This window comes from Vombatus ursinus, unplaced genomic scaffold, assembly GCF_900497805.2.
Source record: "Vombatus ursinus unplaced genomic scaffold, bare-nosed wombat genome assembly UNPS02014830.1, whole genome shotgun sequence".
Lineage (NCBI taxonomy): Eukaryota > Metazoa > Chordata > Mammalia > Diprotodontia > Vombatidae > Vombatus > Vombatus ursinus.
The window spans coordinates 28373188-28661545 of NW_020954608.1; the positions used below are offsets into that span (position 1 = coordinate 28373188).

The following is a 288358-nucleotide window of genomic DNA, read 5'->3' on the forward strand; positions in this document are numbered from 1 at the left end:
CAATCAAAAACATACAGCAGATCTTGATAGATTATCTCAATATCTTTTGATAACATTCCTAACCTATTCAAGTTAAAGGCTTTGCTCATGGGGCAGCTAGGTGGTACAGTGGATAGAGCACCGGCCCTGGAGTCTGGAGGACCTGAGTTCAAATCCAGCCTCAGACCAAACACTTGACACTTACTAGCTGTGTGACCCTGGGCAAGTCACTTAACCCTGATTACCTCACCAAAGAGCAAAAAAAAAAAAAAAAAAAAAAAAAAGGAAGGATTTGCTCAAAGAACAAAAAATACAGCACCAGCTTCTCAGACAGAAGATGGTAGCTTCTCTGAAAACCTGACACATTGCAAAACACCTGACTCATATTGTAGGAAAACAGAACAAAACTCAAACTTGAAAATTCAAAAATTAAGAGGAAGTTTAAAAGACAGGATTAAAAATCTAAGTACAAAGACAATGACTTAAATTACTAATGAGCCATAATATCTAAGTTGACAAGTTCCAGTCTTATGTGAAGCTTAAGCAAATTTTAACAAGTAACAACTGAAAAAATTTACAGATTGCCTCCAGAAAACTCAAGGCTGTAAAACTCTAAGACATACAGTTGTTTAATATAATTCAACTGAGAAATAAGTTCTATAAGCAATAAGAAGAAAGAACTTCAAATACAAAGGAAAGGACATTCGCATAACACAAGACTATTATGCACCCACTAGAAAACATAGGAGGAAATGGAATAATGTGTTCTGAAGAGCAATTGAGTTCAGAATGTAGTCCAAGGGGGACCTACCTTATAAATCTGAATTTAACCAATACATGAGCAAAGATGGTCACTCAATAACAAAGAGAAGTTTGAAATATTTTGGAAAGAAAACTAGAAATGAAGAGATTGTTTACTTCTTGAACATCCCAAAGAAAAGAAATGCAGGAATGAATAAATGCAGCAGACAAGGATAGCAAGAGCAACAGTGACAGCAAAGAGACTTTTTTCTAAATGTACCTAAGGACACAAGATAAAGGCAGAAATCTGGGAGACAGCAGTGAAAAGCGATAGACAGGGTGCATGCACTATGGACAGAACCTGGAGACATCTTGCCCATAGGTAAATCAGTGGAACTCTATTATAACATGAGAGGGTACATGTAAGCAGTGGAGGAGAATAGAGGAACAAAGAGAAGGATGTGACGTGCCAGGGTCAAATTAAGGGCTAGCAATGAGAGAAAGGTGGCCTCAGTGGTCTCAGAAAGAGAAAAGGGAACGAGATAGTAAAAAATGAACTGAGGGCAGGGATGGAGGTGGGGAAGGGGAAGGAAGGAGGCCTTACTTGGGTGGTGGGATTCCAATGATGAACTTTCCTATGAGTAAAGAGAGATGGTCTTTGAAGGGAGCTAGGGACCTTATACTAGGTATGGCCTGGGGGATCTAGTGCTTGAAAAAGGCTACTGGTCCTACAGGGTGAGAGGAGGGGGAAGTAGGGAGGAAGTTAGAACTCCTGGGTGCAACTGACATGTGGAGGAGTGAGGTTTATAAGATCAAGAATTAAAGCAGGAAAGAACCATAGAGAAAGTCTGGTCTAAACCCCTCATTTTAAAGATGAGGAAATTAAGACCCATAGAGTTTAAGTGACTTGCCTAAGGTAACACAGGTACTATAAGTAGTAGAACCAAAATTTGAAACTTGGTCTTTGACTCCAAAATCATTGTTCTTTTCCACTGTACTATGCTATTATGTTAGAAACAAAAATCTAATTTAAATTGCTAATCCAAAAACTACTAAAATAGTTAGAAGTTTTCTCCAGGATATCTGGAGAAAAGGCACAATATAAATTTAATATGATTATGATCATATAGAGTATATATACCTGTGACACTTAGAATCTTTCTCAAACATTCCATTCTGATCCTTGAAATGTATATCACTGACCCATAAAGCTATGTTACATCAGACCTCATCAACAAGGAGGTCATAAAATTCAGCAAATCTACCAGCAAAGAAATACTTGCTTCAACACAGTATGTGCAAAAAAATGACAACAGGATATCTAAGCAGATGATTCAAGGTATACTGAAGTGGACCAATCAAAAACCTAGCAGGAAGAAATTACAGTCAAATATAGAACTATTCCAGGTAGTACTTCTTAGTAACAATACTGGGTAGCAGAAGACAAATTTGATACGAAATGGGATAATGCCTCTTTTGAAACAAGGGTATTATGTGAAAAAGCAAAAAAAAAAAAAAAAAAACTGCAGAAAGCAACCAATCCTAAGTGACTGTAACATAAAATGGTTATAACTCCAAAGCAAAAGCCAATCTTCACCTAACTTTAATGTTTTGAAAAGGTCCCAATGATCTTGTCAATAGTCTCAAATACATGTAAAATAGCTGCCCAGAAACATCTTCTAACAAGAAAAAATATCCATTTCAACAACATCGGGCAAATCTTTACTTAAAATAACACTAACCATATTTTCTCCTAATGAAAAGCTAGTGAGTGTGGCATGGGAGAACAGAAATTTCAGTGTACTGCTTCCCATCTTTCCACTTACCTACTTTAATCTGCTCATTTCTTCTCTTAAAATAGGGGACTTCAATATTAACTTTATTTATAGAGAAGTGATGTCGATCAAGTATTTCTCTGATACTAGATTTCACTGGTGTAATGAAAAGAGTGCTGAGCTGAAAACACAAATCTTAAATTCCAGTCCCAGCTCTGCTATAGGGATAATTATATTGTCTACTATGTATGAAAAAGCACCAAAAAACATCATTTCACAGAACACACTCGAATCTTTTTTTTTTTGCAGTGTTCATAAAGATCACAAGAAAAATAAATTATGAAAACAACTACACCAACATCTCTTGCAAAAGGTTAAGAGGGTCAGAAATCCTGCCAAGAACTCAGAAAAGACACTCTCCAATTAAATCAACATTACAAAGTTGCATTGCATAATGATAAACAGCTTGCCTTAGAGCCTAAAGACAAGCATTCAAATTCCATCTCTGACACTTTACTGGTAGTTACTCTGAGCAAGTCCTTTGGCCTCTTAGGGCTCTAGGCAACTCTCTAAAATTAGAAATTGCAGAGCAGGTGGTAATAATTAAAGGGAGTTGATTCATTGGGAGTTCCTTATACCAATGAACTCACAGGTCTTGTTTTTAAATAATAAATAAATGCACACACATATACACATGTATTTAATACAAAGCAACTTCAATACAAAGGTGGACATAAATAAGGTTAGTGAAAAATAAACTGGAAAACATAGATCAGAATCAAAAAACAGGTGAGAGCAAAAGCTTATAGACTGCACAGAAATCTTACTCCTACATGCTATGAACACTTTCAAGAAGAGAGGTGAAAGGTGCTGTACAAAGTGTGAAATAATATCACAAAAAAGAAATGGAGTATATCTTAATAGGAAATATAGTTACTGGTGAGACAATCATTTCTTCATTAAATATCCATGTAGAGTCAGAACATAAACTTACTACAAAAAGGTCAAAAATCAATCCCAAATTAAGACAAATGAAGATGAGAAGATATAGCATTCAATTAACAGAGATCTAACTTGACATGCAAATACTTATATTGATACCAAAATATGGAAAACATTTAAAGCTACATACATAGGCATGAAAACCCTCCATTTCCCATAAAAGTTTAACCAAAGTGAAACAACTGCCACAAGATTTAAAAAAAAAAAGCCTAGAAACTCAACTAGCAAACACCTGGTGACAACTAACAGCAACAACAGTTTAGTAAATTGGTTCTCAAAACCTTACGAAGAAGGTAAGCTGCCAACTGATGGGCCTGGAGCTGAAAACTGACCATAACATTTCTCATAAAATCAATATCGCTCTGGCTTCCCAAGTTCTTCCCCTCAGCCTACATTTCCAGGTTTACTGGAACTTGATCTCTTATTAGCTCCTTGCAGTATTTTTCCTTTAACCTGGGAAAAAAACTGAATTTTGGCTATGAAATTTCTGTATGTGACCAATTTGGGGGTTCTTTCAAGAGATATCCAAAAGAATCTTTCTATTTTCACTTTGCCTTCTAGTTCTAACAATTCTAGACAGTTTTCTTTTATGATTTTTTAAAAATCTAAGTCCAGGTTTTTGGTTTGGTTATGCTTTTCAAGGACTCCAATGATTCTTAAATTCTTTCTCCAAGCCAATTCTTTTAATTTTCTGTCTTTTGACTTGTTTCTAACTACTTGTTTTCTGGAGTCACTGAGTTCTTTGCACCTTTCTCTATTTCTTAAGGTCTCGACTAACTGGAAAAAGTTGTCCATTTTTACTCTGAACAGTTTATTCTCTTTCCAAGTATTTTAATCGCATTTTTTCATTCTTGTGTCAATTCTTCATTCCTGTGACAATTCTTCATTCTTTCCACCCACTCTATAAGACTTTATGGCCAAACCAGTCTTTTTCTGAGGGTCTAGTTGTGATTATTTCAAAGTTATTTATTTATTTTATCTTGGAATTCTTCTAATCTATATTATTCCTTCATTGTAGTAGAAATTTTCTTGTTTGCCCATATCTACAGCTTCAAGTCTTAGATAAGGACTTTCGACAAGGCTAGTAATTGCCCTACTTTGTAATGTTAGTTGAGGTGGCTAAGCTCAAGTATTGTCTCTTGCTGCAGATCCAGAATGAGACAAAGTTGTACTATTCCACCCCTATCATAGCCCTTATCTCCCCCATTGAAGTGTCTGATGGCATGGAGGGAAGGGAGAAAGAAAGGAGGTCATCTCATTTTTCACGGACCTGGACTGGGAACAGGCATCACTTGGGGCACTGGGATCAAGTCATATTTACTATAGTAGTCAATAGTGGCAAAGTTCCCTGACATTGGTCCCCCTTGGTCCAATTTCTTGTGCAGTCACTACTGGAGGTTCACTGCTTTAGGTCTTAGCAGGAGCAGGCCCAACCAGAGATTACACTGGTTTTAAGCTCATGTCCTAGGCAGTCCTCAGATACCGGTCTTTCTCATCATCTTAACCAGAAGTCAGTCCCTTTTCTGGGAGGCCTAAATAGAAATAGCCCAGGACCCTGAAGCCAAGAATTTTAGGAACAGTAGTGTCCTCTAGACCAGAGGTGTCAGGCTCACTTTATTTTTCTTGCCTTGTTTTTTTTGTTTTTTTGCAACATGGATAATATGGAAATATGTTTTGTTTGACTTCACATGTATGAATGATATATAAAAGATTGCTTGCTTTCTCAATGGTTGGGGGAGGGGTGAAGGGAGAGATGATTTGGAACCCAAAATTTTAAAAAAATTAATGCTAAAAAATAACTTTTTTGCAAAAATAAAAAAACAAAACAAAACAAAAAACCAAATGCCACCAAATGATAGGCAAGCCTAAGAGCGCTAGGCAGCAGCCTCAGATCACCAGTCCTGCTTCCAGCCCAGCTCTAAATGCCATTATCCTGAGAAGAAAATCCCTTAGAGATGTAGCCTGGAAACTACTTTTATGTGTACTGCACCAAAAGTTACCGAAGACCCAGAAAAGAAAGCAAATGCTCTCTACATCCATGGCACTGCCAAACTGATCAGCAGCTTAAATTGATGATTTTATGAATAGAAAAGACAGTAAAGGTAATGCACTACCATCTGTGCTTTGCCACATGGCTTGCCACTGTGCTGTAAAGACCACGGGATCTTTCCATTTGACTTGTAGCTGAAATTTTCTCTGTATTTTCTCTCCCATTAAAATGTGAGCTCCTTGAGGACATACTGTCTTATTTTTCTATACGTATCCTCAGTACTTAGCACAGCACTTTACATATAGTATGCACTTAAATGCTTTTTCATTTCTTCACTCATTCACTTACTCACTCCCACACTAGACATTCTAGGCAAACTAGCTGCTTCGTCTATAAAATGCCACCTCCCATTTCCATGCCTTTGTTTAAGTTGACCCATCTTAGACTGTACTTCCCTCCTCACCTCTACCTTCAGAATCCCTCACTTCTTTCAAACCTCAGTTCATATACCACTTCCTCCCTCCAAATCATCTCAATTCCCCCAACTGCAAGTGCCCTTCCCAGAAATCTTTTTGTGTTATTTTTTAATTTAACTTTCTATGTATATGTTGTTTCCCCCAGAAGCCTGTAAGTACCTTAAAGGCAGGGACCATTTAATTTTTTATCTGTCTGTGGCCAGCACCTAGCACAGTGGCAGGTACATAACAGGTGCTTAATAAATGCTTGAAGAATGAACAAATGATTAAGACATCATGAATTGAATGTACAGAAAAATGAGTTTGTAGAAAGGATGGCATGTAACACAATTATGCTATAACATTCAAAAAAGTATTAAAAGATAAAACTAGGACAATTAACTGATAAAACGAATTTTAACTTCTGTCAAGATTTCTATGACACACTATTTTCCTCATTAGTAACACCACATTTACACTCTAACATCCCAATCTCCAATGTGTTACACAAAGAAGTAAAAATGGCATTAAACAAAAAAGAAAAGCTAGGCCAGAACAAATATACAAGAGCATAATACAGTTCTGAGGATTTTACTATCGAGTCTGAATATATCTAATACAAAATACCAAATAACTAGAAAAATCACAGTTGTTATTACTACTAGAAAAAGGTAACTAAAGGAACAGAAATAACTAGCAACCTACTTCTCCATATCTAAATATCTTTCTGAGATTGAACAACAAACATATGGAGGAGAAAGAAAGGGAATAAGCATCCACATAGTACTTAGTATATGTCAAATACTGTGCTAAAAGCTTTACAAATATCTCATTTGATGCTCACAACAAACCTGCTCCTCCTAAACTCCTCCAGATGCTATAGATGGTCCAACCTTGTGTTGACTGCATCAGGTCATACTATAGAACCTCTTCAATGAGATTCACAGCCACCCATAAGAGCCTAACAATCCATTCAGGAAAAACCAAGTAAGGGAAAAAATCTTATTGTTCAAAGTATCATATACAGTTAAATGGCCTATCAGTCCATTAGTGAAAATATCTTGGAAGACTGTCTAGACAGACAACGAACTGTATTCCAAAGAAAAGATGAAGACATTGCGTTGTGTTGCTTTTGTGAAATTACACATGGTTGTCAACAACCCTAAGCTGTCTTGTTGAAACAAGACTCCACCTTTTTAACACCAACATTTCTTCCAGTAATGTCAAGTGGTTGGAACACCTGGAATACCACTAGCTTTTAAGAATCAAAACTGATCCAGAGGCCTTGTGATGGAAAATGCTATCCACATCCAAAGAAAGAACTATGGAAGTCAAATTACTATTTTTTTTCTCTTCTGTTGAGTTTTGTTTCCTCTTTTTGATGGTTCCTCCTATTGGTTTTAATTTTTACTTACAACATCACTAATGTGAAAATATGTTTAATATGAATATAAATGTATAGCCTATATCAGATTGTGTGCCATCTTGGGGATGGTGGTGGGGAGGAAGGGGGAGAAAAATTTTAAACTCAAAAGCATATGGAAGTGATTACTGATAAATCAAAATAAATTAATAAAAAAATCCAAAAAAAATCAAAACTGAGAAACCAAAAGAGCAAGAGTGACATAGATGATAGTCATCAATAAGCTGTAGCATATTACTGATGATAACCAGCAAACAAGAAGTGATATAAAAGGCATCCTAAGTGATGTCTGACCTGAAAAGGAGACAGACCAGCTGAAGAGCCAGAGTGAAGCGTAACTAATGAAGTCTGTATGTGCCATTGATATATAGGTAACGTTAAATGCCTTAGAGCAGGAGTACTTGACCTGTGGTCTATGAATTTGTGGACTTTTTTTTTATTTTGATAACTATTTTAATATAATTTATTTCCTGTGTAATCCTATGTATCTTACTTTATGCACTTAAAAATATTATTCTGGGCTGGGCAGTCCCGGGACGGGAAAGGGCCTGTCAGCTTGACCCGCCTCCTAACTAGCTCAGCCATGCTTCCCAGCTCAAGAGGCCCCATATCTCTGGATCTCCACCTCCACTATGGTGTGCTGTAGTTGCTTGCTCATGAGGAAGTATGGAAACTTCATGGATAATCTAAGACTCTTTGCAAGTGGAGAAGCTGGTGGAATTGGTTATCCTCAATTAGGTGGAGAAGGAGGCAAAGGTGGTGATGTCTGGGTTGGAGCCAAGAAAAGAACGAGCTTAAAAATAATTAAGGATAAATATCCCCAGAAACATTTTGTGGCAGGAGGAGCAAACAGTCAAATTAGTGCATTAAAGTGAGAGAAAGGCCTGCATTATGAAATATCTGTGTCTGTGGGTATTACAGTAACTGATGAGAGAGGCCAAATTATAGAAGAACTCAATAAAGGGGATGATAGAATTTTGAGAGCAAAAGGAGGACTTGGGGGTAATTTGCTTTCAAATTTCTTGCCATCCAAGGGCCAAAAAAGAATAATTCATCTTGATCTAAAGCTTATAGCTGACATGGGCCTTTTAGTATTTCCAAATGCTGGAAAATCATCTTTGCTAAGTAAAGTTTCCCATGAAAAACCCAAGATTGCAGATTATGCATTTTCAACATTAAAACCTCATTTGGGAAAGATTATGTATAGAGATTTCAAACAGGTATCTGTAGCTGATCTTCCAAGTTTAACAGAAGGAGGACATATGAACAAAGGAATAGGACATAAATTCCTCAACCACATAGAACAAACCAAACAGCTTCTTTCTGTTGTTGATGTCTCTGGGTTTCAGTTTTCTTCAAAAACTAAATTCAGATCTGCCTTTGAAACTGTAATATTGCTTACAAAGGAGCTGGAGCTATACAAAGAAGACCTTATGATGAAATCTTCACTACTTGCAGTTAATAAAATGGATTTACCAGATGCTGAAGAAAAATTCAGTGAACTTGTGAACCAACTACATAATCCTAAAGATTTTTCACATCTCTTTGAAAAAGATAGAATTCCAGGGAAAACTATGGCTTTCCAACATATCACCTCAATATCTGCACCAACAGGAGAAGGAATTGAAGAATTAAAGAACTAAGACAGATGAACAATCCAATCAGGAAAATAAAAAGTTCTCTAAAAAACAGTTGCTAAATTTACAGAATTCAAAATTATCACATGTTGATCCCTCATCGAAATATGCTAGAATGGAAATAACTGAATGTCATTAAAATGTTATTCATACTATTAATTAAATCAGATGACCTCAAAGATTCCTTCCTGCTCAATATGTGATCCTGTGATATTGACTGTTTTTATGGATGTACATGAAAGTATATTCCCAATTCTTTTGTTCTTTTCACATGCCACCTTTAAGAACCTTGTTTTTTATAGGGAGGTGGAGAGAAGTCAGCAGTTTGGAGTGACAAGAAATAAATTAAGCATTTACTTCCTAAGGTATTCAAGAAATGAGACATGTAATGAAATACACGGTCAGTCAGAAAATGTTAAAGTGTCTGTTACATGCCACTGGTCCGCACTACCAGTGTTTTTTCAGATTGTAAAAAATATATTTAAAATATTTTTAATAAAGAGTGTTCTTAGTGTTTTTTTTAAAAAATATATATTACCCTGAAAAGTGGTCTACAGGCTTCAGATTGTCAAAGGGGTCCATGGCACACACAAAAAAATGTTGAGAACCCCTAACACTGAGAAAGGCCCAAATATCACGAAAAGGCATATTAGTAGACAATTATGGGAAGACATAAAAAAAAAAAATGAAGAAGATAAGAAGGCAGGGAAGGGCTCTGATTCACAATGTTGAAGGTAATATCTACATGGATATAAACATAAGATCCACTTTAAAAAAAAATTAAGAAATTTCACAGAGTTATTGTGGGGAACACAAGAAATAATGTAAGTAAAGTGCTTTGTAATTGTAAGGCACGATAGAAATTAGCTATTATTATTGACAAAGATGTTAAATAATAAGGTAATCAACTGCAAAATAACATAATAAAAAGCACCACAGAAGGTCGGACAAAAGCAAATGAAGAGTAAAAGAAAAGCTAAGAGAACTGGAAATATCTAATAATTCTCTCAGCTGGAGTGTCTATTATATTTATTTATATATTTATATATATATACACACACACATACACACACACACACACACATATACTTATAACATTTAATACTTATAAATTAGCACTATAAATCAAAGATGCACATTATTCCCGGTGTTTCCTCTTTATTTCTTTTTTCTATTTTTCTTCCACCCTTTGTCCTTCCATATATCAGGTCTCTGTAACCTAAAACCTTACACCAATAAAGACAAAGCCTTTGTACAAATAACATTTTACTTCCTACTTGCCTCTATGAAGATATCCTCCAACCAAGTAAACATACTATAATTAGAGAATTAGTGATTTCAGGCAAAATTCTACCACAATAAAATCAGGCATGTGTAATAAGGGAGCTTAATAAAGGTCTCTCAATCTCTATTATAACTTCATTGAGTAGTTTCCATTTTAAGTATTAAAAGAAGAAAGCTAGGAGCAGCTAGGTGGCGCAGTGGATAGAGCACGGGCCCTGGAGTCAGGAGGACCTCAGTTCAAATCCAGCCTCAGACAAATAACATTCACTACCTGTGTGACTCTGTGCAAGTCACAACTGCCTCACCAAAAAAAAAAAGAGAGGAGGGATAAAAGGGAATCATTTAGCTCTGTCAACCAGTATATAAATTCTTTGAGTTTTTGCAAATCTAACCTCAACTTCAAAACCTAATGTAAGAGTAGGCACATAGCAGGTGCTCAATATATACTTACTGACTAATGTAAGAGGAGACATAGCGGAGAAGATAAGGGTAAAATGTGGCAGCTGAGTGTAAGATATTCTAATAAAGTAATCCTGAGGAATCAAGTAACCCCAATTCTCCATTTGAACCTTTAAAGGTCAAGACTCCAAGTTGGAGAAAAAAATGCTATACTGTCAAACAATCACAGAATCTTGAAATTAGACTCTGTTATCCAACCCAGACCTGACTATATCTTTTCTGCAAGTGATCATCCAGCTTTCACTTGAAGCTGTCCTGAGACCATTCTACTAAAGCAGTTAGCTCCTTGTGCTTGGAATGTTTTCCCTCCCCCTGCATACCTGTTGAATATCTACTCACCTTTGAAAACCCACCTGAAATGCTCCCATAGGAAGCCTCCCCTCATATCTGTCACTTTCCACTACCACCTCTATCACAACAATCTTGCCCCTTGAACCTCAAGTAAGAACTTTATTTTGCAATTCTCAAATATACTTATATTTTATATTACAGTTACCTATATCTATGTCTTGTCCTGAAATTCAACTTAGTTCCATGAGGGCAAGAAAGACTTACTTAAGACTTTGTATGTCTCCTAGCACAGTACTCAGCACATAGGAGGTACCTGGTAATTAGTGCTTAATGCTACTCTCTCCTAAATGTTCATAGGCCTCTGTAAAACAACAGAATATTCAATTAAAAACTCACAAACAATAAGAAAAGACAGACTACTTGGTACACGTTTAGAGACAATACCTAAAAATCCAAATTCTCCACATTTTTTTTTGTAGGAAGTGGAGGATAAGGGAAAGACAGTAACTGAAAACTTTAATTTTCAATATTCTCTAACTTATCAGTACTTTCCAATTTTCCATACATGGAGTGCATTTTTATTTACTGATTTGTAACTTTTAAAAATGTGTACTTAGAAACTGATTTATTAGGGTCAGGCCATTTTTCTAATTTTTGGAAAATAAAATCATTATGAAATATAAAACTCTCCTTCAAAATGCTGTCAATTCCAGTGAAATGGATATCTATAAACTTTAGAGACATAATTCTCTTTAAATTACTTGAACAAATATAAAATAACATTAAAAAGTCTTCCCTGATTACTCTATGCAATGTGATCTTGTATTCTATCCAAAAGGTATATCAAGATCACTTTCTATTCTTCTCTGCTGTCTAAAGTATTCTTAGCCTTTCCAGGAGCGATGAGCACACAAACTTTTCTTCAACATCAGGAGAAACCAACATAAAAGATCGTTTTTCAACAACAAGCATTTATCAAGTGCCTAGTATTTGTAAAGCACTATACAGGGAAGTGGTAATAAAAGGCAAAAAGAAAAACAGTCCCTGTACTCAAGATGCTTACATTTATTGTACTGGGGGTATACAAAATATATATGGATGGATAATTACAAGACAATCTGAAAAGGGAGAGAACATTAACAACTAGGGGGACAGAGAGGGCTTCAATTTGGATGCTTGTACTTGGACCCCACTTCCAAGATCATATTTCTCCCTAGCCTCAGAAACACTATCCTTGGCAGTTTCCTTCCAGTCCAAGGACCCTATTTCTGGCAATAATTCATGAGTGGGCCCAGTGAGGCAAACTATCCCTGTTACAAGAACAACCTGACCTCTGTAGAATTTCCCTTGTATGAACATGACTATCTTGTACCAACAGAACTATCAGGTACTGATGCCCAGTCATGTATACAATTCAGAGGTCAAGCTATAGACTTCAACTCCTGAAACTATCTTGTTACAGACATAACAGACCAAAAATATACCCTTCAGGAACCCTCTCTTCCCCCTTCCTCCCCGTGGTTTCCAGTAGTGAATAATATAGTTGTATGTTACCACCTAATTAGCATACTTGGCAAATAATCCACTACCTTTCCTAAATAAGCTTTAGCATCATTCCTGTTAGGTTGCAAATTCCTTAAGAAGCCCTGCCCACCATGGCAGGTTCCTTGAGAATCCTTGTCCACTGTATAGCATAACACTAAATCTTTGCCACCTCGACTTAGAGAATGCTTGAGTCCGTGAATTCCTTCCAGACGACCCTGTCCTGTACTCCAGTCCTTGAGGGGTCTCTACTTCTCTACAGCAACAGTGCCTGAGTGAAATCTTGAAGGTTACTAAGGATTCTAAAAGATTTAGATTCACAAAACTATAGTACAATCCAGCGGTACAAGACAAACCATGGTAAAGGAAAAGAGGCAAAAGATGAAAGATTATGTTTAGTGAAATGTAAGTAATTGAGTTTGACTAAAAGTTGGAAAATGCTCTCCAAGATCAAAAGTTGCAGAGAATGTTTCTTTATTTGATTATTAATAATTATTAATGCAATATATTAATGCAATCACATATTTAGTCTTTATCTCTACAGAGACAGTTTCAGTCCTTACAGAAGGAAGTATACAAAATAAGTCTACAGCCAAATACAAAGGGCTCCAATTGATAAAGTGGTTTGCATTTTATTCAAGTTATAAATAGGGAACCACTCAAACTTTTGAATTTGAGAGTGACATGATCAAATCTTAGCTTTAAAAAGATTATTTTGGCAACTGTGTGGAAGATGGATTGGAGAGAGGCCCAATAAGAATGTTATTACAATAGTCCAGGTGAAAGGTGATAAAGGTCTGAACTAGAAAGGTGCTTAGACTTTTCTAGAGTAAAGAGAAGTAGAACATAGTTGTGAAAGCAGTTGTAGAGGTGTATGACATCATTTGGGAACTGATGGGTTTATGTGTTGGGAGTGATCAGATCAACAAAAGAGAGTATAAAGAGAGAGAAGAGGGATCAGACAGACTGGGGGTGATCTGAATGGAAACATCACGAAAAAGCTAGGGAGGTGAGATAATCCAGAAAGAAAGGAGAGTCAAAAGTGTCAAAAGCAGCAGGTTGTTCCAGACAGATAACAGATCAAAGATCAATGGTTGAAAGGACCATCTAGCTCAATTCCCTCATTTTAAAGATGAAAACCTGAAGCCCAGAGAGATTGTGACTTGCTGTGAATCACACATATCAAGCATCAAAAGCAAGATTTTTACCTAGAATCATGCTCTTTTCACTGCATTAAGGAAGAAGGCTGAGAAAAAGCCAGCAGACTGAACACTTAAGGGGTCCTTGGTACACTCTGAGAAAGTTTAAGTTGAGTGGAGTCAGATTTCACTGGACTGAGAATTGAGTGGAAGGTGAAAAAATGAAGGAGACAAATATAGGTGCTTTTTTTTTCTTTCTTTCTTTCGGTTTGGGAAAGAAGTTGGGACCCAGGGCTACATAAGTAAATCAGAAGATGATTTCTCTCAACCCCACCTAAGAGTATACACAATCAGCACTCAGTTCCAAAAAGCATTATAAATGCAGAGTACTGGGCTGGGAGTTGAAAGACTCAGCTCTGGCCTTGGTACTAACTAGTCGTGGCAAATCATAACAAGTATTTTTATAGCACTTTAAAGTTTGGAAAGTACTTTCCGGACGTTATCTCCTTTGATCTCCAGAACTCTGTGAAGTAGACAACAACCCTTCGAAGATGGTTCTCCTATCTGTAAAAGGAAGTAGTTGAATCCTTCAACTCCAAAACTCCACATCCGTTTTAGGGTCTTTACTTTGTATTTTAATTCTGCTCTAATAAGATAACAGGTGCTCACGATGCATCCAAGTACAACAGTGACCCAAAACTGCAAGGAGAAGGGGGAGGGGATGGTAGGGGCGAGAAAACGCCAGCTAATTTTAAAATTCTATTACGTTACAAATATTTACAGATTACTTCCTCCTTGTGAGAGTAGTTACTTGTAACAATGTAAAACAGTTATGTAAAACAAATAATAGTGACCTCCTCTGAAAGTACATACAACTTTTCACATCTGTAACACCCAACCACTCTATTCTTTAAAAAATTAACAGAAAACTCTTCTCTCCCTCTCACTCTGTACCCCATTAAAAAAGAAAAAAATTATTTGTATTAATATTTGTAAAGCCAAATGTTTTGCAACTTGAGTCCGTCACGTCTCTGTAATGGATTAGCATGTTTCGAATCAAAGGCAGGTAGGTGACCCCACAAATAGAGCACAGGGCTTGGAGTCCAGAAGACCTGAAGACGCTATGTGGCTGTTATCCATAATAACAATTATGACTATTATTCTGAGTCTCAGTTTCCTCACTGGAGGTTGGACCTGGCCTCTAAGGCATCTTCCAGCTCGAAAGCTTTGTCCCTGTGAGGGATGTGGGTGTTCCTAGGACCCCTGCCCTCACCTCCCACGCAAGACGTTCAGGGGAAGAGCCAGGGGAGAAGGAGGTCCCCAAGGCTCTCCCCCGGCCACTATGCTCCCCATATCCCCCTCCCCCAGCCCGAACGCATCTCACCCCCAGTAGCTTCTTGTCCTCCAACAGCTGCCGCTTCCGAGAGATCTCCGACTTGAGGATATCCATCTCCCAGCCGCACTAGGGGGTCTCCGTCCCGAAAGCCTCCGCGACCCCGCCGAAGGACCTCCAAGCACCCAATTCAACGAAGAGCTAAGAAACACTGTCAACAACCGCCACTTCCGGCGGAAATTGATGGGCACGACTTGTGGAAGGGAGTGGCTAGAGCAAAGAAGGCACTAAGGACGCGGAGAGATGGCCTGGCCTCCGCGTGCAGCTCCTCCTGGTGGCGCCAAGAGGCATCACACAGAGCTCTTTAAATTGAGCACACATGAACAGATAGGCCAAAGCTGCAAGGTGCCTCAGACAACATCTAATTCAACCTCCTCTCTTTTTACAGAGGGGCAAACTGAGGCCTAAAGAAGTTAAGTGACCAGCCCAAAGTCACACTATGGTGTACTGTGTGCTAGCAAAAATTCAACTGGTTCTCCAGGAAAACAAAATGCATGCAAGGCACACTTTTAAGCTTACTCTTCACTATAAACATTTCTTCCATCACTTTCCTGAGTCTATACCAATAACAAAACAACAAATCAAGCTCTGCTCTGCAGTGTTTGCTGATTTCCTCTGAGGTGCAAATATAGTGAAAAATGTCACCAACACAAACCAGATTGAGATGTCTCCAGCCCAGTTCTTTATACTTGGAGGGAGCAGACATGGTCCAGTCCTTTGCTTTTGTCATCATAGGGAACTCCTAAAGTGGAAATTCTCTCCACTGATATAGATCAGCAATTCATTTGAAACTTAGATAGTGTATAAGACTTCCATAATCTTAGAGAGTTGCCTGAGAACACAAAGTCTTTATGGGATCTGCCCAGCTAGAAATATGGCTTGGGACAAGATTCTTCTGACTTTAGAACCAACCTTCTACCTACCATGCCAAGCTGATCTTTTTTTAAAGATAAATTATTTCTGCTTGGCCTGCTTTATTCAGGATAAAACTTCCTTGATACGCACTCTAGATTCTGTTATACAACATTACATATCATATACTGTAAAGCAGTGGTGTCAAATGCAGGGCTGGAGTGCCACCTGAACCAGATTAAAATGTAATCAGGAAATATTTAACAAAATAAATAAAAATACCCTAAAACACAGATAATGGTAATGTGTGGTTTTCTAAATCAAAAAGTGGCCTACAAGAATCCTTATGTCCAGTTTAGTGGCCCACGTTTCTATTTGAGTTTGATACCAGTGCTATGAAGAATATTGAGAGCAGGGATTGTTTCATCTTTTGTCTTTGCATCCCTAGCACGGTGCGTAATATATAGTGGGTGCTTAAAAGATGCTTGTTGATTGACCGACTAACACATATTCTATAATATTTGTATATGTGGTACAATAAAATTATTCCAAATACAACCTTGCACCTACCAAATTGACTAACATGACGGAAAAGTAAAATGACAAATGCTGGAGGGGATGTGGAAAAACAGATAAACTAACACATTGTTGGTGGAGCTGTGAATTGGTCCAACTCATTCTGGAGAAACATTTGGAACTATATTGAAAGGGCTATAAAACTGTGCATTACCCTTTGACTCAGCAATACTACTACTAGTTCTGTGTCCCAAAGATATCAAAGAAAAAGGAAAAAGAACTATATGTACAAAAATATTTATAGCAGCTCTTTTTATGGTAGCAAAGAATTGAGAGTTGAGGGGATGTCCATCAATTGGGGAAAAACTGAACAAGTTGTATATCATTGTGATGGAATACTATTGTGCTATAAGAAATGAGGAGAATGATAGTTTCAGAAAACCTGAGAAGACTTACATGAACTTATGCAAAGTGAAGTGAGCAAAACCAGAAGAACATTGTACACAGTGACAGCAACATTGTAATGATGATCAGCCATGAAATACTTAGCTACTCTAATCAATACAATGATCCAAGACAATTCCAAAGGACTCATGATGAAAAATGCTATCCATTTTCAGAGCACGAAGTGATGAACTCTGAGTGCAGATTGAAGCATACTTTTTCACTTACTTTATTTTTCTTGCTTTTGTTGTAACACAGCTAATATGGAAACATGTTTTGCACCAAAAACATAATATTTCATTCCAGAATCTCTCTTCCAGGCCCCCTGAAGGCACTACTTTGGCGTTGTCATCTATTTTACCAAAATGAGTTATTCTCCAGCAAGTAAGAAAAAGATATATAACACTTCTAACTCAGGATGAGGATAGAAGAAGAGGGAAATAAAGGATGTTCTAATTACTAATTTGTTATGACTATGTCATTTCAGGAACTAAATTAGCCTCTATCCTTCCAAACTAACATCATCCAATACTGATATATTTGCATTTTTTCACAAATTACTGCAGATATCCATTTTGACCATATAAAATAAAAAGTCCCTTGTGTTATCCAATCATCATTTGTACTTGACATTGAAGATCTCCCTTCGTACGTGAAGACGAAAGAGTCAAAGTGACTTCATAGAAGAACTGAATTACTTTTATAGGTTTATAGGTTTAAGTCAAATGAGTTGGTTAACAGTAGTCTACTACATGTCTAAAAGGAAAAAAAAGTATTCCTAATGTAAAAACACTTTAATGGGTGCTTGAGCTTATTAGCAAAATAGAGATCAACTATTCTAGTATAGAATCAAATAGAATGGTGAGATAGTCAAGTAAATCAGATCAAGTAGGTTAGAACAGAATCACAAAACCTCAGAATTCAAAAAGACCTCAAAGACCTCAAAAGACTTCAAGTCCAACCTATGGTTGAACAAGAATCCTCTTTAAAAATTGTTTTTAAAAATTGTTCTCTAGTCTTTGATCTAAAGACCTCTAATAAGGGGAAGGTTATTATCTCTTTTCTGGTGTTGGACAATTTGAATTTTTAGAAAGTTGGTTGGGATTTTTTTTTTTTTTTTGGCTTTGGTTTTGGTTTTTTTGCAGTCTTTCTGGGCTCACTCCTTACCTAGGCACTTGAGTTCCCAAGTCAGGTCCCACAGGGTGGCTGTTTACTATTCTCCTCAACATCCTAAGGGTAATCTTGAGGGGCTATTGTATCTAATACTTGGGTCCCCATTGATGTACTTCCCATTATTGGTCAGAATCAGTTATACTCTATTAGCTTTTAGAAAAGAGATTTATTGAGAAGGTCTAGCAAGAACAATGGTTATAAAAATAATTCTCTATATTGCCAGAGACACATTCTCTCATAAGGTCCTTGGGGAGAATAGGCTTAAATTTAAAGTACAACTGTACAGGGAACATCTATGACCAACCAGTACCTCCTGACTCCTGTACTTGGCAGTTCCTTTCTCCCTTTGTTGAGTCGTCATGAAGTTTCCCTTGGGGGTAGTTCTAGGCCTTTTTATAATTCATAGCCATAATTCATAGCTAAAACTTCTCTCTCTCACAAGAGGACCCAATCCCGGAAGCCAGCATTTATCTTGAGTGATTGTCTTTCCACATTATACTTAACCTTCTTATTTTTGTCTCAAGGATTCCTTTAAGACTCGGTTTAGGGGCAGCTAGGTGGCGCAGTGATAGAGTACCAGACCGGGAGTCAGGAGGACCTGAGTTCAAATGTGGTTTCAGACCAGACACTTGATGCTTAACTAGCTGTGTGACCAGGACAGGTCACTTAACCCTAATTGCCTTGCAAAAAAAAAAAAAGACAGCTCAAATTTCACCTTCTACGGGAGGCCTTTCCTATCCCCACTTGTCCTCCTAGTATGTTCTCTCTCATATTACACTTGATTTATACTGTATGCAACATGTATGTAAAAAGTTACTTGTAAGTTTTTTCCCCAATTAGAATGTAAGCTCCTTGAGAACAGGGGCCATTTTTTTTTGGCCTTCCTTTGTATCTTCAGCACTTAGGACAGTGCCTGGAACATAGCAAATAGTTAAAAAATGCTTGTTGACTGTCTGCAGGTGTTTCTTCTGTCATTGGCCACTACTATTCCATTGGTCGTTACTTCTGATTCCAGTTGTCATTGGGACCTCCGATAGCTCTGATTGATCTCCCAAACTCACATGGTTGCCTAATCACTCTCTTCTCAGAATACTCATTAATTTAAGATCAATAAATACAAAAGAAACAGAGGTACTATGTGCTTGTGCACACAAAAAAAAGGGGGGAAATAGGGCAGCTGCCTTTTCTTCACTTGGAAGCTCAAAGTAGTTCTTGCCTTAATCTCCATAAGAAGAAATTAATTTATATTTGAGCTTATTGGCAGAATAGAAATTCTCTCTTTCATGTGTGAATTCAATGTTAGTTTAACACCATCTAAGTCATTGGTTCTTCCATCTCCACATCCAATTAGGAGACGCTTGATCATCACACATTATCAATCCTTTGGTCATACAGGATTGCAAAATTCCATTTGTTGGATTAGAACCAGGCAGGGAATAGATGCACATCCTCTAGATAACCTACCAAGAAGCATGCCCATTTAGTCAGTCCCTCCCTGTTGTTTATTCATTTTTTTCAGTTGTGTCCAACTCTTTGTGACTTCTTTTGGAGTTTTCTTGACAGAGATACTAAAGTGCTTTGACATTTCCTTCTCCAACTCATTTTACAGATGAGGAAACTGTGGCAAACAGGGTTAAATGGCTTGTCCAGGGTCACACAGCTACTAAGTGTCTGAGGCTGAATTTGAACTCAAGTCTTCCTGACTCCAGGCCCAGAGCTATATCCACTGAGCCACTTAGCTGGCCAGTCCTTCCCTACTCTTCCATTGCAATTATATTGAACTGAAATCTGTCTCTTTGCAACTTCCAGCAATAGAAAACAAATCTAATCCCTCTTTCACATGACAGTCCTTTATATACTTGAAGACAGCTGTTATGTTCCCTCCTAAGTCTTCTCTTCTCCTAGCTAAACAAATTCAATTCCTTCAAATGGTTCTCCTATGGGAAAAAAAATGAACCTCATATGGCACAGTCTCATGGATTTAGACAGGTAAGGAACCTGAGAGATTGCGGCAAACCTCATTTTATAAATAAGTAAATTGAGGCTCAGAAGGGTTACAGCTAGCAAATGTCTGAGACTAGATTGAACCTCATGTCTTCCTGACTCCAAAATCTGCACTTTATCCATGAAACCACACTGGCTTCAGATGCTTGGGTGGTGAATTTGTTTTGCTTGACTATGCATATTTTTTATAAGATTTTTCTTTTGCAGTAGAGAGAGGAGTGAGAGGAAAAAAAGATTTGTGGTCAATCAAAAAAGTAAATTTAATTCAAAAATACAGTCTTGGGTGGTTTCAATAAGTTTTAAAAGTCAGATGAAATAACATTTTTCACTTCCTATATTGTCCTCTTAATACACACCAGGTCCTTCTCAGAGGTAGTACTTGTGGCCCTGAGTGTGGCCCAAACCAGATTAAAATATAGGTCCCATCTGATTTTAATGGGCTAATGTAGTCATAAAAAAAGAAATATATAAACATGTATGGTTTTCTAAGTCAATATACAGCCCACAAGGATCCTTATGTACAGTTTAGTGACCTGAATTTCTGTTAGATCTTGATACTACTAGTGTAACAGAAACAGTCCTAGACTGGGAGGTAGGACATAGGTTCTAGCACTGCTTCTCTGTTAGCTAGCTGTATGACCTTGGTGAAACCACTTAACCTCTCTGGGATTTATTTTCCTTGCCTGTATGATCCTCTCTAGCTCCAAAATTCTAAGTTAGAATATTGACCTATGGCCAGTAAGGGTGTTTTTTCTACGATTTCCTTAGATCAAGTTAGATTAGACCTATGGGAAGGGAGGGGGAAAGGGAGAGAAGGAAAGATTTGCAGAGAGGCACTAATAAAGTAACTAATATAGGCCCATTAGAACATCTCTTGACTCCAAAACAATTTTACCAACTCCTTTGTTTAGATTTACCTGATCAACTCATGTTTCAAGCTCCTTAAAAGAAAAGACACAGGTATTTTTTCTTTCATTTTTTTTATCTGTATCCTCAGTCCCTTAGCACAGCATCTGGCATATAATACAACATAATATATAATATAAATAGTATATATACATACATATACATAATCATATATGTATGTATGTATGTATACACACACACATTATATATATATATATATATATACATATATATATATATATATACATATATAAAATAAATAAGCTTTGTGGTCAAGACTTCTGACCTCCTCTGCATGTTCTCTTTCCTAACAGTGTCCTCCTTGTATTGTGGCATCCAGAACTTAACACAATAAGCCAGATGAAATCTGATGAAGGCAAAATAAAGCAAGAAAATCACCTCCTTATTCCTGGAAATTGTGTCTTTAAAAAAAAAATGCAGCCCAAACTCACATTTGCTTCTTTTTTTTTTTTTAAATTATTAAGGACTACAATTTTATTGGAGGTTTGGCCTTTTAAAAAATAATATTTTATTTTTCCCCAGTTTTTAACATAAGACAATTTTTAACATTCTTTTTTTTTTTTTTTTGAGGCAATTGGGGTTAAGTGACTTGCCCAGAGTCACACAGCTAGTAAGTATCTGAGGCCGGATTTGAGCTCAGGTCCTCCTGACTCCAGGGCCCATGCTCTATCCACCACCATGCCACCTAGTTGCTCCCTTAATATTAAATTTTTTTAAAAATTTTGAGTTCCAAATTTTATCTCCTCACCTCTCTTGTCTCTAAAACTGTAAGCAATTTGTTATAGGTTATGCATGTTCAATCATGCAAAACATATTATATAAGTCATGTTGGATCACATTTGCTTTTTTGGCAACTCTCTTACATCACTGAGTCCTCTTCAGCTTACAATTCACTAAAAACCCTCAGATCTTTTTTTTTTAAGCTGCTATCTAACCATGCCTCCTCCATCTCGTACTTGTATAATCAATTTTTTGAACTCAAGGGTAGGACTTTACATTTGTTGCTTTTAAATTTCATATTAGATTTACTAAACCCAGTGTTCTAGCCTGTAAAAAATCTTTTTGAATCCTGACTCTGTCATTCTACATATTAAATATCTCTCCCAGTTTTATGTCATTTGTAAATCAGATAAACATGCCATCTATGTCTTAATCCAATTGATTAAAAAAAAAAAGTTAAAGAACAAAGGACCAAGTACAAAGCTCTGGGCCACTCTACCAGCAACTTTCTCCCAAGGTGACAAGAACCCAGTTAATGATTCCTCTTAACTTTACATTACCTTATAGTGATAACTGAGGTTTTGTGTTCCTGAAACTATTCTTACAGCCATAATACATTTTTATATTCATCATCTCTCACCTGTCTTTGCTTCCATCTCCTTTACAAATCTTTTAAAAATTTAAGTAGGTTAGTGAAATCCTTGTACATCAACAATGATTCCTTCAGACAACTTTCATTTTTCCTTCTCATTGTAATTGTTTCCCTGTGTCCTCAGAATTTCATGCTGGGATGGCTTCTCCTATAGAATGTTGGTTCATGGGATCCTCCCTATTCTTCCTCTGAACCCACTGAAATCTGCTGTGCCCGAAGCAAAGGTGCACATCAGACTCTGATTAGCTTTCCTGTTTTCTATCACAAACTCTGTGAGGGAGTGGTCACTTTCCACCAAAGTTCTCATCATTTCCAAAGTAGAAACAAATCCTACCATTTTACCAAGAATCAGATTCACAATAGAAAATTTCCTCATTGGTTCCTCCACTTTTTGAAAGATGAAATTACCATTAAAGCAAGTCAAGAAGTTATTAGCTACTTAGCTACAGAGCCCCTTCCAATATCTTGGTAATTGAAGAGGCCTGTGACTCCTACTACTATCATGTCTCTTTGCTAATCTTGCTATCTATTTCCTGATATTTATTTATGTCTATATCATATCCCCTTAATATTTTTAATTTCTTTAGGGGCAGGAAATGTTTTGTAGCATCTGGCCTTCCTCACATCTGTACCCCACTAAATGATTTCCTAGGTTTGAGGTATACTTGTGTGTGTGTGTGTGTGTGTGTGTGTGTGTGTGTGTGTGTGTCCACACAAGATCATATTGCACAAGCCTCCACCAATGCTGGGTACAACTAGAGGGTAGTTGTTTTCCATTTTCGAAGAGGATCAATGATATCAGGAGGATGATGTCTTGATTCACACGTGAATTGTATTTAAGTGAGGCAGTGTTGTGGAAAATTGTCAGCCTCATTCTCTCTTCCAGAGTCATGGAAGTCCAATGGCAAGACAAAAGTCAAGACAACTGGTGATGGCCTGGGATGCAGTGGATGATCTTGGTGTGCTCGATGTCTAACTAAGCTGTAACTACTTCACAGCTCCTACTTCAGCAGCCTTTATGGCTGCTGGAATAAATTGTTCTCATCTGCCCATTCTGCTAGGGGAAATCTTCATAGGCTTAGTGTAGATATCTCCCTAACTAACCAATGGATTTGAGGCCTGTCAGTTACACCCAACCTGGTTTAACCCACCTGCTGAGATGGTTTTACTGAGCCGCGGCCACTGAACATGCTACAGCTTTTTGGAGCCACGAGTGAAAGGCTTTACTTTAAAGCAAAAGACAAATAATTGATAATTTAGCAAGATATACCAATAAAGGCATGGTTCCCATACACCCTGAAGTGCACTCTCCCACATATCACCACTGGGGGGACTCTATAAGCCATAGGATACAGTGATGAGTCACACATGTAGGGGACACATTGCTGATTCACCCCTTAGATGCATCAGCGTCACTGGCATCCTCTATGCATGTACTTGCCCATCTGCTTTCTCTTCTGATCTGGGCTCTGCTGCAGCCCCATTATTTATGCTATGCTAATTATCACTGGACACCTTCACTGAGAACCTTTCTGTTAAGGCAGCACCTTTGCTGTTGAGGTTACTGCCTTTTGCTCTCTGCTGCCATCTGCTGGCCTTTGGCTACTATGAAGCTTCTTTCCCCACATTAACATGGGTCTTCAACTTTCTCATCTTCATAGCTTCAAGGAGTCAGCTTGAGGTCTTATGGGATGTAATATCCAAGCAGCTAGCTAAAGAAAACTTTATAATCTCCACGTCTCTCTATTGAACTGACTTCTCCCATGTCTTTTAAATGGTTTCAGTCTGTTTCTATCAGAATTATGGTGAGAAGTATTCAATATTCAAATCTGTGATATTATCAATTTGGCTGTTCCTTCCAATAACTGCAGGGCACAACTCATCTTGTGTGAGTCTTGCCTGTTTCCTTTATTTATTTACTTGTCATAGGATGTCCAGTCAATAAGCTATGAACTTCCCTCCCTTTCTACTGACACTAGGAGGACACCAGTGGAACGCTTGTGCCCATTTATTATCCCTCAACCTGGCTACAGGACCAACCTAGCTTTTTTTGCTCATATAGTTCTCTGATGATATTCTTAACTCTAGTTCTTCTTCCAAGTGTCATATTCTATTATAAAATATATGATATTAATATAGAAATATATAATATTATATATGCTGCATATATTATACATGTATTATAACATTAGATGCGCACTTAACACAGTGTCTGGCACATTTGTTATTCAATCAATCAGTCGTGTCTGACTCTTCATGACCCTATGAACCATGCTGTCCATGGGGTTTTCTTAGCAAAGATACTGGAGTGGTTTGCCACTTCATTCTCCAGTGGATTAAGGCAAACATAGGTTACCTGACTTGCTCAGAGTCACAGAACTAGTCAGTGTCTGAGGCTGGATTTGAACTCAGGTTCTCCTGACTCCAGGCTCAACACTCTATCCACTAAGGCATCTAGCTGCCCCTTGTCTAATACATATTAGGTGCTTAATAAACATTGATTGATTGATAGGATAGGATATTCCCAAGGTAGTTGGTGGTACAATGTATACAGGATTCCTGGAATTAGAAGACCTGAATTGAAATTTGGCCTTAGATATTTACTATCTGTGTGACCCTGAACAAGTCACTTAACCTCTTTTTGCCTCAATTTCCACAACTGTAAAACAGGGATAAAAATAGCATCTCCCTTCAGCATTATTATGAGATTCAAATGAGATATTTTTAAAGATCTTAGTACACAGTTGGCAGTACATAAATGCTTGTCTTCATTATATTATATGATAAGACATTATATAACACTATGCTTCATTACATTTATCATAAGCTCCAGCTTGCTCATATCCTCTATGTGACTCACCATTGCCCTCTTTATGACTGTTAAAAAGTGAAAACTTTTTTGACCAGTATTGTTCCAGCCCCCAGGTTCCAAGTATACCAAGACTAGTAAGCCCAGAGCCTGGACACTAACCCTGTTCAGCCTCTGGTTAGAGTAGCACATTTAGGGTTAATTTCCCTACTTCCCTGCCTGTCATTCCTCACTCCTTATTAGGTAATTTAGAAAATACCCTCATTTTACTGGTTCTATAGACAACAAGTTGATCTCCTATTGGCATCACAATGCCTCCTATCTAAGTATGAGCCCTAAGGGGCACTGGGCTAGCCCCTTCTATGTGTTGCCCATTGTGGGCATGGAGGCTACACACTAATACTGACCAGAAAAGTAGCTATTCTCTTCCCCTCATCAGTAGCAATAAACTTTGTTAAAAGCTATCTCTGTGTGATCTGTCTCCTGTCATCTGAACTTCCTGACCTACCATTTTTAATTCCTCGTAGCCTGTAGTGTCCTCTGAATCTAAGCCATACAGCAACACTGGTTAATATTAAAAAGATGAGCCTTTTTTTTCCTGGGGAAATTTAGGGGTCATTAAAGAGGCTTTGCAATTTTTTTTTTTTGGCTAGGCAATGAGGTTAAGTGACTTGCCCAGGGTCACACAGCTAGTAAGTGTTATGTTTCTAAGGTCAAATTTGAACTCAGGTCCTCCTGAATCCAGGGCCAGTACTCTATCCACTGTGCCAACTAGCTGCCCTAGTTGGTGATTTTCTAAAGGCACTGCATCTCATTCATCTTCTCTTGCTTAATTCTGGAATCTATTCATTTGCGCCTTCTGTCATGTGTATGTATGTAAATATATATACATACATTTATACACATATGAACATGTATATATGTATATGGACAAGTTCTATAGATTATACATTTAACTTCATGTCACAATTTGGGCAATAAATATTTTTCATCCACTTGGCTTTTCCTATGTATATGGTTAGACTAAACTCTTTTGAGTGATTTTAGATTTCTTCCAATAGGTTCTACAATGTTGCAGGACTTAATGCAACCAGCACGATGTCATTTCTAAATAGTAATATCTGGAAGATATCACTGTCCATATAAAACCTCTCTTCAACTTGGATTCTGTGTTAAATCTCTTCCATTATAATGGCAAACAAATATCTTTGTCTAACATCAAACAGTCACCTAATTAACTAAATAGCCAGGTAGCACAGTGGATAGAGTGCCAGGTGTGAAGTCAGAAAGTCTTCTTCCTGTTCAAATCTGGCCTCAAACACCTACTAACTCTGTGGCCCTGGGCAAGTCACTTAACTCTGTTTACCTGAGTTCATCATCTGTAAAATGAGCTGGAGAAGGAAATGGCAAACTACTCTAGTATCTTTGCCAAGAAAACCCCAAATGGGGTCACAGAGAGTAAGAAATGACTGAAGTGACTGAACTATAACAACAGCACCTAGACAGACAGATAGATAAAATCATAAGAAATGAAATTGATTATATTTTAACATATCAGAAACAACACATTACTGATGGGGAAGTCATTTTAGAGTCAGTTGTTAAGAGCACAGATCAAAATTAATACAAAGGGGGGGCAGCTAGGTGGCACAGTGGATAGAGCACTGGCCCTGGAGTCAGGAGGACCTGAGTTCAAATCTGGCCTCAGTAACATAATACTTACTAGCTGTGTGACCCTGGGTAAGTCACTTAACCCCTACTGCCTAGCGAAAAACAACAACAAAATTAATACGAAGTTAGAAGAATAAAAAGGAGAAAAGAGATAAGGCATGCAATTGAAATAACTAAATCATAATCTAGTCAAACTATTTATGGACAATAAAATGGATAATGGATGGAAGAAAGGCCATAGAAACAGACAATAATAATTTCAGATAGTTGTTAACGGATGTAAATAATTTGTCATAACAAGGAGACCAAAAGATGTTGAAAACACTTTAGTTAGCACATGATTAACAAACTGCTGAGCAAATCAGTCAATCAATCAAGTATTTATTAACCTCCTGCCTTGTGTTAGGTACTGTGTTAAATGAAGAGAGATAGCAGCCAAAGTCAACACTAGTTTAGAATATAAACTTTTAAAAAAATCTCATGGAAAAGAATAATAGAAGATTATGAATATCATCTCATGGAAAAGTGGAAAGAAAAAAAAGAAAAAGTGGAAAGTAGAAGAGGATAAGATTAATTTAAATAATATTTTATGAGAAACAACAAACTAAGTTATTACAAGAGCCTTCAATGATAAAAATGAAAGGACAACAAAAGGAAAATGAAAACAATCCACAAAAGGTATTTATAAGAAAATTATTCCACCATCAAAGACAGAAGAGATACCACCCTCAGTCTCTAGCTTCACAATCGCAGATTTACTTATAATGGAGATAAAATTTCTCTAAAAAAATAAAGATGGGAAAAGTAGTTGGATTACACAAAAAAAAGAGATCCATGCTGGAGGCAACACAATTGTGAAGGCATCAAATGATCCATTCAGAAGGTATATCGGAAGGAAGTGAAGATACTAAACATGTAGGAAAGAAATCTTAGACCTTCCTAATACTGAAAAAGGTAATTGATAGTAGCAACTAACAACCTGCATGCCCTAATTCCCCATATTAAAAAAAAAATTATTAGAATCTCTTCACACTGGCCTCTTTGCTGTTCCTCAAACAAGACACTCATCTCCTAATTCTGGGCATTTTCACTGGCTGTTGGCCATGCCTGGAATGTTCTCCCTCCTCATTTCTGCCTCCTGACTTTGCTAGCTTTTTTCAAGTTCCAGCTAAAATTTCATCTTCTACAAGAAGCTTTTCCCAGTTCCCCTTAATTTTAATTCCTCTTTCTGTTGTTTATTTCCAAGTAATTCTGTATATAACTTGCTTGATTGCACAGAGTTCTTTGTATGATATTTCTCTCATTAGATTGTGAGTTTCTTAAGAGCAGGTACTGAATTTTTGTCTTTCTTTCGTAACCCCAAAACTTATCATAGTGCTTGGCATGTCATAAGTGCTTAATAAATGTTTATAAATTGAATGACTGACTGAAGGATATTAGTAGGGAACAAGAAGATTTTCAGAATTGATATTCCACAGTGAGATCATATCTTTACTGTCACATAACTTACTGAAAGGTGGACAAAATACAAAACCCTGCTGTGCTTCCTTTTTTATTATAAAAAGCATACAATTTGGTAGAATTTCAGGCTCTCTTCCAACAAAGTGTCTCCCATCCACACATCAAAATCATTCAAGATTCCTAGAAAAATAATAGATAACTTTGACACTCTGATGATAAATAAGGTGAGAAATTTGTCAGAAACTTTTTTTTTTTAATTTCCTATCATATACCTAACCCAACCCTAGGCCTACCCTACCCATTTCCCTAAACCAGGGGTGGGGAACCTGCGGCCTTGAGGCCACATGTGGCCCTCTAGGTCCTCGGGTTTGGCCTTTTGACTGAATCCAAGTTTTACAGAACAAATCCTTTTAAGAAGATTTATTCTGTTAAGTTTGGATTCAGTCAAAGGGCCACACTTGAGGACCTAGAGGGCCATATGTGACCTCATGGCCACAGGTTCCCCACTCCTGTCCTAAACCCTAACCCTGATTTATCCCTTCTCCAACTTATTTTCCACATCTCTGCAATGAGTCTTAGATGGATACTACTGCAGGACAATGACCTGGGACCAGAATTGAAAAGGCAGAGACAAGCTTGACTGGATTTGGGAAATTAAGTATTTCTTTTAAAGACTCCCAGCTATCTCCCTGAAACAAAGTTTCACCTTTTTAAACATCCCTATTCTTCCAGGGATACTACAAGGCTCTGGGTCATGGGATATAACAGTAACAAAAAGATGAAAGTCACAAATCATTCAAGGGCAATTCAAAGACACATAGTGAACATGAGTAAAAAAAAAATCTGTATCTATGTAGATATAGATAATTTTTAGAAGAGAATAGTGATTTCACCAGTGTGGTGAATTGCTTTCCATCAATGTAGGTAGGCAATTCTATTACTTCTAGTCTTTGAGATACACCTGAAGACCCTGAAAGGTAATTGCCTTACCCACAATCACAGAGCAACATGTCAGAAGCAAGACTTCAAGTCTGACTCCACGCTAGCCCTCTATGCCATCCTTCATCATATTGTCAGCCAGGTATTTTGCAGGAGAAAAGTATCAATGATATTAACAGTGAAATGCATTCCTATATGCCTTAGGAGCCAGTATGGTGCAGCAGAACATTCACAGTGTCTACAAGTAGAGGTCTAAATTTCATCTCTGATACTACCTGGTGACCCTGGGCAAGTCACTACCAAGTTAACTACCATGGGTGTTGTGGACCAAGATTTTAGTAGAACTGAGATGTCTTTAGTTAAGCCTCACACTTGGTATTATGAGACAAGTTTTTGTGGAGCAGACCTGCAGCACTTAGAATTAACTTTGCCCCCAGGTGGACTGACCCAACTGTGGGTCCACTGGAAAGGAATATATGAAGACAGCTTTCAAAATGGTAGAGAGCTCCTGATGCCCTAGGGATCTACTTGTGCCAACTACTTTTATCTCCTTAAGAGTGGATTTTATCTGCTTATTGACTGACTGATTGACTGACTGATTTTACCACCTTGTGGATTGCTTTTATCTGTAAATTACTGAATATGTTTTTATTAAAAATACTATTCATTTGAATCTACAGGCTCTGAGTTATCCATTGCACCAGATATGGAACTATGACCAGCAGACTGGGCATTAGTTTCCTCATCTATAACATGAGAGGCTTGTCCCTGATAGCCTCTGACGTCCTTTTATGCTCTATATCAATGATCTTCGTACACCACTATTATTGGATAACTTTACTTAAAGTTTTTCCATTGCTCTCCCTTGCCCACTCAATAAAATATAATGGATGCAAATGAATCTTGGCATTCAAGACACTCCACAGTCTTTCAAGCTCTCTGTATAGCCTTGCCTCATACTGCTTCCCATTCATATATTCTTTATTCTAACCATACTAGACTACTCTTCATTCACTGTTTCCATCTTGCCCTCTATCATCTCTTTGTCTTTGTTCACTTTGTCCTCTGTGCCTGTGTAAGTAAGGTGAATTTTAGTATGTGTAAAGTGAATTTTTTGTTATTCTCTCTTATAGTGTTCTTCCCAGGGTACATAGCCATAACAATCTCTACTTCCCAGGTGTTAGATATGAGTTCTCACAATCATGGTTCAAAACAGTTTCTACCACGCTTGCGCAGTAGATATAGGGATGAAGTGATTTGTAGAATTGTGAGGCAATATGCCTTCTTTGTCTGTTGCCCTATAAAGCAAGTGGGCACTAGTCAGTGACTGGGGACCCCCATAGGGTTGAACGTGGATGCTGAATGCTGTGTGTGCCTTGATCGGCCCCCATCAAGGCTTGGGAGGGGGAATCTGCGTATTTGCTTCAACCAGCCCCCATTAAGGCTTGAGGGGATTTAGGGGAGAGCCCAAGTTGTGCTGGTCTCGACTAACTCCATCGAGATGAGGGGTAGTTCCCCCTCTTCATACTGGCCCCTTCAAGAAGGGTTGTTAGGGAATGCTGTAGGAGTTGGTGCTCCCATTATCAGCAAACTCCCTTTGAGAAGATTAGACTAGAATAAAATAAGCTTATTTAACCCTTTATTATGACTCCATTCCTGTCTTCCTGCCTGACCAGATTAAAGCCAATCTGCTAGTGAGAGGTGCTAGAAACCCTCCTGTGACTCCTTCCTAAGAAATGGCATAGTCAGCATGTTTACTTGTTCAACAGCCTGGAATAGATGTCCTTACTCCAATATTTTCATCTGTTTATGTACTCTTCTTTCTTCATGGCCCAAAATAGATTCTATCTTCTCCAAATATCCCCTTTACTCTTCCCCCTCCCCATATGGCACCCCCATGCTAGGAAAAAAATCCTCACCCCAAATTTCTCCTAGCACTTTGCCTAAACTTCTCCTTTGCACTTAGATTGCTGTTGTTTAGTCACTCAGGCATGTCCAACTCTTCATGACCCCATGGACCATAGCATGCTGGACCCTTCCGACCAGAGGGGCTCACCTTTTGATGCCATATCTTTTAGCCTTTTAATAGTATCCATGGGGTTTTCCTGGCAAAGATAATGGAGTAGTTTCCCATCTCCTTCTCCAGGGGATCACCTTCTCTTAGGACTCTCCACTATGACTTGTCCATCTTGGGTAACCCTGCACAGCACAGCTTATTGTTTCATTGAGCTATACAAGTCACTCCTTCATGACAAGGCAGTGATCCAAGAGGAAATAAACAAGCAGAGGTTGGTTGCCCAGGGTCACGAATCTATTAAGAGTCAGAGGTAGGATTTAAATTCAGATCTTTCTGACTTCAAGTCTAGCATTCCATCCTAATCTACCCCATATAGCTGCCTCAGATTACTGTACTAAGATTACTCTACCTTGAATCATTTGTAATTATCTGTGTCTTTGTCTTTTCCCAAGGGAGGATCAAGCCTAAAGAAGGGTGACACTCCTCAAAATTAACCCGGGACCTTCAGATTTCAGGCATTTCTAACAGGAGAGTCACAAGAATTAATTTATAATATAACTAGGGCTGTTTTTGGTAATCTTTAGGTTTTTAAGGTTTTAAATAGCTTAGTTTTAAGTGCCTTTGAAATTCTTTCAAGGAATGTTTAATTTTGCCTTACTGTTATAGTACAGCACACAAATGATAATTTATTAGTCCTAACATTCCTCAGAGAAGAGATTGAAGGAGTTGACACAGCAAACTTGAGGATTGACAAGGATACATTAGCAGTGGAAGTTCAGAGAGTCTATTAGAGCAGCTGTGTGGTCTGATAGAAAGAATCAGGCTAACTCAGAGAAGCTGTTAAGAGGATCCGAGTAAGCAGATTAGTGGCATACCATAACACATGCAGGCTACTTTAAAATTTCCAAGTCATTGCTTTTGATGCATATGTAAACATGTACATCAAAATCACACACTATATTACTGGCCCTAAGTTGAAAGAGGAAATACTAAGTGAGAGAATATATCCCGAAGATGCAGAAGAAGGGTGATTGTTTTTGAAGGATAGGAGAATGAAATGACAGAGAGTTCTGAAATAGAGCAGCATAGCTTACTAATGTTCTAGTGTCAAAGGAGAAGTCATTCAGTTGGAAAATACACTTTTCAAACACCAGGCATCTGCTTCATCTTTTTATGCAAATATAATGAAACATCTTTATAAAATTGTCTTAGCCATATCTATTTTTAAAAAATTATACATGGCATGTTCTCAAATAATTGAAGTGAAAAGGAGATGAAGAAGATAAAAAGGGTAATACAATAAAATATAAAAGTCACTATAATTTGTCAAATTCAACAAGCAGTTATTTAGTACCTACTATGTGCTCAGCACCAATACTAGATATCCTGCTTGCCATTTCTTACAGCACAGTAATATTCCATTATAAGCACATACCACATCTTCTTTAGCCATTCCTCAACTGATGGGCATCCCCTTGATTTCCAATTCTTAACCACCACCAAAAAAGCTGTTACAAATAAAATAAAAACTTCTTAATGCACCTACAATCTAGTCAAGGAAATAAGGCACAGACACAAAAATAATTAGAAAATAAATAGAAGGCAGCCTATAATCAAGTGTTAGATTGTATAAATTATAAGACATACCTAAATATTTAGAGCTTCTTTGCTATACCCAAATTATGACAAATCAATAAACTTTTTAAAATTTGGTTTTCACTCTGTTCCATATTCACCACGATCCATTTCTATGTCTTTTTTTTTTATCAAACTTGCTTTCAACAGTCAGATGGGCAGTGATCTCAGTATTATGTTCATATTATTCAACCAATCAGTGAGCATTTTCAAGTACCCACTATGTGCCAGATATTGTTCGAGGTGGTGGGGATGCAAAGACAGAAGTGAAATAGTCCCTGCTGTCAAGAAGTCTGCAAACTAGCCCAGGAAACAACACGTACACGTGCAAAATAGACAAAGTGTGATTGGGACAGAAAGTGCTAGCAACTCAAGGGTATTGGGAAAATTTCAGGTTGAAGACATCTGAACTCAGCCTTAAAAGAAATGAGGGATTGTAAGAGGTGGAAGTGAAAAAGGAGGCCATTTCAGGAATAGGGAATAGTGAAAACAAGATTACAGAAACAGAGGACTATGTATGAAGAAAGCCAGTTTGAGGCGACCAATGCACAAGTACAGTGGGAAAGAATGTTGACTGTAGAGCCAGGCAAGAGATTCAGTGCTGCGCCTATTACCTAGGTGGTATAGTGGGTAGGGTACTAGAATAGGAATGGGAAGATCTGAGTTCAAACCCAACCTCAGACTAGCTATGTGATTCTGGGTAAGTCACTTAACTTCTCTCTGCCTCAATTTCCCCATCTGTAAAATGGGAATAATTATAGCACCTTACCTCCCAGGGTTGTTATGAAGATAAAATAAGACATTTGTAAAGTGCTTTGTAAACCTTAAAGTGCTATATAAATGCTAGCTGTTATTATTCCCTGTGTGATCATAGGAAAAAAATTTTAAACCTCTCTGGCCTCAATTTCCCCATCTATAAAATGAGGTAGTTGGACTAGATGACCCTTGAATTTCCTTTTAGCGTTAACTTACAGAAACTAAAGAAAAGAATATGACAACTAATAACTACTTACAGTTGCCACTGACCTACAAATGTTTAATGAGTAGGAATGGGATACTTTAAAATCATGGTAATAGTAAGACATAGGTTCTATAGAAAAATTAAAAGCTTTTAATTTCAGGAGGGCAAATGCTTTTAAGTACATCCCTGAAAAATGTAATAGGTGCTTAATAAATGCTTATTGACTTTCTATTAGCATTTTCTAACATCTTTTCCAACTAATTTTAATATTTAAAACTTCTAATTGATATAACAGGTAATAAAGGGGTCCAGCTCTCTTACATGTACTCCAGCAAAAATCTAAAAGGGCACCATATTGAATTTTGATCAAGAAATCTACAGAGGGGGCAGCTAGGTGGCATAGTGGATAAAGTACCGGCCCTGAAGTCAGGAAGACCTGAGTTCAAATCCGGCCTCAGACCAAACACTTGACACTTAGTAGCTGTGTTACCCTGGGCAAGTCACTTAACCCCAATTGCCTAAGGGGAAAAAAAAAAAGAAATCTACAGAGAAAGTTCTTCATCAAGCCCAATATTTCACACCAAAAAGAAAGCCAGAAGCCTGCAGGTGATAAGAGAGGGATCCCACCAGGGAAACAATGAGAAGCTCAGGCAAACAGGCTGTTTGTTCTGACTAGAGACACTCATATGTCATTGTCACAGGAGATATTTCAGAGGGGCCTGATGCCTTCCAGCACCCTAAGCACAGATACATCAGAGGAGACGGAAACCAGCAATAGGAGTCCAAGAAAACAGGGATAAGAACAAACAGTCTAACTACTCTTTCCAAGAGTTCAGGAGGGGAACAAAGTCCCAAACCAGGAACTGAGGCTAGAGATATGAGTAATCAAAGGAAAACACTAAACATAATAAAGAAATCCCATGGATCAAAGGAAGAGATTAACTCCATAACAAGCACAAGAAAATGTTTAAGGGGAAAAGGCCTGGTCACAAGGATTCCAAAAGTGGCAGGGAGAAATGAACAAGAAATAAGAAATGAAATTATATATGAAATAAGAACTCTGGAGAAAAGAAGGAAAGGAGAATAAATAGCTTAGACTAAAGGTAAAATCTTTACCCCAGTAGCAAGCTCCCTGAAAATTAGAATGGAACAAAAAGAACTTTATGACTCCAAGAAACAAGAAATATTAGAGCAAATCAAAATATTGGAAAATAGAAAAAAATCTAATAAATCTATGGGAAAAAAATAATAACAGCCCTGAAAGTAGTTTGAAGAGAGGTAGTTTAAACTCCCTGAAAAACACCTGGATACCATATTTTAGGAAATCATAAAAGAAATCTTCCTGGATCTCTAAAAACCAGAGGATTTCAAAATAAAAATACCCCAAAAACCCAAAAATGACCAATCACCTCCTGAAAGAAATTCCATAAACAAATGGAAATTCCTGAAAGAAACTGAAAAATACCCAGGAATGTAATAGCTTGTAATAATCAAGACAGTGGAGTATCCCTAAGACCAAAGGAGGAAAAAGTATTCAGTGAGTAAGGATTGGATTGGAGCTGGGCAGGAAGGGTGGAGTAACAACAGTTTTACAAACGGCATTAAGGCTAAGGATGATGAGGAGTGAAAAGGGTCCACGGATTTGGTGATTAGTAAGTACCTCTCCTTATAATGCTTTTGGGATTTGAAAGGGAATCTATTCATGACTTTTGATATCAGAAATTTAAATAAGAGTTAGTAAAGGTAGACACAGAGCTGGTTACTCTGAGACCTGAATGTAGATCTCTCGTTTCCCAGTCTATTGTCCTTTTCCCTTTGGCACCTTAATTTATTGCCATAGGCTTTTTTTTTTTCTTCTTCTAGTCTCCCTTAGCTATCAATCTTCAGGCACATATGAGCTCTGCCCTCTACCTTGCATGCCTGCTCATCAAAGGCTGACCACTGAACTGCTTCCATGTCCAACAGATGAAAACAGCAAGGTACAATGGCCAAAAGGGCCTCTGCGTTGCATTTTGCTCTTTAGGACTTATAGGTAAGCATGTAGTCACAAACACAGAGCAAAAGACTCTAGGGCTACATAAGGGGTGATCTAATTTTGCATGCATTTCTGTTTTAAAGGGTCTCAACTGAAGTTTTGTGAACAGGACAAGTTGTAAAAGGCAGACAGAGCTGCAAAGGCAACCATAAAATTCCTTGACTCTCACAGTCACTGAGAGGATCTCTTAACTTCTGTGTAGTTCTGTTTGGTAGATGACACTGTTTTTGATCAGCAGCAAAAAATCAACCCTATGCCATCTGGAATTTTGTGGCTAAGCACAGGTCGAGTACTGTTAGGTGAAGCATTGGTAGTCAGGACTGCCCATCTACATTCTTTGTAATGTACCAGCACAGACAGAAAAGTCAATAACTGTTTGATATTCTAGAAAGCATTCTCACACTGGTGAGTCTAATTCTACAGATTGCCTTTTTGTGGTAAGCAGGAAAGTGACTCAGGAATGGCTGCTAAATTGCTATGACCTTTTGTGGAATGAAAATATGGTAGCAGTTGAACATTTTCAATAAGACTTGAGGTTTTTGCCTTGTTTTTGGAACAGGAATTTCATGGATTTCACATACCTTGTCTTAGTGGGAGATGAACAATAGTCTCAATAATATAGTAGTGTTGGCTCACCCTGAAAACTGATTTAACATTTGTCCTTTTTGAGTTTACAAAGACAGAGGGTTTGAATGTGAGTTGATTATATTAGAATGATCTCTAAAAAAAATAAAGAGGTGATAAAGAGGGATACACTGGGAGAAGGGAGGAAGAGAGAGGTAGAATGGGGAAAAATTTCTCACATAAAAGAGGCACAGGAAGAACTTTTACAGTAGAGGGGAAAATTGGGGGTGGGAGTGAGCAATACATGAACCTCAATCTCATCAGAATTTTTTTAAAGGGAAGAACATATATATATATATACACATATATGATATAGATATATATACATATATACACATATGTACACATGTATGTATATAAATGTAGGTGTATGTGTATATATACACCCTCAATTGTATATAGAAATGTAACTTACCCAATAGGGAAATAGGAGAGAAAGGGGATAAGAGAAAGGATGATAAAAAAGGGGATGATAAAAAGGAAAGCAGATTAAGGGAGGCAGTAGTTAGAAGCAAAATAAACTTTTTAGGAGGGACAGGATAAAAAGATAGAAGAAGAGACAGAAGAAAATGTGATGGAAGGAAATATATTGTTAGTAATCATAACTGTGATGTGAATAGGATGAGCTCACCCACAAAACAGAAAAAGCTGAATGGATTAGAAGCCAGAATCCAACAATATGCTGTTTAAAAGAGACACACTTGAAACAGAAAGACACACGCAGAATTAAAATAAAGGGCTAGAGCAGAATCTAATATGCTTCAGCTGAACTAAAAAAACAACAACAAAAAATGCAGGCATGGCAATTATGATCTCAGACAAAACAAAAGCAAAAATAGATCTAATTAAAAGGGATAATCAAGGAAACTACATTTTGCTAAAAAAAAAAAAAGGTACCATAGATAATGAAGTAATGTTAAAAACTTTCGGAGCAAGTTTCTCTGATAAAGGCCTCGTTCTCAAATATATACTGAGCACAGAACTGAGTCAAATTTATAAAAATAAGATACATTCTCCAATTGATAAATGGTCAAAGGATATAAAAAGGCAATTTTCAGAAGAAGAAATCAAAACTAAAGTCATATGAAAAAATGCTCTAAATCTCTATTGATTAGAGAAAGGCAAATTAAAACAACTCAGCTACCATGTCACACCTATCAGAAATAACAAATGTTGGAGAGGATGAGGGAAAAACAGGTACACTAATAAACTGTTGGTGGAATAGTGAACTGGTCCAACCATTCTGGAGAACAATTTGTAACTAGGCCCAAAGAGTTATAAAACTGTGCATACTCTTTGACCCAGTAATACCACTACTAGGTCTGTATCCCAAAGTGATTAAAGAAAAAGGAAAAGAACCTATGGGCACAAAAACATTTATAGCAATTCTTTTTGTAGTGGCAAAGAATTAGAAATCAAGGGTATGCTCACCAATTTGGGAAGGGCTGAACAAGTTGTGGCACAGATTGTTATGAAGTACTATTGTACTGTGAGAAATGATGAGGGGGATGGTTTCAGAAAAAAACATGGCAATACCTATATGAACTGATGCAAAGTGAAATAAGAATTGGGAGATCATTGTGCACAGTAACAGCAAGATTGTAATGGTGATCAACTGTGAAAGACTTCGTTACACTGATCAATACAATGATTCAGAGCAGCTAAGTAATTCAGTGTGGATAGAGAGCCTGCTCTAGAGTCAGGGAAACCTGTGTTCAAATCTGATCTCAGATACTTACTAGTTATGTGACCCTAGAAAAGTCACTTAACCTGTTTGCCCTAGTTTCCTCATCTCTAAAATGTGCAGGATAAGGAAATGGCAGACTACTCCAATATCTTTGCCAAGAAAACCCCAAATGGAGTCATGAAGACATGGTCATGACTGAAACTAAACAACAATATGATTAAAAAAAAAAAAGATTCTATCCACCTCCAGAGAGAGAAGTGATAAACTGAGTGCAAATTGAAGTATAATTTTTTTTATTTTCTGTATTTTTCTTGCTTTTTTTTTGAAATATGGCTAATATGTAAATGTTTTGCATGATTTCACAGATGTAATTGATATTATATTGCTTTCTTTCTCAGTGGATTGTGGAGGGGTAGGAGGTAGGGAGAGAATTTGGAACTCAAAATTTAAAAAGAAAAGATACTAATAAATAATAAATTTTTAAAAAATTTTCTCCTTTTTTTTCCTTTTATTTCTTTCTTCCTTTTTTTATTTTTTAACAAAACTGAAGGATCAGTTAGGACTTCCTAAAGTCTTTCTGAGAGTTCATCATTTATTGATTCCATGCTAAGGCTGACGTTTAAATATTGGGCTACATCTTTCCAGGACTAAAAAGCAGCATTTTCCTGAAGCAATGGAAAATTTCCAGGCAACAGAAAATTAAAACTGATGAAACTTAATTAGGAAAGCTCCTTGATGAGGGATGATTGTTTTATCAAAACATTATACCATTGCACATAGTTGGAGCTTAATAAATGCTTGATGAATGATACCACAGTAGCATCACCTGATGATCCGTTGTTGATGCATTTTGTGTTTTACAAATACCTCAGTCTCTTCCCACCACTAGAAGCTTATTGATTAGTACAATTATGGGTTCTTTTTTGTGCCTTCCCCCACCTCTGGTATGAGGGGCTCTTGGTATTGCATATCTGGGAATCCTCCAAAACATAACCTGAAATCTCATAGAATATGGTAACATGGGGCCAGCACCAGATAATATGGGCAGACCTACTGCTGTACAGTCTGACTTAGAGGGAAAGAGTCCATTTATCCAATGAAGAAGGTAGTTTATCATGGGATGTGGTAAAATTGTTCTACCAAATTATTCAGGCTGGGTGAGAATCGGCTAATGTTTCAATATGCCCTTGCACTCTTATTTGTAACTACGGTAATCACATTGATTTCAGGTGAAGCAAGAGGAAGCCACTGGAGTTTATTGAGTAAAAGGGTTGCATGATTAAGCCTGTTTTTTAGGAAAATCACTTTGGAGGTTGAAGGGAGGATGGATTGGCATGGGGAGAGACCTGAGGTAGACAGACCCACCAATTAGCTATTACAATAATCCAGACACAAGGTAATGATGGCTTGCACTAGAGTGGTGGCAGTGTCAGAGAAGAAAAGGGGGAGAATAATTGAGAAATGCTGCAAAGGTGAAGTCAACAGGCCTTGGCAACAGCTTGGATATAGAGGGGTGAGAGATAGTGAGGAGTCCAGGATGAATCTATACGTGCACAGGAATCCTCTAAACAGCCTCCCCTATAAATAGTTCAAGAGGATAGATGATGAAGAACTTTACATGCCAGTGAGAGGAGTTTCTATTTGATACTAGAAAAGCCACCAGAGTTTACTAAATGCTTACATGAGAACAAGGACCCTTTTCCTTTCGCTGTAAATCAGATGTTGGCTGGGAGGGAGGGCTGGGGGTGAGGGAGGAAATAGAAGTCAAAGAGAATCTCCAAGATTAAACCAAATCTATGAAGAGCTTTGATTCTGGGCCACAGCTTTTGTAAGCATATGGTTTGCTTGTGGTCCAAAGTCGAATTCATATTTAATAGCCCAAGTGTCATACTTAGAATTTTCTACTATTATCATTGTCCGGGTTTAACAAGATCCTTCCCCTTGTCCTCAGAAAAATATGTATTGCTATTATGGTATAAGAAATGATGAGGGAGGATGGTTTCAGAAAAACCTAGGAAGTGTTATATGAACTGCTACAAAGTGAAGTGAGCAGAACCAGGAGAACATTGTACACAGTAACAAAAATATTTGTGCAATGATCAACTGTGAATGACTTAGCTATTCTCAGCAATATAACAATCCAAGACAATTCCAAAGGACCCATGATGAAAAATGTTATCCGCCTCTACAAAGAGAACTAAGTGCAGATTGAAGCATACTTTTTCACTTTCTTTATATTTCTTGCTTTTTATTTATTTTTTTTGCAACATGGCTAATATGGAAATATTTTTTGCATGACTTCACATGCCTAATTGATATATTACTTGCCTTCTCAATAAGTGAGAGAGGGGTGAGAGAGAATTTGGAACTCAAAATTTTTTACATGAATGCTGAAAATCAATTCATTAGGAAAACATGTATTATTGAAAATCAGCCAAAAAAAAAAAAACCAGGAAAGGATAAGCAGGCTTTTAATATAATATTTTATTACTATGAAAATTACTCTGAGCTAAATCCAGTTAATTGTTGCAGTATGGAAATTACAGAAGGCAAAAAAAAAGTCATGAAGTCTAATAACAAGCACACATAACAATTAAACACTAAATGAATGGTACAGACAATATGTACTAGAGGAGTTCATTGTGAGTTGTTTTTGGCTAGGAAAGATTTCATCGTGTAGATATTCCTTCAATTCTATCACTTTGTCCATAATGCTAGGCTGCCTTTACATCCTTGATATATACTTTTAGTGATTTGTCTACATGGCCTCTGAAGATTCTTCCAATCCTCAACTTCTGTGATTCTGAACATGAACATCTTATCCCTCCTTCTCCCAAAGTTCCTTCTTCGTGACTGTTTCCTTTTTGTCTTTGTACAGACAACACCGGAGCATCAAGTGCCTTCCACAGAGTAGATGCTTAATAAAGGTTTGTTGAATTGAATAGCCACATTCATAAAGATACTCTAGCTAAACTATGGCCAGTAAGGAACAGCTGCAGGCAAGAGCCCTGAGGTCTTCCTTTCTCCCATCTGAGAGTGATTTAAAACAGGGAGAACTAGAACTTCTGGGCTAGTATGAATCTTATAGGCTGGCCCATTATTCTGGTGGAATAGTGGAAATCAATACTTTGTGGCAGAGCAGCAAGACTTTAGGAGTCTGGTGTTCATGAGTAAATGTGTTTTCTTCGATGTGCATGTCTCTAGGTGACAGGATGCAACATAATGAGGTGGTCCTCTGGTCTCAGGACAGTTCCCTATTCTTTTAGGTTCTGTGAGGGCATGAAATGAAACACTTGGAGGTCCCGAAACAGTTAACAAAAAGAGGTTTACTGAATCGTAACATAGAAAGGAGATTCAACAAGGACATTGCAGCATTTAGCTTGTATAGACACAGTACCACTAGCCTCCACATGGCAAAACGGCTAGTGGGTAGAGCATGACACTGTGACTGATGAGGTCTTGAAATATACACAAAGTCTGAAAGGACCCAAACTTCACATAGGTGTGCCTTTTAGGTAACCTTAAGTTACCAGCAAGCCACATCAATATTGCCAGAGGCCATCAGGAATCTCCTTCGATAGAAATGCTGTTTGAGCCTTAGCCCTATGCACCAGTTAAGGCTTGGGAAAACTTCCTTGACTTCAGGGAAAGAACTAGCCTAACTGTAGTGGGGGAAAGGTAGCCCTGATAAAGTGTGATTCTATCAGGAAAGGTCTTGTGTGCTAGGCAAAGCTTTGAACTTCCTGAGGTCTTAAGTATAGAAAACAATGGAGGGTTTTGGTGATGTCCTTAACAATAACTTCTGGTCCCTTTCCTATTTGCTCAGTAGCGCCCATTTCAGAAACTGCACACCTGCTTGACATGGTGTTGGTTTCCCCAGTCACAGAATCACAGAATCTCAGAGTTGGCCTCATTCTCCAGCTTATCATACCCACAGCCTTATAATGCATGGTGAGGCATTGTCTGGGGAAACAACTGTAGCAATGACAAACTTTGCTATGAGGATTGCAGTTCAGAAAAGAATCTCTGATCCAAGCTTATACTCACAATTTTTTCTACTTCTCTCTCAGCCTGTGACTGTAACTTGGTACAGCTCAAAGAGACAGTAACCGTCTTTCAATAGTGTTAACTGCTTTCTAAGACAGCCCCGTGTTTTATCAATTGGATGAGGCACCGGCTCTATACATTAAAGGAGAACTGAAAGGAGCTTCACTTGATTGGATGGTATACTTGATGGAGGAGGGAAGCCTTTTGTGGATGGACTACCATCACATTAAGCCCAAGTTACAAACTATATTGGGATATCTTCACAGGATATTTGGTGCTTTGATTTATATTCTAGATACAAGAAAGCCAATGAACTAACCTGTGGATACATCGATGAGATGTACTATTAAAGATTTATTTAGGGCTGAGAGGACCATAGGATCATAGATTTAAAGCAATATGGGACCTCAGAGGTCATCTATTCTACCCCCTTCATTTTACATAGAATGCTGCCCACATAGAACGTGTATTATCTACATGGGATATCTAACTATATACATAAGTGGCTCACAGGGGGGCATTTTTAGACATCTTTAGAATCTTACCTACCCTTTTCTAAGAGAGACTGTGAATAATGACTCAGGGGAATGGAGGAGGGAAAGTAGAAGAGACCATGAAGTTGGACATTTTATCCTCTGGTGTCTGAGATTGGGGTACTGGACTAGAATTGTATCTCACTGCTCCCCTAAATATTGCTGAGCTAGGGGTAAAACAGGTTCAATGCAAACAAACAAACAACAAAATCCACCACCACTTTTCTACTACTATCCCTTAAGGGGAAACAGGGGAGAGAATAGTCTTTCACTTACAACCACCAGTTTGACTCTTTCCCCCAAATGATAGTTATACAAGATCAACACAAATAGGGAAGAGCAAGAGGCCCTGATCTTACTCAAGGGGAAATTCCCTGAAGTCTCAAAGGGACAAGCTGGAAATTAGTGTCATGTTGAGGAGCTGGCTTCCCCTACACATCTGCGACTTTCAAATCCTCTCAATCTCTCTGTGTCTGTCATGCGTGTCTTTGTGTGTGTATATCTGTGTGTGTCTTTGTCTCTCTCCATGTGTCTGAAGTCAGTCCCCAAGAGAGCCTGGAATCACATGTGTCTCTCTCAAAAAAGGAAGAAATGATGAAAATATCTCTTCTCCAAAAGCTCTAGTACCAATCCGGCCCTTCACACAGGTACATAGTATTGCATCAGGATTCTCTCCACCAATTATGAAAACTTCATCCAAAATGCGCCAGGCATGACTAGAAACCCATGTTACATTCAGACAATGAAAGTGAGGCTCAGAAAGTTAATTTACTTGGCCAAGGTCACATAGGTAGTAAAGAGAAGATGCATGATTCTCCCAACTCCATATCCCATTTTCCATTGAATCAGGATGCCTCCAACTAAACAGTGCTAGTGAAGATTTTTTAAAAAGGGCCTAGATGAAGGGGAAAAGAAGGTAATAAGCATTTATTATGCACCTACTATGTGCCAGGCACTGTGTTAAACACTTCACAAATAATATTTCATTTGATTCTCCCAACTCTTCAAGGTAGGTACTATTATTATCCCCATTTTACAGTCGAGGAAACAGCCTGACAGATCTTAAGTGACTTCCCCCAAGGCACGTAGCTACTAAGTATCTGAGGCCATGTTTAAACTAAGGTCTTCCTGACTCTAGACCTAGCACTTTATCCACCGTGCCATCAATGAAGAGGTCTAAATGAAGAGGTCCAGGACCATTTGACAGGCTATCACTCTCTGATGGACATACTCATATACTAAATGACTTCCAGGTGCAAAGAAAGAATCAGTCTATGTTTTGGGTGTGGCTCAGAAACAGGGAGACTTAACTTTGTGGGTTCAAATCTGGCCTCAGACACATATTAGCTGTGTGACTCTGGGCAAGTCACTTAATACTGTTTGCCTCATTTCCTCATCTGTAAAATGAACCAGAAAAGGAAATGGCAAACCATTCCAGTATCTTTGCCAAGAAAACCCCAAATAGGGTCACAAAGAGTTAGACAGGACTGAAATGACTTGAATAACAACACTCTATCAATACCTCAATACAAATTAATTTATCATATCCTTCCTAAACTGACATAGCTAAGAACTGGTTTTGATGAAGGATTTGAAATAGAAATCTACAGCCATAGGTACTGCCAAGAAATAGCATGTCTACATAGGAGACCTTGGTTCTCCATGGAATGAAATCCATTTAACATGACCTCGCTCTCCTCTCTCTTCTGGTTTGCCAAGTCTGATACTTCCTTGGTGGCCAAGTTCACCATCCATTATCTTGACAAAGCTTTCTTTTGCTAACTCCAGTTCAATGATTTTTCTTTTTTTTTTCCCAGAAATGAAAAGGTGAATAATGGTAATATGCAAAAGCATTAGACCTTGGTATTTGCTCCTAATTTTATAAGAAAAAAACACAATTTATAAAAAGTGAGACTGGGAACTAAGATTTTTTTACCCCCATCTGTTCATGAGCCTACCTGAAAGAAAAACGGCCATATGAGGGGAAAAATGACTATGTTCATAAAGAAGTGGTTAAGTCATGGAGTTCTATTCTTATTCCTGTTCATGGTCTCTTACTTATTACAGTTCCCTTTTTTGTTTTCTCTTTAAGGTTGAAAGCTCTTATTTATAAGCTAAGCATGATTTCCTCTTTAACTGTCCACCCTGAGATTGTCAAAAAATGCCATTTACTATAATTAAACTATTGTTTGGTTGTTTTCAGTCATGTCTGACTCTTCCTGACCCCATTTTGGGACTCTCTTGGCAAAGATACTAAAGTGCTTTGCCATTTTGTTCTCTGGCTCATTTTTTATGGATAAGGAACTGAGGCAAACAGGGTTAAGTGACTTGTCCAGCATCACACAGCTAATAAGTTTCTAAGGTCAGATTTGAACTCATAAAGAGGAGTTTTCCAGATTGCAAGCCCAGTGCTCACTCTCTTCTCTGCCCCACCTAACTGCCCCATAACTAAATTATAGTTTACTATAACTACCTTAAAAATAGAGGTGACTTTGAGCTCTAGAAAAGTAGTAAATTTTGGGCAACAAGTACTGCATCTATATAAAGACACAGATATCTTTTTCAGATTCTTTCTGTCAGAATATTATGCCTGTATATGGGAGAAGCATAGAGATGTGTGTGTATGTATGTATGTATAGTATATCCGTAAAGTAATGAGGCCAATTAAAAAGCAAACAATCACATAAATTGTAAAAAAACTTAAATATCCAAATATGCAGTGTCCTTCAAATAAACCATCTTGGAAGGTGAAACTTCTTTTTTCCCCAATGATGCTACTATTATTATGTTATTAAAACATTATTAAATTATATCATTAAAACATGTTTGGAACTCTTCTTTTGTAACTAACTTGACAGGCAATTTATGAGCCCCACAAGAAACCGATCTCATTAATTTATAGGTACATTTTGTTTCACTCTCAAATTGTACTACCATCTTGATCGTACAACTTACTCAATATACTTGGTTCTGAATGACTTTTGACACATATAGGTATACATATATGTGTATATATGTATATACAGAGACTTACAGACACATACACATATATACATGTATGTATATATGTGTATATGTATATATATATATGAATAGAAAATTGTTAATACCAAATGTAATGTCATTTGCCACTCTCTTAATGATTCCAGTAATGTCAGGATTTCAGTAATGTCTTTATATTCCTACTTTTAAGATATTTATTCTCAATTACATAGAGCTGAACCACACCCTAAGTCCCCCCATGCTGAGATATTGCCTTGTAAAGGAACCGAGCTTAATCTTCTAATGACCTTGCCCCCTTCTGTTGGGACTCATGGCATGAAGGGCGAAACAGCCAGAATGAAGTGGTTTTCCTTGTCTGGACTGCCAAGGACAACTAAGGTCTCATGACCAGGCTACGTACCTCATACTACCTCCTCCCTCCTCCCTCTCTCCTGTTAAAAGTATAAGATGCTTTTTTCATGGATCTTCAGGTTGGGAAATCCATTGTGCTCTGCACTCATGGGACAGCCCCTAGGGTGGCAAGTTTGCTACCCTGTTATCTCAATTAAAGACTCTTTATTTATTTCTCAACTCATGATTTTGATTTATTTCAGGACTAGAATATATACACACATGTGTACACATATATGTGTATGTGCACATATATGTGTATGTATACATACATGATACATATATTCAGAGGATAAAAATTTGCCAGTGTTGAGATTATTCATAGGAATGTGACATAGGTTATGAAGGTAATTCTGAAAGTACCAAAACCAATTTTCCACAATGGTAGTAGTGTTATTAAGTTGGCATATAGTCACCCAAGCACAAGGAAGTGCTCCATGGTGGAGATTAGCAGCAGGTGGAGGAAAGAACAGTGGATTTAGAGGACCCGGGACTGAGTGCTAGTTCTGTCTACCTATGTGACTTCTAAAGAATCTTCTAGCTCTAAAGCTACAATCCTAAAGTTGCCAAGACTAATGTAACTTCATAATTACACTTCAACATTATCATCAAATCCCACTGTAAAATTGCAAAAACATAATAACCTCTTCCAACCAATGGTTGCTTTAGAGCAGTGGTGTGAAACTCAAATAGAAATGGGTCCCTGCACCATATGTTGACTTGTAAACCCACAAATTAACATTATCTGTGTTTTATTTATTATTTTCATTATTATATGTTATTATTTTTATTTAATTTACTTTGTTAAACATTTCCCAATTACATTTTAATCTAGTTGGCAGCATTTTGGAGTTTTGCAGATAGAGGTCCCCATCATGAGCTTAGGCTGGATATCACAGTCTCCTATGGGTACCCCTGTTCTCTAGCCACCTCCACAACTGGAATATTAGGTTAGGTAGGAGCTGCCTTTACATTGGCCTGTAGTATACATACAGTAGGATTTTTATATACAACCTATAGCCTGTAAGCCTCACTCTTGAGTTTGTGGATAGCTATCTAAATCCACAGACTTGCTAGTCTACAGTTCTACTTCAACACTCCCTCATTGGGACCCAGGACTAATCAGGAGCTGTTGGTTGTACATATCCTTCAGCAAGGGAAGGAGTCTGAGCACCAATAGCCCAAAGGAAGGAGTTATAGTACAAGTCCATTTCCATAATGCTCAATGGGATATTCCCTTGTTGTACATCATTTTACCTGACATTTTTTGAGACTAATTAATGATATGAAGCAGGTTATATTTGCACTTCAAAGGGAACAATGCTAATTTGTATTTTTAAATCCTATTTTTTAAAAAATCTGTTTCATTACCTTTGTCCACAGAACTTCCCCCCACCACCTCATCCTCTATACCAAGATAAAAGGAATTAACGGTTGTGGAAAAGGCTATGATAAGAATACTACATAAGATATGTAAAAAGGTATCTCATCTTCCTCCTTTCTTCCCCTCCATGAAGGTTTTCCTGATGCCCATTGTTGATGTATTGTTCCTTCACCTTGCCTCTACACACACACACACGCACACACGCACACACGCACACACACACACACACACACACATGCACACACACATACACACACACACACAATTTCATCTCTTGCTTGTCTTCTCAACTGGTTTCTTCTTCCCTATGAGGGAAGGAGAGATATATTCCATTCTATCAGCTCCTTCTACTGGCCCACTCACCTGAGCTGCCTAACTCCCTGAGAGGACTCCACCCTGAAGCCAAACCTCTAGGGATGTTGATTTACCTGAACTCATTCCTCAGTGATCAACAAATATCAATCTGGTCATATTCTCTTCATCTCAGTGATTCTGAACCTCTACTGTTATCTTTCAAACCCTATTCTCTGACTCCCCCCCCACTATCTGATTCCTCATTCCCATTCTCCTCACCCCCTGCCCAAATGTCCCACTCTAAAGCTACCACACCTCTTCCATTGTGTTCTCTAGAATGTCTGTTCCACTGTAACAAATTGCTTTCATCTTAAGTATTTTCTTTTGCCACTTCTTCTACCTTCTGGTTTAGAGACCTGGCTCCCTCCTGATGACACAGCTTCTGGGACCTCCCTTTCTAGCATTAGCTGCATTTTCACTCATTCCCTCCTCTTCCCACCCCACTCCCCTCCACTCACTCACTCACTCACTCACTGGTCAAAGTGGGAGAGTTGGAATACTACTTGTCTCCCATTGCCACTTTCAGGCTCTCCTTCTACCATCACCAAGAATGCAACCTTTCACCATTAGAGGATCACTCAATTCATATCTACTACAATTCTGGTAGCTTTTGTCTATTGACCAGCAAGGCATTCCCCTTAATGAGTTCAATGCCAAGCTCACAGTCTTTCTCCCTTGCCCAATTCCTACCCTTATGACTTCAACATACATGATACTCCCTCAAACACTGTAATCTCCCAATTTCTCAATTTATTCAATTTTATTCATTAGAAGGATCTACTTCTCCACCCCACCTCAGCTACACACAGATTTAGTTGGCAAGATGTGAGAATTTTGATACATTTTTTTGTTTTACATCAGTTCTTTGCCAGCATATATACCTGTGCCCAATAGCTCAAAAAAAAAAGGCATAATTACTGACCATGTAGCTCTTACAATGCTTGAATGTTCATGGCAGGAAGGGGGTCTCAAGGGTGTGTAAGAAGGGACTATTAATAGTTCGGAGGAGAGGGAGATTAACTTCATCAGAGAGCAACATTGAATAAAGAATCAATCTCAAAGCCAGAAAGTCGTGAGTTCAAGTTTCACCCTTGAAATATGCAGAATGTATGAGCCTAGGCAAATCATTTAACTTTGCAGTACTCTAGGCAATCTCTAAGACTATAAATTGGAGAGAAGATGATGATCTGAATTTGTAAAAAGACTTTCCTCAGCTGGGAGTTGCCTATATCAAAGAAATCATAGAAATCATCTAATCCCTACTTCTGTATATCTATAGAGAGATATAAATAGTAACTATTTACTAACTCAATTGCCTAGATGAATTCCTATATATGTATATATAGCATGTGCATACCATACATATACATATGTGTATATATTTATATATTTACATATATGTATATATAGCATAAATACATTAATACTTCAAAAGGTCTGATTCCATTAATGTGGGTACTCTTTTCCCTGATAGATCGCAACCACTTAATAGACAACCTTATGAGTTGCTGTGGCTGAAATCATCACCTAGTAGCCAGCTTTCTGGTGACAAGCTTCTCTGAACTTTGTTCTTTGAATTTTAGACAGGCTTTTTCTACCATTTTCTGGTACTTTCCAACTCAATACAGCTGTCCATTTGTGTTCCACTGGTATAACCTTTGAGAACTCTGGGTAATTTACGAACCATGATAAAGAATCAGTAGAATTTTAGTAGAAGATATTATATATAAAACATTAGTTATACAAATCTTGAGATAAATTGATAGAATGATAAATAATTTTTTTCTCACTTCTATATCTCTTTATCTACCAGCACCTTCCTTACCACTTACAAATATACTCAGGTCTTTTCTAACCATAAAAACAACAACAATAACAAAAACCCTTCACTTTACCTTGCCTTTCTGTTAAACTACTATCTTATATCTCTTCTCTTTCATTGCCAAAGTTCTACAAAGAATTGTGTATACTTGATGCCTCCATTTTCTTGATACCTACTCACCTCTTAACTTAATGAAATTTGACTTTTAGTCATAACACTCTTCTGAAACTTCTCTCAAAGGTCACCAAAGATCTCTTTAATGCTAAAGCTGAGGGTCTTTTCTAAGGACTTTTCCTAGATACTTCTTGCTTAGGGACAATGCCTTTCTAGGATCTCCTCCCACCTGTCCAACTACTTCTCAGTCTCTTTTGTGATGATATTATCCATAGCCTTTGCCCAAGAATGGGTGTTCCTCAAAAGTCAGTCTTGAACTTTCAACTTCTTTACTTCTAACAATTGTATAGTGCTTGCTATACTTTGCTGTCTTTGGCTGTCTGAGCTGTTAGTCACCCTTACTTCCTACATATTTATGTATTACTCCTCCCCTTTCTATAATTTTGTGTTCATTCACTCCCTTGACTCCTTCCCTGTCTAGGTGTGGCTTTCCAAGTAACCAAGCCTGAGAAGATGGCAGATTCTTGCCTCCAGCCTCCAGATACAGCCTCTATCACTGTTTATTAACTCAGTTGCCTAGAAGAATTAAAGTATAAGCATTTTCTCTGCCCTGGGAAATAATAAAATAAGGAATTCTATTCTATAGCTCTGAGTCCTCAAAAAGAGCTTGGATACAGGTAAAATATAGAGGTTTTAAATCTCCCGCTGTCCTGGATGATCTCTCTAACTGCCTCTTCTCTACTGCATTACCAAATACTGTATTTCACCGCATAATCGTCACTGATTTACGCCAAAAAGGTGAGGTGCCACCATTATGTGAAGTTTTGTTTTTTAAAAATTTGTTCCAGTATTACTTAAAAATAATTTATTACTAAATTGTCTTTGGTGCAAGATTAGGATGTTAAAATTGAGAAGATGCAAGTCTTACCATATCACTCGACTTGCTCATGGCAGCTTCACCTGCCCAGCTGCTCCCCTTGCCCTTGGGGCTCTTCACTGCATTGAGTGACAATACCCGGCAGGGATGCTACCACAGCACTCTAAACAAACCATGCAAGTTGGCTTTCAGAAATATACTGACAATACACATGTGCTGAGAATTCTAGGCTCACAGCTCACAATGTGCTATAGAAAAAATGTGTATCCATATGCCCTGGTGAATACATTGCTGCTCTGCTTACTTTTTAAGTGGCATGAGGAACAGAATTATGCTATGTGACAATTATGTGATAAAAGGTTATAAACCAATTTTTGGGCTGAAAAAAAAAAAACAGAGTCCAATGATTATTTGGTAGCAACCATCAGGTGGTGAAATATAGTAATACATTTGGATTAGTAGTGTCAGTGGTTAACACCTTTGATCACAACTGCCAGCTTAAAGACAAAGTAAACTTTTAAACACAGAAGGGTAAACATATTTTTAAAAAGCAGGGTAAATCTCCTACCCTGGAGGAAGGGGTCAGGCTCAAAAGCTGATTTTTCATTTCAAGAAAGCAAAGGAAAAATGAAAGGAGGCAGAAATGAAAATTACCTGCCTCCCTCCACGGACCAAAGGAAATTTTTAGCAGTGAAAGATCCACCCTGCCACATCTTATGCAGAATTTGCCCACACAACTATGTCCAAAAATATATGTTTCATTCTTCATTTTTTAAAGTTCATTAACTCTCTGGCAGGTAGCGGGTAGGTTCTTCATCTTTGCTTCTCTGGAATCACAATTTATCATTGCAATGATCAAAGCTCTAAAATCTTTCAAAGTTTTTTTCAAATAGAATGTTGTTGTATAAATTGTTCTAGTTATGCTCACTTCACTTTGCATCAGTTCATAGAGGTCTTCTCACTTTATTCTGACACTCTATTTCATCATTTTTTATAGTGCGATAAAATTCTTTTATATCTATACAAGAAAATATATTTGGTTGCTCCTCAATAAGTGGGCACCCCCTTTATTTTCTAAGGTTTTTTATACTATTGAAAGACATGATTTAAATATTTTTGTATACATCAGATCTTTTCATCTTCCTTTGATCTTAGGATATATGTCCACTAATGGAATCACTGGGTCAAAGGGTATGCAGTTTAGTAACTTATTAGGCATAATTCCAAGCCTTACAGAATGGCAGGGGTGGGGATCCAGCCGAAGCCACAGGTTCCCCACATCTGGCCTAGACCAATTCACCATCACTATCTTCCTAGTTACTCAGGTTCATGTTGTTGCTGTTGTTTGTTCTTCAATTTCAAAGAGGACCAATGACATTACAAGGTAATGTCTTGAATCCAGGTTCATACCTCAGTTGTTTAAAACTATTCTCTCTTCTTCACTCCTATCGTTGCCGAGTTCACCCAATTCTATAACCACAATATCAGCATCTGTCCTATTTGCCCCATTTACACTATAAAAGTCAGAAATGTCTTTAGGATATATAAAGTTCCACTTTATTGTCCAGCTATAGACTATATGTCAGAGGTTATAAGACCAAGAATGCTCTAACATTGAGCCATGAGCCCCCATCTGTGTGTTTCTATTATCAATCTGTCAGTAAATCATTTAATTCCTTAGGAAAGGCATTTATTCAAATGGCATAGCAAGGTCAGTAGTTACAAAGCATTTCCCTCAAAACTAGGAGGGAGGGTACTTTCTTACCAATACACATAGAATCTGTGATGAGGGGGAAGAGTGGGCACAAACTTAGGGTAAAATGGTAGTGAATGTAGGGAACACGCATGGCCAAGGCAATTCACAATTCCAGAATACAGGGTCTCTTTGTTCTTTCACTCTCCATTGGGGTCCTCTTGAAGTTCACTGAGGGGCATGAGTCAATGATGGATGGGTCACTCTATTGATAATCTGGGATGGTTCTGTGCAGGGCACAGCTTCTCTGATGGATAGGAGACTCAGCTGGCTTGGTCCTTACAAGGCACAGCATCAGAACTCAATGTACAAATCCTCTGCCAGGCTAGGTCAAGTAGGTCACTCAGCTACTGGGCTCTTTTCAGGGCACAATGCTTATCCTGGATGGATCAATCTTTGGCTTATTTAGACAACTGTAATCTTTCCCCACCTTTAGCTGCTGGATCAGTTTGATAGTAAGCACTGTGTTCTCTTTTAGCTCCAATGTTACAGTACTCTTTTCAGCAGGATTGCCACTGTCTCCTTTTAACCAGAGAAATGACCTTCAACCTAGAATTGGCAGAAGTCTCTCTCCTTTGACTGTCTAAGAGTCAAGGCTCTGAAGTTTGCCACCTCCAGTTAATAATAGGTTGGGGAGATCTAGCCTCTCCTATTTGACAATCCTTCCTACTTCAGAGATGGTTCTCTCAGTCAGGGGACTCTTCCTTGGTTTATTCAGTCAGTTATCATTCCAAGACTCCTATTAGGATCTTAAGCAGATGAGTAACTAGGGACAAAGCTAAGAATACAATCTGTGTCCTAAAGGCAAGTTCAGTAACTTTGTTGGTCCCTCTTTATAGAAGTGAGCTATTTATTTAAACCTTTGACCCTTTCTAAGGTGTGGAGTGTTTATTTTTATGCCCAAAGGCTTTTCCTTTCACTATCCAAACTTTCTGTCCTTTCCTTTTTGGCAACCTTTCACCCTTGCTGAAATCTTACCAGGGCACACTATTACACTAGGTATGTCCATTTTTCTGCCAAAAACATAAGGCTTGATGCAAATACTCCAGAGCTACTTTCTGAAGGTTTGCCTGTAATCTGAAACCATCTCTTAAGCCTCCCACATTTCTGACTGAAATATCTTATTCTTATATATTTCCCATGGCTTACTCACAATGGTGGGGCAGCTAGGTGGTGCAATGGATGGAGTGCAGGGGCTGGAGTCAGGAGGCCTCATCTTCCTGAATTCAAATCTGGCCTCAGACACTTACTAGCTGTGTGACCCTGGGTAAGTCATTTAACCCTGTTTGCCTCAGTTCTCATCTATAAAATGAGCTGGAGAGAAAATGGCAAACCACTCCACTATCTTTGCCAAGAAAACAACCCCCAATGGTGTAGAGAACAACAACAACAACAACAACTCCCTCGCAAAAAATAAAAAATCCCCAATTCAGCAACATCAACAGTAGAAATAGCCTGAGAAAATAGCAATGCCAGAGATAGTTTGGAGCATTAAATTGCTCAAGCATCTGGAGATGTTTTATTTACAAACCGTAGACACAGAGACTAAATCAGCTTGTGCTTAAAGGACACAATGTTGTAGCTATCTGAAAATCTACTTGCCCACACAACAAAAATGAGCTCCACTCATCTTTTTAATTTCCTAATATATAGCATGCTATACTTCGGGGAACAGCCTTTGCTACACTGGCGAAGATATTGAATATTTTCCTAATTTGTTATTTTTATTCAATCATTCTTCAGTCATGTCCTGGAGTGGTTCGCCATTTCCTTCTCCAGCTCATTTTACAAAACAAGGAAACTAAGGCAAACAGGGTTAAGTGACTTGCCCAGGGTCACACAATTAGTAAGTATTTGAGGCCAGATTTGAATTTAGGAAAATGAGTCTTCCTACGCTCAATCCACTGTGCCATGTAGGTTCCCTAAGTATTTCCTAATACCTTAGAGATATAGGACTATATAGTTTTCAAGTCACTTTCATTTGTATTCTCATTTAATATTTAAAATAATCCTGTAAAGGGAAAATAATAGACAGGGCAGCTACTACTCCTACTTTACAGATAAGGAAACTGAGTTTCAGAGAGTTAAATGAATTGTTCATAGTAACATATCCATGAGAGGCAGCATAGTGTAGTGGTCATTTGGACAGTTAGGAAGTACTGGGTTTGAGTATCTCTGACACATACTGGCTCTATGACTCTGGGAAAGTTATGTAACTGCTCAGCACCCTAGGTAACTCTTTAAGACTGTAAGTTGAAGGGCAAGTGCCAAACTATATTGGTAGAGGGATTTTCCTCATTGGAGGAATATAACAATGAAATCACAGCTCTGGTCTGAAAATAAAACCTATCTAGTAAATGATGGGTCCACATTTTCCAACTCACTCATCTCACTCAAATACTGAAAAGAAAATGATAATATAAATGAAATCTATTTGTATAGCAATATAAAAAAAAACTAAGGAAAATTTGAAAGGATTAGGGAGAAAGGAAACCTTGCAAAATCCCATGACTCTTTTCTTTTCTTGAAATCACTAATAAAGATTGAAGGGGAAAGTGAAAACTTGAAGTGCTAAATACAGTCAAACCTAGCTAATTCTCACTTTGCTTAACTGCAAACTTGATCATTTTCACAAAAAAAGGCAGTCTCACCCCAATTCACAGCAGAGATTGCTAAGTAGAACCCTATACTGTAGTCATATTACTAACCTTTTATTTTTAAAACTTATTATTGTATACTTTGATGTATAAAAATTATTGAAGTTAAACTAATGAAGAATTGTTGAAATATATCTTGTTTGATAGAATTCTATATTTAACCAGATAGCTTCACAATTTCTAATTATGGGACACAATAAAATGGTATCCTCTTTATAAAAAGTCAGCAAGGTTTCACAGTATATATGAAAATTGCTTGCAGTATTATACTAATAATAAGATATATATGTATATACATATATATGTGTGTGTATATACATACATATATATTTTTTAACCAAATTGTCCAATACAACATAGAGCTCACTGAAGTCATCTTGAGCAAAATATCTGAAATTTTAAATACGTCTATAAAATGAGCATCAGCAAAAATAGAATAGTTGCCTAGGGTGCTGAGCAGTTAGTCCATGGGCAGCAGTTACAACAGCGTATAACAATAATAATAGCTAATGTCTGAATATTGCTGTAACATTTCCAAAGCACTTGGCTTAAGGTTTCTAGTCCCTATTACTGTTGCCTGAGTGGTGCTGAGGATGAATTGTCAGTCTGGGAGAATAATGGGGTAGAAGATCAGTGGGCTAAAACCAAGCTAGTATGGAATGGAATGGAATGGAATGGAATGAAAAGAAAGATAGAGAGTTCATAGTGTTATTAGTAAACAAGAAAGAGGGGTGTAAGCAGCAATTAAGTGGTAAATAGAGTCTAATGTACCTTAAGATGTGTACCAAGTTATTTTAAACCCTAATATGTTTTTAAAGGAATGGTAATCATTTATGGAAATAGGCCTACTGTATTTCAAAAGATCCATTCTAAAAGAAAAAGTTATATTGGTGGTCTCTGAGATGAATTGGTTGGGTTTCCCAATTTTTAGGGAAAAACTGTTTCGGGAATCCTTTTGTTCTGGTCATGAAAACCAACTAATGACTTTTATCCTTTTCCCTTTTCTACCTTTCTTTTAGGGAGATGAATAAATGAATGAAAAATATTTTATTAAATGCTTACTATGTACAAAGCATTGTGATAAGTGCTAGGGATACAAAAAGAAAAGTCAGAGTCCCTCTCTTAAGAATCTCATCTCAAAAAGGGTCAGGATGGAAGCAGGGCTGGTGGTCTAGAGGAGCTGCTGTTCCTGGGGCTCTTGGGATTATCTGCCCATCAATGGTGATTGGTCAGCAGATGGTGATAGTGGCAGGATGATGGGCTCCTTCTCCATAAGGATTGTTCCCCTCAATGATAGCTGCAAAGGCTGATATGGAAGCTAGGCTAGTGGTCTGCCAACAACTGCTATCCCCAGGGATCTTGAGCTCAGGATACTAGGTTGTCCCCACCAAGGTCTGAGGGAAGGTGGTGGTCAAGGTGGTTTGAACCGCATAGCACATACCATCTCCTGTCTATCCCCCAAGGTACCCTGTTGCTTCAACTAGGTTGTATTGTCCGTCAAGGATGCAACATGGGGGAGACGAGGTACTCCCATAAGATCTTTTAACAGCTTCCTTACATGGTACATGGCAGAAGCAGATGTATGCTTACTCCTTTTTTTCCAACAGGGGATTTCTTAGACAAAGTCATTCTTGAACCCCAAACCCTTAGTTAGAGGGGGAATTTCCTGGGTAACTATTCTACACAGGAATTGATTCACAGGCAATGCCATGTTCAATGATTTGAAGATCTGTTCTAACAAGGGAAGGAAAACTTCATGAGTAGTGTGCCCCTTGGGTAGAGAAGAGGATTGATCATGTGACTTCTGGTACTGGAGGAGCAGCTACAAAAGATTAAAGCCACAACAGAGAGGAGCAAGAGACTTGGACTTTGTACTCTGTTATTATAGTGAATAACTGGACAGTGTGGGAAGAAAAGTTTCCAGTCTATCAGTCCAAAGTTCAGTTCCTTTCCCAGGGGAGTCCAAACCACAGAGAAGTACAGAGTCTAGAGGGCTCTATGAGTCTGTGGAAAAGTGGGACCTACTAGAGAATGAAGAGGATTATATCTATTGTTTAAGAGTTATTGTGAGTCCTTTACAACTTCTGCCTTTTTTGGTGGAATGACATAAAGAGAACTCAGTAACCAATAAATACATTTTTTTTTTAAACTTAAGAGTCCTTGTATAGGAAATGAAGGCTCTGTTACTATTTCTGTGGAGCCTAGACATCGGGTATATCTAAGATCTCTCAAAGGAAACTTTGGGTAGGGGCAATAAAAGTCAAAAAGAGAGTAATATTTTCATGGCTGTTGCTAAGAATGGATGCAGTTCCCATAATTCAATTCAGTAAACACTTCATAAATGCCTACTATGTGGCAGACAGTAAGTACTGTGCTAGAGACCTGGGATACAAAATAAAAAATAAGACCATCCCAACTGTCAAGGATCTTATGTTCTATTATTTGGAAACATCATGGACACAGGAAAGTAAATACAAAATATATTGAAAGTAAATACAAGTAACATCCATAGGGGAAGGCATTAGTGACTGGGAGGATCAGGAAAGACTTTAATAGGAGGTGATATCTGAGCTGAAACTTGCTGGAAGCTAGCATTCTATGAAGCAGACATGAGGAAGGAGTGAATTCAACTTCTAGGGGATAACTGTGCAAAGGAATAGAGATAGAAGATAGAATATTATGTGTAAGGAAAAGTATCTAGGCTAGTTTGGTTGGACTATAGAGTGTGGGAAAGGGAATGATATGCAAGTAGCCTGGAATTGTAGACTGAAACAAGATTGTTAAGGGTTTCAAATACATAATGAACAGAGATGTTTATAACTTTTACTAGCAAAAAAAATACAGAGCAATTGAACTTCTTGAACAGAGGAATAAATAGCATGGTCAAGCTATGCTAGGAATCAACAAGGCAAAGCTTACTATGTGCCAGGAACTATGTTAAGTGTTAGGAATGCAAATACAAGCAAAAAGACAACCTCTGCCATAAAGAAGTATGGGGGAAGACAACACATAAAAGAGAAGTGAAAAGAGGGAGGGAGGGAAAGCATCCACTTAGGAACACAGTGGCGAAGTCCAAAGAGCTCAATAGCTGATCTTGGAGAGGAATGAAGGAGTGAATATGGTTGGCCTGAGTACTTCCTTAAAATGAACATTCCAGGAGGAATTCACCAATCAGAGGAGGAGACTACAGGGATAGAGGGATCTTCCAGAGAAGACTACAGGGAGTCATCCTCCAAGGTGAGAAGACTGTTGGGACATAGTAGAAAATCTGGAGAATCAGAAGCTGAGCCAGGAGGATTAAGGGTGTGAGCACGGCTGGCTTGGACACTTCTTCCAAATGGAGATTCTAGGAAGAATTCACCAATTAGAGGAGTGGACTCCAGAGAGAACTGAAAAAACTTAACTACTGATTGGATATAAGGAGTGTGAGAGAGAGTGATGAGATGAAGGTAATTCCTAGGTTGTTAATCTGATTATCTGGAAGGGTGGTGGTGCCCTCAACAGAAACAGGGAAATTAGGAAGAGGGGTGGGTTTAGGAGAAAAGATAATCATTTCCATTTTTTATATGTTAAGTTTGAAATGCTTGTGGGATATTCAATTGGAAATATCCAATAGGCCATTGATAATACAAGACCAAAGCTTAGGAAAAAGACTAGGGCTGATTATAGAAATTGAAAAACCATCTACACAGGGATAAAAATTGAAAATATGAGAACAGATAAGATGACTGAAAGACAAGGTATATAGAAAGAAGAAAGACTGGAGCTTTGGGAAACATCCAAAGGTAGGGCACTGAAAATGGATAGAGATCTGTGGCTATGCCAAGAGTTCAGAATGCTAAGTCACAGGTTACAAAGGTCAAAATGTTGGGAATTGAAGGTCTATGTGAAGTAAATTGGCTGATTCCATCATAGAAATAAAAACACTGATATCATATCATAACTATCAATACTTAAAGTATACAAATTATAGAGTAGGCAGAGAGCTGGCCTCAATGGCAGGAAGATAAGTTCAAGATTTGTAATACTTACTGGCTTTATGGCCCTAACCAAGTTGCTCAATTTTTCAATGCTCAATGTTCTAGACCAAAGGTTTGCGAACTATTGCCTCGGAAATGTTTTTTTTTATTTTAAAACACAATAAACCTTTATTTTAAAATATAAAAAGCACTCTTAGGGACTATACAAAAGTAGGCTGCTCAAATTTGGCCCTTGGGCCATTGTTTGGATTCCCTGCTCTAGACAGCTCTAAGAGTATGAATTTAAAAGGAGGTCCCAATATGCATTGGTATAGGGAGTTTTCTCACCTGGAGTGAAATCACAGATCTAGTTCTGTCTTTATACATAGTGAACAGGGTAACTTTTAATTGTGTTGGAGGGATCTTCCATTTAAATTCCTTCAATTGATGAAATCACAAAAAAGAGCCATTTTCCTTTCCATCATCCCCCACCCCCTAAAAAAGATATTATTTTGGTAGTCTTAAAGAGAGATGTCAAAAACTCAATGGACTACAAATTTTGTCTTGCTTTGATAGCCTGTTTCATTTGGGCAATCTGCTTTCAGGGTTTGGAGGCGAACAAAAGAACATAAATAATAGCTAGTATTTATATATATCACATGAAGGTTTATAAAGCGCTTTACAATATTGTTTCATTTGATCTGTATAACAGCCTTGTGAGGTAGGTATTATTATTATTTCACTGTATCATGCTGAGAGAGGTTGTGACTTGCCTACAGTCACATGGCTATGGTAAGTGTTTTGAGGCAGAACTGAATTCAAATCTTCCTGAATCCAAATGCAACACTCTTATCTGCTGTGCCACCTAGCTGCCATTCACTTGTTAATGATTCAAATCAACTATTTATAGGGCAAAGAATATATGAAGGGACACATGCTACTTCTGTCATCTCAAGATGTCTCAACCATCAAACTCTGGGCTCCCTCACAGCACGGCTCTCAGTAGAGTCCTCACCAACCAGGAAAACCCTAGACACCATTTAGGGGCTGAGGTGACCCAAGAAGTGAAGGTGAGCATAAGCTTTTTATACCACAATATGTATGAGTCAGAACCAAGTCACCAGGAAATAGCTCAATAACGGATGCAGCCTGATAAAGGAATTAGGTACTATAACCCTTAGGATATAACATGGGATAAGCCACATAAGACTTGTCATTACCAGAATGCCTACTCCTCCATGATCTCTGCTGCTCTGGTCCTCTGGATCAGTGTTATCAAACTTACATAGAAATGGAGACCACTAAACCATACATAAGGATCCCTGTGGAGCACAAATTGACAGGAAACCACAGGTTTACATACTTCTTTTTTATCATTAATACATCAATCAAATAGGAACTAAATTTTAATCTGATTTGGGCTGTACTCAGGAGTGTTGTGCTCAACCCCTCTGCTCGGGACCACTATCCAGCCCTACAAGGGGATCCCATTGCTTCAGTTCAACATAAATTGTTCGGATAGTGTATCAGTTTGGCATGCTCCCTCAGCACTAAATTAGCTATAAAAAATGAATACAAGTTATGTCAGGGTGTTAGGCACATATGGGAAAAGAACAAAATGAAAACATATTGACAAAACAGGTCTCTCATCTATATGATGTTCATTTGATCTCTATTCCAAGTTCTCTTTGACTTGATTAGCACAGGATTGAAAACTGTAGGATATGAGGCATGTAGAACGCTATTAGATCATCCAGTCCACTTTGGAAGACAGCATATAATTATTTGTTCCCTATAGAAATATGTCCTAGAAGTTTGTCTAATCCAATCCAAATGACTGCTGTAAGAAGCTTTTACCACTTTTCTTGGGAGATTTTCCCATTAAGTATACCTTAAATATCTGACAGGTTTTTTTCCTAGCCCTTCTATCCTAATTTGTCTTATTTTAATTCAATCCCATTACTTCTAGTTAGACTCTTTTCTCTTCCATTCCTTGTAGATAGTTATCATGTTCCCTTTTAGGCATAATTTAGCCATGCTCTACACATTAACTGGAGCAGACAGTATATGGTATAAATTACAGAAAACAGCGATGTGTGAAGACATTCTGTGGTGAATAAATTAAAGCATTAATTTCAGACATATCAAACTAACACTCTCTTAATTTGTGATTCCTATAATTTTCAGACCAGTTTCCAGACCAGTTGCCAACTCTTCCTCATGGGAAAATTAAGTGGAGAGAGAAGAATAGAATAGATTCTTTCATTTATAGAGCAGAGAGAACTTCAGCTCCTTTCAGGATAGATTTGTTTTAAGGGGTCAAAGGTGATGGGGAAAGATACTTCAATTAATGCACTGAATTATAAAGTTGGAAATCTTAGGGACTATATAGTTTTCACCATAAGGTGATTTTCTGAAACTGATTTTTCTTTTTCATCTGCAAAATTGGTATAATAGTATCTACTCACTTCACAGAGAGATTATGAGGATTAGTTAGATAAAAACCACTAAGCGACTACAATGTCTACAAGAAAATTAGTACATAAGTATATATATGTATGTGTGTATATGTACGTGTATATATACATATATGTTATATATATGTGTGTATGTATGTATGTACATCTAAATGACAGAGTGAACCAAATAACAACATGAAAAGTTTGGGAAATGTGAAAGGAAAAGATTGCCATTTCTTTCCTATTTTTGCTTCTGACTTATTAATAAAAGAAATTATGGCACCTAGGGAATCCCTTCTCACATATAGGGTCCTCAGAAAAGGAACTCAAGGCCCAGATGATTGATGAAATAGCATAATATGATAAGAATTCCACCATGAACCTAGTGTATACTCTCCTACAAATAAACATATTGGTGAGAAGAGTGGATATTCAAAGGCATCATGCATTCGGGCATATGTAGGGAATAGATAAGTCCAAGCAATGCAATGAAACATTTATGGATGGTTCACATACTGTTATCTCTATCACAAATTCCACAAAGACATTGTTGAACCAGGAAGAAGCTTTATTAACGACCTGGGAAGGCCAGGTGTCCCACATGTGTGAGAGTACATATTTCGACAGATGCACACTGTTTTATTTCCCATTCAAATTTCCTTGCCCTGTTTCCACATTGGCTGGGTACTACAGAGGTTACAGCCTATCGGAAGTGCCGAATTTCCCCATGTGAGTCTCTGCCCCAATTACATCTCCCACTCCCCACAATTCGGCCACCCTGGCCCTTATTTAATTTTGCCCTTATTTGGGTATGCCTACATCCCCTTTGCCCGGGATACTGATGTGTTAATCTATACCTAACCTGGTCAGTCCATTCACTCACCAATTCTACTTTTATGGCTCCCTTTGTTCAACTTCCACCCAGCCCTGAAGATTGCACCCCTGTGGAAATGAAAACCAGCCATTTCCCACACTCCCTCCCAGTGCAAACTGACTACAAAGCTGACACTAAGGGCTCAACCCCTGATTGAGTGATATGCAGAAGCAACATCCCTAACCACATTTTCCACAATACATAAAGGGGCAACTCACCCCGAAGGGCTCCTGTTGGTGTCTTCCAATGATGTCATCAAATTGTTCCCTCTGGAAGTTTCATTGTGTCTCTGCTGTCCCCGGCTGGGTGTCATATCTTTGCTAATCATCCTCTCTTATCCTGGGCTTCTCTGCTCTCTGCTGTGTATGTCCCTCCACTGGTCTCCTCCTTGATACCCACATTGTTCCTACAACCAATCAATGAGAATTTATTAAATATTGACTATATGCCAAGCTCTATGCTAAGCACCAGGGATAGAAAGAAAAAGCAGAAAGAGTTCCTGCCCTAAAGGAGCTTACATTCTGATAGGGGAGTAAGTATATATAAATCTGTACATAAAAGATAAATGCATAGTAGAAGCTAACAGGAAAGGCTCCTTGCTGGAGGTTGGATTTGTTCTGAGACTTAAAGAAAGCCAAATATTTTACTGGTTGGAGGTTGGGAAGGAAAGCATATGGGGGAGTCAGAAAATCTATTGAAGCATGTGGCACTTGAACTAAACATAAAGGGAGTTCAAAGTTCCAAGAGGGAAAACGCTTCAGACGTGAGGGGAAAGGAGTAACAGCCAATGCCATGTATAGGGACAAGCAAGTAGGCCAATTTGACTAGAAAAGAAAATATAATGTAATATAATATAGAAAGATAATACAGAAAAATGTGAAATCAGTCTAGAAAAATCGATTGGAATCAGGTTGTACAGGGCTCTAAATGCCAATCCATCAATAAACACTGATTAAGCACCTACTATATGCCAAACCCTGGAGATAACAAAAACAAAAATGGAATAGTCCCCACTGGCAGGGGACTAGCATTCTACTGGGGAAAGCAACATGAACACAATATAAGAATATTACAAAATAATTTCAAGGGGATTTGGAGGTTGTGGAGCTTGTCAAGAAGGAGTGACATGATCAGGCTTGTCCTTTAGAAATATCAGTTTGGTACCTGGGTGGAAGATAGGTTGCAGATGAGTGAGTGCAGAAGCAGAGAAGTCAATTAGGAGGCCATTACATTTGTCCAGGCAAGAGATGGATGCCCACTCTGGCTAAACCCTTGTGCTCTGGAGTGACATCTGAGTAGAATTAACTTGAGCTGGGATTAAGTTGAGGTTTGATTTATTACTCCCCAGTCAACAAACCTCAGCAGTTATGCCCCACAGTGTCCCAAAGCTGAGTGAATTAACTCTTCCAGGGTAGAAGGTAGGGAGGGTCTCCCAAAATCCAAAGGTGATGAGAGGAGGGTGATAGCAGAGAAGATGGCTAGATGCCCATTTTAGCTAGACATTGGTAGTGGGACAGCTGGATGGGAAGAAGTTTTATCTGGAATTAAGGTGGGGTTTGATTTCCAATCATGGATTTAGAGATGGAAGAGAACTTTGAGGTTTCTTCTTCAACGTTCTCATTTTACAGGTCCAAAGAGTGACTTGCCCAAGGTCAGGTAGCAAGTGGTACAATCAGGATTTGAATTCAGGTCCTCTGACTCCAAATTCAACACTCTATTTCTATATTATTACCAAAGGATTTCAAAGTTCTTTGCAAATTTTTGCCTACGAGCCCTTCAGATCTAAATTGTATCCTGCCCACAAACATATAACATGTAGAGAGGCTCTCCTCTATGTAAAAAACAAAAAAATCCAGTAAAGTGCTCAGTACAGTGCCTGCCATAGAGTAAATAGGCTCTTAACAAATCTTTCCTTCCTTCTTTCCTTTCTACTTTCTTCTCATTAGTTAGCTTGAGTGCTTTTTTTTTTTCTTTTCCCGGTCACTAAGTAAAGCATTAAAAAAAAGGGAGGTGTTTGTAATTATACCTATGTCTTACTGTCAAAGTTGAAACAAAACCAAAGTTGCAAAACGCTAAATGCAATGAACAAATAGGAAAAATTTCATACTGCCAAGATCCTAGGTCAGAGCCTCTGAGGTTGCTGCTTCCACCAAGGGGGTTTTAAGGAGGCATCACTCAAAATGATTTCATGTTTCCTGGGGTGTGTTTGGAGGCTGCTACAGCTTCCCATTTGCTATTCGCTCCTTAGTTCGTTCACACTCCCAAGTCAGTCACTTACAGTGGTAAGCTTAATACTAAATTATCTGTTTGTCCTTCATTATCAAAGAGGACCAGTGACATCAGTAAGGTGATGTCTTGACTTGCAACTGAATTGGATTTAAGTGAGACAGGGCTGTGCAAAGTCACCAGCCTCACTCTCTCCTCTAGAACCATATGGGGCCAGTGGATTTAAGTGAGGCAGTCACACAAAGTCCTCAACCTCCATCTCTCTTCCAGAGTCATTGAAGTCCAGTGGCAAGACAAAAGTGAAGACAATTGGTGATGGCCTGGGATGCAGTAGATGACCTTGGTGTCTTCAATGTCTGACCCAGTTCTAAGTGCTCCACAGCACCTGCTTCAGCTGCCTTTGTGGCCATTGGAACAAATTGTTCTCATCTACCTATTCCACCCAAGGAAGTCTTTATGTGCTCGGGGGTAGACGCCCTCCTAACTCACCTACAGGTTTGAGGCCTGTCGATTACCCTCAACCTGGTTCAGCCCATTTGCCAAGACTTTTACTGGGGTGTGAATGCTTCTAATGCTAAAGCTTCTTGGAGCCAAGGGTGAGAGTTGAGTGACAATTGGGCGCCTTATGTGGAAGAACAGCTCTGAAAAGAGCTTGGCAAACCTTCACATCAGAAGTGCTAGTCCTCCCTGAACACCCCACACATACATCCCTGTCTGTGGCTACATGCTGGGGAGTATTCAATAGTAAATTGTATTCAGGAACCAGAAACAGGTGTGAATGTGCTCTCCATGTTCTGAAAGTGATAAATACTATAAACTGTTGAATTTGCATGATTTTTAAAATTTGGGGGTGATAGTGACCTTTAGGCTCACCAGTTAAGGAAGGCCTAAAGTCCCTAAAAATTTGAACTGGGAGACTAAGAACTGTACTGAAAGAATTACTTGGGATTTTTTCTGTGGCATTTGGAAAGCCCCTGGGACTGCACCATGTGGACTAAAAAATTGGAAGAGGCACTTGAGAAGTGTTTCAGAATTGAGAATAGGGACAAAAGTGTGGACTATACCCCAGGATATCCTGGGAAGGGGAAGTGTGCCAAATACGCCTCAGGATTTTCTGGGAAAAGGGGAGGGGCTGAGTCAGTTTAAAAGAAGAGATGGCTTCAGCTCGAGCTCTTCTGAACTATGTCTCTTTCTGACTGAAGGATAGGTGAGAGTCCCCTGCAGAGTGGACCTAGCACATGCCCTGAGTACCATCCCTCACCCTGGCAGAGATGACAATTACATATGCTAAAGGTAGTGCTTTGGCTGCAGCACTGGCAGCACATTTTGCTGAGCTTAGCCCAGCCGAAGCAGGCAGTAGCAGCAGCTGGGGCAGAAGCAACATTTTTCTGGCACAGGGTGACATATGGGCATGGCACTTGGGTCCAAGCAATGGCAGCATTCATGGCTGCACTTTAACTCCAGCACTGGGTGGAGGTGGGGAGCAGCAGTGTAATATAGTGTGCAGACTCAGGCTGTGGCATAGTGGAGTCACAACAGGCTCTATCATTGGGAGCCGGCACTCAGACACCAGCAAAGAGGAACAGTGTTCAGGCCCTGGAACAATGGGCAGTGTAGTTGACCTCAGGGACAGTGGGCAGCAACAAACCAGCATAGCCCTTTGTTAAATGTAGTGTGAAGCTACTGGAGCTCTTCTACATTGTTTCCAACATAGTGCCAGTTGTCTTTGGATATCTGCTTTCCAAAGAGGGCTTAGGACCAAGGGATGATGTTGTTGGAAGATGGTTCGCTTTCTGGCAACAGGGCAAAGCCCCTGGAATAAGGGGGACAATTCCTCAGGAGAGGCGTCTAAAGGAACAATGATTTTGGTATTTCCCTTTCCTTATGGGGCTCCCGGGAATCTTGGCTGGTGGGCTAGGGAGCACTTTGAATAGGTGGTGATGATGGGGTATGGGCCCAGACCTTTGCGCCTTATCCCAAAAAGTAATTGGGTCCCATTTGTCTACTGGATTCTCCTTGAATTCACCCACGTGGTCAAGGAAGTCTCTGGCTACTGGCCTTTCCTCATCACCTATGCCCAAACTCCCAGTTCTTTGTTACCCTTAATTGAGCCTAGCCCTCTATTGCCTATTACCTCCCGATGGCCCTGGGCTACTTCCTACCCTTGACCCTATCTAAACTCCATTCTGGACCTCCCAGTCACTCCCATCAAGATCCTCCTTAGACCCTTCCTCCAGTCACCCCAGCTTACTGGCCACCCCCATCAAAATCCTCCCTAGATCCCTCCCACAGTCTTTCTGTACAAAAGGCCCATCTTGTCTCCATTAAAGGGCTCAGATTTTTACAATCTAGCCAATAGCTCACAAATGTTCAGATTCCTTAAGAGTCTGGCCAATATGGTGGATCCTTAATAAACCTTGTCTTTGGCTGAAAGAAGGTTTGGGTCAAATTTATTTAGGCAGGACCTGGGTGTCGTGATTTTGAGGTTCCAGTACCCCTAAACCTCTAAACCTCAACAGTGATACAGAATAATCCTCAGTATTGACTCTGGCTCTGGGTTAGTCTTCATGTTTAATGACCTCATAGCTACCTTACTCAGATGACCCTGATTTAAGATGATTTGTGATTGTACTGAAAATGTCATAATCCACTCTGTGGCCTTGATGTTTCCTGGGGCTTCTTTTCCTGGGGCTTTCCTGTCACCACCTTTCATTGGGAAACTCATTGTGAACTGCAAAAATTTGGCATCACCCACCACCTAGAACAGACCATTAACAAATGGGAGTCAATCCTTCCAAAGAAGGAAAGCAAAGTCTGAGATTTCTGGCTTTCATTCTTTTCCATATTCAGTTTCTTTTTTAGGACACTGATATGTTCCTTATCTTTTTTTTGTACCATTCTTCTGAGGTAGTTTTTCTTTTTCTCCTCCAGTGCTGCTATCTCACTTCTCAGACCCCTGAGGTCAGGGTCACCCACTAACAGTTCTAAGGTCAAGTGGTTGAATGTCCTCTGGAAGATCTTTACGATCTTGTCACCAAGGAGTGGGTTGTAGTAGGATCAGTATTTCCTAAAGCCCTGCCTAATAGGCTAAGATAGCTTTTCCTACATACCTATCCCATTCAGTATGAAAATATGAAAAATTATTATTAATAACCAATATCTTGAGGAGGTTCAGAACTCCCCCACCCCTTCTTCCTAAATCCTTTCAGAAGGACATTAATGACAATGAGATTGCAATGACTCTCCTTATTCTGGTCAGACCCCACCCAATCTTGCAAAGAATTTAATCTAAGTAGGGTAGCCCACTGTGTTCTACTCAAGCTTGGGTGGAGACAGATTCTTTTGTCTACACAGCCCAAGACTGGGAGTGGTCTGGTATAGAGACATTTTCTCTGTCCAGGGGTGAAATGATGATGGAGTGACATCAGCCCCTGTTGGAAGGGTATATAAACTGTGCAGCCTAACCCCAAAAGAGAACTCAGCTGCTGACTGAAGCTCCCATATGCTGAGGTTTAGAGTTGGGAGAGCTGGTTCAGGTGTGAAAAAATACACTTAGACCTTCTCTGTAACCACTGGGAGCTTTATTACATGAAAGTTTCATGGGCCTGAGATTACCAAGGAGCTAAACAAAGATCCTGATATAGGAGAAACCCCAGGCTTATATAGACAGAAAGATATATATAGCCTGTGGGATGATGATGTGATTTTAGGGTTTCTTTTGGGGGTTGAAGATTAGGGTTTACTAGATAAGGAAAAATTGTCATGACATTGGTTGGGGAAGATGAATGATAGGATAAGGAACACAGGATATGGGAGACAAAGGCAATTCTACTGGTACAAGTTGTATGGCATTTTAAGATAAGGGGAAAGGGACTTGAGAAGCTCTCAAATTCCAGGATCTCAAGGTATAGGATGGGCTTCAGACTGAGCCTGAGAAAGTAACCCTTAATATTATTTTTAATCCTAGGACACCCTTTGCACCCACACCACATGCATTCACATGCATGTCCACCTGCTTTGAGAGAAATAAATACGCATATAACCTAATTTTCTTTCTTAGACCTAACTCTGGAGGTTGACATCAGGGTAGATTAGTTTTTCCTTAAAAGGTATTAAAACCACTCTCATGATGTAACTTTTTTCCAGGGGGCTAAGGCTCAAACCACTGTTGTATTATACTCCTGGTCACCTAAGTACAAAAGCTAGCACAAGAGTCAGAACAACCTTCTTTTGATGACTTGTCTACAAATCAGCATGGTTCATATATAGGTAGGAAAATTGCTGGTGACTAAATTAATGTTTTTATCCCTGCTAAATACTATGGCTAAATAAACTTTCTTTTGCTTATTATTAGATGGTCTATGAGTAGACCTCAATTTGCTCTAATCCTAAATTTGAATCACCAGACTGGCCTGAGTCAATCCTGGACTATAATAACTTGGACTTGGTGACTCGGAAGGTTTATTCTTTCCTTTTCCTACCCTACTGCTGCACATGGCAGCAAGCTGGTGTGCTTGCCTAGATAAGCCTATAGTATCTGACTGCCTCTTCAACTTTGTATTTCTTTTCTAGAGCACAAACAAAAGAATAGTAATCCTGAAACTCATGGGTCTGAGAGACTGGGAATTCTTAGCTTTCTCAGATAGTGAAGGAAAGGCCTAGTGTGCTGTGGTCCACGGGGTCACAAAGAGTTTGACACAACAACATGGTTTTGAAGTCAGGAAACCAAGTCAGAGACGTGTAAAGTCTGACCTGCGCCCCTCCACAAAATCAAGGCCACAGGAGGAATTGATCAGTGGGAGAAGGGAAAAGGTCTTACAAAGGGATATTCCAGGTTGACAAGGCTGCAGAAAAGGTTGGGTATTTCTGGAGGAGGAGGCCCTAAGCACAGAAGTAAGTTTTAAGTCTTTGTCAATGCACCTTAGGAGTCTTTTGTGTTCTATGCATTTCTCTTGTGATGGAGAGAATAAATGACAGTTCTATAATTGATCTGCTTTGTACCTTCTGGGAGGGACTCTAATAATCCCTTTCTGGTAGGCCATCTAAAACCTTTAAGTGATTTTGTCCTCGGGCTCTAGGGTGGGGTCATAAACAGTCAGAGACAAAGAGGAAAAGAATGAATCACTTCCAGAGGATCTGGACTCCTTCTGAACCGAACTAACTCTATGTGAATTCAGAACTGAGGACCATTGGTGAGAGGAGCACTTTTGCTCCCCGGGCCACTAGATCTGCTACACCTGCACTACCTTCTTTACAGAGATGTTTTAAGGAAAGCACCTTGTAAACCTTTAAAGCACTATATGAATACCTTCTTAAAATTCTAAGGTGGTAATTGCCACAGATAAGTCAATTTTATAATACCTAACTCCAATAAATAGGCAGCTAGCTAGCTCAGTGGATAGAACACTTGGCCTGGTATCAGGAGGATCTGAGTTCAAATACTGCCTCAGACACTTAGTAGCTGTGTGACCCTGGGCAAGTCACTTAACTTCTGTTTGCCTTAATCCACTGGAGAAGGAAATAGTAAACCCCCCTAGTATCTTTGCCAAGAAAACCTCAAGGACTGTATTGGTATACTACGGTCCATGGGGTCACGAAGAGTTGAACACGGCCGAACAAAAAACAACGATACAATACTCAATAAATATATCCAACACTTTATAAAAAAAAAAAAAAAAGCTAGTCTGTGTACCAGGAAACCTGTCAAAAATTGAGTAACTGTTGGTAATATCTTACCTCTACTCATGCTTGGCCCTGACCTCTGCCATGCCTTTCCTTTTTTCTATTTGGATAATTGTTATTTCTCCCTCTGGCCCAAGGCTGATAACGTTGATTTAAAAAGAGTGAGTAGTAATAACTGTTTTTCACTTTTCTTCCTTCACCAAGAGTTTTGTTCTAATAACTACTATTTTCATTCCTCTGGGAGTCTGCAAGAACATGGTTTTGGAACAAGCAAGAAGCCCCAAGACAGGATAGGGAAATAACAAAAACTGTGCAAGTGAAGAAATCTGGAGGTGCTTCTTTTCTTATGTTTATCTTGGCAAGAACTTTCTCCTACAGGCCATGAAGGGAGCCTAGAGTGAGGAGGCATTGCAATCTGATGGAATTTCCTGGACGGCCATATTGGCTGCAGCAGCCACTGAGGGCTGATGCTGATGCTACCTGAGACTCTATGTCAGGCAGGGGTCAGGATCATGGGAAGAAAGCCATTAGTATTTCCCCAATCAACAGTGCCCACAAGACAAACAGCAACCAATCAACAGTGCCTAGAGATACAGATGACTGACATCCTTCCACTGGGGACAAATTGGAAGCAGAAGAGACTGGCAGATCCTGAAGTTCTTACTGGTTGGTGAAATGGATGGGAATAATAATTTATAATCCTCCCACTCTTCCCTTTGAATTTCTTTGATATAATTCTGAAACCTGGAGTCTGGGTCCTGGACACACATACCCTTCCTTTAATCTTTTCTAGAACCTTTGGGTGAAGGTAAAGGTTTTTGGATATGCTTAAGATATAAGGCTCCATTTTGGAAGCCTTAGTTTTGCTTTTCCTTTCATATAAAATATATAAAATATAATTCTTACACATTTCCCTACCTCTAATTTCTTTTAGCAATGAGCAGGCATGCATCAGTAGTCAATGTGAGTTTGTTGAGGAGATAATATGTTAAACATTCTACATTTGAAGTTTAGGCTTGTGTAACTAAATGCATTTTGTAGTTAACCACTACATTTTATAAAATACCACTTTTTCTCAACTTATTTGGTTTCTAAGGTAATTAAAAAATTATTTCAAAGTGTCAAAACTACTGATTTGTCAATGTGTGTGTGTGTGTGTGTGTGTGTGTTTTTCCCACTGGTATATAAGCAAACATGTTTTTAGGAGAAAAAATAAACCATATTAAATATATGAGAAGTAACATGATGTAGCAGAATGAGTTTTAGACCCTGGGTTTGAATTCTACCCTCAATACTTGTTAGCTGTGTGGAAGTCACAAGGACAAGTCACTTCTTTCTAAGCCTCTTTTCTTTCTTTTTTAAAAAATTAATTAATTACTGTTTAGTTTTCAACATTCACTTTTACAAGATTTTGAGTTCTAAATTTTCCCCCTTCCCAAGATGGCATGTAATCTGATACACATGATAATGCAAACATATTAAAAATATTTCCACATTAGCCATGTTGTGAAAAAAGAATCAGAACAAAAGGGAAAAACCACAAGAAAGAAGAGAGAGAAAATAGTATGCTTCAATCTGCATTCAGACTCCATAGTCCTTTCTCTGGATGTGGATAGTATTTTCCATCATGAGTCTTTTGGAATTGTCTTAAATCAGTGCGTTGCTGAGAAGAGCTAAGTCTATCCAAGTTGGTCATCTCACAATGTTACTGTTACTGTGTACAATGTTCATCCTATCTTCTTGGCTTGGAGCTGTGGTATACTGATTTTTATCATAACTTGCATCAGTTGAATGTAATCTCCTTGAATGTAGGGTCTATTTTTATTTTTATCTTTGTATCCCCAGTACCTAGCATGGTGCCTGGCACATAGTAGGCACCTAATAAATTTTGGTCAAATGAATGCCTGTAACTATGCAGGAATTTTATTTCCTTTATTTTATTTTATATGTTACTTTATTTACTAGTTCTTTACCTATAAATCCTATATGAATGGAATTTGTTTCAAAGTTAAACACTTCTTAAAAAATTAGCAAATGTCTTAATCAACGGTTACTAGCATTGTATTTTCTAGTTTATTACCCTCACTTTATAGATAAGGAAGCTGAAGGTCATAGACCTGAAGGGACTTGCACATGGTCACACAGCTAGAAAATATCAGAACCTGGTTTCAAATCCAGGCCTATACACTTATTTTTTAAAATTAATTAATTAATTTTTATTTTATTTTTAGTTTTAGTTTTCAACATTCACTTTTATAAGATTTTGAATTCCAAATTTTTCCCCCTCCCTCTCCTCCCTACTCCCCAAGACAGCATATAATCTGATATAGGCTATACATATACAATCATATTAAACATATTTCCACATTAATCATGTTGTGAAAGAAGAATTAGAGCAAAAGGGAAAAAAACCACAAAAAAAAAAAAGAAAATAGTATGTTTCGATATGCTCTGGATGTGGATGATTTCTCTGGATGTGGATAGCATTTTCCATCATAAGTCTTTTGGAATTGTCTTAGATCCTTACATTGCTGAGAAGAGCCAGGTCTATCTAAGTTGGTCATCGTACAATGTTGCTTTTACTGTGTGCAATCTTCTCCTGGTTCTGCTCACTTCACTCAGCATCAGTTCATGTAAGTCTTTCCAGGTTATTCTGAAATCTGCCTGCTCATCATTTCTTATAGAACAATAGTATTCCATTACATTCAAATACCACAACTTGTTCAGCCATTCCCCAATTGATGGGCATTCCTTCGATTTCCGATTCCTTGCCACCACAAAAAGAGCTGCTATGCTTTTGTACATGTGGGTCCTTTTCCCTTTTTTATGATCTCTTTGGGATACAGACCTAAACCTCTTTTCTTAAATGTAAAATATAAAACATTTTATGATGTTTTATAATATACATAGAATATATAGCATTTATAATATAACTTAATATAAAATAATTATAATATATACATTATCTCATTTGGTCCCAATCCCAAAGGTTCTATGAGATAGATGCCAAAGAAGTTATCTCTTATAAATATTATTTAATAATCTATTTGATTATAAATTATTATAATTTATAAACTATACGACGTATCATAACTTATAAATGATCATATTATAGTTTATAAGCAGTAACATCTATTTCACAAAATCATTTGGGACCAAATGAGATAATGTATATGAAGCACTTTGGAATTCTTAATTTTAAAATATCAGTTATTATTACTATCAATAGTGAAAATTAAGCTAATTATACAAATTTTTTTTTCTATATAAGCTAAGTAAAAAGTTTATCATTTTTTCCCCACTAAGCTGAATGAATAGTTATTTTGGCAACACTTGAACTTACAATTTTTCAGATTCCTACTTTAGATAGTTCAATTCTTGAGCAGAGCACCTATATTATTAACACACACACACACACTCTTAATAAATTAATGAGTAAAATGCTGTCCCCAGTTTTGTTTTATTTTTTGTTTCAAATGTTGCACGCAAATCACAGACTCTTCAAGTTTGTAAGGGACTTTAGAGAACATGCAGCCCAGGCTGTATGTGAGGAAGGATAAGTGATCGTCGGCCCTTTGCTTAAAGATCTAAAGTGAGGGGCTCTTCTATTTCCTGAGGTAACCCATTCCAATTTTGTTGAGATTGTCATTCAGTTGGGTCTGACTCTTCTTGACCCCATTTGGGGTTTTCCTGTCAAATACACTAGAGTGGTTTGCCATCTCCTTCTCTGGCTCATTTAACAGATGAGGAAACGGAGGCAAACAGGATTAAGTGACTTGCACAGGGTCACAGAGCTACCAAGTGTCTGGGGCTGAATTTGAACTCAGGTCTTCCTGACTTGAGGCTTAGATAGAGTCCTCTGTGCCATGTAGCTGCCTCAATTCTAATTTTGGAGAGTTCTAACTGTTAAGCAATTTTTCCCCCAACATCAAGTTGAAACATTCTTCTTTGAATTTCTCCCCACAGCTCTTGTACCTGACCTCTGAGATGAAACTGAACACATCTAAGCCCTTCCACATGAAAGCCCTTCAAATATTTGAAGATACCTCTCCTGATCTCTTTTTTAGGCATAGGGCATAATTTCAATGTTGCCTTCCTTGTTGTCTTCTTCTGGACAATCTCAGCCAATTACAATCATTTATTAAGTGCTTACATGTGCCAGTTATGCTGCTAAAGCATGGTGCTTAGGGGTACAAAGGAACCCAAAAACACTATCCCTGCCCTCAAGGAGCTCATGTTTTAATGGAAGAGACAATGAGTCAGTAAGTAGGTACCTATGAAATATACACAGAGTAGACAGAGGTAATCTGAGAGGGGTGGTCACTGGGGTAGTGAGAAGAGTCAAGTTGTGGCAGAGGTCAAGAGGAAGAGCATACCAGGCATGGAGGACAGCCAGTGAAGAGGCAGGGAGGAGAAAAATTTCATTGTGTTCCAGTAACATCAAGAATGCCACTGTCACTGGATTTTAGAATACATTTAAGGGAGTAAAGTATAAGAAGATTGGACAGGTGGGCAGTGGCTAGATTGTGAAAGGCTTTTAATGCCAAATAGATTTTATATTTGATCTTGGAGCCAATAGAGAACCACTAGAATTTACTGAATGGGTGTGGGGGAAGATGGGTTCTCCATCTTATCAATGTCCTTCCTAAAATATGGTTCCTAAAACTGTGTACAATACCCCAGGTGTTGTCTGACCAGGGTGAAGTATAAAAGGGCTATCAATACCTTATTCCTTGACACTATGCTTTTCTTAATGCAAGATAAGATGGCATTAGTTTTCTTGGCTTTTTTATTACACTGTTGACTTAAAACCACCAGATCATTTTTAGACAAGCTATTGTCTGTTTTTTTCCTTCATTTTTCACTTGTGAAGTTGATTTTGAACCCAACTATGACTTTACACTTATCCCTATAACATTTTATCTTATTAGATTCAGTCTAATTTCTTAATAGATTCAGTTCTGCCCTGTCAATATTTTTTAAACCTTGTTCTGTCTTCCAGTAGGTTAATTATTCCTCCTAGTTTTCTGTCTGCATATTTTATAAGCATGCCATCTATGGCTTCATCCAAATCATCGATAAAATGTTAAATAACAGAGCCAAACAGATTCTTGGGGTACTGCACTAAAGACCTCCTTCCAAGTTGACGTAGAACAAGTAATGATATTGTCTATGTTCAGCCATTGAAAAAACTCTGAATTCACCTAATTGTACTATTGTCTACCCCATCTCTCCATATCTTTCACAAGAATCAAAACTTTTTGCTAAAATCTAGGTGAACTTTATCTGTTGAATTTGCCTTCATTTTTTTTCTTTATACCCCCAGCACTGTACTTGGAACATAGCAAGCACTTAGTAAACCATTATTAATTTATTTTCCTTTGTATAGAAAAAAACAACCAAACAAAAACCAAAAAACTCAGAGCAAAAAACTTTCTTGTTATCCTTAGCCTTATTCAGCCTCACTTCATTTTAAGCTTTTCTACTACACTATTCTTTTAGAACTACAGTTATCACTTCCACATCGAGACTTTACCCATCTTGGTTTCAATATATCACAGGCTGGCATAAGAAATTAAAAGGGAATTTTTTGGGAGTTTTGCAGAAGATACAGAGGATACATGATGGCCAGTGGACAACTTAACCCAAATTTTACAATTAAGGTATAGTAAATACCCCATAAAAGAAAAAGTTGAGACTTCTTCTCTGGTATGAAGGGAGGGCCAAAAAATTTTACCTGGATTTTCCAGATCACCGGGCTGCTGAGTCCCTAACCCTAACTATGTGGAAAAGATAACTATACCACATTTTTTAGTCATCTTCTATTATCTGCCCTTGCTTCCATCTTCTGCATAGGACCACCAGGTGGAGATGGTGAGCAAGGCTAGTCAAACAGTCAATCACCCCTTAGACTAAGGGGCCACCCTGTGCAAATGCTAGAGGCAAAAGCTTTCTTTTCCAATAACTTAACTCTGTTATTCTAGAAGCTATGGCTTTCTTTCCAAATCCAGTGATCAAAAAATGGTTATTTTCTTGCTTGTCAGCCTTAGGCTCACTTTATCAAGAGTATTTTTCTGGAGGATGATTTTTCTCTGTTTATGTCTCCATCTTTCTGTTTTTGTCTTTCTCTGCATCTATGTCTGTGTGTCTCTTTTTCTGCATCTCTATCTCTTTCTGTCTCTCTCCCCTCTCTCCATTAATACTTTGTCCCATGGGATTCCATCTATTCCTTTTTTTCTGTGAAATTTTCTTTTACCTGCCAAATCTGCTCTCCCCAAATGTAGGACATGTGTCAGATTATTCTCAGCTTTCCTTTTCTCTACCGCAAATTATAAAATGAAATCGTTACTTCCCCCTCTCAAAGTTCTGATCATTGTCACCCCATCAACCAGATCCTCCTTATGGTTTGGAATCAGAACCAGAATATAATTTCCTTGTGTGGTTTTTTCCACTTTTTGGAAGATAAAGTGATCATTAAAGAAAGGCAAGAAATTATTAGCTGCTCTGCTTTTGGCATGAAGAACTCCATCAGATGTCCAAATAATTGAAATTCCTCATTACTATTATACCATGCTTCTCTGCCAGGCTTTTGATCTGTTTTAATAAAAGATGGAGAGATTTGGGCTATGTGAAAATACAATTAGGAAGATTTGGAATTATTTATGTCACCAGACACCAAGCAGTCCTCTATGGTTTGATGCAGACTTGGAAGGAGGTCTCCAGTAGAGTACCGTTGGGATCTGTACTTGGCTCTGAGCTATTTAACATTTGTATCACTGACTCAGATATAGGTAGAGATGGCATGTTTGTCAAATTCACAGATGAGAAAAAAGTGAGAAAGTGGACTATTGGATGACAATATCAGTATCCAAAAAAATCCTTAAAGAACTAGAGCACTGACTTGAATCTAGGAAGATAAAATTTAATAGGACTGAAGATAAAGTCTTATACTTGAGTTAAAAAAAATTAACTTCATAAGTTCAAGTTTCAGTGATATCTATGACATCATATTTGCCTTCTTACATTAGGACCATTTTGTACATTTATGTATAGAAACCTGAGGCCATTGAATTAATTATTGGTGCTTTACTTCATTGGATTTTGCCTCCTATAAACTTCTAGGTGTCACTAGACACCTGGATTTAGAAATTATCTCAGGTACTTTCTAGCTATATGACCCTGCATAAGTCATTTAACTTATCTGAGCCTCAGCTTCCTCATCTGTAAAATGGGGATAGCAAATACATACCAGGGTTGTTGTGAAGATCAACTGAGGTAATACATTGGGCACTTTGTGTTTGTTTTTTTTGGGGGGGGCAATTTTGGTTAAGTGACTTGCCCAGGGTCACACAATTAATGAGTATCAAGTCTGAGACCAGATTTGAACCAAGGTCCTGCTGCCTCCTGGGCCAGTGCTCTATCCACTGTACCATCTAACTGCCCCTATTGGGCACTTTGAAAATTTTAAAACACTACATGAACGTGAGTTACTACAAATGCTACTTATTATTATTACATTGTACTTATTCTCTGTGATATTTATCTTGGTGGATATACATAGGATTATTTTCTCCTTCCCCCTTCTTTTTCATTTTAAAGTCCTTCCGATTAAAATCATTTTTCCTGCCAAAACCAAAAGTATATACATTATTTTTAAAAAAGCATAGGGTATTATACAAGGTGATTTTTCAATAATTATTTGTTGATTTGATATGGATATTGACATGATCCAGAGTCTGTGGTCTACCTTTTCAGAATAATGTCCACAGATAATACTTTTGAATAAGGTATTTCCTTCCTGAGTCATATTCTAGTCCTGGGTCTCATGTCAGGCAAGAGATTCAAAGAAAATCCAACTGAATTATCCAAACCATTCCATCTGGCTTTTATTCTTAACTACACATACACTATTCTCTATGGTAAATGGAATTCATATTCCCACTTGAACTGAAAGTGCTAATTTGTTAATAGCTTCCCTAGGGTTTTGCTTCTTGGTATGAAAAATTCAATGATTTCATCATAGTTTAAGTGTAATAAAACCTCATTTTATATTCACAGGCATTAAAGTTCCTAAATGTTCTTTAGTCGGTCTGTTTCTCAGTTTTGTTTTGGTCAAAGATTTTTAAAACCTTTAGAAAGACAAAGTTGAATACTAAGACTTCTGACTTTCAATTTAGGTTGGTCAGAGAGGAAATAGGGAGAGTAGAGGAAAGAAAACACAGGAAAGACAAGAATAGATTTAGTAATGTATGGATTTGGTTTGAAGGGTTGAAGGCCTGATACTACACTCACAAACAAGAACTCCAGGAACAGTGAATTCACTACATTCCAAGGTAGTTCAATTCAATTTTTGGATGGCTGTAATTGTTAGGAATTTTGGCCTTCTAGTGAACCTAAAATTTCCTCTTTGAAATTCTTCACTCTTAACTGCCCTCTTGAGCAAAACATAAATTGAGTACCCCTTCTATACGACAGCCCTTTAGGTACCTAAAGATTACTGTTGTATCTTGCATATATTGTATCTTCTCCAGGCTAACCATATCTCCAGGTTCTTTAGTCTACACCAAGTCTTGAATTTTCTTATCATATCGATTTCCCTTCTACGGATGAGCCCTAGCTTTGTCCTACATTCCTAAATGGTGCTCAGAACCTGAAAACATCCCCATATGTAGTCTGATGACATTTCCTCTCCCACCTCTGTCAGGCTGTGTCTGGTGCCTCTTCCTCTATGCTACCACTCTTAGAAACTTTTGTTGTTTAGTTATTTCAGTCATGTCCAACTCTTCTGGTTTTCTTGGCAAAGCTACTGGAGTAGTTTGCCATTTCTTTTTCCAGCTCATTTTACAGATGAGGAAACTGAGGTAATAGAGTGAAGTGACTTGCCCAGGGTCACATAGCTGGTATCTGAAGCCACATTTGAACTCATGAAGATAAGTCTTCCTGATTTCAAACTCAGTGCTTTGTTCATTGCCACCTAGCTGTTCCTCTTAGAAGCCAGTTCCCCTCAAGGTTTTGCTCAAGCACAGCCTCCTAGAAGAGGTCATTCCTGATTCAACAGGTAGTGCTCCTCCCAAAATAATTTATTTTATACTTATTTTGTATTCATTTATCTGTGTACATATTGTTTTCTCCTAGTAACATAGAAACTTTGAAAGCAGGTACAATATTTTGTGTTCATATTCCTAGCACCCAGCACAGTACCATCTACATAATAGATGCCTAATAAATGCTTTTTGAACTGAAACAGGAAGTGTGGGGAGGATATAACCTCTCTTCATTCTAGACTAGAGGTTTGCAACCTTTTTTTATATCATAGTCCTATTGGCAGTCTGCTGAAGCCTAGGGACCCTTTTTCAGAATGTTTTTGAAAGCATAAAATAAAATACAAATGAAACCAATTGCATTGAAATATAGTTACAAAATGTTAAAAAGACAAGTTCACAGACTCCAGGTTTAGCACCCCTGTTCTACAGAATAAGCTTTTCTTAATGCAATTTCAGATTCTATAAGCTTTTGGGGGGGGGGGGCGCTGTAAACTCATATTGAGCTGAAAGTCCACTAAACCCCACAGCTCATTTTTATATGTATTATCTAGTCATACCTCTCCCTTCCTTTATTTGTACAAGTAATTTTTATTCCAAGTATAGAACTTCAGATTTATCCCAACTGTGAAAGGTTCTCTCACTTAAATACCTCATGGAAATATGAGTATATGATGCCTACAGAATTCCTCTTCTGTATAAATTTAATAGTCCTATCAAAAATGAACTAAGGAGGGGCAGCTAGGTGGTGAAGTGGATAGAGCACCAGCCTGGAGTCAGGAGTACCTGAGTTCAAATGTGACCTTAGATGCTTGACACTTACTAGCTGTGAAACCCTGGGCAAGTCACTTAACCCAGACTGCCTCACAAAACAAAAAACAAAAAAATGAATTAAGGTTAGTTTGGTGGGAATTGTCATTTATTAAATCATAGTGGCTTATAATTGATCTCTGCTCTACTTCCAAAGTATTCACAAAACATGCCTTTAATGATGTGTTAGTGCCTGTTTACTAAAAATCAGCCTACTTAAGTGCAGAGACAGTGATCACCAGTAGTCTGGCCACAGGACTAGCAATTCTGCTATGGTAATCCACTAAAGCAGGGAAGAAAGAACCTGAAACACCGGCAACTGTCAATCAGTGTAGAGCAGGTATCAAACACAGATCAACACTCCTGAGTGTCTAGAAGAGAATTAGATGAAAACGCAATTGGGAAATATTGAACAAAATAAATAAAAATACAATAGAACATAGATAACATTAAATGTGGTTTCCTAAGTCAATATGCAACCAGTAGGGATTTTTTTTATAAGCTTCTATATGGGTTTGACACCACTGGTATAGTCTCATTGGATAGGGTCCATGGTGAAATACCGTGCTGTTACCATTCACCATGTCTTCCAATCCTCACTAGCCTTTAAGGTGATCGGGAATTTATCATACCTAGTGTCCCCAAAGACTGAGTGCAATTTAAAATTGCACTCAGTCTTTTGGGACATCTTGTACTGTAGCCCAACTATTCCTCCACCTAAAAGCCTCATGCAAAATCATCATGGATCTAGAAAGTACCTCAGAAGTCATCTGGTCCAACCCTACCTTTTACAGAAGAGGAAACTGTGGTTCCAACTTCTCCCCACTAACCACCTTCACCCCTTTCCGGTCTCCTTTTGTGTGGTCTTTTTTCTTTAGATTGTGAGCTCACTGAGGGCAAGAATTATCTTTTTATTAATTGTGTCTGCAGCGCCTGGCACGTAGTAGCTACTTCATAAACATTTATTTGATTCATTAGATTGCATTTTCCAACATTGCACAGGGAATAAGTGACAGAGACAGAATTTAAATACAGGTTCTTTGACTCCAGCTCCAAAGGTCTTATAACCACCAGTACTATTGTGGCTCTCACTCTAGTGCTGCACATCCCAGGAGGTATACAATTATTTTTTCCCTCTCTCCCAGAGGACGTTATGAAGAAGAAACAAACTGTGTCCTTGATGTGCTCTGTGCTCTTTAGAGATGCCCATAATAAGTCTAATGAAATGCTTATTGTTTATTCCTTTTATTTTGATATCATTACGCCAGTCTTTTGCATTTGCCTTAGGGATTTCGTCCTTAAAGAGGCAACAGAGACAGCTAACGCAGAACCTCAGGGATGACAAGTTTTCTCAAGGCGACCCTCAATCCACATGTATTCTCTAAATTCCGGGGCCACCCCTACGAGAAATGTAGTCTATTTTGGGGGCTCAGTTGTCAATGCTCTTCTCAATAGCGTTGGCTCATTTCATATGAAGTATTTGTGGACAGGAGAGTTTACCTCTAACAGCTGCTTAAAATAGGGGCTCCTTGGTTCAGGAATTTGAGAGTGGGAGGCGGTTTGGGGGTAACGGGGCACACCACCCTCCCCGGGACTGAAGCAGATAAGAGGGGTGGACCCCACAAGACTCAGAGTCTCGAAGGAAAAAGAAAGAACAAGCAGGATCCTGCCCGAGGGGGGAGGCTCCCCAGAGAGCTCCCAGGCGGGGCGGGGGGGTGACCTGGGCAGCGCTCTCCAAAGCTGGGAGGAGGGAGCCCCCCCCCCCTCCCGGGCGAGCCCAGGGCCCGGGGGGGGGGGGGGGCGCCGCGGGGGGGGGGGGGGGCAGCGGGAGGGCGCGAGCGCGGGCCGAGAGCGCGAGCGCGCGGCGGCCGCGGCTCCCAGGAAGCTGCCCAGTCCGTCGGTCAGTCCGTGGGTCCGTCTGCCTGCGCGGCCTCCGCCTCCTCGGGATGGCGTGGGGCCTGGGGCCGAGCCCGGGGAGCGGCCGGCGGGCTCGGCTGGCTCCCTCAGCTCGGCCCCCAAGGGGATGGCGGAGGCGGGGAGGGGGGCGGCCCGGGGCGCCGGTGCGAGGGCTGGCTCCCCCCAGCAGGTGGCACCGGGGTCCCAGGCAGCGAGGGCGCTCCCTCCTCCGCTCCTTCCTCTCCTTCCCCCCGCCCCCCCCGGGGGGGGGGGGGGGGGGGGGGGTGGCGAGCGCCTCTGACCCGGCTCCCCCAGCTCCGCCGCCGCCGCCTCCTCCCGGCCCATCGCCGCCCTCGCGCCGCCGCCGCCGCCACCTCGCGGGGAAGGAGCAGGAAAAAGCGCCCGGCGCCTGCCCGCCCCCTTCCCAGCCCTCTGCTCCCGGGGCCAGCCCCGAGCCAGCCCCGGGCCAAGTCCGGCCCCAGCCGAAAGTTGTGGCGGAGGGCGGCGGGGCCCGGGCTCGGCGGCTTCCTCGCCTTTTCTTCGGGCCGGGGGCCGGGGTGCGGGGCTGGGGGGCGAGAGCAAAGTGGTAACTTCTCCCGGGGAAGCCTCCAGCCCCGCCCACGCCCGGGTCCGAAAGCGCCCGGGGGGCCGGATTTATTGGGTTGGTTTAAATTATTCTTACAATTATCATTCCGGCTGATTCGAGAGACGGACCTTGGTCCTCCTGGCGGCGGCTGCTGCTGAGGCCGGGTGACAAGAGCCGCCGCCGCCGCCTCCTCATCCACCTCCTCCTCCTTCTTCTCCACCTCCTCTCCCTCCCCCCGTTCCTCCCTCTCTCTGTCTCTCCTCTCTCTCTCCCCTGCTACATTCCCTTCCTCCTTCCTTCTCCCGAGCACCATGGAGTTCTCCGAGAGGAAAAGAAGCAGGAAATCCCAAAGCTTCAAACTGGTGAACCAAGGTAAGAAGAGAAGAAAAGAGAGAGACAGATGTGGGGACAGGCTAGGGGGCTTCTCTCGGTGGGTGTCAGAGCCCGGGAGAAGGGACTTCACCGGGGTGTAAACATCTCCCCAGCCACCGGCGCTCTCCTAGTCTCTCTCGCCCCCTCCCTTGTCATTTCCTTCACCCTCTGTTGTTGTCAGTGCAATTGTATGTTTTCAAGTCAGTAACTGTATCTTTAAAAATGGGTTTTATTTTTATTTTTTTTAAAAGAACCCGCTCTAAAGCGGGGGCATTTTGATGGGGGGGGCAATGTTGATGTTTGGCGGCGAGACCGCTGTACACAAAATAAAGTTGTATTGTGAAGGGGGGGAGGCAGGATGTTATTGAACGTAAACAGCCCAAAAAGCAAATCAGGAAATTAGCAAACAATGACACTTAGGGAGCAAAGAGCCTTCTTGTGCATTCCACTACTGTGACCAGGTTTGGGAAGTGAGGTGTTTGCTATTCCATTTTAGTGGTGTACAGAAATCTGGACTAATGATTCCTGCCCTTGCGGCCAAATTTCCCCCTCCTCCCCCAGTTGTGGTGTTTAATTTTTTTTTCCAGTTCTGAGGAAAAACAATGATCATGCACAACGAAAATTTGTTTCTGTCTAACTTGTTTGGTTGTATTATTGGTTTAGGAAAAGGTGTTTTAAAAAGAATTATGCATCTGGTAAAAATCCATTTTTAAAAATTCCATCAAATCTCTCAATAATTTAACAAGTGTATATCTCAGCTGCTTGGGTTTAGGTTGTTTGGAGGGGAGATGGTAGTAGGACAAGGAAACGCTTTTCAGGATGAGTTACTTCTTAGAATTTTAATTTTTCTAATTTGACTTAGAAAAGCCTGAGAAGAATTAAAGCCCAAGGCAAAAATGTAAGATATATCTGTTAACTACCTTGTGCCTTGTTAAATTCAAAGCAGGTGATTAGTACAGTGTAATGTTACATTTATATTTTGAGGGTTCAGAACATCTTTTTTCCTTAAACCTTTTTGAATTAATCTTAAATTTAAGCACAGACACCCAGAACCAGTCTGTTTTTCCTCTGCTGTTTTATGGGCTATTAGGGGTGGGAGCAAACCAATTGTTTTAGCAATTTTTAAAAAGTCATCATACATACTAATGAAAAGTAGAGGGCTATTTGCAAATAACAGGGTTTTTTCTAATTAAACCCCAGCTAAGCTAAATGTTAGTGTGGAGCAAATAAAGCCTACTTTTAGTTTGTTTGAAAATTCAATTGATTATATGTTTTCTTCTTCCCATTTAAATTGATTTAAATAGTTGAACAAGTGGATAGAAGTTGGTGAAAGGGGTTTTCAGTCACTGTGCCTATTTCAAAATATTAGGTTCTTTTTGATTCTTTATAACATTGCTCAACAGAGTTGATTGCTCAGTTACTTGAACTTTTAAAAGTTTCTCCGTATATAACCTGCCTTTTTTTTTTGCTTGATTCATACAAGAATATGTGTTACTTTAGTTTTTCTAACCTCAGATAACTTATTACTGTATCTTGAAAATGAGAATAGTTGTGTAGGTATTGGTCTGTAACGTCCAAGGCCCCCAAAAGGCATGAATGGAAAAAGAAACTTATTTAAGGCAGATATTTAGGTGATCGCAATTTGTAGGAACTATATCAAAACCACATGAGTTTCTACAGAGAGGCTAGTGAAATACTGTATTTTTAAGTTGGACTGACATAGCAAGTTTCTAACAAATTTTGAGTCCGATTCTTTTCTCTGCTATGCAGGTGCATTTTCAGAAAATAAGCCACTGCATATTAAAGTGCAGTAGCTGAATGCAAAAGATACCCTTGTGTGAAAGATGAGACCCTGGCTTCTTTATTCAAATTCTACTCTATTTAAAACAACAAATTAGTATTTTTCATATGGGCTTCCTTTTAGACTGCTTTTAATTCTCAGTATTTTTCAGTATTAACTGTTAAAATCAAGTGTGTTGTAGCTAAATATTGGGAATTAATATTAATATGACCTATACAAATTTAGGTGTAAAGTTAAGTGTAAAAGACTTATATGATCTGGGATACAGCACACTTTCCCTCTTGATTTGGAATTTACTTGCTGAGCTTCAGAAAAATGTCTGGACTTTTATGTTGACATACTTGTCAGTAAAATCTGACATAAGTCAGGCAAAGCTATTCTCAAAAATCTGTGAAATATTTCTGTTTTGTACAGTTTCAAAAATACTGATAAAGTTCTTGGGTGCTGCTATAGAGTTTATATTCTGTGGTTAATTTGATTTTTAAAAATTACAATTACAAATTAAACTGTAGAGTTTTAATACCATATGTAATAAAGCCTAGAGTTCAATGCCTTTTTATATCTTCCATGTCATTAGAATTCTAATTTTTGGTTGTTTCTCTTCTAGATTATCACCATGAGATATATAAGGTTTCTGACTTCAGCAATGATGTTAATGGAGAGGCCAAAGAGACACAACCCATTTTTTTAGGTAGGTTCTTACGTCGATTAATTTCTGAGCAAAACAGTGTGGCCATTTGCAATTAGGAAAAAAAAAAGATTGTGCAAGAACGGGAAATGTCTGCCATTGCTTAATGTATGACATTCTTTTCAAGACCTTTTATTTTACAGATTGCCAATATATCCCTTATTAACATTGCTAAAAGTTGTAATTTCAGACATAAATGTTTATTAGTGTCTACACACAGTGCTAATTATCACTCACTCACACAGCCAGATGCTGACTGTGCAGTTTTGTAGCTCTGTGCTCACCCCATTTACATTGCATATTTGCTGGCATGCTTCACTGGCAATAGTTTGTGTAATTGGGGTATTACATCTTTGACATCTGGATAACAGAAATTCAATTTCCAGGAAGCTGCTATTTGTTTGGTTTTGCTTCTGCCTTGGGTGGGATAGAGGATTAATGTGCTGTCATATTGTAATGTCCCTTCACCTCTGTAGCCTGGTGGCTAATCCTGCCATGACAAAATTAAATTAAATCTACAGTTTTAAAAGTTTGAGGAAAACAGAAGTATTGCTTGCTTAACTATCTCTTGATAGTACTAGTTATCACCAAGGGGCTCATCATTTCATGTATTTTGTATTCATTTCAAGCTAACCATTTATTGAGTTCCAGTTATGTACGAGGGTACTGCCATACAGGATACATAACATGGTCCATCTTAAAAAGCTTTCAGCATACTAAGGGAAAATAAACATGTACACAATTATTATACAAATCAGTTATAACATTGTAGGTGAGGAATAAACAAAATACTAATAGAATTCAGAAGAGGGACACATAATGTCTGTCAGGCAAGTCACGGGAGTGGTGACATTTGAGATGAGCCTTGACAGAAGGGTAGGATTTCATTAAGTGGAGATAGGGGGATAGTACATTGCAGACATAAAGAATGGTACAAAGAAAGGTGGGAGAAGATAGGATGATATCAAGAATAGTGTGCAATCTAGTTTGGCAAAGGAATAAAGTACCATACACAGGGGGCTAAAGTGGGATGAGAGTAGAAAGGTAGAGAATAGTTCAAAGGTTGGTTCAGAATTGAGGAGGGCCTTAAATGTCATGACAAGGAGTTTGGGTTTTATTTGATAAGGAGTAGAAGGTTTTTGAGCAGGGAAGTAATTGAATAGAGCTGTGCATTAGAAAAATTAATTCGATGACAATGTGTAGGATGGATTTGAATGGAGAAAGAACTGAGGCCAGTTTGTAAGCGGGCTGATGCTTTGGAGAGAGTTTCAAGAGAGGCTGATGGCCATAGAAATGGAGGGGAAAAAATGGGTTGGAGAGAGATTGTGGAGGTAAAATCATAAAAGAAGTGTAGGACTGGTTAGTTGAAGAATGGCAGAGATGAGCAAGAGAGAGAAAATTGTCAAACGTGACTGAGTTTTTGAATCTGGGTGACTGAGAAAACTGTTTTACTTTTAACAGAAATGGGGAAATTAGAAAGAAGAACGAGTTTTTTTTGTTTTTGTTTTTTTAACAATGGATTCGGTTTTATACTGGTAGAACTTGAGCTGCTAGTTGTACATGAAGTTGGAGGTGGCAAGTAGGTAGTGGGAAATGAGTGTCTTGAGGTCAGGGAAGAGATCAGGACTAGAAGAATGGATTTAGGAATTATCTATCTAGAAGTAATAGTTGAAGCATGAGAGTGAGTAAGAGTATGAAAAAAGAGGGGAGAGGAGGATGTAGGACAGAGTCAGAGGGAAATCTACATTTAGAGGAGGGAAGGAGAGGGAGAAGGAGGAAGGGAAGCTATAGAAGAGATGGAAGGAGAATAGCTAAAGAGGTAGGTGGAGAAGCATTGAAACCAAGAGAAGGACTTCAAGAAGGTGAGAGTGGTCAATAGTGTTACATACTTCAGAGTTTTTGATCAGAAAGAACAACTGTGCTTTCCTCTTACCATCCTCATTCCCAGCTCACCTAAAGGACAAGTAGAACAAAAGCAACATCTCTGACTGTCCTTCAAACAAGAGCTGCATGACAGATGGGTAGGTAGGAAAAAAATTTCCATTCTTCATTTATCATTTTTGGTACAAATATTGTACCTGTAGATCTTAAAATTATTGTATATTGACTCGCAGATATTTTGTGGGTCCTAGTCATTTATACAATAATTGAGTTTTTACATGGCAGCCTAAAGCAGTGGGATAGAAAGTAGAGTAGTCCTGGGCCATCAAAGTCTGCTTTAGGCTTTGCTTTTTCTAGCTTTCATGTGCATGCTATGAATGTTCTAGTCACAACCCTAAAGGGAAAGGTTAATGCAGAACTGTAAAGAAATAACATGTGGAAAGGAACAAGTGAAAAAAAAATACTGGAAAGTATTACCACTTGAATTGGGGAGAGCGGATGGGTGCAAATGGAAGTCTAGAGTTCAAGTTAGGACTGGTTAGCAGTCCTGCTGGATAAGCCCAGACTAGTTGGGACTAAGGTTAGCATGTAATTGAGCAAACCTTCCTTTCCAAAACAACAGCACAACAACTTAAGGTAAGAAAGTATAGTTCTTGCTTAGGTAGCCTTTATTTTGTGTCCAAACGCACAGACACAGACTCGTAAAAAATCTCTGTATAAAAGAGGAGAAGGAATAGATGAAACCTTTGTATAAAGAAGTAAGACAAGGTGGAGGACATTTCAGTATTTCTTACATCACCAAACTTATATCAGTTATATCTCATAACCTTTTTATCAGATATACAACACCATCTTTAATTGGTGCTAATACAACTGAAATAGTTCATTCTGTTAAAGGAGGCAGTATTTCTATGGTGAACATAGCTATCAGCATCGGTTTACCTTTCTTAAAAGAACTACCTACCTAAGGTAAAAGTTTCAACCTCAAGGAATTTCAGCCAGTTCACAATCAAATGAAATTTTGTGACCTACAACCAGAATATTTTTGGATTGTAGTTTTTCAGTACCCCTAAATTTAAACAGTTGGAATTCTTTTTTAAGTACTGCCTTATTCAGTCTTTTGAAATGAAGGACTAGCTTTTTAGTGTAAAATCAGCATTTATCATAAAAAAGGGAACATGATGTCCTTGATTTAGTTATTCTCCAAAGAAGTGGGCTTTTTTTCTGTGTATTTGGAAAATAGTAATGACACTGTCAAGTGCCTATTTATTTTGGGTATGACAGACTAGAGGCATATAGATTGAGGAGCATGAAAGGAGGCTAATGTAACCAGTATATAGAATGAAATAAAATGAAAACTCTTAAAGATGACATCACTGATTTCCTTTTCTACAGCCAGAACCCATGAAGATAAAGTATATGAAAAGAGAGATGAGTTTTAGAATGCATAATTGAAGTTATTGTTAAATAAGGCCTTTTCTGTCAAGGGCAAAAGAGTTTATGCTTTTAGTAGTATCAAAGTATACTAAGTGATATTTCTCAAATCTTGCTTACTTTGAGGAAAGTAAGATGTGTTTCTCAACGAATATCTTGACTTTGTGGTAGCTAGAGTAATAAAATAAAGTAGTAAAGGAAGAAGTGATTATAAAATTAATATTTCTAAAACATTTGTGAGTAGTTATTGACAGCACCCACAGGTTAATTAAAAATTCTGTTGTTGATAAGAAAATACATCTTTGCAGTTTATGTCGACACTTCTCAAAATATATATTTAAGTAGTATTTGCTATACAATTTACTGAAGCGTGACTGTGACATTAGTTAGCTTGAAATTCAGTGAACTCAAAAGGAGTTTATTATTAAAGGTACCAGAAGGACAGTTATAGCACTTTTATTCAATACTTAGAACTGAAACATGGACCCTCAACTTAATGTTATATGCCAGTTTGTAAGATAGTATACTTCACATTGATGAGATTGAAGTTAAAAAAAAAAACAGACTTGTTCCATGCTTTGGAAGAAGTTCTCAAATCAAATATGCTTCCAAAAAATTGTATAAGCTCTTTACTAGCATCTTTCATGGAGAGGAAATTCAGTTAGTTTTCTTCCTGGATCAGATAAAACATTGTTTGGCCAAGTGTTTTGATGTTTTTCTTAAGTTTTGAACCATATTAGACTATGTAGACTTTCAAATTCTGTAAATAGTTCCAACGATTTGAACACTCATGCAGAAAAGTTCTGTGAGAAAAGACAAGTATGAATCCAAAACAAGTATGAAATATCTCCTGAAATACTGCCTCCTTTAACAGAATGAACTATTTCAGTTGTATTAGCACCAATTAAAGATGGTGTTGTATATCTGATAAAAAGGTTATGAGATATAACTGATATAAGTTTGGTGATGTAAGAAATACTGAAACGTCCTCCACCTTGTCTTACTTCTTTATACAAAGGTTTCATCTATTCCTTCTACTCTTTTATACAGAGATTTTTTACGAGTCTGTGTCTGTGTGTTTGGACACAAAATAAAGCTTATAATCTAATTGGGACCTATAGGAACTCAAGTAGCAATTAAAATAATGATGTAAGGCAAGGCTGTTATGTTGTTCCAGTTGTATCCAACTATTTGTGACCCTATTTGGGTTTTTTTGGGGGATAGATCATGGAGTGGTTTGCCATTTTCCTTCTCCAGCTCATTTTACAGATGAAGAACTGAGGCAAACAGGGTTAAGGGACTTGCCCCGGGTCATACAGCTAAGTTAAGTGTCTGAGGCCAGATTTAAACTTAAGAAGATAAGTCTTCCTGACTCTAGGTCCTGCAGTCTATCCAGTGCACCACCTGGCTGTCCATATGGCAAAGTATTCTGTGATTAATTAAATAGTATAGATAAATGCCAAAATGAGTAATGTAGGTATTAAGTTCTTTAGCAATTCAGAGAAAGGAAAGCCTAGTGATCTTATGGACTTCAAGGGAGAGGTGAGATCCAAAATGGACCTTGAAAGATAGGACCCTCAAAGACAGGAAAGATAGGATGTCCATCAGATATTGGGGGAGTGGCTAAACAAGTTGTGGCATATGGTTGTGACAATATTATTGTGATATAAGAAATGATGAGCAGGATGTTTTCAGAAAAACCTGGGAAGGCTTATATGAAGTGATGCAAAGTGAAGTGAGACCAGGAGAACATTGAACACAGTAACAGCAATATTGAAAGGATGATCAACTGTGAAAGACTTAGCTGTTCTGATCAAGACAGTGATCCAGGACAATTCCAAAGGACCCATAATGAAAAATGCTATCCAGCTCCAGAGAGAGAACTGATGAACTCTGAGTGCAAATTGAAGCGTACTTACTTTATTTTTCCTGGGTTTTTTTTTCCCTTTGGTATATATTCTGTTTTGCGACATGGCTAAGATGGAAATATGTTTTGCATAAATAATTTCACATGTATATAGATATATTAGTTGCCCTCTCAAGGGGTGAGAAGGGGCATGTGGGAGGGAGAGAACTTGGAACTCAAAATTTTCAAAAATGAATGTTAAGACATTTAAAAAACATAATTAGGAAATATTTAATGAAACAAATAAAATATGTTTAAAAATTAAAAAAGAAAGATAGGTCAAATTTGAATAGGCATAGAGAAGGGGGAGAGGGGTGGGAGGAAATGGTAAGAAGAGCATAGGCAGAAGTACAGGGGCTATGAACACGAGAAGCAGAATTATGTAGTGGAGAGGCTTGGGTTTGAATTCTGTCTATGATACTTCCTACTTCTATTAACTGTGGATTAGCCAGTTAACTTCTCTAAATCTCAGTTTTCTCATCTGTAAAATGGAGGTAAAAATACTGGTTCCTACTTCATAATTCTGTTTTAAGTACCAAATGAGATAATATGTATAAAAGTTCTTTGTAAGCCTTAAGGAACCACATGAATTTTAGGTGTTATTATTATAGTGTAACCTAGTGTCAAGGAAGAGAGATCTAGGTTAAGTAGCAAAGAATGCTGAAACAAGTCTCTGGATATTTTAATGAGCCAACTAATACTACTTAGAACGAGAATGTAAACTTTAAATAGAATGTGTTCTCACACAGAATTTTAGTTTAAATGTTTGATACTAGGCTAATACACTAAACAGCATAAAGTCTTGAAACTACTTACTGCTCTAACATTTGAAAATGTTTTGATTATTTATGCCACGTTCAAGTCAGATGAGAGACTTATAGATGGGTTTTAGAGACAATTAGAAAATTATTTGTTGAGTCAAATTTTAGAGATTTTCTTGAAGAAACAAGGTTTTTTGTTTAATGATGAAGAGAAGCATCAAATGTTGCTATGCTAACCAAAGTACTTACATGACAACTAAAAAAATTGATAGTGGGAGGGTGGATTGTGACTAACCCACTGTATTAATATAGTTAAAAATCAATAACTATACTTTCTCTCTTTACTCTCCTGTCTCTTTTAGCTACCATTCTCTTTCTTTTAATGTTGTCTTCACTTCATTTTCTCTACTTCTTTACTAATCATTTTTTACTTCATTAAATTTAGTTTCGATTTCTTTATCATATCTCTTACATACATTCTCTCCTTTCCCTTCTCACTCCTATGACCCTAGTTTATTATTATACTCTTGTAATTTTTTACCTAGATTATAATAATAACCTCCAACCTGTTTTCTCTACATCTAGACTTTTTCCTAGCTTATTCTTTTTTCTAACTATTGTAAGATTGAGGTATAATCTCCTTAAAATACTAAATTATTCTCCTGGTCATTTCCTCCCCTTTAATCTCTGGGATAAAGCCCAGACTCTTTTTCCTGGCCTTTGAGGCCCCTGTACATTCAACCTCCAACCTGCCTTACCAATCTCATCTTCAACTATTTCCTCATGACAACCTTCTCCCATAGAGGGCGATATACCAGATGAGAACAAATGCAAACAAGTCCTATGCCCTTTCTCACTTCCATGTCTGTTCTCAAACTATTTAATCCTGTTAATTCGATAAGCATTTATAATGCCTTCTGTGTTCCAGGCATTGTGTGTTAGTTTCTGGGGATAAAGACAAAAAAGAAACTGTCTGTGGCTTCAAGGAGCTTATATTCTGTTGCGGAGGCGGGCAGGGAACAACATGTACAAACAAAGTCAATACAAAATAAATAGTTATTGTATATTTGGAGGGCACACATCAATATAAAAGGTAGTTTGTTAACAATAGAATGGGGGTTCCCCAGGACACTGTGGAAGGGAAAGATAAAGTAGGAAAGGGAAATGGTGAGAATGCGACTGAAAGACATTGGTATGAGAACAGAGAACAGTGACCAGGAATGGGTGCTTTGGTCTGGCAGCTCACTATTTGGAATCAGAGGACCCTGAATGGAATGAGGTGATGGTAGATTTCTGTGCTTTTCCTAGTAACAATGGTATTGTTGTTTTGATTTCTATTCCTGCCTCTCTGCCCCCACCTTTCTTATCCCTGTCTGTAAACATTCTTCCTACTCTTCAGGACCAGCTCAAATCTTAACATACTTCATAAAGATCTTAATTCTAACCAGAAGTTATTTTTTTCCTCCTCTGAATTCCTATAGCTTGTCTCTCATTCATGTTGCACTTGCTGTGGACTACTTTATGTTGCCTTTTTTTGTGTGTGTGTGTATATGTATCTTGTTTCTCCAGCTAGATTTTAAACTGCTACAAGGCAAGAATTTAGGCTTCTGATTCTTTGTGTAACAATTTTCTTCTGCCCCCAGTTTGTTCTGAGTGTCTAACATAGTATCTATGTAAGTGTCCAAATAACTGTTGAATGAATGAATAAATACATTTGTTTAGCTCTTGAAGAATCTAGTTATAAATTCATTCTTATTTCTATACAAATAGAGACTATTGAGATTTTGGAAACTTCAGTCAGATAAATTATATTATGTTTTATTTAAGAAATCTTTTTGATCATCTAAATCAGAGTACAGATTTGTTGACCTGAGAGATTTGCCCAGAAATGGAACAGATTAAAACAGTTTTTATCAAAAGGGATATGAAGGACATATACTCAGGAGAAAAATGCATATTTGAAGAATCAGAAATGAAAAAGTACATGACCAGTAATTATTCAGAGTATGGCTATACATTTTAAAACATTATAGACTTTTAAAGTAGTGCTTATGACAGTATTTACCTGACTTATAAACTGATTTTGACATTGTCTTGTACTCACTTGGTATCCGAAGAAGTTTTTCTAACTTAACTAGAATAAAGGATATAAAAAGCATACCAAAGAAGATCTAGAGAATTTCATGCTTATAAGCAAAATGTGGTTCACATGGGAATATAGATTTCATACACTGAAGAGAATATTATAATCATGTTTAAAATAAAATTAAATTGTAACAATGGGATAGGCATCTCATAGTAAAACATCATGCAGAAAATATGGAAAGCATCATATTAGTTGAGGGAAAGATTACCTGATTAGGAGTGTGAAAGAAATAGAAAGAGACACTACTTAACTAGAATGTATGGTTCAAATTAGATCTAAATTTAGCAGAATGAAATAGGACATTTTGAAATACCACCCACTGGTTTTTGACAGGTCTAAATTCGACAAGCAATGACCTGACATGAAAATTTGCTTTGCCTGTTTATAAATTTAATTGGATGCTTATAGTTAGCATACAATTGTGTATTTTTTCTTTCATCAGAAGTATATCTTTTTCTTCATTTCTTCACTTTTGGTGACAATTCTTTTTTATTAATAGTTGACCTGAAGTGTAATATACCATGTTATAACATTAGGCCAGGCTAGTTTTTGGTTAGAACATGGTTTTAGTTCAACAAACGTTTATCGTCTACTATATTCAGAACACACTGTGTTGAGTGAGATAGTCTTTAGGTAAGATACAATCCTTGCCATTTTGGGATTTATAGTCTAAGTCAAGGTTTTAACTTCAGTTTTCATGTAAGTCTTTTTGCTTTGGACAGAAATTCTCTCTTCTTTTCTACAGATTACACATCTACTTCCAGTCAGCTATCTTTCAAGTACATAAAGTGGGGGGACTAAGAGAATGAATATAAAGGATTATTGCAAATTCTTCACCATTACTAGCAAAAGAGATCAAAGGGTATATTTCTGTTGATGGTTGGGTATTAATTCCTCTGCAAAGCCTCATATTATGGTATATTAGATTTTAAAATCATAGCTTAAAAATCATTAAGTAGATCAGATTCTTATTCAGTATTCCTAATAATCAACACCCTTATACATTAGAGTCATTAAAATTGGTTTTTCTTAGAATTACATATTATCCTTTCCCAAATTTGTGGAAATATACTGTAAAGAATTTTAATTCTAGGATTTTACAATATTTTATACTTGAAAATCAGACTTTGCATTTGAAAGGTTAATGTAGAAAACTAATTATACTATCTGATAACCAAATGTGTGATGAGACATTTGTCTTTGTAATTAACAGCAAGGAACTTTTATAGTTTCATAAAATCAAATGCTACATACAGTATTCTGTGTGCATTTGTTTGGAAGAGATGTCCAAACCAGAAATGTTTATGGATGATATAAAGTTGTGCTGAAATGTAATGCAGGTGTCTGTGCATCTTAACAGCATTTCTCATTGTTGAAATGGAAGTCAGAAGATTAATAACTTTACTTTGTCATGATAAAATAAGTAATGTGTTCTTGGAACAGTGGTACAGTACATAAGTTACTCAGTAATTCCAAGAATTTATTCTGTTCCAGGAATAATATCCTTAACAATTTATTTTTACAGAAAAAGTTGATCTAACATAATAGACCACGAAGTTGCTTGTATGTTTAATGGAATTATATCTCAAATGTGACTTTATACCTCCACATAAATGTAAATGTAACAAAAAATGCAAGGTTAAGGCAAAAACTTGAACCTAAAAAGTCAAGAAATGCTAAAGTTAAGGTTCTTTTGGTAACATTAACTCATTCATGTTGTTCATATATAATGTTTTCGATTACTAGTGGGACTTTGATGGGTAACTGGGTATGCATTGTGTGAAATATAAGTGAGTAAATGTTGTCATAAGAATGCATTTTTAGTAGTTTTGCCCTTAAATTTTAACCTGATTTTATTTTAACAGCAGTATAGCCTGGTTTATAGAACCCTCAACTAGGAGTTCTGTTCCTTCCAGAGTTGTTTTATCTTGAACCAGCTGCCTGAGTTTTCTCATTTGCTGGATTGGAGAAATACTACCTGCCTTTTCCTCTTTTTGGAGGATTAATTAGAAAATTATGCTGTAGAGTCTACAGACTTTTCTCAGGATAGTGGAGTAGTGTGAAGGCATATGTGGCATTAAGGAATAGTCTACATATATTGGGGAAAAGGAAGATTTTCTCTGCAATCTATGTAGAAGTGTGTGTCTCCTGTACCTCACTGGTAGTTTTTCGTTATCTCCAGTGTATTTCTTCACTCATGCTTAATATTTTCCCTTGTTTTCTTAAAGCATATATTTTTATTGATACCTTTTGTCTTTATGTTGAAGTCATTCCTGGAAAAAACTCCCCTTCACCTCCCTTCCTGTTGAACCCTTGCTTCTAAAAAAGAAACAATCAAAAACAGCAGAAACACTTTTTACATCTGACAGTGCATACAACATTCTGCCTTGTCATTCCTTGTCCCTGTGCTCTATCGCCCCTTGTCACTCTGCCCTGCTGAGAGAGATGTTTCATTTTTTATTCTCTGGGACCAACACTGGCTTTTCAGTTATTAAGAGTTTGGCTTCCTTTTTTGTGATTTTTTTCATTTATGTTGTTGTCATTGTATAGTTTGTTCTTTTGATTCTGCTTATTTTACTTTGTACTGGTTCATACAAACCTTTCTATAGTTCTCCAAATTTACCATTTTTGGCCTTTCTTGCAGCACACTAATGTTCCATTACATTTATACAACCTACTTTTGTTCAGTCATTCCCCAACTGATGGGTTCCTGCTTTGTTTCCAGTTCTTTGCTACCACAAAATGCCATTATGCCTCGTACCTTCTTGTGCAGTTTTCACTCTAATTGCTGTCTCACTCCTAATATTTCTAGATTTATTGAAAATGTAATCATCTGCTATCAATTCCTGATGTGCCCTTTTACCCAAAGGCAGTAAAGTTCTTTTAACTTCTTGGAAGGAAGGCATTATATAAGGAGACATTACTTCTGTAGTAATCATCATTAATGTTAATATTGAAGATGGAATTGTTATATGTGTACATATTTAATTGCTTAGATTTTTTCATTCGGCATTCAGTGAGTATCTTCTATATTAGGATTTAATAGTGGTCTTTCACACATTGCCACTAATATAGATTTTTAAATAAACACTTCATTAAAGAAAGGAGAGTTTATACCTTTTTGTTGTTAGTATTATTCTGAAGAAAGTTTTCTGCACAGCCAGTTTAACAGGGAAGTAGTGTATCAAGTCACGTTGAGTTGTCTGTTACCCAGATAAAATGATAAAAATTATATCTTTTGTTAAATGAAAGCCTATTAAATACTACAAGAATATTGCAAAGATAGTAGACGATATCTTTAATTCACTATCAGTAATTTTTCTATGATATCCATTGTCACTTCTTTGAAGAATTTTTTCTACATGTTTCTATGAAATATTTGTGTAAGTTCTATTTCTTTTTCTTCCTGGCCTTTAATTACAAACTTTGTAGGTCTAAAAGTATCGACATGGTTTCTACTATAGGATGAAATGTATATACATTGTTAGCATGTTCATTTTAACAGATAATTGTGAATGTGCTAGTCTAGCTAGAACTTTTAAAACAATTCTACATTCCTGTTAGGAGAATAATTACATACAGCATTCCTCCTAGGAAAGGTTTTATGTTTGGAGCAATCAATTAATTTTTATTTGCATTATTATAAAGAAGGTAATTAGAATAAATTATTTCATTGTTTTTATATTGTATCTTGATATAACTGTGATTAGACTAATACTTGTAGATACTACCTACTATATGCAATAATATTTTCCTAAGAGCTATGCATTTTAATTGATTAGTCCAGCAGAACTCTGAGGGTTCTATGCAGTGTAAATGGGGGCTCCATGCAAAATTTATTGGCTTATTAGCCAGGGGCTGTTCCATTCAACAGATAAGCCTTCTTAGGTGAGAAGAGCTATGCCAGCCTTTGGGTCCCCTTTCCCTCTCCATGCTCAGTTCTACCTTCCTGTCTAGGTCCATAGGGACTGTTGTTTTTGATGGGAAGAAGCAGACTAGATGTCACAACCTCATCTCTTCTTTTTTTTTATTTCCCTACCAACAGGTTTCTCTTCTCTCCAGCTTAATTGTAGCATAAGGCAATATATTTTCTCACCTAGATTGTAAGATCTTGGAGATCATAGACCTGATATTATATTTCTTTGTCTCTCCTGGAGCACCTAGCACTATGCTTTGCACATAGCTCAGTATTTGTTAAGTAAGTGAAAAAACTATCCAGATATTCTTTAAATCATTTAAAGTGGAACTTAAAATAGGACATATAAGCATTTGTGCCATAAACACCAATATCACTTGACTACATTTGACTGTTTAGCTTTTTTTTACATGTGATTTTTCTACCACCAACAAAGGGCTCCTAATAGGTTCCAATTTTATTTGCCTCTAGATATCCCATACTATACAGTTTTTGAGTAAACCAATCAAGTGACCCACTCCAGTCCTTCCACTGTCTTTCTGTGCCAGTCTAATGCTATTCAGATCCTTTCACTGCTGAGTTACGAGTCCCAGACTCATGTCACTTGTAAATATGACTTATACCTGAGGTTTGCCAATTGAGACCATGATGAAATCTACATGCTGATATAGGTTTGAAATGTTATTTAGAACAGTTTACCTCATATATCATATAACTTTTCCTTTACTGTCATTAGTTATGTCCAGAAATTCTGGACTCATGACAAGATTCTACTCTGAACTCTTTCTTCACTTTACTGTTTTTTATTTTTTTTTCTATCCTTAAAATTTAAAACTCTAGAGCCCGGTATATTAGGTGGACACCCAATGCCAGACTTAAGAAAAACCATGGACTGGAGTTAGATAGGATGAATGGGCAAGGATGGGGAATACTTGTATGAGAGAGAATTAGAATATTGGGGAGTCCGTTTTTTCCCTCTAACCCAGCCATACCTTTATCTATCTGTGTAACAAACTCTTAAGTACCTTCTGTGTACAGAAAGCTATACTAAATCCTAGGGAAGATACAAACTTTGACTGAGACTTGGTTCCCTCCTATTGTGATAAGTTGGTAGATAGGAACATACAAAGACAGCTGTAATAATGGATCACGAAATGAGTGGCATCTATCTAGAATTTTAAGGCTTACCTAATGCTCTTATGTACATTATCTCATTTAATCCTCATAACAACTCTGTGAGGGAGTATAGGACTATGAATATTAGAATTATTTTGGAAATAAGGAAACTGAGGCTTAGGTTAAATAACTGTTCATGATCATATAGCTAGTCAGTGCTAGAGAAAGGATTGTAAACAGAAGTCTTCTTGATTCAGAGTACCAAGCTTTTTTCCATGACACCAATCAGTCTCTGTGACTGTAATGGATTTGTGATCTCACTCCATTGGGCACTCTCCAACAATGTATATTGTTAACCATCCATGCCATACCATTCTATGCAACTCTTGTCCATGTCTTCACATAATTCCACTTCAGGGTCCATGCAACATGCTGAGGGCTTTATTAAAGTTCACTTGCTATTGTTTCATTATCAACTTATGTAAAATATTACACCAGAGGTGCAAAAAGAATGCTATAAGGTTTAATGGGAGAAATGCCATTATTGATTGGGAAAATTGGGGAAAGCTTCACAGAGGAAGTTTTCAGTCAAATGATGTTTAAAAGGATAAACAGAAATTTAAGTGGAGAAATGGGGTTGAGGATAGTATTGTAGGCATGGGGAACATTGTGAACAGAAACATGGAGGTGGGAAACCATTACATCTGTCCAAGGGTCATTGAATAATCTGGGGAGGGTAGTATGACCAGAATTTTGTACATATGTAACAAAAATTGAAGAGATTCAATGTTCAGTTTTAAATCAGGGTTTGTAAATGGTCTCTAGATTATAGGCATACCTTAGAGAGTCGTCGGTTTGGTTCCTGACCATCACAATAAAGTGAATGTCATGGTAAAGTGAATCACTAATTTTTTCGTTTTCTAGTGCACGTAAAAATCATGTTTACACTAAACTGTAGTCTATTAAGTGTGCTGTAGTATCATCTAAAATAACAATGTATATACCTTAATTGAAAAATGCTTTATTGCTAAAAAATGCTAACCATCATTTGAGCCCTTCACCTAGTTATAATCTTTTGCTGGTGGAGGGTCTTGTCTTAATGTTGATAGTTGCTGACTGATCAGGATGGTAGTTGTTGAAGGTTGGGTGACTGTGGCAGTTTCTTAAAATAAGACAACAATGTCTTCCTTTCATGAAAGATTCCTCAATAGCATGCAGTGCTGTTTGATAGCATTTTACCCAAAATAGAACTTCTTTTGAAATTGGAGTCAATCCTCCCAAACTCTGCTGTTGCTTTATCAACTAAGTTTATGTCATATTCTTCAATATTTTTATGTCTTAGGGAACAGGGAGGCCCAAGGAGAAGGAGAGAGATGGAGGAACAGCTGATTAGTGGAGTAGTCAGAACACACACAAAATTTATCAGTTAAGTTTGCCATCTTATATGGGCATGGTTTGTGGCACCCCAAAACAATTACAATAATAAAACATCAGTGATCATAGATCACCATAAAATATATAACAATAATGAAAAAGTTTGAAATATTGTGAGAATTACCAAAATATTATACATAGACACCATGTGAGCACATGCCATTGGAAAAATGGCACCAATAGATTTGCTCAATGAAGCGTTGCCTCAAATCTTCAATTTGTAAAAAAGCAAAACAAAACTGCGTTATCTGTGAAGTGCAGTTTAGCCAAGCTCAATAAAACAAGGTATGCCTGTAGTTGAGGAACTTTTTACATGGTCAGAAAGTTAGGATACTCTCAGATTGTGCAAAACCTTGAATGCCAGGCTGTGGAATTTGAACTTTACTTAGAAAGCATTGGAGAACAGGTGAAGGATTTAAAATAGAATAGTAATATGATCACACCTTTGCATTAGAGAGATTAAACGGGTAGTTGTGTTAAAGACTAATAGGAGAGGGGGAAGAATGGAACTGAAAAGACAAGTTGGGGAGTGTATTGCTTCATACATATGGGTATAGGAAGGGCCTGTACTAGGGTAGTGGCATTAGGACTAGTTAGGGAGAGGGAATGGTTGTAAACAGTATTGTAGATGTAAAATCAGTTTAACTTACTATAATATAGGAGGTGAGGGAGAGGGAAGTTAAAAGATCATATACCAGGGGCAGCTAGGTGGCGCAGTGGATAAAGCACCAGCCCTGGAGTCAGCAGGACCTGAGTTCAAATGTGGCCTCAGACACATAGCACTCACTAGCTATATGACTCTGGGCAAGTCACTTACCCCCAGTTGCCTCACCAAAAGGGGAAAAAAAAAGATCATATACCAGTTTCATATCTAGAAAATTTAATGAACAAACATTGATTCCGCTAATAGAAATTGTGAAGTTTTTGAGGGGAAATCTTTAGACTATCTGTTTATTTTGAGTAAGAGAAGATGATAGGTCTTTTGATATATGAAACATTTTTGTTATGTTATCGAAAGGTGTAAAGGTACAAAGATGGGAAGGAAGAACAATAAAGCGAATTTTATCTTCCCTAGAATGATGTAAAATGTAATCAGGAATCATTAGGAATTTTGAAGATGATAGTAATGTGATGAAAGTTTTCTTTCCTTTTCTTTCTTTTTTTTTTGGCTAGGCAGTGGGGTTAAGTGACTTTCCCAGGGTCACACAGCTAGTAAGTGTTATGTGTCTGAGGCCAGATTTGAACTCCGGTCCTTCTGAATCCAGGGCCGGTGCTCTATCCACTGTGCCACCGAGCTGCCCCTTGATGAAAGTTTTCTAAAAGTTTCAAGTGAAAATGGCCTGTAAAATATATAAACATAACTACATGTAGTATTGGCATATGTGATTTCTGTAATGACTACATATTATTGCCTGTGCCCTATTTAGTAAAACACAGCATCTGTTACTACTACCACCACCACAACAAATCAAAACAAAAACTATTAGCAACAACCACTGGATTAAAGTTTTGTGGGTAACATAGTTATTTCCATCTATTCCTCCAGTTACAAAATTAAGCCTCCTTAATCCGTCCCCAGTTTTGTTGTGAATAAGTTCTTCTAGATCTTCTGCCTTCTCTTTAAACTTTCTTTGCATCTCTGCCACTTAACCAAAACTTGGCCTTCCACTGGTGATTTACATGCCTCATGTTGTGCACAGTGGAAGTGTTACTTTTTCCTACTTGCCCAAACTGACGGATACAGGAGTTGTTATGAGTCCTTATTAACCGCCTGTAGCTTCTAGACTATTGTTTAACCAACATCACCCCAAACAACTTCTTTTGAAAAAGTTATTGTGAACTTGACAAACGTTAACAAACATCAGCATTTCTTTGTCCAAAGAATAGAAAAAGAAGATTGTATGTAACACCATGAATCTCTCTTAGGGAATTTTTTCCTTCAAATGTATTTTAAATTTAACATAATTCTAACAATGACCCTCTTGCCTGTGTCCCCTTATGAACTTGCTTCTGTTCTTTTATGTGTATTTTTCAAATACTTTATTGGTTCTCTGTCTCTCTCTCTCTTTCTCTCTCTTTCTCAGATAACTATCCTCTTTCCTCTTCCAATGATCCCTTTTCCCTCCCTCCCAAAAAAGTCCTGCCTTATAACAAATAAGTCTAGGCAAGCAACACAAATCCATAGGTTGGCCATGCCTGGACCGTGCCATTCTTCACTTCTGTGACGTGATTTCTGTGCCAAGGGGTAGGAAGCAGGATTCATCATCAGTCTTCCAGAGTTGTGTGATTGATCATTGAAATGATGATAGTTCTGAAATTTTTCTCACTTGTTTTCCTTGACCATATCATAGTCATTGTGTACATTTTTTCCTGGTTCTGGTTCCTTTGCTTTGCTGCACTTCATGCAAGTCCTCCCAAGTTTCTCTGATCTATATACCTTTCCTTTTTTCCTATGGTACAGTAATATTCATATATAATAATTTGTTCAACCATGCCTAATTTGTTAGGTACCCACTTTGTTTCTAGTTCTTTGCTACAACATAAAGTGCTGTTATAAATATTTCTGTGAGTATGTGCCATCTCCTTATCTCTTTGGAGTATATGCATAGTAGTGGCATTGCTGGGTCAAATGGTATAGAGTTTTGTTACTTTTGGGATATAGTTCCAAATTGCTTTCCAGATTGGTTGAACTAATTCATAGCTCCATGATTAGTATGTTAGTGAGTTTGTCCTTCCATCACTTCTCTAACAATTGTCATTTTCCTTTTTTTTTGATCATATTTGCCAGTCAGATGGTATGAAGTAGAAACTTGTCATTTTAATTTCCATTTCTCTTTTTTAAAAATAGTGATTCATAGTATTTTTTCATGTTGTTGTTAGTATGCATTTCTTTTGAGAACTGGCAGATTCTTTGAACATTTTTATCTGTTCCTTTATCAATTTCCTACGTATTTTGAATATCAGCCCTTATCAAAGAAATTTACTACAAAAATCATTTCTCAGTTAACTGTTTCCTTCTAATTTAAACTGCATGGATTTTTTTTTTTTGCAAAAGTTTTTCCATTTTATGTAATCAGAATTGTCCATTTTATTATCCTTTAATCCCTTTTTTGGTCAAGAACTCTTCCTCTGTCTGTAGTTGTGAAAGGCTTCTCCTTTGTTCCTCTAATTTGTTAATAATATGACCTTGTATATGTAGGTCATTTTTAGATTTGGAAGTTATTGTGGCTTATGGTATGAAATGTTGGTCTTAAGGGTAAGTTCTTCCAGTCTTACCCTTGCAGTTGAAGTCCTTGGGTTTATTGAATGTTATTTTTATCTATGTTGCGTACTTAATCAATTCTACTAATCACATTTACATTTTTTTTAGGTTATTACTGAATGCTTCTCTTCTTACAAAGTCCATCCTTGTCATTTTTATTTGCTAATGTCAGTAACATTCCCAGATCCTTCTCAATGACTTCTGAATTTGTAGTAACATTCCCAAGTCCTTCTCAGTGACTTCTGAATTTGATTTACACTGCCTTTTCTCAGCCAGCAAGCATTTAAGAATCTACTTTGTGCTAGACGCTGTGCATGGTAGAGGGGATGCAAAGACAAAAATGAAATAGTCCCTATCTTCAAAGTGCTTGTATTCTATCAGAGGAGACAATGTGCAAATCTATATAAATATATGCAAATTAAATACAAGATAATTTTTGGAGGCAATCCCAGGATTTGGGATTAATAGAAAATGTAGGAAATGACATTTGAGTTGAGCTTTGAAGGAAACTAGGGATTCTGAGATATGCAGGTGAGGATCAGATGCATTCCAGGCCTGGGAAACAACCTGTGCACAGAAAGAGGGGGGAGGTAAGGGTGCTTGAGGAAGAACAATAAGGTTAGTTTGGCTAGGTCATAGTGGATATGAAGGGAACTAATACATGATAAGCATGTAAAAGTGTATTGGAGCCTGTTTTATCAGCTTGTCCTGCCTTCATTACTTTCCTACCTAACCTGGAAGTTATGGTCTGCCATTTTAGATGTGTTATCCAATCTTGGCTAGGCTCTTGCTAGGAGGCAGTTAGGTGGTACAGCGGATAGAATGCTGGATCTGGAATCTGGAAGGCCTGAATTCAAAATCAGCTTCAGATTTACTAGTATGTGACTCTGGGGAAGCCTGCAGTCAGGAAAACCTGAGTTCAGTTCTGTCCTCAGACACTATCTGTGTGACCCTTGACAAATCACCTCACCTCTGTCTGCTTTGGTTTTCTCAACTGTTAAATGTGGGTCATAATAGCACCTACCTCCCAGGGTTGTTGTAAGAATCGAATGAGATAATTAGAAAGCACTTAGTAAAGTGCCTAATACATAGACACTTAATGATGCTTTTTTCCTTCCTTGCTGCCTGCCTACCTGCACTAAGGTAGGCCTTTTGTGGCCTCCATAATTGGTTCCTCATCTCACTACCTGCAGAAGTTACTCCGTACTTCCTTTTCTTCTCCCAAGCTTCCAGCACTTCCCCCTTCCTGATCCCTTCTCTCAGTTGAGGACCTTGCTTCTTACCTTACTGAGAAAATTTCATGTCATGTGGCATGAACTCTTTCATCCCTTTCTCTTCATCTCAAAACCCCATGACATATTCCTCCACTCTTTTTACCTTTCCTCCATTCTTTGAAAGAAAGGTGGCTCTTCTTGCAAATGCCAACATATGTACTTGGTCTCAGTCCATAGCATCTTTTCTAACAAAATTGCAGTCTCAACCATTTCTTCTCTCTCTGGAGTCTTGCATCTCTCATTGTTTACTGATTCTTTCCCTCTTGCCTTGAAACATGCCCAAGTCTCCCTTACCCTTAAAAACCCTGCATTAGAACCAACCCTTACCTTAAATTATTTTCTTACAGTATATCACTCCTTCCTTTTTCAGCTAAACTTCTTTTAAAAAATTTATTTTTCACCCAGTTATATGTAAAACAATTTTTAAAAATTCATCTTAAACATTTTTGAGTTTCAAATTCTCTCCTTCCCTCATACCTTATACATGTACAGTCATACAAAACAAATTTCTATGTTAGCTATGTTGCAAAAGAAAACACAGACAAAAAACCAAGAAAAATAAAGAAAGTAAAGAAAAAGTATGCTTCAGTAAGTATTCAGACTCCATTAGTTCTTTCTCTGGAAATGGATAGCATTTGTCATCATGAGTCCTTTGGAATTGTCTTGGATCATTGTTTTGATGAGAATAGCTAAGTCATTCACAGTTCTTCATTGAACAATTTTGCTGTTACTGTATACAGTGTTCTTCTCGTTCTGTTCGTTTCACTTTGCATCAGTTATGTAAGTCTTTGCAGGTTTTTCTGAGAGTGTCCAGCTGATCATTTATTATAGCACAGTAGTATTCCATCACAATCACATACAACAGCTTGTGTAGCCATCCCCCATTTGATGGACATCTCCTCAATTTCTAATTCTTTGCCACCACTAAAAGAGCTGCTATAAATATTTTTGTACGTGTAGGTCCTTTTCCTTTTTGTTTTTTATCTCTTTGGGATATAGATATAGTAGTGGTATTGTTTGGTCAGAGGGTATGCATGGTTTTATAGCCCTTTGGGCATAGTTCCAAATTTCAGCCAAACTTCTTGGGAGAAACTGTCAACACTTGCTGCATCCATTTCCTGTCTTCTGCTGTGTTCCACAAACCTTTATAATCTATTTTCTGACCTCATCACTTAACCTGAAACAGCTCTTGAACATTTCCAGAGGCCTCTTACTTGCTAAATCTGCTGGTCTTTTCTCATCCTCCCAAATAATCTGCTGAATTTTACACTTTTGACTACTCTCTATCTCTGGGTTTTCATGACAACCTTTTTTTTTTCTGGTTCTCTCACTCATCTGACCACTCCTTTGTCTCCTTTGCTGGCTGATCATCTATATCACATTCTTTATTCTTGATATACCACAAGGTTATGTCCAAGGTCTTCTTCCATCTTAATGTGCTTACTCAGTAACCTCATCAGCTCCCATTGGTTAAATCTTTATTCTCTTTGCAGATGACTCCCACATCTACATATTTAGTCCTAGGCTGTCCTCTCAGGTTCAGTCCAGCATCATCACTTCCTCTTGTACATTTCCAGCTTATGTCCTAGAGACATCTCAAAGTTAACATGTCTAAAACTGAACTATTACCATCCCTTCTTCCCACCTCCAGCTCCCCAAATTCTCCACTCTACTGAACTTCACTATTTCTGTTGAAGATACCATAATCCTTCCAGTCTCTCAGGTTTGAAATTTTGGCATTATCCTCTACTCATCACTCTCCTGAACCATACATATTCATTCTGTTATCAATTTTTGCTGTTTCAGCCTTTACAACTTCTCACCCATATAACTTTCTTCTTACCACTTACATAGCTACCACCTTAGATAAGGCCTTTGTCACTTTTCTGCTGTATTGTTGCAGCAGCTACCTAATTAGTCCCCTTGCCTCAAATCTCTTCCCATTCCAGTCCATCCTACACACTGCTGCCAAAGTGAATTCCTTATTTACAAATCTGAGCATGCCACTCCTCTACTCAGTCAACTGCAGTGGTCTAGAAACTTCTCCCTTTGGTTTTTAAAGCTCATCTCAACCTGACCTTAACCAGTTTTTCTAGTCTTGTTGAATATTCCTCTCCCATATTCTGTGATCTAGCCAAATTGTCCTTTTCTCTATTGTTCATATACCACACACTATTTCTCATCTACCTGCCTTTGCCCTTTTACCTCAAATTGTCATCTTTTCTCCCTCTTCCTTTTCATAGCCAAACTCTTAAAATAGTAACCTATACTTTCTTTGAAGCTTTCTTATTCATCAGTTGCTTGCTGTGTGTTTATTTTCCTCAACACTAATGAAACTGCTTGCTCAGAAATCATCAGTAAAACCCTAATTGACAAGTACATTGAGCGTCAGTCCTCATTCTGTTGACTACACTGCATTTGATACTGTTGACTGTTAGCTCTTACCTTTTCATTCATGTAATTGTTGTCTATTATGTAATCTTTTGGTACAGACCTATTTCCTATGGTCCACCAGGGGAAATGGTCAAAACCTACTTGAAGCCTAATTTAAGTTAGTTCATTTTTACAGGAACCTGTATAACTTTAAGTTTCACAAACATCTGCAGGTACCTTCTCAGCTTTATTCCTTCGATCCATTAAAAATTATATTCTTGTTAATCTCTACATAATACATTTTGTTGGTGCTATTTTTCTTTTTTAGCATGACTAGCAAGCCCAATGATTGGTTGTAAAGCAAAACAAATGAAGAAATTGGTCAAGTTGAAATTTGGATGCTATGGCTCTTACTTATCCATTACTTTTTTGCCAGTAGGCAAGAAGGGTGCTTTACCATTATGTTTGCTGAAGTCATGATTGATCATTTCATTGATCAGGGTTCTGAAAGTCTTTCAGTGTTGTTTTTGTTTATACAGTTGTGTTCAGTTTGTAAATTATTTTCTTAATTATGCTTACTTTTTTGTGCATCTTTGTTCATGTATTACCAAGTTTCTCTGAATGTTTCATATTCATCATTTCTTATATATGGCAATTATTGTTACATTCGCCACAATTCATTCAGTCATCTCTCTCGATGGGTACCCAACTTTCTTTCTAGCTCTTTGCTACCATGATAAATTTTTTTAAATTCAGTTTCAGATCATTTTTAAGTTTGAATTTTCTTTCTCCTTCTTTCTCCTTTCCCACTCTTTGTGAAGGCAAAAGAAAAAAAAACCCATTACAAATGGGTATAGTCATGCAAAACAAATAAATTACCACATTAGTCATATCTCTCCCCCCACCTCCCCCCACCAAAAGAAAAAGGAGAAAAAAGGAGCTATATTTTTGTCTATACTCTGAGTTTATCAGCTTTGTATCTGGAGGTAGACGGAACATTTCATCATGAGCCCTTTGGAATTGTGGTTGGTCATTGTACCACAATAAATTCTGCTTTAAATATTTTTGAACACATTCCTTTTTCTTTGATGGATATTTGACTAGTAGGGCTGTCATTGAGTCAAAGGGCATGTACAATTTTAATGTTTTAGTATAATTATAGATTATTTTCCAGAATGATTTGATAATTTATAGTTTCCCCAACAATATATTAGAAAGGAAGGAAACAAGCATTTATTAAGTGCCTACTATATGCCAGGTCCTGTACTAAGTGCTTTACAAATATTATCTCTTTTGATCCTAACAACAACCTGAGAGGTAGATACAATTATTATCCTCATTTTATAGTTCAGGTAACTGAGACAGATATCAATTGCTAGAGGAAGAGAAGGAAGAGGTTTATCAAACGTTGGATTATTAAATGTGATTGCTTGTGTTTATTGTTTACCTGTCTATTCTATTGATCAACTTTTCTATTTTAAAACAATACCAAATACTTCTGATGATTACTTGAGGTAATCATTTGTAGTGTTAGGCCCCTTTAACTTCCTTTTTGTTTGTGATTTCACTTGAGATTATTGATCTTTTGTTACACTAGATGCATTTTGTTAATAGTTTGTCTAGTTCTAACCCTTTGTTAGTCTGATATAATGTGAAATCTGTAAATTAATTTAGTTTCATTTTTATTATATTGCTGTGGTCCAACCGTAAGTACTGAATATCTCTCCAGTTATTTAAATCTTCATTTATTTCCATCATCATCATCAACTTTATAATCACCAGTATCATCATAGCTACCATCCAATACTTTAAATATAGTTTGCAAAGTAGTTTATATAAATTATTTCATTCAATCTTCATGGCAATTATTATTATGAGGTTGTGTTGTTATTCTTTGTGAGGGTGGTATTAATATCCCCATTTTACAGATAAGGATACTGAAGCTGAGAGAAGTTAAACGGCTTGGCCAAGGTCATGTAGTTAATGAGTATCTGAAGAAAGATTTGAATTAGGTCTTTCTGACTCCAAGTCCAGTACTTCACTTCAACATCTCGCAGTTGCAGAGAGCATTTTGCAATTGTATTCATGTATGGAAGTCCAAGGTATTTTATACATGTTGTAGTTATTTTTAGTGGGATTTCTTTTTCCATCTCTTCCTGGTTGGTTTTGTTATTAGTGTACAAAAATGCTGGCTTTTAAATGCAGCTCTACTGAAGCTACTAATTGTTTTGATTTTGTTGTTGTTGTTATTATTGAATCTCTAGGGTATTTAGAGTAAACTGTCATATCATCTGAAAATAGAGATAATTTTTTACTCTTTGTTCATTCTCTCAATTACTTGTGTGTGTATGTGTGTGTGTGTGTGTGTGTGTGTTTATGTGTTTCTTATGGATTTGCCATAGATTTCTAGAACTATATCTAATAATATCAGTTGCAACTGGAAACCTTATTTTATCCCAGGTCTTATTGGAAAAGCTTCTGGTGTTTTCTCCATTATCAATAATGCTAGATCATGGTTTTATATACTGTATATCATGTTAAGGAACAGTCTGTTTAGCCTGTGGCTTTTTAGTGTTTTCTAATAGCTTCAAGTGTTATATTTTGCTTAGTTTTTCTGCAATTATTCTATCTATGGTCTAGCAGAACAGGTTATTTTCCTAATGTTGAAGCATCTTTAGTATACTTTGCCTACCTGGGCATAGTAAATAATCTTTTGATTGTGTTGCTATAATATCTTTGCTAATGTTTTATTCATTATTTTTACATCAATATTCATTAGTGATTTTGGCCAATGGATTTCTTTCTCTTTTTTACCTCTCCATGGTTTTGGGTATTAGAAAGACAGTTGTCTCTTAGCAGTTTGATAAAGTGTCTTCTATCATTTTTTCTTTTTGTAAAAATTATGTAATATAGGAGTTGATTGCTCTTTGAATATTTAATATAATTCACTAACAATGCCTTCCAGGTCTGGGAATTTTTCGTGAGGGTTTATTTATGGATTGTTCCATTTCTATTTTTGAGATTGGGCTATTTAAATTCTTTATTTCTTTTTCTATAAAGCTAGATATTTTGCATATTTATAAATATTTGTACGTTTTATTTTAAATTTTCTGCCTTATTGCAATATAATGGGGAAAAGGGATCATATGACCTTAGAGTTAGAGCTAGAATTGATCTTAGAGACTTTCTGTTCTAGCCCCCTCATTTTACAAATGAGAAATTGAGTCAGAGAGGTCAAATAACTTGTCAGTGTCACAGAGGTAGTGACAGAACTAGAATTTGAACCTTATTCCTATCTCTAAATACAGTTATTTTCATGGTATACTACTCTTCTTATTTCTTCCTTGTCATTATTATTTATCCTTTTTCAAATTTGATTTTTATCTTCCTGTTTTCATTTACATTGTGAATATAAATTTAAAGTCTCAATTGAAAACTCCCCTTATTATCCTCATTGCATCAATCTTGTTTTTGCAAAAACTCTTCAGTTTTCTATAATTTAAATTATATGATTTATGTTTTGTAAATGCTTCTGTCCCTTTTTAAATTAAGAATTCTCAGTCATCAGCAAACATTTATTAAGCATCTGCTATGTGCCAGGCACTTTGTTAGTCACTAGAAGTACAAATACAAAGAATAAAGTAATCTCTACTCTCAAAGAGCTTGCATTCTAATTTTTTTATTGCTCTAAATTAATTGAGGTCATATCATTTTTATTCTACAGGGTAGCCCAGCCAAGAGCCATGAATATCTCACAAATTATTTAAGTTTTTCTTTAATGAATGTTTCATAATTGTATTTATGTAAGTCTTGAGTAGACTGACTGCCAGATATTTTATGCATTTTGTACTCATTTAGAATGGGACTTCTGTTTCTATTCTTTTTTCTTGGGTTATTTTCTTGCTTTATGTTAAAAAAATTGTTGACATGTATGGATTTATTTTATATCTTGCTATTTTACTAAGGACATTAATTATGTCACTTACTTTGCCAAATTTCTGAGGTTTTCTAAGTAAACCATCATCTCATCAGCAGATGGTCATTTTGTGCCTTCTTTGACTTGTTTTTGGCTTTAATTTCTTTTTCTTGTCATATTACTATCACTAGGATTCTAGAACTATATCAAATAACAGTGAAGAAAAAGTTAATCCTTGCCTTACTCTTTTATTTAGTGTGAAAGCTTCTAGTGTTTCTCCATTGTGAATAAAGTTGTTGGTTGGTACCTTTCAAATCAGCAAGTTTGCTTGAAAGTTCCTCAGAACCAGTTTTTTTTCTTTTTTTAAATTTATTTTTATTCTGAACTTAAATGTCAAATAAAATAGCCATTTCCATATATAGAGTAGATCATAAAAAAGAGAATTATACAGGAAACTACTGACCATTATTATATATAGTTTGCTTTTCTTTTAAAATATATAATAAGTTGAGCCTGTAGCTTCAGAGCTGTGTTATTTGTTTTTGTTTCTTTTGGGTTTTTCTTCTGATCTCTGCATTTTTAAGAAAGATACTTTAGACTTACTTTTCTTTTTTTCTCTTCTATCTTTATTCCCCTTTCTACCCAACCTCCCATTGGAAAAAAAAAAAGAAAATAATTTTTAACAAATATGTGTAGTCAAGCAAAACAAATTTCCACATTTTCTGTGTCTGAAAGTGTATGACTTATTTTGCATCTCTTTGAGTATATCACCTCTCTCTCAGGAAATGGTTAACATATTTTAATCAGTCCTGTGGAATTATAGTTTGTCATTGAATTGATCCAGACTTTTAGAATTTTCTTTATAATTTTGTTGTTGTATAAATTGTTCTACTACTGCTTATTTTACTCTGTAATAGAGAGCTTCCCAAATTTCCCTGAAACTTTTGTTTCTGTTTTGTCTTCTTTTTTTTGTCTTCTATTATGAGACAGTAATATTTGATTACATTCATGTGTCATAAGTTGTTGAGCCCTTCACCAATAGATGGTTAACCCTCTTAGTTTTCAGTTTTTTTCTATTACAAAAAGAGCTGCTGTAAATAATTCTATGCAATATTAGTCCTTTTCTTTTTTCTTTGATTTCTTTGGGGTATAGGCTTAATAGTGGTACATAAGAGCTACTTTTGTTACAGGGACTTTAGAGTCAAATGTCTTTTATTATATTATTGATTTATTGCTGGAAAGGGCCTTGGTGATCACTGAGCCCATCGCACTCGTTTTTTCAGTGAGAAATCTGAAGCCCAGAAAGGTGGTAACTTGTCCAAGGTCAGATAACTAGTAAGCAGCCAAGCTAGGATTGATTCTAGATTCAGCACTCTCCTCTGTACCATGCAGAAACATTTTATAGCCAATCAGTGAATATGGTTTACCTATACAATCTTGAAGATTAAACTTCACTGTAATAGTCAGGGGAAATGATTAAGGCATAGTGCTTATCTATTGTCTTGTTTGATATAATTCCTCTTGAAAATATCCCCATACTTATTTGTGCTTGTGATTATCATACTAATCTTAGTACTAACACTCTGTGAACTTAAGAGGCTTATGTCCCATACTTACACTGACCATCTATCTCTTTGCATCTTCTTTGGTTTTTGTGACACTACACTATTTTGGTTCTCCAATTCATAGGATCATTGGATTATGCATTTAGAGCTAAAAGGGACCTCAGAGACTATGTAATCCAACCCCCTTACTTTATAAATGAGGAATTATTTTTCTTTGTATATCTAGAATTTTAGTATTAACCTACCAAGAACTTGTTTATGTTAACTTTTAAATTATTTTAATGGAAATATAGGAAAAAACACAATTGGAAAGCTATGTCCAGCATACAATTAAGTTTAGCTAATATAGCAAGTGTGTCAAATACCCAAATTAATTTATAGATTTAATGTCATACCAATAGCTTAGTTCAAGGAATTAGGTACTACAGAACAAAAACTTATATGAAAAAAAGTAGTAGGCAAGTAATTCAAGGAAAATTATACCCCCAAAATCGATAGATAACATGCCTGTGTTCAGTCTTGCTCCTAACTCATACTAGCTGGACATGTTACTTAAACTCTTAGTGGATCAGACAGCTATCACTGACTATAGTTAACAGGCCAGGTACCAGTTTGCACTGGTGTAAGGAATTTCCTTTCCAGGACCCTATGCCAATGAAGTCACAGGTCCAGTCCATAAAAGAACTACAAATGACATGGATGCTCATTGATTGAAGAATGGTTGAACAAATTGTGATGCATGAATATGATGGAATATTACTTTCTGTTAGAAATGATGAATATGAAGAATTCTAAGAAGCATAGGAAGACTTATATGAATTGATTCAGAATCAAATTAGCAGAGGCCCTTTTCCTGTTGCTAGTGATTAAGAAAAAGATCAGAGGCAGTCTAAGATGCTGGGAGCAAAGTCATTGTATCTCCTGGCTGTTCTTCTTTCCTAGCCTTTTTAATATGAAAATGAGTTACACTCGAAGCTTCTTGTTTTTTAAAAGAAGCAAATAAGCCTCACAATATTTTTTATGTTCTTTAAAAGGAGCAAAATGATCCCCTCGTTTAAAACAGGCTTACCTTTACATTTCCTTGTTACTATTACTTGCCCCTTTCTTCCTGCGAATTTGACAAAGTTTGAAAGGCACACACCCTCACTTATAAAAAAGATTGGGAAAATTGGAAAGCAACAGGGCAGAAGTGAGTTTTGATTTACTTCTTATTCATCTTACAGTAAAATCCAGTTGAATCAATGGACTAAGCAAAAACATACAATCCTGCAGAAAAGCATAAATAGGCAAGGTTTTATTGTTTTTGCTTAAGCTGTCAGAAGAGGCTGAGGAATGGTTGGTGTGGTGTTTGCTGCCTGATAACTCCAGAAGAAATGCCAAGAGCAGAATAGAAGTCTGTACACAGTGTTTGTAGATCTGACCAAAGCCTTTGATGCTGTCAGTCATGAGAGCTTATGGAAAATTAGTCAAAATTTGGTTGTCTGGGGAAGTTCATCAGCATTGTATGGCAATTTCATGATAGCATGTTTGTCCAGGTTCTGGAAAATGGACAATGCTCTTGTGCTTTCCCAGTCACCAGTGGAGTGAAACAAGATTATGTGCTCGCTCCCATGCTTTTTAGCATGATGTTTTCAGCCATGTTGTCAAATGCTTTCAATGAGGATGAACACAGCATCAAGGTCAACTACTGCACTGATGGTAAATTCTTTGATTTGAAAAGGCTACAAGCCAAGACCAAAATGGAGGGAGTGTTGGTGCATGATTTTCTGTGTGCAGATGATTGTGCACTCATTGCAGCCTCTGAAGCTGTGATGCAGCAAAGTATGGATCGATTCTCAGCTATGTGTGCTCATTTTGACCTAACAATTAACACTGAGAAAACACAGGTGCTCTTCAGCCAGCACCACACCATCCATATGTGGAACCATTGGTTATAGCAAATGGAAAAGTTTTGAATGCTGTGGATAAGTTTACTTACCTTGGTAGTGTACTTTCCAGGGATGTACACATTGATGATGAGGTTGATGCATACATTGTCAAAGCTAGCTCAGTGTTTGGGAGGCTCCGAAGGAAAGTGTGGGAGGGAAGAGGTATTAGACTGACTGCTAAACTGAAGGTCTACCTTCATTGTGCTGACCTTATTGTTGTATGCCTGTGAAACCTGGACACTATACCAGTGTCATGCCAGGAAACTGAATCACTTCCATTTGAATTGTCTTAGGAAGATTCTGAAGATCACCTGGCAGGATAAGATAAGAGACCCTGAGGTCCTTTCTAGAGCTAAACTGCCAAGCATTCAGACTGCTTCAGAGAGCGCTGGCCACATTGTTCTAATGCAGAACATATGCTTGCCAAAAAGACTATTTTATGGAAAACTTACACAGGGCAAGCATTCACATGGTGGTCAGGAGAAGTGATACAAAGGCACTCTCAAGGTCTCTCTTAAGAACTTTGAAATTGATTGTGTGACATGGGAGACACTGGCACAGGACTGCTCAGCATGGTGTGCTCATATCAGAGAAGGTTCTGTGCTCTATAAGTAAAGCAGAATTGAAACAGCTCAAAGGAAACACAGGATGCACAATTTAGAGAATCCATCCCATAGAGTACTGGCCCTGGAGTCAGGAGGACCTGAGTTCAAATTTGGCCTTAGACATTTGACAATTACTAGCTGTGTGACCCTGGGAAAGTCACTTAATCCCAATTGCCTTGCCAAAATAAATAAATAATAATTAAAAAAGAAAAAGAAGTAATCTAGAGAACCCATTCCAAATGTTCACACAGACTCTTTGTGCCCAACTGGTGGTAGAGTATTCCCAACTCGTATTGGTCTGATCAACCATAGTCAGACACATTGAAACTTGACTCTAACATAATGATGTCATTTTGGTCGTCTTCAAGAATGAAGGACAACAGCCAACCAGCCTCTTAACTGCTCTTTCTACATCCCATCCTACATACTGTTGCCAGAGAGATCTTCCTAAAGCATAGGCTTTGACGATATAACTAGGAGCTCAGAAATCTTGAGTTACTTTCCATTACCAAAAAAGTAACGTCTACCCGTCTTAGTGTGATCTTAAAGTCACTGTTTGCACTGATCTCAATACACCTGAACAACTAAGTGAGAAATGAGGAAATATCTGAGCTGAGCTCCCTCCTTAAATAGAAATTTTGGTGTGCATGGCTCCACCCCTGTCAGAGGGGCAGAGGGTAGTGATGAGGTTGAATAGCAAGTCTGATGAAGAGAGAAGATGGTTAGCCTTGACAAATGCTGCAGAGAGGTCATCATTAATTATCATTCTTATGTAACTAATATTATACTAAATAATAATGTTATTACTCTTAGTAACAATAAGAGTAATAATAATAACTTATCTTTATATAATGCTTTAAGTTTTGTGTGTAATCTTCACAACAATCCTGTGAGGAGGTTCTGTTATCCTCATTTTACAGTGAGGAAACAGACTGAGAGAAATTAAAAAGCTAGTAAGTGTTTTAGGCAGGATTTGAACCCAGGTCTTCCTGATTCCTGATTCCAAGTCCAGAACTCTACCCACTATAACATGAGAAGGACTGACGAAAGGGAATCAGCTTTGGCATTTAAAAGATCATTGGTAAACTTGGAGAGAGCAGTTTGTTGAGTGATGACAGAAGCCAGCTATCACCTAAGTTCAGGCCCTCATTGCCTCTCACCTAAATTATGTGACAGCTTCCTAGTTGGTGTCCCTGTCTCAATTTACTCCTTGCTCTAGTCCGTCTTACATAGTGCTGCCAAAGTAATTTTCATTAAGTTCTGACTATATGAATCCCCCAGTCAATCAACTCCAATGGCTCTCTATTATAAAATATAAACTCCACTGTTTAGTTCTTAAATCTCTTCACAATCTGGCCCCAACCTGCCTTTTTAGCCTCATTTTACTTTATTCCTCCTCCCACACCCTGCATTCCATTCCTTTTTTCTGTTCCTTATACGTGACACTAACATTCTACATGCCTTTGCACTGACCATCTTTCCCATTAAGATTCAACTCAAGCATTGTCTTCATGAAGTCTTTTCTGATATTTGTGTTGATATTTGTCATTCTCAAATGATCTTGTATTGAACTACTTTTTGTATATTTGTATTTATTAATTTTGTGTTTATGCTGTATACATTTTTATCTCTACCTGTTTCTCCCATTAGAATGTAAGCTCCTTGTGAGGAGGAATTGTTTCCTTGGTAGATTCTATTTTGAAGGTATTAAGAAGGGAAAGAGAAGGGAGGTTAAAAGCGATATAGTAGTATTGGAAGGAAGTGGAACTTGCTATTTCTCATAATTGAGATGTGCAAGAAGGAGAGTTTACAAATATGGGGGAACCGGTGGGATAAGTGGGCATGAGATAAATCTCACACTTATCTAAAATGGACAAAGGTAGTCATGCACATATACACACAAAGAGTTTGGTATAGAAATATATCAGACTCAATAGGGAAACAAGGAGAGATTGGGGGAGGGTGTGTTAAGGAAGATAATACTAATGGGAAGTAACAATCAGAAGCAAAATAAACTTTTCAATACTTAAGGGGAAAGGAGAGAAGAACCAAAATCTAAGGGTACCTTAAATGGCCTTTTAGACAATTGGGGGAACAAATTGTGGTGTGTAAGTGTAATGGAATATTATAGTGCTGTAAGAAGTGTCAAAAAAGATGGTTTTCATAGATTCCTGAGCAGTGTGAATTGATTCCAAGTGAAGTGAGATAAACCAAAGGAGCAGTTTATACAAGGATAGCAACTTTGTAAAGAAAAACAACCTTTAAAGACTTAAGAACGTTGATCAGTACATTGAACCAACCATGTCTCCAAAGAACTTGTGATGATTTGCCTAGGGTCTCACAACTAATTAATAGCAAAGTCAAACTTGAACTTATTCTTCAAGTTACTTTCCTGTCTGTGAACTTAAAAAAAAAGTGTACAATAAGTTTCCTTTGTATTTCCTATGTATTTTAATTTTATATATTTATAAACATTATTCTGAAAAAGGATCCACAGACTTCAACAAATTGTAAAGGGCACTGTGACACTAAAAAAGGATAAGAACCATGCATGTTTAAGAACCCATGCTTAAGTTAAGAATTTATGCTGTTTCTGGGAGCTTCCAACCTCATGGGAGATAATATAAAAATATAAAAAATTAAATTAGAAAAATTTAAATAGTAGTTTTAGGAAGTAGCAGGAAAGATGATGATACACAGGACTGTGATTATTATTAGTAGTACTATATTTTATTAGTGATTATAGAGATGTTCATATGTATTTGTGAGTTTATCTGTATAGGTGTAATAGCAACAATTCATCTTTTGGAAGTAACTTTAATTTACTAGAAACCTACAAGTTTTACATTGCTTCTGGTTTATAGTACAACAATATGGATATAATGATATAATCAAAGAAGTACATACTCAAAAATAATTCTCCCTAAACAAATATCTTAAGTTGCAACTAATGATTTAAACTTTAGGCAGGCAGTAGTTTATGGAAATTCAAGATACACTTGTATCTTGATATAATACTATTTCCTGTAGTATAGAATCCATTCTACTGCCTCAATATCCAAGCAAGGGTCTTTATAAAAGTAGCAGAAAATTTCTTACCTATGAGGTAGCCCTGTGGAGTGGATTAATAGGATAGAATTTTAATGAGGTTTGTTGCTGAAAAGAATCAAACCTTACTACAGTTCTTTTCCTATAACCTTCCCTGTCTCTTAGGTGGCCTGTCTAGACTTATGAGTGCCCGCTTCTCTGGTGTCCTATTAAAAAGGAAAATGCTGAACTTCCCAGACTTCATTTTTAGTCTTGTGATTTTGACAGACAAAAGACTTCGATCTGTATATCTCACAGCTTTCCTAATGTCAGTTGGCTCTTGGAATTCATAAGAATCCTTAGACTTTTTATCCAGATATAGCTCTAGAGTCATACTTTCTTTTAGGATTCCCTTTTATGTAAGAATTAGTTGTTGGCAGCAAAAGATAGAAAAAGAAATTCCATTTAAAGTTGCTGTAGACATTATGAAACATTTGGGAGTCTATCTGCCAAAACAAACCCAGGAATTATATGAACACGATTACAAAGCACTTTTCACACAAATAAAGTCAGATCTAAACAATGGAAAAAACATCATTTGCTTGTGAGTAGGCTGAGCTAATATAATAAAAATGACAATTCTACCTAAATTAATTTACTTATTCAGTGCCATACCAATCAAACTACCAAAAAATTATTTTATAGAGCTAGAAAAATTAATAAAATTCATCTGGAAGAACAAAAGGTCCAGAATATCAAGGGAATTAATGAAAAGAAATGCTAGGGAAGGTGGCGCCTAGCCATACCAGATCTTAAACTGTATTATAAAGTAGCAATCATTTAAAACTTCTTGGTACTGGCTAAGAAATAGAGTGGTGGATCAGTGGAATAGGTTAGATACACAAGACATGTTGTCAATGACTATAGTAATCTATTGTTTCCTAAACTCCAGCTTCTAGGGTAAGAACTCACTATTTGACAGAACTGCTGAGAAAACTGGAAAATAGTATGGTAGAAAGTAGGCATAGACCACCATCTTACACCGTATACCAAAATAAAGTCAAAATGGGTACATGATTTAGATAAAAAGGCTAAGCAAACTGAGAGAGCAAAGAATAGTTTGCCTGTTAGATTTGTGGAAAGGAAGAATTTATGACCAAACTAGAGATAGATAACATTATGAAATGCAAAATGGATAATTTTGATTACATTAAATTGAAAAGGTTTTGCACAAACAAAGCCAATGCAAGCAAGATTAGGAAGGAAGCAGAAAACTGGGAAAGAATTTTTACAATCAGTGTCTCTGATAAAGTCCCCATTTCTAAAATATATAGAGAACTGAGTCAAATTTATAAGAATACAAGTCATTCCCCAGTTGATAAATGGTCAAAGGATATGAACAGGCAGTTTCCAGAAGAAATTAAAGCTATCTATAGTCATCTGAAAAAATGCTCTAAATCACTATTGATTAGAGAAATGCAAATCAAAAGACTCTGAGGTACCACATCACACCTATCAGACTGGCTAACATGACAAAAAAGGAAAATGATAAATGTTGGAGAAGATGTGGGAAAATTGGAACACTAATGCATTGTTGGGGGAGTTGTGAACTGATTCAACCTTTTTGGAGAGCAATTTAGAGCTATGTCCAAAGGGCTATAAAAATGTGCATACCCTTTGACCCAGCAATACCTCTTCTAGGTCAGTATCCCAAAGAGATCATACAAATGGGGAAAGGACCCACATGTACAAAAATATTTATAGCAGCTCTTTCTGTGGTGGCAAAGAATTGGAAATTGAGGGGATGCCCATCAGTTGGAGAATGGCTGAACAAGTTGTGGTATATGAATGGAATGGAATGTTATTGTGCTATAAGAAATGATGGGAAGGCAGACTTCAGAAAAACCTGGAAAGACTTGTATGGACTGACGCTGAGTGACATGAGCAGAACTAGGAGAACTTTGTACACAGTAACAACCACGTTGTGCAATGACTAACTTTGATAGACTTAGCTCTTCTCAGCAATGCAAGGATCTAAGACAATTCCAAAAGACTCACGATGGAAAATGCTATCCACATCCAGAAAAAGAACTATTGGCGTCTGAATGCAGATTGAAGCATATTATTTGCTCTCTCTTTTTTTTTAAATTTCTTCTTACTCGTGGTTTCTCCCATTGGTTCTAATTCTTCTTTACAACATGACTAATGTGAAAATGCTTAGTATGAATGTATATGTAGAGCCTATATCAATTTACACGCTGTCTTGGCCTGGGGGGAGGGGAGAGATGGGGAGGAAATTTGGAACTCGAAAGCTTATGGAAGTGAATGTTGAGAACTAGAAATAAATAAATTTACTATTTAAAAAAAAAGAGCTATGGAGTCTGAATGCAGGTTGAAGCATATTGTTTGCTCTCTCTTTTTTTTGTTTGTTTCTTCTATCTTGTGGTTTCTCCCATTGGTTCTCATTCTTCTTTACAACTTGACTAATATGAAAATAGGTTTAATATGAATGTATATGTAGAGCCTATATCAGATTGCATGTGGAGGGAGGGAAAAGATGGGGAGGAAATTTGGAACCCAAAAGCTTACGGAAGTGAATGTTGAAAACTAAAAATAAATTAATTTTAAAAAGAATTAGCTGTTGGCAACTTTTCTAGTGGTATACTGAGGTTCAGACCCCTTTTCTTTTGGTTTGTATGTGTTGGGTAAGTTTGGGGAGTTGAACAGGTTTATAATAATCTCATTTGGACCGCTGATATGAGATGGGGAAGGAGAAATGATTGTCACTTTTTATAGGCCATCTCAGGACTCTTCATGGCCTCTGAAAGTAGAAGGATAAAAGCCTCAGGGAAAGATCTGAAATGCTTTCATAATTCCTGGAGCTAGGGAATGGCCAAACTGATGTCTCAAGGCTGAGAGATGTTAGTGGGCCCTGTGATGAAAATTGCAGGTGTATGGTTCTTGTTTCTGACACATGGCCTTCTATCTCTCAGTTCTGAGAATGCAGTCCCTCCTTACCTTCACTTATTAGAATCCTTAGCTTCCTTTAAAGCTGAACTCAAGACTATCTACATGAGGCCTTTCTTCATCTTTGTAGTCACTAGTGAAACTTTTCCAAAATTGTCTTGTGTTATTTTTGTGAAAATTTTTATATTTTTTTTCAGTTTACATGTAAAAACAATTTTTAACTTTTTTTAAAAAGTTTTGAGTTCCAAATTCTGTCCTTCCCTCCTTTCCCTCTCCCCTCCCTGAGGTGGTAAGAAGTTAGATATCAATAATAAATGTGCAGTCATGCAAAACACATTTTCACATTAGTTGTGTTGCAAAAAAAACACAATCCAAAAAACTCCAAGAAAAATAAAGTATTTTTTTTTAAAGTGTGTTTAAATTTGCATTGAGACTCCATCAGTTTTTTTCTCTGGTGGTGAATAGCATTTTTCATCATAAGTCACTCGGAATTGTCTTTGATTATTGTATTGCTGAGAATAGCTAAGTCATTCAAAGTTAATCATACAATATTGCTCTTACTATGTACAATGTTTTCCTGGTTCTACTGACTTCACTTTGCATTTGTTCATGTAAGTCTTTCCAGGTTTTTATGAAAGCATCCAGCTTGTTATTTCTTTTAGTACAATAATATTCCATCAAAATATTATGCTACAACTTGTCTAGCCGTTCTCCAACTAACGGGCATCCCCTCAATTTCCAATTCTTGGTCACCATAAAAAGAGCTGCTATAAATATTTTTGTACTTACAAATCCCTTTCTCTTTTCTATGGGATACAGACACAGTGGTTTTAGTGGGTGAAAGGGTATGCAGAGTTTTATAGCCCTTTGGGCATGTTTCAAATTACTCTCCAGAATGGTTGGATCAGTTTACAACTCCACCAACAATGCATGAGTATCCTAATTTTTCCATATTCCCTCGAACATTTGTCATTTTCCTTTTCTGTCATATTAGGCAATCTAATAGGTGTGAGGTGATACCTCAGAGTTCTTTGAATTTGCATTTCTCTAATCAATAATGATTTAGAGCATTTTTTCAGATGACTAAATAGCTTTGATTTCTTCTTCTAAAAACTACCTATTCATATCCTTTGTCCATTTATCAATTGGGAAATGACTTGTATTCTTATAAGTTTGACCCAGTTCTTTATACGTTTGAGAAATGAGGTCTTTATCAGAGAAACTTGCTGTAAAATTCCCCCCCCCCCAGTTTTCTGCTTTCCTTTTAATCTTAGTTGCATTGGTTTTGTTTGTGTAAAATCTTTTTAATTTAATGTAAACAGAATTATCCATTTTATATCCCATAATGCATTCTACCTCGTTTGGTCATAAATTCTTCCCTTATCTATAGATCTTATGGGTAAACTATTCCATATTCCCCTAATTTGTTCATGGTATCACCGTTTATGGTGTACCCATTTTGACCTTATCTGGGTATGTGGTGTGAAGTGTTGGTCTGTAGTTTCTACCAAAGTGCTTTACAGTTTTCTCAGCAGTTTTGATTACATAGTGAGTTCTTGTCCCAAAAGCTGGGATCTTTGAGTTTATCAAACACTAGATTGCCATGGTCATTTGCTGCTGTGTATTGTGTACCTAATCTTTTCAACTGATCCATCATTCTATTTCTTAGCCAGTACCAGATTGTTTTTATGATTACTACTTTGTACTGAGATATGGTAGGGCTAGGTCACCTTTCTTCATATTTTTTCATTGTTTCTCTTGATATTCTTGACTTTTTGTCCTTCCAGATGAATTTTTAAACTACTTTTTCCAACTCTAAAAGTAATTTTTTGGTAGTTCAATTGGTATGGCACTGAATAAGTAAATTAATTTAGGTAGAACTGTCATTTTTATTATATTAGCTTGGCCTACCTGTGAGCAATTAACATTTTTCCAGTTGTTTGTATCTGCTTTGTTTGTGTGAAACGTGTTTTATAATTATGTTCATGCAGTTCCTGGGTTTGTCTTTGCAGATAGACTCCCAAGTATTTTGTAATGTCTTCAGTTATTTTAAATGGAATTTTCTTTTTGTCTCTTGTTGCTGAACTTTGTTGGCAGTATATAGAAATGCCAATGATTTATGTGGATTTATTTTATATCTTTCAACTCTGCTGAAGTAGTTAATTATTTCAACTAGTTTTTTATTGATTCTCTAGGATTCTGTAAGCATACGATCATATAGTCTGCAAAGAGTGATAGTTTTGTTTCCTCATTGTCTATTCTAATATCTTCAATTTCTTTTTCTTCTGCTATTGCGATAACTAGCACTTCTAATACAATATTGAATAGTAGTGGTGAGAATGGACATCCTTGCTTCACCCCGGATCTTTTTGCAAAGTTTCTGGTTTATCTCCATTACAGATAATGCTTGCTGATGATTTTGCTGATGATCTACTTATCATTTAAGGAAAGCTTCATTTATTCCTATACTTTCTCTTGTTTTTAATAGGAATGACTGTGTTGTATTTTGTCAAAAGCTTTCTCTGTATCTATAGAGATAATCATATGATTTTTGTTGATTTTGTTATTGGTATGGTTAATTATGCTATAGTTTTCCTATTATTGAAAGAATCCTTCATTCCTGGTATAAATCCCACCTGGTCATAGTGCATAATCTTTGTGATATATTGTTATAATCTCCTAGCTAACATTTTATTTAAATTCTTTGTATCTCTTGTATTTATTTTAAAGTATATTCTGTAATTAATCTTGGTGTTGATGGAATTCTCTTTCAATTGCATATTTTATATATTGCATGTACTTATATAATAGTGGTTGCTACCACTTATATAGCAATTTAATATTTGTAGTTACATGATTTTATATGTAAATATACATGACATATATGTGCAGAATCTAGAACATGTATAGACATACATATGTATTAAATCTCATTTAAGCCTAAAAAAAAAAACCCTGTGAAATAGGCACCATTGTTATACCTGTTTTACTCTTGGGGAGACTGAAACTGAGAAAGATTAAGTGACTTGCCCAGGCTCACACAGCAGGCAAATGTCTGAGGATTCCAGCTCAGATCCTCTGGACTCCCTAGTCCAGTGCTATGTGTTTTTGCATATGTAGATAGTATAAGTTGTTGTTGTTTTTTTTTGTCTCTACTTTATAGATGAAGAAATTGATGCTCAGATTTCTTTGAACAGAGTAACACAAGCTGAGACTCTAACCTAGGTACTCTGATTACAAATATGGTTCTATTACATAGCTCCCAGTAGGGGTTAGCATTCCCTAATGGTGTCATCATTTCTTTAAAATACTTTATAATTGCATGGTGCTTCATAATAACATCAAATAGTGTTTAGTAATTGCCTGTAGGGAATGTGTAGTAGACTAATACCACAATTAGAAACTCCTTTGAGTTTTAACAAAATGGATTTGGGTAAGAAGATGGTTGAGAGAAATTCTCATTTCCTTGTTGATTGCAATGTAATTGAGAAAGAGTGAGCCCTGAAGTGTGGGTCAGAGGCCAGACTAGGCTGAGGGGAAAGCAGTACTTTAAAAGTTTGAATGAATCAGTCACCTAAGATTTGGAAACCTGTAGTTTTTCCATGTTCAAATATTCTAAAATCCCTTCATCTGAATGTAATCTATTGGCTTTTCACCTCCCACTCTGCCTTCCCTTACATAACCCTATTCTTTATCTGTACCTTGACTTCTAATCCCTTGACCCCTCAGTTCTGTTCTAGGCCATCACCCTTGCATTAGCCACTCTCTCCTCTTCTCACCATCTTGACTCCTTGGTGAACCAGTTCAATTCTATCCTGTCTCGAATCCCTAGCCCCCTTATTGCCATTTACATCCAGCTAAGCCTCAGCTTGGATCACTCCCACCATTCACTCCTACACAAGTGCTGCTGAATGAAGGTGGGGAAAATCATGCAACTGTTGTGACTGGATCACTACAAATTTATGTTACATGATCTCAAGTGGGCCCTCACTGCTTCAAGGAAGTCCTATAATACCTCTCTTATCTACTTACTATTCCACTCTCCACAGCAGCTCTTCAGTCCCTCCTCAAACCTTCTATGACTGCCCTTCCCTTCACTCTCTCAACTGAAAACCTTGCCTCATATTTTCAGGAAAAAAAAAGGTCATTTATCATGGCCTCCCTTATAATCTCCCTCATTGTCCTCTTCCTTATTTCCTATCACTGAGCAGGTGCCTTCCTCCACTATCTCCTCCTTTATCTTTAAGTGGCCTTACTCTTTACCAAGGCTAACCCCTCTTCTTGTTCAAGCAGTCCCATTCCATCACATCTCTGACAGATTGCCCCCTCTCTCATCCCCACATTTTTCACTTATTTTCTTTTTTAAAAAGTTTTATTATTAATTTATTTTTAGTTTTCAACATTCAGTTCCATAAGCTTTTGAGTTTTAAATATTCTCTCCTTCATTCTCTACCTCCCTCCCCAAGACAGAGTGCAATCTGATATAGGCTCTACATATGCATTCCTATTAAACATTTTCACATTAATCATGTAAAGAAGAATTAGAACCAGTAGGAGGAACCATAAGAAAGAAGAAACAAAACAAGAAAAAAAAGAGCAAATTGTATGCTTTGGTCTGTATTCAAACTCCATAGTTCTTTCTCTGGATGTGGATAGCATTTTCCATTGTGAGACTTTTGGAGATGTCTTAGATCCTTGCATTGCTGAGAAGAGCTAAGTCTATCAAAGTTAGTCATCACACAGCGTGGCTGTTACTATGTACAATGTTCTCCTTGTTCTGCTCATGTCACTCAGCATCAGTCCATACAAGTCTTTCCAGGTTTTTCTGAAGTCTGCTTGCTCATCATTTCTTATAGCACAATAGCATTCCATTCCATTCATATACCACAACTTGTTCACCCATTCCCCAATTGATGGGCATCCCCTCGATTTCCAATTCTTTGCCACCACATAAAGAGCTGCTATAAATATTTTTGTACATGTGAGTCCTTTTCCATTTGTATGATCTCTTTGGGATACAGCCATAGAAGAGGTATTGTTGGGTCAAAGGGTATGCACATTTTTATAGCCCTTTGGGCATAGTTCCAAATTGCTCTCCAGAATGGTTGAATCAATTCACAATTCCACCACCAATGCATTAATGTTTCAATTTTCCCACATCTTCTCTAACATTTATCATTTTCCTTTTTTGTCATGTTAGCCAATCTGATGGTGTGATGTGGTACCTCAGAGTTGTTTTGATTTGCATTTCTCTAATCAATAGTGATTTAGAGCATTTTTTCATATGACTATGGATAGCTTTAATTTCTTCATCTGAAAACTGCCTGCCATTTATCAATTGGGGATCTTTCATTTATTTTCAGTCTGTCCCTTTCTACCGGCTCATTTCCTACTGCCTACAAACATGCCATGTCTCCCCATCCTGAAAAAAACTCTTGCTTAATCAATCCTCACTATAGTCCTATATTTCTTAAACTTGAAAAGGTGAGCTACAATAGGTACCATCACTTTCTCTCCTCTCACTTTTTTCTTAACTCCTTACAGTCTGGCTTCTGACCTTATTATTCCACTAAAACTATTCTCGCCAAAGTTACTGATGATCTCTTAGTTGCCAAATCTAAAACCTTTTCTTGATCCTCATTCCCCTTGACCTTTCTGCAGCCTTTAACACTATTGATCACTCTCTTCTCTTTGATACTCTGTTCTGTCTAGGTTTTTGGGACAGTACTCTCTTTTGGTTGTCTTCATTCCTATCTGACTGCTCCTTCTCTGTCTTCTTTGCTCCTCTAGATCACACCTTCTAATCTTTGATGTCCCTCAGGGTTCTGTAGTGGGCTCTCTTCTCTTCTTCCACCATACTATGTCACTTGGTGATCTCATCAGCTCCTGTGAGTTAAATTACCATCTCTATGCTGCTGATTCTGAAATCTACCTTTCCTGTCCCAGTTTTTCTTCTGACTGCTAGTCTTGCATCTCTAGCTTGCCTTTCAGAATGTCTAACTGGATGTCCACTAGAAATCTTAAACTTAATATGTCCAAAACAGAACTCATTATTTTTCCCTGTAAATCCTCTGCACCTCCTGTCCTACACTTACCCTATCATGTGGAGGGCAACACCATCTTCCCAATCCCTCAGGCTTGTAGCATAGGAGTCATCCTGGATTCTTCACTATCTCTCACTTCCCATATCCAAACCGTTGTCAAGACCTGTTGATTTCATCTTTGCAACATCTCTTAAGTATACTAGAGTTTCTTCTCTGACATGGCTACCACTCTACTGTAGGCTTTCATTACCTCACACCTGGATTATTACACTAGCCTGCTGGTGGGTCTGTCTGTCTCAGTTCTCTCCCCACTCCAATCCATCCTCTATTCAGACACTAAAGTGATTTTCCTAAAACACAGGTCCAGTCATATCTCTTCCCTACTTGGTAAACTCTAGTGGCTCCTTATTGCTCTTAGGATCAACTATAGAATCCTCTATTTGGTATCCAAAGTCCTTCATAACCTGGCCTCTTTCTAATATTTTTACATCTTACTCCTCAACACATACTCTTTGATCCAGTGACACTGGCTTCCTAGCTGTTCTATGAATAAGACACTCCATTTCTCAGCTGAGGTAGTTCTCTCTGGCTACCCCCCCTCCCCCCATCCCCGCCTGGAATGCTCATCCTCTGGCTCGAACTACTGAACTCCCTGGCTTCCTTTAAGTCACAACTAAAATCCCATCTTCTACAGAAAGCCTTCCCCAACCCCTCTGAATTCTAGTGCCTTCCCTCTGTTAACTATTTTCTGTTTATCCTGTATAAAGCTTGCTTTGTATGTATTTGTTTGAATGTTGTCTCCCTCATTAGATTGTAAGCTCTTTGAGGCAGGCACTATCTCTTGCCTCTTTTAAGTATCCCCAGCACTTATTGTGATAAGTGCCTGGCCTGAAGTGGGTGCTTAATAAGTGTTTATTGATTGATTGCTATATATAATACCTACTTAAGTGGGCGGGAAGCTGTCTTAAAAGAGGCCTCTTTGTCCTTATCTAGGGAAACACCCCTTGGTGCTGTCTGTAAGGGAAAGAAGAGAGTGACCTTAAGGTTTCTGAAGGAGGAATCCCATTTTTTAAATCAATCCCAGTGTGTTCTTTATTATTTCTATCTCATTTACCAGTTCATTAAATAATATTTATTAATCACCCTCTACAATGTATGGTTTCCTTTGCTAGTTATTAGGAGAAGATACAAAATATGACATAGTCCCTGCCAGTGTGATAGAGTGGAAAGAGTTTTGTATGTGCAGTCAGAGCAGCTAAGTTCAAATCGCAGTCCTGCCATTTACTACCAGCATGATGATCAACCAGTCAGTTGATCTCTCTGGGCCTCAATTTCTTCACCAGTAAAATGTTGGTTCCTTCCAGTTCTAAGTCTATGATCCCCAGGAATTTACAGATTGATAAGATTTTTTACAATGAAGTGTAGTGTTAGAACACATTTTTTTTAACAGAAGTATTACTGATCCAAGTCCTTTATAAAACATTACAAATGATGCAGTTCTTATCCAAAAAATCTTACCTCCTAATGATTATGAACTCTTTCTCCAAACACTTGCTAGGGGGTGGGTAAGGATGGAACAGGAAGCCTGGTTAGTTGTCTGTATGTATAAAACATAAAGTGGTGAAGTGACCTAGCTAGGATTAGAAAGCAAATGAATGGCTATGGTGTGATTGGAAGGCATTTATTATGCTTCCCACTCTCTGCATATTCTTCAACCTTATGCTTACTTAGCAGAAAACAAAGTACTGTCTTACTGGAAAGGACTTGGAAAATATTGATGAGATAAAGCAAGTTCAGGAAACCCTTTACCATGAGAAAATTCAGTCTCTTTCTAATATATCCAGGATGAAGTTAGTAGGTTTATTTTATGCATTATTTGTACTGTAACTAGCATCAGAAATCAGTAATTTCATGTGTGGGGGGAGGCAGAGGGAGTTCTTTCTTTTTTCTAATTTGCAGTGATAACTCTGGCTCTGTTTTCATTAGGAGATGAAAGCATGGAAATTAAAAAACAAATTACAGGGATGAGAAGATTACTGAATGACAGCACTGGAAGGATCTATCAGCGTGTTGGCAAAGAAGGAGAAAAACTAAAGGAAGAACCTCAGGATTTAGACTTAGTCTGGGCTCAAAGTTTGAATTCTTCTGCTGATGTCTCACAGAGCCTCCACCTTTCCCCCAGTGGTACATGGAATGAGTTACCATCCCAAACTGGCCAATTCTCAGGCCAGTATGGAACCCGATCGAAAACTTTCCAGAGTCAGTCCAAAACTACTGGAGGATCCAATGGTATGATCCTAATTTATATTCTGATTTTCATTGTTAAGCTTTATGTTCTGTGTGGTTTATTTGTTTGAGTTCAGTAGAGTAAACCCTTAATCATAAAATCAGCAAAATCATTTTAGAAAAGGGAGAAATATCAAAGTTATAATTGAAAATGCCTCCAGTTGTACTGAAGTCCAAGAATGTTTTTAACTCACTTTAAGAATTAGACATTGTTTACTTGACCAAACTGTTAGAAGTAGAGGTACTGCTTTAAGAAATTAAACTATTCATGATTCTAATCTAAAAAACATTTATTAGCACCTAAAGGGTATAAACCTTCTAGTCTGTGGGAGGTATCTCACACAGACACACACACAGACACACACTCTCTCTCTCTCTCTCTCTGTCTCTGTCTCTCTCTGTCTCTCTCTCTCCCCCCCCCCCCCCACCTCATGTAATATAAGTAAAGGGTATTAGAGAAGTACAAAGTAAAACACTATATGCAAGATCCAAAGAGGAAAGTGATTTCTGATGGAGGTGTGTAGGTGGGTGTGTTCAGGAAGACTTCAGGAAGCATTTAGAGAATGAATGAGTAGGAATTCCATAGGCTAAAAGGTACATTGCAGGCAGGAGCAGAGTGAGCAAACGCAGAAACCATTCCTTCACATGCATGATAGAAAATTGACCTTTGCTCTCAAAAGAGGCTTCCTAGTGAAGTGATGTATTTATATTTCCTTTTGCTTACTCCTTTATTTTTCTGTAATACCAGTGTAGAGTGTGCCAGTGATACTGAATTCATAGCCAAGAAAAGGACTTTATAACCTTCAGTCCAAAGTGGCACCACAGCTTTAGTCTTAGCTATCAGCTACTGAAACAGCAATCCATATTTTACAGTTTAGCTTAATTAGTATTGAAAATAATTCACTTAAAGGAAAATTCACATAATTACAGTGTCAATTTTTTTCATGCGAAGTTTTGAAAAAATGTATATGGGAAATAATAACAAGTATTTCTTCGCATTTTAATGTCCCATCCATTGATATATTTCCTATTTTCCTTTACATGAATTATACATTGTTGAAGTCTTAATTTGTACAGGAAGAAGACAAATAAGAATATATTTGAAAGGAAAGTGCATTTTCAGTTTCTTTAGAGAACAAAGGTCCCAAAGATATTTTTTCCTTTTATGTTTTATTTTACTAAATTCAGGTTGTGTACCTGACTTTTTAGTATCCTTCACAAAAAAGAAAATCTTAATCTGTTCTTGCTATTTAAACATTTTTGTGATGTTTCTATAATCTTCAGTAACTAGTTCAAATGCAAGAAAAACTACTGTAAAGACACCTGCTGATGAGACAGCAAGGTTGTATTTGTATCTTCTCTTTCTTTTAGCTATTATATAAACCAGTACCAAATTCACATGCTGGCTTACTTCCAAGATGATTGGAGATGGCTCTTTAAAGACTCCTCCATAAAAATAAAAAGTCAGTTCCCTTTAAAATTAAAAAATGATTTATAATAAGTTGGAAAAGGTTGCCTTTGTCCTCTAAAATTGATAAAGATAGTACCTAGGAACAATGACTATTCTAAGTGACTATTCTAATGACTTCTATAAGACGATCCAAACTCTGTTGATATGAAGAAATGATTTTAAAAAAACCCCAAGATATTCTTATGTATGAAGTTGGTAGGCCTTTTCCTTCATAATTGGAAAGCAAAATCCCATTTTCCAATTTGCAAACTTGGTAGTGAATTTACATTAGTAACTTTGGTTATAGTTAATAGTTAACGCGTAAATTTCCAGTATACCACTGTCAAAACATATTTTTTATCATTTATTGTGTATATACTTTTATTAGATATGTGATGACTATGTGTAGGCATATCATTTAAGTCATATGTAGTTTTTAAGTCTTCACATGTCAGTTTGCTGCATTTTGAATCTTAGGTTTCCTGCTACTCAGAATTTAAAAGATATTTCAAGAATATAGTAGTTTTACTATGGCCAGTTTTCTAACTGTATTCTTGGTCAGGAGAAGCTACATGGATTAAAATTTATGTTGTAGAAATTAAATTGGATTTAACATAGAAGGTGTCAGTCAATAAAGGCCCAGGTGTTCTTATATACTCTGCTTTCGAGAATGGTGAGTATGAATAGTGACATCAGAAGGACTTTCATAGTAGAATGAATTGTACCATTTTGCCACAGTGGCTATGGGGAAGAGTTGTAGCCTATCAAGAAAGGGAATATGTGAAATAAAGGGGAATTAAGTGATGGGTGAAAGAAAGCTGGAGGAGAGATAGTTAAAAATGTAGAACATTCTTTATCAAGTTGACAGAGTACTATACACCTACATTCTTTCTGCCATACAGCTATAACTCGACCTTTCATATTCTCTACTATCCTAGAACAAACTCTCAGCTTTTATTTTACCCACTGTTACTTGTATTGTGAAGCATTATTCTTACTATTCAAACTATTTTTGAGTAGTTAGATTCTCATTTAATTCTTAATATAAACCTTTATTGCATATACAACTACCAGTTCTTTCCAAGTCTATTCTTTCTTAGAGTCACTTTTTATGCATAATACAGTGAGAGTGTTTATAATGAATTTCTATGCTATTGTTATCTTAGATGAACTAGTCTGACAATAGAGAAGCCTGCTGTGAGGTTGCATTGTGTTCATACTTGCATGCAGTCTTTGCCAAATCACGAAGCAGCATGTATCTTACAATATGGAAGTCTGTATAATTGGATAAAATCAGACCCCAAAATTCAGGTTGTGAAAATTATTGGGTACATTTTCCTTAGGCATGGTTCCTTAATAATAGTATATGCATCAAAATCCTGTCAAGATACATTTTTTTCTCTCTTTAAATTTTATTTTTTGGTTTGGAGTCTGTCATGTTTTTCTTTCATGCTTAGGAGAACTTCCAGCAGTGAATTCATCAATTGGATCAAACTGCTGTACTTGTAACTGCCAGTCAACCTTGCAGGCCATTCTTCAAGAACTCAAGACCATGAGAAAATTAATGCAGATTCAAGCAGGTACAAAGATAATGGCCTCAAACCTCGTTCTTTCAACATTTAATGCACATCTGACATCTTTAGGAACAGATGTTTATTGTGCCTTCTTTATTAATCCCTCCCACCTTGCTTTCTTATGGTGTTTCTTCATGTTATCAATTTTATTAGTTCTTTCTGCCTATGTAATCCATTCATCCTTTAGCAAATCAAACTTACTTTTTTCTTGCTAACAATATTCTTTTCTCTTTATTCACTGCATGTCATCCTGAATTCTTCAACTAGTTCACAAGTATTAGTTTAATTGAATTTCTGAATATTTCTTCTAATGTATGTGATGTTGTTATGTCCATTTACTGTTGCAAACCAACAGTAAGTTTCATTCAAAGAAGCAGAGAGAATGGGGCAACCTAGCTCATTACTTCTTGATATACTTAGGTTCAGGGCTTTATTTATTTCCTTAACCTAACATAATATCTGAGAATCAAAAGGGATATCTGAAGCTATCTAAAACCTGTACCTATATAGGAATTCTCTTCTACTTTCACTGTACCAGAAATCACTGTAGACGTGTTGTATGCCAGGTAGTCTGTGAATGTCTATACTGCCCATAGAAAAGGTCCTTTGTTTTGCTATGTGTATGTAGCTGCCACCTAGAAAGCATGGGCTCTAGTGTGACTCCCAATGGTACAAAGACATATAGGAAGAGATCAGTGAGAAAAAATAATGGGCCTCATTGATCTTTCTTCTAATTATTGCTCATTTCATTGGCATCTAGCAGGTAGCATTGTGTTCCTGATGGTTCAGAGAAATTAATTTGTCTGTATTCTTTTTTGAGGTGACTGTTATAGTTTTCTGAGGCATTAAAAAGATGGGAGATTTTTATTTGGTCATAGAGCCTCATCAATGGTGGAATTCTAGAATTCCCAGGATTTTAGTTCTTAACTACATGATTTATATTTTCCTTTCTTTACAATTAGAATAAAACAGAATTACACTAGTTATAGAGAAGTTAAAGACTTTCAACAAGTCATGAAATGTCTATTTTGTCCAGGAAAAAAGAGCCTCATATTAGCCCCAAGATGAAAAATGGAAGAAAAAAAAAAGGATGTAAAAGTATTGTACTACTATCATTTTAGAATTTTAGTACCAATCAGGGAAGGATTTTTTTTTTTTGCTTGCTTATAGAATAGTAAGATATTTCACGGTCTTTTTTCTGGCTAGTTAGTGAATTTCTTTTGTTTCTGTTTTTTGTTTTTTGGTGAGGCGATGGGGGTTAAGTGACTTGCCCAGAGTCACACAGCTAGTGAGTGTTATGTGTCTGAGGCCAAATTTGAACTCAGGTCCTCCTGATTCCAGGGCCAGTGCTCTATCCGCTGTGCCACCTAGCTGCCCCAAGTTAGTGAATTTTAATAAAATCCTAACATTTAATAATGTGGGTTTGATTCTAAAAGCTTATCGTTTAGCATATTAGCCACACAATGTCATATGTACTAAATTCTACCTTTTAAATGGGTAACATGCTGTATGTAAAGTAAAATGGTCATTTTTAAAGTATTTTGTTTTATTTTGGTTAAGGATAAGAATTTTACTCAATCTGTTCAGTCATAACATAATAATAAAAAAATAATTTCAGAGACAGCATGGTATGTAGAAAGTTGACTGAACCAGGAGTTAAAAAAATTTGGTTTAAATACCGCCCTTGATACTTCCTGGATGTGTGACTTTGGACAAGTCACCTAACCTTCCTAAACCTCAGTCTCCTAATCTATAAAAATGAAAACAATAGTATTTGTACTACCTACCTCATAGGACTTTTGTGAGGAAAAAGCTCTATAAACTTTGAAGTGATGTGTGGAAATTATCTCAATAACCTGGTACATAGTTAATGTTTCCTAAAGTAGAGAGTTCAGACAGAAATAACAATTACTTTTATAATTCATGTAGAATTTTTTTCTCAGAAAAAGCACTTAACTTTACTTACATTTTAGTTTATAAAATTCTCATTTAAGGAAGCATGCACATGAAAATATAATGATGATTTTGATATTTCAACTCCTTGCTATGGAAATGACAAGCTACACATTATAGTTCTTTAAATCCCTAAAACCTTTTTACCCTAACCGAGACATGCCACCTTGTCACCATGTTTTCTTTTCTGATTGTTTAGAGATTAGGATGGTAAGCTATACACCAGAACTTCAGGATTTTATGATGCTACTGATCCTATAGGCGATAAAACAGAATTAATTGTTCCCATTTTCTTTAATTTAAAAAAATGTAAAATTTCGTATTGTAGTATGCGTTTGCTAAAGATGTTTTGCCTCTTAAACTTAAATTTATATTGTTTTTCAAAGTTCTAATTCTATTTCAGGAAAAAGATAAAGGATAGGAATCAGTATTAAGTTAGGAGGTAGGAGATTAAGCTATATCAAAAGAGGCAAAGTGAGCTGCAAAGTCTGAACAATTCCTTAGCACTTCAAGTTAGAAAATTTTTTTTGTGAAGAATCCCCACAACTAAAGCAAGAATAGTCTGAGGGACAGAGTAGGGCAGTGGAAAGAGAGCTGACCTGGGAGTCAGAGCACTGAGCTTCTTCTGCTACTTTATTCTCTGTATGACCATGGTCAAGTTGCCTCCCCTCTCTGGGCTTCATTTTTATCATCTATAATGTGAAGGGATTAGTCTAGATGACTTTTAAGATCATTTCCTGCTCTATATTTCTGTTCTTAACCATTGTGATAATTGTCTGAGTAACCCATTTCACTTGATGTATGTAGATATTGCATAAATATCAAGATAAACTAGGTAGGCATTACTATAGTCATGGTCAATAATTTTTCCATTTCTATGCCTCATCTTGAGGATGAATTATTTTTTGATCATTGGACAAAAATGATAAAGTACAACAGTTTTTTTTTTAGCTTAATAAGAGTTCTTTAGACATCATATCTTATATTTATTTATGGATTTATTACAGGCATGCCCAGTAGTCACACTTAGCAATGTTTTGATGTTTAATGGTATAGATAATGATGTGTCTTTATGGCAGTTTTCATTAAAGAGTTGCAAAATGAGTTACAAACTTTAATTATTTTTTCAGAGCAAACTTGTAAGGACTATAGTTGTTATACTTTAATTTGTCAAGTATTTATTCAGTATTAGTACTGTTTTACTTGTGTAGTGTCTTTCATCTTTGGATTTCAGAGTGTTTTATAGCTTGCATTAATTCACTTAATAGTCCATGAGATATGGAAACATTGTTCCCATTTTCCAGATACATAAAACTGAGATGCAGAAAGATGAAACCATGTGGACAGAGCTATGAACATGGTGGATGCTTAGAAAATAATATGTTAATTTGTGAATGAATCTAATAAGTCAGTAACAGGTCCTGGATTTAGATTCTGCCTACATGCTCAGTGACAAACGTCACTTGTATTGTAAAATAATTCCAAACTCAGTGTTTTGCTCAGACTTACGAATCATATCTGCTAGTCCAACAGCATAGAGTTACCACTTCAATATCTCTAACCATGGAGCTATGCAGAGAGCAGCTGATTAGTTAAACAAAATGCTGCAGTTGAAATGTTCATGGAATAATCATAATAATGATAGTAACAGTAAACAACAACAGTAATAACTGAGAGCTAGTGTTTGAAGTTTTACAAATTGTTGTACTCAGGAGAACCCTAAAACATAGATCGTACATATATTATTGCCATCATTTTATTTTTGAGGAAACAGAGGCTAAGGAAAGTTGTAACTGGCCATGATCTCATGACTAGTAAATAGAAAAGCTATTACTCAAACCCAGTTGTTTTGATTCCAAAATCACTGCTCTTTCTATTACATTGCATTGAGTATTTTTGCTGCAGAGTATGAACGATATATAATTAAGCTAAATTCCTAGAGTGATTCTCTTTTGTATTGGATAAATCTCATTTATAAAGACATATTTTAAAATATGATACTTTTCTTTTTAAAATACCTTATAACTGCCTCTTTCCTTGTAACTTATAGTACTAGTAAATTCCACTTGAGATATTACCTGTGATGTTTTGCTTGAAAACTAGTAACAAGGTTTTTCTCTTAGAGGGCCTTTCTCATTTAAAACTTTCTTTAGCAGCATTCCAGAGCTTGCATTAGGTGACCACCAGATTTTTTTTTTATTAACTTTTGTGTCCAGATTGAAGTTAATTTTGTATTTTATTCCTTTAATCCATGTTGTCAGGCCATATTTGAGGTCCTGATATGAAAGGGCTTCATTTTAGCATAAAATTTGTAAAATAGTAGGCAGCCTGATTAGAAGTTTTAAATTGAATTGGCAGGTACCTTTACCATGCTTCTGTTTGTTTGTTTTCAGTTGGAAGTCAAAACAGACAACAGCCCCCAATTTCCCATCTATGCTCCCAGAGAACAGCTGTGTCCCGAAAAAGAAATAAAAAGAAAAAAGTACTCCCAAAGATCACTGAACCTCTTCCTATGAATAAGAAGCCTAGTGTAATAGAGAAAGAAAAGACAACAGTCACCTCTGAACAATCTGTTCTCCAAAAAGCCGAACGCATCCCAGCTGAGAATCACGTTTTAGGATTTGGCATTGTTCTTGAATCACCATCTTCAGATGTAAGTTGATATTTAATACTATAGAATTTTTGGTTTAGCTTGAGATAAATTTGTAGTATAACAAGTTTCCCTCACTAGCTAGTATAAAATATACATGGGAAGGAGTAAAAAGATAACTTATTATACTTTTTAATAAAATAGGACAAATTATTGATACATTGGAAAGTGAGATGAAGGAAATAGAGATTGTAGGTATTTTTTATGTTTGAAATCTTCCTTTCTTCATATTTTCTTTTTTAATAAAGTTTCTGTTCCTTAACCTTGAAGGAAAGAGGGTGATTGATTTGCTTTGTTGGTCAGGATAGTGACATCCAGGCACAAAAAAAACCCCAAAAAACTCCTTAGTAAGAATCTGATCATTAATTTCTTTTGTATTTTTAATTTTGAAGTGTCAGTTTTCAATTTTCCTTATCGTAGAGAACTTAAAGAACATAATTAAATCCTTTTGTAGATGAGCATAAATGAACAGAACCATGTAGATAAGGTCTCACCTTTCCAGCAAAACAAACTAATAATAAAAAGGAAAAATTGTGCTAATTTTGTGTTATAGATACAAATTACATTGCTAATTAGGTTGCAGTTTCTTGCCATTTGTGTAATAAGAGGTTAATGTTCTTCAGAAGTTTCTCTATCTTAATATTATAGCTAAAAATGTTGTTACAGTTGTTGATATTTGATGACTTGTAAGTATCCTACTGACCATATTTTTATTTAGTAGTTAATAAGTTAGCTTCTTTAAAAATGTTTAATATTTATAATTGATATTCTATTTACAGTACTTGTTCATACATTTGTGTATTCTGAATCACACATGCTATGAGAGCTCCTCAAATGAACAAGAATGAATAGTTTTTTATTATGAAATTATCAGGCTATGGCCTAAGGATCTTGCTAAGAACTCCTACAAAGTTTAATAATGACCTTACATACCTTTAAAACATTTCAAAAATAACAATTTATTTCTTATCTAAAAATAATTTGTGCACTTGTCATCCTCAGACACCTTTTCAGTCATTCTGCTGCTCACTGATGTATTTGCTGTGGAAGCAGAAGTGAACGAGTGCCATTTTATATATGTTTTTAGCAAAGCCACTGGCCAAAGGAAGTCATCATCTGGTAACCAGTGACCTGGTGATGAGTTTCTGTGCATTTAGTTAGATTGGTTCTTAGATGACAGATTTATAACCTGGTGCTAAGCCTAGAAGCCTTTCCAGCCTGGTAGAAACCCTGTCTTTTCACTCTGGTTGTAATAACCTTCATGAATCAAATCATGCCACAGTGAGGTATTGTATTGTCATGATAGTACTAAGAATCACTCAGACCAGTTTTTAGACCATTGTTAATTTAATTTCTGATAGTATTCTTAGTGCATAATCTCTCATCAGCAAGCAATAAGTGCTGAACTGTTTATATTTTGACATTTTCACTGCAAAAGAATGATAGCAGCTGAATGAAGGTCCGGAGTTTATTTCATCATGGGGCCAAAGGCAACAAAAAACAATTTTCATGAGACACTTTGGTCACCTCATCTTACACTGGTTTAATTTTTTTGTATTTATATTCCCAAAGCGTAGCATAGTGTGAGACACTTAATAGGTACCATTTTTATGATTAATTCGTTGATTAATTGTGTTTATTTTGAATTTAAGCAAACAGACCATCTTGAAGAGAGAGAATGCAGTTTACACAATAGTATACATTACAGAGGGGATAATGAAGTAGGGCATTTTTATGAAGAATTACCAAGTTAAGTCATTGTATGCTTTGATATTTCATGACTGAAGTATGAAAGTAGACATATGGGAAGCACCAAAAACTGTTTGGAAGTATGTGTTTTGTACGTATATGTCTAGTCAAGAAATGAAAAAAGCCAAAAGCTTATAAACTGATCAAAAACCTCTGCCGCGAATATCATGAATACTTCAAGACGGAGAATTAGAAGGTGTTGTATAAAGAAGGAATTGATCATCATAAAAAATGAACTGTATTATATTGTATTAGATAGGAAATAAGCAGTTACATACATAGCAATCATTTCAACTATCTTTGTATAAGTAAGACCACTGACTAGTTAGAGAAAAAAGGCATCAAATGTACCATACACTTGTTAGCAGCTCCAGCCAGCTTGGTTTATTGAAGCTGTCATTAAAGAGAATGAGAAATGAACAAAAAAAGACATTGTCTCTAACTTTATCATTTTCTGGAGACATTAACTAATGTAAAATAGTTGCTCCAACAAAAAAGCTGATAGAATTCAGAAACTTAATCAAGTTGGTTTGCCAAGTATATATAAGTATATGGTACGAAGGAAAAAGAAAACCAATCCCTACCTTCAAAAAAGCTTACTTTTTGCTGGGGAATAAAACATACCTATAGAAAAGTGCAAATACAATGTGATTTACAGATAAAGAGAATGTAACAAATGAGGACATCAAGGCAAGCTTCACAGAAGGGCATTTGATTAAGTGTTGAAGGATGGTAAAGATTGAGGAGCAGACATGAGGAAAGTGCATTTCAAGCATGAGAGCCACTCTTCAAGAAAGTACAGAAATGAGCAAAGCGATGTCCAATTTATGCAGTGATAGTAATCCATTTTGGGTAAAATGTATTATACATATATGAAGGTGAATAATATGAAACAAATCTAGAATGGTTTGTTAGAGCCATATTGTGGAGGATTTAGATATCAGGCAGTGATTTGTATTTTATTCAAGAAGCAGTAGGGAACCACTGAAAATTTTTGTGCAGGAGAGTGGCATGGTCAGATCTGTGCTTTGGATAATTATTTGGGCAGTTCTATGGAAGATGGATTGGAAAAGGAAAGACCACAAGTAAAAACACAAGTGGAAAGCTATTGTAGTCCTTTTCAAAGGTGATAACATCTAAACTAGGGTAGTAGATGTAGGGATAGAGAGAAGATAACAAATGCAAGGAATACTGTGAAAGTAAAACCCCTGGGATTGGGGAACGTTGGATTTGACATTGAGATAAAGGGAATAATTAAGGACTCTGATTTTATGTCTTGGGTGACTAAGGGGATGATGGTATCCACAAAATAAATAGGAGATTTATGAGGGTGGGTGAATTTAAGGGCAAAGATAATCAGTTCTTTTTTGATTATGTAGAGTTTGAGATGGTAGTGGGATATCCAGGTAGTGTCCAGCATATAGCTGATGTTTCAGGAGTAGAGTTTAGAAGAGAGATTTCGGTTGGATGAAAAGAGTTGTAAGTCAACAGTATAGAGATAATATTTGAACCTTTGGAAACCATTGAGGTCATCAGGGAAGAGAGAGGAAGGAAAAGTACTAGAGAATAATACTCATGCTTAGATGATGGGAGATAGATGATTTTGCAATAAGGAAGATCGAAAAGGACCAAGTATACTCTGTCCTGGTTCTCATCCTACCCATCTGACCACTCTTTCGTACTCTCCTTTGCTGGATCTTTGTTTAGGTCATGCCTGGTAACAATGAATGCTCTCCAGGACTCTGACTTGGGCCCTTTTCTCTCTACACTATTTGTCTTAGTGATCTCATCAGTTCCCATTGATTTAGTTATTTTCTCTATGCTGATCAATCTCAGATCTACTCACTGATCGTACACCTCTTTCCAAAACTGATAGTTCATTTCCAGTTGCTTATTGAAAATCTCAAGCTGGATGTCCCATAGACATCTTAAATTCAACATGTCAAAAACCTAATGCATTATCTTTCCTCCCACCCAATTTTTCTGTCTTCCTACCTTCTCTATTACTGTTGAAGGAACCACTATCTTCCCGGGCTTTCTTAAAAATTAGGTGTTTCCCTTGATTCCTTATTTTTTCTCACACCCCATGTACAATCTATTGCCAAGTCCTATTGATTTCACTTTCATAACATCTTTGATATATGCACCTTTCTCTCCTCTGATACTACCACTACCCTGGTACAGGCCCTCATCACCTCACACCTAGACTATTAACATAGCCTTCTGGTTGGTCTCCCTATCTTAAGTCTCTCCCTGCTGCAGTCCATCCTCCACTCAGCTGACAAATTGATCTTCCTAAAGTGTAAATCTGACCCCATCACCATTCTGCTTACCTCCATTCAGTAAACTTCAGTGGCTCCCTGTCTCTTTCGGGATCAAATATATAATTTTCTACTTGTCTTTTAAAGTCCTTCATAACTTGGTCCTCTTGTACTGGCCTCCTGGCCGCATCTTCCACAAGATACTCCATTTCCAGACTCCAGACGTTTTCACTGGTTGTTCTCCATGACTAGAATTCTCACCATCCCCATCCCTGCCTCCTGGCTTCCTTCAGGTCCCAGCTAAAATCTCACCTTCTGTAAGAAGCCTTTCTAGATCATCCTTAATGTAGGGCCTTCTCTCTGTTGATTGTCTCCGGTTTGATCTCCAGCAATTTCTTAGAGTTTGGTATTATTCCATTACATTTATAACCACATTTTCTAAAGACATTCCTTGTTGAAAGATGCTTATTTTCTTTCTGCTTCTTTACTACTACAAGAAGTGCTGTCATAAATATTATTGTACATATGGGTCCTTTCCCTTTATCCTTGATCTCCTTGAGATATGTGCCTAATAGTAGTATTCTGGGTTAAAACTATGTGGTAACTTTGGGGGTTTTGTTACAAATTGTTGTCCATAATGTTTGAATCAATTCACAGTTTCACCAATAGTAAATTAATTTGCTTTTTCTCCCATAACTCTAGCCACAATTACTATTTTCTTATTGTGCCATCTTTGTCAATCTGACAGGTATGAAGTAGGGCATCAGAATTGTTTTAAATTATATTTCTCTAATTATTAATGATTTGGAGCATTTTTCTTATGTAATTGTTAATAGTGTGCATTTATATGAGAACTACCCATTCATATTCTTTGACCAGTTATCAATTAAGTATTGACTCTTGTTGACATATTTATATCATCTCTTTAATTACTTTAGGTATTAGACCATTATCAGAGACATTTGCCTTAAATCAGAGATTTTTCCCAGTTGTTTTCCTTCTCCTTCTAGTTGTTGTTATTTTTGAGGAAGAAAAAAAAACTTCTCAATTTTATGTAATAAATTTGTTCACTATTTTATTGTATTTAAAATTTTTCACTTTATCTCTTATGATAAATTCTGTCCCTTTTATAGGTTAGGAGTGTCTCTTAGCCATAGTTGTAAAAGATCTTCTTTACTTTTCTATTTTTTATATGACCTTTTATATTTAAGTCACATATCTAATTGGAATATATTATTGTATTGATATAAGATATTGGTCTAAACCTAACCTCTACCAGCCTGCTTTCCATTTTTCTCTCAAGTTTTTGTTGAACAGGGATTCATACTTACCTATCTAGGTTTATGTTATATATTCCCAAATAGCATATGAGAATACATAAACACCTTGAGGGCAGGGATTTTTATTTTTGTCTTTGTATCCCTAGTGCATAGTACAGTGCCTTACAAATTGTAGGCATTTAATGAAATGCTTATTTAATTGAATTCAAAGTTTTATTGGTGCCTTTTGTTTTTTACTGGACAGACATTTCCATATATTCTTTCCCTCACCCCAAATAGAACTCTTCCATGTCTATGAAGAAAAACAATCAAGCCAACTAACTGATATTGTGATCCATATGTAGACAACCTTTGGCATTTATTTTCTGCCATGAGGAAGGGAAGTTTTATCATATGTGGAATAATTTTTGGTCATTGCCCTTAACCTGAGTTTGGCTTCCTTTTCATGTTTATATTACATTATTGTAATCCTGCCATTCTTATAGTAATGTACCATGCTTTTTTGTATTAATCCTCTGCTTATATTCCTTTACAGTTTGGCACCAAATTACCTTTCTAGACTTACTTTACACTATTCCCCTTTACACTGGTCTTATTTCTGTTCCTAGAACTTAGACATCATCTCTTACCTTATTGCTTTTCCATAGGCTAGTTACCATGCTTGTATGTACTTCTCGTTACTTCTACCTCTTAGAATCCATAAACTCCTTCAAGACTCAACTCAGGTACCACCTTCTGTGGTTGTCCCCTTCTTTTGTGGTCCCCTTAGTCGTTAATACCCTGTTCCTCCTCAAATTGTTTTTCATTTGCTTTTCTGTTTATTTATTATATACTCTTGTAGAATTTCAGCTTCTTGAAGAGGGATTATTTGTCATTTTTGCCTTTTGAATTTGTGTTAGTAAATGCCAAATTCCTCTTGAATTGAATAGTCTTGAATTGAGTCTTTACCTTACCTAGCTTCCATCGGATAATGTATTTGCCTTTTTATATCTAAGTTGGTTTTACATCTAGGTTCCCTGTCCAACCATATTCCTCCTTTTCCTGCTCATCAGATTTGTATCTCTTAAGAATTTCATCCTTGAAAATTTCTCAGAGATGACTTTCTCTGTAGCATTATAGACCATATGAGTTTACCTATCCTTTCCTTGAATCTTTTAATATCTGCTTTCCAAAAATCTCAAGTGCATGTTGACTACATCTAACTTTAGTCTCCTTTGTTATAGAAGCTAAAATGACAGTAGTGGTTGCTTCTCCTAAGGTTCCCATCATTTCCATTCCAGCAAGTAGTTCTTTCTTATTGGTCAGATTTAGATCCAGGATAGCAGTTACCCTTACTACATTATTCTCTTGTTGAAGACTTAAATTGTCACTGTAAATTATTAGCTGCTCTGCTTTTGACAGAGAGAACACTCCAGAAGATGTCTAGATAATTGAAGTTCCTCAACATTACTGTATTTTTTTGCCTTTATGCCAGGCTTGCGTTCTGTTTCTTGAATTCTTTATCTATTTTCTCTTTATGTTCATTGGGTCTGAATAGTAGTATTTAGTAGTATGGACACTCCTATTTCTCTTAATCTTCACCCAAGTATTTTCCATCATGTTTTCTCCTTTCTGGTTCTTTGGATTAAGTCATGTCAGGGGAAAGGAATAAGCATTTATCTAGCACTTACCATGTGCCAGGCACTGTGCTAAGTGCTTTACAAATATTATCTCATTTGATCCTCACAATAACCCTGTGATATAGGGGCTATTATTATCATCTCCGTTTTACAGTTGAGCAAATTAACACAAACAGATTAAGTGACTTGCCCGTGGTCACATAGCAGTAAGTGTCTGAGGGTGCATTTTAATTCAGGTCTTCCTGATTCCAGGCTTAGTACTCTATTCAGTGGGCCACCTGGCTGCCTCTAGCAGCTAGGTGAATATATCTTCTTAATATACTATTACTTTTTTAAGTTCAATTTTTAAAAAATTTCCAATTCCAAATTCTGTCTTTCCCCCCTCCCTTAACTGCTGAGAGGCAAGAAAACTAGAAGCATTATAAATATTTATAGTCATATAAGACAAATTTCTGCATTAATCATGTGCTACCCCCACCCTCCAAAAAAAACAAGAAAAAGAAAAAAAATAGAAGAAAATATGCTTTATCCTGCACTCTGAGCCCATTAGAGTTCTACGTGAAGGTGGGTAGCATGAAAAAAAATTAATATGCTTTTTTTTTTTTGGATGAGGCAGTTGGCAGTTAAGAGACTTATCTAGGGTGATATAGTTAGTAAATATCAAGTGTCTGAGGCTGTATTTGAACTCAGTTCCTCTTGACTCCAGAGCCAGTGCTCTATCCACTGCACCACCTAGCTGCCCCTTTAATGTGCTATTCTTAAAACCACCATTCTCCTGCCCCCATTTACCTCTCCTGGTTTTGTTGTTGTTGTTTTTTAGGCGTAATCCAAAGCCTTAGCCCATCAATGGATCTCATCTGTCTAAGTTTTGGTGATATCTGTGGGGCCTAATTTTTCTCATGGCGTTAAGAACTCTGGTTTACTTTGATTGTTATCCATACTTTTTGCATTTGCATATAGATATTTTTAGCAATAGGTTTAATTTTTGGCTTCTTTCTTGGATTTTTAATTTCTGGGCTTCTCTATTATTATTTTTCTAATCTTATATATTCTCTCTCTATAGTATATAACTTCATAAATATATGTAGACAGTTTTCCCCTTCACTCTTGGTAATTTATTTTTATTTTTTATTCGTTTGTGTCACATATAGTCCTTTTTTTCCGTTCTTTTTCATTTGGAAATGTTTATGTTTGTCCATTTCATAGTAAAAATTTAAAAAACATTAAAAAGAGATACTCCTACATAACATTTTTGCTACTAACCATTATTAATGATAATACTGATACAAGCTACTTGGTAAATGCTGCCTAATAGCTTACAAACTGCTTTACAGTTTTGGCACCCAGAATAATGGAAGAGGAGCATCTACAGGAGGCAGTTCTTTGTGAAAATAGAGTATTAATTGTCAATTTCCTGTGGCACTTTTCAAGTCTAGAAGAGATTTGGGTTTAAAGTTCCCCCAAAGGGAAAGAACGGCAATGGCATACCAGTATTAAAAGGAGTAAAAATCTCAAACTTCTCTGCTATCTGGTTTACACAGTGGATTCTTGAGATGAGGGAATTGGAGAGAATAATGGCATTGTAGTTGTTGTTCAGTCATTCAGTCATATCTAACTCTTTGTGACTCCATGGACCATAGTACACCAGGTCTTCTATCCTCCACTATCTCTCGAAGTCTGTCCAAGGATGTTTCCATGGTACTGTCCATCTCATCCTCTGTCATCCCTTTTTCCTTTTTACTTCAATCTTTTCCAATATCAGGATCTTTTCCAGTGAGTCTCATCTTCTCATTATATAGCAAATACTTAAGCTTCAGCTTCAGTATTTCACCTTCCAATGAATAGACTGAATTAATTTCTTTTAAGTATTGACTGATTTGATCTTGCTCTCCAAGGAACTCTCAGAAGTCTTCTCCAGCACCACAGTTTGGAAGTGTGGATTCTATGTTGCTCAGCTTCCTTATTGTCCAACTCTCACAATCATACTTTGCTATTGGAAACACCATAGCTTTAACTATATGAACCATTTTAAAAGGGCAATGTGATGTCTCTGCTTTTTAGTATGCTGTCCAGATTGGCCATAGCTTTCCTTCCGAGGAGTAAGCATCTTTTAATTTCATGGCTACAGTCACAGTCTTCAGTGATCTTTGAGCCCAAGAATATGAAATCTGACACTGCTTCCATTTCTTCTCCCTCTATTTGCCAGGAAATGATGGAACCAGTTGCCAAGATCTTCATTTTTTTGATCTTAAGCTTCAATCAGATTTTACCCTCTTCTCTTTCACCCTCATCAAGAGGCTTCTTAATTTCTCTTCACTTTCTGCCATCAGAGTGGTATTGTAAACATCTCTGAGATTGTTGATATTTCTCCTGGCAGTTTTAATTCCATGTTTTGATTCATCCAATGGCATTTTGCATGATGTACTCTGCATATAAGTTTAAATAAGGTGATAACATACAGCCTTGTCTTACTCCTTTTCCAATCTGAAACCAATCAGTTGTTCCACGTTCGATTCTAACTGTTACTTCTTGGTCCGCATACAGGTTGCTCAGAAGACAAACAGGATGGTCTGGTACTCCAGTCTCTTTGAGGACTTGCCACATTTTGTTGTGATCCACACAGTCAAAGGCTTTAGTGTAGTCAGTGAAGCAGAAGTAGATGTTTTTCTGGAACTCCCTTCCTTTCTCCATAATCCATTGAATGTTGTCAATTTGGTCTCTTGTTCTTCTGCCTCTTCAAAAACCAGCCTGCTCTTCTGGTAATTCTCAGTTCACATATTACTGAAGCCTAGCTTGCAGAATCTTGAGCATAAAAGCTTGCAAGGCTCAACACCCACTCTGAAGTAGGTGGTATGTTTGTTGTTGTTCAGTCATGTCTGACTCTTTTGTAACTCCATGGACTTGTCTGTGGGGTTTTCTTGGCAAAGATACTGGAGTGTTTTGCCATTTCTTTCTCCAGTGTGTTCTCATTTTACAGATTAGGGACTGAGGCAAATAGGGGTTTTATGACTTGTCCAGAGTCACACAACTATTAAGTGTCTAAGGCTAGATTTGAACTCAGATCTTCCCAACTATACTCTATCCACTGAGCCACCTACCTGCCCTAAAAGCTTAGAGATGAGATGAATGAAAAGCTGGAGAGACAGAGTTTCTGGGTAATTAGTAATCAATTTATTAATTAGGTTAGCTGATAATCAGTAAATTGATGGTCAGTGATTTTGGTAACCAAAGATAAAACCATGAAGATCCCTGAATGCTTAAATACTTTTAGAAAAGGGGGTGCCCCTGACAGGTGAAAATCAACCCTGATTGGTACAGTTATTAAGGGGGTAGACTTTCAAATGAGGAGGTGGGCTGAAAGCCTTCAGCTCCTCCTGCTGAGAATGTGTCCTGATTATCAGAGTCAGCCACCTCTAGCAATCTGGACAAAGGAATCTGGTTTTCTCCTTCATAAGCTGGGTTACCCTAAACTCCAGTGGGGGGGGAGGGGCTGCAAGGGCATTGACTTAATGCTTTAGGGCTGGAATTCACCTAGATTAGATTCTGTTTACACTCTAAACAGAAGTAAGGTCTCTTAGTTGGGTGGGGTACCTCCCAAGATCTTGGAGTTTGTACAGGGAGGATTTAGGCCAATCTCCTCTGTTAGCCTTACCCTTTAAAGACTGTCAGAATGACCTACAGGGGCTGGTCCCTGAATGAGGAAATAGGAAGGAAAAACCTTAATCCTAATTTAATAATTGGTTATTAACATAATAGCAAAATAGTCACTTCTCTCAGAACCGTGCCACCTCAAACTGTGGTGCTCTGTCTTCTTCCATGCTGTGGAGGAGTGTTATTGTCCAGTTGAGTCAGATTTTTCATGACCCCACTTGGGGTTTTCTTGGCAAAGATACTGGAGTGGCTTGCCATTTCCTTTTCCAGCTCATTTTACAGATGAGGAACTGAGGCAACCAGAGTTAAGTGACTTGCCACCGTCACACAGTTAGTAAGTGTATGAGGCCAGATTTAAACTCAGGAAGCATTGTAGTGCTCTCTTGTGAAACCATTGATGCTTTTGAGGCTATCAACAAAGGATGAAATACAAGAGGGAAGAGAAGAGAAGGGTACTTCTGGGTAGCCACTGAATTACACACATACTGCAGATACCATTCTGTATTCTTCTCTGGATCTACTCACAGATCAGTTCAGGTCCTCAACAACTATCACCTAAACTATGGCAGCAGGATCTTAATTAGTTTCCCCCTTTCCAGTTTCTCCCTCTAGAACCAATCTGTCCTCCACAAAACTGCCAAGATAGTCTTAAACCATAGGTCTGATCATGATGCTTCCCTGTTAATCTTTAGCAGAGTCTAGGATAAAACACAAATTCCTTGGTCAAGAATATAAAGGCCTCCACGATCTGGCCCTGGTCTACTTTAACAACTTTATCTCACATTATTTCACATCACTCACTTGTTTCAGTCAAATTGGACTTGCCATTTCTCCCCTCTGTGAACTCTCACAAGTTATCACTGATGCCTGGAATACACTCTTTCTGCATTTCCACCTTAGAATTCTTTATTGTCCTTCAATGCTCAGTTCCCATCAGCTCCTTGAAGACTTCCCTGGACTCCTCAGTTTCCAGTGGCCTTTCCCTACTCAAATTACTTTTTATGTGTATTCATTACACTTCTTCAGTGGAATTTAACCTGGTCCAGAGACTTTATTTTGTCTAGCATAGTGTCCTGTGTTTAGCAGGTACTTTACAAATATTTGCTGAATTCGATGACCAGATCTGTGCTTCAGAAAAATAATTTTGGCAGGAATATAAAGGCCAGCTTGTAGAGTTTAAAAGGAAGACTTTTACAGAGGCTGTTACACAGAAAACATTAGAATTGAGAGGGACTTCTGAGTCCATCTGGTACAATGTGGAACAGTTCAGTAATCTTCCCTCCAATATTTAAAATATAAAATCAGCAAACAAGACTACTAGCTCTTCCTCCAAACTTGATATGTCATCTTGATATATACAGTAGGGTAGATTGATAGATTATGCCTTTCATGATCTTCCTCTTCTTTCAGAGCTCAGCTAAGATTCTACTTCCTCTATGTCATCTTCCTTGCTTGCCTCCTCCAGCTGAAAATGCCCTCTCCCTGTTCAGATTTCCTTCAGAACACTGTCTACATTACTCCCTACTTTGAATTTACTTATCTTTGTATCTGTATACTCCAGAAGCAAGTTCTTTGAGGGCTCGGTTTTAGCCAGTGGCCTAACTCAGTGCCTGGCGCATATTAAAAGCTTAATAAATGTTGAAATGAATTTACATCCTGAGGGTGAGGCATAGGAACTGAAAGAATTAGAAGAATGAGAGGCTGGGGGTCATGAAAGGAAGGTGAATAAACATGTCTCATTGGAACTGGCACCATGAGTAGATCATATACTTCTTGGGATAGAGGTGGTCTTCCTGTACTTGCCAGATGAGCCATCCCGAGTTCTCCAGTGCCTCCTGCAGGGCTGCAACTGCCACAGGTATGATTTGCCATGCTCAGGAAAAAGGATGGAACGTCAGTGACTTATTCAGCACCAGCATGGCCACCATCACCACCTCAGTAACAGAAATTGGTAGGACACTTGAAAAGAGAGGAGAGAGGAGACATGTCCAGACCTACTCTTTTTAGTTTAAAGCCCTATTCATTAGATATATAAGAATTCAGGAAAATAAATTTTACCAGCCCTCATTCAGTACATTCCATTTGAGCCAAGAGTCCATAGTTCCTGTATTTTAAGCCATGCTCCAGAAATCCAAATCCTGTTCTCAGATTCCATCTTCTTAACTAGCTATTTACTTCTCAAATCTCTTTTTTTTTTCTTAAACTCTTGCTTTCAATTGATACTAGTGAGGAAAGCACCACCTGTGCCCCCAAGGTTTTCATTTCTTCACTAATATGTCATAATTCTCACAGATGACTTTAAAGTTATTCCTGGCAGTATCATTTGCATCTATGTGAATCTCTAGAAATGGGAAGTAGTCAGAAGGTATGATAAGTCTTGGGAGGTTTTCAGTCATATTCTAGGTATATGCCCATGTTAGACAGCAGACCTCTCTGTTATTAGTCACGTCAACAAATGGTTGTATCAGGTCTCCCTCGCAGGGAGTGAGCAACCACTATTATTTGTGTCTTCTTTTTTGACTTTTACCAGATGAATCCTAATCTGATGCCATCATGTCCATGTGGATCCATACCACTATTCCTTTGGACACAAGTAGCTGCTGCTTCTTTAGGGCATCCAGCTCTGCCCTTAACAAATAGCCTTGTAGCTATTATCTTACTGTAAATGTTTTGTGGCCCTTCTTCCTTTCCCTTCTCTGTCACAATCTTATGCCTTCCAGCCTCTGGACTCTTACCAGTATTCCTTCTCTGTCTCTTCAGATTCTTCATCTATTTGTTTTTATATTGAAGACCTTTGCTATTTTTAAAAGGAATACTCAACTCCACCTGATAACCTGGAAAGTGGAGAGGCAGTCCACAAATTCCTTTACTTTTGTTTTGTTTTGTTTTGTTGTGTTTTGAGGAAGATTACCCTGCACTTTGAGCATAGAAAGCAGTTACGTGACTATTTCAGAAAGATAATTGTGCACTCTATGCAGGTCACTGCAAAATTTCTCCTCTCTGTACTTTCTAGAAATCCTGTCTCATTGCATTTCATCAAAATTTTTATGATTCCATGACACTGAGTATAATATTTTTCCTCCAAATGGCCCTACCATTCATTCATTTCCCTTGGTGCTATTTTTCCTCTCTTATTCCTCAAGTATCCAATCTGTTGTAAAGTACTGTTGAATCTACTTCTATGTATCTCCCAATCACTTTCTTACTCTGTGTTCCTGCTGCTATTCCTCTAGTACTGACTTTTTTCAATAGCCTCCTAACAGGTCTTCCTAACTCTTTTTTTCACTGTTCCATTTAATGCCTCCTTTATACCCCTCTTGTACTTAGCATCCTGTACATGATCTGGTCATAACATTTTTCAGCTCAAAAAATGGCATTGTAGAAGCAGGCAAAGTTTAGATTCCTTTCCTTGTCATGTGAGGGCCTCACCAATGCGCTTAGGTATTTTGTATTGAAAGTATTTGTTTAGGTGCCAAATCCACCTACCAGACTACATAAATTCTCTGAGTGGGCAGAGACTACGTTTTGTTTAAACTATGTATCCATGGCAAAGCAGATAGAGAGCCAGCCTTGGAACCAGAAAGATCTGGGTTCAAGTTCTACTTCTGACATATTCTTTGTTACCCTGGAAGTCTCTTAAAACTGAATAATCTAGGCAGTTCTCTAAGACTATGTGTTGCAGAGAAAATGCTGATCTGCACTGGTAGAGGTTTCCTAATTGTGAAGTTCCATATACCAATAATATCACAAACCTAGGTCCTTTATCTTTCTCTTAGCACCAAGTAGAATGTACAGAGAATTTTATATACTTCTAAGTAATTTTTATGATGGTAAAGGAGTGGTTCTATTATTTAAAAGATCACCTGGAAATGCCCACATGTTGCTTTATCTTGTTTTCACCACGAATACTCTCAGTGCGTTCATTGACGTTGTCATAAAGACTTTCTAAAAATTGAAAAACAGGCATGTGTTGATAGTTGTGGATGTCTTTTTTTCTGAATATAACAAGTGTCCAATAGATATTTGTTGAGGCAAACTGATTGAAGTGAATTTAAAAAAATGCCTTTTTCCATTAATCTGCTGAGTACTGAATTAGCCAACAAATATTAAGTACCTATTATGTGCCAGAGACCATCCCAGGGCCTCCTGAGATACAAAGGATGGAGATACAAAGAGTTAAATTCCTACACTCAAAGAGCTTACATTTTAACAGGAGAGAAAACAAATCCATATATAATTGTGTACAAAATAAATATAAAAATAATAAATACAAATAGATGTACAGTCATAAAATAAAGGTAGTTTGGGAAGATGGGAGTTAGCAATTGGAGGATCATGAAGGCTTCATGTAGAACATGGTGCTTGAGTTGTGTTTTGAAGGAAGAGAGTGATTCTTTAAGGCAGAAGTGAGGAAAGGGAGTGAATTTCAGGGATGAGCGACAGCCAGGGCAAAGGCACAGGGATGGGAGATGTCATGCTATATGTGAGAAGCAAAGGCTAGTTTAGCTTGATTGCGGAGTGTGAGACAAGGAGTAATGTCCAATTAAGCCAGCAAGATAGGATAGAGCCAGCTTGCAATGAGCTTTAAAAGCTAAACAGAAGAGCTTATATTTTATACTAGAAAAAAACAGGGAATTGGAATTGATTGAATAGGAGAGTAACATGGTTAGATATGCACTTAAGGAAATCGCTTGGCAGAGCATTTAGGATGGATTAGAGTGGTGACAAACTTGAGTCAGGGAAGCCATTTAGGAGGTCATTGAAATAATCTAGGTGAATGGTGATAGAGACCTGAACTAAAAGGGTATCTGTGTGAGTACAGAGATGCGATTAGGTGTAAGAGATGTTTTGGAGTTAGAAATGACAAGATTTGGCAACTGATGGTATATGTGAGGTTAGGGGAGGTATACTGCTTGGGGGATTAGAAGACAAGTAAAGCTGAATTAAAGGGCAGTGTTGAGCAGGGAGATAAAATGTCCTACTTATCATCCAAACAAATGAAAGATTTGCCTGGATTCCCCTACCTTTGTGGTATTGGGCAGCTCATTTAACTTTTCTGGTCCTCAGTTTTTTCATCTGTAAAATAAGTTTAAATAGATAAGATGGTCTCCAAGTTTCTTTTCAGCTCTAAATCCTAAAATTACCTATGAATGAGGGTGAATGAAGGTGAACCTATTTGACTTTTATAATATTTAAATGAATTGTTATTACTCATTATTATTCACCATTTTGATTTATCAGTATCCTCTCTTATTAAGATACATATGGAAAAGGCCTTTTAGATATTCATGAAATATTTAGAGTAAAATAGAATTTACTGGCTATTATATTTACCATATAAAAGTTTCAGCATTCAGATTTTATTTATGTACCATACATGAAGAATTTGCCTATTGCTTCTTTACTTCCTGAATATTATTTACTAACAAGCTATTGCATTTGGTAGAGTACATTGAGCATTATCTGTGAAAGCTCAATTAGGCACTGATTATCTTTGATTGGAAAATCACTTGCTCCTAAAGAAAAGCAGAAATAAATCAGCATTTTGTCTCCAAATTATGTAATTAATATACAGATTGATTCATGTTTTCAACAGAAAAAATATCTAAACTAAAATAAATAAATGAAAGCATTTAATAAATGCTTACTATGTGCAAAGTACTATGCTAAGCACTGGGGATATAAATAGAAAATTGAGACGGAACCTGCTTGCACAGATCTCATATACTAATGAGAGAGACAACTCTTGTGGCTATAAGTCACATGGAAAGATCCCATGGTCCTTACGGTGCATCAGTAAAGGTGATGGTAATGCCTGTTAAATGTTATTTTCATGATTAAAAAATTTTATGTTTTTGATGTTGAACTATTTGACAATCCCAAGGACCTTGATGGAAAGAATTTTCTTTTTGGGTCTTCAGTAGCTGTGGCTATAAGAGAAGCAGTTATCTTGACATAGGGATTGCTTGCTAGATTGATAACTATACACATGAAAAATATATTTTAAAAATAATAACATTAGGTAGGTAGTTCTGTAATTGCAATGGGGAATTCTGTCTGTAGCTCTTATTAGCATTAATAGGAATTTCCTGTTTTGTTCCTTAAAAAGGAATAAGAAATGAAATCCCTTGGTTGGAAACATGTGCACATTAAAGCCCAGGTATGTAGACGCAATGCTTTCTCAATTTATTGTCCTCTAGCTATAAGCTTTCTCAAATCAAGAGGAACTTCCAAGCAGGAAACAAAAATATACTGAAGAAAAGTTTCCAGAGAGTGTCCTGAGCAGGAAAGTGGGGAAGGCATATAGGATTGGGTATTTGGGAAACTGGGCTTCCAAAAACACACCCTATGGTGGGGCATTATAGCCAGAGCTGGAATAGGGCATCAAAGGAGTGAAAATGTATTTCAGTGAAAAAGGATCCAAGAAGTGTTTGGAGGAAAATTTTAGTTTTAGGCATGCATCTAAGAAGTATTCCACAATTTGTCAGTAACTGTTTATTGTTGTCCCACCGTCACCTCTAATTCAACTTGTCTAAACAGTTCCTCATCTCCCAAAGCTAGCTTTTCCTCCTCATTCCATGTTTCTTACTGGTACTATCATCTTCACCATCTTCTGACTCCAGATAATTTTTCTAGTCTCTTAGGCTTAGAACTTTGGCATCAACTTTGATTCTTTGCTCTGTCTTGTCCGTTACTTCCATTCAGTCACCAAATTTTGCTATATGTACCTTGTCAAAATCTTTTTCATAATGATTCTCTTTTTTTGCTTTTGTTTCATAAATTATAGGCTCTTATTACTTTCTACCAGGACTGTTGTAATCTATTAATTTATTTCCCTTCCTCTAGTCTCTTCTCATTGTCACTTACAGTTGCTTTATTAATTTTCCTAAAACAGTTTTCAGTCATTTTATTTGTGCTGCTGAAAAACATTCAGTGGTTCTCCGTTATCTAGAGGCATTGTAGTGTAATAGAAAGAACACTGAACTGAGTCGAAAGACCTGAGTTCTTGTCCGAGACCGTTAGCTATTTTCCCTTAGATAAGTTTTCTTAATTTCTCTGAGACTCAGTTTTTGCTTAGATAAAAATGACTTACTTATTTCACAAAATTGTGAGAATCAAAGCTTGTGAAAGTGCTTTGAAAACCAAGATGCTATAAAAGTATGATAGTAGTATTGTTATTATATAATAACCTCCACAGTCCTGGAATTTGAGGCAATACACAACTTGGTTCCAACTACCTTTTCCACTTTTTCTACTTCTTCCCTAAGTTGTGCTAGCCGGATTGATATGCCCACTCTCCCATCATTTTACTCATTCCTTCTTCTGTGCCTTTGATCTTATTGTTTCCTCCACCCAATATGTCCATATTCTCCTGTTCATTAAATTCTAGATTAATTCCTACTTACTGCATAAAATTCTCTAACAATTGAAACCCATGGTGAACTCATCTTCTTAAGAAACTTGTAGTACTATTTTCTGTACCACTTATTTGTTATCATGCTATTTCTTGTAATGTTGTTTCTATATAAATATACATAAATACACATATATACATACATAAATGTATATACACATGTATAAATGCATGTGTGTGTATATACATGAATACATACTTGTGTATATAAATATATATACACACATATACATACACATTGTATTTATGTGTATATCTGTATGTGCACACACTTAAATCTTATATTAAGAAAAAAACATTCTGCCTACGTGAGGTCAGTCCTCATTACAGCTGTAGGGATGTGTAGAATAAATGGATCAACGAGAACTGGATGAAATTAAGAAAGGCTTCATAAATATGAATTTAAGCAGGATTTTGGAAGTGAGGGATAAATTTAATGGAGGTGAATTGGGAACATTTCAGACAAAAGGAATGGCACATATGAAGGTTTGGAAAGAAGTAGGAAGTGGCTCACTTGCTTTACTATAAATGTACTAAAATTCTGTGATTCATGAAGTAATTTTCACAGAAGTAAATAAGAAGTCATTCTAGACTCTGGGATACTCATCAGAAATAAAATAACTTTTAAATTCTTTATCAGAGTATTGCCTCTGCACATATAACTGCAAAACCTCATGACAGCATGAAGATGGCCCTAGGTTTATCATGGTGTATTATGGAGCGTGGGTTCTTAGAAGCTGTCATAGGGTTTACTGGACAGGTTCAGGACAGAGCACAGTCCTAATAGCAGACTGTGTCTGCTTCCCGTGGACCAGCCTTATAACTAAGTCTGGAGAGGTTCATTACCAGTAGGCTGGCCATTGGTGGATGAATCCTTTGGCCATAGAGACCCATAAAACAAAGAAAAATAAAAAGTAACCTTCAGTTTTGTGTATTTTTCTTTCACTTCTGTTATGACAGTGGAATGTTCTCCTTCCTCACCTCTGCCTCTTTGTTTCCTTGGCTTCAAGACTCAGCTCAAATCCCAACTTATTTAAGGGTGTTCTCCTCTCCCTTCACCCCCCATCCCCAGCTGCTAGTGCCTCTAGCTTACCTTCACTCTACTCAGTATACTTTCTTTATGTATCTAGTTATTTTTGTGTTTATCTCTCTCTTTAGAATCAGAAATTCTTCAGGGCAGGGACTGCTTTTTGCCTCTCTTTGTATTCCTAGTGATTTGCACAACACCTGGCACATAGTTGCTTAATAAATGCTTGCTGACTGACCAATTGGTAGAAAGAAGGAAAAGGAGACAATAGTTGCTAATAATCACAGGTTTTCATTTATAAACATTAATTTAAATTATTAGTATTCTACATGTGAGATTCTTGTCTAGTGACTAGCTAGTATATGCCTTACAGGAGAAAATAAATCATATCAATCTTATAATTTTCTCTAAATGAATCCATAAAACAAAAGGAAACTGTATCTGAGTGGAAGGATGGCATGCAGTTTCTTCTTGGAGAGACAATTAAAGAAATAGGTGAAGATGATTTTATCATGCATCCAAAGGCAAAGAAATGCATTATTTTCATGCTATAGTTAACTCTTATTGAAATGCTCATGATTAGCATTTGCAATAAGAACCCTGTGAAAATAATTGCAGCTTATCAGCTTTTTTGCAAAGGATAGCAAAGTAGACAGATTATGAGAACTTGATAAACATACATACAAGTGCATGTACTTTGATGCAAAGATGAAAATAGGTGAAGTTGGTGAAAAATATATTGAAGAATATGAGAAGACATGTAACTGGGGAAAATTCTTTGCAGCAATTTCTTCCAATAAAGGTCTAATTTCTAAGCTATGTAGGGAAATAATTCAAATATAAAAATAAAGACCATTTTCCAATTAATAAATGGTCAAATGATATAAAGTTTTCAGAAGAAATGCAAGCTACACTAGCCATAGGAAAAAATGCTCCAGATTACTGCTAATTAAAGAAAAGCAAATTAAAGCAACCCTGTGGTTCTACCTCATACCCATCAGATTGAGACAGTTGACAGAAAAAGAATATGGGAAAGGCTGGAGGGACTTTAGGAAAACAGATCCTGTGAACTGGACCAGCCATTTGGGAAAGCATTGTAGAACTATACCTGAATATTACTATACCTGAATATTACTAAATTGTACATAATACCCTTTGATGCAGCAATATAACTGCCAGGTCCATACCCTAAAGGGATCAAAGAAAGAGGAAAAGGACTCAAGTGTACCAAACTATTTATGGTCATTTGAGGAATGGCTTAAATTACAGCATATAAATTTAATGGAATGCTATTATGCCATAAAAACTTATAAAAGGTACAGGTTCAGGGAGAGTTGAAAGACTTTTATGAATAAAAACTCTTCTTTCCCCACACATCCATCCTTCTTCCGAACTTTTCTGTTACTGTTGAGGGTACCACCATGCTGCTTGTCATCCAAGTTCATGTGATCCTCATTTCTCTTTTACTCAACTCAATACCCAGTCAGTTGCCAAATCTCTTTTTGGTGTCCACTACATCTCTTATATATATTCCTTTCTCTCCACTCACAGCCATCAGCCTAATTCAAGCCCTGATCAGATGATCTCTCACATGCAGTATTGTAATAGCCCCCTGTTTGGTTTCTCAGTTTGATTTTTGGTTTCCCCATTCCAATCCATACTCCATGTAACCACCAAAGTAATTTTCTTAAAGTGCATGTTTCACCGTGTCACACACATTCATTCAACTTCAGTGTCTTCCTATTATCTCTGTGATTATGTATTAATTCCTCTGTCTGGTTCTTACATTTCCGTTCTTTTTTTTTTTTTGAGCAATTGGGGTTAAGTGACTTGCCCAGAGTCACACAGCTAGTAAGTGTCAAGTGTTTGTTCTGAGGCCGGATTTGAACTCAGGTCCTCCTGACTTCAAGGCCGGTGTTCTATCCAGTGCGCCATCTAGCTGCCCCTATTACATTTCCATTCTTTCATGTTCCTTTTCCTTCATGTACTCTATAGTCCAACAATATTGTCCTCCTTGTTCTTCTTTTAGGGGGCTCCTTCTCCCCTCTCTGTACCTTTGCATTTGCCGTCCCCCATTCCTAGTGTCCCTCTCTATCTCTGCCTATTGAAATCTCTAATTTCCTTCAAATCTTAGATCAAGCACTACCTTCTATTCAAAGCATTTCCCATTAATGCCACTAGTTGTAATGCCCTCCTCAAAACTACCTTTCATTCAGTTTATATATGTTCTCTATGTATGTTTTGTCTCCCCTGTTTTGTTTTGTTTTGTTTTGTTTTTTGAGGGCAGAAATTATTATACTTTTCTCTTCATATCTCCAGTGATTAAGAATTAGAATAGGACTTTAGTGGATGCTAACATAAATATCAAACTCAATATAAAACTTAGTTACACATTCACTTCAATAAACATAAACAACATAGTAAAGTCTATCAAATTTGACAGTAAAAGAACATTGTTTCCTTATAATTCTTGATCTCTAAAAATTTATATGAACTGATTCAGAATGAAGTGAGCAGAACCAGAAGAACAATTTACACAGAACAACGTTATAAGGACAACTTTAAAGATTTAAGAACTCTGATTTATGCAGTAACCATAGGACAAATAATGGACAAATAATGATTCAGACTCAATTTCTGATAGAGAGGTGATGGACACAAGATGTAGAATTAGACATACATTATTGGACATAGCCAGTGTGGGAATTTGCTTGACTGTGCATATTTGTTACAAGGGTTTTGTTTTTCTTTTTCTTTTTTTTTTCCAGTGGGAGAGAGGAGGAAAGGAGGAAAGAAATGCTTATGATTTAAAAAAGTAAAATGAATTAAAAAAAAATAAAAAGTAACTTTTGAGCTGTATGATATTTTAAATGAAATTACTGTTAGGGAAAAGACATAGTTAAAGTAATAGAAGTTGCCCTTTTCTTCCATGTAGTACCATTTAATTAGCATGTGGGTTGCCTAGCTATGTGTAAGGTGTTAAAGAAGGTACAATTCTTTTTCAGTAGGTTTATAACCTAATTTTAATTATTTTAAAAATTATCTTAATTATGCATTCCAAACAAATTTCCTGTTACCTCTTAAAATATTACATGGTTGTGTGATTTATAAGTTCCTGGTGCATTTAAACAATATAATAAAAATCAACTTAAATATCTTTAGCTTAAAACAAGCCCTAGTCCAATCTTGACATTTACCACTTAGTCGTTAATTTGAGAGGAAAAAGATTTTTAAAATTGTTGAAAGTTTCTTTTGATCTAGCATACAAAGATAATTTTCATGGACCCAAATGCTGCCACATCCTCCATAAAGGCAAATTTTTCCCTGTTCTTGAATACTTACCTTGGTCAGTGAGGTCAATGTGGGTATTCCCTTCATCAATGCAGAACACAATTCATTCATGCCTTTTCATCCCGTGTAATGCTTGTCTGTGTCCTCCCATAAATATTCCACAAGGAGCCCAACTATTAGGTGAATGTATTCCTCTCCAGACATCGCCATTAAGCATGTACATTGGTTATCCTGAAAAGGGGCATATGGATCAAGAATTGTTGATATATTCTTGCTCATTTTTGTGCTATTAATAAGGTCCGAGGTTTGAGGGTTTAGGGTTTTAAAGGTTTAGTATTTTTGTCAAGGGGCAGCTAAGTGGTACAGTGGATAGATAGAGTGCTGGGCCTGGAGTGAGGAAGATCTGAGGTCACATCTGCACTCAGACACCTAACTAACTGTGTGACCCTGGGCAAGTCACTTAACCCAGTTTGCCTCATTTTCCTCACCTGTAAAATGAGCTGGAGAAGTAAATGGCAAACCATTTTCTTTGCCAAGAAAACCTCAAATGGGGTCATGAAGAGTTGGATGTGACTGAAATGACTGAACAACAGTATTTTTGTCAAGCCTCTACTGTATCTTCCTCCTCCTTCAAATTGGATATCCTGTAAGCGTCTCAAACTCAGCATGTCTGAAACTGAACTCATTATCTTTCCCACCAAATCTCTCTTCCTTCTAGACTGTTTCATTACTGTCAAGGGCACCACCATTCTCCTAGTCACCCAGGCTTACAACTTCAAAGTCATCTGTCAAATTTTGTTGATTCTTTCTTCACAACATTTTTCATATGCCTCCCCTTTTTCCGGTCACATAGAGAGCACCCTAGTATAGGCCTTGATTACCTCTCATCTGTGCCATTGCAGTAGTCTTCTAGTTGGTCTTCCTGACTTGAGCCTTTCCCTGCTCCAATTTATCTTCCAAAGTCGCCAAAGTTATTTTCCTAAAACACAAGTGCCCATCTTGTGATTGTGCTTTTGTACCAGATGTCCTCTATGCTTGGAGTGTTCTCTCTTCACTTCTTTATCCTGGCTTCCCTGGCTTTCTTCAAGACTCAGCTGAAATCCTACTTTCTGTAGAAGGCCTTTTCTAATTCCCCGAATCCCTTCCTGCTCCCAATATTCTTCAATTACCTTCTATTTACACTGTATGTGTCTTGAATTACGTAGTTATTTACAGAATCTTCCCCATTAGAATGTGAAATTCCTGGTAGCAGAGTTTCTGTTTTTTCCTTTTTCCATCTAGCACTTAGCACACTGATTGGCACATAGTAGGTGCTTAATGAATTCTCGTTGACTTACTGATTATGGACAAGTCATTTTTCCTCTCAATGTTCCAGGCAAATCTTTAAGATTGCAAAGGAGTTTCTACATTTTAAAAATCATTTAAAAAATCAAAGGTCCAGACCAAAACCTCAACAAACTCAAATTCCTTAGGAAATGGTGATTAGCCTGTGTCACAGTCTATACTTTTATCTGTTTCCCATTTTTTAGCATCAAGAACCTAGTAAGTCAGATTGCATTTGCCCAAATTACATTACGTATCTTCTCTTTTTTAAATCTTTCTAATTTGGTATTGATTTTGATCTTTTCCTCTAACAAAGTGATAGTCTGTATACATACTGTTGATTTCAAAGCAACTCCTCCATCAATAACCAGTTTTCTCCTGTTTGTTAAAATAGAATTAATTTCATTTTTGTGATATTATTTTGTGTTGGTCATGTCTGGTGTTTCCCAGTTCTCTTCTCAAAGAAATTACTCATATTATTAGGTTGTAGACTTCAGGATAGTCTGTAAGCCTATTCTTTGTTTCTTTCTTTTTTTCTTATTTTTGAGCCAAATTTTACAAAATATTTTTTTTACTTCCTCCCCTATAATTATCTTTCCATTGAAGTTGCTGTATATTAAGGTATATATATTTCTTAATTGTAGGGTCTTAGTGACTTCTTCGTAGAATTTTATTATTTCCTTATCTTTTTAATATCACAGAAGCTAATGTTTATCATGAATACCAAATAACTTGTGATGTTTCTTGTTGCCCATGACTGATAAATGATAATTCCTTTATTTGCTACTCTATAGAGAATCTATCAGCATTCCTTCCATTTAGCCGTAACTTTTTTTTATTTTTTTATTTCATTTCTAGTGAGAATGTCTGATATTATTCAGTTCCTCTAATAGATGAGTTCTTCATTTTTGTGTCATCAGCCCCTCTGGCAGTCTAGAGAAGTCTGTGGACCCCTTCTTAGAATAATGTTACTAAATGCATAAAATAAAATACATAAGATTATAAAGGAAAGCAACTGTTTTGAAATAGTTATCAAAATATTTTTAAATCTAGTTAATGGTACCCAGATCAAGAACCCTTGTTCTTCTGATATAATGTTACTTTTCAAAGATGTCACACTTAGAATACTAGCAGCTAATTTAATGCTTATAGATGATGACCATCATCATCATCATCATCGTCACCTTTATATAGTACCTACTATGTGCCAGGCACTATGTTAAACACTTTATAAATATTATCTCATTTAATCCTCACAACAACCCTAGGAAGTAGATGAAATAATTATCCCCATTTTGTAGTTGAAGAAACTGAGGCAAAAAGAGATTAAGTGACTTGCTCAGGGTTACAGAGTTAGCAAATGTCTGAGTCTGGATTTGAACTCAGGTCTTCCTGACTCCAGAGATCATCTTTCTATCACTCTAACAGTATAGAAGCAGAAGGGAATTGAGGGCCATTTTGTAATTTTCTTTGTTTCATGGACTGCCATGGCCCAGAAATTCATGACTCAGTAGCCAGGCATGACTCTCCATGTTTTGCTAAGCTAATCTTTGGAAAGTAGATATAGGCTGTTGCTACAATTGTACTTGAAATGTCGTAGGGCCTGCCAGAACATCCTGTGATGTCATTGGTAGTCTTCGAAAACAAAAGACAAACAACAAGCCTTTGAGAACCCATGTTCAGCTTCATATTCCAATATAGTCTGGAAGTAGGGCTTTATGGATAATTTTTTTTCTTGTAGACAAAAGAATTCCAAAGATATGACTTTTTAAACACTCCTCTTTTTTGTTTTACTTCTAATATGAAGCAAAGATATGCCACTTGGGGGGCAAATAAATAAGGAAAAAAATTTAAAAGCATAGTAATTTACACTTAAAGTCTACCAAGCAATGGTTTTCACATGGTACCATGGCAGAAAGTTTGTGCAATACCCCCTTTTACATAAACCACCCAAATCTCAACTGTTTTCCAATTTCTCAAATATTTTATACTAATACACTAACACAGTTTGGAGCTGGCAGTGGAAGTGGCATTCATTTAAGTCCTATTTCTGACACATACTTGTTGTGGAGCCCCAAGTCACTTAAAAGTCATGGTGCTGTAGGCCAATCTGCATTTGTAGAAGACATTTCTTAATTCAGGAGTTTCTCTTTGATGAAAGACAAGTCAGTCCCCATCCCTGTCCTTCTCCACAAAATCTTGATATTCCTTATGCAAATAGGGGTTTTCCACAAGAATATTCTAATGCTAGCAACACATTACCTTTTCTAATACTGACTATACAGTCGTGTCTGTCTAAATGGAAGTTTTCAGTATCAAAACTGGCTTAATTTCTCATAATTTTCTTCCACATTCTCGAGTCTCAAATCTCTAGGCCCCTACAACTAACACTTAAGAGTTATTTATTTAATTTTTGAGTGAAGAGATAAGGAATGGATGTATTGAGGGGTGGTTAACGAGAGGATATTTACCTCTGTCTCTTAGTACTTTTGCCTCTTGCTATTGCTGAACATAGATCTGACATTGGGGTTCGCAGAAGTTGCACAAATATGAAATAAGAAAGAGATCACTAGATGGCAAGTCACGTGAAAAAGGTCTGGGGTTTTAGTAGACTCAAAAGTACATTATGGCAACCAAAAAAAGCTAGTGTGATCTTAGATAGCATTAAGCTTTACAGTGTTTAGAAGAACGTGTTAGTTCTGCCTTCTAACAGTGGGATTATTTTTTTTTGTTTTGATGACTATTGGAGTACTATAAGTAATTTTAGAAGTGACCTCAGAGGCTACCTAGTACCTTCTATATTATAGACAAGTGGTTATTCAACCTTTCTTTGAGGACCTCCAGTGATGGGAAATCATCATTTTGTTAGGCTACCTTTTCCATTTTGGGTTAGCTGTTAGGATGATTTTCCCCATATCAAACTTAAACTTTCCTCTTCACAATTTCTACCTACTATTTCTAACTGTAAGAGACAGCTATCATTTCCTGCTCATCTTCACCATCCTCTGGCCAAGTCTTTTCTTCTTCAGGCTGTACTCTGCGCTGGTCTGACCACATCTTTATTCTTGTGTTCAGTTATGACTGCCACATTTTAGGCAGAGCTTTAATAAATTGGGGTCAGACCAGAACGTCAACAAGATGGAGACTATGGCATTATAAGCAGCATCTAAAGAAACTAGGAATGTTTAGCTTGGCCAAAAAAAGACAAAAACAAAAGCAAAAAAAAAACCTTAGCAGGAACTTGGTAGCCATCTTAATTTATTTGAAGGGTTTTGGAGAAGAGTTTTATTGATCTACAATTCTGCAATAACAATAATAATAAAAAATTTAAGAATAATAACGTATTTATATAACACATACTGTGTGCTAGGCATTGTGCTAAGTGTTTCATAAGTGTTATCTTATTTGATCCTTAAAACAGTCTTGGGAGATAAGTGCTATTATTATTATTCCCATTTGACAGATGAGGAAACGGAGGGAAACAGAGTGTAAGTGACTTACCCAGAGTCTCACAGCTATTATGTGTGTGAGGCCAGATTTGAACTGTACCATCTAGCCACTGTGCCATCTAGTGCTTCTAAGAACTAGGAACAATTAGTGGAAATTACAGAAAGGCAAATTTAGGCTTTATAAAGGGGGAAAAAAAACTCTAGTAATTAGAACTGTACAAAAGTAAAATGAGTTTTCTTAAGAGAGAGTGGGTTCCAGTCCCCAGTGGGGTGTTCAAACAGAAACTAATATGTCACTTGTTAGTAGTATTGTAGAGATTCATTTTTAAGTGTGATTTACATAAAATAACCTTCCAATTCTGAATCTGTGATGTGATGATAATGCTCATTCAGGTAAGAAACCCTAACATCTAATGAACTCTTTCTGAGGTACCTTAGGATCAGGTAAGTCATTTCTTCTAAATCTGATAGAACATCTCCAAAATAATTTTTTATTCTTCCAGTTAGAACAGAAGGTAGGTGCCCCCTACCTTACAAGAGAACCTATGTAGTAGAAGCAGTATTCTGATCATAAATCTTCTGTCTAAAAAGACTCTGTTTTTGTTTTAGAAACTTCAACAGAAATCAGGGATGGTAGGAGTTAGGGATAAATCTGTTATGAGGTTCCTTTCCTTGATCAATCATGTTACCTATAACAACTCAGAAAGTAAACTTGACTCTTTCCATTTCTATTTAGAACAATTAAAGCAATGCCTGACTTCAACTCAACTCAATAATAATTCATTAAGCTCCCATGTAAGCCCTAGCACCTGTGCTCTGGGGATATAAAGAAGAAAAATAATGCGGGTCATGTCTTCAAGGAACTTAAAATCTAATTAAAATCTTTAAAAACGTTAAAGTACAACAGAGATACAAATAAGTACAATACAAGGAACAGTTTAATGGGGCAGAGGAAAGACTTTCAGACTTAAAAGTGCACAGAATATTTTATAGTCAAAGCTTTAATGAAGAACCTGTTTAAATGAAGCATTTTTCTTTTTGATTTTGGAATTTGTCATTTGTAAAATGTAAATTGATTTATATTTTCAAAGTTACAGTAGGCTACTCTAGTTATATTTCAACATACTCAAGTTTGAAACAATTATAATAGGTTTTTGTAATATAGTTTTTTAGCATGTTTATTTCATAGTGTCATGGAATTATAGAGTTAAAAACAATCTTAGTAATCCATTTTAACACAGCTCTAATAATTAAAATTAAAGATGCTTTTTAAAGCATTTAACTTTTTAAAACAAAGAGCCATGGAGTATAAATGGTTGTGCAAATCAAACTAGAAATATTTGTATGCAGAAACTTGGGATGAATTATATATATACATATCTATATCTATCTACCTATCTATCTATCTATATATATATATATATGTGGGCATTTCAATAAATAGCAATGTTTTGTGATGTACAAATGTTCAAATAGAATATTCCAACGAGATAAATACACTTTTTAATACAATATTTATGTTCTTTTGGTAGCCAGAAGTGCAACTTGCTGAAGGCTTTGATGTGTTTATGCCTAAATCTCAGCTGGACTCTATATTGTCAAACTACACTCGCTCGGGAAGTCTTCTCTTTAGAAAATTGGTGTGTGCATTTTTTGATGACAAGACTTTGGCAAACTCATTGCCCAATGGAAAGAGGAAAAGAGGACTCAATGACAACCGGAAAGGACTAGACCAAAATATTGTGGGTGCAATAAAAGGTTGGTCTGCATCATTTCATTTAATGGGTTTTTTGTTTAGTTGTCCAGTTTTATTTTTATTATTCAATAAGATTTAGCTGGAAAAAAAGATAAATGAAATAACAGTAAATTAGCTCCAAAAACTAAATTTTAATCAACAAGGTGTTTACTTATGAAGATTGTCACTCATGAGTTTAAACAGAATCACTGGAGCTGGCTGTTAATTTGTCTGTTAATATATGTTAAGAGTCAAATAGAACAACTGCAGCACCAAGAAGGAAGAGGGTGTGTGTGTGTGTGTGTGTGTGTGTGTGTGTGTGTGTGTGTGTGTGTGTGTGTGTGTGTGTGTGTAACTTGGTACTTTCAGTAAGGATTGATTTAATACACTACATAATTACTAATTATGAACTTAATTTTAAATAAACTTTATTTTCATAGACCGTTCATTTGTTTTTAAGAATTAAAACATATGTGACATATGTGAAAAAGAATATGTGTCATATTCTTAAAAAGTAGTTAAAATTAAATATAATAAACTCAGGACACAAAAATTCTTTTCCCCAGGTTAATGCTACTTAGGAATGTTAGTTATTAGTCTGTGAAATAGAGCTTTGCACTCTTGTTTGTTTCTGACCTGTGTGTTCATGACAAGTGTATTAGCACATGCATAGAAAAACATGGGTCCTTTTGCCATGAGTAATTTCTTGAACATATGGCTGTGATCTGTTGTCGTAATTATGGAGAAGCATGCTTCTGACAAATTTGTAGAATGTACTCAAATGCATTATAAACTTGTAGCCAGCCATAGCCAATTCCTTAGCTCAAGTCCATTGCCCAACTTAGAAATGTACTCAGTAGCAAGGATCTGCTGAAGGTAATCATCAAACACTAGGTTTAAATATTTAAATGTTATTTGAGAAAAGATCATAATCTAATTCTTAAGTAGCAGAAAAATCCATGAAAATGAAATTTTGGTTAAGGTATTAATTAAAAAGAGATAATTGATAAAAAAAATTATTTTCATTGTTCTTCTGAGCCAAATGTCCATGGAATGGAACTACAGGTGTATATACATATGTACATGTGTGTATACACCTGTAGTTCCATTCCATGGACACATGGCACAGGTATTCTGTCTGTATAACACATATATGAAGTATATACATTTATATATCCTTTCCTATCCAGTCATCTTGCAAAATAAATTAATTTCATAGTAACAAAAGGATATGTGGAAATTGACTATTAATTTTGCAAAGCAGAAGATGCTTCTCAATAGAGTTAGTAAGTGCCAGACACCCAGTGTGTCTCTACTATAGCTTTTCTTGTTTATTGCTAAAACTGAAACCTTTATTAGTACATAATTTCTTATTCTCCATCAGAATTTTTTTTTTTTTGCTTAATGTGACAGTTAAGTTGTAGTTAATATGACAAGCTGCAGAGATGACACAGTCTGTTCCATTGCAGGACAGAGTGATGCTGTCTGGAGTGACACTGAAAATAGGGTTTTACTATCTGAAAAATGGTCAGTGATGTAACTACAATTTGCTGAAGGAAAGATGGGCCCTGTTTCAATTTAATTTGGTTGGGATCTCCTAAAAACTTTGTGGTCAAATCTGAAGATGCTTCTTGTTGCTGAAGCTTTTAAACACACTGAATAGTAGCCAGAAATTGTTTTAATTTTCCTTTTTTTTTTCAGGACAGTATATTAACATTATTAAAGAGATTGGAAATTAGGAACCATAAATGATCATGGCCCATTTTAAAAGCAACATTTGAGATATCCTAATAATGGATAGTGGATGAAATTTGTCATTGCAAGTAGACAGATACAGGTTTGTTTTCTCATCCATTTTAGATTGAAATATTGGACATTAAGCAAGTGTTTGGAAAAGGTACATTATAAAAGGAATATCAGATGTGCCTTGATTCTCTCAACTTCCCACTCCCTGGCTAGAGATTAGAATAACCTCAGGACATTCAGCCTTGATGGTATTTATCACAGTGAAGTGTTAAGGCAGTTGTCCAGATAATTCAGACTTGGGAAACAATTGACCCAAAATATTCAAGTAATGGAAATAAATGTAGTTTTTATTTGAATTATCCTGATAATGTCCTTAAAGCCCACTCAGGTTGGTAGATACAGCCTCAGTAAACCTAATTCATAAGGTACACTAATTATTGTTCCTGTTTGTCCTTCGATAATTCCTTGTGCCTCAGTTTTTACACCATGATAGTAATATTTCTTGCCTCTACTCAATTTATCTTAAAGGTTTTAAAAGGAACTTTCTTTACAATGTTGGTAAGATCTACCAACTAATAAATACTGATAAACATTTTGTCAAAAAACAACAACAACAACAACAAGACCGGTATACAAATGTTCATCCCGTTCTCCTAACACTTGTCTAAATGTCGTGTTCATCTCCTCTAGCTCTTATTAACTTAAAGTTGATTAACCCATATATTATAAGATGTGTTATTTTTTAAAAATTCATTTATGCAAAGCTTTTGTGATTATTCTTAGAAAGAGCAGATATTGGTAGGGAAAAAGACTCAAGTCTGCTATATCAGATAGGTTATGAGAATTTAGTGGAAGTTTAGTGGGGATTTTTTCCTTCTGTTTATGTAAGCCCACCATTCTGTCACAAGTCTCTTGTATCATTATTATTACCATTTGACATATGATTTCAAAAGATTTTATAAACTTCTAAAAACAGCAATTCCATACAACATCCTTCAGAGCAAAAGGCAATATTATTATAACCCTTTGTAGCATACTGAAACTGAAGAACACAAAAGAGTCTCTAGAGACTGACACATAGCACAAATCAGTGATACAACAAACAGTGGGGCTTGGAGGAATTTTAATTCTGTAGGTAAAGTAGTGAGTCAGAAGTCTGAATTAGGAACTGTCTTAGAATGTATATAATTTGTGACACAAGGTAATTGTATTACTAGTATTGGTTATTAATAATCCCAATTACTGATAATATTTTCATAATATTTTAAGAATTTAAATTCTTTGTATCTTAAATTTTTTCTTTTATTTTATGCTACATAATAAATTTTGGTAAAACATTAAATATGCATTTAGAATGTTGATCAAGATGATGATTGGTAAAGGAACCCTTAATAAGTCATTCTCACCTGTGTTCTTTGCAGTTTAACTTTGGGAAAGAGATAATTATTTTATAATTAATTCATTACATAACAATTATATTATGCTTACTTTCTCATCTCTATAAAATCTTTATGAGATTAATCTACAGATGTCTCAAAGATATCCTTGATGAAAATACGAGAAGGTATATAAAAGCTTATACAAAATACAGCAGGCCTCATATTTACAGTTGACTCAAAGGCACAGAAAATAAAATACCACTGCTTTTATTTTTTGCTGATCATAAGAATATTGACTCATTAGAGCAAAACCTTTAAATGTTCTCCTCTAAAAAGGCATTTCATGTATATATTAAGAAATCAAAATTCCTTGATAAATAAAACAACAAAAATAATTAATTTTGTTTGATAACCCTCTGATTACCCATATCAAGTGAGGCATGAAACAGGATGATGGATATTTGCCAAAAGTATTTGCCTAGGTTATGGAGGATGTCCATCACAGAATCCAAATGAAAGAGGCATTCATTCTCTCTGAAGTTAAACTCCTCCAGTTGCTGTTTGTGGTTGATATACTGATTTCATCAGCCTTAGAATACTATGAAAAGCATCCTGAATGAGATCAACAGCCACTCAAAAAAATTTTGTCTAACACTTTACACAGGAAAAATGCCTGTTGTCTAGGCTGTGATACATAGATGACTGGATATCCCGTTAAGCTAGCCTGTCTGTACATATATCTTGGACAAAGAATATAGGTGCCCTGTGTGTTGTACCGATATAGAAAAGGAGGAAGAAAGAGGATTGGAAATTGTGTATTTTTTTCAAGAATCTTAGCTGCATGGAGCCATGTTGACTTTGGTTCCTAACATAGTCTTTGACTCTGACCTATTCAGAACGCATGGTCCTCGAGCAGTACTGAAATAGTCTCCATGGTACATTTATTCCAGGTTGTTTTCTTTTTAGAGATGTTAGCAAGAAAACAATTTGCTCTGGCTATGCTCTGGGCATCTGTTTTAGTATGATCGTGGGGGGATAACAGGATGTGACTGACTACCTGAGCAAAGATTACTTTGAATTCAACTTGTTCTTTTACAACTTGAGTTGGCCATCTTGAAAAACACCTCAGGTAGCCAGTGTTTTTTTCAGTTGATATTTTTCACTTGACATTTGCCCTATTAATTTCCCTGGCAGATTATTTCTAAACCATTTCCTTGTGGAAGAAATTATAAGAAATAACAAAAATAATTTTTATACAATGAAAAACATTGTTTCCAAAGCAATAATAAAATATATAGACAGGAAGAAATAATTTTGTATTAAAAACCTCAGGAAAAAAGGATGATGTCAAAAAATCTACATGGAATTGCCCAAATTTACAAGAATAAGAACTATTTTTCAGTAAATCAGTGGTCAACAAATATAAATATGAAGTTATCAAAAGAAGGAACATAAGTGATCAGCTGCTTAATACTATAAATAAAAGAGTAGGACAAAAGGATGAATTAGTAACTGTTTTAAAAGTTTATAATTTGGGACAGATGTCCAGAAGGTAATTGTAATTATTATCAGTATTACTAATAAGGATAATAATAGACAACTAGATGTTTTAGTGGGTAGAACATTGAATTTGAAGTCAAAGAGACCTGAATTGGAATCCTGCTTTAGACATTTACCAGTTGTGTAACTATGCAAGTCACTCAACCTTCAAATGAAATAATAAATGTAAAACACATTGTAAACCTCAAAACACTGTAAAATGATTGCTGTTGTTATTATTATTTACATTGGAACAATTAGAGAAATATAAGTTAAAACAACTTATGGTAGTATCTTACACCCATTCAACTGACCGAGATGGTAAAAGATGATAAAATATAGTGGTAATGAGTATATGAGAAAACCATTTTGAAAAGCAGTATGGAGTTATACAATCAGCTCAAAATTCATATTTTTGACGCAATGATCTTATTTTGGATTTATACCCTAAGGAGTAAGATACAAGTAAGTCGCAAGAAGGTAAGACTTACAGGTACAAAAAAATTATAGCATTATTTATGGTTGTTTTTTGGTTTTTTGCTAGGCAACGGGGGTAAGTGACTTGCCCAGGGTCACACAGCTAGTAAATGTTAATTGTCTGAGGCCGGATTTGAACTCAGGTCTTTCTGACTTTAGGATTGGTGCTCTATCCACTGTGCCACCTAACTGCCCCTTATTATTTGTAACAGCAAAAAAACCTGAAGATTAACTACATGCCTACTGATTGGGAAATGGGTAAATAAATTGTGGTACATGAATTTAATGAAAAATTATTTCACTATAAGAAATTATGAAAATCAAAACAAATGAAGAATACAAAATACAAATGTTGGAAGATTTATATGAAACAATTTAGAATGACAAAAGCAATATTTGAGTGGCTGCCATGTGGAAGAGGGATTAAATTTGTTCTGCCCCAGAGGGCAGAATTAAAAGTAGTAGAGAAATCATGTAATCCATGGCCCAATATCCCAAGTACTAGGCTTACATGGACACAGTTAGTCATGGGGGCTTCCCTTCACATCAGTCTTTCTTTGCATCATTTCCCCCTCAACTTAAAGTTGCCTCTAGGAAATCTCAGAATATAAGTTAACTATAGTTCATCTGGGTCTTGAAACTTGAGTAAATTGGTCCCCATCCAAAGCAACAATATCATGTATGGGACATTTTTTTTTAGCACCCCTCTGAAAATACAGAAATACATAAAGGCCTGATAGTAGCTGATAAACAACCCAGTTCAACTCATAGTTCTGTTGCTCTCTTAGATCTGCTGTTTTCCAAAAAATGAAGATAAGAGCAGAAGACTGACTGCAACTGACCTACTTTTTTGTTGTGCCAACATAGTAGTGACCCTTCCCACAACAGCTTTCCCTTCACAGTCTTATCCAACAAATTAATTCTTAATCCGTCTACACTGAGTTTAAAATGAGTCAAATAGTTATATCCACAGCATTTCATAGGGAGATAAAATTAAAGTCCTAAAGATTCACTTCCCAATAAATTCATCATCCCCTAATTAGCCTCCTTTAAAAAAATCTAGGCTTGATATATGGAAATATTTCCTAACAATTAGAGGTATCAGGGAGCAGAATGGGCTGCTTCTAGGAATCATGGGATTCCTCCTTACTGGAGGTCTTCAAGCTAAGACATGTTAGTTGGCTGTACTGTGGAGAGAATTCTTGTTCAGTTGTGGGTTGGATTAGATGGGCTCTCTAGTCCCTTCCAACTTTGAGATTTTGTGAGTCTAGAGCGAAACATTTTAATACCAGTATTTTTCCAGTGATGCTATATGGCTGAGAACTAGCAATGACTTGTATGCCAGAAACACTATGAGAGATATCAAAGGGATATATAGTCACATTTATATTCATATATTCATATATATATATATATATATATATTCAAATCCACACATATATTCATAGATCAGCTGTTCATGTAGTGAGACCAATGTAAACAGATGAATAGCCCAAGTATTGGTATGCATGTAATGTCCTAAGATCTAAAGGAAGATCTCCATGTTAATTGATACACTTATAAAAGATTTAATGGACAATGGGCACATAGGATAGGAAGGCATGGATGGATTGCAATATGCCCTTTTGGAAAGAGTTGTTCAGTCAGTTAGTCGTGTCTGACTCTTGGTGACCTCTTGAACCATAGTGTGCCAGTGCTGTCCATGGGGTTTTCTTAGCAAAGATACTGTAGTGGTTTGCCATTTCCTTCTCCAGTGGATTAAAGCAAGCCTCTGTTGCCTGTTTTAACACAGGTTAAATGACTTGCCCAGGGTCACATAGCTAGTAAGTGTGTAAAGCAGTATTTGAACTCAGGTCTTCCTGAGTCCAAGCCCATCACTTTATCCACTGAGCCATCTAGCTACCTCTTTGAAAGGAGTACCCATATTAATTTCATTATGGATCTGTTGAAGTAAAATATAATTTTAAGTTACTTCTTGCTAGTGTTAAGCTACTTGGGGAAGAGGTTTACATCATACTATATCTTAAGATTTTTACCTAAAGATAAAACTAAATATTGTGATTTGAATTTGGAACATAATTGGTAACCCATAACCAGATTAGAGTATTTCACTTATGTGTTTACTCTTTACATAGTGGATTACTTCATTCTATACCTACTCTAGCCTCTGTAAACTATGCAGTCATCTAAAATATAGATAGATACATAGATAGATACGTACAGTGACTATCTGAATACTCTACAGTAAATTTATTTTTCCTATGACCTAGATAATGATTTTAATTTGGACTAATAATAATTATATTTAGGAAATTTTATCATCACATTTTGTTAGTGGTAGAAATCAAACTGTATTGGATTAACCCTATTCTTGGATCCTGTGACATTTAAAGGAAATTACCAGTGCATCAGAGAGCACTGGTTGGCTACTTTTATTCACTGACATAAGATACACAAACATCTTGGCTTTCTTGGGGAGATGCTAGCACTGATGGTCTGCTTAGATAACAATAACAGATCAGAACATCCTCTTGGAGGGAACACTTCTTGGTGGTACTCCAAGAAATGAACTATGATTCCTGTAAGATTAAGAAAACTGGATGTATTTGGCTTACACCCTTCCTTGAGATTTGCTAAAATGGGCTATTAAAGCCTAAGACCTCTGGATATATTATGATTTTATCCCATCCTTTTTATATGTTTGTGTGTGTGTGTGTGTCTGTCTGTCTGTCTTCCATGAAGTATTTAAAATTTCATATGGACTCTTTGTTTTCACTTTTTGTTTTGTTATACTTATCATTCTTTATCTAGAATTTGTTTAAGAAGATTGAATGGCTGCTTCTTTATAACAAGAATAGAAATAGCACAAATTTTAAAATTTGATCCTGTAGGCTGTTTTAATTCACCATGTTGGGAAAATAACATGTAATTTAATATTTTTGATTTCTATTATTTCTTGCTGTTAAATTATATATATTTTCATAATACTCTCAACTAGGAGGATGGTAGAGATGTGAGCTCAGATTTGTTACCTCTTCCTTGTTGATCCTTAAACTACATAAGCATACAAGCCCTAAAAGAAATATATTACTTCTAGAAGCAAAATGAGTTGTCCTAACGTTTAGAATTCCATCTTATAATGTCCCTTGGTAAAATTGTTGTTACAATGTTGTTGAATTTGTTCCAAATTCACTTTGGAATGAGCAAAAGCAGTCCTAATGTTTCATGTGGCCAGTTGGCTTTTGGTTTATGTCAAGCATATTCAAAATGAATTTCTAGTTCATTGTATGAGCCATGCCCATTTATTGTATGCAATGAATATAGGGACAGATCTTAACCTTGGGTAGCGGAGAACACAAATGACAATCATCAAACTGAGCTGACTACATACAGAAAGGAGTTGACAATCTCAACCATCTTGGCAAATTGAAACAAACAACTGAATACTTAACATGTTTTAAAGATGTCTATAAACAGTAGTAAGAGATCAACCTAGTGTTCTACAATTAGGTGTGTAAGTATTTTTATTAAAAGCTTTAGTTTGATCATAAATAATTAGGTAGCATAGAACCATAAACTATATGTGTTGGCTGTAATTAAAGATGAAAGAACAGTCTTCACCATGCAGAGTATAAAAAGCATTGTTTATTATTTATTAGGCCACTAGAAGTACTAAAAATTTAGTGATAAAATTTTAAAATTATGAACAATTATTTTTTTGAAAATTCTTTAGTTGACAAATTACTTTAATGGTTATTCATGTTACTTAGTGTAAATATGCCCTATTATCATATGACTTCTTAATCCATCGATACATCTTTCTGTCTATATATTTACATGATGTTCATCACCATAATACCAGGCTTTGGGTAACTACCTTAACAGAAATTGAGAGCTTATTTTTTTATTTATAACATTGCTGTGGATTTGACTCTCTTTTCTGATTAGTGTTGTTAAAGGTCAGAGCAATAACTTTCGAGTTTTTGCCTACATTTATTTAATAGAGACAAGGCCATGGTCACTGAGGTGAGAGCCAAGTGTGTGGTTCTGCCACTCCTATTATCACTACCCACTATCTACCCCGCATAGCCAGAGATGAATATTGTGAGGTATATATTGATATGTTGATCTGACATGAATGAGAAAGTGTCACACACATACAAATCTCCTTTTCACTGATACATTTGGATTTTTTTTTTAAAGTACCAGATGTTAAAGAAGGGAAGGGAACCTTCTCAGGTGCAGCAAAAGCTCATTTTGGCCCTATAAGAGTTATTGTCACATTAGCTCATCTTGAGATTAATTTGGTATCTCATGGATGGAATATTAAAACTCAAAAGCTATGAGGTACTAAAGCAAAAAAAAAGAAGTAAAGAAAAGACAGGGTAGAACATTGAACTGAAGCCAAAAATAAAATTTAGTTGGGGGAGATATATAGATAGATGTATGTATGTACATACACATATATACATATATGTATATGTGTGTATAGATATATACATATGTATATAAATATGTGTGTATGTATAGTTTTAGAGCTGGAAGGGTTCTTATAAGCCCTGTAGCCCAATCTCCTCATTTTACAGATGAAGGAACTGAGGTCCAGTGAGGTTAAGTTGTTTGTTGACAGTCTTGTACTTGGGTTAAAAAAAAAATCAACGCCATCCATATAAGATGGGACAGGCATGACTAGACAGTAATCTGTCTGAAAAAGATCTAGGAGATTGCAGTGGACCACAAGTTCAGTTTGAACCAGCAGTATGATATGGCATCCAAGAAAGCTAATTGCACTGTTAGGCAACATTAAGAAACTTTTAAGCTAGGATTAGGGAGGTGATAATTCCACTGTACTCTTCCCTGTTTAGACTACATCCCAAATGTTGTATTCTGTTTGGGTTGCCCTATTTAAGGAATGGCATTAATAGCCTAGAGAGTCTCTAGAGGAAGGCTACCAGGGTAGTAAAGCAGATCAGGTGAGGATCTTTTGAAGGAAATTGAGATGGTTAGCTTGGAGAAGAGACCACTTGAGAGGCTTTTGCAGTGGCAAGAAGTGTTCAGGGCCTGCACTAGGGCATGAATAGAGAGAAAGGGGTAGATATGAAAGATGTGGAGGTAGCACTGACAAGACTTGGCAGCTGATTAAAAATAGGGAATGAGGAAGATTAAAGAATCAAGCATGGATTTAGGCTGTGAATCAGAATGACTATAAATACATTGGTTCCCCAGAAGGAAATAGGAAAGTTTAGAAGAAAGGCAAGTTTAAAAGAAGTGGTAATGAGTTCTGCTTTGGACATGTTGAGTTTGAGGTGCCTATGGAATATCCAGATGGAAACATCCAGTGGAGTTATTATTGATGTAGTATTGGAGCTCAGGATGGAAATTAGGGCTGGATATGTAGATTTGTATGTAATGTATTCAATCTGCACAGAGATAGTAATTGAACCCATTGAATCTGATGAGATCACTCAAAGAAGGTATAGTGAGAGAAGAGAAAAGGTCCTACGATAGCTCTTGAGGACACGTGTGGTTAGGTGTAAGTACATAAAAAAGCAGATTGAGGAGTGGTCTTACTGGTTGGAGAACCAGTAGTGAATAGTGTCACAAAATCAGGAGGAGAAAATATCCAGGAGGTAGTTAATCAACAGTGTTGTAAGGTACAGAGAAGCCAAAACATATGAGGAATGAGAAGAGAGTGTCAGATTTAGCACTTAAGAGGTTGTTGGTAACCTTGGGAAGAGCAGTTTCATTTTAGTTATACGTTTGAAAACCAACTTTTCGGCATTGAAAAATAAATGGAAGATGAAGAAGTAGCAGCAAGAAGCATAGGTAACCTTCTAGCAGTATGTCTGTAAAAAGGTATAATAAGAATGAGTGAGTAGAAGGATCAAGTGAGGTTTTTTAAGAATGAGAGTCTCTGAGAGGCCAGATACACTAGTGAACTATTGGTGGAGCTGTGAATTGGTCCAGCCATTCTAGAAAGCAATTTTAAATTGTACATAAAAAGTCACTAAACTTTTGGATATCCTTTCATCCAGCAATATGACTACTAGGCATGTAATAATATATTCAAAAAGAGATTGGAGAAAAAGGAAAAAGACCCTTATGTATAAAAATGTTTATAGCAGCGCTTTGTGTTGTAGCAAAGAACTGAAAACAAAATGTGGTACCCACCATTTAGGGAATGGCTAAATAAATTATGGTTTGTGAATAAAATGGAATATTATTGCTTCTAAGAAATGACAAAAGACATAGATTCAGAGAAATTGGGGAATATTTATGTGAATTGGATGAAGAGTGAAATGAGGGGAACTAGAATAGTTTATTAATTTTGAAAGACTTAAGAACTCTGATTAATGCAGTGAACACTCTTGACTCCAGAAATCTGATGAGGAATCGTGTTTCCTATCCATTGGCAGAAGAATGGACAAGATATGCAGAATGACATGTATATTTTCAGACATGCCTAACACACACACACACATATATATATATATATATATATAATTTTTTTTGCTTGATTATACTTATCTGCTATAAATGAGATTTTTTATTTGGGGTGGGATATGACTGAGAGTGGAGCTAGGTAATCTTAGTAGTGAGGCAAAATTGAAGAAAGAAAAGGAACATAAATATATTTTTACAAATACAGAAAAGAGCAAAAGTAAGCTTAAAGGGGACAGAGTACCATATTAAATTTAAAATATAATTTTAACAATCCATATGGGATAGAGATTCATGATTTCATATGTAGTACTCTTTCTGTTCTTTTTATATTGAAATATTCATGCTTGTTCATATTTGTCAAGTTTATAATGAAAAAGACAACTTTTAAAAAAATGATGAGCTTCTTTACAGGCAGCAAGGAAAACCCCAGTAACTTAGGAGAAATTGGATATGGGAGAGTGAGTAGTGATGATCAAAGGGGCATGTGCCCGAGCAAATGGGAGGGTATAGGATAAAAAGCATGAATAGATCAGTAGAAAAGAAGGCAACTTTAAGGAGTTTTCAGGTATACAGTAAGGGAGAAGGGAGAATTTGTGATGGATGATCTTTTCTCAGCAAAATGCAAAGCAAGTTCTTCTACTAAGGTGTGATAAAGGTAAGTAGGAGGCTTGAGGAGAGAAAAATTTTGGAATTACTGTTTACTAGAGTGTAAAAGAGTATCAATCAGGGAATGAAAATGTTACCATGAAATAGTGAGGACCCCTTTGAGATTCCATAATAAAAATTTGTAGTGAACCCATATTGCATAGATGGGTGACTGTTCAGTGATATTCAGCACCCAGCAAAAAAGAGAAGAGAAGGAATATGGTAGGGGCAAGCAGGGTTAGGGTTTAGCAAGACTTGAGAAATGACAGAACAAAGGGACAAGGCATTTGAAGGCAGGGGATGGTATGGAGTAACTTTTATTATGCTCAAATGAATCTGCTAATTTTTGTTATGCTCAAATGGATCTGCTATCTCATCAGTTTGAGGGTTCCCTTCAGTGGTGAAGATCACAACCTATCCATGCCTGCCTACTCTCTTGTCTGTGTTCTCCTGTAAGTTTGTCACAAGGGTTTACCCAACATAGTGGATGCTTTATTTTTCTCCTGACACAGCAAAGGTATCAGTAGAGCAGACTGTTTCCTTCCAAACATATATTTTCTTGATGACATATTTTACTCCTTTTCTTCCAAGTTCCACATCAGTTACATGTTATAATCTTCTTCATATCTATCACGTACCTTTCCATTGCCCTCTTGTGATATTCCTTTTTAATTCTTCCGAGACTGGTATTCCATATTTCACTGCCATACATTAGTATCAGTAGAATACTTGTGTTAAAAAGATGGGCCTTTGTTTCCATAGGAAACTTGTGGTCATTAAGGGAACATTGCAATTATCAGAAAACAATCCAGCCTGTTCCCTTTCTTTTGTTCGGCTGCAGGTCAGATCCATCCATTTGTATGGATGTATGTGTACACACACACACACACACACACACACACACACACACACACACACAGATAGATTTTTCTCTGTAAATGAATGTTGAAATTTGGACAATAAACATTCTTCAGTCCACTTGGTCTTTCCTGCGTGGACTTTCATGCTGAACACATTTGAGTGGTTACATATCCCTTAGAGGAGGCTCAGCAAAATTATAGGATTTGTTGCAATCAACTTAATGTAATTCACAAACAGGAGCTTTTGGGAAATTTCACTATCCACAGAGAAACACTCTTCAACTTGGACTTTGCACTAGATTTCCTTTATCATAGTGGTCAGTACCTTTGTGGAGCAAACATCTCCATTTTATGCCTTACCTAATGTTTGGGATCAAAAGGTTGTTGAATATTCCTTTTATTCCTGTAATAACCTGAAGCAGGTTATTCCTTTTATAGAAGCAGTTAGGTAGCATAATGGATAGAGTACTGGGTCTAGACTCCAGAAGACTAGAATTAAAATCCTTCTGCCTTGTTAGCTCTGTGACCCTGGGCAAGTCACTTAACTTCTGTCTACCTAAGTTTCCTCAATTATAAAATAAGGATAATAATATAGGACCTACCTCACAGTGTTGATGAGTTTTAAATGAGATAAAATTTGTGAAGCACTTAGCACAATGACGGCAGATAGTTGATGCTACATAAATACTTATTACCTTCCTTATTTCCTTTCTTTTGGTTATGTATACTTTCAAGGAATATTGAATGATTTTAATGTATGTACTAGAGACACCTTGTTAGAAAAGAGCCGTTATACTTATTTGATTTTAATGAATATTAAGAGGAAGAGGAAGTGGGTTTAGGGGAGGGGGGATAGTGATAGTGTTGTCCCTGTGAAGAAAGAAAAGAGAGTTATTAAAGCATTTAAAAGAAAACACACAGAAGTGAACAGAAAAGGAAGTTTAGAAGGAAACACAAACAAACCAGACAGTTTTAAAAAGTGAGAGTCAGAATTAGTTATGTACTTTAAAAAAAGCAATTTGTACATAATGGAGATTCATATTTCATATACAGTCATCTTTTTCTGATCACTTTGTATCTGTAAATGCCCTTTTTGTGTGTTCAAGAGCTGAATGAAAGAAGAGAAAAACCTTTACTATAGTATTTTGTTCTAGTAAATCAAATACCTTTTTATTATTAAACAGTAAGCAAAATGGGATCTTATCTTTTAGTTAATCACAAAATAATAAAGATTTAGGTTCTGCAAACTTCTGGTCAAGATAGCTGCTTGAACACAGGCAGGCAGCCTTCCCAGCTCTTACCTACTTAGTCCAGCAAAAACCTGAAAATTGCACCAGACAAAATAATGATCAAGAAATCCTTTGGGAAACTAGAGTAAATTACTTATTCTACCCCAGAACTGAAAAAAAGTACCTACAGGCCCATGGTTAATAGGAAAGGGGGCTCACCGGAAAATCCAGTGCCAGTGCAGGCAGAGATGGTAGAAACCTGTTAATGTGACAAGAGACCAGCTTTAGACACCAGTAGCCTACAAGGTTCTGTATCCTGAGGCAGCAACAGAAGACTTCCCTGTGAAAATTCCAGGATGGTCAGAAACCCACATTGTAGCCGTTGGAAATTACCAGAAGCAGCACTGCTCAAACAGCAAGAGCATCAAGGTCCCTAGCACTGTCAAAAGATGCCATGAAAGCATCAGAGGGCCCTAAAGATCTAGTGCTGTGACCCTTAAAGATCCAAGGGAGCCCAGTTCCAGGAGAGAATAAAATCTACATGGATACAGATTTTTTTTTTTACTGATGTTCACTATGTGTCTTTGAATTGCCCTTGAATGATCTGTGATTTAAAAATGATTTTAAACCCCAAATTGCTCTGGCTTTTGTTGATTGGCCAACAATTTGTCCTAGGCCAAGCCCTCCTTGGTCATCGTTTGGGCCCTGATTGGCTCAGAATGAATGTAAATAGCAGTTGTTTCTGTTTTGGCTAGAAACTCTGAGGTCTTCCCCTCCCAGATCTATTTTTTTTTAAGAGGCCATTCTTTGCCTCGTTTCTCATTAAGCTTTAATCACTGAATGGGCTTTGCCTTTGTCATACTGAGATCTGTTGAAGATCTTAGCTTGAAAAGGCCAAGATCCCCCAGTGCATCCTGGGCCATCTCCAGTTGTCCTAATCTTTATCTGGCCACTGGACCCAAGTGGCTCCAGAGGAAAAAGTGAGGCTGGTAATTTTACACAACCTTCCCTCACTTAAATCCAATTCACTTGCATGTCATGGCATCACCTGTCTGATGTCTTGGGCCTCTTTGAGAACGAAAGACAAATAGCAGCAGCAGCAAATCCAGGAGATGAAGGTCAGCACACGAACCCAAATAACCAGGTTGAGACTAAGCAGGACTGACCACACCACATAAAAGCGTACCAAGGGATAGAGCCTGGTCCTGACACAAAGCTCCTATTTAGAAACTATGACTAGAGAGATGAGTATCCCAAAGAAGATCCAGATCATCATAAATGATAATAATAATAGTCCCAGAAATAATTAAAAAATCAAACCTAGGAGAGTAACTCCATAAGAACTGCAGAAACTCAACGCAAAATGGATTAAAAAAAAAAAACTATAGCAGGACCTAAAAGAAGTGAACCAAGAGATAAAATGTGAAATGAAGTCTCTAAAGGAAAATTGAAAAAATAAATAGCTTAAAACAGAGTCATAGACCTTATCCAAGTAATAGACTCCCTGAAGATTAGAATGTATGAAAAAGAAATCAATGACTCCACAAGACAGCAAGAAATATTAGAACAAAATTAAAAGACTGAAAAAAATAGAGAAAAAAGGTATCTCTTATAAAAAACAACTGATATGGAAAACAGGCCAAGGAGAGATAAAAGGTCTTGATACTATATTTCAAGAAATCAAAAGTGAAAACTGCCCAGATCTATTCAACCTTGAGGGTAAAGTGAAGAGAGAAAAAAATCTACCAATTACCCACCAAAAGGTACCCCAAAAGGAAAAATCCCAGGAATATTGTTTCCAAAATCCGGAGCTTGCTTATCAAAGAAGAACTATTACAACCCTCTTGGAGTAGAATAACTTAACTGGAAAGCTGAATATAATCCTGTAAGGGGAAAAATGGATATTTAATGGAACAAAGAATTTTCAAATGTTTCTGAATTCTGAGCAGAGTAGGAACTTTAAAATGTAGACATAGAAGTCAAGAAAAATATAGAAAAGGTAAATTTATTTGAGCATTTAGGAGGGGGTGTATAATGAAGTATAGTTAACATTCTAATGGAAGCAGAAGACCAGTATCCTTTCCAAACCTTAATGGCCTCAAAGGGTACTGAAGGTATTAAATAAGAAAAACAAAAGGATCTTGGTTTGGATTGGTTCTGTTCTGAGGGTTTCAGAGGGAAGAGAAAGGAGGGTAAAAGAAGGAATATACTAATGTAAAAAGGAAGAAGAAAAGGATGGAATTAATCATTTCTTCTAATTGGGGTATGTGAGAAGAAAAGTATACAGACATGAAGGAAGAGGTAAGGGGAGTGAACCTTAGATAAAACTTAGTCTTGTCTGAAACACATGAAGGAAGGTTGAACTCAGAAGGAGATGCTGAAATACATGAAACTCAGTATGGAAACAGGCAGGGAAGGAAGTAGGTTTAAGAGGGAGAATAATCCAGGGGAGAGAATAGCCAAAATCAAAACAACTTCTTGATACTGAAGGTGGGATTAAAAGAGGAAAAAGGAAAAAAAAGCAAGAAACTAAAGGGCAGGGTGCTCACAAATTGAGGAATGGCTGAAGTAATAGGTGAATGTAATGGAATATTATTGTGCTCTAAGAAATAAAGAGACCCAGAGAATCCTGGGTACTGTGAATTGATGCGGAATGACGTGAGTAGAAGAACAGTTTATACACAGACAGAGACATGGTGAAGAAAAGCATCTTTGAAAGATTTAAGAACTCTCATCAAATCAATGAGGACTCATGAAATATATTCATCAGCTCTTAACAGTGAGGTGATGGACTCAAGGTGCAGAAAAACAAACATTTGTGGGAAATGGCTTTATTTTGCTTGACTGTGATTATTTGTCACAAGGGTTGTTTTTTCAGTTTTGTTTGGAGGAAGCATTTGGGGAGAAGGGGAAGAATTAATAGTAGTGTTGTGAAAAATAAAAAGGCCATTGAAGTAATATTTATTAATGCATGGAAGGAAGTACAAATGAGAGGACAGTATTAAAGGTAATATGTTGAATTTATTATATATATTTTTAAAAGCAAGAAGTATGAAATGGTTTCATACACAATCCTCTTTTGTGTTCTGCTGTGTATAAAATGGGTTTTTTTTTTTTGGTGTTTATGTTTAGAATTTTAAAAAATAATTTTAAAAAAACTTGTAAAGATACGGTCCATTGCTGAATACTTCTTGCAAAAGCCTGACTGTTCCTACTATCTTCATGAAAGATGTACCTGATTCATGAATCAATATGATGCTCATAACATTTTTGTATATGTGAGAGAGTAGTCATGTAGACAGGAATCTTTGATCTTCTCTTAGTTGTCCTTTTTGGTATTAATAAGGTTTGGTATTTTTCTATGTCATCTCTTTTCTCCACCTTAAAGATATCTTGCTTATTGTTCTCCCAGAGCTTTCCCAGGAAAGCTCTTTTCCCAGGATCTCCTCTATCTATTCTTGGTTCCTCTAGCTATTTTTCTTGTCTTCATGGTCTTTATTGCCATTTCTACTGCCCATGGAAGCATACCCAGGTCTGCAAAATTAGCATCCAAGTGTGGTGGTTGTAGTATCCTTAACAGTAAAAATTGTTTTAGTAATCTGTATAGATTGTGTCCATTTGTCTTCTATTTTTGTCCTTAAACGTATTTGGCATGACTTTGCTTAGCTGGATCCCTTGATGAATATACCACTGATCCTGGTCGTGGTTCTGAAGGTGAGGTGCCTAGGGTCTGAGGCTTTGGTTCTGGACACTTTCTTTATAGTCATACATCTCTTTAATGACATCTTTCATGTCACTTTTGCATACCTCCTTTTAGTAGTACATTGTAGCCTACTCATGCCCTCAGTGTGTTTTTCCATTGCCTTTTGGGTGACCTACCAGCTTAAATTTTTTTTTAAGGCAATTGCAATTAAGTGACTTTCCCAGGGTCACATAGCTAGTAAGTGTCAAGTGTTTGGTCTGAGGCCGGATTTGAACTCAGGTCCTCCTGACTTCAGGGCTGGTGCTCTATCCACTGGGCCACCTAGCTGCCCCTTAATTCTTTATAGACTGTTATTCTATATCCCATATCTGTATTACTTTAACAGAAGTTTGAGGTTATTAAAAGCATTGTTTCACAAAAACAATAAAGCCTAATACCTTCTTCCTGTTTAGTTTTGGGCCAAACCCAGTATACAGCCATACCAAAATACAGGCACACATGGACAAGCTTTATGGATTTTTTATCCAATTGCATATCATAGTCCACTCAATAGATATTCTTAGTCTACTTGGTGTTTTTTTAAAATTTGGGATAATTTAAACTCTTTTGACTGATAATAAAATTCATTTAGGAGAGTGTAACATTTCATGTCTCAGTGTAATCAGCACATTGTTAACTGCAAAGAGGAATCACCTGGGTAACTTTTCATCTGTAAGGAATCCCTCATCCTATTGGACTTTGTATGGGACATCTGCCAATATAATGGCAAACACCTTTGGCAGGTATGTCCCCCAATTTTAAGTCCTTAGTATTTGTAAAAAAAAAAAAAAAAGTCATCTCTGTTATTGAATCTTTAAAGGAATCTTGTGAGTTTGACATGTCAATCCACAAGTGTTTATTAAGTGCCTTCTATGTACCATGCACTGTACTAGGCACTGAGGATGCAAATACAATAAATGAAACAAACTCTGCTTACAAGAAACTTACCACTGAAGACAGTTTGTTGGAGGAGAGCTTTTAAAACAGAATTTTCCTGAATTGAATGAATTTTTTTAATAGTAAGCCAATAAGTACAATGGACTCTTGTATTCTCTGTGTCTTTCAATGAATTGTGTGACTGCAAAGATGTGGCCTTCTATAGAATATTCTTTTGTAAAAGCTATCCTATTCTCTTCTTAAACCTTCAGTGCCTCAATGGATGTATAGATGATTTTTATTGCATAGAGATATGACCCAGTAATTATTGCTATTTTCTTGGTTGCCCTTTTTTGATAACAATAAAGTCCAAAATTTGTTTGAAGATTTTGATATCCTTCTTTCTCATGCCTTTGAAACTGATTCCTCAACACCTACAAAATTGTGTCACTTGTAGCACATGCCTTCTCTATATGTTGTTGTTCTAATTCCGCTGCTCTTCCTGTCTTTGTTTTCTTTAGTACCATTTCTCTTTCCTCATGTAGCACATCAAGAGCTTTAATCTTAGACTACAAATTTGGTAGCTCCTGTCACAAGTAGAAAAAAAAAGAGTTTGTTATATAAATCTTTGCAAGTTTTTTCCATTTTTGTTCTATTCATTCTCCTTGTTCTAGTTCTTCCTTAAATGCCCAAGAGATGACCTACATCCCCGTTTTCCCCCTAAACTTGCTGCTTTTCATAAGGTAATAGGAGGTTTTATAAGGTGATAACTTCTCATTGTCTTCTACCATCCTCCTCTATAAGATTTCATAAACAGGCTTAGATTCTATACTGGTATTGTCTGGTTGCTGTAGCCTTCTGCTTTGCAAGAAAATCAAGTGTTTGACTCAGGCGATTTCAAAGCTCTTTTCATCTCCGCTTTGTGGAAATTGGTTTAGTTAAACTTCCTCAGAAGATTGTTGTAGTCTGTTGTCTATTCTTTTATTCAGTTCTCAATTTTTTTTGTATTGCTTACTCAGGTAAGTCAAGGAAGAGTTCAATTGGATGCCATATCTTCTGATTTTTATTCTTCTAATTGATTATTAATTTTATTTTTGTTCAAACAAGTTATTGTCCTGATTGTACAGACATTTAATTCAGAAATTACTCCCACATCTGTAACTAGTAATTTCCTACCTATTAAAATATAGTCAGCATTATTTTTGTGATGTAATTTGCACATTCACCATATGACTCTCTTATCAAAGAAAGTTTTCTTTGAGAAAATATAGATGTGAGGCTTCAGTACAGTCTTTATTGCTTTTTACCACTCTCATTTCTTAAACCTGAACCATATTTTTAACCCAAACTTTCATTTTGCTACATCTTTCTGTTGATGTAACTGAATATTAAAGTATATGTTGATTTAATTTGGAGGATTTTACCGAGGGTTGTTTTTGTTTTTTTTTTTTTGCAGTATTGCTCTACCCTCCTTACCCTTTGCAACAGCTAGTGTTGGTAGTATTTTTTTAAATTCTTATCATGAACACTGCAATGCAAGATGACAAGATATCCAGTGAAATAGGACAACAACAAGGTTCTTACTGCCTTTGAAAACATGATAAAACCAGCACCTTTGTTTCATTTCTCCAAGGACAGCTGTGAACCATCATTCCATTTAGCTTAAACTTCTTTTGTCTTCTGGTTTAATTTATAGCAAGAATGTCAAGAGTGAGATTATTCATTTCCTCTATTACTGTACCTACTTGTTGCTCACAGGCAAAGACCTCCTATTTAGCATAGCATACCTTGAGTTTGTGTTCACATACTGTCTAAGACCTATGTGATTCTTCTTTCTCTCATTTTTTGCCACTGTCAATAAAGAAGCAGAAGGGGAAGAAAGACATTTTGTATTTTTCTTTGTTTCATGGGTTGCCATGGTCATGGTCAAATAATTCATCATCAGATGGTCAGTATCTCCAGGTGATGAGTCTCTCTTTGCTTATTGAGACTTGTCTTTGAAAAGTAGAGATAGTCTTTACTGGACTGTAATGATTTCCAACCTTCTATATAAGCTGATCAGATTTACATTCTGCTGACATGGACTTTGGATTAGAGCCACACCATAGTATGATGTTGTGATGTTAGTTGGTGCTAGTTTTTCTCCTGACTTTCTTGAATAAAGTAATCATAGCATATTAGCATATAGTTTCCTAGCTTTTTACACTCTCCCCTTAATGCTAACTCTTCCTTTCCAACATTTTTTAAAATTTCCTTTGCGATACACACTTCTAAGTCATCAAAAATTGAAATATATATTGATTTAATTTGGAGGGTCTTAAAAAAGAGTTCTGTCTCAGATTTCTCAGCTATCCTCTGCAATAGAAGTTGGCACATAAACTAAAATTATCTTTTTAGAAATGATTACCATAAATACTATAATAAGATGTGGCCAACTTGAAATTATTTCATTGTTTCCCCTTCATTCCTAAATACTGTTTTTCTGAAGACTTACTCCATCACTCCTTACTGATACTCAGATACTCAATTTGACTTGTGACCTCGTCAGTTTTGGAGTTTCCTTTAACAATGTAGATCCCATCTATAACTGCTTGTACTATGTGCCTCTTGTTCTTATCCTCACATAAATTTGGCATAGGGGTGTGCCCCATGCTGGAGGCCTTCCTCATTTTCTCTTTACATTGCAAGTATATCGCTAAAGTATTCTGACTGACTGTCATCCTTCAGTCTGGTCACATGACCAACCCATCTCTTCTTATACAATTCCTTGATGAAATGTTTTACTCCTGATTCTCAGAGTTCCTGATAGGTTAAATGTTGTAGCCTATTCACATCATCATGAGCCTCTTTAATTCTTCAGAGGCCATTTCTATGTCTCACTGCTGTAGAACACCATTAGTATTTTTTTTAAATAGGCCTTTGCTTTTGGTGGAAGTTTGGAATCAGTAAAGGAATTTTGCGATTTCCTAAAGACAGTCTAAATGGTTGTGTTCCTCATTTAACTCTAGTTCTAATTCACAGTTTAATCTGTCCTGTCCATTCCAGCTTTATGATTGGTGGTCAAGCTGCATAAGATTCTTAAACCTTTTTTGTATCATGTACCCCTTTGTCAGTCTGGTAAAGCCCATGGACCCTTTCTCAGGATAATTTCTTAATGCATAAAATAAAATACATAAGATTATAAAGGAAACCAATTATATTGAAATAAAAATATAACTTTTTTCCCCATGCAAGTTCACAGACCTCCTGAAATCTACCCATGGACTCCTTAAGGAATCTGTGTACCCCAGGTTAAGAAACCCTGTTACATAGGTTTTCCATCTATATGTATGTTGAAATTTGGGTAACAAACATTTTTCATCCACTTGTCTTTCCTATGTGAATAGTCAGGCCAAACTCCATTGCATGATTATAGATTTCTTCCAAGAGAACTGAAGCTGAATGCAATCAGCACAATGTGATCCATAAACAGGACAGTCTGGAGGATCTTAGCGTATACGGGGAATCCCTCTTTGACCTAGACTTTGTCCTCGATTTCCTCTGCAGTGGTCAACATCTTTGGCAAGCATATATCTCTCTCTTTCATGACTCATCTGGTGTTTATTAGCAGAGGGTTGTTGAATAGGGTTATTTCTGCTGTTATAACCTAGAATGATTTTGATGTGTAAATGGGACATCTTATTGGAAAAGAGCCTGTAAAACAGCATTTTGTTATACAGAATCAAATTAATTTTTTGCTGCCAAATAGTAAGAACAATAGGAGCTTGTATTTTCTATATCTCAAAATTAATTGTGAAATGGTATGTTGAATATCACGTGTGAAAGTCTGCCTTTTCCCTACCAATATACCCCTCTTGAGAATGTTTTCAATTTGTGTGTAACTAACTTCCACAAAAATTTTGTATAGATAGAGATTTGGCATAGAGATTGGCAGTTAATGATATGCTCTTTCAGTCCATGTTTTTTAGCATTACCATAGGATCTTAGGATCATGGATTTAGAGCTAAAAGTGATCTTATAGGCCATCTAATCCAATTGTCTCATTTTATAGATGAGAATATGGAGGCTTAGAAAAATTGAAGTGACCTGCCCACTGTGTTGCACAATTATTAAATGTCAGAGGCAAGATTTAAATCCTAGTCTTCTTGACTCCATAACGAACATTCTGTCCGGGATGACACACAGTTTTCATAAAGTCCAATTTTCTTTCCATGCCTTTGGCATATTTCCTTTTTTTAGTTACTTTGTATGGTGATTCTTCAATTCTCTCCCAATTGTATTTCTTCTGTCATAGATCTCCTTCTCATACATTTGTTCCAGCCAATTAATCAGCACACATTTATTAATTACTCACTATGTGCCAGGCAGTGTGTTAAGTGCTGCACATCCACATACAATACATAGTTTTGCCCTAAAAGAGCTTATATTCTAATGATGGAGACAACATTCTAACAACATCGTACGTGTGTGTGCGTGTGTGTGTGCATGTGTGTGTGTATGTGTGTGTGTGTGTGTGTGTGTGTATTCTGTGTAAATGGGAGGTAATATCAGAAGGAGGGCAGTATAAGTGTATACAAGGCAGGGTGAGGCAAAGATGGAGAGGGGATAGAAAGGCTTCATGCAGAAGATAGGATTTGAGCTGAGTCTCAAGGGAAACCGGGGAAGCCAAGAAATGGAGGTCAGAGACTTAACATCATCTGCCATTGTTTATACATTATTTTATTTTATTTATGCTAATGAATATGAGAAGCAGCATGGCATAGTAGATAGAGTCAGCCTTGGAGTCAGGAAGACCTGGGTTCGAATTCCTCCTCATTCCATAAATATGGACAAGTTTTTTAACCTCAGTGCTCCAGGCAACTCTAAGACTATTCATTGTAGAACAGTTGCCAGTCTGAATTGGTAGGTGGAGCTTCCCTATGCACATATGAATTTTTTAAAAAATGAGTACAATATATAGAAAGACCAAGTAAAAATTTTATACCAGAAGACCTTGTTATAATGTAGTTGGGCAGATTAGGGATGAGACACATAATTACATTGAGTTTATCAAATTAGCTTATTGTTATCTTGGATGGCTTGGGAGAGATAGAGAGTAAGATAGTGTAGATATAGAAGTGAAATGTAGGTGGCTAGCCCCACCAGCAACTAGGTTGCCAAGATAATATGTGTGTGTGCCTATATATAGGTGGGAGTGGAGGTGGAGTGAAGTGCCTGTGCCTTCTCACTTTTTTTTTTTTTGCCTTCCCTAAAGCTGATGATTATTGGTATTAATGGGGTCAACACTTAGGTGCTCCCTAGTTACAAATGTCTCCTTCAACAACCAAGAGATTAATTAGAAGCAAATCAGTAAACCAATTAGCATTTTAAAGCACCTGCTATATACTAGGCACTGTGCTAGGCATTAAAGATACAAAGAAAAAAGAAGCAGGCTTATCCCTCAAGGAGATTACATTCTAGGAAAAAATAGCATATAGTCATTTCTGCTATAATAGTCTGTAATGGAGGGAGAGTGTGTGTGTGTGTGTGTGTGTGTGTGTATGTATGTATGTATGTGTATATGTACACATATATGTAAGCTATCATTTTTGTTAATGAGGGAAGTAGAAGATAGGTTGCAGGAAGCTAAGGGAAGAATGAATAGTGAAGCACAAGTATCAACAGTTCATTGAACTTGTCATTGGACAAGTTTGCTGGTAGAAGAAAGAAAGAATATTAATTAGCAGCATTAATTAAAGGGTTTCATTTTGTTTTTAAGACAGTTCTGTGATTATCTGAAGACAGAAGTGAATTATAATATAGAAAGAGAAAGGAAATCATGTGAGAACAACAAGATCCATTAGGATTCAGAAGGGAATAAAACCTAAAACCCAAAGCAGGAATTGTATTTAGAAGGAAAGAGGAACACCTCTTCCTCCGAAGCTGATGTGAACAATAGTGACCTAGTGTGCACTGTTTGAAAAAAACTGGGCTGAGACTCATAAATCTGAGGTCTAGATCTATTTTTACCACTGTCTGTCTAAATACTAGTGACCTAGTGTGCACTGTTTGAAAAAAACTGGGCTGAGACTCATAAATCTGAGGTCTAGATCTATTTTTACCACTGTCTGTCTAAATAACCCTGTACAAGTTTCTTGATCTTTTTAGGCCTCAGTTTACTCATCTGTAAATTAAAGTTAATACCTTTTAAACCGACCTACCTCACAGCGTAAGGGGTTAAATTGCATATCACCAAGAAAAGTGCTATTCAAATGCAAGGTCATATCATGAATGTCAATGATGATGATAATCATCAATTTTTATTGTTAGGGATATTAATTCTGTAGGTTCAGATGACAAGAGCAATAAATTTTTAGTTCCTTTGTATGGTTAGGGAATGAAGAGAAGAGCTATAATACCTTCAAGGAACTGATGATGGTAGCAACATTGGGAGCAAACATGGATATGGGCTTCATGAAAGCCCTTGCTTAGATTTTATTCCATTTGCCAGGTAATCTCCCATCTGCAAAGTGCCAATAGGGAAGTTTAATCTCTGGGTATAAGTGTTACTTTTAGTGCTTTTTTACTATAACTTACAAAACTATAAACTCCATGAGGTGAAGATGTCACTTAATAAATACTTGTTAACTAAATAATATTGAATAAAGAGGATTGGGATCAGGAGCAGAAGAAAACATTTGAACATTCTGTACAAGGTTTGACATTTGAAGATTGTACTCTAGGTGTTATCACTAAAGGCTTTGATCTTTACAACACATGCAGCTTGATTTATTACAAAATAAACTCCTATATGACATGAAAACAGAAATTTCCTCATGTAAAAATACATTCATTTATAAAATGTAATATTAAAAAGTATCCATTGTGCTCTAGACAAATGCTACCCCTGACTTTCCATAGTCTTACAATTCCTGCTGGATTTTCCCAAGCTTTCTATTCTGTATGTTTCTGGGTTTTTAAAAATTTCACTTTTTTACTTTCATCGTTATTTTATTTTCATCTCAGGCAAGGTCTACAAACTTTTTTTAAATCACACATTCCTATCAATAAAAATTTTTGAGCATGAACCTCCATATGTATATTATTTAAAAATGATATACTACTATAATAATAATTATGTAGATTATGTAATTTACACAAAGGCAAAACTTAAAAAACAATGACATAAAAATGAATAATATTCAATCCTAAAGTAAATAGAGAACTATGAGATTTACTGAGTAGGGAAGTGACATGGTCAGTCATTCACCAAGCATTTATTCCATTTTTACTACATGTCAGGCACTATGCTAAGTCCTGGAGATACAAATAAAGGGGAAAGTAGCCTCTGCCCTCAAGGAGCTTACAGTTGGGGAGACAACATGTCCTGAACAGACAAATTACGTACAGGATAGGTTAGAGGTAACCTCAAAGGGAGGACTCTCACAGCTGGAGGGGCTGGGATAAGCCTTCTACAGAGGGGAGCTGTGGATTAGAAAAGAAGGGAATGGCATTCCAGACAGGAGGGAGAGCCAATGCAAAGACACAGAGATAGGCACAGAGTGTAATGTTCAAGGAACAGGAAGTAAGCCAGTATGCCTGGGTCATAGAGTTTGTGGGAAGGAGTAAATGTAAAAAGACTGAAAAGGTAGTAAGTGGTCGGGTTATGAAAGTCTTTAAATGCCAAACAAAGCACTTTCTATTTGATCCTGGAGGTAATAGAGAAGCACTGGAATTTATTGAGTGTATGTGTGTGGGGGGTGGGGGGTGACATGGTCGGACCTACACTTAGTGAAAATCACTTTGTGATTGTCAGCCCTGTGTTAGTTGCCTTGTGTTATGTGGAAAAGGGATTGTTCTCTTTGATCGTAGATGGCAGAACCAGGAGCAGTGAATGGAACTCGACCATTATGATTGCCCTCCTCTGGATACTACTCTCCATCCTCTCAGGGCCCTTTTTAAAATATGGTCCCTAGAACTGAACATAGTACATACAGTATGGATGTGTGTGATTATAGAGGAGCTTCTAAAATGTTTTCAGGTTTTCTATAATGGACATAATGTAATCTGCAAAGAGGAGTATTTGGAAGACCTCACAATATGGAAGCTCTTTTCCATTCAGACTCTGTGCTGGACATCCTCCTGAACCACAAACACCTTTGATGAGCCTATGTCATACTGCTGTAAGACCTTGCTTGGTAATAGTCAGAGGCTGGCTAAACTCTCAGAGTGATCTCTGTTATTAAATTTTTCAAGGCATCTTCTATGATTTTGAAATGTTAATGTGAGATATTTGTGTGAGAAGAGAGCCTGTGAGGTGGCATCTTGTGTTACCAGATCAAATAGTTGATAACCAGTAAGCAAAATTTGGTTGCCCAGAGAAGTTCATCAGTATTGTGTGTTAGTTTCATGATGGCCTGCTTTCATGGGTTCTGGATAATGGATGATGCTGTCATGCTTTCCCAACCACCACTGGAGTAAAGCAGGGCTGGGTGCTTGCTCCCATGCTTTTTAGCATGATATTTTCAGCAGTGTTGTCAGACAACTTCAGTGAGGATGAAAACGGCATCAAAGTCAGTTACTGCACTGATGGTAAAGTATTTAACTTGAAAAGGCTGCAAGACGACCAAAGTGGAGGGAGAGTTGATGTGGGACATGTTAGCAGATGATTGTGCACTCAATGCAGCCTCTGAAGCTGACATACAACAAAGTATGGATCAATTTTTTGCTGCTTGTGCTAGTTTTGGCCTAATAATTAACACCAAGAAAACACAGGTCCTCCACCATCCATATGTGGAACCATCAGTTACAGCAAATAGAGAAATGTTGAATGCTGTGGATAAGTTCACTTAACTTGGCAGTATACTTTCCAGGGATGCCAACATAGATGATGAGGTTCACACAAACATTGCCAGAGCTAGCTCAATGTTTGGGAGGCTCTGAAGGAAAGTGTAAGAGAGAAGAGGTATTAGACCGCCTCCTAAACCGAAAATCTACAGAGCTGACCTCATTGTTCCATGCCAATGAAACCTGGACAGTATACCAGCACCATGCCAGAAATCTGAATCACTTCCATTTGAATTGTCTTAGGAAGATTCTGAAGATCACCTGACAAGATAAGGTGCTGGACACTGAGGTCCTTTCTAACCTGCCAAACATTGAAACTCTACTGCAGAGAGTGCAACTCTGATGGGCTGGTCACGTTGTTCAAATGCCAAAGCCATGTTTGCTTAAAAGACTATTTTATGGAGAACTAACACAAGGCAAGCACTCACATGAAGGTCAGAAGAAGAGGTATAAAAACACTCTCAAAGTCTCCTGGAAGAACTTTGGAATTGATTGTGCAACATGGGAGACACTGGCACAGGACTGCCTAGTATGGTATGCCTACATCAAAGAAGGAGCTATGCTGTATGAGTAAAGCAGAATTGCTTTAGCTCAAAAGAAACCTGAGATGTGCAAATTAGAGACATCTCCATTCCAGATGTTCATTTGTACTATTTGTACCTGACCTGTGGTAGGGCCTTCTGAGCTCCTATTGGTCCGATCAGCCACAGTCAGACACCCTGTACCTCGACCCAAACATAGTGATGTCATTTTGGCCCTCTTCAAGAGCAAAGGACAACAACCAACCAGCCAATAAGTGGAATTTTTATATTATCTATACCTTTCAGCCAATTGTGTGACTAGAAGTGTAGTCTGTGTAGGATATCATTTGCTAAAAGCGTGCTTTCTCCTTTCAGATGCCTTCAACTGAAATACTTCATATGAATGTATATATTAGTCCCATAAAGATTGTATAGATGAGAAAATAATTAACTCACCCAATTGTTAGTGCCTTCCACTCCATAGTTAGGGAAATGTACCTTGTTCAGGTAAAGTTTGAGCTAGATAAGCTCTGAATTCCCCTCAAACATGAAATCCAAGCATTCTAAAGGAAGTGGGATTGAAGCTGCCAAAAAAGGACCCATTTCTGTCTTGTTTCTTACCTCCATACTATCCTTTTTCTGGTATACAGGACTGCCTAATGTAATATTAATTATAATAATTATATCTAACATTTATATATTACTTTAAGGTTTGAAAAGTGCTTCATAAGCACCTTATGGTGGTTCATGTGGTTACTTCTCAAGATTTTATTTCCAATTTTTTGGGGAGAGGGGCTACACAGTGGGGTTAAGTGACTTGCCCAGGGTCACATTGCTAGTCAGTGTCAAATGTCTGAGGCCACATTTGAACTCAGGTCCTCCTGATTCCAGGGCCAGTGCTCTATTCACTGCGTCACCTAGCTGCCCTGATTTTATTTCCAATTTGTAAAAAAAATAGTGGATTTGGAGTTAGAGGTCCCAGGTTTGTAATCTGGTTTTTCCACTTTCTGCTTTTGTGTCTGTAAACAAGTGATTTAACTTCTCTGGGCCTCAGTTTCCTCACCTGTAAAAATAGGTTTTTGGACTAAGCGATCTCTTAAGGTCCTTCCCAGCTCTAAAGTGTCTACTCAAACGCTTTTATCTTAATTTCTGCCTAGTTAGTTATTTATCCCCATTGTCAATTCACATTTTACCCACAGTACTGAGGCTCCTCTAGGGTCTCTTGTGATTGTTTTCTAGCATGCCTTTACCAAGTAGCGTGAAGCCAGCTCCCTTGTTCTGCTTATTTGATAACTCAGGTGAAGAATTCTCCCTCAGCACTGTTTGATGTGATATTTGAATTGCTAAACTTTTCCTGTCTGACCAAAAGTTAAAATGCTGTCACCAAGTCAGAAAACCTTGGCAATTGATTTCATCAATTTAGTAAATATTTCATCTTAGTTATGTTTGTTCATGTGAGACAGACAAGGTTCTGTTTCTTCAAGTATATTTGTTGAAATTAATTAAAAAAACCTACAACCAAATTCCATATAGTATTCTGCTTCCTAATTCAAGTAGTCAGAAAAATAAGCATTAAAAGCCCCTAACTCTGACCTGAAGAGACTACTAATCAAGGAGTATGGCCAGTCATGTCAGACGTACCATGTCAGCCATTCTGTGTAAGAGACTTCATCAAAGATTATATTAAGTGCCACATCACCACAGTAGGTTCTGTTCATCCACCATTAGTTTGTTTTCATGTTTACATATTTGTGGGAGATTATTGAAATGAATACAAACATCAAGGAAAAGTCATTATTCATATATAGATCAAAATTAAAATCTGTTGTTTCTCTGGTTATTTAACAAGCTCTTTTTCTTAGGACATCAAATTATGTTAAAGATAGTGGGAGCTTTTGCTCTTTTATCTAGTGTTATTGTTGGCCTTATTCCAATTCTTCAGGTTATTTGGAGTTGTTTAAAATTAGCCTTTGTTTCTCTATAATAGTATTGGAATAGGAAGGGGAGGTAACTTCAGTTAATGACCTATTGCATTCTGAGGACAAATGCAAATTGTTCTACTATGATTTTTAATGACCTACTATTAACATAGTCAGAAAACAGTGCATTAATGCAGTACTTCTTTTCACATCATTACTTCTAATGGAACTGTTACAGACATAATAACTTGACCTTTTGCTATAATTTCAAATGCTAAGGATATTTTTGCTTATTCAATACCTGTATTCACATGGCATATTGAGTCATTCAGATCAATATAATGAAAATCTTTTGGTCTTGTTCTTAGGGCTCATCTGTATGAGTGTAATGTAAGGTGGGATATAGTCTTTAGTAGGTAGAGCTAGTTGAATGTCTCTTTGAAGTCAGAATGAAATTCATAATGTAGAATGTCAGTAATATGCAGTATAGGCATTTTTGTGATATGTATCTAAGGATCTCAAACAAAAAGCCTAGGAGGTAGTTTTTTCTCTGTCCCCTTTCTATTGAAACTACATAAGACTTGACTGAGAAGAGAAAATAAAGACTAACTAGGAATTTATAAAACCAGGCTTTCTAAAAGAGTGTCTTAATGGCTGTGTTCAAGGTGTGATTAGAAATATCAGGTTTGAAGCAGTTCATGGTGGCTGTGGTGGTGAAGATATTCTATAATCTGAATCCAATTTTCATAAACTTAATCCTGAAAACAGATAGCATCTAGAATTTGCTATATTTTAGGGATATTAAGGGGTAGGGTGGGGAATGAGTTAATTTTGACTCCACTAATTTAAAAAAAATATTGTGTGTTTGGAGAAGCAAGGAAGGATGTTTACTTGCCTAACAGAAAAAATGTTTTCAAGCACATAAATTATCCACAAACAAGCAATAAGCTAAATATCCATTTTCTCTATCAATTTAACTAAGTCTGCAGAACTTCTTTTTGGCTATACTTTGATTAGTATATTGTTACTATGTAGACTTAAAAGTAACAAAACTTTATTTTCAATACTCCAAGTTATCATGATCATTTGCTTCATGAAGTCTTTTATGGTTTTGACATGTAAACCCTATCTGTCTCTTCTCCTTTAGTTTAGAAAGAAAGGTTTACAGTTTGGTGCATCTACTAACTCACTACCCACTCCTTAGCCCTTGCAATCTAGCTTCCATACTCACTACTCTACTGAAACAGAAAACTTAAAAAAAAATAGCATCAACAAAACTAAGCAACACACCAACTGAGTATGACAGTGTATGAACTGTTCTACAGCCCTGCCCTGCCACCTCCATCCCTGGCACAGGTAAAATTTATAAGACTTAGTAATTAAATGGGTATGAGACAAGAGAGGAGCCACGTAACACTAATGTTTCAAACCACTAAGACAGTGGTACCATTGACAGAAGAGTAGATTTGATAGGAAAGATATTAAGTTATAATGTAAAGGTAGAGATGTCTTATAGGCAGTTGAAGGTTTCATCCTCAAACTCAGGTGAGAGTTTGGGTGCTGGAAATAGAGACTTGGTTCTCATATATGGAGAGGTAACATTGAAGCCATGGGGTTGAGTAAAATTGGCCAAGGAAAAGAATATAATACAGGGGTTCTTAACCTTCTGTTATGTGATGGACCCCACTTGGCAGTCCGGTTAAACCTATGGCTCCCTCTTAGAATGTTTTTAAGTACATAAAATAACACAAAGGAAACAAATTCTATTGGAATACAATTATCAATTTTTTTTTAAGAAACATCCAAGTTTATAGGCCCCAGGTTAAGAACCTCTAGCATACTAGAAGCATTTCCAGTAAGATTGGGGGTGAAACAATGATGTGCATTATCACCACTGATAATCAATATCATACTGAAAATGTTAGCTTTAGCAATAAGAGAAGAAAAAAAATTGAAGGTATTAGAATAGGCAAAGAAGAAACAAAGCTATCACTCTTTGCAGATGATATGATGATATACTTAGAGAATCCTAGAGAATCAAAAAAACTACTTTTAATAATAAACAACTTTAGCAAAGTTGCAGGCTATAAAATAAACCCACATAAATCATTGGCATTTTATATAATATAATATATATATTTTATGTAATTCTATAATTTATGTAATATATTTTATATATTACCAAAGCCCAGCAGCAGGAAATAGAGAAATTCCATTTAAAGTTACTGTAGACATTATAAAATATTTAGGAGTCTACCTACTGAAACAAACCCAGGAACTATATGAACACAATTACAGAATACTTTTCACACAAATAAAGTCAGATCTAAGTAATTGGAAAAACATCAGTTGCTCATGGGTAGACTGAGCTAATATAATAAAAATGACAATTCTACCTAAGCTAATTTGCTTATTCAGTGATACCAGTCAAACTAACAAAAAATACTTTATAGAGCTAGAAAAAATAACAAGATTCATTTAGAATAACAAAAGGTTGAGAATATCAAGGGAACTAACTAAAAGAAGTGCAGGGGAAGGTAGCCTAGCCATACCAGATCTTAAATTGTATTATAAAGCAGCAGTCATCAAAACTACTTGGTACTGGCTAAGAAACAGAATGGTAGATCAGTGGAATAAGTTAGGTATGTAAGACGCGGTAGTCAATGACTATAGTAATCTACCAATTGATAGACCCCAGCTTCTGGGATAAGAACTCACTATTTGACAAAAACTGCTGGGAAAACTGGAAAAGAATATGTCAGAAACTAGGCATAGACCAAAATCTCACACCATATACCAAAATAAAGTCAAAATGGGTATATGATTTACATCTAAAGGCTGATACTATAAGCAAACTGGGAGACCAAGGAATAGTTTACCTGTCAGATTTATGGAGAACAGAAAAATTAATGACCAAACAGGAGACAGAGAACAATATGAAATGCAAAATGGATAATTTTGATTACATTAAATTGAAAAGTTTTTATATGAACAAAACCAATGCAACCAAGATTAGGATGGAAGTAGAAAACTGGGAAAGAATTTTTACAACCAATGTCTCTGATAAGGGTCTCATTTCTAAAATATATAGAGAATTAAGTCAAATTTGTAAGAATACAAGTCATTCCCCAGTTGATAAATGGTCAAAGGATATGAACAGGCAGTTCTTAGATGAAGAAACTAAAGCTATCTACAGTCATATGAAAAAATGCTCTAAATCACTATTGATTAGAGAAATGCAAATCAAAACAACTCTGAGGTATCACATCACACCTATGAGATTGGCCAACATGACAAAACAGGAAAATGATACATGTTGGAGAAGATGTGGGAAAATTGGAGGGGCAGCTAGGTGACAGCAGATAGAGCACCGGCCCTGGATTTAGGAGGACCTGAGTTCAAATCCAGCCTCAGACACATAACACTTACTAGCTGTGTGACCCTGGGCAAGGCACTTAACCCCATTACCTAGCCAAAAAAAAAAAAAGAAAGAAAGAAAATTGGAACACTAAAGCATTGTTAGTGGAGTTGTGAACTGATCCACCCATTTTGGAGAGCAATTTGGAACTATGCCCAAAGGGCTATAAAAATGTGCATACCCTTTGACCCAACAGTACCTCTTCTATGGCTGTATCCCAAAGAGATCATAAAAATGGGAAAAGGAACCACATGTACAAAAATGTTTATAGCACCTCTTTTTGTGGTGGCAAAGAATAGGAAATTGAGGGGATGCCCATCAATTGGGGAATGGCTGACCAGATTGTGGTATATGAATGTAATGCAATACTATCGTGCTATAAGAAATGGTGAGCAGGCAGACTTCAGAAAAATCTGGAAAGACTTGTATGGACTGATGCTGAGTGAAGTGAGCAGAATCAGGAGAATGTTGTACATGGGAACAGCCACATTGTGCAATGACTAATGTTGATAGACTTAGCCCTTCTCAGCAATGCAAAGATCTAAGACATCTCCAAAGGTCTCATGATGGAAAATGCTATCCACATCCAAAGGAAGAACTCTGGAGTTTGAATGCAGATCAAAGCATACTATTTGCTATTTTTTTTCTTCTGTTGTGCTTTGTTTCCTCTTTCTGATGGTTCCTCCTATTGGTTCTAATTCTTCCTTACATGACTAATGTGAAAATATGTTTAATAGGAATTATATATCAGATTGCATGCTGTCCTAGGAAAGGAGAGATGGAGGGAGGGGGAGAAAAATTTAAAACTCAAAAGCTTATGGAAGTGATTGTTGATAAATCAAAATAAATTAAGAAAAAAAAAGAAGAAAAAGAACCCCAAGTATAAAGAAAGACAAAAAGAGGGCTGAAGCCAGAATCTTGAGAAACACCCTCATTAAGTAGTCAGGAAACTCATGATGAAACATGCTTTTCACCCCCAGATAGAAAAGCTGATGAACTTAGAGTGCAGATTGAAGCATATTTTATTTTCTTTCTCCTTTTTTCTTTTCTTTCCCTGTTTTTCTTTTCTTTTTTCCTTCCTTTCTTTCACAGAGCTCACATGGGAATTTCTTTTTCATGACTATCCGTATTCGTAAAGGGTTTTATTTTTCTTGCCTTCTCAGGGGTTGAGGGAGGGAAAGGAGGGAGGAAGAGAATTTGGAACTGCAAATAAAATTGATTTTTAAAAAAAGCCAAAAAAAGATAAGGAGAAAATGGAGCAATTAGAAAGGTAGGAGAACCAGGAGAATGTGATGTCAATTCCACGATGAAGTCCAGAAGAAGGGAGTAGTGAATAGTGGTTAATGATAAAGAGAAATCAAGGAAGATAAGGGCCAAAAAAAGACCATTGGATTTGGCAGTTAAGAGGTTATTGGTATAGATAAGTGATCAAAGGATGTGAATAAACATTTCTCAAAAGAAGAATTGTAAATTATGGTGAGAGACAGATCAAAGCAACCCTAAGGTTTTACCTCACCCCTAGCAAATTGGCAAAAATAACAAAAGATGGAAATAGTCCATTTTGGAAGGGTTGTAGAAAGATAGTCACACTAATTCAGTGTTGGTGGAGCTGTGACTTAGTACAGTCGTTCTGGAAAGCAATTTAGAATTGTGCAAATATACTGCCTAAAATGTTCATACTTGTGTGACCCAGAGATTCCATTGACACCTAAGTAGGTCACTGAGAAAAAGAAATGCTCCATATATGTAAAAATACGATCACTTTTTCTGGTAGAAAAGAACTAGAAACAAAGTTAATGTTCACCAGTTGGAGAGTCGCTGAACAAATTATGGTATATGAATGTTAAGGAATTACTTTGTTGTAACAAATTACAAACATGAGAAGTACAAAGAAACTTTGAAAGATTTACATGAGTAGTTGCAAAATGAATTACACCGAGCCAAGAAAACAGCCTACACAATGACTATAACAATGTAAATGGAAAGGACAACTATAAAACAACAAAAAATGTATGATGGAAAATTATAAAAAAAAGGTTGCCTCCCAAAAAAAAGAGGACACCCCATACACATACTCTATTCTAGAGGGGTGTGCGTGGCGGGGGGAGGGTAGGAAGAGTTCATGAGTGTGCAACATTGTATATTACATCAGATTTTTTCCATGTATTAATACTGCTAAATTATTTCACTTCTCTTTTTTCCTTTTCCTTTTTTAAAAACCTTTTTTATATGGGATGATTTTCGGGGAGGGGGGAGAGGGGAATACAAGGAGGAATCTACTGATATAAAACAAAAGATGTCAATAAAAATCTATTTAAAAAAGATCATTGGTGGCCTCTGAGAGCATTTTTAAAGAGTTGTGAAGTTAAAAGCTAGATAATAAGGGGCTAAAGAAGAGTGGGAGATATAGACAACTTTTCCAAGAAATTTGTCTGTGATTGGTAGCTGGATGTGTTGAAAGGTCAAGAAGAGGTATTTTGTTGGTTTTTGGTTTAGGGTTGCAGAGACCTGAGCATATCTGTATTTATATGGGAAGGATCACATGAAGAGGGAGAGATTGAAAATGTATTTAGAAGAGGAAAATTGTGAAATAAGATCCTGGATGAGATGGGAGGAAATAGGATTATGGACACAGATAGAATTTCACAACATCCTGCATAGAGTACATGATGTTTGTAAGGAAATAAATGAGTAGAAGAAGCAAATCACAGGGGGCAGCTAGGTGGTGCAGTGGATAGAGCATCGGGCCTAGAGTCAGGAGGGCGTGAGTTCAAATCTGGCCTCAGACACATAACACTCACTAGCTATGTGACTCTGGCAAGTCACTTAACCCCAAATGCCTCACAAAAAATAAAAAAAAGAAGAAGCAGATCACAAGCATAGATAGCATGGAGGCATGATATAATAGTGATGGGAAACTTAATTCATCTGAATTTCTGTTAGAGCTTTCTCAACTCTGTACCCAAAGCAACTAATAATTTATATTGGCTTGTATTAGTGATAATTTAATCCTTCAAAAGGTGGTGTAACCAATGAAGGAAATTGCCATAATGGAGCTGCTTCAGAACAAGTCAGATACTCTGTTACTCTCTTCTTCAGGTTTTTGTTGCACTGCTCACTTCCAGTTCTCCTGTCTTGTCTAATTACTTCTTCATCTCCTTTGCTCAACTTTGTTCTTTTTTCTTTTCTTTCTTTTTTTTTGTGAGACAATTGGGGTTAAGTGACTTGCCCAGAGGTCACACAGCTAGTACGTGTTGTGTCTGAGGCCAGATTTGAACTCAGGTCCTTCTGACTCCAGGGCTGGTTCTCTATTCACTGAGCCACCTAGCTCCTCCCCCCCCTTATTTTTTTTGGTGAGGCAGTTGGGATTAAATGACTTGCCCAGAGTCACACAGCTAGTGAGTGTTATGTGTCTGAGGCCGCATTTGAACTCAGGTCCTCCTGACTCCAGGGCCGGTGCTCTATCCCCTGTGCTACCTAGTTGTCCCTCAACTTTCAAACCATTCTGTGCCCAGTAACCATGGGAGTCTCCCAAGGCTTTTTTCTGGTCCTGGTGCTGTTCTCTTGGTAATCTCATCAGCTCCCATGGATTCAGTTGTCATCTCTATGCAGATGATCCTCAGATCTACTTTTTGAGCCCTAACTTATCTCCTGACCTCTTAAGTCTCCCAGGTGCCTGTTGGACATCTCATAATGGATGTCCAGTAGACATATTAAGCGTAATTCTTTAATCTTAAATTCAATATGTACAAATCAATCTTTTCCCCAAAACCCTTCTTACTCTTCTGTTACTGTCAAGGGCATCACCATCTCCCCAGTCACCCAGGTTCACACACTAGCTGTCACTTTTGACTCCTAATTCTCTCTCACCTTCATACCCAATCAACTGTCAAATCCTGTTGATTCTGCCTTCCAAACACATATCATATATGCCCTCTTTTCTCCTCTGACACTGCCTCTACCCTGATGCAAGCCTTCATCACTTCATTTCTGAACTCTTGCAATAGCCTTCTGGTTAGTAACCCTGCCTCAAGTCTCTCCCAACTCCAGTCTTCTTTCACTGTGCTGTCAAAGTGATCTTGAAGTACATGGCTGTCCAGATTATACCCTGTCCATACACCCCAGTCAATAAATTCCAGTGGCTCCCTATTACCTCCGGGATCAAATATAAAATCCTCTTTTAAAACCCATCATAACTTAGCTTCCCTCTACTTTTCCAGTTTATTTACACCTTACTCCCCTCCATGTGTTTTATAATCCAGTAACATTGATCTCCTTGGTGTTCTTCAAACAAAGCTCCATCTTCCAACTGAGAATTTTCACTGACTATCCATCATTCCTGGAATGCTCTCTCTCCTTATCTCTGCCTCTGGACTTCCCTGCCTTCTTTCAAGTGTCAGCTGTAATTCTGTCTTCAACAGGAAGCCTTTCCTCATCCCTCTTACTTCTAGTGCCTTTCATATCTTGTTTCGCACGTAGTAATTTACGTGTTATTTTCCCCATTAGACCATGACCTCCTTGAGAGCAGGGACTATTTCTGTCTTTCTTTATATCTCCAATAGTACTACCTGGCACAAAATTGTTTTTCAGTCATGTCTGACTCTTCATGACCCCATTTAGAGTATTCTTGCCAAAGATACTGGAGTGGTTTGCCATTTTCTTCTCCAGTTTGTTGACTGACTGACTGATTGACAACTGGAGTGGGATTTTTAGAAGCCTTGGGTAAAGTAACCACTAGTTCCAACTCAAGAGTTTGCAAGAGGGGCAGCTAAGTGGCACAGTGCATAGAGCACCAGCCCTGGAGTCAGAGGACCTGAGTTCAAATCCAGCCTCTCAGATACATGATACTCACTAGCTGTGTGACCCTGGGAAAGTCACTTAACTCATATTGCCTTGCCCCTCCCTCCCAAAAAAAAAGTTTGCAAGAGGAGAGCTAAGGATTCTAACATACATCTGAGATTTCAAGAGAACAGATTTCAAGGTATTCAGAGAAAAAAAACAGGATTTCTTGGATTAAAAGTGCACAGGAGAAATCAGCTTAGAAAAGATGAGAAACTATCAAGAATGAAATTTTTTGAGAAGCCATTCTGATGATTAGGTAAAAGGAAGTTGTCAAAGAGAATATTATGGATGAGCAGGGAAATTGTCAACTGGTACAAATTTTTTAAAGACATATACAGAAAATAGAAGCAAGGTCAGGTAACGGTATAAATACAAAATTATAACATGGTCCTGTAAAACTAGTGTCAGGAACACAGAAGTTCAGAATGACCTGAAGGAAGCAAAAATCACTAAAAATGGCAAAACGTGTGGGAGGGCTTTTGTTTTAGCTATGTTGGGAGAAAGAACGAGATCAAAAGGGGGATAGGACCATTCAGGGTAGGTGAGACAATGATAATGGACAATGGAGAATACAGACCTGCTGAACTCTTAAGTTTCCTTCTCTTTTGTCTGCCCCCTAAAACAAAACAATATTTGGCCTTGGAAGCACAGGGGGAAAATTGCTCCTAGGGAACTGATACCCAAGATACATAAAGAGATAAAGGACATTTAGTTGCCCTTGATGAATTCAAGATGAACTGCACTCCAAAAAGAACTGGCTGATGTGATTTCTGAACCATAGCCATTGATCTTAAAAGTGGTCACCTGTTGTATGGAATGCATTCCATCTACACTCTTGAAGAATCCATAGAGCACAACTCAGATGCTTCCCATTCGACAAGGCCTTTCCCAATTCCATTTCACACCCTCTCACTTGTTAGCATTCTTTTGCTCTTGAAATGACTGTATTTGTGCATGTGGAGTGTCCTCCATTTAGAATATAAGCTCCCAGAGTGCACAGCCTGTTTAATTTTGTCTTTGCATTTCTGCTACCTGGGCTCATATTAGGCACTTAATAAATAATTGTTGAATTGTATTGTGGAGAATGGGAGATGTGTATCACAGGATTGGTGGACAAGATCCTGCTTTTTAAAAAGAGAGAAGAAGAAAGAAGATTTTGTTGATCAGAGTTGCTACGTCTTTCAGAGTTGATTGTCCTTACAATACTGTTGTTATTATATAAATTGTTCTCCTGGTTGTAATGACCTGTTCTTGATGAAGCCATGTTGGTTCTTTGTGAGCTTGACTTTAATTCCTGAAAAAATTATAAAATAGATTATTAAAGGGATGATTATTGAACATGTGAAAAAGAAAGTCATCACAGAGAACCAACACAATGACCCACCAGGATTCCAGAGGACTTGTGATGAAACATGGTCCCTGGCTCCAGACAGAAGTGAGAGTCTGAGAGTGCAGAATTGAAGCATATATTCTTTTCCTTTATTTTTTCTTTTCTTTTGGACATGGCTAATTCTAGAAATTGTTTTGCATGACTGTACATATTTGTAGTGGGCTTTGTTTTTCTTGCCTTCTCAGTGGGTAGCTGAGGGAAAGGGGAAGAATTTGGAACTAAAAATAAAATAAAATTGGGTGAAAAAAGAACAGATGATGACTGACAGGCCTAATTTCTTTTTTGTCAGGCTTACTAGGCGGTCACATCAGAAGAATGCTGAGGATATAGTTTGGGCAAAGATTTTAATTAAGCATTTGGGGGAAAGTCCCTCATGCCAGTGGCACTGTTATAGTTAGGTAACTTCAGAAATGGTTGATTGTACGGACCCAAAGACTAATCATTAATGGTTCAATGTCAGCTTGGAAGAAGAATCTTAGAGTACCCCAGAGATCTGTCCGTATCTCTGTACCATTGAGTATTTTAGTCAGTAACCCGAATAAAGATATAGAAAACATGTTTATCAAAAATGGCAGATTACAGAAAGATTTCTGGCAGAGGGATAACCAACATGGCAAAGGAAAGAGTCAGGATCCCGAAAGATCTCATCTCAACTAGTATGTATATTAGGTCAAATACAGTAAGATGAAATTCAATAAAGATAAAAGTAAAATCTTATACTTGGGCTCAAAAATCAACTATACAGCTATCAGGCATAGCTATGGAGGCATAGTTAGATAACATTCTGAGAAAAGTGTGAGGATTTCATAAGTTCCTTAATCAGTTGACAATGTGTAATCAAGGATAAGAAAGCTAGCAGTCAAGAAAGCTTATGCAGCTTGTGGAAAAATAATATCTGTCTCTCAGAAACTCTCTTCCTTCAAGGCTTAGTTCAAATGCCACCTCTTCTAATAATTCTTCCATGACATCACCATTTAGTGATATTTATCTCTTCAAATTACCTTGGATAATATGTAGTTAAGTAGCATCATATTCCCCTCATTCCATCTAGTAGAAGAGAAATTATTTAGTCTTTGAATCTTCAACTTCTGTCACAATACTTTCTTCTAGTAGAAGTTTAATGAACTTGTATTGATTGATAATAACATCACAAACATAAAATTTTTGAGTTAGTGACTCTTGGTGTTATACTTCTTATACCTTATCTTGTATACTCATGTCACTATTCTACTTGTTGAAAACTTGTAGAAGAATCCACCTTGTATAAAGAATAACGAATAAGATCTCTGTCTGTAGGGAACATAATCACAAATAAGAAAGTCAACACAAGTTAGACAGCTAATATTGTTCCAGCATAAAATAAAGCTGATGAGAAATTGTAGCTCAAGTGTATGAAGTTTTAATTTGATGCGACAAGAATAAGGAAACATAAAGCTAGGGTTAAAAAAAAAAAGTACCAACATTGCAATATGGAGATATCCTATAGTGAAATGACTGATAAAGAGCAAAGTTTTAGTTACGTGAGGGGGAAGGTTTGGAGGGGAGTATACAGGGTTAATGGATACATACATAAGAGAATAGTTAGAAGCTACATATGAACCAGAAAGTGTCATGGACATAATGTAACAACAAGATCATGATATGTAATCACTGGGACACTCAAAGTACACTTCAAAATGCTGTGTGATTTGTGATTTCTTCTGCTACTACCAGGAAGCTCTTAGACTTATATCTGCTTTGATCGTTGAAATTGTATGACACCAGTGAGGGCAACCAGGAAAAAAAAAATAGTTCATGCTACAAAACTGAATGTGTAGCTAAGAGAACATAGCTGTTGATTTTGGAAGGGAAAGCAATCTTTGTTATAAACTAAAATTATCATCCTTTTATAACCCAAGTATAGTAGTTCAACAAGGTGCTGTTTTTTGACCCAGTGAACATTAACTTGAAAAGACCAGCTTGAGAACCCTCCAGAAGTAGAGTATAAGGCAAAAGTGTCACCAACAGATCCTTAGCTGTGGTAGTACTACTGCATGCTGCTATAATCAGAGAATTGTTTTTCAAGGCTTTTATCTTACATGATTCACTATAGTTTCTATCTTGGTTGATTGGACAGCTCTTTCCTAGAAGCCAGTGAAATAAGATGCCAAAGGGTGACTCAAAAATAGATTTGGAACTTTTGTAAGTCTGGCATCAGTAGTAAGATTTTTAAAAGCTGTACTTTATAACACAATTGCATTTTCATTTAATCTGAGTGATGATTGAGTTGGTATGATGTCACCATAAGAATAGTATCATGGAGATTTTATTTTGCATAATTTTATTGAGACTGTCCTGCCAAGATTCCATTTGTACTGGAATGACACTTGAATTCTTCCCCATACCATAGATGCTGAATTAATGAAATGATACTATCCTTCTGGTAATTTTGCCATGCAGTCTGTCTTATCCTTTTTTGTCCATGGTGCCATTTTCTATAGGACAGGTGTCTACCAGATACTTAGGATGCTTGCTTAATAGAACTTTTCCATGTCAGTAACTTAATGCTTGCAACTAGTTCTACTGGAACAAAGGCAAGTTTGGCCAGAAGTTCGTTCTTTTCCAACTTTGCCAAAGAGATACTGTAGATCCATATAGAAAATGCCAACTACAGCCCTAAGCAGAATTCATGACTTTTATTGATATATTTTAAAAAATTTTTGACCTCACAACTTCATATATCTTCCTTGCCATGAAATTTAACTTTTTTTATATTTCCTTTCAGTCTTCACAGAAAAATACTGCACTGCTAACCATGTGGATAAACTTCCTGGCCCAAGAGACTGGGTACAGATTCTACAGGATCAAATTAAACTGGCCAGAAGAAGGTTAAAAAGAGGCTCAGGTATGCACAGGCTTCAGGGAAGCAATTTCTTTTTTTTTTTTTAATTTTTTTTATTAATTAATTTATTTTTAGTTTTCAACATTCACTTTCATAAGATTTTGAGTTCTAAATTTTCCCCTCCCTCCCCAAGATGGCATGCACTGTGATATAGGCTATACATGTATGATCATATTAAACATATTTCCACATTAGTTGTGTTGTAAAAGAAGAATCAGAACAAAGGGAAAAACCATGAGAAAGGAAAAACAAAAAAACAACAAAAGAAAGAGAAAGTAGTATGCTTCAATCTGCATTCAGACTCCAAAGTTCTTTCTCTGGATATGGATAGCATTTTCCATCATGAGTCTTTTGGAATTGTCTTAGATCATTGCTTTGCTCAGAAGAACTAAGTCCAACAAAGTCGTTCATCACACAGTGTTGCTGTTACTATGTACAGTGTTCTCCTGGTTCACTTCACTCAGCATCAGTTCATGCAAACCTTTTCAGGTTTTTCTGAAGTCTGCCTGCTCATCATTTCTTATGGAATAATAGTATTCCATTCCATTCATATACCACAACTTGTTCAGCCATTCCCCAATTGATGGGCATCCCCTCAATTTCCAATTCTTTGCCACCACAAAAAGAGCTGCTATAAATATTTTTGTATAGGGGGCAGCTAGGTGATGCAGTAGATAGAGCTCTGGCCTTGGAGTCAGGAGGACCTGAGTTCTAATTTGACCTCAGACACTTGACACGTACTAGTTGTGTGACCCTGGGCAAGTCACTTAACACCAATTGCCTCACCAGAAAGCAAAAAAAAAAAATTTTTTTTGTACATGTGGATCCTTTAGGGAAGCAATTTCTTAAACTTACTATACTGAAAGTTGAGCCTTTAGATCAGCCAGTCAACAAACATTTATTAGGCACTATCTGCCAGATATCTGACTGAACTCAGAGGCAAAAGTGAATCAGCCCTTGCCTTCAAGGATCCTACATTCTTTTGGGGGAGTTAACACATAGAAAACAGGTCTAGAACAAGGTGGTTTTTTGAGAGAAAAACATTAAAAACTGGGACAGAGGTTAGGAAAGACTTCACGTGGAAGGTGTTACTTGAGCTGAATCTTAGAGAAAATTATTTCATGAGATTTTATTTTTAATTGCTTTTTAAACATAAAAATGTAATACTAAGACATGGGGGTTTGGGGGGGGGGGGGAGGTGGGGGGAGTCCAGACACGAATGATTTCATTAGCATAGGAAACTCCTACTTAGGAAAAGCCCCTCTACCACTTCAAATCTGTAAATGCTGAGCAACTTTTAGTCTTAGAGATTTGTCTGGGGCCCTGAGAGGTGAGTGATTTCCCCCGCGTCACCTAATCAGTTTGTGTCAAAGGTGGGCCTCAGACCTAGGTCTTCATGACTTCTCTATCTACCAGGCAGTACTTCCTTGCACTGTGATGATTAGATATAGAAGAGGAGCAAGCTAAAACCTGAAATGAGGCAAATCATGTGTGTAATACAACAGAACAGTCATGATCCACATCCCATAGATTCCATAGAGGCAAATGAATGCCATAGAAGTGTAAGGAGCTCTCTATTTGACAGAAGTTGGACAAGTCAGAAGGATGAGGTCAGCCAGCACTGGGCTGGGCTTAAAACTGGTGTGCAACCACGTAGCCCTTGAGTATGACACAGTACTCAGCCCTTTATCCTTGTCTCAGCTTGAAACCCAGACCTTGCCTCTTACCAGTGCTCCCTGGTAAGCAGAGCACCTTTAACTTTGCTATGGATTTGATTCTGATAAAGTGCAACCTCCTTGAGGTCAAGAATGATTTCATTTCTGTCTTTGTATTTCCAGTGCCTAGTACAATACCTGATATAAAATGGGGCTTAATAAATGCTTGTTGAATGATTTTTAAGTGTATTTGAGTGGTCTTTTAAGACAAATAAACCTATCAGCATAGTGTGCTCTTTGTTTTATGTGTAAAAGTCTTGTTTAAATGAATTTTTAATTCTTAATTGAGATAGTAAAAATCATGTTAAGCTATTTGCTTTTAATATTGTGATCAGTGTTGTCTATCAGTCTTATTTGTGGTTTAATGAACTTTACTTATAAAAATTAGCATCTTTTAAAATTTTTATTTACTTCTATTTGCCTGTTATATTTTTCTCTGGGTCTGCATGGACTTAGAAGAGATATATTAATTGTTTAAAGTAAAAAAAAAAAAAGAAGTGATTTAACTCAAACACCATAATTTTTTTCTGGTTCACATGCTGTCCCCAGAATTATTCTTGAAGGAATATTGAACATTTAGTAAGTATGCTTGGTTAAATTGTGATAGTGAGATATCTTATAAGATGTAGTGGCCAACAAGAACACATGTGAAGGGGGAAAGGTGACCTGACTTTTTCCTGAGGACTTTTCTAAGAGGTTCATCAATACAAAAACTTAAGCGATGGCCATGCTACAAACCTCAGAGGATTTTGTAATGTGAAGTCTCCTTTAAGGTTTTATTCCACTATAATGGAATGTTTTAAATGGGATGTTTTAAAAATAGGCATTAGGTGATTGGTATAGTTTAAAATTTTTGAAAAATCTTTATTTCCCGTTCTCTGCCCCAGACTTCAGAAATGATCTAGCCCAACTCATACTTTACAAGAATCTCCTTAATGACATACTTAACACGTAGTCATCCAGATTTTGCTTGAAGACTTGTAAGGGGAAACCTGCGGTATACTTAGCCAACCCATTTCACTTTTGGATAGTTATAACTGTTAACAAATTTTTCCGTCTAGCAAAATGACATTTTTCTTTGCAACTTTTACCCATTGCTTCCTGAGACCAAGCAGAAGTCTAATCCCTCTGGGGCCAAGGAAAGTAAATTTAATTGGTTCAGCACTGTCATTTTGTTAAGTATTTTGTCCCTTCAGCTTTTAGGCCCCAAAGCAATTCAGAAGAAAAAAATGCCATCTCTCGGTGATACCAGGTAGTAATCAGAGCTAAGTTGGTACTATGATTGATTGAATTCTTCCTGGAAATCCCTATGTTTGTATAGCAAACTACTAGAAAATTAGCATTTTCTTCATTTTTTTTTGGTAATTTTATGAGAATCTAATGAATGACAAAAAACTATTCTTCTTAGTGAGAGGCAATTGCATTTTGCTTGGGGAAAAAGGAGTTTCAAATGTGTAAGTTTAGAAAGTAAACTCAAATTTTACATAGTTACCATGCAGGATACCTAGGTTCATTCACCAAAGAAGAAAAAAGTAAAGTTTAACAAAAGAAACAGCCATATAACATTGTAAATCAGAAATCAACAATTCATTAGGCCTTCTGGTTCTAGTTATGCAAAAATAAAGCAAAACAAAAAAATGAAAACTGTATGACCTAAGATTGCCAGTTAACTCCTATGCCTCATTTTCTTCCATTACAATACAGTATAAGGTTAATATCTGCCCCAACCTGCTTCCTTCACAGGAGCAGAATAAGGGAAATGGAAAAATATGTGATCCACTGGAGCTCCTTGGGAGATAAGTGCTATATCAATCCAGAATGCTGCTATTGCTAATTTAACTTAAATGCTGCAGAGACCACCTAGAGAGGGAAAAGAGAGTATATTGTGTTAAAGAACACCTGCCTCAAGCCGTGGAAAGCCGTTAGCAGTCTCTAAAGTGCTTGAAGAATATTAGTTTCAAGGCAAATCTTTGATGGTAGGGGTTATAAAGTAAGGAGATATATTGCAGTAGAATATTCTTTAGAGACAGGAACAGCCTTGCTGTCAATGGGAAATATGGTTGAAATAATAAACTTTGTTTTAAATATTTAGCACACTTCTGAGATCTCTTAGATTATTTGGCATCCTCTCTTGCAATTCCTGTAGAGTCACAGTTACCCATTAAATCCCCCCTTTTTTAGATATATAGTATTATATAGGTCCTATGTTTTAACTTCTATACACCCTTTCCAAAAAAGGTCAGTATTCCCATGCCCATGTTCTTAAGCAAAAGGAAAAAAAAAAAAGCTTGGGAGAGAATTAGCTAGGGAGCACTTTTGTTAGCATCTCAGGAATCTTATTAATAATAAGTATGCTCTAGCCACCCCAAACAATTAGTCTTTCATCCATTATATATCTCTGTCCCTATGGAATGGGCCCCAAATTGAAAAAACACTCTCTCCCTTGCCCATTGCAGTCTGCCCCCTGCACAGAGAATTAATTGGTGCTCAGGACACCAATTTCTGACTCCACCATCAGCTAATTTGTAATCAGGGAGCTTTTAACTTTTGACCCCTGACATAGTTTGATTTACCTATTTATTTTTGATCGCCATCTACATACTCAGCCATACTGAAAGGGGGAATGTTCTATTTGTGTGTCCACTGTTTTAAAAAAGGAAAGGAGAGGAGACAACTAAAATACATAAAGGTATAGGCCAGTTGTTAACAGGGTTGGTCCATGATACTAGGCCCTGTGTCCAGTTGTGTCAGAACCATGGCACTTTTGAAACTGGGCAGCAGAACTGGGTGCCCATGTGCTCAGCTGAACAGTACCATGATCTGAACCCCCCAGAATTGCTTATTAACAGTAATGTGGCAAGGGTTTAAGGTTTTTGTCCCCCATCATTCTTGTTCCTCATTCTCCTCAAAAGGAGCCAGTGTGATATCTCTTGAAATGGGAACATTGCCCCTGTAAATGCCTTTTTATTTCCTTTGAATTTGTCAGAAATATTTTCAGAAAACCCCAACAGATACCTGGAGGATTAGGCCCTAAGTATTGTTTTCCTTCTACTTTCCCTCATGAGTATTTTCAATTTGAATGATAATATAATCACTGTATCATCCATTCTCCACAACTTCAACCTCATTTATCATGTTTGGCTCAGTTCCTGGAATTAGATACAGACTCTGACTGGGCAAGCTAATCAACAGACTGCTTAAGAAAGCCCACACTGCTTCTAGAAGGGGGAAAAAAACCTTCCCTTGCACAGCCTTTGAAAGGTTGTTATCCTAATCCAAATAGAAATTCATTTGGGGCTCTCATCATATGTAATATATTTTTTCTATAACTAGAATGATTCCTTTCCTGGTGTGGATTTTTTTTTTTTATCATTTTCATTAGATTATTACCTCAGATCTGAGACCACAATTTTTTTATTTGTGTTAGATCTGAGAGTAAAGCTGTCACTGCTATTAAATTTTTATTGGCCTTGTTCAATCTTTTCCAAATTTCACAACTTGACTGTCACCAGGGAAGAAAGACTATGAGATTGTTGTTACAAACAGATGTTATAATTAAATTTAAATAACACAATCATGTTCTTCAGCCATGACACTTGGTCCCAATTCATGCAACCAGCATATCTTAATCTTCTTTTATTTTTTTTTTCATTGTTATATGCCCTCCATTCTTAAGAGTATACTTACTAAAATACATAATTGCATAGGGTTATTGTCAGAAGGATTGGTGATTCTGAATTACAAAGGGAAAAGATCACTAAAAACTGATTTTTGTAATTCTGTGCCTAACTGAAAAGGCTCCATATATGCATATTCCAGGAAGTAAATAACAGTTCCTAAGGTTTATTGTATTTTAGTTGACACATAAAATCACAAATGTGATAAATGTTTGGGCTCTTACTGCTGCCTCACAAAAATATTTTAAGGTTCTGGTCTACAGAGAAAAATTAACTCCACATTCAATACACTTGTTTTAATGTTTGCTCCTCTTCCCTTATCTTTCAGTCACTCATCCACCAATGTTTCTTAAGTACCCCACATTACTATCTTTACTCCTTTTCTTCTTATTCTTATTTCATTCTTTGGGATAATTTCATCCCTTAGTAATAACTAACATTTATATAGAGTTTACCATATTGCTAGGTATTTTATAATTATTATCTTATTTGATCCTCACAACAGCTGTGAGAGGTAGATGTTATTATTACGATCCCCATTTTACAAATGAGGAAACTGTAAGGCAAACAGAGGATAGGACTCTTGCCTGTGTTCACACAGCTACAAAGTATCTGAGGCTGGATTTGAACTCAGACCTTCCTGACTCCATGCTCAGTGCTCTGCCGACTGGGCCCCCTAGCTGCTGCTTGCTGTATGTTAGTGTGCAATGAGGGGGCAAATGTCCAGTAAAGTCAAAGCTACATGAAGAGGTGGATAAAGTATTGAGATAGTGAACTAGAGAAAACCATTATCCTTTTTCCCACCAGTGTCTAAGTCAAGGTTGTTTAAAGGTAGTAAAGATGTAATATTAATTTGTTTTTATATCAATTTATTACTTGAAGGCTGTATGGTATAGTGGATAGAGTGCTGGACTTAGGAAAACCTGGGATCAAACCCTGTCTCAGACACTTATTAGTTGTGTGACTCTGGGTATATCACTTAAGGAATCAATGTCTTAGTCTCCTCATTTGTAAAATCAGGGTGTTGGACTTGATGAACTCGAAGTTTCTTCTAGCTCCAAATTCATGATCCTGTGATCTGTTACAGATGCCATTTGACTGAACTCCTGGGGTAGTCCTCTTAAATGCACATGCATTGAGCAGTGAAGTCTTTGTAAATCAGAAGTAAAGGGGCTTCAGTAGGAGATTGTAGGCAGGAATTACTTGAATTGGTACATGGAAGATATGACAGAAATGATCAAAATGGCTGGTGTGCAATTTTCTTGAACTATTCAAAGCAGAATGGGAAAAAGTTCAAATCCAATAAATTAACAGAATAAACTCAGGAATTTTCTTTTGTGTACCTTAGTGTTTCTCTAGAACTATAGGCTTCCTGGAAACTCTTAAGCAAGATGAGATACCTGTAAATCAGGGATGGGAAATAGTTTGTATTTTCAGACTGCAGGTGGAAAGAATCCTTTGAAGATTGGCTGAAATTTTTTAATGTCTTTATAATTCAGCCAAACATATATTAAACATCTATATGTGGAAGACACCACTGAATGCTAAATTATAGTACTTAGAATCTGGTAGAGAGAGATATTGCATGTACATAGATAACTGTGATTCAAGTTAGAAATGTTTTATTGCATAGGAGAGGGTAAGCTGGCATAAGAGATTCAATAAAGGAATGATAACTTCTCTCTGGAGCAATTAAGGAAGTAATCCCCTGTGCACTGGAATTTAAAGGAAGACCTCAGTCAGTGGATTGGAGGATGTTATCCACTGTCTAGCATAATTTTGGTTTTCATGAGAATTTATTCTCTCCTTAGTTATTAACATATCATGTTAGAGTCCATTAGCAAAGTTGGCATGAGTGTACACTAAGGCAGAAGGGTAAAGACTAAAAAGGTAAGTTGAAAGGTAGGGAGATAGAAATTAACTGAATGTTGTTATCCGGCAGACTGCACTAAGAGTTAAAATGTTCAGTCATCCCTCTTATAAGGTAGAGCTTTATTTGCCAGAATTTTTTCTTGGGGATGGTAAGTGGAATTCAGCCCTCTCACCTGTCCGCTGACATGTTTTAACCATCCCAATTTTGGGGAGTCCATGTAAACTATCCATGGTATATCTCCTTTAGACTACCAAAGGTCTGTTTAGGTTTTATTTATTACAGTTTGAGCCTTGTACCCACACAGGCTAATTTGAATTAGTTTAAACACTTTTGAGTACTAGATTCATTCTACCGAAACATCCAAATAAGGTAACTAATTTTGGTGAGAGAGAGAGAGAGAGAGAGAGTGTGTGTGTGTGTGTGTGTGTGTGTGTGTGTGTGTGTGTGTGTATGTGTGTGTATAATGTGCTTATATATATATGCACTTATACATGCATAAACATATGTAACATTTGATGTACATACACTATGTGTTTATATGTATGTATGTATGTATGTATGTAAAGGCTTAGTTTTTACTTCAGAATATTAGCATGAAGATCACCTTCAAGGACCAAATAATAATTGACATCCATATAATGCTTTAAAGTTTGCAGAAGACTTTAAATGCTTCATCTCATTTGAAATTCATGAAAGTACTGTGAGGTAGGTTCAACAGGTACCCCATTTTACAGATGAGGAAATAGAGGATCAGAGAGAGCAAATGACTTGCTTATGTTAACACAGGTAATCAGTGTGTCAGATGCAGAATGTGAAGTGGAGTCTTCTTGACTTCATGCAGTATTCCAAGCTGCCTCACTACAAAGCAAAATGGTAGATTGACTTCATACCTTGAAATTTATGATGCTTTGAGTAGGGTAGATGTTTGCGTTGATAGGAGCAGGTCTGTTCATTTTTAATCAGAGTATCTGTTCCTGTTTACACTCTTGTTTAAAGGAAAACAATATAAAATAACTTTTGTGTTGAGTAGGTTCTTAAAAGTTGTCCAGCATTTATTTACTAAATTAAGATCTCTTTTGTATTATTGTCAGAAAATTACTTTGTTTCAGTACTAACATAACCTATTGTATTGGAGCAAACCCAACTAAAGAAAGAAGGTGAAAACTGTTATGTATATTGCAGTTTTCTAATTTCATTACTGTATTCAGTAAAATGAATGTGTTCCTTGAAACTAATGAGATTTGTGTTTTATGTTTGTAACCAGCAGAGGTAGCTGACTGTGATGAAAAACTGGACAGCATTTCTGTACCACCAACAGGTAAAATACATTTACATTTTGATCACCTGCTGGAAAATACAGTGCAAAAATATTTGAATGGAAAATATTTTTAATATTAGCGATGCAGATGCTTGAGTGTACTGATTTTATAAAAGCCCCCTTGTTATCAGAGGTTCTGAATGTATCCAGGGAGTTTTTTCACATTGGCTGTAAAAAACCATGAAAATCTGACAGTTTTTTCTCTTACTCTGATGCATATTTATAAAGCCTCAAAAGAACAAATTTGATATTCTACAGGCCAGAAATGGGCTTTTGCTTTCACCCACAAAACCTTGATATTTTTTAAACCTAGTAAAATCATCTGTTTTTGGAAAGATGACTTCCATTGTGTCTGTGATTAGTCCATATCTATACAATAGCTATCAAATGGTTCTAAAGAATAAATTGTTGCTAGACACATGGTAGATGTTCAATAAATACTACTTTTTGATCAGGAAATTTAATGTGCCAATTGATATGACATGGGTGGTAGTTTCTTTAATAGCACAACTGAATTAGTCCATCCTTTGTGAATTGCCTCTGTTCCCCTTTTTTACAACTAAAGCCCCTTGGCATCATCTTCCTTCCTTTTTCATTGCTTCAGTCTCTGAGGAAACGGTAGTTCTTCCCATTGGAAAGGCCGTCTCTTCTACTCGTGCCTTTGTTCCCATCACCTCCCATCTACTCTGGAAGCTTGTCCTTTCAACTCTCTCTCTCTCTCTCTTTCACTCACTCACACTCACACACACACATATATACAGTTCTAATCTTTACTCTCTCCTTATCTATTCACTTATGTGCTTAAATAGGCAGTGTGGTTTAGTAAATATAGTTGGTGCAGCACTTGGAATCAGGAGAGGATATGGGTTCACATTCTGCCTCTGGCATTTATTAACTGTGTGACCATGAATTCTCTTAAGCTCTCTAAACCTATTTCCTTATGTGCAAAATTAGAATTATTAACACTCATGGAACCCCCCAACTGCATTGTTATAAAGTCAAAATGACATAGTATGTATAAAGTGCTTTATAAACTTTAAGGTGCTATATAAATTGTCAATTATTGTTATTATTTGCTCCTTCCTTGATGCCCAAAAACATATTCAGATCTCCTGCATGTGGAAGACACCACTGGGCTAATGAACAGGTTGATAGGCAGCGTGATGACCCTTTAGGGAGAACTTTGATTCCATCTCCATTTAAAGGATGTAGGACATACCCAGTGATAACTTGTTGAAAGAACTGGGCAACTTCTAGTGAGGCATGACTTGTGACACCTCTTCAAGCTTCATCAGTTGAGGGTGATTTAGTTGGCTTGGAATTTTGTGGATCAGAACAGTTATCCTTTTGTGCAGGCCCCATAAGTTGGCTGGCCCTTTTGGGCCTGTTTTCAAAGAGTTCTAACTGGCAATAGAATCAAGAGTATGTTTGAGTCAAAGGATAGGTGATGAGGAAGCATGCCCACAGCCTCTCTTCTGGGAGCCAGCAATGACTGCTTTGGGAAAGAGGCACATGGAAGCTGCATGTCTTCTCACTAGTGTGACTTGAGGGGAGAATCCCTAGACACTAAGGTCATAGTCTCAGTTGAATATGTACCCACTACTCTAGTCCTCCAGGCTTATACAGGCCTGCTCTTAGAGGTAGTCATCCACTAAAAATAATAATAATAATAATAATAATTCTACCTCTTTGGCTCATTTATTTCCAATTTTCTTTAGGAACCTTAAAAAATGGCTGAAATATATTTATGGCTAGGTTTCCACAGATGAAGATAAAAAGGTCCCCAGCTCCCATAAAAGCTTTTAAGGTAACAGTGAAAAATGCAGATAAGGCACCTTAAAGCCCATGAACAATACAGTTCTCCCTCTTTCTGAGTCCCTTCTTTTTACCCAGTGCCCTACTCTCCCAGACTCATAGTACCAACCTGATTTGAAGTCCCCTTAGAATGGAAATAGTTGCGTTTGCTAGAGAGCTACCCCATCAACTTTCATTCTAGTGCAGAGATTCTTAACCTGGGGTCCATGAACTTGATTTGTATTGTTGTTTTGTTTTATTTTGATAGCTGTATTTCAATATATTTAGTTTTCTTTTTAATCCTGTGTATTTTATTTTATGCATTTAAAAAAAATTCTTCTGAAAAGGGGTCCATAAGCTTCACCAGACTTCCCAAAAGGTCCATGACACAGAAAAGGTTTAGGACTTCTCATCTGATGAGTCATGTGTTTACTCTAGGGATGCAGATTTATGGTACTACCCTATGGGCTTGGACTCCCCTAGAAGGAAAACAAATTTGGGTTTTTTGAAAAGGCAATTCCCTTCCCATCAGCTGCATACTGGCTAAATATCTTACCATAGTAATAGAAGGGACAGTTCAGGTCTGTGTTCATCCATACCATGACTCAGCCCTTTCCTCTAGCTTCAGGGCCACATGCTCAGTCCTTTTCTCTCCAAGAGACTGGTATTGTCTAGCTATTCCCCATTCTCTCTCTAGAAGAATGGGTTCTAGAATATTCAAATTTGGAATTGCTAAAGAGACAAACTTGAGACTTATGCTACCAAGAAACTCTCTATTCTCTCTCTCTAGAAATCTGTGTCACCTCCCTCATCAGTCAGTTAACATTTATTAAGTGCCTACTATATGCCAGGCACTGTACTGAACACTGTACTCAGACTAACTCATGAAGAACTTGACATTCTCCAGGAAATCAACACTGGGTCAAGGAGGGTTCAGGAATTTCTACCCCTTATCCCTCTAGTTCTCCCCAAGGTTTCAATCTCTTGGACTTAGGGGTTACGCTGCTGCCTTTTCATAGCTGAAGTCAAGTTCTAAGAGTCCAAGAACTTTCTTCTTGCGCCTCCTGAGTGAGAGTATGTGTGGCTGCTGTTGCCTCTGGCACAAGGCAACTAGTTCATTCCTAGTTCTGGAAAGAAGAATACATGTTCATCTCCTACTCCTACTTCTACCAGAATCCAGATCTGTTCTTTGTTATAATTTCTGAATCTCTACAGAAAGGGGCAAAAATGGTCAGCCTTGCAACTTGACCCCATTTTAGAGGCCTAGCTCAAAGGGGGTGACTGAATCACAGTAGCCCAAGCCAGCCCGATCATCCCCAATTGATGAGTTGTCCCTTTCTATTCCTATCTCCTCCCACAGAAGCTGTCTCCCATATATCTCTTCCTTTTCACAGCCAAATTTTTACACTCATTGCCTGTAGTTTCCTCACCTCCTATTCACTTCTTATAATTCCTCATAATTGGGCTTCCAACCCCACCACTCAACTGAAATTTCTCCTTACAAAGTTTACAGAGATCTATTATTTGCTAAGTCCAATAGCTTCATCTCAGTCCTCAGCTTTCCAGCTTTTTCTGTAGCTTTTGACTACTAATCTCCATGGCATTAATCTTCTGGCTCTCCTACTTGGCCAACTATCCTTTTTCAGTCTCTTCAACTGGTTATGTCCCAGGCTCTGTCCTGGGCCATCTTATTTTTTGTACCTCTTTTCTTGGTGATGCCTTCCACTCTCATGGGTTTAGTTGTTATTTCTATGCAGGTAACTACCATATCTACCGATTTAGGTCTTATCTCTCTCCACATCACCCACCACCTTTTGGGCATCTCTACCTTATACAAGCTTTTCAAATTCAGCTTTTACAAAAGAGAACTCATTATCTTTTCCACTAAATGTACTTCTTTTCATTCCTAACTTCCATATTTTTGTGGAGAACAACACCATTCTTCCTATTCAAGGAGTTATCTTTCACTCTTCACTCTTCTCTCTTCCTTACCTTCCCACCCCCCATTCCAATCATTTGCTAAGTCTTTGGTTCTACCCCTATAACATTTCTCCCATTTCTTTCCTTCTCTCTACTGATGTAGGCACATTCTAACAAGACCTTTATCACCTCTTTTCTGCCCTATGCAACAGCTTCCTAGTGGTTCTCCAGTTTCTAGTCTATCTTCTCCCCAGTTCATCACCCTAGATGCCAAAATACTGTCTTAGACTAAGATCTGACCTGTCACTGACTATTTTTCCTCAGGGATAAAATATAAAGGCCTCTGGCTTTGAAAGTCCTGTACAAACTGGCTGCCTTTTCAGATTTATTTCACATTCTTCTTCTTCATGTATTCTTCACCTAGCCATGGGGACCTCTTTGCTGTTCTCTGACCTCCAGGACATAGGCATGCCCTGTCTGGTGGGTAATTCCTAAAATCCCTAGCTTCCTTCAAGTTCGACTTAGCTCAGTTGCCATATATACATGAGGTGTTTTCTGATCCTAACCCCACTTGTGTGTTAATGCTCTCCCCTTTCCCTCTAGGAGGTTGTGAGTTCCTTGAGGGCCGGGACTGTTTTTAATATTGTATTTGTATCTCCAGAACCTTGTAGAGTTCCTTTCATAAAAATAGTAGGTGCTTAATAAATGTACATTGAATTGAATGCACGTTAGATCCATTGTTTCATTCCAGTGTCACTACTCAATACATTTTCATGTATTATGCTAGTTTTTAACTATTTTCCTTCTTTTGTACATCCTGAGATAATCTTAAAAGAGAGTTTCTATTCACTCTAGATGAGATTTAATGCTAAGATTGACTCTATGATAGACAAAAAGAAAGATGAAAAGTAGTTCTGGAACAATAGCAATGTCCTAAGTTGTCTAATAAGCATCTTAGTTATCTTGTTTCCAGACTGGACTAAATTAAACACATTCTGAGTTTTAGAGGTAAAACATGCCATCTTCACCTCGTAGGTTCTTTTCCCTCAAAAAAGAAAAAAAAGAAACTGAGAGGGTGGTTAAGGGTTCTTATGACTATCTTAATCACAATATATACTTATTATTCTTTTCCTTAGAATTTCAGCAGAGCAAAAGCAAAATGTACAGGCCATCAGGCAGTGATCAAATCACATGTATTTTTATATATTACATAAAACAGCTTTGTATATTAAGCAGCAGTTGCTGATTTTGTGCCATCTCATGGAAGAAAACATTTGAAGCATTATAAGAAAGATTTCTCTATAATAAAAAAACGATAGAGTTTTTTCAATAAAGACTTACAGGATTATTTTTCCTTTGTCAGACTTCAGAACACATGCAACTGAAAATACAGAAAAACAAAAAACACTTTTATACTAATCAATTATTAAAAATTGTTAACTCCAACGCAGAAACAAAGTTATTCATAGTTTGATTGAATATGGGGATGGTTACGGAAGCTATGGAATGAAGGAACTCTTAAGGGAATAAAAGCTACAGCAGACAATCCAAGCCAACAGTTAGCATGGTATGGCAGATAGAACCCTAGACTTTGAGTCAGGGAACCAGATTTAAATTTCATCTCAGACATTTAACTAACCTTGTTATCGTGGGCAAGACATTTAATATCTGGGAGCCTCAGTTTCGTCATCTGTCAAATAGGACTAAAATATTTACACTATCTAATTTACTGATTTGTTATAGGAGATTACTTTTTCCATAGCCTAAAGCACAATATAAATGCAAGTTGTTAACAAATAACTAAATGTGAGTCATTATTATTAAATATGGTGAGATGTCTTATAGAGAAAAATATAAAATAGGCTGTATCTCCATAGCTGAGGCAAAATATTAAAACAATTATCCATATAATCGCAGTAAAAATAATTCCTTAACAAAGAAGTACAGGAAGTTGAATTAACTAGATAAGAAGTCTGTTCATTGCATAATTATCTAATTCTCTACTTTTCTTTGCCTGTGTGGACCCAGGTTCAGTCACATCTATGTGTAAGCTATATCTACCCACCAGAGCTATCAGGGAACTGAAAAGTAATTTGGAAATTGAAAATAATTTATGAAGTAAAAAGGAACAGCCCATCTCTAATGTTTAAGATACAGCTTCTGTATCTGAGGAAAAGGGGCTTTGTAGGATCATTCATTCATTCAACAAATATTCATTGAATACATAGCACAATATGACAACTATCCTAGTACAAGGGGGATACACAAATAAGACATAATCCATGTCCTCAAGAAACTTAGATTGTAGTGGTGGTGATGAAGTGTTTGCATAATGAAAAGACAAAGGATGTGAATGTACAGCAAGAGAGGTCCAAAATGCCAAGTTATTTCAGCGTAGGGAGAGATTATTTGTGACTGGACAGAGAGGAGATGAGTAGGGATTCAGGAAGACTTCAGTGAGAGTCCATTTGGGCTTGTTTTAATAAAAACTGTCATCCACACTCATGATCCTTCCTGTAAAAAGTATTATTTCCAGTTGCTAACTTCTGTCACTAAAAATAAAAGCACGGTTAACAACACTATTCCTCAAAGAAGAATGTGAACAGCTTCTGATACTACCTAACCAATAAAGTGTTTTACCTCCTAAGAATGCTTTGTGTTCTATTATAGAAAATAACCATATTGTTCATCATAGAAGTTACTTTTTTATTTCTTGCCTGTGTTTTAGGTAATATTTTTGAAACCAGGACAGAGAAGATGGAAGACATAGAACCAGATCTCACTGCCTAGACTTTCATTTCTGTGGTGTTTTGTTAGCAAATGTAACTCTTTGTTTGGAGATTTCTCTAAGATCTGTGTAGGCATTTCAGGTTACTGCACCATGTGGATGTTCTATAAAGTTTTACCTTCAAGTTTGAATTGTTTTCACATATTTTCTCTGTAACATGGACAATCAAGCCATCAACTTGTTTCAAGATTCTTCATCATCTTTAGAATTGATTTGTTATTCTTTGAAAGCCCCATATATTATCCAGTTAGTTTGGTATCCATTGTAATAAGAACAGTTCTCTCTCTCTCTTTCTGTCTTTTTTTTTTCCCCTTCATCTCCTCCAAGTGATTGTGTACAGTGTAATGCTGCATATTTATTTTAACTTAAGTTATGTAGATGTAGAGTACAGATGAAGAAGACTGGCAATTGTCCTATGCTGAGAGCACCCTGCTGAAAGCCAAAATAAACTTGACCTCTATTGGCTTAGAAGATAAAGTTTTCTTTTGGGGGACCAGATAGCTCTTATCTATTAGAACAAGCTAGCTCTGTTATCAGTGGAACTAAAGTGAGACTTTGGAACAGATTAAGTGCTAATGATATCTCTGTTCTTGGGAACGAGAAATCTTTTGAGCAATAGCAACTATTTGTGAGGTCTGGGCTCTGTCTACATGATGGAAAGGTAGCTGATCAGAAGTTGAAAATTTTAGTCAATCTTTATAATTAGCCTTCTAAAAAACCACCACACAACAATTTCATGGACTTTTTTTTAAACTGAGTTGCACTTGTTTGGACATTATGTGGACTCCACCTTAGCCACGAAGACACTTAGTGAAATATTGTGTTTTGTTTGATTTTTAGTATTGGTATGCAGCCAGTTTAAGCAAACTCAAAATATTAAAATCTGGGTTTATAGGAAAATATAAATTGGCAGATGGTTATTCACTTTACAAAAGTACTTATCACAGGATTTCTTGAGATAACAAGCTAATGCATTTTAAACAGATTTGACTCACAAACAGTGAGCTTATTTATTTATACATAACTTCTCAGAAACACATCTACTACATAAAGCAAAATAAAATTGGAAATAAGTGCTGCTTCTGGCACTTTGGCAGACTGATCAGAAGGGCTAAAAATTAACCTTAATTTTTAAGGTGTGGACCCTCCATTTCATCAGTAGTTATGTTGGCAATATATTTCACCAATATTTATTTCATAGAATCATAGAATGTTCAATAAACATTTATTAAGTACTTACTCTGTGATAGGAATTGTGCTGGATATGCAAAAGCAAAAAGGAGACAACCTCTGATTTCAAGGAGTTTACTAGTGGTAATCTGGAAAGAACCTCAGACATCATCTAGTCTGAGCCCTTCTCTTTCTGAGTCATTGAACTGAAGTCAGAGAGGCTAACTGATATGTGGCAGGTCACGTAACTGATTAGTGGCAGAGCCCAACTAGAACCCCGGTCTCCTGATACCTGTTCCATTGTGCTTTCTACTAGGCCACACTGCAAAATTAAAGTGAGATAAGAGGAGAACTCATAGATAAACTACTATTCCATTTTGATCATCAGCCAGTGAACTAATGTGAGTACTAAGTATAACTATAAAGTAATGAGACTGGTTTTTCCTGCATAGCTTATGGAATCAATCTTACTACTTTACAGTTACACCTTGAATATTTTTGAGGGGTTTTCATAGGATGAGATAATCCAGAGAAGCTGTTTTTGACACACCTTTTAGTTTTCCTTTTAAATTTCGGCATAAGCTTCTTTTCTCAAATTGATTCTTCTTCTTCTTTTTTTTTAACCAGACAGTCTAATTGAAGAGCTAGAAACAAGGGCTTTTGTTTTTCTGTGACACATATTTTGAAAATTTGTCTTCTGCTTCTCAGAAGGAAATAGTTCTCAATGGAATCTAAAAGATAAATTGGTGACCTTTCAACTCCATTAAAATATAATGAATATGTTGCTAGTGAAGGTGAAAATGGTTGCTTTGGAACCATGGAATCTGTTAAATGTGTACCATGAACCTTCTAAACTATTTCCTTCTGAGGCTGGAGTAATCATTTGTCCTATGGCTTGGAATTTTCAGTACTTCAGGAGGAGTGGGGGTTATTGTAACCCAAAATTAATTGCAATGAATCCACAAATTGGAGTTACATATTGCAAAACTGCAACCGTAAAATAATGTTTTGTAAATTTAAATTGTTTTTGTGTTTACCTACTGTGACTACTGTTCAGACTTTATTCAGAAATCTTTTATAGGCTTTATTCGCTAAGAAAAATCATTCCATATCCACATGGATAATGTCTCAATCTTATGTACATATGTTTTATTAATATGTAAATATTTAGATATTTTTAAATTACAATGTTCTTTAAAACAAATTCAACAAAGGACTAGTTGTGAAAATGGTGTATAACATTGTGTTGTGATATCAATTCCTGAGAAGCTCCTTACGTCCGTTCTGAAAGAAAACAATAAATTACTTTAATTGAACATGCATATTTCTTGCTTATGTATCAGATTCCTGTATGTATTAAAAAGAGTTAAAGCTGCCTGTTAATTAAAAGGTATTTATTAGTACTTTTGTAATTTTGTGCAAGAAGTTGTGTCTCTTTGTGGAGCTGATGGAAAAATATATAGATTGCCTCCAAAATAAGATTCTTCAAATGTTGGAAAATAACAGACTCTGCCTGCCTGTTAGATCAATGACTATATCAAGTCCCACAATAACACTTGAGCATTAAGTGCTGATATGCTTGAAGCCTAATTTTAAATGAATTAGGTGGCTTTATAATCCTCGCTTAAAAGGTTAAGCTCTGCTTCTATGGAAACAACACATCAGAAGGCCAAACCAATCTTCTGTAATGCAAAGTAGTTCGAACATAATGGCTGTGTGCTCCAGTTTTGAACACAGGAGGGCGCTATCCAATCCTATGCAGTTCACCATCCCCTTTACCATCAGTGCTTTCCCTTTTCAATTTAGAGCCTTCCTCTGGGCAGTCACCTCTGTACCATGACTTGAAGGGCCTCCTCCCTAGAGTAAGGCCTAGGGGACTGAAGCTAAATAAGAACTTCCCCTCCTCCCTCGCCAGTAAAAAGGGAGCAAGGCCAGTTGATGGCATGGAAAAGATTAGTCAGCACCCAAGGGCTGGCCAGCTACCAGCCACCACTTTCATACTGACCCCACCGACTACTACTCCTTTCCTTTCATCTTTAGGGTGGCTGTCTTTATGTGAACTTCAGCCAGACGTGGGTGTGGGAAGAAGAAAGGGGTAGACACCGTGGTGTACATTGGATCTAACAAACCCTTGGGAATGGCCCTGCCCATCATACAGCTGTGGTACTCTATCTGTGACATCACCCCTCAAGGGCATAGAGCTGGTGATGAGGGAAAATCTATATCCACCTGGAGCAAAGGAACAGAGAGATAATTGTCTCAGGAGCCTCTCCAAAAGACAAAGCCATAAATAAAGAAAGAAATATTAAGTGGACCCTTTTACCTTGGACCCTTTTACCTTGGACCCTTTTTGATCCCAAAGGGAAATATGGGAACGTGTTTCACTAAAATTTATTTCATTCAGTTTAATCCTGCTCAATCTTCGAGAATATTGAGAATTAAAGATGCCTTCATGACTAGTAGATTAGAGCAGCCTGCTGAAGGGAACCAGCAACAGATTCAGCTTAAATTTGTTAAAACTTTGGATCAGCTTGTCATCTCTCACATCGTGCTTCTAGTAATAAATACTCCAAGGAGCTTGTGCAGTTAGTTGTGTCACCTTGTGTAGCTAAGAAGAAACACAGATTGCCACCAAAACAAGATTCTTTAAATGGCAGAAACTGTCGAGCAAACTATTAACTTATCAGCTACCATGCTGAGCTGTTTTTCCCTGCCAAATAATGAATGGTAAAATCCCTACTACCAGGTAGTGCTCTCGACGTTCTTTTGATTATGCATACACCCCTGTCAGTAAAAAACTCTGAACATACCATATACAGTGTGACCCAAAAGTCTTAGTGCAGTTAAACTTCACACCCTGTGCATTTAAAAATTACATACATCACTAATAGCATATCGTATACATTGTACATTTGCAAAGTGTACAGATTAGATAAAAAAATATTTTAAAATATTTTATTAAAAAGCAGTACCAAAACCCTTTTTTCTCTCACTAAAATATATGTATATATAGTATTTTCAGTGACAGTGATGCCTTTGAATATGTTTCATTATTTCTGAAAAAAATCTTGTGTATGTTGGGGGATGAGAAGGATTTGTAAATAATAATTGTTAGTAATTATTCATTCAATTTGATCAATGTGAAATATTGTGAAATCAACCAATGTGAAATAAGTGGATTTCCTTTTTTTAAGCTACTTTTTTTTTAAATCAAATGTTACGTGGTCAAAAAATAGGTCATGATAGCCAATAAACATAACGGCAAGAGTCATGTTTGTGTGTATACACATTCATTACATACAAAACAAAAACAATAAGAAAATTGACTTTAAGCCATAAGTTTCCCAAAAATCCTTCCCTCTTTTTTTTTAACCTGGTACTGCATAATGGATGCTACCTTAATTTCCTATTCATGAGTGGGTATTTTGGTTTGTTTTCATATGAGTATGCAGAATAACAAGATGACCAGTTTGGCTGAAATGTAAAGTGCAAGAAGGTGACTGCTATGTAAGTGTGAAAAAATAGAATGGACAGACTGTGAAGGGCTTTAAATGCCAAATAGGGAACTTATGTTTGATCCTAGAATCAATAGGAAGCCATTGCAGTTTAATGAGTAGGGGGACAATATGGTCAGTCTTGCACTTAAGGAAAATCACTTTGGCAGCAATTTGGAGAATGTATTATTATAGAGGGGAGACACTTAAGTCAGGGTGATCAATTAGGAAACTATTGCAAAAGTTCATGTGAAAGATGATGAAAGCCTGGGTTAGGATGGTAGTTGGGTGTTTGGAGCAGAGTAAGGGACGTATTTGGGAGTGAAGAGATGAGGACAGCAACGAGGTTCAAAACCTCATAGAGTGGAAGGATGGTAGTACCCTCAACAGAATAGAGATGAGTTTGGGGAAATGGTAATATAATGAGATCTAGAATGTAGATTGAAAACCATCCATATCTGCCCATCCTCTGCCACTGGGTCCCATCTAAACCAAAATGGGGCGGGGGGGAATTGGAGGGGAGGAGTGGCGGCAGAGCTCATACTAGTCATTCTCTCAGAGCACCAACCCCTGAACTGGTTCCTTTCTTTCCACCAGAACAAAAGGAGTTCTTCCTGACTGTCTCACACAAGAGCCAGGGCAGCAGGTCATGGAGGCAATGGTGATATCAATAATCAGAAAAGGGGGAGGAGGCAGTAGGAGTAATGACTTTCTCAAGAGAAGCAGCCGTGGTGGGAGGCAACAACATAGCGATATTATGTTTCCTATCTGCACCTGCTTAACTCTCTGCATGGTCCCATAGCAAGCATATGTACCCACTTTAGTTCCTTAAAACTAACCCTCTTAAATCATGGGAAACTTATGTTGGCAGGTCAACCAAGAGGATGCCAACGCAAGGTGAGTGTATGGTCGCAATAATGATTCAAAGTAATGTTTTGGAATTACATTTCAAAACTTCAAAGGAGATGTATGTTAACCTCTTCATGTGGATATTCCCTCCATCTGTACAGATCACAAAACATTCAAATCTTTGCACCCAAAGTTCTCAAATATTTACTCCATAGAGGTTCTGCCAAATATACTCATTGTATCACATTAGGTCATTTTCCATTTGCATCTGTAACAGGCAGGTCTGATTTGGGCCATTGGGTCCCATTCTTGTTTAGGTATATTAGAACAAAATTAGACTCTCATTGGTCATTCAGCAGTTAACAAAAGATTTACTTAGCAGTAGCATAGGAAAGATATTCAACAAGGTACTAGAATATCTAGTTTGGATCAGTGAGGGTACCTCCAAAGTGAAATGGTCTGGTCAGCAGGACAGAGTGTGGTGAATCACAGCATTATATGATAAATGCACTAGACAGGTGAAAAAATAAAGTGCTATGTGAGATACATCTTCAATGCCTGTTCTAGATATACAACATGTACTTATTTATGAACTTGAGGAACTGACCATTTAACTTCCATATGACAGTCTGCACAAGAGGCATTTTCATCTATTTGGATTTTTTTTTCCTATATGGATTTTTAAGCTTACCTCTTTTGAGCTATAACTGGTGGCCCAAAACTAAGTTTACATGGATTAGATTCGGTCTGGAAAAGGAAAAGGGTGATTCTCACAATCTCTTTGGCTCTTGACCCCTCCCCTAGGAATTCCCTTGGAATATTATAATTTATTGAGGTGGATTGTCTGTTAGAGGTCATTGATCCTCTTCATTTTATAGATGAAGAACCTGTGGCCCAGAGCAGTTTAATGACTTGCTTAGGATCACACAGCTATCTAAGGTAGGACATGAACACAAGTCTTCCTTATCATGACTTAGAGATTCCCATCTTCAAAACTTAGCCTACAGGAAACCCATCTTATTCTCTTCAGTTGCTAGTAACCTCCTCCAGAATATTGCATCCCCTAGCTGTGAATGAAGCCCAAGGTTTGACCCTAGGCCCTCTTCTCTTCTGTATTCTCTCATTTGGTGACCTAATCAGCTCCCCTGGGTTTAACTGTCATATTTATGCAGAGGATTCTACATATCCAGCCTCAGTCTCTCTTCTGAACTTCATTCTCTCATCATCAGCTGCCCATTTGACTTTTCAAACTGACTGTCCCATAGGCTTTTCAAACTCAGCATGTCCAAAACAACTCACTAACTTTCCTCCCAAACCTGCTCCTCTTCTGAACTTCCCAATTTCTGTTGAGGATACAAGTCACACAGATTTATAATCTCAGCATCATTGTTCACTCCTCCCTCTTTTTCACCCCACATATTTAATCAGTTGCCAAAATGTGCTGTTTCTGTTTCTAAAACTTCTCTTACATCTGACCTTTTCTTACTACTCCAACATCCATAATCCTAACTTAGACCCTCTTCACCTCTTGCCTGAACCATGCAATGTCCTCCTAATCAGTTGCCCTGTCTTGTCTTTCACCCTTCACAATATATACTCCACATAGCTGCCAAAGTGGTTTTCCTTACTTAGATCACCCTCAAGGAGTCTAGTGGTTCAGTTCATTTAGCAGAAATGCCATTCCGTTGAAGGGCCCAGCCATAGGGCAACCTGCTTGGCTAACTCCTACAAAACCTATGCCCAGTGGCCAATCATTGACCTTGTCAAGTCCAGCAGCAGCCAAGTCTGCTTTGGAACCATTTAGGCACCTTAGCAACTTGCTTTGTCCAACTCAGCCAACTGATTGAAATGAGAAAGGAAGTCAGGACTCCAGAGCTATGAATTGTCCTGGCCATGTGGGTTCCCAACTTGTACCCTACTACAATTGCCATTGTAATGTAAGCATGGATCCAGTCTTTCTCCTGTGGATTCTGTGTATATTTGAAGACTGCACCTCAGAATTTTGGGGAAAATGCTCAATAACCACTGTTCTTATTATGCTGTTTGAGTGAATGCCTTTGTTACTGGCTGTTAAGAAGATTGAGGCAAGGCAATCCTTTTATACCTCTCTATCCCTCCTTAAATTTCTCACAGCTTCCCTTCCTCTACCCTCTCAACTTCATGTCACTAAGAAATTAGGGAGCATTCACTGAGAGCTCCCTCTTCTGCCTTCCTCCTCACCCACCATCACTCATGCCTTCTGCCTTCTCTTCCTTCACCATGTCTCACGTGGAAAGGTGGCCCTTCTCTTTGCCAAGGCAAACCCCTCTATCATCCCCACTCTCACTAATCTTCATTTTCTCCCTATCTGCTAGCTGCTTCCCTACTGCCTGTAAAGACAATCATGTCTTCCCCATCCTAAAAAACAAACAAACAAAACAAACAAAAAAGAAAACCTCACTCAATCCTTACGTTCCTGCTAGAACTAGATACAGCTCTGTATCTCCTGTTTCATGACTAAACTCCTTGAGGCCAGCTACAATGAGTGCCTCCACTTCCTTTCCTCTCACTCTGCAGTATGACTTCTAACATCATCATTCAACTGAAATAAGTCTCTCCAAAGTTACCAGTGATCTCCTAACTACCCAATCTGATGACCCTTTTCTCTAATCTCATCCATCTTGACCTTTCTGCAGTCTTGGACACCGGCAATCACCCTCTCCTCCTTGGTAATCTTTTCTCTCTAGGCTTTCAAGACATTGCTCTCTCTCAGTTCTCCTACCTGTCTGACCACTCTTCTATCTCTTTTGCTAGATCTTCATCCATGTCATGCCCACTAACCATGGGTATCCCTCCAGGTTCTTTCCTGAGCCATCTTTGCTTCTTCCTGTATACCATTTCTCTTGGTTAACTCTTCAGTTCCCAATTATTATCTTGATGTAGATGATTCTCATATTTATTTATCCAGCTGTAATTGGAATTACTGTAGCTACAGTGTAGCATCCCGCACTGCCCATCAGACATTTCAAACTCATTAGTTGATAGTCAGTTAACATTTCTTTTTTTTTTCTTTTTCTTTTTCTTTTTTTTTTTAAGGCAATTGGGATTAAGTGACTTGCCCAGGTTCACACAGCTAATGAGTGTCAAGTGTTTGGTCTGAGGCTGGATTTGAACTCGGGTCCTCCTGACTTCAGGGCCAGTGCTCAATCCACTGCGCCACCTAACTGCCCCTCAATTAACATTTCTTAAGCACCTACTATGTGCCAGGCACTGTGCTAAGTGTTGGGGATACAAATATGAAAAAAGACAGTCCCTGCCCTCAAGGAGCTTCCAATCTAACAGGTTAAAACAACACATAAAAGAAAGCTGAAAAGGTGGGAGTAGAAGGGGGAAGGTATCCAGCCAGGGGCACAGGGATGGTAGAGAAGACAAAGAGGGTCAAAATGAGCACAGCCAAGTGGGAAATGAAATGTCTGAGATGTCAGTCCTGTTCCCCCTCCTTCTGAGGAGGAGTTTATGGTTCTAACCTCCCATCAGAGGGGCAGAGGGTACCAATGAGGTAGGAGTAATAGGGCTGATTGGACCTTGCAAGATGAGATTTCCCAACAATAGGTTTACTGGGAGCATTGTGGAAGAAAGTATAGAATGAGTGCAGTTGAGTGGGAAAAGAAAAGACATCTGGCTACATCAAAAAGAATATCCCATTGACACTTGAGCTCAGCATATCCCAAACTGAACTCATCTTTCTCCCCTAAACCCTCCTCTCTTCCTGACTTCCTTATTACTGTTGAGAGTACCACCATCCTTCCAGTCACCCAAGTGTCCTTCTCATCTCGCTTTTTCACCTTCTCCTATCCAATCTGTTGCTGTGGCCTGTTGATTTTACCTTCACAATATCTCTCTTATACATACCTTTCCCTCCTCTGACACTAACACAAGTCTGATGCAGGCCCTCATCAGCTTAGCTCTAGATGACTGCAATAGCCTGCTGATTGGTCTCTTTGCCTCCAGTGTCTCCCCAATCCAGTCCGTCTTCCACTCGGCTCAGATTTCTCTTCCCAAAGAACAGGTCTGACAGTGTCATGCCACCCCTCCCCCACCTCCCCATTCAACAGATTCCAGTGGCTCCCTCTTACCTCCAGGATCCAATATAAAATGTTCTGTTTGGCTTTTAAAGCCCTTCATCACCTGACTTTCCTATCTTTTTACACCTTCCTTCCCTCCATGTGACATTGGTTTCCTTGCTTGTTCCTCCCACACAACATTCCATCTCCTGACTCCATGCATTTTCCCTGACTGACCCCTATAGCGCCCCATATGTCCCATGTCTTCCTCTCTCATCTTTACCTCCTGGCTTCGCTGGCTTCCTTCAAGCCTTAGCTAAAATTCCACCTTCTACAAGAAACCTTTCTTGATCCCCCATAACACTAGTGCCTTCCCTTTTGAGATTGTCTTCAAAATATAGATACAGATAGATGTAGATATGTCTTATTTCTATATAGTTGTATAGTTTGTGTGTGTGTGTGTATCTTGTTTGTGTATAGTTGTTTGAATGTTATCTCCCACATTGGTCTATGAGCACTTTGAGGACACAGACTATTTCTACCTTCTTTGTACCCCCCACACTTACTATAGCATCTGGAACATAGTAGGCACTTAGTAAATGTATATTGATTTGAGAAGCACACAGTGGTAGCTCATAAGCAAAGTGTGTATATAGCCCAATGTGTGTGTGTGCATGTGCATATGTGCATGTATGTATGTATATATAGCCAAGGTGTGTGAACCAACTTTAAGTCAAGGAGTCCTCTTTAACGTGGTAGGGCTAGACAAGTTTACAATTTAGCAAGAAGCTAACCTGGTTAAGGAGGAAACTCCTTAAGGAGACACAACAGGGATTCTGGAGGGCCTTACCCAGATTCTCCTGAGCAAACATTCTTCAAAGGATCATGGATTTCATTGCTCTGGGGCTTGATACAAATCAAGTCAACAAGAATTTATTAATTAATTAAATTTATTAAACTTGATAAGTGCCAAACACTATGCTAAGCACTAGGCATACAAAGAAAGGCAATGAGACAGTCCCTGCCACCAAGAAGCTTACATTCTAATGCACAGTGTCATCCTATAACCAGGAATATGTTGAGTGCCTTGTCATCTATACAAAATCCCTCTTCCATTTGGACCCTGCCAAAAAAAAAAAAAAAACCACAAACACACATGCGCACATACACAATGATAGCTAACATTTATAAAGTACTTCAAAGTTTGCCAGTCACTTTACATATGTTATTTCATTAATTCCTCAGAATAACACTGTGACAAAGCTGCTCTCGTCCCCATTTAATAGAAGAAATTGTCCCAGAAAAGACTTGCCTGAGGTCACAAGAAGTATCAGAGGCAGGATTAGAACCCAGGTCCTCCTGATTCCAACTCTAGCACTCCTTCTACTATCTCATATTCAAAGAAGAAAGAAAGGAAACCACATTTATTAAGCAGCTACTATGTGCTAGGCATAGTGCTGATCACTTGTATTTTTTCATTAGGTCTTCACAACAAATCCTCTGACGTAGATGCTATTATTATCATCCCCATTTTACAGTTGAGGAAACTGAGGCAGACAGCTATTAAGTGATTTGCACAGGGTTACACAGCTAGTAAGTATCTGAGGTCATATTTAAACTCAGGTCTTCCTGACTCCAGGCTCACCTCTCTATCCATTGTGCCACCTAGCTGCTGCTGACAATGGCAGATACCTTTTGTATGCCCTACTAGACACTGAAAATAAGAATTATCTCTGTGTATTTATTTATCAAGGAATTATATATATATATATATATATATGTATACTCAAATGTAGTCCTTCTGAAAATTTCTGAAGTAGCAGACATTACCTCATTATTCATTATAGAATGGGAATTGTCATACAAATTTGGAGTAGAGTTAGCATGAATGATCCTAGGATGAGTCAAAATGGTTTATTAATATTCACAGCCAAGCACAGTATCAGAGAGTATAGACAGATAGATATTCCATCAGAGATAGAATTGCATGTGGCCCCTCTCACCCCCTCCCATGGGCTAGCATGCACTAGTGCAGGGGGATGTCCAGAGCCATTAGGGTGTCAGATTTACATAGAGTTTTCAGAACAAGGGCAATGGCAGCTTCCATGTTCCCAATGGAGGGTTGGGAGTCAAGGAATGTGTACCAGTAGGAAAGAGCATTCTCTAAAGATTAACCAGGATGGCATCATTCTCTCTATGCCATAGAGTGGGGATTGGGGAAGCCCTCAGGATGAGGGCCACATCAGCAAACTTGGGGAGAGTTCCAGCAGCTGTTCTAACCGGAAACTGGTTAAGCAGAATGTATACCAGCATTGGCTAGCAGGGCCCAGGCCTGGGAGAGGAGGCCATAAACTCCTCTAGCTATTTAGAAACAGATTCTCTTTCCCATTTTAATGACACAGAAATTAAGGGCCCCATAATAAAACTAAGGGGGATCTGGAAGTTCCTACTTCTCGATAAAAATTAGTAGCATGATATCCCTACCTCCAAATGTTTCTGATCCAAATAGAATGGTTATTCTTGGTTGAAAGAATTTTTCCCACTTGTTTTCATTTCTATTTTATTTGTAAAAACTGATAAATTTGGAGATTTTAAAAAATCTAAACTTGGAGATAAAAACTACTTTTGATGACTCCTTTAAAATGCACTAATCCCAACAGCAAAGATAATACAAGGCATTAAGTTAAAGAGCTAATTTAGGAACCAGCTCTCTCAAATTCTAATCTTGTATGCTCTCCAACGTGATGCTTTAATTCACAAAGCAGAGCACACTTATTATGAATATGGAGCGAAAATCAATTTTACAGATCAGGCTGAATACCCTGAATTGCTTCGATGAAGATGGCGGGTCAATCTTGGTGATGCAAGCACTTTGGGCAGGGAAAAGAGGAAAGAGGGCATTTGATAGCCTGCTCTGGGCATTAGGGAATCAAATATATCATCTGGATGGGAAGTACTCTACCTCCATGCCTTTGCAGAGATGGTCCCCTCTGACTGATATTCTCACTTTCCTTACCTCTCTGCTTTAATTCTTAATCCTTAGCTTCCTTAAAATCACATCTCAGGTACCACCTCCTACCCAAAACCTTTCCCAATTCCTCCTACTTGTTTATGCTGAAATTACTTTGTATGTATTTGCTTGCATTCATTATAGTTTCTCCCCATTAGAAAGTAAGCTTAATGGAGCTGGAAGGGGTCTTAAAGGTCACTAAGTCCCCACTCCCCTCTCCCATTTTACAGCTGAAGAAACTGAGGCACAAAGTGGTCAAGTGACTTTTCTAAGAGTTCACAACTAGTAAATAGAGGAGGCAGGATTTGATCTCAGTTTTTCCTGACTCCAAGCCCAGCACTCTATCTACCACATCACCTACCCTACTAGAGTATACACTTCTTAAGGGCTGGGATTGTCTGTTTTTTCTCTTTGATTCCCTAGCACATAACATAGTTTCTTGCACATAGAAAGTATTTATTAAATGTTGGTTAAATGGACTCAGATTGAACTATTTCTAATCAACTGATACTTAAACTTGACTTTTTTCTTCTCTTGCTTCACAAGAGAAAACTGCAATGGTTACTGCAATTGTACCTTATATATTGAAGTATTTCACTTGAGTGGAACAAACTAACTTCGTCTAAGTCTAATCACATAATTTAATTCAACAAACATTTATGAAATAACATCTTCTAATAGAGCACTGGCCCTGGAGTCAGGAGGACCTGAGTTCAAATGCAGCCTCAGACACTTGACACTTCTTAGCTGTGTGACCCTGGGCAAGTCACTTAATCCCAATTATCTCACCAAAAAAAAAAAAAAATCAAGACAAAACAAAAAAAGAAAAAAAAGAAAAACAAAACAAGCAAACAAACAAAAAAAACCACAACACCTTCTATAGGCGAAGTACTCTTTTAAGCACCATGGAAGATAATAAAGCTTAGATAAGATTGTTCATGCCCTCATGGAGCTTATAGTCTAATAGGGGAACAAGGTAAAAAATAAAATACATAGGGACAGCTAGGTGGCACAGTGGATACAGCACCAGACCTGGACTTAGGCAGACCTAAGTTCAAATCCAGCCTCAGACACTTAGTAGCTATGTGACCCTGAGCAAGTCTCTATGTCATCCTGAGACATATAAGTCTGTGTCTCAGTTTCTTCATCTGTAAAATGGGGGTAATAATAGACCTACCTTCCAGGGTGTGTAAAGATCAAATGAGATAATAATTATAAAGTGCTTAGCACAGTGCCTGGCACATAGTAGACACTATATCAATGCTAGCTATCATTATCATTATTACTATTACAATATGCATTGTATGATAAGTACACTAGGCAGTTGCAAAACAAAGTGTTTTATGAGCCCTGAGGAGGGAGCTCATTTCCACATAGGAGGAGGATCAGGATGGCATCGGCCTTGGCCTTCATAGTGTAACTACTAGGTAAGTGGTTATAAATAGTGAACGGGGAGAGTAAGTTTGCGGAGTAAAACTGAAAGTAAAAACTACTTGCTCTTATTCTCCCTGTAGATAAAGGGTCAAAGTTTTAGCCTCAGGGACCTGCCCTCACTGCTCTTAGTATAACCAGCCTGGAGGTTCCAAAATGTTCACTTTTCTAGGGGAAAGTGAAGGTCTGAGTTCCAGTTTAAGATTCTGCTTGCTGGGGAGAGCTCTACAATCATTCATAAAAGTAAACAAGAGCTCATTAGGTTCAAAGGGATCAATATAGCCTCCCCAAGCTGGATTACCTCATACACCTGCCACATACAAGCTTACACACCTTCTACACTTTCAGAACACAGTTAACATCTGAATGAATGTCCTGGTCAACCCAAATCAGAGAAACAGCAAAAGCTGGCGTAAAGGAAATGGCTTAGACCATTGTGGACACAAATGGCACACAAATGCTTGCTCATGAACAAGCAAGTCAAGTGGGAATTAGATAGAGACAATTCAGGTTTTCCATATTCCTAACGTAGGCACTCGAAGTCTGACAGAAGCTTCAGTCACAAAGAGAAGAGGCCATGATTAAACATTGTCTGACTCCTGGGCAACCACCCTTGTCTTCCCTTCTTGTCCCCATGACTCTGGGAAAGGAAACCATGACCAATCCAGTCATTGTTGCTGCCATGCTGCTCCCAACGGCTTCTCTGCCATCTCAGCCTCATTTTCCCACTTCCCTAAGCCTTTGCAGGCTTGCCAACTCTCATAAGATCCATTGCCCAAATTGTGCAGTATTTCTGTTGATATGCTAAAGTATATTTCCCAGGGGGCTATGGAAGCAAGATGTGCCTATCCTTTCTACAACAGGATGAGTAGAAATTAACAGAAGGAAGGGAGGACATGCACAAAGATAGATGGGAGTATGTGGGACATATTAAATGGCTAGAAGACTGTCTAGTTTGAAGCTTAGAGTACACTGAGGATTAATATGAGAACCTGGGGTAGTTTAATGGAAAACAATAACAACAATACTGTGATTTAGAGTCAAACAACCCGGGCTTAATTCCTTATTCTTCTACGTACTATCTGAGTGACCTTGCGTACCCTCCTACCTTTCCAGTGTTCTCTTACTCCCTGACACTGTAACTTAGACCTTACTGCAGTGACACTGGCCCCCTGGCTGTTCCACAAACAAGACTCTCCATCTCTCAGCTCCATGCATTTTTTTTTCTGGCTGTCCCCAATGCCTGGAATACTCTCACTCTTCAGCCCTGACTTCTAATCTCCCTGGCTACCTGTAAGTCCCAACTAAAATCCCACCTGCTTCAAGAAGCCTTCGCTATCCCCTCTTAATTCTAGTGTCTTCCCTCTGGTAATTATTTCCTGTTTAATCTATATATAGTTTGCCATATGTATGTACATAGATATATATTTGTTTGTGTAGCATCTCCCCCATTAGATTGCTGTTTTTGTTTTTGTTGTTGTTGTTTTAGGCAATTGGGGTTAAGTGACTTGCCCAGAGTCACACAGCTATTAAGTCTCAAGTGTTTGGTCTGAGGCTGGATTTGAACTCAGGTCCTCCTGACTTCAGGGCCAGTGCTCTATCCACTGTACCACCTAGCTGCCCCCTCCCGGATTAGATCATAAACTCCTTAAGGTAAGGGATTGTCTTTTGCCTCTTTTATATCTTTAGCACAGTGCCTGACACTAGTAAGTGTTTAATGAATGTTTATTGATTCATTGAAGTCACTTAATCTCTCTGACCACCAATTTTCACATTTGTAAAGTAAGAGGAGTATGTGTGGATGAAATAACCTGTAAGGTTTCTTCTGTCTCTAAATCTATGGTTTTATAAAACTAGAAAGATAGCCTATATAGGGCCTGTGAATTCCAGAAAAAAAGGAACTTGAACTTTATTTGGTCTGGTCATGCAAATTGCTTGGGACAAATGCTACTTTTGATGTGCTTTCATTTTGTAAAAGTAGTGGACAAGTATGTGTGATCCTGTCACAAATCTGACTTTAAAAGTCTGACCTTTACAAGGGGAAATTGAGTTGAACCAGTTTCTCCACTGTTAATTAGTTCTCAGTCAGCAAATTGCTGGATTTAATGCTATATATGTGTTACTCTTCTTGTATTTTTAATTCTGTGTTTTTTTTTTTAAAGAATGGATATTACTCCAAGGAAAGATGCAAAAGTTGTAATAAGAATTACAACTTTTTGTTTGTTTGTTTTTTGTTTTTCTTGGGGTTTTTTTGGCTAGGCAATGGGGTTAAGTGACTTGCCCAGAAGAATTACAACTTTTAATATGACTATTAGAAAGATTGTAGAACATCCAGATCATATGACCAAGATGGAGAACTAGACATTTCCTCTGATCCTCATGACCTCTCAAACCTCTCCAAAATAAGAATTATATTCAAGAAACGAAGCAATTTCACCTGTCTCCTTGGTCTAAGACACCAGAAACCCTAACCAGGTAACAATATGATGAATTAACAATAGAGAAGGCTAATCCCTCCTCCCAGATGTACTCACTCAGCATCCCCTGTCACAACTCCCCATTCAGCAGGGCTGCAGAGGCCTATCTATAGGCCTTAACAGACTCAGCTCTACTCCACACCTCTCCCTTCACCACGGAAAGCCAAAAGTCAAAAGCTTGCTCTGCTTGAGATGGGAGGAGGGAAACAGGCTATGCTGTAACAATGCTCAGCCAGAGAACTGAAGAACAGAGGGAAATGGGGCAAGGTTCCAGAGTGTGAGTAAGGCTCCACCAGGCCTGAAGGGAAGGAGAATGGCATCAAGCTATGGCCAATTCTGTGTCCTGCCCTGGGCCAAGGCTAGTGAAAAGCAAATTCCCTATCGTGTGAATAGGCTGGAACAGCTTTGAAGTTCAGACCCAAGGGAAGCCACTATCAAACGGGAAGGAGTCAGAAAGTGACCAAGAAGAGATTATAAGATATAGTTTATTTATATTTTATATAACTATTTAATATTATCATATATAAATTATATATAAAATTATATAACTCAGAGCACAAGCAGCTAAATCAATAGGGAAGATAGTAATAACAGAAGGAAATACAGTATCCAAACCATCTAAAGAAGTACAGACATCTTTGAGTAAATATTGCAAGACAAAGGAAAATGAACTAATACCTGAGGAGGCAGAAGACCCATGGATTTCCAAGAAAACACATAACTTCAGTAAGACGTTCCTAAAAGGTTCAAGAGAGAAACAAGAATCATGAAAGCAGTATTTATGGCTTTCACAGTAGAAATAATCAATAAAATTAAAATGGTGGAAATCTCATCAAAGAAACAAAAGAAGGGTGCACTGGTGCACTAGGTGGTGCACTGGATAGAGCACTGGTCCTGGAGTCAGGAGGGCCTGAGTTCAAATCCAGCCTTAGACACTTATTACCTAACCCCAGTTGCCTCAAAAAACAAAGAAATAAAAGAGAGATCAAATGATTGAGAGTGCAAAAACACAGAAGTTGAGGACAATCTGGAAGAAGAGAAGCAAAAAACAATCTTTTTTTTAAAGTATGATTTCTATACTTAGAAAATATATTGATCTTGAAGACAGGATACATGGAGACAATTTATGAATTATAGTTCTCCCAAAAGAACACAAGTCAAAAAACCTGAATAATATAATGCAAGAAATAACACAAGAAAATTGTCTAGAATTTCTGAACACAGGAAATGAAATGCCAATCACAAGAATCCACAAATCACCTCCAAAACAATACCCTTTGCTGCAAAATCCATTGCAAAATCTGAACATAGCCGATTGTCAGGCTACTAGACCACCACCACCTTGTCCACCATCTCTCCTCAGACCCCGATGGAGATAACCAAGGACCCTGAATCACAGAGCTTAGGAATAACAGTTCCCCCTACATCACCAGAACTGCTCCCAACTCAGCCTCCATAGCCATTATTGAGGGGGAAAATCACTGGGGAAAGAAGACCTACCATCCTCATCATCACCAGCAACAAGTGCTGACCAACTGCCACCAACAAGTAGGTAGGTACAGAAGCCCCAAAAGGATGTCCCAGTACTACTTGTAGCTCAGCCTTTACAGTCATCATCTGGGAAATCATCTTCTTTGGAGAAGGGGCCAGTCATCCCCACATAACTGGCAACTAATTGCTACATGGAAATCCAATTAGCTAAAGCAACAAGGCAGAGAGAGAGAGAGAGAGAGAGAGGGGGAGAGAGAGAGAGAGAGAGACAGAGGGAGAGAGAGAGACAGAGGGAGAGGGAGAGGGAGAGAGACAGAGAGAGAGAATCTATCCTCTCAGAGCCTGATGGAGACAGCTTGAACCCAAGAGCCTTGAAAATAGCCCAGTGCCCTGAGACATCATCCTGGGAAGTAATTGCTGTGAAGATTCCATCTGGCAACTGCCCCTGTAGGTACTACAGCCACACAACTTCTGCAGACTCAGAAGGGAAAAGTTCCTACCACCAAGGGATTTTTCCATCTGACTTGCAGCAGAAACCTCCTATAAGTGCTGTCTACCCTATTAGAACCTGAGCTCTCTGAGAACAGAGATTGTCTTACTTATGTAGTTGTATCTTCAGCACTTAGCACAATGGTTTGCACTTAGTGCTTAACAAATGCTTTATTCATTCATTTATTCACTGTGATTAAATTGAATAATTCCAGTGACGAATAATAAATTCTGCAAGCAACCAAAAGAAAGACCTTAAAGGAAGGGAAAATGAAATGGCATAAGACTATTCTATATCCACCAGAAACCACAGAAGGGAATAGGATAATGTGACATACCCTGCAAACCTGAGCCTAATCGTCAATGGGAAAAATATGGATGTTCATTTAAAAAGAGGCATTTGAACCATTCTTACAAACAAAACCAGTTCTGAGCAAATTATTTGCTTTACAATCACCCCGGAAAGATTGAAACCGCTATTGGGATGGGGAAGTCAAGCAATTCAAGGGTCATTTAAACCCACAATGAAAGAGGATTAGTTTCTCTGAAGTATAAAGCAAAGTGCAATTGGAAATGAAAAACAATGTCATGAACTGACAAACTGTTGCTGTAAAAAATGGCCTCATTAATCCTCAGATAAAAAGTAAAGACTTTTAGAGAAGACTTGGAAGCTAGAAGGGTTGCTATTGATTCTTCTATAGTGTGATGTAGACTTCTTCAAGAAAACCAGTAGGAAAATAGCTGCTAACTCTTGTTATGAAGAAAAAAAACAAACCACTTGTCATGGACAAGGCAGTGTAAAGACTGGAGTACCAAAGACTGGGAAAAGGTGGTTTTTAACTGATAAAACTTTTTTTTTTCATTCAAGACTACAGGAAAGCCATTGCCCAAAAGGTCTGGGTGAGTCTAAAAGATCTGGGCATCTTTATCATACTGTAAAACATCACCCTAAAAATTTTTGAGGAATGTTTTACTTCCATTGATTTTGGAAGTTTTGTAGCCTTTGAGTTAATGGTGAGGTTTAATAAATATATTGATATACTAAGAAGCAGAATTCTTACAGGATTACAGAAATTCATTAAAAGGAGATGGAATGCATTAAGAATATAGCTAGCACTTATGTAACACTTGAAAGTTTGTAAAAACACATTATAAATATCTCATTTGATCTTCACAACAACCCTAAGAGGTAGGTGTTATTTTATCCTCCTTTTGCAGATGAGAAAACTGAGGCAGACAGAGGTTAAGTGACTTACCCAGGGTCACACAGTTAGTAATGTCTAAGGCCAGATTTGAATATAGGTCTTCCTGATTCCAGGTCCAGTGCTCTATCAACTATGCCACCTAGATACCTAGACATAATACATACATATACACATACACTCATACACACATACATACATACATACATTCTCTCTCTATATATGTATATATGTATGTATATAAATACATATATCTCAAAGAGATGAAATTGAGCAGGCTTTAGCAGCTTGGGAATTTGACTGATTTAAATTTCACCAAAAACCTATGGCTTAGGGGTGGCTAGGTGGTGCAATAAATAGAGCACCAGCCCTGGAGTTAGGAGGACCTGAGTTCAAATCCAGCCTCAGACACTTGACACTTTCTAGCTGTGTGACCCGGGCAAGTCACTTAACCCCAATTGCCTCACAAAAACAAACAAAACAAACAAAACAAAACAAAACAAAACCATGCTTACAATTAAAGTTAGATTTGGAAAAATGGACTATTCATCAAAGATATACTTACTATCCAATATGATAAAAGTTTGGTTTTGTGATGAAAAATTAAAGATATGGATCAAAATTTTGTGAACACAATGACAAGTCATACAAAACAAGTGATTGGAACAAAAGAAGGATACATTGCAAATCGAAAGTTTTTTAAAGATGTAAAAAACTGTAAGATTTACTATATATGTCAATAAATTTAACTATTTTACTTTTTACCATTTAATTTGCATACAACTATAATAAAATGGAGCCTCTCACAGGACCTTATACATGGTAGATGAAATGTTCTTTGAATTTAATTGCCAAGTTGATTCGCTGGAGTTTTTTTTAGCAAAGAAATGACATAACTCGAGTTACATTTTAGTGGGAATGGGGCTTCCAAACATTTGATTTTATAAGCCTGGGGAACCCCAATGTGCCAACTCCCTCCACCAATCTACAACTAGTCCATAACTTAGAGAGTTGCCTATGTCACTGAGATACTAAATAATTTTCCCAGAGTCACACAACTAAAATATCCAAGGCAGTATCTGTATCCATGGCTTCCTCATTACTAAGCTAGTGAGTGACTGATGAATGAGTGAATGAATAAATGAATGAATGAAAAAGCATTTATTAAGCACTTACTATGTGCCAGACACTGTGATAATCACTGATGATGCAAATTCTCTCCATAGCATGTAGAATGAATTGGAGAGGACAGAGAATGGATGTAGGAAGATCTTGTAGGAAGCTATTCTAATAGTGCACATGGTTGGAAATGAAAGCCTATATTAGAATGATGATAGTAGAAGATGAGAAAAGGGAATAAATTCAAAAGCAGAAATGGAATCAATGAGACTTGGTAACTAATTGAATATAAGAGGGGAGGGAGAAAAAAGAATCAAAGATGGCTAGCGGAAATGGTGTCTGGTCTTCCAGGTTGAGTTTATAATGTCACACCACTAAGGTATCACTAATTTGAGGTATTGTAAAGTGATGAGAAGTTTTCTACAAAAGGAGGAAGACATAGAAAGTTATAAATCATAAATAATAGGTATCCAATCATAGCTGCAAAAGAAGCATGCTTCTGTCTTCCTGAAAAAAAGGTGATGGACTGTAGGGACAAAATAAGACATGCATTTTCCTACATAACCAATAAATCACAAATTTGTTTTGTCTGACTAATGTGTTACAAGTGAGGACTTTTATTTGGAGGTGGAGGAAGAGTTGTGGGAGAAAGCGGCAGAGTGGTGATAGTGATGCAAAAAAAGAAAAGAAAAGATTGTAATATCATAGATTTAGAGCTAGAAGGGAACCAGTCCCCTCATTTTATAAGTGAGGAAACCAAGTGCCTAGTGATGTTAAGTCCAGGGTCACAAAGCTAGTGTCTGAGTCAGGATTCGAGCCCAGGCCTTCCTGACTCCATGTCCAATGAGTGCTCTCTCTACTACATCGTGGTACCTCTCAAAAAAGAGCATCTTTGAAACATTTGTAATATACACAGAAGAAAACAGAAGGAAATCCAGAAGGAGACACAAACAGAAAAATGTTGGTACTACCATGTTCACTTACACACACACACACACACACACACACACACACATACACACATATTTAAAATCAAGCTGTTATGTAACAAATTCACAGTTTCATATGCAATCCTCTTTTCTGGGTTTTTAATATGGAAATGTATATCTTTGGTGATAATTTTCTAGTCTATAATTTTTTAAAGTTATAGAATCTGAGTATATCTATCAAGTATAGAGGCTGTCTGACAGGAACCTGGGCACCGTGGCTGATCAATTGATAAATGAGCAGATTGAGGAATTCAAAAAAGTCTTTTCACTATTTGACAAGAATGGAGGTGGTGTTATCATAGTATAGGTATTGGGGGCTGTAACAAGGTCACTTGGGCAGAACTCCATAGAAGTCAAATTACAGGCTATGATTAATGAAGTATATTCGAATGGTAATGTGATAATTGACTTTCCAGAATTTCTGATGATGATGGTGGTGGTGGTGGTGATGATAATGGTGGTGACAGTGGCAGGAAAAATGAAAGATACAAATAGTGAAGAAAAAATTAGAGAAGCATTTCATGTATTTGATAAGGATGGCAGTAGATATATTCGTGAATTTTGACATGTAATGACAAACTTTGGAAGGAAGTTAATAGATGATAAAGAGGTTGATGAAATGATCAGGAAAGCAGATATTGATTATAATGGTCCCAAAAACCATGAAAAGTTTGCAAAAATGATGACAGCAAAGTGAAGACTTTATACAGACTATGTTAAAATATCTTATACAAATTATTTATTTGCCTTTTCTTCGTAGCTTATCTGTAGATTGTCCCTCCTCCTCTCGCTCCCTCTATCCCTAGCATCAAAAGCATATGCAATTATGGGCATTAGGACTTCATTCCTCCATGCTTTTCTTCCTTTTATCTTAGTGTCATCATTCTGAAGCTTTACTTTGGAAAATTGATCTGGCAACATGTTGCAAGTGGCATTCTCTGAATATATCTAAGCCCTTCTGCACATCTAAACTTAGATGGAATTGATCAAATGAGGGAACATCTAGATTATGTCTAAAAAAAAAAGGAGTCATTTTCTTCAGGAGTTAGCTGTCAGCACGTAATTGTTGTTGAAGTGTGGAATTGTAAATCTGTGCACACTAGGGACAGTCAACAATAGGTACTTAAAGTTGGACCATTGCAAAATAGGTACATTATCCAGATATTTATATTCTCATCCTAGAAAACCATACTCAGGCCAGAAAACATATTATTGTGTTGCTTGCTTTTTATTTTTAAATTTAAAAAAACACTTTGTTTAGCCACTTAGTGAAAAAAAGAAATTTGCTCATGGTACAATTTGCTTCAAATCTCTATTCTGTTGCATATTTGTTTTCCAATTAAAAAAAATTACAGTAAAAAAATTATACCATCGAGATTTGTGCTTCAGGAATGGGTTGGATTCAGGGACCTCAGAGGTGCCTTCCAGCTCTGAATGTCTGTAATACAACATTACAAATATGAAAAAAAAGGCAAAGAGTGACGTCACTGACAAAATGCTGAGGTCAGAAGGCCGGGCAGGTTTTAGGGCTTTTTCTCCTTCCTTGCACCAATGCCCCTTCATATCCAAATAGTTACCAAGTCTTGTTGATTCTGCCTCCACGATCCACCCCTTCTCTCCACTCAGATGGCTGCCACCCTAGTTCAAGCCTCATCTCTTGCCCAGGCTATCACAATAACCTCTTAATTAGATTCCCTGCTTAGGGCCACTTGTAATAATTGGAAAAAGGGTTCCTTGAGTTCAAGGAGTTTAGAAATGAGGGAGAAAGTAATACATTTCTCCAACCTGTTTCAATTCCTTCATTTTGTGGCAAATCCTTCTCCAATGAGTGTTCATAACTCGGTAACCCTGATTCCACATTAGGGAAAGAAAAAAGAAGTCCTCACAAAAGACTTACGAATCCACAGGAGATTTATTAAAGTATATTCTTTACAGCCAGCTGGGGCCTCCCAAGGCATGGAGATAGCAATGGCTTGCTATATATCCTCTAAAGAAACCCAGATCCAAATTAGGTAATGATATGACATCTCCAAAGATGGCTTCAATTTTCCCTTTTGCATAGAAGTTCCATCTCTGATTTCTATTAGAGATGCTCCCTCCTTTTGGGAGGGTTCCAGGATAGTGAATGGTGGAGCAAGGTGTTATCTCCTACTTCTATTTACAGATCTATGCTTTGGATCTTTGAGAGAAGTGATTTGTCGAAGAAGATAAAAGTTTGAGACAGTAATTAACTGATTTCCTCAAGGTTAGTTAACAAGAACCTGAAGGGGCTTATCTGTGACACCAAGTGTGTTGGGAATGTTTTGGTCAGCCTGACCTAAGTCTCTCCCCACTACACATCTTCCAGTCAATTGTCAGTGTTCTTTTTAAAGTGCCCGTGAAACCTGGACATTATACCACGTTAGGAAACTGAGCCGCTTCCATTTGAATTGTCTTAGGAAGATTCTGAAGATCACCTGGCAGGAGAAGGTACTGGACACAGGTCCTTTCTCAAGCTGAACTGCCAAGCATTCAAACTCTACTGCAGAGAGGACAACTCAGATGGGCTGGCCACATTGTTTGAATGATATGGAGAATTCACACAAGGCATGTGCTCACAGGATGGTCAGAAGAAGTAATACAAGGACACTCTCAAGGTCTCTCTGAAGAGAGTTGTGAGACATGGGAGATACTGGCACAGGACTGCCCAGCATGGCATGCCTGCAACAAAGAAAGTGCTGTGCTCTATGAGCAAAGCAGAATTGTTTTAGTTCAAAAGAAACCTGAGATGCGCAAATTTAGAGACATTTCCGCTCCAAATGTTCACGTGGGCTATTTGTGCCCAATCTGTGGTAGGGCCTTCTGAGTTCCTATTGGTCTGATCAGCCAGTCTGATACACTGTACCTTGACCCCAACATAGAGATGTCATTTTGGTCCTCTTCAAGAGCAAAGGACAACAACCACCACCGCTCTTCTAAAGTGCAGTTCTGACTATGTCACTCCCTTCCCTCCCCCAATAAACCTCAGTGGCTTCCTATTTCTTCTAGGGTTAACCTCTATTTGGTGTTCAAAGACCTTCATATCCTGTCTCTCCTACATTTCCAGTCTTCCTATATCTTATAACCCAACAACCTGACATCCTCTGTGATCAGTGTCACAGGCTTCCTTACTGTTCCTCTTAAAAGATACTCCATCTCCTTTTTCTGGGCATTTTCATTGGCTGCTTCCCTTGCATGGAATGCCCTCCCTCCTCATCTCCACCTCCTGGCTTCCCTGGCTTCTTTCAAGTCCTAGCTAAAATCTTCTCCAGGAAGCCTTTACCAGTTCCCCTTAACTCTAGTGCCTTCCTTCTATAAATTAGTACCAATTTATCCTGTATCTAACTCTTTGTACACAGTTGCTTACATGTTGTCTCTCCCAACAGACTATGAGCTACTTGAGAGTAGGGACTGTCTTTTACTTTTCTTTATATCCCTAGCAATTAACACCATGCCTGGCACCTAGTAGGTTGTTCAGGGTCACACAGGTAATGTCTTAAGGTGGAACTTGAACTTAGTTATTGACTCCCAGTCCACTGTGCTATCCACTAAACCATCCTGCCTTCATTGTGCTACCATTCAAGTATGTTCCTCTTGTCTCCAGCGTTAAATTCTAAGTTCCTCTAGGACAAAGACTACATCTACTGTTTCCTTCGTATCATCCCATACGGCCTAATATAATAGTTTATATGGAGTGGACCCTCCATAAATTCCTGACTACCTGAAAGCTGGCTCTTCGATTTGGAAGACTGTAGACTTCATACACGATGACTGGTCTAACCATGAGATGAAGATGCTTTATAACCACCCAAGATGGTGTCACTCACATGAAAAATACTAGGGTACTGCAGCACATTACCCCAAATCACCATTATACAGCTACAGATCAAGAAAATGAACGGACTCTGAACTAGCGAGTCCCCAAAGAAAAGACTTCTGATCGAACAAGGAGAACCCCAGTAATATGCATGTTCATAGCAAGGGAATGCAGCTGTTGGGATTTTCTCCATAAAATCAAGTCCTACAACACAGGTATCTGAAGTATGCAAATATTCTAAGCAAAAGCTTCAGCTCCCAATCCCTTGTCACTTAGATAATATGTTCGTCTAACCTATTTACAGGACTCTAGAGATTACTGCTTTACTTTGGGGGGGAAAATCATTCTACAGCTTAACAGAAAAAGGATATCCTCTCCATAACTTGAAAGGAAACTGGAGACAGTGCTTTATAAAAAATGTATTAGTTGCAAGACGAGAAGAAACCCATCTGAGGTATAAGTGCATTTGACACACAAGTTCAGAAGAAAATGCTGTCTGAGCTTTGGGGATTTGGCAGAGACAGGATTGGGAGGGGGATGGAGGAAACGTAAAGGAGAATACCTAAGAAAAATAAAATAAAATGAAAACAATCAGTGGGTGGGGAGTTGAAACAAAGCAGAACTCAGAATGTAACTGTTTTCACATTGGAATTTTAGTCATTTTTGTCCCCATTTCCATGTGCACTTACTTATATGAGCAGCTTTTACTAATTATGTGTGTACATATTTTACACACACACACACACACACACACACATTCATAGACTCTCAGATACAGGACGAACAGCAGAGGCCTTATAGTCCAACATATATCTGAATGAGAACCTTCCTTATACCCTCCCTGACAAGTGGTCATCCAGTATTTGCTTGAAGACTTCCAGAGCTGTGGAACTCACTAGCTCCTAAAACAGCCCATTCCACTCTTTGTTGACTTTAATTGTTAGGAAATTTGTCCTTAAACTGAACTTGAATTTACCGCTCTATAGCTTCCACCCATTGCTCCTAGTTCTACCTTCCAGGGACACATAGAAAAGGTTTAACTTCTCTTCCACCTGACAGCCTTTGAAATACTTTCAGACAACCATCAAGTTCTCCCCAAGTCCTCGCTTCCTTCATTCTCTTCCTGGCTCTCTGGCTTTCTGGGTTTCAAAAGCATGCCTTCTGTACTGCTGGCTTATCCTGAAACTTCCCTCAGTTCTAGCAACCTCCTTTCGCTGGAGCAGCCTGTCACCTTTGCCATGTGCTCCTCTTGGATATTCCTCTGCAAGTTCTGGCCCCCATTCTCCCATTGATGAGTTCCTCCTGGAGAAGGGCTCTGACCAGTCTTCCTTCAGCCTCCTCCCAGCCATGTTCCTGACTTTCTGGACTTCAGAACCATGCCCCTGCACCAATAACCTTCCTTCTCTATTCCCTCTCCTCTTTTCAGCCCCCTCTTGGGTGTCAAATTGCCCTATGAGAATGTAAGCTCCCTGAGGGAGGTTTCCACTGTACCACCAAGCTGTCCCATCAATGTAGAATGTGGATAGAAAGTTAGTTGGGGGGGGCAGCTAGGTGGTACAGTGGATCAAGCACCAGCCCTGGAGTCAGGAGGACCTGAGTTCAAATTCGACCTCAGACATTTTACTCTTGCTGGCTGTGTGATCCTGGGCAAGTCACTTAACCCCAATTGCCTCACCAAAATAAATGAATAAAAATAAAATTAAAAAGAAAGAAAGTTAGTTTGGAAACAAGCTGTGAAAGGTTTTAAAAGTCAAAGAGTTCGTATTTTATCCTAGAAACAATAGAGAACCACTGGAGTTGTTTGAATAGGGGGGATGATGTGGTCAGCTCTGTATTTAAGGAAAATTCACTTTGGCAGCTAGCTGGAAGGTATATTAGAGTGGGGAAGGTGGGAAGACCACCCATGAAGCCAGCTGCAGTACTCCAGGTGAGAGGTGATGTGGGCCTGCTCTAGGGTGCCGGCTCTGATTAGCCATATTTGTGGAAGGAATATTTTGAATAATCCAAAATAACAAATGATCAGTAAACGATTTTCTCTGGAATGTGTTTTTGTGACTAAATTTGCAGATGGCTCTCTCTCTCTCTCTCTCATATTCTGAGAATTCACTGCTGTTAAAAAAAACATGGGGCCAACAAGTGAAGATCTGGTGAAGGAGAAAGAAAGGAGGGAACTAGTCAGTTTCCTCAGTCATGATCGTGATTTGGTCATAGGCAGATGAACTTCTGGAGGCCTTGAGTCCTTGCATAAAAATGTGGAAGTTGCTGGTGATGCTGAGGGGCTTGAGTAACCCCAAAAGGAGCACGATGACTGTTACCCATAATAGAGCTGTATTTCTGATGTGCTCGGCGGAAACGTCTAATGGTCCCTCATTCAATCCAACAGTTCATCTCTGAGAAAGGGTGTTAGTGACTGGATTGCTGCTCTGTTGTTATGGTTGTTCAGTCTTGTGTGACTCTTGGTGACCTCGTGGACCGTACTGTCCCTGGAATTTTCTTGGCAAAGATACTAGAGTGGTTTGCCTTTTCCTTCTCCAGCGGATTAAAGCAAATAGAGGTTTAAGTGACTTGCCTGGGGTCACACAGCTAGTAAGTGTCTGAGGTGACATTTGAATTCACATCTTCCTGACTCTAGGCCTAGTGCTCCCCTCAGCTACCTGGCTGCCTCCAACAAAACCCCACATGGCTCTGTATTGCAATTTTTATATTCTTTATTATTATTTTTTTTTTTTAGGCAATTGGGGTTAAATGACTTGCCCAGGGTCATGCAGCTAAGTAAGTGTCTGAGGTCAGATTTGAACTCAGGTCCTCCTGACTCCAGGGCTGGTGCTCTATCCACTGCGTCACTGAACTGCCCCCTGTATTGCAATTTCTAAACTGTGGTAAGACGTCTGGGCAGTGAGGTCATTCAGTCTAATCCACAATGAAGTCGTGAGCTCAAACAATGAAACGATGGAAAGAGACATTTTCTCTCTCTCTCTCTCTCTCTTTCATATGTGCACACTCACACACACTCAGACACACACACACACACACACAGTGTGGGGTGGGTGAAAGATATTCAGATAATAGTTTTCAAAAAATATTCACATACACACCGCAGCCCAGAAAGCTCTGCCGTGTGCGGTGGGGCCTGACTTACTATTCTAGCCTTTCTGCTTCTTACGTAACAGCTGAGGCATGGAGGGAACACAGACCAATAACCGTTAGGTCGCTCAATGGCTAATGATGCATGCCTGAGTTGTTGCACCAGGCAAGGTGAAGAGGATTAGCGAGTTGGTGGGTTATCCTGGGCATCCCTGCCATTTTATGAATCAACCAAAACAGTCATTTACAAAGAAACAACACAGGGAATGAATACTAGGTAGGAGAGCCAGTAAAATATTCTCTTTCAGAGAGCTACCGAGATCATCTATAAGAGAGAATCCCAATCAACAGAGAAGGGGGGATGGGGGTGGGAAACAGACAAGTGGGAATTCTGAGTTTCTCATTCCAGGTCAGCTATTTTGTTTAGAGAAGTCGGATAGCAACCAGCTAACTCCTAAGGGAACAAGATAGCTGTCCTCAAATATTTGAAGGGCCGTCATGTGGAAAAGGGATTAGCCATTTTCTGTAGCTCTGGAGGGCAGAGCAAAGTATCACCAGTGAAAGTTAGAAGGAAGCAGATTCTGAGTCACTGTAATGAAAAGCTTGTAACAATTAGAGCAATCTGGAAAATGGACTTGGCTACTTTCTGAGGTAGTGAGTTGCCCATCACTAGAAGTATCCAAACAGAGACTGGACAACCACTTTATTGACAAGATTCATGCTTGAAATACTAGATGCCTTCTTAAAACCCTAAATATTGGGACAGCTAGGTGGCGTAGTGGATAGAGCACCAGCCCTGGATTCAGGAGGACCTGAGTTCAAATTCAGCCTCAGACACATAACACTTATTAGCTGTGTGACCCTAGGCAAGTCATTTAACCCCATTGCCTAGCCGCCCCCCCACAAATAACCTTAAAAGTCTATAACTGGAGTGTCTGAGAGAATTGAAGACAATAAAAAGAAATATTGTCACTTTCCTCAGAGACTATATGTAGCTAGTATTTATATAGAGCTTTATCAATATTATCTCATTTGATCCTCACATCAACCCTGGGAGGCAGATGCTATTAATATCTATATTTTACAGATGAGCAAACTGAGACACTGAGAGTTTAAGGGTTACACTGCTAGTAAATAGCTGAGACTAGATTTGAACTCAGGACTTCTTGACTATAGGCTGAGTGTTTTATCCACTACCTAGCAGCCTTTATACTCATCTTCTCCCCTCCTCATTCTTCTCAGTCAGTTGTCAGTTTTCTGTGCTTATGTTGGAGATCAGGGATATGGATAAGATCCCTCTGCCCCTAAAAATTCATGTTTGTATTTGATACTTGGTTAATATGAGTGTGTCTGAAAATTTCAGAATTTATAACACATCAGGGAGAGAAATAATGAAGACTTGCTCTCAAGGCCTAACAGATAAGGAGCTGACTGACAGGTTCTGTTTTCTCCATGGTGCTCTCTGCTCTAGCATCAATTCTTAGTATTGGTGTAAAACACCACCCTAAGAGGAGCCCTGCCTCTCCTTTAAACTCACTGACTCTCTAGTTTACACTTTCCCAACTGTCTAATTTCATTTCATTTCTGATTTTCAATTCAATTCAGAAAACTTGCATTAAGTACCTGCTGTATTCAAAGCAATACTCCGGGCACTGGAGTTATAAAGATGAGCTTTATGACTGAATGTAGTGATTAAAAAGTATACATTACTTATTTTGTGCCAGGAATTGTGCTGAATTCTAGGAATACAAATACAAAAGTGAGACAATTTCTGTCTTCCAGTCCCTTCTTTTCTAATAGAGAGATACAATACCCAAAGAGAAGTGGTTAAAAAAAAAAATATGTAATTCCTGTCCTCAGGGAGCTTGTAGTCCAGTAGAGGGGCTAGGACAATATGCAGTGTATCCACCATTACAGCCTCTGGATGCTTATGTATGGAGATTAAAACAGTCAATCCAAACTGTAGAAGTAAGGCCGACACCCTCTTAACCTCGTCCCATCCCTACCTATTGTAATAAGATATCAGTGTCTACTAACTCTTTCCTTTCCCTTCCAGTGAGTGCATACTACTGAGCAGGGGCCCGAAAGAACTATTTCAATAAGTTTTTCCATGTGTTATCTGCATTTTCTCCCACTGCAAAAAAGAAAACCTTTCAAGATGATTTTTCACAAGTAGGTCAGGTGTGATTTATCATACTCTGAACGCTAACAAATCCTGGGGATACAAAACCTATAGCACATGTATAAATAATTTAGCTCAGCTGTGTAAACATTGATTCAATGCCTTTTCAAAAAAATGAACAACCTTGTTTACTGAGTTGCGGCTCATCTCTCTCTCTCTTTCTCTCTTTTTCTCTCTCTCTCCTTCTCTGTCTCCGTCTCTTTCTCTGTCTGTCTGTCTGTCTCTCTTTGTCTCTATCCCTTTGTCTCTTTCCCTGTCTCTGTCTCTCTCCCTCTCCTCTCCAGCTCATCAGTGCCAATAAGGACTTGCTATAAGAATGATCAGTACCAAGAAAGGTTTTGAAATCCCGGAATTGTGATGACGAGTGTGTTTTCAGTTTTGCTTAGAAATGAGATTTTTTTCCCCAATGTCCCTTGTTTCCTGCTGCCTTTTGCATTCTAAAACCCAGTGTCTTCTTATGGTTTCTAAAGACAGTAGAACCAAATTTGTTTTTAAATGGCTAATTTCAGCTTATGTCTAAGGCCTGTAAACAAAGAGGTATATGAATGAGATCTGAATAAAGCATATTGTTAGATTCAAATAGATTCAACAGATTGAAACCTTTTGTCCTATATCTCATAAAGTAAGTAGTATTGCTCTTATAAGAAAATCCTATTTTTTTTTTTGCTAGTTTGAAAAAAAAACTTATCTTTTCTCATTGATTTACCCTCTGGGTCATCTGCCATAAAAAGTACTTAGTTTTTTTTTGTTGTTGTTTTTGTTTTTAATGTATCACATTGATACAGGGCTTATAACACCTGGAGAGATAAGCAGATATTTTTATTATCTTCATTTCATAGATCAGCTCACTTCTCAGCCTATTCATGCTAAGATCAGGTGCTGGCAAAGTTAGTGCCTTGCCCTAGGTCAAACAGAAAACAGGAGAAGCAACACTAAGGTTAGAACCCAGGTTTCCCAGTTGCCAGGCTAGGGACCCATAGGTTTATAGGATTTAGAAGGAGAAGGCACCTCAGACAGAGTATACTGGTAAATGTTTAACAACTGGAGGGGGGATGGGGGAATGTACCTACTGACCCAATTTTAAGTTTAATTTGCGTTATAACATTTTCTCTTTCACTTTATTGAGTCTAAACAGTCAATAAAACAACAAATCAAGCTCCAGTTTGTAGATTTGATCTGGCTCCAGCACATCCCTGACCTCAGAAGTCAGAGAGTCTACTCTCAGAGGCTTTAAGTGACTTGTCCAGGGTCATACAAGGAAATAACCAAAGTGGAATTAAACCCCAGGTCTCCAGACTCCAAATCCAGGCTTCCTTTTCAGGACTGCTAGAATCCACTGCCTCCAAAGCAGGTGCCATGGAAAAAAAAGTTCTTGAGGCCAAAATCCTTGAAACTGTTAAATGGTTCAACTTCAGAAACTTATATGACTTTCTCAATAGACATGACATTAAAGAAGATGCATCACCATCTACTTTGTCATTTTACCCTAGGGACTTCTAGGTTTTCCTGATGGACTTGCAGTTAAAGTTTTCTGTATGTGTTGTCTTCCATATTAGAATGTGAGCTCTTCAGGAATTGAAACTTATTTTCTTCTTTGCATCCTCAACACTTTGCACATAGTAAGTGCTTAACAAATGCTTTTTCATTCATTCATTCATTCATTCATTCATTCATTCATTCACATTCGCTAAGGCTCTGCAACCCAGGAATCATGGAGGCTGTGGATGGCCTCATTCACACCAAATATTGCATCCCTATGTGACCCCATCTAATATTCAAGTTATTTTTTCACTAAAAGCTGAGGAATAATCCAAAAACTGAACTTGAACCATTTCTCCAAGCCTCCTCTCCCATCAAATCTTGGATTAGGACTGCAAAGAGAGAAGGCAGATAGTCTGGTCTTGATTTTTCAGTTTGTCACCTTTCCCATTTCCAAATCTCCACTTTCACCTTGCTGAGACAAGCTGCTTTTGCGTCCAAGCCCTGAGGTTTCTTCACAACCAACTCATCTAGTTTGGCTATAAATTAAGCTAAAGAGTAAAAGCAGTCCTTTGTTGCTAGCCCAAAACACACTGCTCCATGGCTCTTTCCCTATTCCTGCCTTTTCCTCAGGGGTGGGACAACACAATCAGGGACTCTATATCTTGAAAGAGGCAGTTCTTTGGAGAGAAATTCCTTTCTCCCTCACACCTGTGGAAAAAGCTTATATTTTTCTTTCCAGGTAGACTTTGGAAGTTAGACAGTAGATAGAGCGCCAGAGTAGGAGTCAGGAGATAAGGGTTGAGTCAAAGGATTTAGAGATGGAAGGGATCTTAGGGATCACTTAATTCACCCCCTTCATTTTACAAATGAGGAAACTGAGGCCCCAAGAAATTAGGCACTGTTTCAAGGTCATATAGGTAGCAAATCTCAGAACCAGAATTCAATCCCAGGTCTTCTGAGTATAATTCCACTGAGCCTTCTACCATATCATGTTGCCTCATGTTCTACAACTACTTATCCATTCAACCTTGGGCATATCACTTCATTCTGGGCCTCAGTTTCCTCATTTATATGATGAAAAAGGAGTTGGCCTAGATGATTCCTAAGGTCCTTTCCAGCTCCATTAATCTATGAAACACTGGCTCTGGGCAAGCCACTTCATGTTTCTGGGCCTCAGTTTTCTCATCTGTAAAATGAAGGGGTGGGACTAAATGCCTGTAAAAGTCCCTTCTGGCTTTGTGATCCAGCAAATTCTCATGAGCTAATCACTATCTGTAATCTATCCCTGCCCCAACCTAGCAGCTGTTGGGTTCAATTTAAGATTTCTGTCTCTGGAAGCTTAAGACTGCATTGTCACTATACACAGGGACTGAATTTTCATGGTGCTCTATATGCTTTTAATTGATATGAGGTACCCAGGGGCCAGGCATAACTAACTGACTAAGGAGATGTAAAACTAGATGGAAAGGCAATGAGCCAAAGAAACACAAGAAGGCTATTCCAGCTGGCAGAAGTTAGTGAGGAGAAGGTTCTTAACCTAGTAGGCATGTGGAATGGTGGGCTGTCTAATGCAAACTATTCCGAAATATCCCCTGCCCAACCTAGGTGCTGCAGTGCCTAAAATCCCACTAATAATTCATTCCTCTGGGTTCCGCATTAAACACAAACAAACTTTAGTGTTTTTTCAGGTTATTACTGGGCAAGAGGAATACAGCAGGATGCCTGGTGTTGGGCACACAAGTCATGAGATTGGCAGTGGGAAGAGGTCTTAGAAGGAGAGATGAGGGTCAAGGAAAACAAGCTCTCCCACATCAGCTTCCGCTTGGCAAAGCCGTGGAAGCATGGTTGGCTGAAAGGAGAGATTGGCACTTTCCCTCTGCAGAGTTGTCAAGCATCCCAATAATACTTTGCAAAAGCTCTTCTTTTGGTACCCTGAGAATGGGGCCACAGTTTCTAAAAACAGAGATCTAGTACCAAGCTCTTAATGTTTTTTGTTATCAGCCAGGCAAGCAGAGGAGGCTGTTTGTCTGGGACTGGGGAAAAGAAGTGCCAGGTCCATAATTGTGCTTTCCTCTGTTGGCTTCTGTCTTATGTTGTTTACCTTGATATACTAACAATGCGTCTATGACCAGTTGTTGACTGGCTTTCCTCCCTCAGGGTGAAAGACAAGGATTCAGAAACTTGTGCCTGGTGCTTCCTGGGCTCTGGTACTTCTAATCTTCTTAATTGAAATTGATTAGTTACTGAATGGCATCAGGACTGAGGTTCTGCATGTGAACAGTTTTTGCCTTTTTTTTTCTTTCTTTTTTTAAATCCAATTGACACTCTGCAGCCTCCAATCTCCTCCTCTGAAAACACTGGCTCCATTGCTGCCCAGATGCGGATCCAGAAAACACACAGATACCTAAATGGCCTGGGAAATCAAAGGCCCAGATAAAAGTAAAGTGGAAAATATTCTTGTCCTATAGCGGCTTAAAATTATACAAAAGCCCAGACAAAACTCTATTACCAATAAGAAACGTAATCAACCAGTAAAGGGGTGGGGGAGGGGTAAGGGAAGCGGGAAGAAGGGATGCTCTTAAAGCCCAGAAGATGAAGGGGGTAGACCACTAACATATCTAAGAATCAACAACAGAAAGATAAGAGAATGAAAGTGAAGAGCTTCCTTAAGCCAAAGCTGAAGTGAACACTGGGAGAATTGTTAAAAAGCAAAGGCTTTGGCGCATCCCCCACCTATACCAGAAGCCCCCTGGAACAGGCTGGAGCTGGGTTACAAACCTGTTTGGCAGCTCACAGTCTCTTGGCAAGGCCTTCAACCCAGCCCTTTACTTGCCAAACAGGTTTGCAATCTCCAGCCATGTCCCTCTCAAAGATTCTTCTCTGCTCACTGACTGGTCATTTTGGCCGGCTTGCTGGCTGATCCTGTTGTGTCCTGGGCTTGAAGGCAGCGATGCCATGGTGCAACTGTATGTCCCAAGCTCTGGATGACGCCTCAATGCCTCAGATGAAGAAGAAGACAAAAAGTGCGCACCAAAGCAACAAGAGTAGACATTAACAGTCAGGACACATGAAGTCGAGGATGAGGACTGAGAATCATACAGACTCATTAAAGTTAAATCGTCATCATCATGAGCTGTAGAAGCATCCCAATAATACTTTGCAAAAGCTCCTCTTGTGGTACCCTGAGAATGGGGCCACAGTTTCTAAAAACAGAGATCTAGTACCATTTGGTGCTAATCTCAGAGCCTGAAACCACCTGTCTTTAAACAGGAAGAAGAGAGAGGAGCTTCAAGGTAAGAGAAGTGCTTATGCTCCCAAGACAACATAGAGTAATGGAGGGGTTCTTCACCTGGAATCCACCGACCCCCAAGGAGGTTGAGAATAGATGTCATAGGGGACTGTGACTTTGTTCAGCAAAAAAAATATCTGTATTTTCATTAACTTTTGGTTTCCTCTGTAATTCTATGTATTTTATTTTATGTATATAAAAACATCATTCTGGATGGGATCCATAAGTTTCACCAGACTATGAAAGGGGTGCATGCAAAAAGTTAAGAAGCCCTGGTATAATGGAAAGTGTGCTGGTGGTCTAGAAATCAGAAGACCTTAGTTCAAATCTGATCTCATTGACTGCTGGCCTCGTGAGCACTTATAAGTAAATGAGATTAGAGGCATCTGAGCCAAGTAAGGGTCCTGAGCAAGTCTCTTCAATGCTCTGGTGCTCAGTTTACTTATCTGTAAAATGGGGATAATAACACTTACGTAATACACATTAGAAAAATATTGAGAAAAAGTGCTTTGTAAACCTTAGATATCAGTTGTTATTATTGATTATTATTATTACATTTATGTGAGATGATGATGATGGTGGTGGTAATGATGATGATGGTGGTGGTGGTGATTACTTCCTTAGTACCAGAGCAATTACATAATTCATATTCACCAAGAAGAAGGAATTCAACTTATCTCAATATCAAAGGAATGGGAAATTGGCTAAAGGTAACCTTTTTCATTTTTGGCTAGACCTCTGATTTCATCAGCATTAGGAATTCCCAGGAAGGAAGCTGCCTCCATCAATGCAGATGGACAACTAATCTGTAAAGTGTAGTCTCAGAAAGTTGCTGGGGGAAAGTTAATGTACTTGTCCATGGTAATAATAGCTAGGATGTATCAGGAACAGGTCTTGAAATCAGGTCTTCCCAACTCCAAGGTTGGCCTTCTATCTATTATGTCATGCTGTCTCTCAAAGTAATTATTTTCGACTTTAGTTAGTCCTCTATCTGCAGTCAAAGGAAGATAATCAAAACTAAGCTGCTTTGTGCAGATGTTGTATATGCACTAAGTAGTGACTATACAGGGTTGATAGATGCTCAACATCTGGAATTTGCAATTGGCTCTTTAAGAGAGAATAAATATTTACCCCAAGACTTGGGCTCTTCATTCAACAGAGAATGAAAGGACTTAATAGCCTGGAATCACACATTCTAGAAGCTCCTTCTCCCTCCTTCTCCCTCTCCCAATCCCAAGGAATGCTGGGAGTATCAGAGGAAAAACATAAACATCATTTGCCTTTGTGTAGTATGAAAGTACTACCCAAAATTCCCAAGTCTCTGGTGTCTTTTAGATGTGCTTATAAATACCAAGAAGTCTAGACTCACCCTCTCTCCTCTGTCTAGCCAATATACTAGATTCAGGTCACATCTATAGAACCATCTTATATCAGATTGCCATAGAGTTGTGGACCAGATGTTGGAGGGCCATCCATGGCTGACTTGCCCCAGAAAAGTCTTGATCCTTCTAGGTGGTAGTCACTGAAAGGCAGAAGTTGGGACAAATGAAGAAAAATGGTACATTGGGCTACAGGTAGCCTTAGGGCATAGGAATCTTGTGCCAACGAGATGAATTCTCTCTTATTTTCAGTCTTTTCTACAAAAAAAAAATTAGGAATTCCAAATCATTGTGTTTCAGGCAAAGTATCTGTATGACACATCTCATCATAAAATGCCCCACTGACCCAACAACACTGCCAAGGTCCTCCAACAGCACACATAAATCAATGGACCAAAAATCAGATCCTGATCTCTTATTAGGAACACAATTCAATCCTATCCTGAAACAATGACCACAGGACTTGACCTGGAATAGGCTACACACAATTCACACCATGAAGAAAAAAGGGACAGATCACCCAGAGATGGTATCCTTTGGGTGATGCAGCCCTTTCTTTCTTTTTATTTGCTGAATTTTTATTTTTATTTTTTAAAAATATTTTTCCAATTACATGTAAAATTTTTTAACATTCATTTCCCTAAAATCCTGAGTTTCAAATTCTCTCTTCCCTTCAATCCCCCCTCAGTGAGAAAACAAGCAATTTGATATGTTATATATGTGCAGTCATGCAAAACATTTCCATATTCATCATGTTATGAAAGAAAACAGACAAAAAAAAAACAAGAAAAGTGAAGAAAGTTTAAAAAAAGTATGCTTCGATCTGCATTCAGACTCCATCAGTTCTTTCTCTGGAGGTGGATGGCATCTTCATCATGAGTCCTTCAGAATTGTCTTAGATCATTGTATTGCTGAGAATAGTTAAGTCATTCACAGTTGATCATCACACAGTATTGCTGCTATTGTATACAGTATTCTAGTTCTCACTTCACTTTGCATCAGTTCATGTAAGTCTTTCTAGGTTTTTCTGAAAGCATCCTACTCACCATTTCTTATAACACAATAGTATTCCATCACAATCATATGCCACAGTTTGTTCAGCCATTCCTTAATTGATGGACATCCCATCAATTTCCAATTCTTAGCCACCACAAAAAAATATCTACTATAAATATTTTTGTATAAGGTCCTTTTCTATTTTAAAAAAAATCTCTTTGAGATACAGACCTAATGGTGGTATTGCTGGGTCAAAGTTTAATGGTATTTTGGGCATAGTTCCAAATTGCTCTCCCAAATGGTTAGATTAGTTCAAAACTCCACCAACAGTGCATTAGTGTCCCAGTTTTCCCATATCCACTCCAACATTTGTCATTTTCTCTTTCTGTCATATTAACCAATATGATGGGTGTGAGGTGGTACCTCAAGAGTTGTTTTAATTTGCATTTCTCTGATCAAAAGTGATTTAGAGTGTTTTTCACATGACTATAGTTAGCTTTGATTTCTTCTTCTAAAAAGTGCCCATTCATATTCTTTGACCATTTATCAATTAAAGAATGATTCATATTCTTATAAATTTGACTCAGTTCCCTGTATATTTGAGAAATAAAGCCTTTATTAGAGAAACCTGTTGTAAAAAATTTCCTCCATTTTTCTGCTTTCCTTCTAATCTTGGCTGCATTGATTTTGTTTGTGCAAAACCTTTTTAAATTAATGTGATCAAAATTATTCATTTTGCATTCTATAATGCTCTCTTTCTCTTGTCTGGTCATAAATTCTTACCTTATCCATAGATCTGAAGGATAAACTATTCCATGTTTCCCTAACTTGCTTATGGTATCACTCTTTATGTCTAAATCATATACTCATTCTGACCTTGTCTTGGTATGTGGTATGAAATGTTAGTCTATACCTAGTTTCTGCCAAACTGCTTTCCAGCTTTCCCAGCAGTTTTTGTCAGATGGTTCTTAGATCTTTGGATTTATCAAACATTAGATTACTCTGGTCATTTACTACTGTGTATTGTGTACCTAATATATTCCACTGATCTGCCACTCTATTTCTTAGCCAATACCAGATTGTTTTGATGATTACTGTTGTGTAATAATACAGTTTGAGATCTGGTATAGCTAAGCCACTTCCTTCAAATTTTTTTTGATTCCCTTGATATTCTTGACCTTTTGTTCTTCCAGATGAATTTTATTCTTTTTTCTACCTCTATAACATAATTTTTGTTAGTTTGATTGGTATGGCACCGACTAAATAAATTAATTTAGGTAGAATTGTCATTTTTATTATATGGGCTCAGCCTACCCATGAGCAATTGATATTTTTCCAATTGTTTAGATCTGACTTTATTTGTATGAAAAGTGTTTGTAATTGTGCTCACATAGTTCTGGGTTGGTGCAACCCTTTCTTTGCCAATATTTAGCATTTGTATAATAAGTCAGTCAAAAAACAAGGAGTCAAAACCAAGCAGAGTTGCTGATGGAGAATGGAGAGTATATGGAAAGTTTGTAAAGTTCAAAGTCCTCTGAGTTTATTGCTCTAACCTCTAGGCCTCCAGTCAGAGGGGAGAGGCAACTGAGGGAGTTGAGAAGATGTTGAATATCAAAAATTGAATCAACCAGCATAAATATAAATATAACAAATAAATGCAAATAAATACAGAGCAATTAAATACAAGGTAGTTTGGGAGGGAGGGTACTAGTAGCTTGGGAGATCAGAAAAGGCTTCATGGTGGTGCTTGAGCTGCATCTTGATGGAAGAGAGGCATTCTGTAAGGTGGAAGCTTGAGCACTTATGCTTAGCTTTGTGCCAGGCATTGTTTTAAGTGCCTCTACAAATACAAATACAAAAGCCAGTCCCCATTCTCAAGGAACTTCCATTCTAATGGGAGAGAAAGCACACATAGGGAAACAGTGGCTAGAAAGGGGTGTTTTGGAATGAGAAGTCACAGGAGAGGTGAGTGGAACAATAGGGCAGTTGGTTGATGCACCCTTTCCTGAAGAAATTATAGTGTTGATTTGATTATTTTGTTGGAAATTAGGGGAGGGGGCATGGAGGTATAAATGTATGTGGAAGAGCAAAGATGGTGACCAAGGAAAAGAAGTATGATCTGAGGGAGTTTGGAGCTAGATGGAAAAAAGGAAATCTATGTGGGAAGTACTGTGTTAAGTGCTTTACAAATAATATTTCATTTGATACATACAAACTATAATCAGGATAAATTAGAGATAATTAATAGAAGTCAGGCACTAACATTAACGGGGAACAGGGAGAGCTTCTGGCAAGAAGGTACTATTTTAGCTGGAACTTGAACGAAACCAGGTAAGCCAGGAGGCAGAGATGAGGAATGAAAGAATTCCAGGTACAGGGGACAGTCAGTGAAAATGCCTTGGAGTTAGAAGATGGCATGTCTTCATGTGGGTAACAGAAAGGAGGCCAACTGTATCACAGTCTGTGGAGGGGACTGGAAAGGTAAGAAGGAGCCTGGTTATAAAGGGTTTTGAATGCAAATAGACATCTTTGTATTTGATCCTCAAGGTGATAGGAAGCCACTGGAGTTTATTGAATATTCCATATTATTATATATTACATATATAATTATTGTATATTACATATATAATTATTGTATATTACATATATTGTATATGTGTTACATATAATATTATACATAATATTACATAAAGTTTTATATACATTGCCTCACTTGATCCTTTCAACAACCGTATAAGGCAGATAGTCAAGGCATTATCATTTCCACTTTACAGATGAGAAAATTGAGGCATAGCAAAGATCATGCAGCTAGTGAGTGACAGTCAAGATTCAAAACCAGGTCTTCTGACTTCAAATCCAGTATTCTAACAGACCAATATCCTATAGTAACACCCCTGTTCTAAAAATAATGTCAGGGAGCACCTGCAGAAATCCTAACCTGAAAAAGACAGGAGTCATCCGTTGATTCCCTTCTCTTTCATGTCATTATTGCTCTCAATTGGCTTTCAACCAGCATATGTTTTTAAATAAAACGTTTCACTTATTTCATGCTAAAGAGCCAACTAATCATTGAAGAATGAGCTAGCTGACAGGTTTAAGACACTTCCAGGGAGTATTTACATTTTAAAAGATGGGCCACTGCCCACTTCCCATTCCCAGAAGCACCACAGGGCCGAGTCTCTTCTACCCAGATGTCTCACACCTTCTTACCTAAAAAATATAAGCAGACACTTCTACAGTGTTCTCATATTTGCAAAGCATTTCCTCTGGGCTCACTCTCCCAACTTGCATTGGCTCTGGAAGATTGAGTCCCCAGAGAGATAACTGCTACCTTGGTTTCTAGAGTTAAACTTGTAGTTTTTCTCCTAATAAGGAGTCTGTGAGCCCCTCAGAGTATGCTTTCCATTAGCAATCAACAAGTAGATTCAATTTGCTCTTTAGAAAAGACATTTACTCAAACAACATAGTAAAAAGTAAAAATAGTATTCCTCCAAACCCTGAGGTGCACCTTCCCCAAAATATACAGAATTTATGGGGGAGAATGACATAGGATTAAATTACAATGGTAAAGTACAATGGCACATGTCAAAGGGTCCCATGTAGCCAAGGCAACTCACAACTCTGGAACTACCGGGCCTCAAGATCTTTTCTCTTTCCAGATAGTCCTCAAGAAGTTCACTGTGGGGCAGGGATTCCGGGTCAGTAATATTGAGTTGTTCTACTGCTCAGCTGGCTTGCTCTTCAAAGAGCATGGATGTATTGGGCCAAGCAGGTCACTTCTAACAGGGCTTAACATCTCTGCTGTTCAGGTCAATATGCTGTACTCCCTGGGATCAATCTCTGATTAGCAGCTGCCATCTCTAAAGTCTCGGGTGTGAGTGGGTATTACTATATTCTTTTCTGCTGGAATGATTGGTGCTCTTTTAGAAGGGACAGAGCAGAGACCCTTAGAGTGGGTTAGCAGAAGACTCTATCTGTCTACCATAGGACCTCAGCTCTGAGATTTGTCACCTCCCTGGCAGAAGGTGGGAGAAATAGAGCTTCTCTTACATGGCCATTCTTCCTGATTCAAAGCCGGGATCCTCCAGTAAGGGATCCCACCCAGGCTTATAGTGACCCTCCCAGATACATTTCCCATTCCTTTGCTTAAGACCCAACTGTAACTAGATAGTCACTATAAACAATTTAGGGGCAAGTTTACTGTCTCTGTACTCTTTCACATGCAGTTTTACTATTCCAAGACTCAGACCTCTTCTAAGGTGAGAGATTTTATTTTCTACCTTATTTTTTATTTTTCATTGTCTCTGTCTTGGCAGCTTCCAGCTTCAAATGGAAGTCTAAATGGGCCACACCCTTCCATGTAAAATAAGAAGAGTACTTTTTACTTTCCAGCTCTAAGTATAGTACCCTAGAATTAAACCAAATCATTACCTTTTCAACAGCCATTGACTACAACATGGAATTTCTGGAAAGGAGATAGGTGGGCCTAGAGGGTAAAAGAAAGACGCAACATGAACAATTTTGGGAAAAGAGTGTTCCCAGTGAAGGATGTGGATTAGAAGCATTCAATGCTAATCTTGACAACATTCACTCCCTAACCTTTTGAGAGCAAGCAAATCACTGCCCACCCTGTGCCTCAGTTGTCCACTCTGTTTAATAACCTTTTGGGAGGGTAGAGTAAGATAATCTGTGTGAAAGAACTCCTGGAAGAAAATGGCTCCATAGAACTATTAGTAGTGCTAAGTAGTTGTACTCTGTACTACTAATTCTTATTATGCCCCTTATTGCTCAAGGATTCAGCAAGTCCCCATCTCCCCCACTGCCGGTTATAGCCCCTATTAGGTCAGTGGTCAGATTAGCCTGTTTATGAACCAGCTTGATGCCAAACTCCAGAATGATTTGTTCCCCTGGCCTATTTTAAAGCAGAAAGCCTTCAGGCAAGGCTTCAAATGAAGCTAGCTACAGGTGGTATAATTACATTCCTTTTCTGTGAGATACAATAGGAGGTGGGGCAAGTCGACATCACACTACCAAGACAAAAAACAAAAATAGATTGCTTTTCCCCCCCTTTATCAGAAAATACACAAGAAAAATCAGCCACAGCCCAAGCCCATTTTTATTATTGTAATCACTGAATGCTTACGGGCCACTAAAGCTGCCCAATAGAGGAGGTGTTTTGTGAGAGCCTGAGCTTAACTCTTTCTCCTTTTTGAAATGTTAAATTGTGGCATATATCAATAATCCTTGGTTCTATAAACAGGCCCAGGACAAGCAGACCTTCGCATGACAGTACTTTATTGCTAACAAACCACTCCAGGCAAAACGCAATCCTAAAAACTAACAGCTGCCCAGAACTATAGCCAGTACAAAGGAACTAAACACTAGCAGGAACTTTAAAAGGAATTAAACGCTGATATTATATCACAGCAACCCCCCGTAGAACACAAATCTTTGCCTTCATGGGCAGGTTGTAATAAACATGTGCTAATCCCTACAATGTTCTAAGATAAAGCTTCTAGCCTTTTTGTATAATCCTGCAGACCTGAATTTATATACACAAGTGCTCAAAGGGATCTGTGATCTCATCGATATGGGTATTCCCTCCAATGATTCAATAGGCACTTAATAAATGTTTATGCCTATTGAATGACTGATGTGTCAATGAGCGTGTATTAAGCACCTCTTCTATGCCAGACATTGTGCAAAGTGCTGGGGGTGGGGGGGGGGGGGGGGCAGGGTAAAGGTACAAAGAGGCAAAAGACAGTCCCTGCCTTCAAAGAGCTCACAGTCTAACAAGGGAGAAAACAAGCAAACAAATATATACAAGCAAGCTATAGACAGGATAAATAGGAAATAATTAACAGAGGAAAGACACCAGAATTAAGAGGGATGGATAAAGGTTTCCTGTAAAAGATGAGATTTTAGTTGGTACTTGTCCCATCCTTGCCCATTAATCCTGTGCAACTGCTGCTCCCACCATGTTCTCCCAAAACTTCAGTGTGGTGGCTCCACCAAATGGGTGGAAGACCTTCCTCATGAAGAAAGTGAGTGAACCTGCATACTCTTCAGAATCAGGGAGACTCCTAACCAATGCTATGGAGGTAGTTCCTATCACCTCAAGAGCCTATCGATAAATTTTCAGTGCGAGCATTTATAGGTCAGAAATAAGCAAACACTAAAATCAGGGCTTGATTCATTGTTTTGTTGATTGTCTAGACTTAAGAAAGTGATGGAGAAAATGTTAATAATGCATATCATGTTGTGAGTACATTTATCTTTTTCAGAGAGCTAGATGTTAAATATTTACCAATACAACCCTGCTCCTATATATCATCCCCAGTTAACATGATGGAAAATTGTGAACTCTGACTTCTTCCAGTGCTCGTATCTTCCAGTGTGGAAAAAATTCAGGCCTCTAAAGCTATAGAGGCATCCTGGTGTAATGGATGGAGATGTGGATTGAAGTCCTGACTCTTACACATACTGGCTGTGTGACCCTGGATAAGCCATTAACTTCTCAGCGCCCTAAGCAAGTGACCTGCATAGATAGAAGGCATTTCCTCTTCCAGGGAGTTCCCATACCCATGAAATCACAGGTCCAGTCCAGGGCATGCCTATTTAAGAAACTGTTCACAATACAGTTTTCTGGTAAGGGGAAAGGAGGATGGGGAGAGTGAGGTGGCCAGAGGGAGCCCCATCTGTTGCTGACCATCATAGATAATTTGACGTATCTGCTCAATTCCTAGTGGGGGAGACATTATCATTGAGTTACCTTTTCATATCTGGGAAAAGTTTAGTATAGTCTATTTAGAAAGGGATGCCTGAATTTGTTGCAGAAATAAAAAGGACTAAGCCTGAAATTGAGGGCAGCTAGGTGGTGCAGTGGACGGAACACCGGACTTGGAATCAGGAAGACTTATCTTCATGTGTTCAAATCCAGCCTCAGATATTTTCTAGCTGTGTGAACCTAGGCAAGTCACTTAACCCTGTTTGCCTCAGTTTCCTCATCTGTAAAGCAAACTGGAGAAGGAAATGGCAAACTGTTCCAATATCTTTGCCAAGGACACCTCCAATGGGATCATGAAAAGTTGGACATGACAGAAACAACTGATCAACGACAACAACAACAGCGAAACAAACCATGAAATCCTATAACTCGGAGCAAAAGAAAACTCCAGAGGAGGGGAGGGAAGGTGGAAGAGTGGGAACCTAGATTTGGCGTCTCTGCCTTTTGACTTCTCTGGCTTCCTTCAAGGCCCAGCTAAAATCCCACCTTCTATCGGAAGCCTTTCTTGATTCTCTCTAACGTTGGTGCCTTCCCTCTGTTGCTTATTTCCAATTTATCCAGTATGTAGGGCTCGTTCATACAGAGTTATTGGCATGTCGTCTCCCCCATTAGACTATGAGCTCCTCAATGACAGGGACTGGTGTTTTTGCCTTTCTTTGTATCCCCACCTCTTAGCAGAGGTCCTAACTATAAAATGAGCTTAATAAATGTTTGCTGACTGACTGGTTCAGATACCAGCCCTGATGATTTGCTTGGCAGTGTGATGTTAAGAAAATCTCTTATCTTCCCTGGACTCAGTTTCCTCATATGTAAAATGAGGGGATTGGACTAGCTGACCTGTAAAGACTCTTTCATCTCTAGATCAATAATTTTATGATTTGTTTCTTTTCTTTTTTGAGTTAAGTGACTTGCCCAAGGTCACACATCTAGTAAGTGTCTGAGGTCAAATTTGAACTCAAGTACTCTATCCGCTGAGCTACCTAGATGTCCCAATGTTATGATTTGTGAGGCTGCTCAATGAACCTGCTCCTGGAGGTTCTCTATACATTCAGATGGGATTAGGTTGCAAATAGGCTTTCAGAGAAAAAAAATTCTTCTTGTTTTAAGAACCGTGTACTCTCTTCAGAGAGTAAAAAGATAAGAAAACGAATTTTCATCTTCCATCTTACCCCTCTACCCCCCACTCCGCACTCCCAACCCACTAATACCTTATGTCCAGGAAGAGTTATGGAGATTGCTGAGCATGCTGGAGAAAGACTTGGCCCAGTCAGTCAACGAGCATTGAATACCTACTATGCACCAGGCATTGTGCTAAGACTTGAGACAAGGCCAGGAGATAAGCAGTTGTACTAGTGGAAGACACTGCCACTGTGGAGGCTAGTTCCATTTGGTGACAAATGAGTGACCGTTGTGGCAGAGGAAGGTGTAGCAGACAGTATGAGACCAGGTTATGCCATCAGAGGCACTGTGCCAATGAAAAGCAATGCAGTAGACCTCCAGATGAAAGAATCCTCCATCTAGGAATTGAAGGTGCTTTTGTGGACTCCACATTATATGATCTTTTAGGATTCTAGGATACTAGAGCTTAACTACTGTGTAATATCCAGAGATTCAGGAACCTAGGTGGCATGGGGGGATAGAGAGCTAGGCCTGGAGTCAGGAAGATCTGTGTATGGCCTCAGATACTTGCTAACTGTGTGACCCTAGGCAAGTCACTTAACCTCTGCCTGTTTCAGTTTCCTCAACTATAAAACAGGGATAATAATAGCACCTACCTCCCAGGGTTGTTGTGAGATCAAATGAAATAATATTTATAACATGCTTACAAGGTAGAACTGTCACAGAGTAGACAATAAATGCTTGTTCCCTTCTCCCTTCCTTTTGTAACATCATAGATTTAGAGCTAAAAAGAGCTTAGGGGTGATCTCATTCAACCCCTTCATTTTATTTTTTTTCACAAGTTTTGTTTTTACATTTACAAACATTTCCAGATTATCCCAATTGTGAGAGGTCTCTCCTGACAAAGTAAAGTAAGCAAAACTAAGAATACAGAGACCTCATCTGAAAGTGTATGCAACATTTCATGACTACAGGCACCCCTAACCTCTCTATTTTTAAAGCATTTTTTAAAATTTTGACTGAGATCTATTTTCCTACCCTCTATCCCATTAAAACAAAGAGAAAAGAAAAGCAAATTCCTTGTAACAAATATGCATAATAAAGTAAAACAAATGTCCTTTTAGGTGAATATGAAAATATACATGCATATGCATATATGTCTATGTCTATGTCTCATTCTACTCCCTAAATCCATCACCTCTCTATCAGAAGAGGGATAGCAAAAGCTTTCAAAGTTGTCTCTATGGTGATGATGGTGTCATTGTAAAACCTCCTGGTTTTGCTCATTTCATTATTTAAATCACTTTATAAAAGTCTGTTTTGCTTTTATAACACATGTTATAGTATAAATTTTTTTTCTGGTTCTGCTCACTTCACTCTGCATCCATTCACATAATTCTTTCCCTTTTTCTTTGAAATCATCTATTTCCTCATTTCTTGCAGCACAGTAATATTCTGTCACATTCAAAGCAGGAAATTGAGGCCCACAGAGATGATATTATTCACTCAAGTTCACACAGGTAATAAGAGGAATAGCAGGAATTCATATCCAATCTTCTGATTCCAAATTTGGGACTCTTTTACTATACTCCACTGCCTTCCACATGGTTTTGAGGTTTTTTGTGTTTTTGTTAAACAAAGTTAGTACTATATTCTTCCATTCTTTGCAGAAGTAGAGAAGTATAGATGTAAAACATCCATATACTACCAGACTTATTTTATGTATTACTTTTGCTGAACTGGCTTTTGTTTTATTTTGTTCTACTATAAGCTAGGAATAGAAGAGGAAGGGATATATTTGAAAATGAAGGTGATATAAAAACAAAAGATATCAATAAAATTAAAAAAAATAAAGTTAGTGCTTCTCTAATGTCAACAGTATAGTGGAGTTCAGGGTGAGAACAAAAGTCAATGAAAGCGTGTCATCCTTGAAAGCAAAGCCAAACACTTCATGCCATGGATATCCCCATGACTCAGGATTTACACAGACTCTATGTCGGATGTGCAATCCCACCATTTCACTCTGTGAATAGGGCAGAATAAAATGGGAAGAAAAAAACGAAGAAAGCAAAATATGTTGGAGATAAGGACTAAAGTAGTCTCCCTGTGTAACTGCCACCTTGGTCCTTTAGGGTGCCCCAAAGACCCACTTTCATGAATAAAAGAACTCAATGGACCTTCACACAAGGCAGTTTAACCTAATCATCCCAACTATGTATCTCCATGTTTTTCCAATGAATAATACTAGGAGTTATCGCCACTATATTTTTAACATATTAAAAATATTTAAAAACCCCAAAGTCCACAAATATGATCACCAGTCCCACTTTCACTGGTGTCATTCACAAGTCATACACACAACCGGCTGTGCCCTCTCACCTGTTCCCTCCTTTGGCACACATCCAGGAAAAAAAGACATAACGACCCACTGTCTAATCCTTTAGTTTACATGAATATCAGCCAACATTACAGAGCAAACACAACCGCATAAAGAATCAGAGGGAGGCAAATTCAAGTGAGCAATTTTTACTAGTCCAGTTCTATGCAAATATTTGCTAGCTGGCCCCAAATTTTGAGACATCATGCACCAGTGCTCACTATTTACATTATTGGGTTATCACTGTCACACAGGAAAACCACCAATGTGCAAGGTGCTCAGGGCATCTTACAGTTATACTCTGAGATTCACCTCAAACCCAGGCAGGTCATAAAAATAACAGAGAAATGAAATGTTTTTCAGAAAAGAAGCAAGACAAATTGGTGTTACTGTCTAGGGCCACGCAGCACTGAGTACATTTCCATTATCTTTAAGAATTCTGAGGAATACGTGAATTTCAGGCTAGGAGTCTGCAGTAATTTCTTTAGCAAAAATTGAGGTAGGAGTTTCATCGGTGTAAAATATTGCATGTAATGTCTGATTTTTCCAATGTATTAATTCATAGTGCTGAATTTTTAATCTTCTTCCTTTTTTTTTCTTTGCTTTAAAAAATTCTTTGTTATAAAAGACAGATCTCTGGGGGGGGAAGGGAAAATGGAAGGATATGGGGGGAAACAGATAATATAAAAACAAAAAAAATTCAAATTTATTCTTAAAAATTCTTTAACAAAACATTAATCATTACTTTCTAATAAATTTGATAGAAGACAGGAAACCATCAAGAATTTTAAATAATTAAAGCCAGGTTAGTTTGCTCTGAACAAGTGAATTTAAGAGTCATAGATTTCTGAGATGATAGGGGCAACACAGGTCATTGGGGATATCTAAAAGCAGGATACTATGGAAACTATCCTGGATAAAAATTAATCTATCTTTTTTTATTAAGATGTTCAGAATTTTTTTATTTCCATAGGTTTTTTCCAAAATAAAGGGTAATTACATTATATATGTGTGTATGTGTGTCTATGATGCATTCCTACCATGAAAACAAAACAATTTCAACAAGCCCACATATTTCAGTTTCTGTTTTTCCAGCCTTATTTCAAACTACTCTCATCCCTGATAATGATGACTAATAATAATAGCTAATCTTTATATAGTGCCTTAAGGTTTGTAAAATGCTTTACAAATATTTTCTCCAAGGCAGACAAGGTTTGTGACTTACCCAAAGTCATACAACTAACTAGCAAATGTCTGGATTTGAACTCAGATCTTTCTGACTCCAGGTTCAGCAATCTACCCAGTGCACCACCTAGCTGCCTCTACATAGCAGCACATCCCCTACCCTTCTCTCTATCTATCTCTGCACCTGTATTCCCCTCCCCACCCCCTTTATTTTTGGCTAGGCAATGGGGTTAAGTGACTTGCCCAGGGTCACACAGCTAGTGTCAAGTGTCTGAGGCTGGATTTGAACTCAAGTCCTCCTGATTCCACAGCAGGTGCTCTATCTACTGCGCCACCTAGTTACCCTTATCCCCCTTTTCCTGGACTGTCCTCACTTCCTCTCTGCTGGCTGAATTGCTATTCATTATTTAAATACTAATTCAAAGACCACCCCCTCCGGGAAGCATTCCCCAAACCCCACAATCCCTGGACCTCACACTGTCCTTTGCACATCTTTTGTGCTTTTATTATCACTATGTATTATGGTAATTGGTGTATCAGCAGGAACTATAAATATTTCTCTCTATGGGGCACAGGAAAGTGCATGTCTCCCTCTACTCTCTCCTGGGTGCTCTGGAAAGCAGCTTCATTCAAATAATCCCACCCTTCTGCCCCAGGAGGAATCATGGGGGAATGAGAAACAATTGAGGAGAGAACAAAGCTTAACCCTTTAGCTGTCTGGGGAAGCTTATGGACTCCTAGTCAGAATAATGTTATTAAAACCATAAAATTGTATGTGTTTAATATATATGCATATTATATATGTACACACACAGTGTGTGTGTGTGTGTGTGTGTGTGTGTGTGTGTGTGTGTGTCCAGCCTCACAGGATATATTCTCAGAAAAGGGAGGAGCATTTTAATAGTATTATAAGAAAATAGCTCTGGCCTCAAGGACCTCCTGAAGGGAGGTTGGGGACCCTAAGGTGTTCTTAGACCACATTTTGAGAACTGCTGAGGTAGAACATACACACACACAGACACAGACACAGACACAGACACACACACAGCCTTTCTCAGAATAATGCTGTTAAATAAAGAAAACAGAATACATAGGATTACTAAAGAAACCAATTACATTGAAATACAGTTTTATAACCAAAGAAAAGAAAAAAATAATGAAATATAGTCTTATATATATGATATTTATATATATTCTTAACCTGGAGTCTGTGAACTTGGGGTATGTGTATATATGCATATATGTATATATGTATATGTGTGTGTGTGGAAATAAAACAAGTTCATAGACCCTAAGTTAATATATACGTACATATGTATATATGTATTGTGTGTATGTGTATATATATATATATAGTTCATAGACCCTAACTATATATGTGTATATGTGTATGTATACACAAACACACACACACACACATACACACACACACACACATACACACACCCAGGTTAAGAACTCACACTCTAGACCTATAGGAGGCCCACTAACCAGTTACTGGGCAAATGATGATATCAGACTATAAACTTAGGAGTAAATATAAAAAGGACAACAAAAACCTGAACAGAAGTGTAATGGAAAAATTGGTTCCTTGTATCTGGTTTTGCTTCAATGAGGCATAAGGTTACGAAAACATATGTGCAAGGAAATGTAAGCACACTGGTCTGGAAGGCCATTTTGATCTCTAAATGCACTCTGCCAAGACACACGCTTAATTAACCTGGGGTCCGTATACCCTACCTGAAGGGCTTTTCCTCTGTAAGGCTGTGATGGAGACATGGTTCCTTGGGAAAGGGAAGGACTGATGCCATCTCCTGGGAGATGAAAAGAAGCTCAGGAGGAATGAGCTACAGGTAGAGAGTAACAGTTCTCAAACTTTTTGGTGTCAGGACCCCTTTACCTTTTTAAAAATTATTGATGATCCCAGAGAGTTTTTGTCTATAGGGGTTATAACATTTATCAAGATTTACCATGCAAGAAATTAAAACTGATAAAAATTTAAATATGAATTTATTAATTCATCTTAAAATAATAATAAACCTATTTTTTTGTTAACAAATAACATTTTAATGAAAAATTACTATATTTTCCAAAACAAAAAAAAAATTCAGTGAGAAGAGTAGCATTGTTCTATAAATTTTGGCAAATCTCTTTAATGTTTGACTTAATAAAAGACAGCTGGATCCCATATCTGCTTCTTTCTACATTCAGTCTGTTTTGATATGTTATTTTGGTTGAAGTACATGAAGAAAATCCCAGTCTCACACAAATACATTGTTGGAAAAGACAGGAGCACTTTAATAGACAAATAATGTCTAAGAATTATAATGAAAATAGTTTTGACCTCCAGGACCTCCTGAAAGGGTGTTGGGAACCCTCAGGGGTCTTTGGACCACATTTGGAGAACTGCTGAGGCAGAGCAGTACAGAGTCAAAGAAATAATGGATGAGATCATCATCGGATCATAGATGCAGAGTTAGAAGTGCTAACTTGGAGGAATCCTCCCTGATGTCTGTGCTGGAGTACCACACACAGGCAACGCCCTAAGTGGTGGGACCCAAATGGACCTCTGGGAGGGGTTGCTCACTGGCATGTATTTCTATTTTCTCTGGGCTTTCACATTAGCTTTATTTGTGTTCTTTGACCTGTAACTAAAGCTGTTCACTCTTTCAGCTCTATGAACCAATGGGTTTGCAAGTGGAGTTGGTGGCAACAAACTGGGTGGTGTCAGGCAGGAAATTCCCAGATTAGCTGACTGAAGGCAAAAAGTGAGAGAAATACTCCAAGGAATATACAAATTTTTCATGTCCTCTAAGTCACTGAGTTGCCATTGAGTCAAGGATTACATGTATCCCGCAATTAGACTGAAGTTCTACAAGAATAAGGGATGTTTTTTATTTGTTTGAAAGTATTTCTCCATCAGCACTTTCCACACTGTTATTCACATGAAAAATATTTAATAACTAAGTGGATTTGATTTCATATAAACCCAATAAAGGCAGCTAGGTGGCACTGATGGATAGAGTGCTGAGCCTGAAGTCAAGAAGACTCATCTTCATAAGTTCAAATTTGATCTCAGATACTTATTAGCTGTGTGACCCTGGGCAAGTCACTTTTTGCCTCAGTTCCTCATCTGAAGAAGGGAACAGCAAACTACTCCAGTATCTCTGCCACAAAAACCCCAAATGGGATTAAGCAGAGACTGAAATGACTGAACAACAATAACAAACAAACCCCCCCCAATAAACTCAAATGTCTTTTCTCTTATTTTTCTCTCCTCTTTTCCATTGTGTGTGATTTAGCCATTTAACCACTTCCTTTCCTGACTCTTTTATATTGTTATATTCTTTATTTTTGTATATTGTTTTATTTTCGGTTATAAATTCTTCCCTCCCTCCACCTCCTTTCCTACCCATTTATATGGTAAGAAATATGATACCCATTATATAAAACATTTTTCTGCATTAGCCAAGTTCTGGGAGGGGGGGAAGCAAGAAAAATAAAGGAAGAAAACATACTTCAATCTGCATTCTGAGTCCAACAGTTTTTAATCTGGAGGTAGATAACACTTTTCACCATGAGTTCTTAGGCGTTTTTGTGTATCATTGTATTGGACAGAGTTACTAAGTCTCAGCTGATTATCTTTACAATATTGCTGTTACTATATATATTGTTCTCTTGGTTCCGTTCATTTCACTTCGCATCAGTTCACATAAGTCTTCCCAGGTTTGCTACATTCTTTAGCATTTCTGCTATCCTAGAAAATTTTCATGCCCCTAATCCTGATTCCTCATTCTTCCTTTTCTGCCCTTAAAAAAAACCCCAACCATAAATTCTTCCTTTAGAGCAGAAATATGATGGAGTAGAAAGAATACTATACTTTAGAGTCAGGAGAGATCTGGGTTTGAATCCTGATTCTGCAGTTTACTGGCTGTGACAGTGGATAAGTCACTTAACATCTTTGGCCTTGGTTTCCTCATCTGTAGAATGGAAATCATAATTCATGCACTACAAATCTTACAGGCTTATTGTGAAGGAAGCACTGCAAACTTGAAAACATATGTAAACCAAAATCATCATCATCATTATTATTATTATCATTAGCCATAGCTTGTCCATTCTCTCTTTCCCATAACATTTAATAATTGGCTTCAACCGTCTTTCATCAAGATACATTGAAAAAAACAGATATTGCTGTGTCTCCTCCCTAGACCCTTTTTTGGGAGGGTGCTATTCAGAGTACTTATTCCTCCTCTGGAATTTTATGTTTTCACCAGCAACTTTTAATATAAAAGACTTGACATGAAATCTCTTTTTTGCCCTAATCCTCCCATTTCCTACTGAATCATTATGATCTTTTCAATGTCTTCATCCTCCAATCCATTCATTTCTATTTTATGGCTTTAGGCCTTCTTTCATAGGCTGCCAAAAAGTCTGTACCTATAAAATATAAAGTGATGGATTACTTATTGTAGGAAATGGAATGTTAGAGATTGGTCTAAAGATCCACACTGGAAAAACGAAGTGGGTAAACAACACAAATTGATCCAGATCATGACATGCAGCTGAATGGGTGACTCAACAAATTAATCCACTAATATTTGTATCACGGACAAGTGCTTCAGATGGATAAGAAGTGGAGCCCATAATTGAATAGGAGGAGGAGACTAAACTGCACTGCATTTGGGAAACAGGATATTGTTTTCAATGGTGCCAAACTGTGTGATGCTTCAAAAGACATTTCCTTATTGCCACTATTTCAATGCATCCCCAACATTGCTATGAATACTTCTTCCTCTGGTGTAGATTGCAACCTTTTCACACCTTTTCAGCCCATGTCTATGTATAAGACCTCCATAGAGGATTTACTTGATGCACTATAAGCTTTTCTTTAGGAGGTATTTTTTTGGCTATGATATTTAGGCTGTTCATTTGTTGTCCCTTGCTCCCATTATGTGACCGGTCCATGTCTCTTTCCAGACATACATGTCACAAATAATGTTTTATGTAACTCCTAGTGAAATCATGTGCATGCAAATCATCATTGGTAATACACTACAGCTTAGTTAACACTAACCATGATTTTCTCCATTGTATTTTGGGTCATCTGCCATTTTGATTCTTTGGATATCATGGTATTCCATGGTTTATGGCCACATAACATCACTGGAAGGATATTGGCTTGGAATCATTAAAAATACTATTCAATTTCCCACATGATGTCTAACTCATTTTAGAACCTCCTGGCACATGTAGGGACAATACTTACGTCATTGAAGTTCACTGATGTACATGAAAAAAACAACCACACCTCAGCCCTCCATAATCATTGAGTATCCAATATCTTCTGGGTGCCTCATTTTGGTATGAGATAAAGGAAATGGCACTGAGTGTAAGTCTAGGCAGACCCCCAGAGATCCAATTACCAGGTATTTACTGACCTAGGTTCATAACCTAAACTCTCTGCTGCTTCTACTACATGCTCCTTGGTGTGTGGAAAGAGAAGAGGTTGACATCACTTTCTGTCATTGCAGTACCCCTGTTAACCTGAAAAATCCCTATGCTTTGGCTAGCATACTTCAACCTCTTCCTCCCCTTGTAGCTGTAATTTGGAATGTGGAGAGGAAAACTCTCTTCCCCTGCTACCCAGGTCCATAGGTAGGATGGGGTGAGCTATAGTCTGTCATGCTCCCTAGCAGCGACCTAGAGACCTCCTGGGGTTTCTTTCCTCCCATTCATGTCCTGGGTTCTCTCTTCCCATGGAACCTTATGTCCTGAGACCAGTAATCTCTTCATCTGGGCCTTTTGACTCCCATCCCCCATGCCTGAATTTACCTTTGGAAGCGGATTTTAGAATGGCTTCTGTGTGTCTTTCTCCATAGCACGTTTTGTGGTGCTTGCCTCACTGGCCATAATTGCTAGTCAGGGCTCTGCTGCTACCATTTCCCGCTCTATCATCCCAATCCAGCTCTGCCTCATCCTCCCCTCGTCCCTATCCTCTTTTACTTTCCTCTTTAATTGTGCCCTGTGAAACCCATTCTACCACTAACAAACTTGCTTTCATCCTAGATTTCTTCTCTCTCTTTCCATCATCTTGTTCTTAAGGAAAATTATTCTTTTTATAATACACTTCATTTCTTGCCACCCTCTCTAGCACTGGCTTACTCTTCTGTCATGGCACCCAACACACTTAGTCAGGTGGCAGATTAGCTATGTCTCTTTCTCCTCAAGTGACCCTCTAGATTACCTCCTGGTAGCGTTAAATCAGCAATTTTCCCTCTTTTTTTTTTTTTGCTAGGCAATGGGGTTAAGTGACTTGCCTATAGTCACACAGCTAATAAATGTTATGTGTCTGAAGTTGGATTTGAACTCAGGTCCTCCTGACTTCAGGACTGGTTCTCTAACCATTGTGCCACCTAGCTGCCCCAATTTTCCCTCTTTTGTGGTTCTTTCTGTCAGTATCACCTTGTTCAGAACCTTGTTTACTCACCTATTGGCTTCCAAATCATTTTCCCTACTTTCTCATTTCTTTCCAAATGTAACTCATAGTTTTCCTCTCTACCCCAACCTCTGCTCACACATGGCACCTTCAGTGTGCACAGCGATGTTTCCTAATACACCCTGGCCTCTCAATTCATCAACCTCTTACATTTCCCTAATTTAAATCTTTACCCCACCTCATTTCCTTCCCTACCCCAAGAGGTAGTCAAAATTTATGTCTCATCATCACTCATAACGAGGCTATATCCATAACTCTGAAATCTGAAACTCCCCGTCTTTGATAGTAACCTCTTGTCCTTCACTTTCTCTCTCTTCCTCATTCCTCTTAAATCTACTCTTCCTTCTTACTATGATCTACAGTCCTCCTATGCTTCTCTCTTCTGCCAATCCATCAGCTCTTTTTTGACCTCCCTTCATAGTCTCAATCCTACCATCCATGTTTTCTGTTCTTACCTGAAAGCTGCCACAGGACCTAGGTCTAGCATGAATTTATAATATAACTGGCATTTAGATAGTGTTTTTAGGTTTGCGAAGTATTTTACATATTTTATTCCATTTGATCCTTACAACAACCTTATATGGCGTGTTGGTGATAGTTGTGAGTTGTTTGATTAGATGATGTGGTTGGAAATGGTTGATTTGGTGTGGTATGTGTTAGTTGGTTGCTTATTTTGATTTGATATGGTTGTGGTTGTGTTAGGTTTTTTGTATTTCATATGGCAGTGTGGTGTGTAGGTTGTTTGGTTGGAGGTTTTGGGGGTATGAGGTTGGGTAAGGTAGTTAACATTTTGTGACCGTATTGTTTGAAGGCTGATAGATTTGTATGGTTGAGGTTGTTATGTAATTTGGTGTGCCATGGTGTGATGGTATGTGTTGGCTGATTGGCATAGTTGGGATGTGTTCTTTAAAGTAGTTCTTTAAAGTATGCTTGGTGATATGTATGTGGAATGGTTGGCATGGTTTATGGTGTATGTGGAGGCAATAAGGTTGGTTTGTTTGATGTGGTATGGTTTGGTGGTGATGTGTATGGGCTGGTAGTTTGGTATGTATGACTATGATGGTTAGTTTGATGTGGTGGGGGTTGGTTGGAGTGATATAGTATGGCTCTTCCCACATATGGAACAGAATAAAAGCTCTAGGGCACATGCCCATTAAAAATAATAACAGCTGTGAGGAGGTTATTTCTGGAAAAGTGAGCCCCATAATGCAAACAAGCCTCCTAGGTTATGCCAAGGATGAGGAATGTGAGTCCAAAGCAATAGACAGAGCAGTAGCTGCTGGGCAAATGACAAGGAGTTCTTAAGCCAATCTGACAGCTACAGGACTATGCTGGGAAAATGGCAGAGGTGGCAATGGTGAAAAGTCAAAAAAGAGCATTGGCCAAGAGCCAGGATAGAGCTAGCAGATGGCAGAACAAAAGGAGTGGCAACAACAGAGAGGAGGAAGAGGTTACTGCCTCTCAACTAACTCCATCACCTGCAATAGAAGTTCATCAATCAGGGACTTAAGTAATTAGTGTAATTTAAGTGTATTACTTAAGTAACTACTTAAGTAATTAGTGTAACTTAAGTAATTATAGAGACTGTGGGACCAAACCCTTTGGGAGCAGGGCAAAGGAGGGGTAACATTTGCCAAAAGGTGTGATATCACTGCTCCCTCGTGAATTAGACTAAGATAATTATCCTTTCTCCGTTCTTTCTGTGGCCCCTAATGAATCTGTTCTATGTTCCATGCCCTGTTAGTCTGGACTGCTTGCAGGAGAATAGTGGCGAAGAGAAGAAGGCTCAAGTCCAATTCCGATGCGCTGGGGTGGGGGTGGGGTAAGAAACCTGGGTGGGGACATACGACACAGAATAATGATTATAAAACATCACCCAGAGCTTTGTGACAAGCCTCAGGTTATAAACACAGCACTTTAAATTCCAAGAAATACACTTGCCCAAAGAATGAGAACTCTGTTTTTTTCTCTTCTTACCACACCCCCAGAGCCCCAGAGTGCCTGTGGGCAGCTAGATAGCCAAGTGGATAGAGCATTGGACCTTGAATCAGGAAGACCTGACTTCAAATCTAGCCTTAGACATTTACTATCTGTATGAGCCTGGACAAGTCACTTACGCTCTTTCGGCCTTAATTTCCTCATCTGTAAAATAGAGATGAAATAGTACCTACCTCCCAGGGTTGTTGTGAGGATCAAATGAGATCATAATTGTAAAGTGCTTAGCACAGAGCCTGGCACACAATAAGCATTATATAAATGTTAGTTATCGTCATCATTATTATTATTAAAAGGAAGGTCAGCATAAAGGGAAAGTTTTCTTTAACTCCATGCTTCCCTCTTACTTTAAAGTGCAGAAGCAACATAGTTTCTTTAGTGGAAAGTGTGCTGCAGCCTAAGATAACAAGATACCTGTGTGAGACCACTGGCAAGTTAGTTAACCTCTCTGAGGTTTAGTTTTGTTTTGTTTTTTTTTTTTAATTTTTAGGCAATTGGGGTTAAGTGACTTGCCCAGGCTCACACAGCTAGTAAGTGTCAAGTGTTTGGTCTGAGGCCAGATTTGAACTCAGGTCCTCCTGACTTCAGGGCCTGTAATCTATCCACTGTGTGACCTAGCTGCCCAAGGTTTAGTTTTTCTTATCCATAAAAAGGGAGCAATGCATGTAGACCCTTACCTCACAGAGCTGTTATGGCATGATACATCTAGAGCTCTTTGCAAAGCTTCGAATGCCTTATGGGAGTCAGTCATTACTCGTAAGACAAGCTCGTCCCCCCTGTCTGTGAGCATCCCAGACTCTGCCCAGCTGAGTTTTCTCCCCTTCCGTAGCAGTTCAAGCCCCTTCAGTTTGCACAAGCTTGTCCAAAGCCCAGACAGATCATTAGATTTGCCACAGCTGAAACAAAGTCTGTTTCATGCCAAGTATTCCTACAGTCACAAGGGCCCCTGGCTGGCTCCTTGCTGCATCCAAGCTTTGGCCTTTTTTACTCATTATCTAACTTCTCTGATCTGTGGCACAAGTTTGGCCCCATCACTGCTCCTCTAATATATCACTTAATTGTACTGTCGGGTCTATTAGCTTGGCTAAATTATGAAGTCCCATAGGCCCTGCTTACTACCCTTGAGATCATTGCTTAAACTTCTCCTAAAAGTCTCAGCCAACATGGCCTCCTCTGTAGCTCATGGCCCAGAAGCTCATTAATATGTTCAGTTAACAGCTTGTCTTAATCTCAACATCAAAAGTATAGGGGCCCACTTACCCTGTATGTACCCAACAATTACTAGGACTTCAGCTTTGAACACCAGCTAGTTTCCTAACAAGAAACTACCCCTTCCATTAGTGATATCATCCAATCAAAGGCTACCATTTCTCCACCCTACTCCCATCACTTCCCCCATCTAGTCTCTCAGCAACCAAAAAATTCACCTGATGAGTGGCAAAGGTGTGGGGTTGTTTTTTGTTGTTGTTGTTTTAATCATCATCTATTTTTTCTTAGTTTTAAAAATAGATTTTATTTTAATTTCCATCAACAATTTAAAGTATTCAAATATATGAACAAGAACAAAAGAAATTATTTAAAAATATGAGAAAATAAAACAAAAGATGATTATAAATGATTATGCATGTAATTATGCTTCCTTTATTTTTGATTGTTAAAAGACGCAAAAGACGTATATATTAACTTTACTAATGTAACCCAGGTCCCAAAGCCTATCAGTTTCAGACTCTCTTCTCATTGGTGGAGAGATACAAAATGCAAACTTGCCCTTGTGTGAGGAGTCAATGAAGTTGGCGAAAATGGCAGAGAGGAGAGATTCAGTCCCTTGACTTTGAGACTCTCCAGTCTCTTTGTGTCCTGCAGTTACTTTGGGAGCTTTGGAAGAGAAGATGAACGGTACCAACTTCAGGCTGCGGGAGGAAGAATAAGATTTTCGGAAGAGCCACCATGAGAGGAGCTAGCAGTCTCCATCATGTCCCCAGCTTACAATGCTAGATACTTCTGGCAATTTCCCTTTTGGGTGAGATCTGGGACTTTTCTCTTGGTTGAATTGAATTACCTCTCTTCCAGTGGGAGAGTTCCTTCACTTTGTATTGTCTGGTATATATTCTCCTATGTACAACCTTCTCTGATTTCTATTTTTCTATAGATTTAGATAATGGGCTTCTTTGCTACTTTCTATGTGTGTTCATTGTTAGGAAGGGAGTCAAGCCTCAGATATGAGCTTAGGTCCTCCTTTCCCCATTAATGAACACTGATCAGAAATTTACCTTGAACCTGAAAACCATATCCTCTAGACTAATGGTATTTAAGTGAACAGATAGATGTAATTCTAGCCTGGTACCCTCTACTCTTTGAGGAGAGCAGAATGACCAAGCTTCTGGCCCCAACCTCCTGCTTACCCTCCTGGCAAGAATTAAAAGTCTCTCTTGGAGAAAAGTCAGGGGAGAAGAGGCTAGAGATGTCTATTATTCTACCTCCCTCAAAGTTATACAATGACCTTTCCATGCTACATGTTGGGGATAGCCAAGTTACACCAAGGTCGTAATAAAAATTGTTCTATACATTTAGGATTTTGGTTCTGCTTCTACACTGCATCAATTCACATGTCTTCCCTCATTTCTTTGAATTCTTCATATTCATCATTTATTACAATATAATATTCTATTATATTCACATACAATAATTTATTCAGTCATACCACAGTCATCAAGCACATAGTTTGTTTCCTTTTTTTTATACTATTATAAATGATGTTGCTAGGAATATTTTCATAGAGATAGATCATTTCAATCAGTCAATCCATCAATCAACAAGTGTTTATTAAGCACTTATATTCCAGGCACTGTGCTAAGCTCTGAGGATAAAAAGAAGGCAAAAACAGTATATGCCCTCAAGGAATGTAATTCTAATGGGAAAACAATATGTAAACTTGGTGTGCACAAGAGACATACAGAATAAATGAAGGTGATCTAATGTTGGGAGGCATTAGCAGCAAAGAGTATGAGGAAAAGCCTTCTGCAGGAGATAGGATTTAATCTCAGTTTTGAAACAAGCCTGGTAACCTAAAGGACAGAGGTACAGGAGCAGAGTGTACCAGGAATGGGGGACAGCAAGTGAAAAAGCACTGGGGTGGGGTATGTAGTGTCCTGTGTTAATAACTGCAAATAGGCCAGGACAACTAGATCACTGTTTGTGGAAGAGAGTAAAGTATAAGATTGGAGAGATAGAAAGAGATGAGCCTGGAAAGTGCTTTAAATGCCAAACAGAAAAGTTTGTATGTATGTATGTATGTATGTGTATACACACACACATATATGTATATATACACATATACATATATATGCATACACACATGTATATATGTATATACACACATACACACATGTATATATGTGTGTGTATGTATATATACATATATGTATATACACACACATACACACGTGTGTGTATATACATATATGTGTGTGTGTGTGTGTGTGTGTGTGTGTGTGTGTGTGTGTGTGTATATATATATATATATATATATATATGTTCCTGAAAGCATTAGGGAATCACCAGAGCTCAATGGCAAGAGGTGTAGGAGCTGTGACATGGTCAGATTTATGCTTTAGGAAAATCTCCTTGGCAGTTGAGTGGAGGATGGATTGGGGGGCCAGGGGGAGAGGCACGTGAGGTGGGAAGACTAATTAGATCATTACAGTAATCCAAAGGAGAGGTGATAAGGGCCATAACTTGGGTTATGCAATGCTGTCTTTTTGGAGCCTTTAGTTATTTTTAGTGGGTTCCAAGGGACAGGGATGATTTTTATTTAATTTAGTTGCTTTTTTTTTTATCTTCAGTATCCAGTGCATTAACTTGGTGATTTACCCTATGCAAGGGGCAGGAGAGTGGGAGAGGTGTTATCCATAAGATCACAGGTTTAGAATTGGTAGGAGGACTTTGGATACCAACTTCCCCATTTTCACAGATGATGAATCTGAGACTGAGAGAGGTTAAGTGATTTGCCCAGGAACACACAGCTAGTAAGTGTCTGTGGCAGAACTGGAACTCAGAGCTTCCTGACTCCAAGCTCAGTACCCTATCCACTATATTGCACTAGCCCTAGGTGATTCTACTGTGCCACCTAATAAGAATAGCTAACATTAATTTGTGCTTCAAGGCTTGAAAAGTACTTTACATATATTATCTCACTTTGTCCTCACAATTACCCTGGAAGGTAGGTACTACTATTATCCCTACTTTGGAGATGAGTTAACTGAAACAGACAGAGGTTGAATGACTTGCCCAGGGTCATACAGCTAAATAAGCATCAGAGGCAGGATTTGGTCTCCACTCTTCCTAACTCTAAGTCCAGGACTTTATCTACTACACCACCTGGCTGCCACTGCTTATGCCACCTAGCTTGATGATGATGTCTGTTTAGGAGCAAATAAAAAATTCTCTGTTTGGTTTTTAAAGCCCTTCATAACCAAGCTCCTTTTTACCTTTCTAGTCTTCTTAGACTTTACTCCTTTACACTTACTCTGTGATCCAGTGACACTTTGCTGTTCCTTACACAAGTAACTTCATCTCCCAAAGCTGGGCATTCTCAGTGGCTGTGCCCATGCCTGGAATGTTCTCCCTCCCCATCTCCCCTTCCTGACTTCCCTGGCTTCCTTCAAGTCCCAGGTAAGGTTTCACCTTCTTCAAGAAGCTTTCCCAGTTCACCTTAATCTTAGTTCCTTCTGAACTTAATTCCTCTGAAATTATCTCCAATTTATTCTGTATATATCTTATTTGTACATAATTATTTCTATGTATTAGACTATGAGCTTCTTGAAAGCAGGGACTATTTTTGCCTTTTTTTTTTTTTTTGGTATCTTCAGCACTGAGAACCTAGCACATAGTAGGTGTTTAATAAGTGCTTGTTGTCATGACTTTATTCTTTATGTTTTTGAAAGTCATGACTTTAGAGTAAGAGTTATATTATTTTTAAATAACTATGCTTAAGTGTTCCTTTTCATGGTAAGAGAATTTTGGATAAAAAAAAAAAAGATAAATTTTCAACTGGCCAGTTCTCATGTGTCAGGGTCTTCACAGCTGAAAGCCTTTTCATGCTTGATGCAGTTGTTGAGACAAGTTACATTAGTGGCTGCCTAGAAACACATATTTCTCAAAAAAAGACATTATCTTTTTTTTTCAAAACTCTCAGAAACCCTTCTGGTGTGCAGCCATAGTAACAGATTGATCTTACCGTGAAAAGGAGCACGTAAGCATAGATATTTAAACATAATCCAACCCCTACCCTTCTTTCTTTGTCTCTTTTTCACTTTGTTCCTGTCTTCATCTCTTTCCAATATGTCTACTTACTAATTCTGGGTCTTGGGCCATGTTTACTGAGTTTTCCCTCCCCCCTCACTCTATCCCATACCACTCCAACCACTTTGAAATCAGAAGTGCTTCTTCAGCAAGAGGAAGCTTGGAGCTGTCCATAAGGAGCCAGGCTACAAACTCACATTCTCTTTTCCTTTTCTGCCAGATCCATGGCTAGGGATTTTAGGAAATGTTGTATCATCCTCCAATAAAATTAGTGTATGAATATTTGAAGGTACAATAAGAACCTGTTTAAAGTTTTCTCTGTTTAGAGAATTATTATTTTGTTTGAGATACAGGAAAAAAAAGTCTTGAGAAAGACTGGGTCTAGAATCATGGCTTTCAAATATGTAAAGAGTAAAGTCATGACAGCAAGCACTTACTAAGGACACAGATATTGCATAAGTAGATGATATATAACATAAAAAGGCCATGTATAGTATATTTACACACAATAGACCTTACATGAACTTCATTATTTGTGTGCTGTTCTTCCCAGAATTCAGTGTGCTGCCCTGTGTTGGTAGAAACCTGGTGGTGGTTGTTGTCTTTCATTCTCAGAGAGGACCAAAGCGACATCACTGTGTTAGGGTTACTGTACTGTGCATCTGACTGTGAGCTCAGAAGGCTCGACCAGAGATCAGGCACAAATAGTACACATGAACATTTGGAGTAGAGATGTCTCTAAATGTGTGCATCTCATATTTCTTTTGAGCTACTGCAATTCTGCTTTGCTCACAGAGAAGAGCATCATCTTTGATGCAAGCATGCCATGCTGGGTAGTCCTGTGCAAGTGTCTCCCATGTCTCACAATCTATTCCAAAGTTCTTAAGAGAGACCTTGAGAGTGTCCTTGTATTGCTTCTTCTGACCTCCATGTGAGAACTTGTCTTGTGTGAACTCTCCATAAAATCATCTTTTAGGGAAATGTGTATTTGGCATTTGAACAATGTGACCATCCCATTAGAGTTGTGCTCTCTGCAGTAGAATTTGAATGCTTGGCAATTGAGAAAGGATCTCAGTGTCCAGTACCTCATCTTACCAGGTGATCTTCAGAATCTTCCTAAGACAATTCAAATAGAAGAGATTCAGTTTCCTGGCATGGCACTGGTATACTGTCCAGGTTTCATAGGCATACAACAATGAGGTCAGCCTAATGGCTGTGTAGACTTTCAGTTTGGTAGACAGTCTAATACCTCTTCTCTCCCACACTTTCCTTCAGAGCTTCCCAAACACTGAGCTAGCTCTGGCAATGCGTGTGTCAACCTCATCATCTATGTGTACATTTAACTTATCCATGGCATTCAATATTTATTCATTTGCTGTAACCAATGGTTCCATATATGGATGGTGTGGTGCTGCCTGGTGAGAACCCATGTT

At 37.5% G+C, this 288358-nt stretch overlaps 2 protein-coding genes and 2 pseudogenes across 6 annotated transcripts in view; 3 read left to right on the plus strand and 1 right to left on the minus strand.

The window, feature by feature from the left end:
* The window catches only part of PRPF18 (pre-mRNA processing factor 18), a 58431-nt gene extending 43155 nt beyond the window's left edge, over positions 1–15276 (minus strand). Inside the window, exon 1 of the mRNA XM_027838514.1 lies at positions 15102–15276. Within this exon, the coding sequence (XP_027694315.1) occupies positions 15102–15167 (66 nt within the window). The 5' untranslated portion in view covers positions 15168–15276. The remainder of the gene's footprint in view (positions 1–15101) is intronic.
* Positions 7998–9141, plus strand: LOC114025169 (annotated as a pseudogene).
* Positions 15277–82688: 67412 nt separating the features above from the next.
* Positions 82689–226192, plus strand: BEND7 (BEN domain containing 7). Of its 5 annotated transcripts, none has more exons than XM_027838902.1 (9): positions 82689–83076; positions 85485–85568; positions 129107–129409; positions 132314–132436; positions 136777–137036; positions 165630–165855; positions 208450–208569; positions 217096–217149; positions 223592–226192. In XM_027838902.1, exons 1-9 carry the CDS (start codon positions 83016–83018, stop codon positions 223651–223653), a joined length of 1293 nt encoding a protein of 430 aa, XP_027694703.1. In that variant the 5' UTR covers positions 82689–83015; the 3' UTR covers positions 223654–226192. The 5 variants fall into 5 exon arrangements, with proteins under 5 accessions (XP_027694703.1, XP_027694704.1, XP_027694705.1 ...); XM_027838903.1 differs by having other exon boundaries at positions 217099–217149; XM_027838905.1 differs by lacking the exon at positions 82689–83076 and adding an exon at positions 87514–87586 and having other exon boundaries at positions 85483–85568.
* Positions 226193–229165: 2973 nt separating this feature from the next.
* LOC114025465 lies at positions 229166–246112 on the plus strand (annotated as a pseudogene).
* Positions 246113–288358: the final 42246 nt, after the last annotated feature.

Coding starts and splice junctions, on each gene's coding strand:
- BEND7 (XM_027838902.1), top strand. CDS start 83,016: ATGGAGTTCTCCGAGAGGAAAAGAAGCAGGAAATCCCAAAGCTTCAAA. Junction 132,437..136,776: donor ATTAATGCAGATTCAAGCAG/GTACAAAGATAA, acceptor GTTTGTTTTCAG/TTGGAAGTCAAAACAGACAA. Junction 208,570..217,095: donor AAGGTTAAAAAGAGGCTCAG/GTATGCACAGGC, acceptor GTTTGTAACCAG/CAGAGGTAGCTGACTGTGAT.